A 288,358-nucleotide genomic window follows, 5' to 3' on the forward strand; every position below is an offset into this window, starting at 1 on the left:
GTATTTGAAGACCATAGAATCATAGAGTTGTAGAGCTGGAAGTGACCCCAAAGGTCATTTAGTCCAACCCCCTGCAATGGAAGAACCACACCTATCCTGCTCCCATTAAAATAGCTTAAGACCATTCTCGTTGGCACATAACAGGGCAAACGTGGCAATTTAAACGAAAAATATATATATATATATTTTAATATAATTTTTTATTAAAGAATTTTTTTATAACAACAAAAATATAACAATACAATACAATAAACACAACAAACAAACAAACGAAAACAAAAACAAGTACAATTTCAGATCTTATTTTCTTATGCCTTACTTCTCCGACTTCCTCATGCCTCCCTTTTCTGTATTCCAATTTCTAATCATTTATTCAGCAAATCTTCCCTTATTTTAATTTTAGTTTGATCTTCCTTATTCTCCTTATCTTATCCATTACTAATAGTAACCATTTATTTTCTAGTCCAACATCATTTTAGCTTTCATTAATTTTGTAATATTTCTTTAAATAGTCCTTAAATTTTTTCCATTCTTCTTCCGCTGCTTCTCTTCCCTGGTTTCGGATTCTGCTCGTCATTTCTGCCAGGCCCATGTAGTCAATCACCTTCATCTGCCATTCTTCCAGAGTGGGTGGATCTTGTGTCTTCCAGTACTTCGCAATAAGTATTCTTGCTGCTGTTGTAGCATACATAAAAAAAGTTATATCCATCTTTAACACCCCTTGGCCGACAATACCCAAGAGAAAGGCCTCTGGTTTCTTAGGGAAGGTATATTTAAATACCTTTTCCAGTTCATTATAGATCATTTCCCAGAATGCCTTAATCTTCGGGCACGTCCACCAGAGGTGAAAGAATGTACCTTCCTTTTCCTTACATTTCCAACATTTATTGTCAGGCAAATGGTAAATCTTTGCAAGCTTGACTGGGGTTATGTACCACCTATAGATCATCTTCATAATATTTTCTCTTAAGGCATTACATGCCGTAAATTTCATCCCGGTGGTCCACAACTTCTCCCAGTCAGCAAACATAATGTTATGACCAATGTCCTGAGCCCATTTAATCATACTTGATTTAACCGTTTCCTCCTGTGTATTCCATTTCAGCAGCAAATTATACATTTTTGACAAATTTCTAGTGCTGGATTCTAACAGTTCAGTGCAGCCAATCTCTCACTTTCCCTTTTAATTTCTCAAAACTCTGCAGTCTCAGTCTGTCCCCTTCCTTTTCCAGAATTTCCCAATATCTTGGCCATTTAGACTCCATATTTAGCTTTTTAACTGCCTTAGCTTCCATTGGCGACAACCACCTTGGGGTTTTGTTTTCCAACAGATCTTTATATCTAGTCCAGACATTTAGTAGTGCTTTTCTGACAATATGGTTTTTAAAACCTTTGTGTGCTTTAACCTTGTCATACCACAAATATGCATGCCACCCAAAGATATTATTAAAACCTTCTAAATCCAGAATATCTGTATTTTCAAGAAGTAGCCAATCTCTTAGCCAGCAGAAAGCTGCCGCTTCATAATAAAGTTTAAAGTCTGGCAGGGCAAATCCCCCCCTTTCCTTTGCATCCGTTAGTATCTTAAATTTTATTCTGGGCTTCTTGCCCTGCCAGACAAATTTAGATATATCTCTTTGCCACTTCTTGAAACAATCCGTCTTATCCATTATTTGCAATGCTTGGAACAGAAACAACATTCTTGGCAATACATTCATTTTTATAACTGCAATTCGACCTAACAAGGAAAGCTTCAAATTTGACCAAATCTCCAAATCTTTTTTCACTTCTATCCAAGTTTTTTCATAATTATCTTTAAATAAATTCACATTCTTAGCTGTCATATTTATCCCCAAATATTTCACTTTTTTAACCACAGTCAACCCTGTCACATTCTGAAACCTTTCTTTTTCAAACAGTGTTAGATTTTTCTCCAATACCTTAGTCTTTGACTTATTCAATTTAAATCCTGCCACTTGACCAAACTCTTGAATTATTTCCAAAACTCTTTTCGTGCTAGCTTCTGGCTCTTGTAATGTAAGTACCAGGTCATCTGCAAATGCTCTCAATTTATATTGTTTAACTCCGACCTGAACCCCTTTAACCAACTGGTCTTTCCTAATCATATTTAACAAAACCTCCAGGACCGATATAAAAAGTAGTGGGGAGATAGGGCACCCCTGACGTGTCCCTTTTTCGATCCTGAACTCTTCTGTAACCACATTATTTACAATTAATTTTGCTTTCTGTTCAGAGTATATTGCACCTATACCATTTTCAAACCCTTGACCTACCCCCATCCCCCGGAGGTTCTTCAGCATAAAACTCCAAGATATATTGTCAAAGGCTTTCTCGGCATCTACAAATATCAAAACTGCCTTAGTGTTTATATTCACTTCCAACTTTTCCAAAATGTCAATTATATTCCTTACGTTGTCCGACAAGTGCCTTTTCGGGAGAAAGCCCGCTTGGTCCCCATGAATCTCCTCCATCAAAACTCTTTTCAATCTCTTTGCTAGAATATCAGCAAAGATTTTATAATCCACATTTAGTAGCGAGATGGGTCGGTAGTTCTTAAGTTGGGTCTTTTCAGTCTCTGTCTTTGGTATAAGTGTGATGTAGGCCTCCCTCCACGTATCTGGTGCCCTTCTCCCCTCCATAATTTCATTACAGACTTCCTTCAGGGGTTGTAATAACCCTTCCTTCAAAACTTTGTAGTATTTGGAAGTCAGTCCGTCCGGTCCGGGAGATTTGCCCAGCGTCATACTTTGGATGGCACCTTCTATTTCTTGTGCTGATATTTCCTGATTCAAAATTGTCTTACTTTCCTGAGAAATCTTTTTCAGCCCATTTTTCTCGAGGAATTGTTCTATATCCATTTCTTTCTGCGGCCCTTGTGAATACAGTTGTCTAAAGTAGCTCTGAAAACAGTTCCTAATCTCCGCTGGGTTAAATATATTCTTTCCATCCACTTCTAAATTTGTTACCGTGTTGAGTTTTTGTCTCTTCTTTATTTGCCAAGCCAATAGCTTGCCACATTTATCTGCGGATTCAAAAGTCTTTTGTCTCATTTGTTTAATTTTCCATTCTATTTCTTGATTCATCAATTCCATAAACTGTGTTTGATATAATTTAATTTCTCTTAAAATCTCTTGCGATTTTGGTTTCGATCTTAGTTTCCTTTCCCCTTCTTTTATCTTTTCCAAAATTTTCTCTTTCCTCTCATTTTGACTTCTTTTCTTTAGTGTATTTTGTTGTATCAAAAATCCTCTCAGCACGGCTTTACTTGCGTCCCATATTATTCTTTTTTCTACTTTAGTCCTCAAGTTGATTTCAAAATAGTCTTTCAAAGTTTTTTGGGCCCTCTTGCAGATCTCCTCATCTCTAAATAAGGTGTCATTCATTCTCCATCTGAAGGAGCCAGTTGTTGTTTGCTTCATCACCATCTTTACTGCGTTATGGTCGGAGAAGGTTTTTGGGCAGATTTCCACTTTCTTTATATTCGATGCCATTCCGCTAGTCACCCAAATTTGGTCAATCCTAGTCCATGTCATTTTGGCTTCAGAAAAGAAGGTTCCCTCTCTTTCTAATGGGTGTTTTGTTCTCCAAATGTCAATCAAGTCCATATTGTCAGTCATTTCAAAAAAGGTTTTTGGTAGTCTTCCGTCTTTTGTAACTACCTGTCTTTGTGATTTGTCCATATTTGTCGAAACTACTCCATTCATGTCTCCCATCATAATTAAATTGTAATCCATATAGTCCATCAAAGTCTCATGCAACTTCTTAAAAAACTCAGCTTTCCCCTCATTTGGTGCATAAATTCCCACTATCAAAAACTTTTCTCCTTGAGATTGAATTTCAATTGCCAAATATCTTCCTTGATCATCTTTAAAAATTAGTTTCGGCTGCAATCTTTCCTTTGCATAGATCACCACTCCTCTCTTTTTTACTCTATCTGAAGATATAAATTCTTGTCCCAATCTTTTATTTATCAGTAATTTTCTATGTGCTCTTGTCACGTGTGTCTCTTGTAAACAAATCAAGTCCAGTTGGTCTTTTTTTAAGGCATGAAATATATTTTTTCTTTTTCTGGGGATATTTAAGCCATTACAATTCCAGGTTAGAAGTTGCAGAGCCATGATGGGGTTATTTACTCTTTCCTCCTACAGCTTCTGATTGTTGTTCCTCTTTTGTCGGTGATTCCGTATCCGTGTCTAATGGTCCCTTGCTTGAAGGATGTAGCCCTTGTCCCGGAAACACCTCCTTCTGTAGGTCTTCTTCATGTTCTCCTAAAAACTTGTCTTTATCACTCACTGTCTTTATTCTTCTTTTCTTTTTTAGAAAAGAAAAATAAACGAAAAATTAAACGAAAAATAATCCCATCTTGTGCAAAATCCTAGGCACAGCTCAGAGGATGCTGAGAGAGAGAGAGAGAATGTGAATTCTATTCTCACAACAGCGATGCGAGACAGAAGTTCAAACAGGACACAGTTGATTATATGAGCTCTAAAAACACACACACACAAAACACTGTTTTGGAGTTTAGATTAGGAAACCATGAAAGCAATCATTTCCAAATTCTTCAGGGCAAAGATCAACATTAATTAGTGCACTTTTTAAAAAGGAAAAAAAAAAGAATGTCAATCATAACTCATTCACTGAGCAATTACTCCCAACTTCTAGAGGACCTGGCAAGAAATACTGCTGGCACATGTCATATGAGGTGATGTGAAACTGTTATTTACAGTATGATAAACACTGCCAAATGTGCATAATAGTAGTGATGGAATTTGGTAAGTTTTTTCACAAAAGAAACAGACTTAAGATGCAGAGTGCCATGTCTCAAGTTCTCCAGCGTATTTAAGCAAGCGCAGAGATAAAATGCAAATAGGATTGCCAACTGCTCAGCTCACTGCAGCTGTCTTTTAACAGCAGCTTGATGTGTAGCCATTAGCAGGTGGTGATGTTTATCTCCATGCTATGGAAAGCCTTTGCCAGATGATCTCCGCACATTAAAAATAAGCACAAGAGCAGGCCAGACACTTGTTTCTCTGGCCACTTGGCAATCTAATTTTCCCTATCTGCCTGGGACAACCCTGATTCTCTGGTGCTTGTTCCGAATAAAACATTTGTCCCTATTATGCTTTTGTTTCAGCATTTTGCAGAGATTTGGGGGTGCTTTAAAAAAATTCTTTTTTTAAAAAATATATACAAATGTACAACCGTTATATCCAATAGCTAAAAGAATCCTGGGAACTACAGTCTGGAGGCGCAGGTTAATTCTGTGTCCAGGGCAGCTGTCTACTAGCTCCATCTGGTATGCAGGCTGAGACCCTACCTGCCCGCAGACTGTCTCGCCAGAGTGGTGCATGCTCTAGTTATCTCCCGCTTAGATTACTGCAATGCACTTTACGTGGGGCTACCTTTGAGGGTGACCCAGAAACTGCAACTAATCCAGAATACGGCAGCTAGATTGGTGACTGGGAATGGCTGCCAAGACCATATAAAACTGGTCCTGAAAGACCTGCATTGGCTCCCAGTACGTTTCCGAGCACAATTCAAAGTGTTGGTGCTGACCTTTAAAGCCCTAAACAGCCTCGGCCCAGTATACCTGAAAGAGCATCTCCACCCCCAATGCTCAGCCCGGACACTGAGATCCAGCTCTGAGGGTCTTCTGGCAGTTCCCTCACTGTGAGAAGTGAAGCTACAGGGAACCAGGCAAAGGGCCTTCTCAGTAGTGGCACCCACCCTGTGGAATGCCTTCCCATCAGATGTCAAGGAAATAAACAACTTTCTGACTTTTAGAAGACATATAAAAGCAGCCCTGTTCAGGGAAGTTTTTAATGTTTGATCTTTTATCATGTTTTTCGTATTCTGTTGGGAGCCGCCCAGAGTGGCTGGGGTATAAATAAATTGTTGTTGTTGTTGTTGTTGTTGTTGTTGTTGTTGTTGTTGTTAAGAGTGCTAAGAATTGTTAGGAGACCCCTATCTTCCTCGCAGAGCTACAATTCTCAGACGAATTCATTGTTAAAACTCTCTGAGAATTGTAGCTCTATGAGGGGAATAGGGGGTCTTTCATCCAAGAACTCTCAGCACCCTTATCCATGTACCCTTCCCATAATTCTTTGAGGTAATGTAACCTGGGTGTCGTGACCTGGGACCCAGGAAGTATGTCAGAACCCATAGAACAGACCCCTCTGCTTTCACCCTCTGTCACAGAGCATGGTTCTGATACACAACTGACCTCAGCCTGCTAAGTGCCGAGTCTACATAAACACTGTCTCACAATCACAATTGTCCAATATAAAAGCAGGTACCTAGCGAAACAGATATTTTGTTAATGCAATTGTTTTACACACTTCATGTAATGCTCAATTAAACCCCAAAGCCAGAGCCAGAAATGTCAAGAATCAATCAGATCATCTCTGAATTGAGTACACAAAGGATTGAGACCCCTTTGTGTGTTCTTACACTGTAGAGTCAGAATCATAGATCTGGAAGTTTAAACTGTTTTTCTCTTCTCCATGCACCCCCCCCCACACCTGTCAATAGAAGATGCATTTTTGTCTTTTTTTGCTAACAAGCAGGGCCTCTCTTATCAGCTTCACGTAGCAGAAAGGCGAGGCGGCCTTGAAGAGACGAGAAGCTCTAAAGAGCAATAATTCAGACAGGCCGCTTCATAACAGACTACCCAAAACGCAACATTTTGCAGGAGACCCATCTGAGGTGGCTTATAGCCTATTAAAATTATAGTTTCCTTAAAATAGTATAAGACAATTACAAATGTGACCAGCTCAGCAGTTTAAAAACAATAAAGGCATGGCCTAGGACATAAAGGTCTGCCCAAAATAAAAGGTGTTAATAAACTGGCAAAAAACAGTGAATGAGGGGGACAAACTACACATCATAAGGCAAAGGATTTCAAAACATGGGTGCCACCACTGAGAAGGCCCTCTCTCGTCATACTCAGCTAATCACACACACACACAAACACACACACACACACACACACACACACAGTGTTTGGGAGCAGGCAAGATGGCAGTTCCTAAGGTATTTTGGACCTAAGCAATCTAGGGTTTTAAAGCTAATAATCACCAACACTAAACTAAGCGTCTCCATCCCCATTGTTCAGCCCGGACACTGAGGTCCAGCTCCAAGGGCCTCCTGGCGGTTCCCTCACTGCAAAAAGTGAGGTTACAGGGAACCAGGCAGAGGGCCTTCTCGGTAGTGGCGCCTGGCCTGTGGAACGCCCTCCCACCAGATGTCAAAGAAATAAACAACTATCTGACTTTTAGAAGACACCTGAAGGCAGTTTTTAATGTTTAATGTTTTATTGTGTTTTTAATATTCTCTTGGGAGCCGCCCAAAGTGGCTAGGGCATGGGTGGGCAAACTAAGGCCCGGGGGCCGGATTCGGACCAATCGCCTTCTAAATCCGGCCTGCGGACAGTCCGGGAATCAGCGTGTTTTTACATGAGTAGAATGTGTGCTTTTATTTAAAATGCATCTCTGGGTTATTTGTGGGGCATAGAAATTCGTTCATCCCCCCCCCCAAAATATAGTCTGGCCCCCCACAAGGTCTGAGGGACAGTGGACCGGCCCCCTGCTGAAAAAGTTTGCTGACCCCTGGGCTAGGGAAACCCAGGCAGATGGGCGGGGTATAAATAATAAATTAATAATGATAATAATAATATTGATTGTGAGCATGCACATACATACACTACTCTTCTTAAAATTGCTTTGCTCAATTCTTCTGCAGCTACCTCACACACTAAAATTGTAGATGTACTGAGATCATTTAAGAGTACAGTGCTATGATTCGTTGCAGCTGCTAGTTGGGCGTCATGAATCTGGGCTTCATTCCACCTAGTGTATTATATTATTCTTTCCTTTGTGTTACATTATCTTTTTTAAAAATTATTACTTTAATTCCTCCCCCACATCTTATCTGTTGAATGGATCTCTGGGTTTATGCTGAGAACCATTTCTGCATCCCCCCCAGTCATTCTCTCATACTGTATAAGTATTTTATTAATCCCTCTCCTCAGCCTGTTTTCTTTGCATTTTAAAGCTTTAAAAGCCCCATATAAGGGCTGAATTTAAAGAACTTATGTTTATTGGCCAAATGTACATTACTTTGCAATTACTAACTTTGATTTAATCACCAATTTTCTTGTTCAACCACTATAACAGGAGAAAGATTCTCTCTCCTTGCTTTTCATAATCTGGTTTGGATTATACTATTCTGAATTAAGGATGCCAAGTAACCTGAAAAAATGATTTGGTTTACTCGTGTGCTTTCTAACCTCCAGGTTCAGCTTTTTCACAGCTTGAAGATATTAAACAATCTGCTAATGTGAGTAGATCAGGCTACTGTTAAAGACACAGGAGCTGGGACTGGTAAGAAAAACATTTGCAATGCTCACCTGAATATCTATATAATTGTACATATTTTGCCACCTCTGTTGTGCATCCTAAAATCCAGGTCCTTTGTAAATAGACTTTTAGACAGACACCAGGTGTCCCCTTTTTTAAAAAAAGCTCAGAATCGGCCTTTATTCTGTATGATGACAGTATTTGATGGTGGAAATATACTACTTTTTAAGAGAGTAGAACATGGTATCCATCCCTTTTTTTATCACAGGTGGAAAAATAATTTGGGAATGGCAGGTTTTTTGGTTTTAGTGGCCTCTGGGGAAATAGTTAAACACCCTTTTCTACCCACTGCCCCTTCTCTGATCAATTTCACAGCCTCCTGCAGCTGCTTCTCATTAAGAGAAAGGGAGGAAAGCTGGAAAAGTGTTATATGAAGCTGCAGTGTAATCTAGTTTGGCCTAGAGAGTGTAAACAATATCTGAGTTTAGGGGCCTTGGTCAAAACAGCTCAAGATCTGCTTGTAGTAAAGGGTGCTGCCACCCCGGCAGACCCTCCAGGTGCCCCTATTTTCCAGGGACAATCCTGGATTTACAAAAGCCATCCTGGTTTCTGATTTGATCCTGGAATGTCCAGCTTTTCTTTAAGACGTCTATATTTTCATCGGAGAAATGTTGGAGGGTATGGAGTTATGTGACCCCCACTCCCCCCCCCCAGCCTAGGAGGTAAGTAACCAGGGCCAGATTTAGGTTTGATGAGGCCCTAAGCTACTGAAAGTAATGGAGCCCTTTATATGTCCAGCTGTCCTTTGTCAACAACAAATTGTTGCTGCTTTTTTGTGTTGAATATATGCTATATGGTCATTTGTGGACCTCATAGGTATCTAAAGCCGTTTGCACATAACAAAATATGTATTTTATCAAAGTAATTGTTGAACTGAAATACAATTAAGAAGTATAATATTAATAGTGAAATACAATTATGAAGTATGTTAATAGTGAAATAATTATTAAGCTCTGACTTAAAATGATTTTTTTATTCATAACAAACTTAATAATGCAAACACGTTGGCCTTTGGCAATAACAAAAGTTCCTTTACAAACTCAATTTACAAAGACTCATAATCTAGTCTGTAGAAACTTGCTATAACATGAAATAATAATTGCAGGTTTGATTTTATTTGTTTTTTATCTTATATTTTGGAAATGCTCATCCAGTTTTTCCCCTTTAATTTTTTGGGGGGCCTCCAGGAGAGTGGGGCTCTGAGCTGTAGCTTGTTTAGCTTATATGTAAATAAAGGCACTGTAAGTATCTATGCAACCTTTAGAAGACATCTGAAGACAGCCCTGTATAGGGAATGTTTTTTTTAATGTTTCATGGTTCATTACATTTTCATATATGTTGGAGGCCATCCAGAGTGGCTGGTGCAACCCAGTCAAATTGAGGGCTATAAATAATACAATATTATTATTATTTTTTGAATAGGGAATCCCTATTTTCATCGGATAAATGCTGGAGGATATGCTATGGCCATGCACCTGTGTTTTTAAAAGCAGCCAGTTACTGGGAAATTTCACAAATTAAGTTTTTTCACCACTTGGCCTGGGAACGGAATTAAAGAGAATTGGCTGTCCCGCTATGGTTTGCCAAACATCAGTTCTATGGGGACGGGTTTTTAAACTTGGGTGGGTGTTTTGTTTGGGAGGTGGGATTGCTTCAAATTGTTTTTAAATGCTGTATGTTACTTTGTATTTTGTATTTGCACTTATATTTGTTGGCCGGCATATTGTTTAGGGACTGTTTTAATTGTTTTTAATACGTCTGTTGTGCTTTTTATGTTGTAACTTTATGTTGTGTACTGCCCTGAGGCCTACGAATATAGGGTGGTATACAAATTTAATGTAAAAAAAAAAAGTTTGTTGAAGGAAACCAGGAAAAGCAAAAGTTGCCCTTTTAGCAGAGGTCTGAGGTGCAGAAAACAGAAGATGAAGCTATTTGTGGCAGGGAGCTCAACTTTATCACCTGCTAGGCCCACTTTCAGATTTTGGCAGGCTTAGCTGTTTCACTCTTTATCTCTGGTCAAGCAGGTTTTGAAACAACTTGGGGGAGGGGAAAAAATCTGCCAGCGATCAAAGGAGGATGATCAAATTGTAGAGTTTGCAAAAGGTGTTGATAACTGTTAAGAGACCTCTCTTCCCCTCACAGAGCTACAATTGTCAGAGTTCCCTGGGAAGAGGGGTTGGTTGTTTAAATCCCTTTTAGAAACTAGCTCTGTGAGGAGAATCAGGGGTCTCCTAACAATTTTCATTACCTTGGACAAACTGCAGTTTCCCAAGATTATTTGAGGGAAGCCATGGCTGGCCTGATGGAATGATGGTGCTTTAAGATAATAGAATAATTATTATTATTTTTAGATTTGCTTCCATCCTTATATTCCCCTGCTTTTTGTGGGGGTGAATGCTAACTAATAAAAGGCCCACCTTTGCATTTGGTGTTCCTAAGCTTTAACTAATAAATTTCTGTCAGGCTGCTTCTAAAAGCTGAAGGAGCTATGAAAAGACATGGTTAATAATAATAATAATTTTTATTTATACCCCGCCCTCCCCAGCCAAGGCCGGGCTCAGAGCGGCTTACAAGCAATAATAAAAACAAGCTGAATGATTACAACTTAAAACAAAATTAAAATACAACATTAAAATAATGAAACATTAAAAGGGAGGGAAAGTGAGAAATCTGTGCGAATAAGAAACTATATCGGAGGAAGTTTATTTGTAAGCTGCGTTGAGTCTCGCCAGGGAAAAAAGGCAGTGTTTAAATGAATATCTGATAGGAATAAGTTGGAATGATTTTCTGAATGGAAAACTAGAAGCAAAAACTCCACAAGTAGTTGTATGTAGCAATCCTAGGAAGCAATTTTGAGAAGACCAAAGAGGAAATTAAAATATAGAACTAGAACAATTTTTGGTGCCATTGTAGGACTTTTGTATAAGTAAGGTCTCTGTCTTCTGTTTGCATAATATTTGTAAGTTTTACAGTGGCAAATATTTCAAGGTGGAAATAGGATTGCCTCAACCACACACATAATTGCATCTTTGACAGTAGCTGGGAACAATAAATTTAGCAGGTGAAATTTCCATATGAGGGAACATTTTATTTGCTGTATTTCTGTGTGTCAGGCTGCAGTTAAACTAGCCCAAACACAACCAGAGAAAAGCGAGGCAAGAGGTGGGGACCTGAATAAAAAGTAGTAAAATTCTTTAATATGCTTTAATATGCATATTTAATATGCTGGTATAAATGCATCTGGTTTGCAATACTGAGAACTAAGCCAACATGTGGGAGCAGGGGGCGGAGAGTCATTCTTGAAAAGTAAATTTCAAGCTAATACAACTTTGTATATTATTTTTTCCTTCGGTGAACTAACTATAATTGTATATTACATTGCTTTCTTCTTTCTTATATAGTAAAAGAAGAAGAAACAGGACGTGAGAAGTGAGTGAGAAGTTGGTAACTTCTGCATTGACAGGTGGGAAAATAGTAGTGAATTGTGATGAGTGTTCAAGAAGTGGAAGGCATTCTAAAAGTAGCAGAGCCAGACACAATAAAGAAACATTCATGGGGAGAAAGAGGTGTGGGAACTTAGAAGAGGAGGTTTTTTTTCCATGTTATGGGCCCAAATTAGGGGTGGATAAATCTGCCAATTTTGTTTTTTCTCCATTTCTCTTCTGATCATAAATTCAGCAATTTCACCAGATTTCTGCATCAGTTTGCCAATAATTTGTATTTTAACATCCTCACAAAAACCCGCCAGTACTTTAGTGTTCATCTCCCCTAATATACATATTTTTGCCAGTGGTTTCCCCTAGTATAATACCTTATTGGTGTTATTTTCACTTTTATCTGCATTTTTATGCAAGTTCCCCCATATATTCTCATTTTGGAGGGGCGGGGGGAGGTTGGATGGACAGCTCCGTAACAAAAATCAGAAATGGGCATGTTTCACATAGCTGCGTTAGCAAATTAGGTAGATTTGAATGAAAATGCAAAGCAGACTAAATTCCTACCCGTAAGCAACAAGGAATAGGAAGATGGATTAGCTAAGGAGTGAAAGTAATGAAATGGGAGATTAGGGCACCTGTCCGTAAACGTTTGCCTTTCTAAGGGTTTCGTAAATCTCAGACATGTCCATGCCACCCTCTCTCCCTATCTGAACTGCAGGTTTCTTTTTCTGAGCCAGGACTGCGAGGTTTAAAAGGTCCCCCCCCCCCCACTCGTCTGCAGCTGCAGCAACCCTGCCGCGTCTTCTGGCTCCGAGAGCTTTGAATTAATCTGCCAGGACTGGGCATTCAGGTATGTACAGAGCCAGCCGCTGTTAATGAACACACCCAGCTGGCCTGCAGATCTTTGCACAGAACGGAGTGAATACTTTTAGTCTTTCCCACTGATCCAACAAGCATTCAGGCCTGGGATAAAAGCTGGCATAGATTCCATAGGCAGCAGTGTCTCTTCAGTCTGCCCTGCTGCCCTCAACTAATGTTTGGAGCGTTAGTTAAGTAATCTTGTTTTCTTTCCGGTAGAGTATATATGATAAGAAGTAAACATGCAGAAAGGGAGACTGGGCTGGAAAATAAATATTCTCCGTGCACAAATAACTGAGCAATAAAATGGTGTGTTCTGTCTGCAGAGTTGTAGCGTGTGTCTTAATTGGGGAGTTTTTCCCCCAGAATAACTGTCAGCCAGAAAAGCATCCCAAATCCTCTGGTGTTAGAGTCCTGGGAAACTTCAATTCAAATAGTTTGGACTGATGAGCCTCACACACAACAGTGATTCACAAACAAAACAAAGACACGGCTGAATATTTGTATTACCCCTATTCTTAAGGGAAGGCTTGTTGTCCGCACCCCTACTCCTCTTCCAACTGTTGTAAAGTTGTCATTTTAAAAATTGCATTTATTTCCCAGCCTTCGCCAGCAGGTCCCAGGGTGTGTTACAACCCTTTAACATTCACAACTAAAAACAATTAAAATGGATTACAGTCGCAGGAATAGGATGGGTCCTGAAACGCGCGTAAGTCCAGTGTAAAGTGTAAATTGTAAATTTGCCAAAGCTGTGTAGTGAAGAAGGCTGACGTACATCAGTGGGGAGCAGCGCTTGAAATTCACCAAGCGCCCCACATATTTTGCACATGGCTTTTGACCACTTGTGACCAAGTTTAGATGCCCGGGTGCCAGAATGGTGCCTGATGTCTCTACCATCTGGAAGTGCATTCCTGGGGATCCTTGGATCTTTCCTGTTTTCACACACTAGCAACACATCCTGTAGAATTCTATTCATGGTATTTTATCTGCACAATGGGACAAAATTCAGGAACCAAAAAGTCATATGAAAAATAGGACTTTTGAGCTGTCTGGCCCCCAAATGGCAACTAGGCATTCTGTTTTGGCCACTGTAACCCTGGCTTAAGGAGAGAACTATGGGACACCTCTATTGCCCAGGACCCCCTTAATTTGGCTGTGCTTCTGCCCCTCATTTCCCCATCCTGGTCTTGCTCCTGTCTCACTTCTCTGCTTGTTTTCGCAGTTGCAAATTCCATATTGCTTGCAGAGTGCTGTTTTTATCTCATTGCTGACTCCCTTGACCAGGGCCTTCCCCCTCCCTTGCAGCTTCCTAAAAAAAGGAAATAATGGGTGATCCCAACCCTCAGCAAAACAAAAAGCAAAGAACAACAAAACCTTACCTTTGAGAAGGGCTTTTTTTCCAGCCAGAGCTCACAGGAACACAGTTCCAGCACCTCTCAGGTGGGCACCATTGCCATTATAAGAGAACAAAGCAGGTGTTCATAGTGAGTTCTGGCACCTCTTTTTCTAGAAAAAATAGCCCAGCTTCAGAGGGTGAAGTTGTTTTCCTGGAATGGGGATAAGTGGTGAGGAGGTAGACTTCATTTGAGCACATAGTCATGGGGGAGGAAAGTATGCCTTTGTCTAAAACAGATCAAAGGTAGGGGAAAGTTTTATCTGTTTAATTTCTGTGTTCCAGGATGCCATTAGAGTCACAGAAGCAGAGCTAGTAAGAATATATATTTCTATTGGGTGTTCTGGCCTTGTTCTTTCTCTTAATAAAAAAAAGATTATCTTAGGCTTGGCAAGTCTCTGCCAAAGGCACTAACTTCCATAGATCTCTAGATACAGTTATTAGTGGAAGGGCCAAATTGCACATGACGTGCTTAACCTGGCTGCTTTTATTTTTACTGAAAACAGCACCACGGAGGGCAAACAGCTTCTAGGCAGAGGGTGATTTCCAGCAGAAAACTGGCACAGTGCCTAGGGTGGCCAGATGGAAGGAGAACAGCTAGAGTTCCTGCATTTTGAATAGTTGTGTAGAAGAAGGAACTCCACCATGCAATGAAAGCTACATCTGGGGAGATTCTCTTTTCAATCGGTAGCACATGACCCTCTTAATCTCAGGGCTGTGGGTTCGAGCCCCACATTGGGCAAAAGATTCCTGCATTTCAGGGGATTGGACCAGATGACCTTCAAGGTCCCTTTCAGCTCTGCAATTATATGATTCTACACAACTATTAAGGGACGCGTGTGGCGCTGTGGGTTAAACCACAGAGCCTAGGACTTGCCGATCAGAAGGTTGGCGGTTCGAATCCCCGCGACGGGGTGAGCTCCCGTTGCTCTGTCCCTGCTCCTGCCAACCTGTCAGTTCGAAAGCACCTCAAAGTGCAAGTAGATAAATAGGTACCGCTCCGGCGGGAAGGTAAACGGCGTTTCCATGCGCTGCTCTGGTTCGCCAGAAGCGGCTTAGTCATGCTGGCCACATGACCCGGAAGCTGTACGCCGGCTCCCTCGGCCAATAAAGCGAGATGAGCGCCGCAACCCCAGAGTCGGCCACGACTGGACCTAATGGTCAGGCGTCCCTTTACCTTTACACAACTATTAAGATGCAGGGGCCCTCTTTTCTTTTATACCTGGCCAACCTAGCAGCCCCTCATCTGGATCGGGAGCATGTTTTCAGATCGGAGCGCAACCGCTGCTCTTCCTTTGGAAGAGTGGCTGGGGGAACCCAGCCAGATGGGTGGGGTAAAAATAATAAATTATTGTTATATTATTATTATAATAACGAAAGCAGCCAAGCACACATCTTGAAACTTGTGACTAATATCATGTGTGGTTTGGCCCGAGGTCTATCCCATGATACTATAGCATATTTAGCAGGTTTAATTATTTATCCAGCCTTGATGATGGGCTCTGTGGAACACCTGCTGCCCTATTAGGGAACCAGCCAGAATGCACTTGGCTGGTATCCTGAAGCAACAGGGATCTTGATATCTCTGGGAGAACTGTGCTGTGCTCATCAGCAGGATTTGTAACACAATAGGTGGGCTTCGGGGTAGCGTTGCCAACTGATCAGAAAAAATACTAACCTAACCTGCTCTTCTGCCCTAAGCAGATTTGTTGGCATCTGTCTGTCTCGAGAGTCAATGGAAGAGTCTGCCTTAGGGGGTGAGAGATATGCTACTCTCCTGCAGATATCTGCACATCAAGTTCCTGTCGAAGGCAAATGCTGCAAGAGACAGTTTAGAAGTTTGCAGTCCCTGCTTACAGGAAGATTGGGACAAGTCTAGGTTTTTGTTGGGTGACTGCCAGATTTGTGAGCCCAGGAGCAGATTGCTCTACAGGGATTACACCATTTGATGCTGCTTTCAGGGTTGTCCCATCCCCCTACGCACCACCTCGGCTCTTCATTTCAATTCATTTCATTTCACTTTACTTTTAATTTGCATACCGCCTTCCTATATTATCGTACCCAAGGCAGTTTACAAGCTGAAGAAACAACTAAGATCGCACACCTTATAAAAATGGTATCCAATACAAGGATTTCATAATAAAAGCCTAACTTTAAACAGCTTATATCCAATAAAGTAATATTAAATAATCTATTAGAATACAATAGTACACAATAAATATCAGCAAATAATAATTAAACAGAAGTTCACTCTTAACAATTACAATAAATAATTTCTAACCTATAATCAATAAAAATAACAGCAAGTCACAGTGCATAAAATAACACTGCAAACTGAGAAGCAAAGACGTGTGTGTGTGTGTGTGTGTGTGTGTGTCCCTGAGCTCCTTTTCTCCCTTCCCAGCTGCTTTTGTTGTTCCTAAAGTCTGGGAAAGGCTCCTAGGGCTGGGGGGTAGAGCAAGACAGGTGGGGTGGGGTGGGGGGAAGCCATTGCCTGGTGGCCAGCACAAAGTCTCTCTTCTGTCTTCTGCCTCTCATTGGCCTTAACTTACATAAATCGAGCAGGCGATGAAGAAGAAGAGAAGTGTTTGGATTTGATATCCTGCTTTATCACTACCCTAAGGAGTCTCAAAGCAGCTAACATTCTCCTTTCCCTTCCTCCCCCATAACAAACACTCTGTGAGGTGAGTGGGGCTGAGAGACTTCAAAGAAGTGTGACTGGCCCAAGGTCACCCAGCAGCTGCGTGTGGAGGAGCGGGGAAGCGAATCTGGTTCACCAGATTACAAGTCTACCGCTCTTAACCACTACACCACACTGGCTTTTTCCATCACACTAACTCCATGTCATACAAAGCTTCGCCTGCTAAGTTTATGTATTGGGTTTAGGGGTTGCTGTTCTGTGTTACGTTAGGTTGCTTGCTGAAATGTGCTAATCTAGATACCTACTTGCACTGGTGTGCTTTCGAACTGCTAGGTTGGCAGGAGCTGGGACAGAGCAAAAGGAGCACGCTCCGTCGCGGGTATTCAAACCACCAACCTTCCGATCAGCAAGCCCAAGAGGCTCAGTGATTTAGACCACAGTGTCACCCGCATTTTTTTTAATCAAGCTGCAGAGCAGGTGACTTCAGTAGCAGTGATGGGGAATGTGGGAATAAACTAAGGCAGCACGCGATGTTACTGCTGCGATGGTGTGTGCCATAAGAGGTGATTCTCGGGTACACAGGACAATGCTTGAAGGATTCTATACCAATAAACAGCTTTCAGTGATTATGCTTGAGATAATGTAGACGGCATGTATGCATTCAACCCTTGGGAACTGCAGCTTCGCTCCAGAAATGCAGGTGTGTACATGTCAAAGCTCCTTTGTCTGGAGGCCAAACATACCTGGCATCAGGCATGTGAAAAGTTCACGACGGTTGCGAAATAGGAGGGGCTGAGGGAGGCCAGCATTGAAGTACAGCATTGAGACTAAAACATTCTCCCTCAAGGAAGACACGTCTTCAGAAGCAGGGTGCCAGTAGCAAAACTTACGATTTGTGATTATAATTTTAAAGGGTAAACAAAACATAGCAATAATGCAAAACCAGAGATGAACTGAAATGGCAGTTGCTTTACTATTTGTTCTGGTTTTTTTTTTTTTTTTGAAAAGTGTGTTCTCGAAACTTCCTCTGTTTGTTTGTTTTTATAAGAAAGTTGGCTATAACCCAACAGAGGGGGCGGGGATTGAAAGGCATCTACTCTCTTGCCAATCAGATGATAGGTGAATTAGGATATATGTACGTATGTATGTTCTCCATTCATTAAAACCTTTCATAAACACCCAGTGTCAGAAAACTGGCAAGCTGCTTTCTTCTTAAAATGACAAGGTGAGCAGGCTTTTCTGTTGCCCCACCACTGCCAGCCAAATGACTGGACCCGTGTGTTTTAATTTAAACTTTGTGACTTTATATTGTTGTTGTAAGCTGCCCTGAGGACATTGCTTAGGACAAAAGGCAGGTTAGAGATAAAACAAAACACACACACACTTGGGTTTTTTTTTTAATCCTCACTTGTTAAACCAGCTCTTTCTGTGTGGAAAGCTTTAAAGGGATTGGAAGATAGGCTTTTAAAAGCCCATGTCAGGACACTGTTCAAATTCCAGGAAGTGTCAGAAGGATTTGGCAAGTGGTTCTGTTTCTTCCAAAAACCCTGAAGTTCAAACTGAAATCTGGCCAAGATCTGAATGTTCAGATTAGCCTTATTAAAGGCTTTCTACAAAAGGTAACTTTGACAACTTGTCTGAGTTTAATGTTAAGTCACATTAGTACGGTTTGAGGAACTGACATTCCTTAAACAGACATATACAGTAACTTATATCTGGCAGCTGCGGTAGGTCTCAAACCAGAGACTTTCTGGGAGCTGAACTAGATCCCTTTTCCTGAGCCAACACTGCTTCTTAAAGACTAGAGGTCTCTAGGACCCTATGCCCTGGGCCTTGAAAGATGCATGCATTGCAGGGAATTGGACTACATGCCCCACAGGGAACACTTCCAACTCTACAATTCTATGATTATGTGATTCTACACTACTGAGTGGCCTTATGTCTTACTTTACAGACCTCTAATCTGAAGGACTGTCAGAGAGGAGGGTCCTCTATGTGAAGGCAACACTCTATCCGAGGGCTGTTCAGTCCAAGTTTGGTTAAAACAACAAAGAACCATAAAAATGGAGAGCAAGAGATTTGAAGTTGACCCTCAGCAGTAAGGTCACCATGGTGAGGTACATTTTATTTCCAGTTAGATCGCATGTAATTATTTCTAAGTTTGCACCTCTACATATGAAAAGTCACAAGCAAATTTTATTCAAATTGGAGTCATCTTTTTGTCGTTGTTTTTGGCAATGCATAACTGGCTGTCCACTATTGCGCTACTGCTGGTCCAAAACATTTTGCTGACTGAAGGAAAATCCACCAATGATGTCCCACCCCTAACCCTATGCTAAGACTAACACTTTGGAAAATCTCACCCTACTATTCAGACATCAATTCCTGCCTTTGTCTATTGTCTAAATCAGTGTTTCCCAAACTTGGGTCTCCAGCCGTTTTTGGACTACAACTCCCATCATCCCTAGCTAGCAGGACCAGGGATGATGGGAATTGTAGTTCAAAAGGAGCTGGAGGCCCAAGTCTGGGAAACACTGATCTAAATCAAGGATAGGTGGTATATGACTTTCCATGGGTTACTGGACTACAGCGCCCATAATCCCTGACCATTGGTCATGCTGGCTGGGGCTGATGGGAATTGAAATCCAACATCATCTGGAGGCTACAGGTCCCGTGCCTCTGCCCTAAATTCTACTACTTAAGCAGTTATCTTCACCTTACCACATGGTACTGCTGAACCTCTTCTGCCCTCACAAAAACCATTGGAAGTGGAGTCGTTAACCATGAAGGTTCTAGGTCTGAATTTCCTCCTGTGTTTAACGGGCTGCTTTCTTCTAAGGATTCCAAAGCCTCTAAACTCGCCTGTTTGTACACAGCACAAAGATGCTCATTGCTTTCTGTAATGGTTCTAGGGGTTGCTCGTGCGTAAGTTGCCGCCACTCCTGGCTAGGTTACCTGGTTGAACCCTTTCTGTCTGGACAGCCTCTAGCTTCGTGGCTGTCTCAGTTGCTGGCAGAATCCGTCAGTGGGCGTTTCTTGAACTTCTTCCAGCAAAGAAGTTCTTTGACGCCAAGTCTCCTCCTACTCTCCCTGCACGGAAGTCTTCTGCGCAGGGAGGGTGTGGGCAGCGGAGTACCCGTACTCTCTCCGCTGGTCTCCGGCGAGGAGTCTTGGAGCCTCCTCTCCGATTCCCCCATCTGCCCCCCTTCTCCACTGGTGTTACGCTGATTTCCTTCCCCAGCAGATGGGCTGCCTCTCTCCCTACTGGGACCCTCTCCGGCATCCCTCTGGAGCCTTCCCTCCGCCTCTAGCTCCGATGGCAGTTCCCTGACACTTTCTTTATGAAATTGATCCTAAATTAGTGCAAAGGGAAGAATGTTCTGCTGAATTATTTTTCTTATTTAAGTACGTTGTTTTTGAACCAGTTTTTACAACTCTCTTGTCTGTGAGTCCGTACATAAAACTTAAGTTAGCCAGAGAGTCTGTGCAAATAGAAACTATTTCTCAACACTTTTTGTCCCATTTTAACACAGTTCACAAGAGGCTAGAGTTACAAAACAAACCAGAAAAAAAGCACAGCTTCTATTGGCCTTAACCCTTTTAGCATCTGATGTATAAAATTCAGCAGGTGAACCTTTTCACTGCAAGGTGATAAACACATTATCTAGCAAATGTCTGTATGCCAAGCTACTGTTAAATGCTCAGTTGCAGAGATTCATTGCTGGCAACTCCACATGGCACGTTCCTCTATAGAAAGTGTTCAGTGTTCCTTGTGAATGTGCCCTAAAATAATGAAATCAATTGTGCATTTTCAAGAGCATTAATGAACACTCTTCTCCTGCTGCAGTTTATATACATTGCCACGATGTACATTAGATGAGTACCATGTTCCTGTACATGCATGCACACCCATGCCTACAACCTCCTGTTTGGTAACCTGTCATTGCACGCGTGCAACAGCTGTCTCAAAGGGACACACCTCAGCTTAACTACAAAGTGAATGTGACTTACGCTTTCAAATCGGGTGGAACCTAGTTTGAAGAGAAACACATCAAAGAGCAGTATTTTAAAAGAAACTACAGGATAGAGATTGATTGTGGCTAACTTCATATGTACACTGCTTCAAACATCAGGGATGGGAGTGTGTTAGAATCTGAGTAAATTGTAATGCGTATGCAGCCTCTGTGTGAAGTCTCCTTCCCAGTATCTAGAATGTTGCCATTACAGTGTTCTCGTACTGAAGATGCTGGTAAACATAGTTCTACAGGATGCCTAAGTCCATACGATGAACAGGTGGCATGGAAACTACTTTTCCCAGAGGTCTTTGTGCCTGGGATCAGCGGCGGCCTTTGGGCTTTCAAATTTCAGTGGTTCCCTCTGTGACGCCAAAATTTGGTGCCCCCCACCTCTTGCCTTCCCTTTGATGTCATGGTTGCAGCACCCCCTGTGGCGCCATCTTGGCTCAGCACCCACTGCGGGCGAACTAGTCGTGCCCCCTAAAATCCACCTCTGCTGGGATGCCACTGCCACAATCACCAGGCAAGTCTGGAAGAAGGGAAAGGCAGGCGTCTGGATCCTGTAACAATCCCAATTTAATTAATATGCAGGTTATATATTCAGATTTGAGGGGGGAGTTAGCTATTTTCCCATGGGAAATAGCTTTGTAAAGCATGCTACTGAATCACCAAAAGAGTTTTCCCATCACAACTTTCAGGTCAGCATTTGCTATAAGAGCTAGACCCCCATGCCTACCTTAAAAAGAAAAAAGTGGTTTTGGGTTTTCTCGCTACCAGATTATGTGACAATTACCAAACACATCACATTTTCTTTTTTTAATTTTTTAATACATTTTTCATATTTTGACTATGCATCATACATTTTCTGCAATAAATCACTTCCCTCAGAACTTCCCATTCCATGGCATCCTAATCAAACCTTATTTTGCTGCATATTCTTTTCTGCCATCCTATTTCATTCCACATATATATCCCTTATTGTTAGTAACTGCTGCTCACACTGTTGTTCCTACTTGTAAGTTAATTTAAATATTATATTTCCTTAAATACTCTCCCAAGTATTTCCACTCATCTTTTATTTGAGTCTTGTCTTGGTTTCTTTCCCCCCTGCTGTCATATATGCTAGCTCTGTGTATCCTATCAATTTATCTTGCCAAAAAATGGCAAAAACCAATCACATTTTCTGCCCTGTCATGGAATTGTGGAATAGAGGCAGGCAGCTCTGAATAGCAAAGTGAAGCAGCACAACGGGTACATTCAAACTTTGCGAGCCACAGACATTTGGTAGAATTTGCGCCTAGTGCTGCAGAACTCCCAGTGTTAAGTCAGACTTGCTGGAAAGGCTTGGCTGTTATGTTTTGGGGACTGTCTGGAGCGTGTTATGTTTGGTTCCCATTCTTCTCCTCATCCCCTGCCAGTGTTCGCCGCTTTGCTACCTGTTTCCATTCCCACCTCTTCTGCAGAGCCACCCATCTCCTCCCAGCCTTGTCCCCTCTCTGCATGCTGCTCTTGTTCCCTCTCCCTGCACCTTTGTGCCATTCAGCCTCTTTTGTGCCTATCTTGTTCATTCTTTCCCTTTCAGCGCCATTCCTCTTGTCTGGCTCGCCCCTCCTTCCCTTCGCCCTCATGGGTGGTTTTGTCTCCTTGGTTTGTGTGGTCTGCCCTGCACATTCCAGGCCTTTCTCTCCTCAGGACCTGACATGTTCCCCACAGAAAAGGGGATTTATCACATGGATTATGCTTTTCATTCTGCCTTTTGTTTTCAAAAAAATTCACCCTTCTCTCTCCCCCCCCCTTCTACTTTGTATACACAGACTTGACAATGCACATATCTGAGGGCTTTTCTGGAGTGCCTGATGCATATGATTCTTTGTGCCTTTTAGTTTGAATTCTCCATCTTTCTTTTCTTTATGAATCTCAACACCACAGGCCTGACTTTGCCAGCTCAGAGGTTCATTCCCTGCCCCCCCCCCCAATTGCTCCACTCTGAAGCAGGGTATCTTAGTAAACTGACAATAACCATTTTTCTATCCCACCCCTCCAGGCCACAACACACAAACATGTTGCATTTAATAGAGTCTTAAATCCTTCAGTGAATCTGGCATATTAAAGAAAAGCCTCCTGTAACTTTGAACACGTTCAGCCACAGCTACCACCTGAAGGGACCTGAAGAGGAACAATGCGTTTTGTGCCCCTGTGCATGCATTTATATATATGCGCAGTAACCCCACCCTGCCCAAACTATAGAGATGGAAGGGGAAGATGCTGAAACCTGGGCGGAGGGAGGATTTTAGAGTGCACAAAAAGAAGAAATTTCAAAGCAGGCTGATGCTTCATCCAAATGGCAAAACAGGAATGGGGATTTCGTGAGGGGCAGGAACCTGAAAAGCAGGACTTTCTCTGTCTGAAGGGGGGGGGGACTGGAAAATTGCGATTATATGAGCCTATTGTGCATGTGGTGGTGCTGGCAGTGTTTTGGGAGCTGCCGCTTTGTATTCCCATCTGAACTTTTGTTTTCAGTAGGATGCTCTTGCAAGTTTGCAGCAGCGGCAGCAAAAGCCCTCATTAAAAATGCGTGCGCAGCAAAATCCTGTGGCAGAATAAATGGAGACATTCAGCAGAGCCTTGAAACAAAATCCATATGAGGGAGCCCCCCTCCCCCTCCCCTTCCCCGCATCTCCTGCCCTGATAGCACAGGGATTTGAGGCAGCGGGTCTGGCTCTTGCTTGCTGCTGCGTATGTGTACATCTGTGGCTACAGGAACTTTGCCCAAACTTCATTCAAAGCAGTGGGTCTTTCAGCCTTTGCTTTCATTCTGAGCAGAGGGAGGGCAGAGGGGGGACCACGGGCCGCTCCATTTCCACAGAAAGGGGGGGGGGCGTTGCTCTAGCCATTCTGAGCGAAGCATCCACATCGCATTTCCCTACCCCTGGTGCAGAGTGGTGAAGCCCCACGGCTGCTCCTCTGTATGGGTTAGCTGCTCCTCTTTGTAGCAGAAAGATGGAGCAGAAAAGGGGGAATGAGACGTGAAGAAATTTACTACACATATTGAATCAAAGCACTGATCCTGAGAAGGCCTGAATGCCTACAGCTCTATTTTTTTTAATTACAAAGAACTTTTGTGTGAAGCAGCTGTCAGAATCAGACCCTGTTTAATATGTGTCAGGCTATCCAGCCGCGAGGGCGGTGTGCAAGGAGTTTATAGTATAAATGGCTGTGGCTGAAAACCCCACCGAGGGGGGATTAAGTGTCTGGGGCTGCCGCAGAAGCCTTTGGAATCTGCAGTGCTTACGTTAGGGTTGCCAACCTGGGGTTTAGCAAAAATGCCAGAGGGGTGTGTGCCAGAATTGGGCAGAGCCAGGTTGATTGGCTAGTGTGTGGAACGTGGCCATTTGGAGGACTGGTCAAGAGGGCACAGCCTGGTGCCCAGCTTCAAAGTATTTGCTATAGTCATAGAATCATAGAATCATAGAGTTGGAAGGGACCCAAGGGTCATCTAGTCCCACCCCCTGCAATGCGGGAATCTCAACTAAAGCATCCATGACAGATGGCCATCCAACCTTTGCTTAAAAGGAAGGAGAGTCCACCACCTCCCAAGAGAGTCTGTTCCACCGCCAAACAAAAAGTGCTTCCTGATGTTTAGTCAGAATCTCCTTTCTTATAGCTTGAAGCCGTTGGTTCAAGGCTTACTCTCCAGAGTAGGAGAAAACGAGCTTGTTCCCTCTTCCATGTGACAGCCCTTGAGATACAGTCATACCTCATGTTACGTCCGCTTCATGTTACGTTCTTTCAGGTTACGTCCCGCAGTGACCCGGAAGTACTGGAAAGGGTTACTTCCGGGTTTTGCCGCTCGCATGACGTCACACGCATGCGCAGAAGCGGCGAATAGCAACCCACGTATGCGCAGACGTGCCGCTGCTGGTTGCGTTCTTTTCATGTTGCGAACGGGCTTCTGGAATGGATCCCATTCGCAACCAGAGGTACCACTGTAGTTGAATATGGATATCCTATCTTATTGTAGTCAAACTGATCTTGACCCTTAGGTGGTTGTTTAAATTAAAATTGGTAATAGTAAAAGAGTTGGCAGATCCCGCCCCGCCCCCCCCCGTTTACATTCAGTTCTGTGGAAACTTACAGACCCCACCACATAGAAAAAATTATTCTTGCGATTATATAGCATCTTCTTTTGTATGCATAACTTGAAATGCCCTGCAAAAGTCTCATGGGGAGTAGGGAATGTGAAATGCAGGATAGTGAGATGGGAATGTGTGCAGGTGTGCAGTTGTGCTTTCTTCCTATCAGGGAAGAAGAGGCAGATTTGTACTTGTGTGTTTGTGTATGAGAAGGACAGAGACAATGACAGAGAGACGGAGATATTAAGGGCTTTGTTAGGATTTTTAAAAGCTGGGCTACCTGCAGCTAGTGTTAAGACCTAGATTGGGTTGTGGAGGCAGCTGTTAAACCGTAAACATTTTATTTTATTTATTCAAAAACATTTCTAAATTCAGGGCTTTTTTCTTTTTCTTCAGCCAGAACTCGCCGGAACTCAGGTGGACGCCATTGCCATGATAAAAGAAGGAGGGAGGTGTTCACAGTGAGTTTCAGCACTTCTTTTTAGCTAGAAAAATAGCACTGTCTAAACTTAATATTTAAAAATCTCTAAGTGGCATATGTGCGTGTCTGTTGCAGAGCTGGCATTAATATCAAGTGACATGAAGCAGTTGCTTCAAACTGTTGCTTCCGGCCTCCATTTTATTACATTTGCTGTGTTTAAAATGTGTTGGGACTGATGTCACTCTGCCTTCTTGCGTTGGGTGTGAAAACGCCTGACAAATGCTTTACATGTTACAGAAAAGACAGATCCCTGCCTTTGCACTGTGGGTCAATCATACTATTTGCACTCAATAAAAACAATGCCCAGAAGCTTCAGCTGGTCACAGATCCCAAATAAATATTTAGAGTGTGTTAAGAGTCATGTTTAACCCATTGCAGAAATGCATGTTTCTTCCTCCTCTGTAATATATGAAGTGCTACAGAGACCTACACCAGACTTGTCCACCCATTTAAATACAAAAACAAAACACTCTCACATATGATCAGCATCTTGGTCCTGTGCTGGAGGGCAATCCTCTGTAGTGCAGTTCTCCGGCTAGCGCATCTGGTCCTCACTATCTCTGGTAATGGAGCTAGACTTTCAGATAGAAAAAGTGATACAGTTCACCTGGGATTGTTCATCTTCACACGGTCCCAATGCTTGCCCATGTTTGGAAGAAAACTTCCCCACATGTTGAAAACTAGCACAACTGAGAGGCAGCTGGCCAGAAGCCTTTCCCCAGATATGTTAGCTTTTTTGTTAGGCGAAACAGCTTGATGTGTGTGGATTGTTCAAATATAATTCACTATTATACACGGCACAGTCCAAGAACGGTAGCAGCATTTGATGTTTCTGTACAGCTTGGTTCTGGTTCTCAGGGTGGGTCCATCCGTGTGTAGAGATGCAGACCTAGGACTCAGCTATATAGCTGCAAATATAACATTTTAAGTGTGTTTTAATTGCATTGTACAAATGAGACACTAGATGGTGCTGATGAGCTAATGGCAAATTCCATATATATTTTAAAACTTTTTTTAAAAAGCATTTTCACAGTGTTTTCTTTTTTTATATCTGTGTAGATTCAGCCTTGTATTGTAGTAGCAGAACTGTTTTGCAAGTCGTATCTTAACTCTGAAATATACCTAAAGCACTAGATGAATTGGACCCTTATTTGGAAAACCTTGTATGGGACACCCATCAGCCAGCGGCCAAGTTCACCCCAAATGTTCCTTCTGCTTGTTGATGCCACCACAAACTATTGGGCAGCTCCTTTTGATGGCAGAGCAGGTCGTGCGAAAGAAGGTCCTGGTGGATTGTATCCCATGTTAATAATCGTGTGAAGTTGCTATTTGTATCTTCCACTGGTCCTTTTGAAACCGAGTCTTGTAAAGCAAAATTCTCATAATCTAATTCCAAATGTTGATTACTCTGGGGGAGTTCCATGCACCGGGATCCAAAAGGGACTGTCAACATATTTCTCTTAGACAATCAATGTCACATTTTCTCTGCCACCCTCCCTTATTTAAGTAGCTATACCTTCTGCCATGCTGTGCTACTTTGGCCTCTGTTCTGCAAATGTCAAAACAACCAATTGCAAAAGACACAAATTAATCTGAGTTAGTGCTTGACGTGGTTCTCCCAGAATCGCAGGAGCTCGCAAGCTTCAGTCTGGGGGCTTATCAAAGAAATACAGTACTGGGATTTGACAACTCTTAATTTCAATGAACTTCCACCAGATCCGGAAAACAAGTGCTCTTTGTATACAGTACTTAGATTTTAAAACAGCCTTGTCCAATTGGAGCTGGTGGGAACAAAATTAGCTGAGCTGACTTGAAGATTCACCTGTACTCTTTTTAAATATCATCTTCCTGGCCTGTGTAGACTTTGTTTCTTAAATTCTGCTTGTGGCACTGGGATCTGGATTATGTCTACAATACTGCACATCACACTTTTTTGGGTGTTAAGACACTTATATTTGCACTGGCATTGTTTATTTCTCATTATATTTATATCCCACCTTTCCTTGAAGGATTGAAAGAATGGTTATCCGCCTCCCCATTTTATTGTCCTAACAGCCAGGACTTTATTTCAGCTGGAACTCGCTGGCACTCAGTCCCAGCACCTCTCAGGTGGGTGCCATTACCATTATAAAAGAACAAGGGAGACGTTCATGGTGACTTCTGGCACCTCTTTTCCTAGAAAGATCGCACGGCTTACAACCCTGCAAGGTAGTCTAGGCTGAGAGATAATGGCTGGTTCAAGTTCACCCAATGAACTTCGTGCTGCGTAGGATTTTGTACTAGTCTTAACATTCTAACCACATACTACTTAGCCAGAGCTCTTTTTAATCCTTTAGTTTTAGCCTGCTCTATATTTTGTTGTTTGTTTAAATATATTTTAAGTTAATGCTATCGGAATTGCTTTTACACTTTTGTACGGTGCACTGGAATCTTGAAGGTACCCTGGGACTAGACTAGACTAAAATACCCTCTATTGCCTTGAGAACAAGGAATTGCCTTGGGATGGCTTTACTGAGTTGCAATGCAGAGGCAGGGAGCACTATATTTCTGACTCAATGCCACGGTCAGGTCTGTGGGTTTTCTTGCAGAACAAGGGAATGATCTTTCTTTTCCCCCCTGTATTCCCTCAAGGCTAATCTGTCAGAGGCCGCATGCCATTGATGGGTGGAGGTTGAAGCCAGAGGTGGGTGAGACCAGAGCCAAAGGGTGCACCCCCTTTTCCCCTTTCTGCCACCCTTTCCTTTTCAGTCCCCGCCCCCCATTGCCACCTGTGTGACTATACTTCTAAAGCACATTTGTCACGGAGTTTGCTCCCTCAAAGAATTCTGGGCACCGTAGTTTGTTAGCAGTTGCTGGGAATTGTCTCTTTGTGAGGGGTTACAGTGTCCAGAATTATATGAGGTAGCAAAATCCGTGACAAATGTGCTTTAAAGGTGTGCACAGCGTTGAAGGCTGAAGATTGCCTAACCCCCTCTAGCTGCAACCCCTTGTGAGCTCACAGGTTGGCCTTGGCCTAATCATTCTCTCTCCTTCGTTGTGAGGAATAAATGGGGGAAGATGCTTTGAGGAAAGCTGGAATGTATAAAAGTAAAATTGCTGGCTGTAGCTGCTGTGCGACACCCATTGGTCATTACTGCCTCTCTAGCTTCCTCCTTCCATTGTTGGGCACCCCTTAAATAACAACAACAACAACAACAACAATAATAATTTATTATTCATACCCTGCCCATCTGGCTGGGTCCCCCCAGCCACTCTGGGCGGCTTCCAACAAAACACAAAAATACAATAACCTATTAAACATTAAAAGCTTCCCTAAACAGGGCTGCCTTTAGATGTCTTCTAAAAGTTTGGTAGTTATTTTTCTCTTTGACATCTGGTGGGAGGGCGTTCCACAGGGCAGATGCCACTACCGAGAAGGCCCTCTGCCTGCTTCCCTGTAACTTGGCTTCTCGCAGTGAGGGAACTGCCAGAAGGCCCTCGGTGCTGGACCTCAGTGTCCGGGCAGAACGATGGAGGTGGAGACGCTCCTTCAGGTATACTGGACCGTTTAGGGCTAAAAGGTCAGCACCAACACTTTGAATTGTGCTCGGAAACGTACTTATGCAATCCCTTATGCAACATCCTCCTTGCAGTCCCTATTTAATACGTTGTTGGCATCTGCCCATCTCAAGAGGCAATGGAGTGTGACTCTGAGGGCGAACTCAAACCACTGAGCAGCACTGAAGTGACCTCCAATAGGGTATAAGCTTTGGCAGTGTGTATGGAGGTCCTGGGCTGCCCAGACGACAAGATCTCCTTCTTGGCCTTGCTGACATGGTACAAAGGAAAGCAGAAAAACAGATTTGGCAGCAGCTGGGCTGCAAGAGTGCCGGAAGGAGGCGTACAAAGCACCATCCAACCATCTTAGGCCCAATCTGGATTTGTATAGGATTTACTCCTTGGCCGTTCCTTCTCCCGAAGAAATCCCACAAGGCAGCAGCAGAAGTTTAGGATCAGAGTTTTCCTTCTCCTAGATGGGCTGCCTTCCCAGGTTGATGAGCCCCTCCATCTCCCTGTTTTCTCACTATGTGTACACCTTGCTGCAGTAGAACCAATTGGTAGCTAATCCTGGTGCATACGCTCTGCATGTACTTAAAATGCATATAACAAAACCCATATGGCTGCTTTTGTTAGACTTGAAGACAAACCTCTTGGCTGGTAGGGATGGTGGTAATTTGGAGCAGAGCTGCCCTAGGGTGAATGTGTGTATTTAAATCTTTCTCCATGTTTCTTCCTCTGCAACTCTTCTGCCAGCTGTTTTCTTCCTTTGCACATTTCCTTATGTATGTTTGTCTTTTGTGCACTGGCAAGCAGAATGTCATTTCTCCCTTCCCATTTTTGGTTTTTCCAAACAAGATCTAGCAATTATAGCACATGAGACTCTTCAGTTGACATATTCTGAGAAAAGTTTAACGATCTTTGTTTGATACACTGGGCAACATGCTGATTTGTGGATTGAAAATGAAAAAAAGTATCTGGTTTCTAAGTTGCATGGAAAAGTACCTTTTTAATGAAGTTGCAGTTTTGATTTTCTTGTGTGAGGAATATCAGTAGGGTTGCCAGGTGCAAAAGAGGACAAGGCTCCTTCACCACTGTTAGCAGTGTAGAAGATATAATTTCAGCAAGTACACCTTGTCATAATGCAAATGCTGGAATTGCCACTTCTACACAGATATTTAATGGTTCAGGAGCCTGGTCTGTTTTTAATTGCCTTTTAGGCAAAACTTCTGCAGTGGTGCATAAAGGTATGCTTGAGGTGTCTGATCACGGCTCAGAAAAGGAAAAACTCACACAATGCCTTCTCCCTAACACAAGGTTTAATCCATAGATCAACCCACTGACGCTTTAGCTATGCAAATTGAATTAGTTGCAAATTCATATTTTCAGGAGATTTTGCTTCTGGTGTGTTTCAGCATTATGGAATACACAGCAAAATATTAATGGCTGCTTTTCTTCCAGAAAGAAATGGCAGCTTCATGGGCGTAGCCAGGATTTATGTTGTTGTTGGGGAGGGGGGCAGGTAGCCAGGATTTATGGGGGGGGTCATCATCCTCTGTCTGGCTCAGTCTAGCAGATTCCGAACGAAATGTCTCAACAACAGTTGTATTAAATTACTTGCTTTTGATCCCAAGTGCTCAGAAAATCTGTCAAAATCTTTCTACAATTTCTACTTTTAGTTTAGTATTTTTATTGATTGGTTTGGGGAGGGGAAATTGCCCCCTGCTCCCCTACCCCCGCTATGCCCCATGGCAGCTTTTAAATTAAATTGCAAGGCTAACTTCCTCTTCCTTTAGTATTGCAAATATGGAAACTTTACTGAGGTTGTGGTAATATGTCAACATTCAATATACGACACGGCTAACTTGGGTTAAAGGCACGTGAGGAATCCCCTAACAGTTTTTTTATAAAATGTCTGAAAGCTTTGCCACTAAAGAGATTGTCTCTGGGCATGGGCAGAAGGTGTTTTGCCTCCCCACCAAACTATTAATAATAACCAGTGTACAGATGTTCAGAGCTTTTTCTATCTGCAGAGCCTCTGTAAGGCAGACCATGGCTACACTGCAAGACTAGGAATGTATTGTGGCTGAAAGAGAGAGAGAAAAAGCGTTTCGATGCCGGGCTAAAGTGCAGCATGTTCTGATGGGTGGCATGTCCTTTTCTGCCGGGCAGGTTTAAGTCCCAGCACCTCTCTCTCTTTCGAAATGCAGCACTGGCGAGCTTCGGCGCAAGGAGCGTTTTTCTCCAGCGGGAGGGGGTGGGTTGGATGATCTCTGGAGTCCTCCTAAGCCCACTGCTGGCGGGGAGCGGGGGAAGGCAGGGCCTCGGCGTGCAGCTCCGCCTCCCGTACGCGCGGCTGCTCTGCTTGGGGCCGCCGGAGCCGGTGCAAAGCGAGGGGGAAATACAGCAGCTGCCCTCGCTGGTGTCTGCTTGGAGTGGGGCGCTGGGGAAGGGGGGAAGGAGGCGGCGATCAAACACGGAGCCTGCAGCTCCCCCCACAAGACAGGCTGCGGAGGAGAAGCGAGCCCCCCCTTTTCCCTTGCCTACCCGCCCCCCAACCCAGCTCCGATCTGCTGCGCGAGGGCCCCCCCTTTTTTTTGCAAGGGGAGCGCGCGCGCGAGAAGTCCCAAGAAGAGGCGCACAAGAGACCTGCTTTTGCAAGGAGGAGATCTCTTAGTAAAAAAAAAAAAAAGGATCTTAGCTGCAAGATCCCAGGCGAAAGATCCCGAGAAGGAGGCGGAAGGAGAAGAGAAGACCTTCCCGGGAAGAGAGGAAGGGGAGCTATGCAAACTCTCCCCGAGGTCTGTCTGCTTCTGGAGCGCAGACAACAGGCTGCCCGGGCTGGTATGCTTGCTGCTCGAGGAGTGTCTGTGCAAAGGCTGCGCTGAATGGACATGGAGCCCTTCCCGGGGATCCCGCGGGAAATAAACCAATAACTACATCGGTCTTGGAACTGCAAAAAGAAAGAAAGAAGAGGAAAGCAACCGAAGGAGAGCCTTTCCCGGATCTTATCAGCATCACAACTCAATGCATCCTCGTTGTGAGAGCCAGGTTGGTCCTTAATTTTTTTTTTCTGGGCAGAGGTGCGTGGCAAACTGCTGGGTTTCCCTGTCTTGGAGAAACTGGAAGTGTGTCACTAGGGCTTGGGCCCACCGCTGGTGTCCTGCCCCCCTTCCCTTCCCTTCCTGCAGATCTTCCCCCTTTCTTGTGTCAGATGGATAAAGGAGGAGTGGAGGCATAATTGAAAAATCAGGTCATGATTTCAAACCGCCGCACAGCTGGCTAGTGGCTGCTTCTCACACACATAACACACAGGCAGCAACCCTTTTTTTCTGCTGGGTTTGCTTATTGTTGCCGGGTGCATTTCTGTAGCTAGAAAGCTTTATGAAGAGCATCTGTTGAGCCATGCCTTGCTTCCCTCCCCCCAGCCGCCCCCCAACAGTAAATCTGTAAGTGGAGTGGAAATTGCATCCTCTTGGATAAATATTGAATAGTTTAAACATGCGTATTCCTTTGTGTGCAAGGCAGAAGATTTAGTTTCCCTTACAGAAGGGCCTTGGGAAGGAACGGGGAAAGCAGTGGAGGCTTAGAGGTACCGGTAAGGACGGCTCTTTGCAGACTGCCCTTTGTACATATAGGCTGCAGGAGAATGGGAGGGTTTGCGACAAGTCTGCCACCTCGCCTTGGCTTTTCGTAGGAAATGTAAGGCTGCACACTTTAAAAAGAATTAATAAATTAAGATGCAATTGCCCTTAAACTCTTGGGGAGGAAGGACATTCACACATGCACTGGGTTTTTGCTAGCTTGCATACAGGCTACCCACAAGTGCACCTGTATTGAGAAGAGGAGACTATTCTCTCTATCCAGCCCCCCCCCACGTCCCCCCATCATTACTGCTTTTCCTTGCAATTCCCTTTCTGCTGACACACACACAGAGAAAGCAAATGGATATAGGAAACTGGGTTACTTGCAACTGCAGCTTGCTGGAATTCCCCCTTCCCTCTTTGCCTTGGCGGTTCTGCCCAGCCTGACAGAAAGAACAACCCCTCTAGAAACACGAGTCAAAACATGAAACTTGTCAAAAGCTCTCTTCAGTTTCAGCTAATCTGCTCCCCTTGGCTGGGCTGGTCCAGGACGTTTCTCTTAAGTATGTGGGGCTCTGGGCAAGGAATGGTTTAATTTTCCTTTCACTACGGTTTTTCCAATTCAGTGGAATCCGCACAGATGTGGACTTGTTAGTCCAAGGTAAAGTTGGATTTCCTGCTATGCTTTTTTTGGTCAGGACTTTGGGGGCTGTTGGAGTCCTTCTCTCACCACTCAGCTGAGAATTGGAAGAAATAAAGCCGTTACATCCTTTGTCTGGTCTCGGCACGCAGTTCTCAGTGTTGGGATTGCAGATTGCAAAATACAGTACTTATTCCAGAGCATTGTTGTTCTTCGTCGTGAGAGATTTGCTATGCTCCAGCTTTGAACAGTTTTCCTTGTCTACTGCTGAAGCTTAGAGGGTCTGGACCTGTCAGTGGAAGACTCTCGGAACCATATGTCAGCTGCTTTGAGCTTTTTGCAGGAAGTGTCGGGTATAACACCAGGTAGACAAGATGTAATATTAATCTGGAGAGTAGAAGGTGGTTTGAAGAGAGATGATGGCTTGTGTTGCATACAGGCATATCCCACTTTCAGCAGCAGGAAATGGGTTTTAGTATTGTTTCAGAACCCTGCAAAGTCTGTTTGAGCCAAAGGTAATGGGGGGACAAAATAAATTATATGTACAGCGTGGGAAGCGATGCCTCTTTCTCTCCCTCTCCCTCTCCCCCCCCCCATTTTCAACTCTTTGAATTTGCATAATTTATACAGTCTGGGAACCGCTTAACAACCTAATCTGTTTGTGTGAACTAGGCCTGTGTGCGTAAGATTGCAGCCTGAAATGCAGCAGTGCAGAACATACAATTACATGCCCTGCTCCATTCCTCATCTCTCCTCTGTGCAAGACAGCCAATTCACGCTTGCCATTCAGAGGCTTAGCTGTACTGTTCCATCTGCAAAATCCCCCTGTCTTTGGATCTTAGTGCATAGAATTGGGGAAATTACAAGAGTTGGAATGCATTGTTGAGATTAATCTAATTTGGCTGACTATTGACTTAAAACCGTCCCTTTAGGTAGATGTACTTCGTGTCTCTTACGAAAATTCCTCCCATCAAACCGAGGCAGACACGACTGGGCAACTTTCTTCAGCACCTTGTTCCATTGCCCAGTTGTTAAAGGTACCAGTTTTTCTTCCTGTTGCCCAGCTTTAATCTGAGGGACTGCAACTTGGAACAAGTTACTTCTTGTCTTTCCATCAGTGGGCCTTGGAGGCAATTGTTCTTCTGGTTTTTTTGGCAGCTTTTTAGATGTTTGAAAATGGCTCGCATGTCCTCTCTTAATTTTCTCCCCTTCAAAAAAAAAATGCTTTGGTTTTCATAATATCAGTTTTTATTTCTTGCTTTCCCTCTCTCCCTTGTCTGAATTAGCTCAATTTGTTTGTATCTTTAAAAATACCTACTATTACACTATGGAACTCCCTGACTCAGGAGACAGTGATGGCATTAAAAGATGGATTAGACAATTTTATGGAGGCAGTGTTAGAAACTCAGATATATAAGCTAGGCACCAAATGACTCCTTAAACCAAGGTTCCAGACACCAAAATGGAATGTATAGTTGCCATTTTGGGGCAAGACGGCTCTAAAGTCTTATTTTTCAAATGATGTACTGACTGTGATTGATTCTCAGTTAAACATCTGGTTAGTTCATATGACAACCTTGAGCTAGGTTAAGAGCTTTGAGAACTTAAAGAACAGTCACCTTATATAGTGACAGTCCACATATTGGCCTATTCCAACCTCTTTTTCTTAATGGTGACTGCTCCTGCTCAGGCCGCACAGAAAGAGCATTTTGGCTCCTGAAATTCATTCTGATGGTGCAGATAGAATTCTATAGGTTGGGGTATTAGTGTGTGAAAACAGTCCAGATCCAATGATCTGCAGGCATTCACCTCCATCCTGGTGCCCAGACATCTTTACTTGGTCGAAAGTGGTCAATAGCCAAAATGCACCTGGCGCCTGGCTAATTTCAAACACTGCTGATGGAGGAGAGGGTTATCAATGTCTGTATTCTGCCTCCACGTAGCCATTATGGCTAATCTTCTGCCTCCAATGCTTCTGAATACCAGTCGCTGGAAACCACAAGAGGGGAGAGTGCTCTTGTGCTTGAATGCTATTTGTGGCTTTCCCACAGCCATCTGGTTGGCCACTGGATGCTGGACTTAAATAGGCTATTGGTGCCTAATCCAACAGGCTGTTCTTATGTTTGTATGAGGATCCAAGCACCAGCAATTGACAGCACAGTATTTTTTGGCACCTGAGCTGGAAAAACCAAGTGGCACTTGCTCTTCCCTGCATGAACCTGGGGAGCGCAACTCACCTGGACATTTTCTTGTGCAAGCTTCCTTTTAACGGAACAGGACTTGTCTCCCAATATTGAACAGGGATGTGGTCCACTGGGTAAGGGGAATAAGACTTGTGCAAGAAACAGTGAACAGGAGTTGGGCAAGAGCATTCCTGTGTGCTTGCGTACCTCCCGTCTCGTTCCAGTGGGGCTTGTGCAAGAGAACTTCCTTGTAGGGATTGTGCCATATGGATTAGATCTTTCTCTTGAACCGAGTTGTATTTAACAGTGCTTCTTAAATCACGGGCCTCTGCCAGACATAGTACTCCAGCTGAGCTCAGTCTTGCTGCCAAGTTGGAGCGATGTTGTCACTCCCTGCGTCTTCCATTCAGGGCTTCTGCTATCGTGTGTGGCAGGAGGATGAACTGCTTCTTTGCAATGGAACCATACTTCAGTCTCCTGCATGCAAACCAGTGTAACCCTTTCCTTGTTACTAGTGCCTAGATAGATACCTCACTTTGTTCCAATGCTTTTGCTTAATTTCAGTATATTACTAAGGTATGGGTAGGGTAAAGGTAAAGGGACCCCTGAACATTAGGTTCAGTCGTGACCGACTCTGGGGTTGCGGCGCTCATCTCGCTTTATTGGCCAAGGGAGCCGGCATACAGCTTCTGGGTCTTGTGACCAGCATGACTAAGCCGCTTCTGGCGAACCAGAGCAGAGCACGGAAATGCCATTTACCTTCCCACCAGAGTGGTACCTATTTATCTACTTGCACTTTGACGTGCTTTCGAACCGCTAAGTGGGTAGAAGCTGGGACCGAGCAACGGGAGCTCAGCAAGTCGTGGGGATTCGAACCGCCGACCTTTTGATCGGCAAGCCCTAGGCTCTGTGGTTTAACCCACAGCGCCACCCGCGTCCCTCATGGGTAGGTTAAGCCCATGAAAAAGAGCCTGGCTGAACTGTCTTTAGACAGTTCAGAAACTTCAGCTAGTGCAGAATTCAGCGGCCAGGTTGCTCAATGGGGCAAGACGGTTTAAGCATATGGCATCAACCCTGGTCAGACTGCACTGGCTACCAATTAGTTTCCAGGCCCAATTCATAGTGCTGGCTTTGACCTATAAAGCCTTAAATGGCTCAGGATCGCAATACCACAAGGACAGCCTCTTTCCATATGAACCTACCCAGACCCTGAGGTCATCTTCTGAGGCCCTTCTTTGGGTGTCTCCTTCACATGAGGGGGACAACACGAGAACAGTACGCTTTTGAACACAATTTAAAGTGTTGGTGCTGACTTTTAAAGCCCTAAATGGCCTTGGCCCTGCATACCTGAAGGAGCGTCTCCACCCCCATCGTTCAGCCCGGACACTGAGGTCCAGCTCCGAGGGCCTTCTGGCGGGTTCCCTCAATGTGAGAAGTGAGGTTATAGGGAACCAGGCAGAGGGCCTTCTCGGTAGTGGGGAATGCCCTCCCATCAGATGTCAAGGAAATAAACAACTTTCTGACTTTTAGATAACATCTGAAATCAGCCCTGTTTAAGCAAGTTTGCTTTTTTAAAAAAAATTATTAAATTTTGCAACACAAACACACACATTTATACATAAACAAATAAAAAGAAACAAAAAGAAACAAAAACTAAAAAATACAAATACAAAAAAAATCAGAATAATGTACAGAAACTTATATATATACCATATTTCAGTTCTCCCCCCCCCTTCCTATATTCTTCTCTCATCCTCAGCATGGTTCTGTTTTCATGTTTGGTAAACTGTTTCCATCTTATTTATCCCATAATTCATTTTGCAGAAGTTAACTGAAACAAGTCGATGTATTAATTTGAGGACACTGCTTTTTAATATATTTTCTGTATTTTTCCCATTCTTTTTGAAATTTTTGCTTGGACTGACCCCTAATATCCTCTGTTAATCTAGCCAGTTCAATATAATCAAATAATTTGTCTTGCAATTCTGTTTTCATCGGTATTAATTCTTTTTTCCAGTTTTTCGCAATTAATGTTCTCGCGGCTCCTGTGACATAAAGGAATATTTTCTTTTCCGATATCCATATCTAATATTCCCAATAAAAATGCTTCTGTTTTCTTCTTAAAGTTTTGTTTGAACATTTTCTTTAACTCCTCATATACCATATCCCAGAAGCCTTTGATTTTATCGCATGTCCACCACATATGTATAAGCGTCCCCTCTATTTGGTTACACCTCCAACACAGGTTTGATTTTGTTTTATACATTTTACATATTTTGGTTGATGTTAAATACCATCTGTAAAACATCTTTATTAAGTTTTCCTTTATCACTTCCCTGTTTAGGGAAGTTTTTAATGTTTGATCTTTTATCGCGTTTTTAATGTTCTGTTGGGAGCAGCCCAGAGTGCCTAGGGAAACCCAGCCAGATGGGCGGGGTATAAATTATTTATTATATTTATTTATGTATTTATATTTATTTATTTAAAACTGCAGTGGCTCCCTGTTTGTGAAATGCTCTCTCCAGGGAGGTTTGCCTGGCGCCTACATTATATATATTTTAGGTGCCATGTGAAAACATTCCTGTTCAACCAGCCTTTGGCTGACTGACATCCAATGCCATTTTAAAACGTGTTGGGTAGAGGGGGATTGTTGGGTTGCTGTTTTTATTTTTATGTATTTTGTTTTTATATTGTGAATTTATGTTGTGAACCACCTTGAGACCGGTGGGTATAGGGTGGTGTACAAAGTTTAATAATAGTGGTCTAGCATCCTATTGGGACGCGGGTGGCGCTGTGGGTTAAACCACTGAGCCTAGGACTTGCCGATCAGAAGGTCGGCGGTTTGAATCCCCAAGACGGGGTGAACTCCTGTTGCTCGGTCCCAGCTCCTGCCAACCTAGCAGTTCGAAAGCACATCAGAGTGCAAGTAGATAAATAGGTACCACTCCGGCAGGAAGGTAAACGACATCTCTGTGCGCTGCTCTGGTTCACCAGAAGCGGCTTAGTCTTGCTGGCCACATGACCCGGAAGCTGTATGCCGGCTCCCTTGGCCAATAAAGCAAGATGAGTGCCGCAACCCCAGAGTCGGTCATGACTGGACCTAATGGTCAGGGGTCCCTTTACCCTTTACCTTTAGCATCCTATTTCTCACAGTGCCTCTATCCCCAGATTCTTCTGGTATGTCCCCCTCAAGCTTGTGTACAGTTGGGGAGGAGAAACTGTCTTTTCTGTACACCAGGGTTAGCCATCCTGGTGCCTTCCAGAAGTTTGGGACTCCAGCTCCCATCAGCCCCAGGGATGATAGAAGTTATAAACCAACAACATCTTCATGGCACAATCTAGACATGTGAGCCAGAAGCCAGAAGTAAATTCTGCGGCACGTACTGACTCCTTTCATGTGTGATCTGAGTAGTTTTTGGCTGGGGTGCTGCACTGATGAAATCTCTCTCTTGCATGCAACTATGGAGACATTTTTCTTTCTTTTTTGTGAATGAAAGTGGGTGCAATTTAACTCACATCATGATAAAATATTTGAATGGGTCACCAGGTGCCTGGTATAATTGCCTTGCCTTGACTCACTGGTTACCTGTCAGCCATTCAGATTTATTGTTCAGTCCAGTGCACCAATTTCTTAAGCTCAGTTGCAATTTTACTGCACTTACGGGAGGTTTATAGGAGCAGAGCATAATTGCTGTTCAAAAGTCAGAGAAACCGAACCAGGCATGAATCCAGGACAGATTTCTGTGAAAGTTCTAGAATCGCTTCCATGTGTCATTGGCTCTGTGTGATGGCCTTGATATCTGAGAGCCCCTTCCGGTGTGTGGATCACTTTGCCAAGCTCCATACCCCCGTCTGCCACTTTCAGCACTGCTGTGCAAGCTTTCCAATTGATGGGTGACCCTCATGGTGGGTGATTCTTGCATGTAACGGGCAGGATTGTCTGTGCTTTAAAAGTAATGAAATTCTGCACCCAGACAATGGGAATTCTTTGCCAAAGGCGGAGTGAGACTGAATTCTGTGACCCTATTAAATCATGCAAAGTCACATAGTTTCTCCTCACTGAGTAATTCATTTGTAATTTTTACTATTTGAACTGTATTTGTTTGCTTCTGCTAACCATAGGGCAAGGTGCACATGCTGAAGCCCTCTCCTCTGGTCTTAGCCCAGTTACTATCAAGCATATCCTTTAATAGGGACCAGAAGCTTGCTCCGTCCAGGAAACAGAATCACGTGCACCAAATTCAAAATTTGCATTTCTGCATATATACCACCCTGATGATGGTCTCCCCATGGAGCTGAGGTCATGCAGCAATGTTTCCATCCATTGCCACGTGGAGGGTGTAATGTGAGAACTGGACCAGAGATGCATTATCTACTAATCTCTTTAATTACTGGGATCGGTTATTTACTAAGCTTTGGGTGTTACTTTGCAACCATCAAAAGGGGGAATTTGGGTGGCTTTGGCATAATTTGTTCCTCATAAAAACCTATGTTGACTCCTAGTAATTATCCTGTATCAAATATGTGTGTGTGTGTGTGTGTGTGTGTGTGTGTGTGTGTGTGTGTTTTACCACTTATTATTATAACCTCAGAGATAAAAATTAAGCCACCAAGCCTATAATTTCCCATTTCACGCGCTGGATCATCACCTTGTCATGGTGAGTGGGCTTGCATGTTCCTATGAGGCCTGTGAGCGAAGTCGTCAGGAGCCTCATACTCCCAGCAGGGTCACTCAAGGCGGTAAGGTCAAAGGGGAGGAGCTAGACAAAGAATGATCCAAAAAGTCCTCAATGACAGAACAGGCGGAAGATAACAAGCTGTATGTTACAACGGCTGTGAAGGCGGATGAAGGCTGTAGCAGATAAGAATCTACCAGTCATCGTGATACTCACGGCATCAGAATAAAGCCTTACTGCAAAGACTGTGCGCTGGTCAGCGTGCACTGATCTACACACATAAAATAAATTCACGCACAGGCGTCTTCCAAAAACCCATCTCAAACCCAAACCCAAAAAGTCCCATGGTGATCGGCAAATGATAACGGGGGCAGGACTGTGAAATCTGGAAGCCCCTAGTCATGAACTGGCATATAGATACGGATTCAGTCGATCTGACTCAAGGAATGAGGCAGTTGAGTAGCTCGGCAGCTGTACCCATGACCGAGCAGTCCTATTTAGGATCCACTCTGCTCACCCCGAAAGGGGGAGGGGCTAGAAATGGTTCCCTAAACATAGACTTGCTCTGTTTTCCCCTGACTGGATTACCACGCCCAGTGGGGTCACCACCCAGCAGTCGTAAAAGACAATTGAACTTTGGAACATGGATTATACGGAACATTGGATAACACAGATAAAGAGCATCCCGAACGCAGGACTGCCATCATTGCAAGAGACCTGTGACGTTTTAACATCAGTATTGCAGCACTTCAAGAAACTTGAAGATCAGGCCTGTGAGTGCTCCAGTTGGAGAACAGCCTTTACCAAAGGTGTCATGGACTTTGAAGATGCTCGAACTCAGGACGAAAGGGAGAAATGTGCCAAAAGGAAGGCACGTTTGGCAAACCCTTACTGTGATCATCCCCGGAAACCTATGTCCCCACTGTGGAAGGATGTGTGGATCCAGAATTGGCCTCCACAGTCACTTACAGACACACTGTTAAGACCATGTTCATGGATGACAATCTTACCTTGGCCACAAGTGATTGCCACAGAAGAAAGAAGAGAATTTCCCATTATTATTTTTTACTGGCTTTCAGTATATTTCCAGGCTTAATTCAGAGTACTGTTTTTGACCTTTCAGCCTTCATGACTTGGGATTGTGGAGGACTGACACTTGCTGCCTGTACCTACCTGGTCCTTGAGATCTTCACCAGAGACCCTTCTCTGGGTGCCTCCCTCAGGTGGGGTTCAGTAGCATCTACTGTAGTTCTGGAATGCCTTCCTAAACAGTTTATCAGTTTATAGCCACTGCACAAACCTAGGGAGACCAGAGACTAGATGGGTGTTGGTAATGTCTTTTTATTCCTCAAGAAACCACCTTATCTGTCATATACCCAGTAGATTACTATGGCCTGTGGGAGAGTTTCTTCTGCAAGTTCCGCAGATCTGTTTGACAAGATCTGTTGAACAATGGAATGGTCTCCCTCAGGAGGTGGTGGATTCTCCTTCCTTGGAGGTTTTTAAGCAGAGGTTAGATGGCCATCTGTCATGGGTGCCTCAGCTGAGATTCCTGCATTGTTGGGGGTTAGACTAGATGACCTTGGGGATCCCTTCCAACTTTACAGTTCTATGATTCTATGACTCCTTTGATCTCAGAAGCCTGCTCTGTAGTAATGTGGAGTAGGACTTTTAGTGCGACTGCCCCTGTTCTGTGGAATCGCATTCCTTTTGAGATATGATAGGTGTGGTCCACTTTCCAGAAACAACTGAAGACATTTTTGTTCCGACAGACTTTCTCAGCTGGATAAATGTGGTTTTAATGTTTTTTGCCATGAGCATCTACTTTCTTGTGTTCATGTTTTTAACTGTTTTTAATTACTCTATGTGTAACTCATACCCTCCAACATTTCAGCAATGAAAATAACAACAATAGTAATACTATTTATACACTTCCCATCTCACTGGGTTGCCCCAGCCACTCTGGGTGGCTTCCAACATATATAAAAATATAATTAAACATGAAAGCACTTCAGATGGCTCAGGGGTCAGATAACTCCATACCCTCCAACATTTCTTCAATGAAAATAGGGACGTCCTAAGGAAAAGCGGGACATTCTGGGATCAAATCAGAAACCGGGATGTCTGCTGTAAATCTAGGACTGTCCCTGGAAAATAGGGACACTTGGAGGGTCTGGTAACTTGCCTTGCGATAGTGGTTTAGAAAGCAATTTTTTAAAAGCATTTTTTTAAAAAAGGCTATTTAATTTTCAGCAGTGTGAAATAGGCTTGTGGTTTGAAACATTCGCTTATTAAAGACGAGTCCCCAGATTAAACGACAAATTTCATTTTCGTATAGTGCTGCCTCCCAGCAGCTCCTGTGTTTCGAATATCGGGAGGGGGGTGGAATTCTATGCACATAAAGAGTAGCTTGTTGTTGGGGAAGCACCTTCCCATCCTGCAAAGTCCTAAAAAAAGGGACTTTGCCACTTGATTCTGCCGATTGTGTGAGCTACTCCTTGGACAACTGGGCTCCTCTCTTGCATTGAGCTGTGAATGAAGCCTTGCTAATTAGCAAGGTGTAAATGGTTTTGTCTGAGGGCTGCTTACTATTCCAAAAGGGACACCTGCTTACCCCTTTACACACTCTAGTGCAGAGGTTGGTTCCCTTTAGTGTGCACCGGCCGCTGCAATAAACTGGCCCCCTCTCTAACAAGACATGTGCCTCTTTGTCTGGGGAACTCGCTTGCCTGTAGCTTGTTAACCTCCTATGGCTTTTCACATCCTCTCCTGTCCCTCCCCTCTTCTCCGTGTGCTTCCCATCTGGGAAGGTCACACAGCGTTGATTCAGGGCAAGATTGCTCTGACACGTCCTTTATCCCGCACCTGCTCATTACACCTTCCCCACTGCCCTCCTTGCCTCCTCTTGTTTCCCCTAAGTGACAGTCGCTTCTGAACATGCGCTGCCCTCGATACAATACCCTCGTCATCTCTTCCCCACCTCTCTGGGAGCAGAAATCCCATCCTGTGGCAATTATTAACGTGCTGCTAAGGCTGTCTGGTTCACTCCCGTTCCTCAAGGCTGTTACTTTCAAGCGCTGCTTAAAGAAGTGGGGTGCTGGTACACATGTTCATGCTGCACGATTTTGTGGGCGACTTAATCAACTATCGTTTGGGTTGATTAATTGGTGGTCGGGGGGAATTTTAATCAACAGAATTACTTTGGGTCTGGTTGGAGATGGAAGGTTGGGATGCAGATCAAGGGGACGTTTCATAGCGTGAAGCGGTTTTGGTTCTGATGTGTTACGGAGGAAAAGAAAGGTGTTGGAGTGGTAGCTGTTAAATTAACTCACACCAGGTTTTATTGCCTCTCTCTCTCTCTCCTTTTAGATCGCTAATAGCAGCTTTCAATGAGCTCCAGCTGGTCTTTGAATCAGGCACATTGTAGATCCCTACCTGTTTTGCCTTAGCACTCCTACAGAGTTGGGTGTTCCCAGGCCACTCCCAGAAAGGCCATTCAGATGTATTTAAATTTGATCAGTGAACTTATAAATGATTAAAGGGAAGGTGGGTGAAGAACAGAAACATTTTGTCAAGAGCCCCCAATTTCTCAGGTGGTGAAAATTCCAGGTAAACAGTATGAGAGAAGAATTATGATTTGGGTTGGGTTAGTAAAAATTGTTTTTCTTAACAAACACATGAGCAGAGCCTATTTGGAGGCAAATGAGCTCGCCTAGAGCAAGCAGTAAAACCATTGCCCTGGTATTAGATTTCCCACAGTGATATTGCGGACCTTACCTCTCTAGATGCTTCTAGTCATGCAGAACTCCCATCACTAAACCCCTTCACTTCTGCATGAATCAAAACTTTAAAAACTTCTACTTAGTATTTATTCGAGAGTCACTTTCTAAGGGCTGCAGAGAGACTTCAGAACATCATGGAAAACCTCTGAGGACATGTCAGTGGATAATCTCCGATTTATCAGCAAGCAGTTGGCTTGGCTTACAACCTGGTCAGTTTACCAGATGAGATGCTACAGTCACAGTCTGAATACCAGAAGCCTTTGGGCAGGTTGACTTAAAATCAAAACTGTTCTAAAGCCATTGCTTTAGACTGCATGCACACAAAAAGGAAAAAATTTAAACCGTAGTTTTAAACTACCATTTTGAAATCCATACATTTCCTGGGCAAGTATGTGTGCTAACTGATTGTTTTAACACATGTAACTACACAAAAACTTTGTACATCTAAGGAGCATTATCCAGAACCTTTGACAATGTAGCTGTTGTGCTTTTTGGACTCCAGATTTAGATCTGTGTAGCGGCAAGAGATTACTTCTTTTTGGCTCTCTCTGTATGCATGCAACTTGTTTGACAAGTAAGGCATAAATTTATGCACGAGTTCTGTGCATAAATTTGGACTGGTCCCATTGAGCAAAATGGGACTTGCTTCCAAATAAACCTCCATAGAATTATGGCTGTAACAAATATCCAGAACATTCCAAAAGTGAGATGGTATTAACTACTGCACAAAACAGTGTTTCTCCATGGGATGGAAAGTGAGTATTTAAGCTGTCATTAAAAATGCTCCTAATTTGAGCACTTGGAGGATATAAAATAAGAGTATAAAAACCTTACAGGCTCAGTTAATGATGCTGGTAAGATTTGGGGATCCTCCTAAAATCTAGGACTTATGATGACTTGCTACTCCAGTAGGAAGTCCAAAATAATAAACACAATATGTCACTCCTGTGATTTACTGGTCATGAGGGAGAATAGAAAGCCTTGCCTGTATGTTACGTCCAAACCTGGGATCATGGTTTGTCTCTCCCTTGGAAGCCATGATGTTCTGTTGTTGCTTTGTTGATCTTGGCATGTCAGGGAGCAACAAACCACGGCCCGTGGTTTGTGATGTAACACAAAGTGAAGGCTTCCTGATTTGTTTATCTAGCTTGTCTCAGGGAAGGAGTGAAAGTGGGAGCCATTGGGCAGCGTGAAGCAGCACACGGCTTGTTCTCGGTAAACCGCCCCAAGTCAGAAAGTCTAGCTTATCGTTCAATAGTAATGTGGCTGTTGTGTCACTCATAATGCTCTTCACGAAAGTTGGCTATATTTTTCCGTGGTCCTTTTACATAGAAAAGCCACCTGAAAACTTAGCATTTAATAGATGACCACAATTAATTTAGCAGAGTTTGTGCTCTCCATCTCTTTTTTTAAAAAAGAGGCTGCTGTTGGAGGCAATGTGGGAATATCGAAACATATTTTCATGCTTGGTGGGAATGTAAAATCATCCACGTATTCTAGAAAAGGGTCTTTGATATTATTTCCAAAATTGTTAAAACAACCTCTCTCACCAAATCCAACTTTAGTCCTGCTCTCATTAAAGTAATTCTCAATTAAAGTAAATTCTGATTTTACTATTCAACACAGACACGTAATCTTTCTACTGGTGGCTGCACGTTTGGTGATAGGGTATTTTTTGGAAATCCCAGGCTGAGCTAGTTCAACAATACCTGGGCTATTTCAGAATGGCTAACTGGGTCTTGAAGAGTTGAAAAAGGTGTTATAAAGAGAGAAACCTTTAATGCGACCTTGTCCCCCTTCTTTTTATATGCAATGGAAGTAGATAGCAAATTTCTCCCACCAGTTTCACAAACATGTCTGGAGAGCCTAGATTGACAATTGATGTTGTAAGATTATGTAAAATGAAGCTATATGCTCAATGCTATGTTTATTTGTTTATTTTTTGTGTGGAGACTATTAAATTTTATTTAACCAAATAATAAAAACGAGGCTGCTGCTAAAAATCAATTAAATATAAAAATTAGCTGATTTACATTTTTTGAAAAACAAAACCCACACTATTTATCTTCAGTGGTGGTGGGGAAGTATCCACCCTGTCAGTGGGAGGGGCATTGGTTGCCGCCTTCCTGATTGGGTGGGAAGGACTTCACGTGATTAACCCCGCCCAAGTGGTTATTGTTTTCAGTTTCTCAGTGGGCATTGGTACGAGCTCTCGCCACATGAAAACTGGCTCCCATGTTGCTAGTGGTTAGGTGTGAGCGGGGTCTCCGTTCGCTCCAGAGGAATAGACGGCAAACGCTTTCCGCCACCTACAACTCAAAATGCTGCTGATTCATATTTTATTATGGCATCTCAAAAAATCCTGTTGGGAGTTCCCTCGTGTCCATCTGGTGCCGGGCAGAATTTTGTATGCACTCGGAAAATGAGTGGCTGGTTGCTTGGATTTTCAAAATCTACCTCTTACTGAATAAAATTAGCACAACTGAGTGAGGTTGCTTGAGGGGACGTCTCTTTCTGCTTCTTTGTGACTCTGCTGCATCTGTGCCTTGTACATTTTACCCTGAACTGTGCTGACAGGAGAGCCATATTCTGTAAAAAGAATTTGCAGGAAGGCAAAATAAAAGGACGCTGTAAACTGGAACAGCCCCTTTAGGTAATTTAGGCTGTGCGATTTTTCTTTTTTTGGTTCCTTACCTGCTCTGCTCTCCTCTCCTGCTTGTGCTCACAGCAATTCTCTCCAGACATCAGGGAGTTGATTGGCAAACCACGACATGGAAATTTGGAATGTCTTTGTGGCCTTTGTTCTTCTCCCCCGCCACCTTCCTCTTTGGGGAAGAGTTTGCTGTGTTCTGCCTGAATCTGGCAAGCCATGCTTTCCTGTAACCACAGTTTACCTACAACTCTGGGAACGAACTATGAAACCATGGTTTCAGTGTCTCAATGGGAGACTCACTGTGTGATTAATGAGGATCCTAGTTTGCCCAATTTGATGGTCCGAAAAACATTTTAAATAATGAAGGGAAAGGCAGCAGAAGGAGATTGTATTTGAATATGTGAAGTGGTTCCTGATAGTCAAATCATGGTTCAAATCCAATGTCTTCTTCAAGAAATTAGGGAGGAAGGCAATCATTCTCTCAGAGCAAGTATTTTGGCTTGCTGGACAGAACGATCCTCCCTCTCTGTTCTGGGGTTTCTCCTGACCCCCTGACCCAATTTCAGAGAGGCGGGCAGGGGGAGGGGGGAAGCCCCATTGTACAAGTGGAAGCCCTTGCACAGAGCTTCTGTTGATGCAACTCATTAGTTGAATCCCACTCCTTGGTAATATTTATAGAACCTGATTTGTTTCAGTACTTTTTCTCTGTGTATGGAAGAAAGAGAGAGAGACTTCTAACAATAAACCTAACTTTCTCCCCCTTATTTGCAACCTGACTAACTCTGGGCTCTATCCAATACGTGCTGCTTCAAAATGTGGTTCCAATTCTGTGTGCACAGGTATTTGTGCAAAAGCCCTATTGAATTCAGTTGAACTTGAGCCAAGGTAACTGTGCACAGAGTCACATAGCCCATGAAAGCATTGATGGTTGGCACCTGTTCAACGCTAATGCTTTAAAGAGCGCTCTGTCTGTTGCCTGAGCAATTTATGCCGTTTCCGTGACCATCCCAAGACTCTGGTTAACAGAATGTGCTGTGAGCCAGGAAGTCTCTGGTTTACATCTCACTTTTGCCATGAACTCACTAGGTAGCCTATGGCATGCCATTATTCTCTTGGCAGACCCCCGTCTGCAAAATGAAGATAAATTAACACAGTATTGTTAGTATTCAGAGAAAAGGACTGAAGGCTCCTGGTACAGTTCTGCTGCTGAAGTTAAAGTGATATCTGCCTGGACTGTCCTCTCTGAGCACCTTGAGCCAAGTATTTGTGTAAATAAAAAGTAAATAGAACGACTCTTTGTTACGCTGCCCCACCAAAGTAATTCTGAGTAACTGTGCCTGGCTCCTTGGACACCGAATGTAAGAGCTCACAGCAGAGTGTCATTGTCAAGGCAGCTCTCAATCATAGCATCCTTCGTTTAAAAGTAAAAACCAAGCACATGCAAACTGAGTATATAAGCAGTTGTTGCCCTGAGGGCAGGGTTTGAAATTAGCAGGGCGCCAGGTGCATTTTGCCCCTTGAAGATTCTCCATTTGTGAGCACCTCAAAAAGTCTGGGTGCCATTTTTTAAATGCCTGGCTGACACTCAAGGATTACTGAAATGTATGTGCTCTGAAGCGTTGATGTATATGTAAAGGATAGACAATATGTTAAGGAGTTTAACAATAAAGAGTAGAGTGTTTGAAAACAAGTATGGTACCAGTATTTTTATTGTAAACACCAAATAAAACACGTATTGACAATTTCTGCTAAAAATGTGGTTCACTTACGTGAATTGCATATTAATTCATGCTTATCAAAATAATAAAAAGTGTTGCCCACCCCTCCAGTGGCAACTAGACATTCTGTTTTAGCACCCACAACCCAGGTCCTAGAAGCCATTTGGCTCCTAGCTTTTCGATCCCAGTTTCTTAACACTGCCTAAGGATGTATCCGCCCTTCCTATTGTCCCACTGCTTTCCCCAGGGAAAACGGCTATCTAGCTTTCAGTTGAGCAAATGGCAATTCTGGTTTTCCCTTGGAAAGGAGCAGAGCAAGGGGGGAAATGCTCTGAGCTGTGCTTTCTAGGTATGCGACAAGCGGAAGCGTGGATAAGCCCCGTGGATAAGCTACTGCCCCGTGACATTTGCTGGGCTGCTGTGATGCCATGGCATGTTCACAAACATTCTGATGGTTGAGGGAAAGCACTCTGGTCGCATCAGGTTGACAAATAATGCTCCTTTAATAGCAGCAGGAGGAGGAGATAAATTGGCTTAGGAGGAAAATCTTAAAACGGAATTGGGGCTGGCTCCCTGCATTTTTCCCCCAGAAAGGGAACAAAGATTAAAATGGTGGGAGCTTGAAACCTGAGTGAGAGAAGACCCGAAAGGTGTTGGTGGTGGTGGGGTTCTAGATGTAAAGTGACCAAGGAAACAGTGGATCAAAATGCAGAGACCCTTAGGAAAATGGCAGAGAATTGGGATAAAAAGAGGTGGAATAACACTGAGGGAGTGCTGGGACCAATTGGAGAACTAGTCTGGAGGAAAACCTCTGGCAGAACCTAGGGAATAATAGTGCCCGTGTTCTTTGTAGTGAATGGACAGCTGAGAAGGGGGGCAAAGTAATGATTATTGGGGGAGGGCATTTGATTGCTAGCCTCCTGTATCTTTGCTTAATTGTGCATGTCTCAGTCCTCAGTAACGTTGATGAATTAGGAGTTTAGAGAAGAGCAACAGAAGCTATTAATGGACTGCAGACGATTGATGAGGCACGTTGCCCAACGAATGGTAGATACTGGCTAAATGATGACTAAAGAGAATGCCTGCAAGTGTCTGGAGAATGTAAACCGATATAAGCATTTTGATATCTAAGACACACACTTTTTCTGAATTAAAATGGAAGGCATTTCATTACAAAAACAAAACAAAACCCCACCTTAAAATATGTTAAGAGTGTCATTTTTCTACTCCCTATGTTGTTGAGCTTGGGGCACCTAGAGCAGTGACTCATGCAGAGATCCCACAGGTAATTCTGCTACTGCCTATACTTTGGGAGTGAGTGAATGACTATGTCTGATGCAGAGTTATGGCAAAATTGCCCACTCCTGTCTAGTGGGGGACTGATCTGGAAAGAGAGACCAGATCAGGGACTCGTACAGAGACTGAGCAAGCATCCTTCTCTGAGGGTGGTGGGTACTTGGTCAACTCATAGAAACTTGACAGCCCACTGCTAGGAACTCGAGGCCTAAGCAGTCGAGGGGTAAAAAATGACAAACAACTTTATGCTTGGAAGTAATGATGAGAAGCCCCTTGCTTGGTTTACCTGTAACTTAGCTGCACATATTCATGCATAAATTTGTCTCCATTTGGCTTGAGGATACATGTGAGGGAATCTGCAAAATATGTCAACTAAACAGATTTTCTCTCCCCCCCCCCCCCGGTTGCATCTGTGGAGGGAGATGTTTCTGTCACTACAGAAAATTTGTTGGGACTTGTCCCAGTGCTTGCTGGAATCCACACAGACTCCGGCTCCGATGTTTTTTTTTTGGGGTGGGGTGGGGGTGGGAATACCTTTGTGCCTGGATTTCTTATTTAAGTGTAATCTCTTGGTTTCCAGTCCAGATGTGGTTGTTGATAGAAGAAACTGGTCCCCAACAACTCCCATGAAATATAGATGAACTTGTGATTGTGCAGACAGTGAAATGGGCATGGAGATTTATGTGTTGTCTCCTCCAACTCCAGCACTAAAAATAACTCAATCGCACATCAGAAAGTGACGCTACAAACCTGAAATATTTATTTGACATTCTTGCACACCGGCCTCAGCAGCCAAAGTACTGATTGCACCTTACACTGGCTGGAGCATGGACACACTTAGCTGGAAAGCAGAATCTGGGGAGATGAGGACGAAGGCCTCTTTGTGCCCTTCTGTGACCCAAATATATGTCAGGAGGAAGAGAACCTTCTCTCAGGTCTCTGCGGAATTTTACATGACTGGAAGTTAGTCTGGGCTAGATGCACTCTACACTAAACAAATGAGAAATAAAATTGGAATCCTGCCCCAGGAGAATTCGCTTTCTTGACAAAAAAAAGTTCCATTATCTGGGCTGCATACACAAGACAAAAAGAGCAAGTTTACATCATGGCCCCGGCTTTGCATAGAAATTTCCTCTTGTTTCAAAATAAAAGATGCCTTCAGTACCATTTCCCATGTTTGTTTTGTGCAGTGGCAAAATATGGTAATGGCGCACAGCCTTACCAGCGATCCTCTTGCCATTCTCCTGCAATTTTACTTCCATATATTGGTTCCTTGTAGCTCCTTTTCTGCAGTGGCTCCCTGGTGTTGAATGCTCTCCCCATGGAAGTTTGCCTGGTGCCTTCATTACATAAGGCAAAAAGATTCCTCTTCTCCCAGGCCTTTAGGTAATTAAACAATCTTTAAAAACGGTGTGAGTTTTTTTGGGGGGCTATTGTGTTATGCATTATTGTGTTTTTATATTGTAAACTATTCTGTGATCCACAGATGAAGGGCAGTATAGAAATTTAATAAATAAATAAAAGAAAATTGTGTGCCTTGGAGCAGGAACACACACACACACAGAGGGTGAAGACAGATGGATGTTGCAATCCTATGCATATTTACTCAGAAGTAAGTCCCAGGCATATGTTTATAGGATTGCATGCTCTGTTCATATTCCTAGTATGGAAGTGTGTGTCTTTTGACATATATATTTCTATTGCTTTATTTATTGACAAAGAGCAGTGGGAGTAGACTGGAAAGTCAGCCGTTGCAGCTCACTGCTCTTTAAGCAGGATCACGCTTAACTCCTGGACATGGTAATTTATTGCATTACTATGTACTGTGCTCATTCATAAGGCCAATATACTGTGCAACTGAATGGGGCAATTACTTTGCGTTGCCTGTTGAACCACAAAAATGATTGCATGAGTCAATCCTTCTTCTGGCTTGTATATTTATGAGTGTAATAAATGCCCCAAACCCTTTTGCATATACCCATATTGCCTCACTTTTCTGAACTCCCTTTGGCAGGATGGGTAAGAGGCAGTGCTGCAAACGTGGAAGAGACAGGGAACCTTAGGCTTAAGGTTCTCCAGCCTTTCATGTGAGAGAGCAGTGGCTATGGCTGTTACAGCTGTTAGATCCCTGCTCTCATCTCAGACCTGTTTCTGTGGTAAACATCTGGGGTGCCTCTCTTTAAGGAAAGGGGCACTAACTGCCAAGCCTGGTGATCCTGGAAGCAAAGGGCCAAGGATGAATGTTGATGTAGTTACAGAGGGGTCTCCCAGGTCGTATTCCAGCGATCTAGCCACTATACAACACTGGCCAAAAGGTGTCAAGGGATCATGAGTGGGAGAAAGAGATGTGCAGCCTTTTCCTTCATTGAAAAGGGAATTGGGGCTGATAGTTGTTCAACTTAATGGCCATATTTCCATACTCCTCTTCTCTTTTTTTGTGGGAGCTTGTATTTCTTCACTGCTGCTCTTTGTGTTCTGCTTAAAACTGGTGAAAGATCTAGACAACGGATGGATTTAACATTTTAAAAAATGGAGAGTCAGCCATTTTGTTTCTGGTGGTCCTAGGTATTACCCGAAGCCTGCACAGACAGCTCTTAGGAGAGTCTATGTAATCCATTAAATTGGCTACATCTTCCCAGACTCCCATCTTAAGACTGAAGAGCAATGTGGACTCTATGGCTTTTAATACTAAGTCGGCTCAAAGCACCTTCCCCACCCCTTTTGCTTAATATCCAGTCTGATTAAGAGTTCCGGAAAACTTGAGCACTTTTTCACTATTTTATGACATTTTAGGTAAAGGTAAAGGTACCCCTGCCCGTACGGGCCAGTCTTGACAGACTCTAGGGTTGTGCGCTCATCTCACTCTAGAGGCCGGGAGCCAGCGCTGTCCGGAGACATTTCCGGGTCACGTGGCCAGCGTGACAAGCTGCATCTGGCGAGGTAAGCGGTACCTATTTATCTACTTGCACCCAAGGGTGCTTTCGAACTCCTAGGTTGGCAGGCGTTATGACATTTTGGTTGGCCTAATAAAGGGAATTGCCCTGCTGTAGATTTTGGAACTCGTAAACACGTAATTTGTGGTTTGTGCCCAGAAACTCCAGAAAGTCAGATAGAAAACTGTTCATCTGAAATCAAATATCTCATGAAAATTGTTTAATTTTTTTTTAAATTAAAAAAACGCCCACTGAATTAACCCCCCCTTCTTCACCCTTTGTTTGTTAATTATAACTGTTTGATTTTAGAAAATAAAATGAATATTCATCACATGGGTATAAACAACAATGAGTGATGTGGCACCTTAAAAACAGACAAAATTATCACTGCAGAAGCTTTTGTGGACTGCAGCCCACTTCACCGGTTGCATGGAGTGCTATCCTGGGTTGCAGGTACCTGGATGGGATTGACTGAAGTCTGCAACCTTGCAAAAACATTAATGGCAAGCAGGGTGCCCGTTGCGTCATCCCCAGATAATTCCCGCTTTCCTGCTCACAATTCTTGTTTGTTCATTTATGCCTTGGGCCTGTTCCCATTGAAAAGTCATTTTTCCAGGTAGCGTTGCTTCCCCTTTTGTCCATAAACCAATCAGTTGATCAGAAAATCAGTTCGTTGCATGAGCTGGGAGGTTGTTATAATAGAAAGCAGTTGTTTATATTTTGACTCGACGCAAGACTGTAAGGAAAGAGAGGAGAAAAAGCATGCTTTATGGCTGGTATTCTTAGACATGGGTTGTTTTGAACTGCACACCCTCTGCATCTTCACCCGTCCTGCTACTATTTGCTTTTCTTCCTCTAGCACCTTTTATCTATTTGGAATGCCTCCTCCCCACCCCACCCCCAAAACGGTCCTTTCTGGCTTATTACTGCAAGAGCTTTTAACACCCCATCCGCACTCTGACTGTGAACGATTTTTATTTTACCCATTCTTGGTGAAACCTTTGTAATCCTTCCAGTTGTAAGGACTGGCTGAAAGAATCATGTATGCAGTTTTGTAAACATGCCTGCTCAAGTATACATGTGACACATGGATTTCCCCAGTAATTATCACCTTTTCCCTTTTGTCTGGAAATTGCTTATTTGAGATGCTTGTCAAATACTGTCCCTTGCCAAATCTACCCTTCCCTTAGCTTAATGGCCCATCCATTGCTTTGAAGTGATAAACTCTGGCTGTCTAGACTGTTTCATCTTGTAAGGAACCACAGTTGAGGAATCTTTTCAGCATATTGTCTGGCTTTAAAGGAAGCACTGACTGTGGGAGCCTCGCTAACATTGGCTGAAGGTAAATTAGCATGTTAAATTAATTCAGTTCTCCTTGAAGCTGATTGGGCCAGCATGCTGTAAAAAATGACCCCACCTCCTTCTGTAGCATCGCTTTGGGAGGGGGAAGGTTCCTGTATCTAGAAATGAGAGTCTTCGCCTGAAAATGTATTAGGAAATTGGTATCAAATGGTGGATTATGAAACTGCCCCTCCAAACATGCATTTTCCATTTCTCCTGTGGCTCCTCTTTCAGTGCCATTTTGCCTTCTCAGTCACTGTGTGTGACTTTAGCCAGTCAAGGATCACTTCAGGAGTTAATGTCATGCTGCTATGTAGCCAATTGGAATTCATACAATTGTAGAGTTGGAAAGGACCACAAGGGTCATCTTAGTCGAACCACATGCATTGCAAGAATCTCAACTGAAGCATCCATGACAAATGGCCATCCAACCTCTGCTTTAAAATCTCCAGGGAAGGAGAGTCCTCCCCCTCTTGTGGGAGTCTGTTCCACTGTTGATCTTGGTGTCAGAAAGTTCTTCCTGGTGTTTAAGTCAGAATCTCCTTTGGCAAGTGAACAGTGCTTTCTGTGCTGGGCTATGGCAGCATGGGAACAGTGAGTATCATTCACTCCCTAGGACAGCATCACCAGCCTGGTGCTTCCTGGGTGTTTTGGACTGCAACGCCTATCAGCCCAAGAGAACATGGCCGTGCTGGGTGGAGATGATGGGAATTGTAATCTAAAAGATCTGGATGGAGGACACCAATCAGGTGAAGGGCACAGGGGTCTGTAGGGCGGCACGGTGGTTGCTGGGTGTTGGGGTGGGGTTCCAGGTGGCAGGGGAGCTGGAGGGCAGCATGGCAGTTGCTGGGCGTTTCGGGTGCTGCAAAGGGGCGTAGCCACTGCCCGTCCCTGAAATCTGCAGCTGGCAGGGGTTGCTACGCTGCAGCTGATGCAAGGATGCCTCCCCTTCTTCATGCAATGGATGGACACATCAGTCATCTTTGTGAGTTCTCTCTCTTTCACTCTTAGCCTTTATTTCTTCTAAGATTAAGATTCATGTTTTATGATCTTTGAACTGCAAACCAATGGATAAACACACACGGTAGAAAATAAAGTGGTATATTTTAAAAAAATAAATGCCAAGGTGTATTCCTTGAGTCTTTATATGTTTTCCTTCCAGCTCAGAATAAAGATGAACTTGATGATAACTTTGAAAATTACACTTGCCACAGTCCTGTTCTGTGCCGAAAGCAGGTCTCAGACCTGGTCCTCATAGGAGTCCTCTATAACTTTAGTCACATCTACCGCATAGAGACAGAGGTCCTCTCCAGAGAAAGTGTGGCAGTTTGCTCTTCAGGTCCCTGTGCTTGGAATCTCTTTTGCTGAGATAAGCCTGCATGTTAGAAGAAGAGTGCTTATGAACATATACAGAATTCAGAGTGCCTGTCTTTTGCAAAGGTTGCAGTACAAGCTCTTGTCTTGTGACTCATTCTTAGCCTGCCTGTCAAGTGCGGCAGTGTGCTCAGAGATGCTGTGTCTTATGAGAAATGGCCCGGGTTGGAATGGTAGAAAAGCTTTCAGCTGAGACTAACTTGCAGGCAAGCACACACATACTAAAACATGGCTCATATGTAGTTTTCCTCTGCCTGCCCGCCTCATTCTTCTGTCTTTGCATTCTGGAAAGTGTCCAAGAGGGTAAGATAAAATTCTGGGCTTATGAAATTCAGGCAACCCTGGTCACTACAGAAACCTCAGGAACTTGGGGCTATGCAATGAAGCTGAACGTTGGGCGGTTCAGGACAGACAAAAGGCAGTACTCCTTTGCACGATGCATAGTTAAAACTATGGGATTTGCTCTCACAAGAGGCAGCGAGGGCCCCCGACTTGGATGGTTTTAAAAAGAGGATTAGACGAATTCATGGAGGATAAGGCTCTCAGTGACAGTCTCTACTGTCCGCAGGATGCCTCTGAATACTTGTTGCTGGGAGTCACTGTTACACTCACATCATGTTTGTGGGCTTCTGATAGGCTTCTGGTTGGCTACTGTGAGAATAGGATGTACTATGCTGGACTAGATGGGCCTTGGGCCTGATCCAGCTATAGGGCTGTACTTACATTCTTAAAAAACGGAAGCCAGGTTCCCTGTTTGTCTTTGCCAATCACCTCAGAACCTCTCCAGTTTTTTTGGTGTTTTTTTTATAAAGGCTGTAGGAAACCTGTCATAATTTCATGCCGCACAAAAAGGAGTTCTTCATTGCTCAGCCGTGCAATTAAGTTCTGGGAGAGGCGCCTGGGAAATATTACACTGAGTTGAGATATGATCTCCCCATATCAAGTAATTAAAAAACAAAACAAAACTAGTATTCAGAATATCTAAGCACCCTTCAGGTTATAGCTTGCGAAGCAAAAAATCCTAGTGCAACGCTTCTAAAACGTCCCAGTTATTTAAAATAACTCATGGCGGTGGTGATAGTGATGTAGTAATTAATGATGAGAAGATAAAGGGATATTGACTCACTGAACAATTTAGTTGAAATAATTAAAAGCTCTTTATCAGCCGCCACGTGTCTGGAGTATGTCTGCCAGTGACCATTTTATGGTGCAAACGTAATGACTGTGATGAGACTCAATTTCCAGTATGCACTGTGTGTGGGTCGTTTAGCGGAGAGCTCTGGGGATGGTGGTGTTTTGTGGGCAGGGTTGGAATCCTTGGTGCAAGAGAGACAGAATTGCTGAATAGCTTTGGGCAAGTTATTCTCCGAATCGCTTCCCTATGAAAATTAGGGTTCACACTCTAGAAAAGCAGAGTCACTGGACCACTCAGGGATTAATCATCACTGAATATCTCTGAGTAGTTATTTATCAAACAGTAATAAAGAATAGAGATAATTATGCTAATTTCTTTTTAAAATGAGCACCCTACTTTCCCTTTCAAACTGCATAGAGCGTCATGCTCGATCACACTAAGGTTGCCCCCTCACAAAATGCTATTAATGCTGACTCCTGGAGTCTTTTCAGATGTGCTTTGGGTTGTGTACTTCCACCTCTCCAGAGATGTTTGTAAATGTTTTTGCACAGCTTCTAAGGGGAGACAGGCCAGCCGTGTGGCTTAACTGGAGAGAAAGGATGCAGAAGCTATCTGGAGAGAGCCAGGGGCTGCAGAGGCCTTTTCTATAGAGGATGATGATTATTATAATAATGATAATAATAATAATAATAATAATAATAATAATAATAATAATAATATGCCATCCATCTGATTGCATTGTCCCAGCCACTCTGGGCAACTTCTAGCAAAATGTAATAAAACATGAAACCTTAAAAACTTCCCTATACTGGACTGCCTTCAGATGTCTTCCAAAAGTCATAGTTGCTTACCTGTTTGACATCTGATGGGAGGGCACTCCACAGGACAGGTGCCACTACCGAGAAGGCCCTCTGCCTAGGTCAGATCCTAGATACGGTCTGAAGTTGCATGATGCAGTAACATTGCTGATGGTACAAGTCTAGAGATGGTTCAACTGCGTCAGAACCCATGATTGCCACTCTTGTGTGTAAGAAATGTGGAATGTGAGCGAAATCTATGGCTATGTGCACATCAGCATCTTGAAACATAGCTAGCCGCCCCCACCCCCATGTTCTAAGCTACTTTCTTACGTTACTGTTCACTCCAGAGAGGAGGTGGGAATGCCTTCACCTGAAGCACAATACCTAATTTGTTTCCCTGTGCCAAACTCCGGTTCACTGAAGCTGTCATCTGTGCATGCGCAACGGCTACCTGAAGTGCACACGCCTCAGCTTAACTGCAACTTCCGTTTTCAAATCAGATGGAAACTGGTTTGAGAGAGCGAGCACAACATGAGTATTTCTCAAACAGCTACAGGATACAGTTGATGGTTGGTAACCTGATGTGTTGTTGTTTAGTCGTGTCCGACTCTTTGTGACCCCATGGACCAGAGCACACCAGGCACTTCTGTCTTCCACTGCCTCCCGCAGTTTGGTCAAACTCATGTTCGTAGCTTTGAGAACACTGTCCAACCATCTTGTCCTCTGTCATCCCCTCCATCCCCCTTGTTTCCTCCATCTTTCCCAACATCAGGGTCTTTTCCAGGGAGTCTTCTCTTCTCATGAGTTGGCCAAAGTATTGGAGCCTCAGCTTCACGGTCTGTCCTTCCAGTGAGCACTCAGGGCTGATTACCTTAAGAATGGATAGGTTTGATCTTCTTGCAGTCCATGGGACTCTCAAGAGTCTCCTCCAGCACCATAATTTAAAAGCATCGATTTTGAATTTTCTTCGGCTATCAGCTTTCTTTATGGTCCAGCTCTCACCTGATGTGTACTCAGCTTCAAACAACAGAGTTGGGAGCACACTGGAGCCAGACTTAATATGAACATATATGTGTGACCCTGGCTCCCAGAGAGCAAGGGACCTTCACACTTGCCATTGTTATCAGATGATCCCATGAAGTGATTATAAAAAGGTGGGATGCTTCCTGCTTAACAGATTTGCAAGGTAAATATTTAAAATAGATTGCTTTATTTAAAATAAGCTTTCATGGGCTTTAGTTCACTTTATCAGATCCTCGAAGTATCATCAACTAGAGGATTATATAAACATCACAAATATCAGGGCAGAGAGTATTTTTCTTTCAAATTCATAACTTTTTATGCAGGACCCCCACCCACTGAGATATTTTATTTGGACCTACTCTAATGGAGACTTTTCAGGTCTGCAGCAGTGGTAAAATTCTTAATAGTATCATTTTAAAGAGCAGATTTGTGTCCTTTTTAAATAACTTGGTTGTCCTGTGTGGATAGCAGAAAATGCATTGTTGGTAGGGCAAATGCCAACATACACAAGGTTGTTCTTGAGTTCATGGGATATTTGACGTTATTTCACTCAGTCAAATAAAAGGCTGTCTAAACTTGTCAGGTGACTGACATCCCAGGCCTATTTAAAATATGAACAGTATCCTTCTGTCATGAAAGCTTTTTAGACCATGTCTGATGCTTTAAAAATCAAACACAGTTGTTTTGAGGTGCAGAAGGAACAAACAATAAACTGCTTATAAAATGTATAAATCCTAAAATTTTCCAGGGTAAATCCTTCTAAATTCTTCTGCTAGTTCAAATCATGTTAATTCTCTCTCTCCCACCCAATGTTTTCTGTATTTGTCAATTTTCCATACTGTAGCACTTCCTGAAACACATGGTGCTGCAATCGTTTTCTATTTTAAAACCCCAACAAAAAGCACCTTGGATGGCTTCTCCCTTTTTTTATGTATAGTACTTTTTATTATTATTTGAAAGTTTGTCCCTCAGCCCTTCTTAGTGTATTTTCAGGTCCTTCTCCTTGCTCTTCCTCCTCTTAGTTTCCACCTGTGTTGTGACTACTTTAGATTGTAATAGTGGGGTGGGAGAGCTGGAAAAAAAATGCATCTGGCAATGAATGCGCCATTTTGATTTCAGATAGTACATGGGTAGATGAGTCTTAAAAGCCCAGGATACAAATTTTCACGGCCCTCTAGTGGCTACGGTGGCTCATTTACCAGAAATAATGTGTTTAGCGTTAACTCTGGAAGTATATGCTTGATTCTCACCAAACTAAGCCTTCCAGAGCAAAATATACATCAGCAGTTCAATCATAGAATTGAAGAGTTAGAAGGAACCCCAAGGCTCATTTAGTTCACCCCCTGCCAATACGACCTTTTTGTGGAAGAATGAAAACCATTTTCGTACTATTTAAAGAAGTATTATTATATGATGAGCACTTTATGGCACTTGCATCTCCTGGCTCGTAGATGGCAGGTGGTTGGGTGACGCTGTTCAGCTGCACCTTTTTTTGTCTTTGTGGACAATTGGGTAAACGCCAGTAAAAATAAGACCAGGATTCCCAAGTTGCCCATGGAATTTTTTGTGTGCTTCGTGATTGTTCTGCTTGAACCTCCTCTCTCTTCCTCTACCCGGATCCTCCCTGCACAACATGGTTATATGATCCATCCCAAATACAAGGTACAAATTATGTGGCTTTGGGGTTCCCGTAGGGAAAATGTTTGCATGTTGTTTTCCGTTCGGATGTTTCCAACTCGCTGCCCACAGGTCCAAGTTAGTGGTGGCGATAATGCAGACAAAGCAATTTCCATTGTTGTTGTATTCTGCCAGGGGTGGGGGTGGGGCTTAGTGGGGTCCGTCTGTCACTAGTTGACTTTGTGATATTTTACAGTTTCACACACACGGTTTTCCCCAGGGACAACGAGCTGTAGTTGATGGAGGGTGGGTGGCTAGGGTGCGCCAAGTCAGATCGTTCATACAGAAAACATTTAAGATGGTGTCACCATGTGCAAATAAATCCCACACTGGGAATACAAACACACCCATCAACACTGGGAACTGCAGGGAATATGTTCTGGTTGTAGACAGGTATACTGTACTCTCTCTCTCTCTCTCTGTGTGTGTGTGTGTGTGTGTGTGTAAAATATTAAATGTATACAAACAAACAAACAAACAAACAAACGGACATGGTTATCCGTTGCTAAAAGTGAAGAGAAAGACAAGGGTCCATAGCAGCTCTGAAGCAGGGCTTTTGAGATTCTGCAGCAAACCTGATGTTGCCCAATGTTCTGTAGATGCCTGATGGTTTGGCTTCTTCTTCTTCTTCTTCTTCTTCTTCTTCTTCTTCTTCTTCTTCTTCTTCTTCTTCTTCTTCTTCCCATTTATTATTAGTACATTTCTCCAGGCTCTCTCTCCCAGGCAAACATGGGGTGTTTATTCATCCCCTGACAAGCTGCACTTACATTGGTGGTTTTGCAGCTATGCAGGCCTGGGTCTACATTAAAATATATTCTGCACCAGATATTTATGGTATGGATTTAATCTTGTGCTAGCTCAGAGGTCCGTATCTTCTAATCCATAGGCTCAGAAATGAGGAGCAGTAATCCCTTGGATGGGGAATATGAGATGTTGAACTTAAATGAGAAATGTGCAGATTTCTGTCCAACATATTTTAGAAATTTATTTCAAGGGGACATGGAAATGTACAGATGGGGAATGAGGTTATTTGGTGCATCAGCAGACTCTGCTCCCATCAAATGCCTATCTAGTGTGCTGTTTTAAGAAAAGGGTGTAGTCCCTCTGTGGCTCTCTCCATGTCTCTAAAAATTTGGGCAAGGCAGAAGTGAGGCAGGCCCTGTTGTCAAGGTCAAAAGCAGAGGCCCTTTTTTGCCCAGACCAGAAAACAAACCTGATCTAAACGCTTTTATAGAGGACCAGGTCTGTTGCTTTACAGAGGCTTCCTGGCTGTAGTTCCTCTCTTTTGCCATAATTTGTTGGTGGTACATGGACTGAATCCCTTTCCGCTACTCCCCAGGTTCAGTAGTTACCGTGTTCTTGAATCTTGGCATATCCAGGTTTATTTTCAGAAGTAACAAAGAGCCTTTTGGCTAACATCATAAGCTTTCATGGACTGCAGTTTGCTTCATCCGATGAACTTATGCCATCATAAATTTGCTAAGTCTTTAAGGTTCCACAAGGCTCTTTGTTCTTGCTGCAAGGGACTCGCACTGCTACTCCTCTGAAAATGATTTATTTACCTGAAGGTTGCCTTGAAGAAACTCTCTTTGTGCACGGAGCACTGCGAAGAATGCAGAGGAATGTGGAGCGGTCGCTGTTAGCTGCCTTTTCCTCTGCGAGAGCCTTTCCTGGGGAATGAAAGTCATTGTGCGATTGCAGTTGAAGCCTGGGCTCCGTTCAGTCTGTACCTATAGCTGTTCGAGCGTTCTGTGGGTCTTCCCCTGGAATTGAAAGAGGGCCACCGTGTGCCAGAGGGCCCCCTTCAAACTGGGAGGAAAGACCCATACTGTGGCTGTTGCTTGTGGTGCCTGCCTCTATAATATCATCCATTCTCCTTCCTTCTCAGGCTTTGGTTGTGGGTAAGCGAGAGTCTGAAATCAGCAGAAACTTTCTTTCATTTTCCCCCTCTGCTGTCTAAATCAAAACCAGCTTTTCGGATTAGTCATAATTTATTTAAGAAACGGGGGAGGGAAAGTAATTTTCTAGTCTAATCCAGCCTGACAAAAGCATAGATGCAATGGCGGGAAGAACAGTTCAGGTTGGCTCAGGCTAGAATTTCCCTGCAGGTGGTTTAAGGGATGGAGTGAGGGGATCTTGGGATGGGGGGGGCAGAGATACACAGAGTGGGGTATATGGTAATGTCTCCCTGTTCCAAATCTCCTCCTTCAAACCTCACCTCATCCATAGTAAATTCTTCCAAAGGATGGGGCAATAAATTAATGGCATACTTGGTCATTTGATTCCGGGGTTTGGGTTCTTTAACAAACTTAATAGGTTTTGGTAAATTACTGTAGAAGGCTATGAAAATATGACACACGCTACAAAGGACAACAGGGCTGACTGAAAATGGCAGTTTGTCTGCAACTTTTCCACATTTAAGCATTATGTAGCTGTGAATCCATTTTTCCCCAGGTGGAATTTTGAACATAGTCACACCCATACACAAATTGATTTGTATGTGGGGAGCAACTTTGGTCTTTCCAATACATGCCAGCACACATACCTATTTAAAAACAAGCAAACAAAATCCCTATCCAGGGAGTGTGCAAAAGCACACAATCCGGCAGTTGCAGCTTCTCAACACATACTTTTGCAGTTTTCTGGTTTTGTGTAAATCTGAGGGAAATGAAATTAAAATATAACTAAGGCCATGCTCCTCTGTTCAGGAGTGCACTGGAGAAACAAAAGCCTTGAGGATGTACAGTGGTACAATTGTCTGGGACCCTGTATCGAGTAATCCTGAATTTACAGAGGGAAAGCCCTGAGACTGGTGTTGCTTGAAGGTAATGTCATGTGAACTACACAAATTAAATTGGAATGCAAAACAGCTGCAAACACACAGTAAACTCCAGTGTGGACAAGCCCCTCTAGGGTCCTGTTCCTCCACCAGTTGGTGATCTCTAGTTATAGGCAGGAGAAGACTTTTTTTATGCTCTTGTCATGATATTAACTTGTACTACACATTTGGAATGGAGAAGAGGAAGACCTTGACGCACAGCTCCCATTTTTAGCAGCAGCCCCTGTATTTTGTATAATGTGTGGTTCTACCATTTCACTTCCTTAAAATAATTTGGAAAGGCATCTCTATTGTGGATGGCCCAGCCTTGTGGTGGAGAGTGGCCTCTTGGCTCTAGTTAGTCCTGTGATTTCAATCACACACCCCTCTCTTTCCTCCCCATTCTCATATCCAGCCCTTGACGACTTCCTAATGTAAAAACAACAACAACAACACATTTGCCTCTGCAAACGTGGTCCCCTAACCTTTGGAAAAGGCACAGTTACAGTACCAATGACTCTGTGTATACAAGGCAATATGCCTCGGCATGCCAGTTTCCAAAGAACATATGATGCTGTTGTGTTCCTGGGCTCCCCAGAAGTGTCACACTGGCTGTTGTGGGTCCAAATGGACATTTTGCTCCGATCCGGCAGGGCTCTTTTGTTGTTTATTTTTTCTGAATGCTGCAAGATGCTTTGAGATCTCGGTATTAAAGGTTGTTTAGGAAGACAGGTATTTTATTATTTACAGCTTTCCCCATAGTATTCTCTGCGGCTTTGCTTAGACAGTCTATAAATGGTTCAAGCAATGGATCTCCTATCCACTTCCCCTGGAGAGACTGCCTGACAGTCTAATGGTTCTTTAAATTCCCTCCCTTGCTCAATTTACTCCGGCAAATCCCCTTTCCCCAGATTTTCCTAAAACATCCACAGCCTGCACATCTGCAAGGAAATACATTTGAAATCCGCCTAACTATACTTTATTTATATGTTCATTTTTCATGTCTTCTCACAAAAACATGCTTTTAGCAGCCCTGGAATTCAAGGGCATATGTATACTGCAGCGTAAAATTGGTTTAATTGTCTTTCACCCCAGGAAATATGAGGGGTTTTGTTCTTTAAAGGGGTAGGGAACAGACAACCTGCGATACCTTGTGGAAAGACATGACAATGAAAACAGGCAAAAAGCAAATATACTTTTTAGTTGTGGATTGGGGCACAGTTCTTTCCAGCTTGACTTTCCTCATTTTTCTGTAGTTTTGTTTCGTTTTTAGAAGTTACTGATGTGGCAGATAGTGCTGGGCCCTTTGCATATTGCATTTTGGTATGGCTTTAAAGTGTTTGATGGATATTCAGAAAACCACAATACATGTGTGCAATAAAACAAACACAAGGGCCTCTTACTTTCTAGGACCCTCGTACCTACGGGACCGCCTCTCCTGTTATGTCCCACAGAGGAACTTATGGTCCTCAAATAAAAACATCTTGGAGGTCCCAGGCCACAGGGAGGTTAGGCTGGCCTCAACCAGAGGCAGGGCTTTTTTGGCTGTGGCTCCGATCTGGTGGAAAGCTCTGTCACAAGAGACTAGGGCCCTGCGGGACTTGACATCTTTCCGCAGGGCCTGCAAGACAGAACTGTTCCACCAGGCCTTTGGCCAAGGCACAGCCTGACTCCCTCCTTTGGCAATCTTCACAGAACTCTAGCCCAATGGTTGCCATCAATTTGATTTGAATTAATTTTTTAATGAAATGATTTTAGAATGTTGTATTATTTTATTGTTGTTAGCCACCCTGAGCCCGGCTTTGGCTGGGGAGGGTGGGATATAAATAAAATTATTATTATTATTATTATTATTATTATTATTATTATTATTATTATTATCTTGCAAATGTGCACATTCCAGGGAGCTAGGGTTTGCTGTCGGTACCTCACATGGGTGTATGCAATGTCAAACACAACCTTCTGACACATGGGTCCACTCTGAGTGAGTCTGAGCCTAGAGGTGTCTTGAAACGGCTTCCTAATTGCACAATTAAATTGTATTAAAACAAAATTCATTTTCACAACGTAGCCTCCAAAAGCCTTTCAAAAAGAAAATCACCTGTTACTGAAATTTATCTTTTGTACTCTCCTGTGTAGGAAGGTGTGCAAGTCCCCAATTTGGGATGATGTGTGAATCTCCCTATGTGGGGAGAGACTGGGGTCCCATCAGATGGATACTGTTTTCTGGGAAGTCGCAAACAAGAAGAAAACTAGACATCCGTTTGTCAGTACCTCTGAACCATCAATTGGAGGAAATTCAGTTCCTGGCTGATAGATTAAGGTCTAGTGCAGTAGGGCATGTCATTTTAGAGGATGAAACTTAAATTTCTCCAGTGAAGAGTCTTAAAAATAAGTTTTCAGGTGTGAGGAATTCAAATCTGCTATTATTTTTGTGACTGGACAACATTTAGCTTGGTAAGACTATGTTTGAGGAAGAAGCTGGGATAGCTCAGTCAATAGAGCATGAGACTTTTAATCTCAGGGTTGTGGTTTTGTGGCCCATATCAGGCAAAATAGCCCTGCACTGCAAGGGTTTGGGCTTCCAACCCTACAATTCTGATACCAAGAACATAAACTGCTTTCAGAACGCTGATTTTTTAAAAATTACTATCTGAAAATGTCGGGCAATACTTAATAAGTACACGACAAAAAACCTTAAATTATTTCTATGCAATTTTAACATTTTACTTACCAAGCAAAACTAAAATACATTAATTTAACCAAAATATGTTTTGATTTCCCAAGTCATGTTACGATTTTTTTAGCACCCCTCATTTTTTGAATTTGAAATTCAGGACGCCCCACTAGTGCAGAGACAGGTTAACGTGTGTGTGTGTGCGCGCGCGTACGCCTCAAGACCCTTCAGTTTGGTTTAGCAGCCCCCCTCACGCTGATCCTATCACCTGCTATTTCCTCATTGAGGTGTGCTTCCATAACACTTGACTCCAGTGAGGTTGGGATACAGACATCATTGATCATCTGCTGTGGTGGGTGGGTGGGCTTTCTATCCCATCCTGGGATACAGATCACTCCATCCCCCCAACTCGAGTGGCTCATATTTAGTGGATTTTCTGTTAACTCAAGTCAGCCATTAACCAATTTGAGAAGGTTAGTTAGGTTTGAAGGTCAGGTTTGCAAAGTTTGCACAAAGCAAGTCAACAGCACTGCAGATTGTGGAAGCTCCTCCATAAGCCATGCATAAGATGACACAAGAAAATCCAGATTGCTCAATATGGATTCTTCCCTCACTTTGGCTATTGTTAAGAACAGCAAACCGTGCTGAAATAATTGGAACAAGAAGTGGCTGGTTTAAGATGAAAAGCCTTGCTGGACCAAGCCAAGAGTTCTAGCATTCTGTTTCCAGCTGTGTCCCACCAGATGCTTTTTGGAAGCTTAAAGCAGGGCAGCATCCTGCCATGCTGGTCCCTTAGCAGCTGTTATTCATTGATATTCTGCTGCTGAACATGGAGGTTCCATTTAGTTACAGTGGCTAATAGCCATTGATTAGTCTGTCTCCCACAAATTTGTCTAATCCCCTCTTGCAGCCATTTAACTCCCATTCCTATTTTTGGTGCACTGGTTTCTTTCAGCCAAGACTTTTTTTTTTGCCGTCTCTCTCCTTTCAGGTGGAGCTGCCTATGCATGTAGATCTGCAGGCCCCCTGGTCCATTTGGAACATGTGCTGAGAGGCAGTTGTGACTTATGGAAGATGCGGGAAGCTCTGAAGAAGCTACGCGGATCCTAACGCCATCATGAGAGGGAAGAGAAGATCCACGAGGATGGTTTGGCTGTGGATGGCATGCATCCTCAGTGTAGCATCTTCTCTAGAAGGTAAGTGCAATATTGGTGCTTTCTAGAGAGAAAACGCTATTGGCCTTATTGCGTCAAGTTAAGAGGTGACTGTCTTTTCTATAACTTAATTGCTTGCTCATGGGCACTTGCTGATCAGCTTCAGTAGGGAATGAGAGCAGAGGGTTTTAAATTAAAGAGTTCGTGGATCCTGGGTTGGAGTTCCTATCATAAAAATCAGTAAGGGAGAAGGGGAGGAATATTTGAGATGCCTTTGAGATGCTGATGGTTTAGGGCTTCATAGAATCATAGAGTACGAAGGGGCCACAAGGATCATGGTATAGTGGTTAAGAACAGTGGACTCGTAATCTGGTGAACCGGGTTCGCATCCCCGCTCCTCCACATGCAGCTGCTGGGTGACCTTGGGCTAGTCACACTTCTCTGAAGTCTCTCAACCTCACTCACCTCACAGAGTGTTTGTTGTGAGGGAGGAAGGGAAAAGGAGATTGTTAGCTGCTTTGAGACTCCTTAGGGTAGTGATAAAATGGGATATCAAATCCAAACTCTTCTTCATCATCTAGTCCAACTCCCTGCAAAGCAGGAATCTTTCACCTCACGTGCGGCTCGAACTCACGGCCCTGAGATTAAGAGTCTCATGCTCTACCAACTGAGAGGAATGGGGTGTGATTCCTTGTGCTTGTGGGTTTAGGAATGGGGTTTGATCCCTTGCATTGGAGTGGTGCTGGTTTAGAAAACAGAATGGTTTTGAGTGAGGTTTTGGGATACTGTTCGAGATGCAGTTTATGGCCTGTCATTCTTGCCAAGAAGATAGAAAGAAGTGAATGTTTTTCGTTGTTGATTTACAGTGGTACCTCGGGTTACATACGCTTTAGGTTACATACGTTTCAGGTTACACACTCCGCTAACCCAGAAATAGCGCTTCAGGTTAAGAACTTTGCTTCAGGATAAGAACAGAAGTCAGGCTCCGGCGGCGCGGCGGCAGCAGGAGGCCCCATTAGCTAAAGTGGTGCTTCAGGTTAAGAACAGTTTCAGATTAAGAACAGACCTCCAGAACGAGTTAAGTACTTAACCCGGGGTACCACTGTATTTATTCCTTTCTAAACAGCCATCTCAAGGAAATTAAAATAATTTAAAAATGGTTAGAAACAGGAAAACAGCCAATAGGCTTTAAACAAGACTAAAACCCTAACAAAGTAGATTTCGCTTATGGGGTGCTTGGTTGTGTTTAATGAAGAGGTTGGGAAATGGTCGAAAGTGGTCAGAGGCGGCAAATATGTGGGATGAGAGAAGAAAGAAAAACCTGGGAAAGAGAGAGTGGGAGATGGAAGGGCAAAAGTGTCATGACTCATGAGCAGCCCTGTTGCCGGGCCAAGGAAAATCCCTGTGGCCACATGTGCTCATTGACCTGAACCGTTTCACGATGAATGCTCATCTTTCCCTCACACATGAAAGCCTTTGGAAGAGACAGGTCAGGAAGCAGGAGTAAAATTGCTGGAGAACCGAAGGAAGGAGGGAATCTGTGATGAGCAAAGACGAGAACAAAGGGAGATAAGAAAAGTAAGAGCACCTGCAGGAGGGGAAGTACCGTCTGGAGAGAAGCAATACTTTGCTTGAAGGAAATGGGTAGAAGTTCTGGGAAGGCAGATGCAGCTGTTTGTCATCAGCTGAAAAAAAAAGTGTGGCGCTGTCTCTTGTGAATGGCGCACGTGCATTTTTAGTAGTTGGGTTTTTCCTCCATAAATATGGAAGCAGCAACTGGGAAAGGTCCGGATCTCTGATGGTTATGCATAAATCGCAGGAACCCAGCTGGCAACTGGCAGCACCGGGCTTACATTTTCACAGCCGATGGCACCGCATGCATCTTGTAACGCCATTTGCATTTTGGCATTTTTCCTGCTGGCTAAGAAGCAGGGTGTGTGAGCTGGCCCGTAGAGGATGCCGCAGATGGCCTTTTGCTATCCTAAGCAAAGTGCAGCAGGGGGATTGAGAGCCAACAGTGGGAAATGATTTTACCACTTCTTGAGCAGGAGCAATAATAGTAGTAATTATTATTATTATTATTATTATTATTATTATTATTATTATTATTATAGCAGCCTTCATTCAAAGATCACAAGGTGGTTTACAATATAAAAGCACAATAATACATACTATAATAGCAAACAAAAACAATACCCCCCATATATATTTTTAAAAAGGCCTTAGATTGTTTAATTGACCAGAGGCCTGGGAGATGAGGAATGTTTTTGCCTGGTGCCTAAAGATATGTAATGAAGGTGTCAGGCGAGCCTCCCTGGGGGAGCATTCCACAAGCAGGACATGAGATAGAAGGGCCCTACAGTTGAAGCTGAAAAAAACCAACCTTACTTCCTCTACCCTGCTATCTAATAGGGTATAGTCATACCTTCGTTTTCAAACTGAATCTGTTCTGGAAGTCCGTTCGACTTCCAAAAACGTTCGAAAACCAAGGCGTGACTTCTGCTTGGTTGCAGGAGCTTCCTGCACTCAAGCAGAAGCCGTGTCGGACATCCGGGTTCCAAATAACATTCGCACACCGGGACACTCACTTTCGGGTTTGCTGCGTTCGGGAGCCAAAACTTTTGAATCGCAAGGTGTTCGAGAACCAAGGTACGACTGTATTTGTCGTACCCTAGTTCATACCCCATAATTTCTCTAGCTCTATTTCCACATTCCCGTCCATTAATTTATAAAACATTTCATTTCACTAGCTATCACTGAGATAACTTTTTAAAACAGTAACCACCAGGATTCTTCCCAAAATGTTAACCTGCATGTATGATGACGATGCAAAATTCCATGTGGTTTTTACAGAAAGATTTCAGCTGTGTCCCTCTGCTGTCGGTGTTCTACTCTGGTGCCCTTTAGCCAAATCAGCAATAGTTACATGCTAAGCCTTTCCTAGCTTGTCCACCATGTCATCTGTTGCAAGGCATAGTGTGATTGCATTTCTTTTGCTCTACTTCACACAGAAACTCCCAGTTTCATCTCGGTTTGGAATTGGTACCCCAGCAAAGGCCCAAAGACTGCTGGAAGGCTGTCTATTATTAATGTTACTGTTATTGTTACTGTTATTACTTACCTTCATTATCAAATTCCAGGATGATTTACAGAATATATTAAAACAACATTAACTCAAAAGCATAAATACAGTAAACCACATTTAAAAAATACATAAAACAGAGCAGTTGAAAGTTGAATATTAAAGATCAGCTAATGCTTGGCAAAATAAAAAAGAGGATGAAGCACAGTTAAAGTTGGGGCTTGTTGCCTTTTGGAGGAGAGGGACTGGGTGCCACAACAGAAAATGTCTCTCCCTGATTGCCAACAGATGCATGCAGACAATGGTACAATCAGGAGTATCTGATCTATAGATCCCAGTGAAGAGGCAGGTCAGTATAAGGGAGAATATGCTCCCTCAAGTACCCTGGTTCGCAGTTGATAGGGCCTTATATCACCTTGAACATCACGTTGAGCCTGGCCCAGTAACGTATGGGCAGCCACTGCAGGTGTGACATGCTTGCGGTAGATTGCACCGCTTGGCAGTGTAGCCACTGGATTCTGCACTAGCTGCCGTTCTGGATGCATAGGCCACTGTGGCCAGACTATCTCCACCCAGGAACAACCATAGCTGATAAAATGCATTTCTGGCTACTGCAGTCACCTGAGTCTTCCTTGAGAAAGATGAATCATGGAGTACCTCCAGTGAAACTGCTCCTTTGGGAGGAGTGCAATGCCATTTAGAGCAGACACCCTCCTATTTTTCCTTTGAACTAGGAGCCACCCACCCACAGCACTTCCATCTTACCAGGCATCAGGTTCAGTTTAGTAGTCTTCATCCACCACTACACTGCTTCTAGGCACTGGTCCAGGACTTGCAAAGCCACACCTGGTTAAGATGCAACGTGTGCTGATGACATTGTGCTCCAAATCCCCCAGTAACCACATCCAAGGCTACGTATTCATGTTGAACAGCACTGGGGACAAAGCGGTGTTCTGTGGAACTCCACAGTGCAAAATACAAGGGGCTGACATACAGTCCCACCCAATGCCACTCCTGGAGGTGGGAGCAGAACTATTGCAGCAGGTTGGCTCCCACTCCCAACCCACAGAGCCATCCAAGGGGATATTATGGCTGATGGTATCAGAAGTCACTGAGAGACTCTTTCTCCTGATAATAGTCATCCATCAGGGCAACCAAGCCTGATTCTGTCTTGAAACTGGGCCTGAAACCAGATTGGAATGGGCTTAGTAAATCTGCTTCCTCCAAAGGTCCCTGAAGCTGATCCGTCACCACCCTTTCAAGACGGTACCCAGTAAAGAGATATTTGTGACTGGGAGATGCCATATGCTGCTGGATCCAGGATTGTTTTTTTCAGGAGTGGATGCACTATGCCTTGTTGAATTTCTGGTGCACATATTGTAATTCAGCTACTATGGCAGACAAGAATTCTTGACCCTCCTTATGCCCAATTATATCCAATTTTAAATTCAGTCATGGAAACAAATTATCAGTAGATAGAGGCACAACCTTTTGTGCACACACTGCTCTGAGGCAGGGAGGGAACTGGTATATTTGGATGCACAACATGTTACAGAAGCTTGGAGATTTGCATAGGGCAGCGAGGAAACTGGGAAAAACTACCCCCACCCCACCTCCAATTCAGGAAATTCACATAAGCGGTAAAACCGACCAAGGCTTTCAGACTTGCACCACTACTCCAGTGGCGGCGGCACACTTTTCAAGAAGATACAGAAGGCAAGGCAGGAGGAGAGAGGTTGTGAGAGAATGGGTCAAACCCCACTTCCCCATATCACTTCCCCTGCAAGTAGCTCCCCACACTGTTTTGCAGGAGAAAGACAGCAGCCCCTACTTCCCAGTCTTCTGTTTGCCACTGAACATCAGTTTCCCTCCTAAGTGCAGGGAATTGTCGTAATTTTGAGTTCACATCTCACTGCTTGGTTCTTGAAGTGCACAGGACAGCCCTAGGTGAAAAGAAGGAATCATGTTTGTTGGAGCTTCAGAAAAGTCAATCAGAAAGGAGAAAGTTGCAAGGATCTAGGCGTCAGGAAGAGTCAATCCACCAAATTACTTTTTGCATTCTTTTTAGGCAGTTCTTGCAGTGGTGGGAAGACTTATCTAGTTTGCAAGCTTTCCATGAGTCAGTGATGAGCAGATGCTCTTAATAGTTGCTTGCCTGAAACCTCCTTGCTAGAAACACCCAGCCATCAGTTTGGGTGCTGTTTTAATTGATCCTTTTTATTTGATCTCCCTCACGTAGTGTCCCAAAACAGAGTTTGGTTGTTTGGTGGGTCATGAGTTGTGCACCCTATGTAGAACGCATTGTAATAGTTTTGGAAGTTACTGGAGCCTGGAGGTCCCTGGTTAAGTCATCTCTGTCTAAAAGAGGCTGCAGCTGGTGGAGAGCTATAGCTGGGAATGGGCAATTGTAGCCCGCGAGGCCACGAGTGAAGATGTTGGATCCAGGAGCACCCCCAAGCTATGAACCTTGTCCTTCAAGGCGTGCAACCCCATCCAGAACAAGCCGTCTTCCAGCTTACAGATGCAAGAACTTGGAAAACGTAACACCTCTGTCTTTTCAGGATTCAGTTGCTTTTTGTTCTCCCACATCCTGCCCATCGCTGCCTCCAAACACCTGTCTAGCACCTCAGCTGCCTTTCCTGATTCAGATGGAAGAGGGGGAAAGAGCTGGGTGTCATCCATACATTCAGGAACCAACCCCCCCATCCCCCGGCTTATTGACATTTTTGACCTTTTGAGGTGACGGAAACTGAAAGAAAGCACCTGTCAAGTTTTGCATCCTCATACGCTTTGAAAAGGCACCCCCAACATTTCCTCAAAAGGCAAAATAGGATCAGAGCTTCAACAGGGATGGAAAATAAGGACAGCTGATGTGTATTTTATCATGATTTACCCCTTGCTTTTCTGTGCAACTTCTAATGCAGGTTACTGTCAACTCTTGAAAAGGAGGATTGCTGAGCACACGCCTCCCATCGATTGTCTCATGCTGCTTACTGCCAACTTCCCACTTTTTGCATCCAAAGAAAGTTCTAACCTACACAAGCTTATGCTGCATCCAATATTATTCTGAAAAAGTGCTACAGGATTCGTGCTTTAAATAACTGTAGCCAACCGGCCTCCAAACATGGTGTGAATAAAATGCTGAGATAACGTCACGCTTTCCTGTTGTGCGTTGGCTGGCCGAGCTGATAAGACGGCACAGTTTTCTTCTGTAAATTGAAGTGGTGCAATCTGACCTCCCTCTTCATCTTGAAATGCCTTTGAACGTGGTGGTGGAGTCGCTCCATATAAACCGTGAAGACATTGTACTGAAATACACAGCAGGAGCAAGTCCTTAGACATAATGATGACCTCGCCCTTCCAAAGTAGCTGGGCTTGGCTGAACGGGGAGGCATTTCCCCAGTTCCTTGCCGTACTTGAGTGACAGGGGTAAAAATGTGGTTTGATTTAAAGCAGATCCGGCAGATCAGTGTGGCGGTGCTCAGCACAGCAATGATAACAGGATGCTATCCTGTTAGCAATGTGAAGGGGGAAGCGAAGCCCATGTTTTCATCCCTTGTGTGGCCAAGTGCCTGTCAATCAGAAAGCAAAACGGGCCTGCTATAAATAAAATAGTGGTTTTCCCTACTTGAAGGACTCCCTAGGTACACAGAAATATTTAAGAGTAAAACTTGAAAGAAAATGTAAAAAGAAAATAAAAAAATCTGACTGCCCAAGTGCCTGTGAGCTCCCAGGACTTAATGAGATGGTGGTAGTTGAGCCTAGGGAGATTAAAAGAGCCTGCCTCAGAGGCCCAGAGACCCATCTAGTCTTCTCATGGTAACCAGCAAGATGTCTGCATGCCAGACATAACAACTCCCCTTCTCCTTCTCTGCAGACTTTTCTGGTTGTTCTCCTGACTTCCAAGCCATGCGCACAATAACTCTCTAGTTGCTAAAACTGAAGGTGGTATTGGTCTTTCCTGTTTATTATATGTAGACCCAAACATTAACCATCCAATGTTTGGGTGTTAAATAAGCCAGCTTTCAAATCACCCAAACTAGGGTATTCATAGAAGGAGAAACCAGTTACCAATTATTCGTACAAGCTGACAGGTAGGCCTTATGATATACACTGATATCTGGAAACTTTAAAACCTCCTTCCGATATTGGCAGCTGCATTCTCTTAAATGAAAAATGAGGTGGAGAGTTAACCCTAATAAACCTTCTAATTATTCCATTAATCTTTTGAACATACACTCAGGAAATGCATTATGAAATATCACAAACTCTGCATATTATCTGTAGCAGAACATTCATCTTACAAGTGTATTAACCATAACCCCAATACTAAATCTAAGTAGTGCTCATCTTCCCAAATCACTGAAGATCCCCTTTATCAACCTTTTCAAATTCATTGTACTCATTTGAGAAATATATCTTGGTACCCAAATGCCTAGATATGTTATGACCTCTGGGCACCAACAAAAGCAGCAAGTAGTATACAAAGTAGATTATCTACAAAATGCCCACTGGCATTGATTTAGATTATGACCAATTAATTGTATACTTTGAAATTCTATCAAAACTATCATTTTTATTAATTCAGGTATTGATATTTCAGTTCTACTAAGAAGATTCATCCATTGCCCATGTTAGTGAAATCCACAAGAACAGATCTCATAAGAGAGACAATGTATTGGTAATGGAAATCTGCACCACCTGACCCAGGAAGCTTGAATGCAGGGTACCAGTCACATATTATGGCCTGGCGTTTATTTGGCAACCACCCCCAAGCTACTGTTTTTGCTGTCCCGCATAGACTGTGCAAAAAAGGAGGGTCCATTTAGGATCACCATGCATGACTGAGTTAAGGTCTTCTGCATCTCAGATCTTGAGATGTTAGAAGGAGGATATTTTGGTATAAAGGGCAGACACAAGAGGTGTGGGGCCTTTTGGCAGCTAGTGGAGGTAACGGGTTGCACTTAGTGAGTAAGGGGACAAAGTCTGGCCATGCCTGGTGGGTGAGGCAAAGGTAAAGGACCCCTGGATGGTTAAGTCCAGTCAAAGGCGACTACAGGGTTGTGGTTCCCATCTCACTTTCATGCTGAGGGAGCCGGTGTTTGTCCACAGACAGCTTTCCGGGTCATGTGGCCAGCATGACTAAACCGCTTCTGGCGCAACAGAACACTGTGACGGAAACCAGAGTGCACAGAAACACCATTTACCTTCCCACCACTGCAGTACCTATTTATCTACTTGCTCTGGTGTGCTTTTGAACTGCTAGGTTGGCAGAAACTGGGATAGAGCAACGGGAACTCACTCCATCGTGGGAATTTGAACCGCTGACCTTCTGATCAGCAAGCCCAAGAGGCTCGGTGGTTTAGACTACATAGCCACAGAGTCTGGCCATGCCTGATGGGAAAGGGTGGCGCCCAGTGGGTCATAGGAAGGGGACCAATAGCAAAAGCTGTCATGAAACCAAGCAGAAAATCCTTTGGCCTTGATCCCTCACTCCTGACCTCATCTACACTACAAATTTAAAGCAGTATCATGCCACTTTAAACAGTCATTTAAAAAATCCTGGGACTTGTAGTTTGTTGAGGGTGCTGAAAGTTGTGGAGACCCCTGTTCCCCTCACAGAGCTGCAATTCCCAGAGTTCCCTGGGAAGAGGGATTGACGGTTAAACCACTCTTGAGAATTGTAGCTCTCTGAGTGAATAGGGGTCTCTTAGCTCCCTTAACAAACTACGGTTTCCAAGTTTCTTTAGGTTTCCAAGATTCTTTAGCCATGACTTCTTAAAGTGATATGATACTGCTTTAAGTCTATGGTATTGATGGGGCTTCTAATGAAATGATGTCTAGTTATGCTGACCTGAGAGACACTACAGAAGCCCTGCCTCTCCCGCTAGCCTCCCATAGCTAGCCCTTCTCTAATAGGGAGGGAGCATTTGTAGGATTAAATGTTCCCTATTAGAGGAAAAGCCCTGTCAGCTGCAGGCCAGGCATATTTGCTAGCCTATGAAATATTCACGCTCTGAAAAAAAATTACCAGGGTCACCGGAGACAGACCATCTGGGGAGTAGCCTGCTTGCCAGCAGCACAGAATGCAGGCTGCCAATTTTTTCCTGTTTCCCACTTTCCCTCTCTATAAATCTCCCCTCATATTTAAAAATAATTTGCATGACTGCATTATTATTATTATTAATTTTATTACCCTCCTTTTACCATAAGGTGTCAGGGCAAGTTACAATATAAAAATAAAATATTCAAATAAGTGAAAAAAATTGCAAACAGAAGAGCAGAGTGGGTCCAAAAACTTGGTTGCTTGGCTCAAATAATTATTCAGTTTGGATGAAGCAAACTTGGTTGCGCAGAGAGTAAACACATGGACTAACTTAAATCAAAAATCATCTGTGCACCAAAATGTGTCCTTTAGGCTGCATCTCCCTACTTCAGTGCAAGGGATATGTGTTGGCTAAAGAGATGAGCTGCAACCTAGAGGGGAGAGTTCCTATTGTGCTGGAATCCTGCTTGAGGGCTTCCTATTGGGGGCATCTGGTTGGCACCTGAGAAAACAAAATGCCATTGGCCTGATCCATCAGGTCTCCTCTTATGTTCTTATGTGGCTTCAGAGATGAGCTGCAGCCTAGAGGGTTGCCCAGGGTTCTTTTGTGCTTCAAAAACACGCAGCGCTCCAAAAGCCAGGTCTGCAGAAGAGCTAATCCTGTCCTTGGCTCAGCACTTTAGCACTAAATTGGCTAAGCAGGAGAAGACCAAGCATCATAAGAGATTACCTGCCCCACTGGTATCCCTTGATCATGCAGATAGCATAGCCCAGAGTCTGCCAACCTTCTTTGGTTGGTGGGCACATTTGCAAACTGACAAAACAGATGTAGGCCCTACACTTTCAATGCAACCAAGCACATACTGTATACTGTTCTATTATGGGTGCTTGGGAAGACTTCTGCAGGTCTGTGGGTGCCTGGTTGGAGACCTTTGGCAGAGCTGACTCCTTCACACAGGCTCAGAATTTGTGTGTTGCTCTAAAAAGCATGTCTGCTAATAATTTGTATTCAAATCACACTTTTCAAAAGTCTTCAGACTTTTCATATAATCATCACAGCAACCCTGTGAGGTCAATGCTGTTATCCTCATATTTCCAATGAAGACCAGGGTTGAGGGTGCTTAGTCAAGACTTGAATGGGGGGCATCCAGCTCATAACTCTTTGCCAGCTCTCATTACATTGTTCTGCTGCATGGTTTATAGCAGCCCCCTTCAATTATAACTAGTATTTTCAGACTCTTATCCCCCTCTGGTCTTGAGTCCAGTCATGCAATTGTTTGAAGAGGTGGTTGTCTTCAACTGCTTGGTCTGCCTTCTGCAAATCTGTTGGCAAGCCCTGTATCCACATGAGGCAAATGTTCTGCCTGTGTGAGCACAAGGGCATCAGCTGCTTCTCGCGAGCAAGTTCTCCCATGAAAGCTGGCATGAATAGGTGATAAACAAGGGTACACATGACTCATGCCCAAGATATGGAGAACCATGAGAATCATGCCTCAAGACTTGCAAGAAATCACTTGCAAAGCTGACAAATGCATTTGCAATTCCCTCCTCCTAGATCTCGTACCCGATAGCGAGTAGGGCTTAAGACTAGCAATTATGCTGGCCCACAAGAGATGAGATGGGGGTGGTGAGGAATAGCGGTGGATAGGAGCGGCTGCTGTACGGATATCTTTATCAAACTCATCACTTTTGTCTCTTTCATTTGGCAGAGATTCTTTTGGATACAACAGGAGAGACCTCTGAGATTGGCTGGACTGCCCATCCTCCTGATGGGGTAGGTGCTCCCTCCATTCTCTACTGCTTGTGAAAACAACACACACACATACACACAGAAAGGAGCAGACAGCACAGAGGGATGTTGCTGCATCACTGTCCTCCTTAAGGTGGAGTCGTTGCTGCTTATCAGTGCAAGGGGGTGGCAAATTCTGGGCTGTGCAGTTGCAGCAGCAGCACCAGACCACTGCTACTGTTGCTGTACTTGCACAGCCCCAAATGCGCTGCTGCCCTACCCGACCTCAACAATGCAGGTTGTAATACAGTGAAATACAGTATCTGAGAAACAAAAGAAGCAACCAAAAAACACGCATTAAAAACACGCAACATCTAGAATCTCGCATTACAGATAATGATGCCCCAGGTAGAAAAATCATTAAGTGGTCCACCAAGACTTTCAGCAATCTTTTTAAGTGATTTGGGGTGGGTGGGGAGCATTTCAGAACTACTGCATTGGAACGCAGGCCTGAACCAGATTTTGAAACGCAGACTAGATGGTTATCTCCCCCCCCCCCAAGAAAAGTTCTAGTTCAATTTGACCGAATGTTCTGTTGAAATCCTGGTTTCCTTTATCCTAACGCATCTCGGAAGCAGTTGGCAAGTTCCCGATAGATGCATTCCTTCCAGCTAGATACAATCTGACGAAATGGACTTCAGCCTAGAAAACCTCTTGTCACAATATATTAGAAGGCTCTTAAGCTGCTACGAGACCCCTTCCAATGCCTCTCCCCCATATGTCTTTTCCTCTGGAACATGCAGCCATGGATTGCCAAGGTCTGGGGAGGGCGAGCGCCAACGTCAAAGCTTCTGCCACCACATCCCTTGGCTGCCGGGAGATGAGTCCTGGTGAACTTGGAGGTTATCACACTTTGTGCTTCTTCTCCAAGGAAGTCAGAATGGCGTTTCAGGGGTTGCCCCATTCTAGTTTCACAACACAGCAGAATGGCTTGTCCTTGGCCCTCAAAAGGAGCTGTATTTGAATCCAGACCTCTGTGTTCTGAGTTCAACACAACATATTCACTCTATATTTTATAAAACATCTTAAGTGAAAATGGATAGAATCTCAAATGACTTGAATTTTCAAGAATTTTGAGGTCAAAATTTGCACGTTCAACCTATGAGACATTTCCCCTTGAAAACCTAAGGCCAGGATAGCTCAGTTGCTTAGAGCGTGGTGCTGCTAACACCAAGGTTGCAGGTTTGATCCCTATATGGGACAGTGGCATAGTCATGGCATAGGCAGGGGGTTGGATGAGATGATCTTCAGGGTGACTTCCAACTCTGCAGATCTATGATTCTACTATTCATCTGAGTTCTGGATACTAAACAGCCCAGGAGTCACCTTTTGATGAATGGTGGAATAGAGAAGTTTTCATAGAGAAAATAATCACAGGCAGAGGAGTAGTACAACCCCCACCCCTCCAAGTCCTATATATTTGCAGTCTCTTAGCTAGGCCACCATTCAGGGGACCTCCCAAGCATTGGGAGAGAGGGGACTTTGCAACCCTTGAGCTTGGGAAGCCCCCAGACACGACTGATCCATAGCTTAGGCCAAACCCCCTTTTGTGCACACTGGCTAAGCCTTGCGCCCCTCTCCAGTCCATGTGAGTGTTGTCAAGACTAGGAGAAGGCTATTGCCAGTTACAGGAAAGCTGAAAACAACTTCTGTTTCTCTCTTCTTCCTTACTCCCGCTCCCCAACTCCGTACAGTGGGACGAGGTGAGTGTCTTGTATGACAGGAAGGACCAGATCCGGACCTTTGAGGTGTGCAACGTGGCTGAGCCAGGACAGAACAACTGGCTGCGAACTCACTACATAGAGCGGCGCGGAGCCCACAGGGTCCACATCCGCCTCCGCTTTTCAGTACGGGACTGTGCCAGCATGAGGACTGTGGCCTCATCCTGCAAGGAAACCTTCACCCTTTACTACCATGAATCGGAGGCCGACGTGGCCACCCCGGAGCACCCTGAGTGGCGTGAGGGGCCGTGGACCAAGGTGGATACAATTGCAGCCGACGAGAGCTTCTCGCAGGTGGACAGCACCGGGGAGGTGGTAAAGATGAATGTGAAAGTGCGCAGCTTTGGCCCGCTCGCCAAGAGGGGTTTCTACTTGGCTTTCCAGGACTCTGGGGCGTGCATGTCCCTGGTGGCTGTTCAGGTTTTCTTTTACAAATGCCCGGCGGTGGTGAAGGGCTTTGCCTCTTTCCCGGAGACATTTGCTGGAGGCGAAAGGACTTCACTGGTGGAGGCGCCAGGGACTTGTGTGGCTGACGCAGAGGAAGCCAGCGTGACGGGCTCCTCCGGGGTGAGGCTGCACTGCAACGGCGAAGGCGAGTGGATGGTGGCTATTGGCAGATGTGCCTGCCGGGCTGGCTACGAGCCGGCGGACGACGAGAAAATCTGCAAAGGTGAGCCAACGGGTGGGGTGGATCACCTGCGGGCGCTTTTCAGCCAAATTGGAGCCATTGCTAACATATAGAGGCAGCCTGCAGAGGCTCATTTGATCTTGCCTCTGCCTGGGCGGCAGGTCATTTTGGTGCATCTGGTGTAGTAAGATAATTCCTTTGCAGGCTGCCCTCAAAAGAGGCTGTGAATATTGTGACAACTCCTCCAAAATGTCACAAAAGTTGCTGGTCCACAAACAGCTTTTCCTAACATGCTCCACTATCCATGTTAGTGGTTTGCGGCACATCGGATGCCTGCAAGGGAAAGGAATCATTGACATGGGAAGTGGTAGTTTCCAAGCAATAGGATCTAACTCGTTGGTGCAGATCAAGCCATAACTTAGGGAAGATTGCACTGGCGGTTCTATGCCCATCTTTTGGTGACTGAACAAAAGGAGAAGGAAAAAAGGATGCAATAGAGAGGAGATAATTTATAAGCCCAGGATGGGGTGAAGGGATATATCAGACTGAAAAAGGTAAAAATAAGAATATGGAAGGTGCAGATATTTGAAAATGAATCCTGTGTTGCAGATTTGGGTTAAATGCATCTCATGTATGTTACCATTAAAGAGTTACTTTAAAATTCCATTCATTTGCCCTACCCAACACAGTGATTTTCTAGAGCCACGGTTCCCAAGCTGGCATTTGGCTGTGGCACCGGGATGGTGTGGCAATAGCACGATTGCCGAAACATAGTCTAAAACCACTCCTCCATCTGGTATCCTGCAACACTTGGAAAGCTTGTATTTTCAGTTATCAAATCAGTTCAGAACCCAATGATACTTGAGTCTTTAATATTCCTGGATTTGATTCTCAGACATCCGCAGATTGCTTGTCTGTCCCCAGAGAGATAGGAAAAAAAAGGGGGGGTCATGCCATAGGTATGCTAGGGGCCAAGAGGTCCTTGATTCAAGTCCTGGAATCTCTGTTGTAAAGGTGTGAATCTCAATCAGGGCTTGACTGGCTTCAGAAATGCTTTTAGAGGCAACCTTGGTTAACCCTGTAGCTAATGCCTCACTGAGTTACTGTGCAGTTAATGGCTACAGGAAAACACTAGATTAATTCTAGAAGGGAGGAGCCAGAAGAAAGGGCCTGGCGGGGGCATGCAGTCCTCTTCTAGCCCCCTCCTGATGGGGAGCCTTACGTGTGCTCAGGCTCAGAATAACTTTTCCGGAACGGAAAAGTAATTCCGTGTCCCGATGAGGTAGCAAGGACAAATTTTTCATAGCCTGCCTGTGATGTATACAAATGATCATTCAGCCAGGGTGCTGATGCTGTGAAGCCACTGGGGGCTGTTTATCGACTGCGCAAGTGTTACTTTTAATATGCTAATGTGGATTGAGAGAGAGGCAGATTTACTATTTTGGAAACAACATTCTTTCAGAGCTCATTTAAAGGACAGTCCACGAGTCAAAGTAGTTCATGCCTTCTTGTTGGCTTCGTATTCAGCAGAGAGAAACTCGGGGGGGGGGGGGGGAAATGGGTGTTTGTTGCCAACTTTCTTTGAGTTTTAAGCATGTCAAGAATGCCATATCTGATCTCTGTCTTTCCTTTCAGCTGGAAGGCTTCCTGTTTCGCTGAGGTGTGAACTTGTTTGAGAGATTGCTCAGCCTTTACAGGGGTGGTGGGGGTGGTGTTTGCGAATTTTTGATCTCTTAAAGAACTGGGCTTGCCATGTCTAGTGTCTGGAGATGCTTCCAGATGACTGCTTATTGTGGGGTGTGCATGCATGGACATTTCTTGCAATGTACACACAACATTGCTGGCATAAAAAGGACAGCCCATATCCATTCCCCACAAATTAAACCAGGTTTACGCATTCTGAGAAAAATCTGATAAGTTTTTGTGACATTTCAGTGACGTGTTGGGTGCTAACAGTGAGTTAATACCAACCCTGAACATTCTGGGGGTGGGAAGCATACTGTATATTTCCCCATAGCTCATACACAGCAATGCAAATAAACACCAGCATTGTATACAGTTGTAAACATAGTTCCTCTTAACAGTAATCACAATGCCTGTGTAGTTGTGTGTGTGGCCGTATTGATTGTTTTTGGCATCCATCTGTCTCAAGAGACCTTGGAGTGCTCCTCCGGAAGCGAAGTGACTTCCCTGGAGCGCAAGCCTGAGCAGTGTGTCTTGGGATGCCCAGACAACAAAATCCCCCTTTTTGCCTTGCTGATGTGGTCCAAAGGAAACCAGAGCAATACGTTTGGCACCAGCTTAGCTGCTGGAAGGAGATGCTGGAAGGAGACATCCAACTGTCTTAGGGACTTCACACCGCATTTGCGTGGGGATTACTCCTTAACCCTTTTCTTCTCCCGAAGATATCCCACAAGACAGCGAAGGTTTCGTATCAGATGGGCTACTTTCCCATGTTTGACTAGTCCCATCTGTCCCCTTTTGCAGCACGTACTTGACCGTTGGACCCGCTATTGGTCTTGTCCATTCAATCCACCAGAGACTGCCTTTGCATGCGGGGGAAGTCCCTGACTCACCAAGGGTCTGAGACCCATAGGCTACCCTCCCCTGGTTTAGTTAGCAAGTCACAGCCATTTCCTGAGGTTTGGCCACTGTTGCATGCTCAAAGCTTCTAGCAGCTTCTAGGAGACCTGAGTGTAGGGTGGGGACCGGTGGTGGACAAACTACCCCAGAAGGAGCACGACGTGTCCCCCACCAGAGGTACTACCCCTCCCCTAACACCCCATACACCCTGGCTATATTAATAGTACACTTTTTGCCTATGAATGGCTTCTGGATTGTGATATTTGTTAGCTGGTTGATCAGATATTGCTAATTGATTGCATCCTATTAGTCTAGGCTTAGATATTCTCTGGGTGAAATTCACTGTTGCTCTAATACGATTGTTCCATTGGTGCAAACATTTTTGCTTGCCAGACAGAGCAATCTCCCCTCTCTTCTCCCCATGTGCTGTTCTTGGGGGTTCTTCTGACCTGCTTCTGAACTATGTGTGGTGGGGTGTACAGGGGAAGCAGAAGATGGGGGAAGCCCCATTGTAGCAGTGGGACTCATTGTGCTGCCTCCCACTAGGGCATCTACTTGGTTAAATCTGGACTCCTGATACCAAGGCTGCCCTTGTATATGAGATGGCTACCCCACCTTTTACGTTGCATCATAGGGTCACCTGATAGCAAAGATGAGCGTAAGGGTCTCTTACCCTGCTTCTGTGATACGTAAGTAGAATTGGTTTGCAGGCAGTGAAAAATAGTATCTGCTGGGGCTGAGCTGGAATGGCTCAGTTTTTTTGTAAACATTTTTAGGTATAAAAATAATAATTCCTTCTTCCATGATCTTTCCAGCACACCTTGCAAAAATGTCCCTGTACTCATTTACTTTAGCTTCTCTTGTTTTCATTCTCTTTTGACTTCACTTAACCCCCAGTGATATCATCACATAGTAACATCTGATTGGCTATACAGTGTGACAATACTGTCTCATTTATTATGTGATTCCCACTAACCAGAATCACCTATGCAGCTAATCCAGGAAGGAAAAAGGTAACAGCCGCCAGGTAAATCTTTGAATCTTTGCACAGTCTTAAGATTATTATTTTTCCCAGTTTGAAATTATTTTTATCCCCTTCCTCCCATTTTATGACCCTATTATCGAGAATGAGAGTGATGCTTCCTGGATTAGTCATATTAGTCACATATGCTATCTCTCCCAATCAGTTATCATACAGGGGACAAGATGACGTCAATACACTGCAATAAGATTTGGCGATGTGATGAAGTTATTGAGGATGAATAAAATCAGCTAACAGAAAAAGGGGGAAAGGGAAGCTAAAGTTTGTTTGTTTGTTTTTAAACCAATATTTATAGGATGCCCTATAACATTTTCCCATTCAGGAGCAAAAAAATCCTCGCTAAAGGGGAAGCAGGTTTTGACGCTGCAGGAAATATTCCAAGTAAATAGTGCATCATTTCATCTCAGCCATAATTATAACAGAATTTAGCATCAGAGGCTTGGTTTGCATGTCATGTTAAATCACGGTTAATGTTTAACTGTGGTTTAACAGGAATCAGTGGTGGACTGGTGTATGCTGCTCAAAAGTCCTCCCTTCACTTCTCCCCTACTTCTGACTGTGCTGTGCTGGGAGCAACAAGCTACAAGCTTTGCCTTGTCATGCTGTCCGAACCTAGTTCATGGTTTGTTTCCCTACAAACAAACCAAAAGCAGCAGCAGCCAAGGTTTGTTCTAGTTTCACCATGTGGGATTTGTTTGGGAGAAATATTAGCACGAGCCTGGGTGTGGATGACACAACAAACCAAGGATCGCACCTGGAAGCAGGTCAGGAGTGAAGCGGTGGCTTAGGACTCATTTGGGTTAAGTCATAGCTAAACTTAAACTATGGTTTTAACGTGACCACAGCCATTGTTTTAAACATTACTTACAGAGCAGGGCAGCTGCAAGGGCAGGACATTACAGGTGCACCAGAGGGAGTGGCAGGTTGGCCCTGCCAGTGTACCTGTTCTAGCCTGACCTCATTGGTGCCCTGCCCCTCACTATCCCAGTAAGCAGCTGTGCCACTGGGAGGCCAGTTTTGTGGTGACACCCCTCCTCACTGGTTGCCCTTGGTCTTGTCCAATTAAGATAATTGGGAGATGCTCAGGCCCAAGTGGCAAGCCCCAAGAAGTAATATGATTGGGGTGAAGAGCAGGCTATTTGCCATGGGATCTGTGAATTTTTCAACTGGGAAAACTTCATACTGTGGATTGTATCCAGTGCTATGCAAGTAGAGTTCCATTTGTGCAATGGGACTTGGCCTTCCTCTCCTCTCCCTTTGCCCTCCTAAAATCTCCTCCTGATGGTACATATGTCAGATATGCCATTGTGCAAGCAGGTGTCTGCTGCAGAAGGTATGTATATCAACCTTACAGAAATCTTACAGAAACAAATGGCAATTTAATGCACAGTCTTGTTTTGGATATTAATTGTGGATAATAATCTGGGTGCAATGCAGAAAAATTACTGGTATCTCCATCATATTAATTAAGAATATCTGTGCTTCTGAATGGGGAAGTTGATAGGCCGCTAGCAGACAAACAAAGTGTATGAGATGCGTGTAACTGTAGTTTGGAGCTGCACTGAAAATATTTCCTTTGTAGATTAGTATCCCAAGCACATGGTGCTACAAGCAGGTATTTGTAGAGATAATGTGAAAGGGTTTGCATATTCCTGGCAGTGTTTCCTGTTCTGTGGGGCAGCCTTACCAGTGAAGTTCACCAGTGCTTGCCCTTACTTGTCTTTTGGAGAGAGCTCAAAATGTGTTTGTTTTAGCAAGCTCTTAATCTTCCCCATAGGAGTTGAACAAGATCTGGCTTTGATTTTGGAAATAATGACTGTTTTGTTCTCGCTTTTTTATTTGTATTATATTAAAATTTATAATTGCCCCATAAAGATAGATTCTTTTTAAAAAAAAAAAAAAAAGATAGTGCACAAACAGTTGTGATAAAAGTATACCTGTTACAACTTGAAGAAATTTTAGCAACTTTTTACTGTTGAGATTTGGTGGGAAATAGCAGCATACAGATAGATTGAATAAATGAAATAGGTCTATAAAATGCTGAACTAGGCGACTTGGGTGCCACTAGCAGAGCAGGGGGGCAAGAGTGGAGTCTTGACCACCCTCCAACCAACCTGCAATATTCCCTTGGCACCATACTTCTTATATTGGGCTTGTCAAAATGGTAAGATTTGGGGTTGGATAGGGGGAATATTTCCTTGGGAGAGTAGGCAGGAGCTGAAAGAAGGCTAGTTTTTACACTGTGCTCTTCACATGTAGTGATGGGTGAGAAATTTGGCTAATCTGCACTTCTCAAACCAAAATGCAGTTGTTCTTTGAAATCTGCGCTTTCCTGAATTTTGCAGTGTAATTATTCAATCCAAGAATGTATATTCAAGTGCTCATGTTAGAGAAAAGTGTGTGTAAAAATGAATATATTAGTCAGGAGAAACTCCAAAATGCTGAAAAAGAATCAGAAACACCCAATATCCCAGAAGAGGTGAAAGATGGAGAAGAAAGCAAAATCCCAGAAAAGGTGGAAGATGGTTAGAAAAACACCAAATCCCAGAATAATTGAAAAATTGTCAGAAAAACCTAATATCCCAGGAAAGGTGAAAAATGGTCAGAAAAGCCTAGAGTACCAGAAAAGGTGAAAAAGCAGAGACTGGGTGGCCGCCTGTTGTGGATGCGTTATATGAGATTCTTGCCTTGCAGAGGGTTGGGCTGGATGACCCCTGGGCTCCCTTCCAACTCTACAAATCTACGATTCTGTGAAAATGCGACACAAAAGGGCATCATATTGGGGGAATTGCTTGCAAAAATATGTATGTTCGCTAATATAGTGTACAAAAATGTTGGGAGAGATGCACACTAAAACTTACAAGTTTTCATGATACTTAAAAAAAAAATAATTGTGAACTTATGTGGAAAAAATGATAAACTGATTTGATAGATTCGTTCATCCCTAATCTAGGATGGTTTAATTGGGTATCATCCCAATCCTGTGTGTGGTTTATAGCACAGATGTTTTGGATTGAGATGCCAGGAAGCCAATTTGCAGCTTCTTTTAAAATTCCTTTTATTCCTTTCCACTTCTTTGCTTTTCCATTTCAGGGCGCATCATGTCCATCTCCCTGCAATTCCACTCGGGACATCATTTGACCTTGCTTAGTCCAATGTCAGATGCTTCTAGCTCTGTTTTTCCTTTCCTTTCTCCCCACTCCCCCTTCCTTAGCACTTGTCTTGGATCCTTGATTTCTCTCCCTCCGCTAATTTTTATTTTCATTTTCAGGCAACACTTTCTTCTCTTTTGATATATGGCAGCTTTAGCTTCAAAGTGAATGCATGTTTCTCTCCTTTCATATAAATAAAAGAATAGGCTCCATCTTCTTGGCAGCTGCCCCTGAAAAAGGCTAGCAATTTGCTTTCCCTTTCCCCCGTTATTAAAAAATGTTCGGTCTCTTGGCAGATTTTTTTTCCAAGGGCAAAGATGTGAAATCTTGGGGTGTCTTGTCTGCCGAATCTTTTTCTTTTTAATCAAGGAAGCAAGAAGCACTTCACAGCTCAAGACTTGCTGAAATGGGCTTAGAGCTCTTGATTTCCCATTGCTTATTTTATAATCTCTCCCCACCATCGTTCTCCCCCCCTTCCGCAAACCTGTTGCTTGTCTGGCTGACTCCTTGTGGTTACAGATTAACTAGTTAGCACCTGCGCTATCAGACTCTTGGCGCTGCTCCACAGTTGTGTTCCGAACATGATTTAGTTCCAGATTAGAAAGAAAATGCACGTCCAAAGAGGTTATTTGTTGGATGTGGCCATAAATCTGGATTGGCACGATCTGGAGTTGCTGCCAAAACCAACAGCCCCACGTTGAGTGCTGCGCATGTGTGGCACTCCCATCCCCCCAGTTTCCACTCATGTGGTGCAACGTAGCGCTGTCCCCTAACATTACACGGTGCATGTCTCCGTTCCCAGTCAATGTCATCAGCTGTGATTTGGCAGCGAGCCAGAAAACAGACATCGTGATGTCAGTGCCGGGAACCTTTAGGGGTACGTTGTCATCGTTCAGAGTTCTTCAAGCTGTTCAACGCAGCCCCAGGGTTCCCTACTTAGGAAAGTCAGAGACGCTAGATAAACACGCAGAGAGGCTTAAGATGATACAGATAAACTTCCATCGTTAATGCTGTTCCGGTTTATGTGGAAACAAGTCCCGTTTGCTTAAGGGAGCTTTCCACTCTTAGCAGTTGGGCTTTGCAATCTAGAAACTTTGTTGTACCTGCCCAGTTGCACCTTTTGTATTCATTGTGCCACTTGGAGACGGCTCTGAGGCAAGAGCTGTACACAGTCCGTGGTAGCTCATTTGGCTCTGAAGTTCCCCAGCTCAAACCTTTGAGTCACTGACCGCAACTGCCCCCTTACCATCTTAGCTTTGTTCTATCTGCAGGAGCTTTTTAAAATTTGATATTTTATTAGAAAATTTCATTTATAAAAAGAGTGGGGGGGAGAGAAAGAAAAAATAGTTATATTACTATAGATTAATATACAGATGTGTATATTCTTATTATCCTAATTGTCAGTAACCTAATATATTCTGTGTCAATTCATTCCAAATATCATGGTATTTATCCAAAGAAAGTCTGCATCTTTCTTTATCCAAAAAAAGCTGCCCTTTCACATGCTGCCAGTGTTGTCATGTTGTCAAGCCATTGATTAAGGGGAATCGTATCTTGTTTCTTCCAGTTCATCAGTATCAGTCTCTTGGCCACCATTAGGACACGTAGAATTCATTTTCACTGTCCTGTTGTCAATTTCCATGCAACGGGTATACAGTTCAAGAGCATATTCATCTCTGAAAATCTTAAAACATTTCCATAGCGTTTTATTTATATGGTTCAGCACTTTCTCCAGGAGCTTTATAACTGTATAAACCCAATGAGCAAGAAAGGGGGCTTGCGGTAGGGAGCAAACCTTGCCATAGAGGAAAGCCTGTTGGGGAAAAGCTTTGCCTTGCCACAGCTGGAAACAAATGTCAACCACTGCATGAACACAGTAGCTCACGTGACAGATGTTCACGACTGTCATGGACTGGCTGGATGCAGAGGGGTGGTGGGAGGCAGTAGCTGGGGAACCCCCAAGGCAGCCCCCAAGGGAAGAAGGATCAGAACCAGGGGGTTGGTAGTGGGGTGATGATGAGTGGTCAAAAGGAGAAGTGGGAGCAGACTGGGAGGAGGTGCTGGAAGCTGAAGAGGGAACAGGGTTTAGTGAGCAAGAAGAGGCTGTGGCAGAGAGCAGTCCAGAATTGGAAGCAGAAGAGGAGTGGGCGGCAAGAGGCAGAGATGAGGCAGGCTGCTGAAGAATCCAGGGTGTCTACCCCTCCTGCAACCTGCTCCCCTCCCTCCTCCGCAACCCAGAGAGGAATGAAGAGGGTGGAGCAAAGACAGACACGACGAAGAAGTCTCAGGTTGCAAGGGAAGGACCTGGGGGTGGAGTGGTGGGATGGCAGGGAAACTTCAGTCCTTGCAACTGCTTCATTGGAGCAAGACCTACTGGGAAGAGTTGTTCACTAGGCTTGAGCTGTTTTGTTTCTTTGAATAAAGAGTTATGTTGCGATCCTGCTCCCGACACCTGGCCTGACAGCGACCTAATGTCAGTGCAAGAACATGAGGGAATATAAGAGGCAGTCCACCTAAGACAGGGGTTTTATACCTGCTGCAACAAGGGTCTACATCAGAGAAGGGGAAATCCAGGGCTCCTTATCTAAGCCTCAGAATTCTTCCCAGGCTACACCCCCTCTTCCCAGACAACCACCCCCTACCGGCCCTGTTTTGAAACCACCTTGAGTTTCTTTGCCTAGCTGGAATGAGTCCTTGAACTCTGATCATACTTTTTTTGCATGGATGAACACAGAGGGAGGTTTTTTTTGCCTCTGGCCCCACCCACCCACTGTCCCCACCCCTGATTTACATAGTACACATTTTAGAGGGTTTTATGAGTCAACTTTTGTTGGAGTAAATTCAGAAAAATAAGAGTCTGCTTTCCCCCAATTTCCTGTGAGAACATCGATTTCGCCTGAAACCATTGCCTTACCATGCGATTTGTATTCAGGAAAGTCTGCTACAATACTTCTGTGTGTTTCCTTTTCATTCAAGACAATATAACCTTCCTGTAGAATAGAAGCTGTAATTGGAAAGATGCACTCAATGCCAGCAGCAACCCATGCGTGTCTTTCTGTTCTCAAAGGCTAGGCACGCCTATGCCCAACCCATGCAACCAAAGTTAGGGTGACTGTGGGCATTAGTAGCTGATGCCCATTAGGACTTGTGGGGTGGACTCGTGACACACAAGAGCGGGACAGTTTTTGTCTGTGCCCAGAGCACACAGTGATTGATGGCACTACCCAGGGAGAGTCCTCCATCCTCAATCATTGTGATTGCCATTTGTCAATTCACTAAATAGAGAAAGGGCAGCTTTTCTCTTCTCTTCTCTCTTCTCTTCTCTTCTCTTCTCTTTCATTTCTTTTCCTTTCCTTTCATGCTTGACAATCAACATTATGAAAGTGAGGACAATCTGAACATGGGGAGGGGAGCAATACAACCACCCTTTCCATTAGTGTTCCCTTTCCCCCAAACCCTGCCATGTTTATCTCAGAGATGTGGTGATTGTGGTCTGTTGCCAATACCAGCCCACCAGCACTCCCAAGCCTAGCAGTGGCAGGATCCGGAACCCATTTCTGCTCTGGTCCAAGCCCAGGAGGAGGAAACAGAGGGAAGAAGGCTGCCCATGCTTAAGTCATTGTGCCTCCAACCATCATCTTTGCCTTCCAAGTGTTCCTAAACATCAGGGAAAACTATCTGACAGTAAGAGCTGACTCCCTTGGAACGTGGCAGACTCTCCTACCTTGGAGGTTTTTAAGTAGAGGTTGGATGGCCATCTGTCAGGAATGCTTTAGCTGGGATTCCTGCGTTTCAGGGGCTAACTCTTGGGTCCCTTTCAACTCTACAATTCTATGATTCTAAGTGGTGGAGTGAGCCCCAAACACCATCTGTAGAAACCAAACCTAGGAGGCAAGCAGAGGAGCGGGGACAAAGAATATGCATATCAGGTGGGAAGGGAGCGAAAACTCTTGGCCTGCTCCCCCTACATCAAATTGGATTTTCATGCTCTCAGGGCGTGTTTCAGGAAAATTGGAACCAGGTGAAAGCTAGGTGTTACAGTCTGGTGGAAAGAAATGTAACGTTCTGCCCCTCCCTGTTAAACCCACGCTTGAATCATTCCTCCTCAGATCTCCTTCCAGCTTTCCTTTCCCCGTAGAAGATTGTTCCCCATTCTTCCCCTTGCTCTATATCCCCCCTTCCCCCAAATAAAGCAGCTGTTGTGCCTAAAAGCTTCCATGGCATCAGCTCGAAGTTAGCTGCATTAGCTGTTACACTCGTCCAGTAAGAGTGGCCAGGGGATGGGTGAAGCAAATGGGTGAAGGCTGATGTACATTCTAGGTGCAATGACAGATGTCATTTGAATAAGCATTCTCTGCACTGAATGCCTTGGAAAGCAGCGAGAGGTTGCACAAACCACTTCCAGTACACTTTGTGGTTAGCATGGTACCCTGCAGATGTTGCTGGACCACAACTCCTGTCAGATCCTGCAAGCCTAGCCAGTGTTCAGGTACGATGGGAGTTATAGTCCAACACCTTCTGGAGGGCATGACATTGGCTGCCCCTGTTTAAAAGTGTTTTTCGTCACCGTGAATAACCTAACTTCTTCCCAACCCTCTGATGTAAATGTGTCTGAATCCCTCCCCCCACCAACCCATGGTCCCCTCCTTCCCCATACCTTCTTGGGGCAGCAAGCTGGACCTACCTACCTACCTTCCTTCCTTCCTTCCTTCCTTCCTTCCTTCCTTCCTTTCCTTCCTGTTGCCTGGGTTGCTTCCATAGTCATGAACCAAGCACCAAGGAAGGAAGGAAGGAAGGAAGGAAGGAAGGAAGGAAGGAAGGAGACTAGAAGAAATGTTCTTGCTACCATCATAGCCAGGTAAGGGGAGGTCTTAAATGGGTATGTGAAAAAGTAACTACTATTCTGTGCCTCAAATTGCAACCTGAACAGAAAGAACTCGGGGCAGTGGTGATGGTATGATGCTTATATTGGAGACAAATATTGCAAGTTGCCGAATTCACATTCGGTGAGAATGTACAGACATCTCCTCCACGCATGCCCCAAAAGCAATGGCGAGGAAAGGTAGACCGCATTTCCTGGTCATGGCAGGTGCATGTTGATTGCTAGTGAGAATGGGCTCTCCACACAAGGAGCACTTCCTTGCAGTTGGGAACCACGATGTGCCCAGGGTTCCCAACGTAGAGTCCTGTGTGTGTGTGCAGCTGTGTCCACATAGGGCTCTTTCTAATTAGCACGGTTCGCAAAGCTGCTGCAGAGGCATGGCCAAAACAGGCACCTGCATCACAGGGCAAAGCTAGTAGGCAATCACTGGATTGCAGGGGGTTCAACTAGATGACCCTTGGGGTCTGTGCCAACTCTATAGTTCTACAATTCTATGATTCTGTGTTTAGTGAATGTGGGGTAGGTGGGTCATATGAACACTGCTTGGCTAAGATTGGATCCAGTTCCTTATCTGTTTTTGGAGTATGGTAAGTCCAATGAGGTCAACCTTGTCTGGATTAAAGGAAAAAAGTCTTTTTGGTTTAATGCAGTCAAGCTGGGTTTGTTTAAGGTTGCGGAGAGGAGCAAGGATGCCTAAAAGGCCTCTGATTCCACCTCTTCCACTTCACGGGAACTGGAAACCGCAGCCAAGAAGTGTGTTCAAGATGTCCAGCCAGTTCTCAGTATGCATGGCTTATTTTGTCTGCGGACGCCTCTGCCGTGAAAGCATTGCTAATGTGCAGCTTTCGAATGTGCGCACAGATGAGCCAGACCTCCCATGTTCAAAGAGCCCCAGAGAGCTCTTTGTAAGCTTTGTAGCGTGAGTCAAAATGATTTCTCAAGCAGTTGAAGAATGGCAGAAGCCTACCTGTGTGTCCACCACCATGTATAGTTACACAGCAATAAGGTACCTTATTAATTGTTTAATAATACTACTACTATTGTCAATTATGTAAGAGTGCAATTCCTGTAACTAACATGAGAAACTTCCTGCGATCTTGTGCTGTGGTAAAGCAAAGCACCCCTTTAATAATGCGTAATTGTTGGAAACCTACAGCCAAATATATTGTGCTTATTTCAAATCAGTATGTGAGCATCACTGTCAACAGCTCTTGTCTACCTTTGCCTGTAATAGTGAATACTGGGGGGTGGTTTTCCTTCACTTTTGTTGGGCAGATAGTCAGTAACAGCATGTGTTGCGCAAAAATCTGCCCTTCAGTTTCTCAACAGCTTTCTTCCCCTGGAAGAAATTTCCACCCCCCCCCCCGCCGCCGCCATTCTCAGGGCACTTTGGAATTCCTTTATTTATTGTTGCAAGGCGGCTGAGGGCCGTGTGCTGTCCCCCCCCCCTTCCTGTAAGCATGCCTCCAGAACTCATCAGCCTCCCCTGCTACCTGGTCTTCCCTGATCTAGAAAAGTTGCTCGGAAGACCAAAATGGCATGCACCATCTTTGTTTACATTTATAATTATTTTGTGATTTATATAAACAAGCAACCATGTTTATGATAATTTATTAAATTTCAACACCACCCTTCATCCATGGATCACAGGGCGATTTACAATATAAAAACTCAAAAGTACCCATCATAGTCACAAGTGAAAACAACCGCGCCCCACTCCCTAGTTTGAAAGGCCATAGCCATAGAGTGTTTAATTGGACAAGGCATAGGAGAATAGGAATGTTTTTTCCTGGCACCTAAAGATTTATAACAAAGGAGCCTGGGGACAGCATTCCACAAGTGAGGAGCCACCACAAAAAAGCCAATTCTTGTGTTTCTGCCCTCTGGATCCCTTGCACATGAAGGAGACACATGAAGAAGGCACTTGGTTGGTTAATATGGGGAGGGGCGGTGCTTGAGATATTGTGGTCTTGAGCCATTTAAGGCTTTATAGGTCAAAACCAGCACTTTGAATTGGGCCTGGAAACTAATTGGCAACCAGTTCATTCAGGCCAGGATTGGCGTTACATGCTCAAACCGTCTTGCATTGGCGAGCAACCAGGTTGCTGAATTCTGCACAAGCTGAAGTTCCCAAACCATCTTCAGAGGCAGCCCCACAAATAGTATGTTGCAGTAATCTAACCTAGAGGTTGCTAGAGCATAAACTACAGAAATTAGGCTACCCTGTCCTGATATAGGTGAAGCTGATGGAAAACACTCACTGCTACCTAGGCTACCTGAGCCTCAACCAACAGCAGTGGATCCAGAAAAAAACCCCAAGCTGCATCCTTGCTCCTTCAGAAGGGAGTGTAACCCTATCAAGTGTAGGCAATCTGATCTGGGGAACCACCCACTAACAGTGCCTCAGCCTTACCTGGATTGAGCTTCAGTTTACTGGCTCTCATCTAGTCTATTACTGAGGCAAGACAGTGGTTCAGCACACCCACTTCCACACCTGCAGATGCAAAGGAGAAGTAGATCTACGTGTCACCAGCAGGTTGCAGACAATGTACTCCAAAATTCCAGATGACCCCAAACATGGCGCTGGGAAATGTACCTGCTTGCTACTAGCTTAACAGAATTTAGGGGAGTCAATTTATTGTGCTGAACTATTCAAGCACTCCCAAAATGTAGAAATTTTGGAAATTGTAGGAGAATGCTCTTTTGCATCTCTGTGTGAGTCCCTGCTCCACACTCTTCTCCCTCCAGTTAAGAGGCACACCTTGTTCACTGCCTCAGGAGGTGGCCTTCATGGAGGGTAGGTCATTTTTACTCTCACACACTCTGGGAATAAACATTTTTCTAGGTTCAAAGATGAAGCGTGTCTCTAATTTTTTTATGCAGAAAAAGAGTGCGCTTCTGATATCAGCAGTTTGTGGAGAACAAGGGACTCTGTAGTGTAGCTAGCAGCAAAACAAAGCTGTCGTATGTGCAAATCCTTTGTTCAGCTGCTATTTTTCTCCCCAAGTGGAACACAGACCAGATGTGAGGCACAGAATTATTGGTTCGAGTCTCCAAGCTGGATTCATTGTAATCATGTTGGCATTGTAAAGGCAGATTGGATGGGTGTTCTTCCACCAACACAGACTTGGTATGATGTGATAGATTGGGGGAAAGTTTCAAATTCATCGGGGGGGGGGTTGTCTGACATTCCCTCTGTTTCATTATCAACTACAGCCATGGCTGCTGATCCTCAAACATAGTTTCCTTGTTTAAGACAAAAGGTGATTAAATATGCAAATTGAAGTCAATGAAAGCAATTGTTTTTAACCACAAAATTACATAGATTGTGATTACTATTATTATTACGTATTATTTATTGCATTTGTTAAGTCACTTTATCCAAAAAGGTCTCAGAGCAATTTAACAAATAGAATACAAACAGATCAGAACAATTAAAAACCAGAAAATTGAATATACAATACAAAATACCTAGAATTGTTATCCAATAACATACGGAGGAGAAGTCCTATGATGCTGGAAGTGCTTTTCAAACTTTATACCTCTCTGTTCCATGCCTTATGTGGAGGCCATGGGCATGACAATAGTGGGTTTTGGGACATGCTCTCTAGGATGCACATTCACTTCATGTGGGGCAGTGCCTAGGCTGTTTTGACCATACTTAAATCTTGCATGAACCAAAAGTGCACCCTAGAATATATCTAATCCTTTCCCGAGTCCTATGCATGCTTAATAGTGGGGAGACGAGCCCCACTGAACTCTGTAGGACTTGTTTCTTAGTAAACATACATAGCAGTAGGCTGCAGATACCCAGCAACTGTAGAGAAAATGAGCGGTCTTAAATTCGTGTTTGTTTATTTAATTTATATCCCGCCCCATCTCAGCAAATAATTTTTACTTTCTAAGAATGCTAGCATAACCTGGGCTTATTTCTCTAACTGGAACCAATTGTCGAAAAGATCTGTAGCTTCTGATTCTGAACGTTGAGATTAATGAGCTTTAAAAACAACAACAATCGAAGGTTTTTCATGGATTGAAAGAAGCATTCACATGTTTGTTTGTTCCTTGATTGAAAATACAAGCACATATAAACATTCATCAGTTCATTTCATTTGATGCTAGGGCTGGCATGCTAAACTCTGGGAACCGTTTGCGGCTTTTGAATTCCTCTTGGAAAATGAGTCATTTACCAAGAGGAATACAAAAGCTACATATGTACAATTTCCAGTAAATTTCCAAGCGCTCACATCAGCAAAGCAAGAATATTGTAGTAGAGCCATCAGCTTTAACCTTGAAATCCCTTGGTAACTTTTAAAGAGTGGGGGAAGGGGGCTTGTGGATGAGAAGGTTGCTCAAGCTATTAAGAGCCCAAAGGAAAGTGTGAGGGTGGGGAGGTCAGATTTAGCTCATAATGACCTCGGGATTTCTGAACTAGGAGAGCTCATTCCTACCCATTCCCCTTCCTGAAATTCCCCTCCATCCCCAGTTGAGAAAGATCCCGTTTGTTCTTCCTTTCCCATCATGCTACAGTTGTGGGTCACTAAGCAAAACTGGATGGTGTTACATATGGAAGAGACCAAAAAGTAATTATTCACACTGTGTAAATCAGCACCACGAGATGTAGTAATGACCATTAACTTACAGACTTCATAAAGAATTAGGGAGCTTGAAAGAACATTGTCTTTTTAACCACTACTTCCTGTGATAGCTAAATAGAACCTCCATGTACGAGGGCAGTCTATTTCTGAGCACCAGGCTTTGTGGTTTGGTGAGAGTGAATGGCCATCATCTTGCTGCTGTCAGAAGTAGAATGCTAAAACTGATGGGTCTCCCCTTGATCCAGCCAGGCAATTCTTCTTGCTGCATTTTAAAAGAAACGGTGGACCACAAGAAGTCTGTCTCTCCCTCGTCCACTCTATGCCAGCAGAATATTGTTACCAGAATATTGTAACACTTTTCCTCCAAGGATCCTTCCAATTTTCCCCATCCCCATTTTATCCTCGCAACAACCAGGTGAGGTGGGTCAGGGACAGAGGGTGGCCCAAGATCACCCAGTGAGCTGTTGAGTGGGGATTTGAACTCTGGCCTCCTAAGTCCCGGTCCAACATTCCCACCAGTACAGCACACTGGCTAGATCAGAGCTTGTAGATGTACCTTATAGGGGATAAAACACAGCAGATGCCCTCTGGGTCAATTAAAGGTAAAGGGACCCCTGACCATTAGGTCCAGTCGCGAACGACTCTGGGGTTGCGGCGCTCATCTCGCTTTATTGGCCGAGGGAGCCGGCGTACAGCTTCCGGGTCATGTGGTCAGCATGACGAACCAGAGCAGCGAATGGAAATGCCGTTTACCTTCCCGCCAGAGCAGGACCTATTTATCTACTTGTGCTTTGACGTGCTTTCGAACTGCTAGGTTGGCAGGAGCAGGGACCGAGCAACAGGAGCTCACCCCGTCACGGGGATTTGAACCGCCGACCTTCTGATCGGCAAGTCCTAGGCTCTGTGGTTTAACCCACAGCGCCACCCGTGTCAATTACCGTGGGTCAATTACCTGTTCCTTATTCCCTGTACCAACAAGGGCATGGATTGGAGGAAGGAACTGCATGGAGCTCAAGCCAAGTCAATAACATCAGAGCCCAGAATTCAACTGGCCCTGGGAAACCATTCCTGTGTCACGGATTCCCATATACTTCCAAAATTTGCTTCTCTTGCTGATTGTTGAGGTGACCAGCCTTCTCTGCTGCTGCCTGTTGCTTCTCTCTTTGCCACTTGTAGTCTTCTGAGTGGATTGTGGCCACCGCCATTCTCTCATGGGCTGCCAAGATGCTTCTTACGAGGTTTCTAAGTTGTCTGGCAGAGAGCGATTACTAGAGTCTTCCGTCATACGGTTTCGGCTTTTTGCATTTGGAAAGCTAAGCCATTCGGAGCCTTTGAGATCTTAATGGGGTTTTGTCTTCTTCACCTGTTTCTTGAACGTTCCAAGCGATCTGTCTGGGCAGATGTGGAACATGCCCTCCGGGCAATCATATGCTCTTTAACAACAGTCTTGCAAAATGCAGCTGTAAACATAATAACTCATTAAGTTCCCAAGCATCTGTAATGCTGGGCTCAGAGAGGGAGCAAAGCGATTGCAGGTTGCGCAGCTGCTGTTGATTACCTGGCTGATCTCCTGCCAGAGAGAACTGGTGGACTGGTGTACATTCATGCTATCAAAGCATCGGTGTCAGGTGCTCTTCAGAACCTTTCTGAATGCTCTCTACGGATGGGCCTTTTTGCCAGAAAGAGCAGTCCTCACTTGGGATTCTGTAAAGTACTCAGGAGCTGTGACCCTTCACCCCAGGCGTGATTTGGTAGCAACCAAAGGTAGCCCAGCAAGGCAAGAGGATTTAGCAGGGTTAATGAATATTTTGCAGAGCCAGCCCAAGACATTCTGTTGCCTGAAGCAGAGTATCAGGCAACAAATGTATTGAGCTGCCCCTGCAGAGCAGAAATACATGGCCAGTCAAATTATTTTGGCACTTCAGGCTTACAAATCCCAAAATCCCACTCCTCTGCAATAAAAAATACAACAATAGCGAATTAAACAACCAACTATTTGCCGCTCTTTCATCACACTCGAAACCAGCTCTCTGATGTGGCCACTTCACTCTGCCTAATGGTAGGGCCTGTCCTGGCAAAACAAAAGCAACGTTGCTTTCAGGTTAGCCAAATTCCACACTCAAGTAAAGCTGAAACATATTTCATCCTGCCCTTTTTACGAAGCACCATGCTGACTGCCGTCATAATGATACATAGTTAAAACCAACAGAAAAACACAGTGTCGGATACAATATTGACAGGCAGGGATAAAACACAGTAAAAATAGACCCTCTAGGAATCCCAGCGTGACTCAAATTATGTAAATTGATCAATTGTCTCACATAATTTGTGCTAGCTAAGGAGCTGCAGAAGAGACTGAAGACTCATTATTTGGGTATCTTAGCATTTAGTCCAGGGTTTCCCAAACTTGGGTTCCCAGCTATTTCTGGACTACATTTCCCATCATCCCTGACCACTGTTCCTGCTAGCTAAGGATGATGGGAGTTGTAGTCCAAGAGCAGTTGGGGACCCAAGGTTAGGAAACCCTGATTTGGTCCATTTGTGTCCTACACTTCTTCCTAAGAAGCTGCTGCCCCCATTTTATCATCCTAACAATTGCTTCAGGTAAGTGTGGCTGGGAGAGTGGCCCAGTGCCACCCAGTAAGCTTAGCTGGCGACATACCCTCCAACATTTCTCCAATGAAAATTGGGGTGTCCAATTCTATTATTACTATTATTATTATTATTATTATTATTATTATTATTATTATTATTATTATTTGCACTTGATACACTAACCACCATACCACTCTGCCTCCTTATTCACCCTTCTGGCTAATGATATTTAAAGCATGCATTGCCCACATGCATTACACAGCCACAAGGGCTAAAAAAACCATGCCTTTTAAAACAATTATTAGGGAGGTGAAGTTTGTGGCCCTTCACTATTCTCTCCCCCCCCCACCAATCTACCTATGGGATCACAGCATAGATTCAACCCTACATGTAAGCCAACCGATTATGTGTAGGATTACAGCCCAAATAATCACAACTATTGGTCTGCCGCAAACTTCCAGATTCCTTCTGCGTAGCGTTCCTGATGCTTAGATATACTTCCCCTGCCACTGCTGTGCTGAAAAATGCCACCCTTCTAATGAAACAGCTTTGCCCTTTTCTTAGCCCATGGTCTTAAGAGCTAAGGAGCTCTGGGAAAATTGCAAGGCATCGAAAACGTCGAGACGACGGTTTCAATCACCCATTTTAAAATAAACCTCTGTGCATATATATTTTTAAAGACGCAAAACAAGTCCCTTGGTAACAGAAAGGAATTTCTTACCATAATAATTTGCCACTGGCAAACCGTCTCCTATTAACTTAATTGCAAAGGGCCTCCAAGTAGGCTGGTGAGTTTTTGCGTGTAAATATATTTATATGCTGTATACCGAATATTCTCAGCTGCTGTATGTTCCCACTGCCCCCTTCCAGTCCTTCAAAGTTCATTAATCCAATCTTTTTCTCATTACTTCTCTTCCCGAGTGGCTCTTCCTTCCCCTTTATTACCCTCCCTCCACAGCTTTATAGTCTCTGTAAATCCTCTCATCTCTCTCTCTCTCTCTCTCTCTCTCTCTCTCTCTCTCCTCCCACGACAAAATCCTGTTTTATGTTCATTTTCTGTATTCTCTCTATTTGCCCACTGGTTTCATCCTTCCTGTTTTGGCTCACCTAGATCTCAGCCTATGCTCTTCTTTTCCACACCATCATTAAAAAAACAACAACAAAAAAACCCAGACTGAGTTTTTAATTAATTTATTATATGGGTTTCTATGGCAACAAGTAAATTAAATTATTTTATACATAAGATGACAGGGATTTTTATTCTTTTACAATAACCCAAATTAAAATTCTGGCTGCCCCACCCTACTTTATTTTAGAAACTTAATCCAGCATTTTAGATCAAATGCTGGATTATAATGTATAGATTGACAGTACCATTGCTGAAAATAATTGCCAGCTTGCTGAGGAAGGAGTGATTTTGACACTGAAATAGGACATAGGACTTGTGAGCTCTGCACATGTGCCACTTATTTTCTTTTCATTTTGCATGCTTCAGTTGCAGCAGCTGTTGCATATTGAGCAGCCATCTTTTGCCCCATAAAATTTTTCTGGGGCGAATGACATGTCCTCATATACTGTTGCCCTCAGACCAAGGGGCATTTTCAAGCCTGTGTTCAAGGTGTGCAGCAGCTGATGTGCTTTGTGGCCACACCAAGCACCTAAAACCTGTAAAAGAAAAGCATTTGAAAGGCAGCTCTCAGATCGCCTAATAAACACGTCATTTTCCTGAAGGAATTCTGGATGGATTCCAAACTTGCACATGCTTGTCAAAATGCACAGAATAGGCTTCCTGTCAGTCAAAGTGAAATCCACACTGACCAAATGAAGACTCATCCATCAGTCCCTAGTCACAGGGGACCACAAAGGTGATGGCCTTCCCCTGTTGTTTGTCCTCAGTGCATTGTAAGCAGAGGTCAACTGTCTCTGAATAGGGATATGCCATTTAAAGCTGTCGTGGCTATATGTGATTGATAGGCCTGTGCTCTGTGAATTTCATCCTTTCCCAACGATTTTTAAAATCAATTTTCTGTCAGTGGCTGACACAACAGTAAACGGAACATATAGCGATACTGAATCCCACTGGGGAATTGTGTGTTGTATGAAGAAGTGTATCTTTCGTGCCATAAAATGTGGCGCTTGCTGCTAGTTCAGATCTTCTTGAAGCAACTGGGTTCATGAAAGCTAGGCCAGCCAAAAATATGTCCCTATGGACCTCTCTGTGTTCAAATGTGGTATACCTTTGATGGCCATGTGTCATGGACTGGCTGGACATTGAGGAATGGTGGCTAGATACTGATGAGTGGGCACTAAGAGAAGAGAAGTTGGAAACTGGCTTGGAAGAAGGATCAGTGATTTGAGGGAGCCTGGAACAGCCAGGAGATGAGAGGCAGAGGCAGGAGAAGCTGCAGGATTGGAGAGTGAAGAATAGGTGTGCAGGAGGAAGGAGAGATAGGTCAGGCTGGTAGAGAGTCAAGGACTTCCGCACCTCCTCCTCCTGCACCCACCTCTCCTTCTCCACTGTCTCCCAGGACCAAGGGAGGATGGAAGAGGGAGGAGCAAAAGCAGGTTCCATGCAGAAACAGTCTTTGCCTACTTGTGCGCAGCTCAAGTGGGGAAGATACATAAGCTGAGGTTGGGGGGCTGGCCTCTTCGTTGTTGCATCTGCCTCATCAGGTGCACACCTAGGAGTAGCCGAGAGACGTAGGACATGACTTTTCAAATCGTGTACTTTTGACAACAAAGTATTTCCCGTTGCTTCCTGCATGCATGTGAGCTTCTAGAGGTATCTAGCAGGCTGCTTTGGGACTCAAAAGTCTTGTCTGTATGAGCATTATCTATCCTGCAATGCAGTTCTCAATTTTCTACATAATACTTTAGTAAAGCGCAATGTTCAGGACCTGCCTTACTTCAGATGCCTTACTCTCTGATTTGTTTTTCCAGTGCTGGGACTCACACTTGACTTATTGAATTTAGCCCCGAATCTATGCACCAATTTACAATCTGAGGTCTCAGTCAGATAAAATAATAGTAATAATAATAATAGTAATACAAATACAAATACAAATGTTAATAATAAGAGAAATATTACACTGGAGCATATTTTACATTTACATTTTTTTATTTTAGAATAATTTCTCTCTAGCCGGGGGCATCAGCTCAGGTTGGGAAGAGCTGCCCTGGGCCCTGCGTTTAGGAATCTAAACTAACTTTAAGGTGGTATTTTAAGGTAGCAGGTGTGGAGGAGGAGGGGGAGGATAAGTATCTATAAGTTTTATCTGAATTTATCCCATAAATAACCTGAAAAAAAAATATGCGATGGTCAGTGCCTCTAAGGAAGGATCTTTTCAAGGCCCTTTGAACAAAACACAAAAAAGTCGTATTGTCTCTACCGTTCCCTCGACAGCTAACCCATTGCCACGTTATCCCTTGCTTTAACCTGACTTTGCACCCACAAGCACCATCAGCCCATCTGTGCTCATGGATTTGGGTCTCTCCAGAGGAAAGCCAAGCGCCCGGCTCCAGATGAGCTGCGACAGGACGCCAAGAGCTCGCGACACACCAAACAGCACAGTGTAGTAGTTCATCATTGTAGTCTATGTGTGTCAGGGAACTGCCATCAGCTCAGAGGCGAGAGGTGGAAGGGCAGTTGTGTTATAGGGAAGCTCCGAAAATATTCCTCCGGAGAGGAGAAAAGCCCCACCTCTAGTGGAGAGGAGGTGCAGGGACCAGGGGATGCTAGGGAGAGCCTCAACACCGACCCTGAGCAAGCCGGAGAGGAGGGAAGTACCCCTTTGCCAGCGCCCATTCTGTGGGTTTCGGCACAGGGAGGGGAGGAGAAGGCTGGGGGTCATGCGACTTATGCTGGGGGAGGTACAAAGACCGACCACTCCCAGATTCTGCTAGCGATTGAGCCAGACATGAACTTACAACGCTCTTCACTGTAAATAGTTTGCACTAAGAATAAAGCCTGTAAAAGACAGGTCTTGCCTGTTTACTCTCGAGCAACCACACCAGCACCTGACAATGTGTCTTATTGAATACGTGTGTGTGTGTGTGTGTGTGTGTGTGTGTTACGTCAAGCAGGGGTTTTTGAACGTGAAACATAAAATGGTATCTTGAACAAGCACAGCAACTTTTACATTAATCTTTCAGTCTTTAAGGCATATTGCGTTACACTTTGCATTTTCTTCCTTCCTTTGAAAATGAGACGGTATTTCAACTTGACGTGTGGAATTCTGCCGTTCGTGTGCCTACTAAATTTCATTCCGATATCTCAGTATTCAACAGAGCATTACAAAAGGAGTGACAAATAAACAGACGTACACACAGAATGCCAAGTGAGTGTGTTAAACCAAAAGCATTACTTCTCTCGCCAAATATTTCGTAAGCATGATTAGAGATAAACTGTGGGTGATTATGATCAATGATTTGTTTACATTGGTGTTAATATGCGGACCACCCTTCCTTAGTTAGAGCTATGATCATCTTGAGCCCCTTTCTCGGAGCTTGTTGAAACTGCAGTGTGGTAACACTCACAAGTGCACTCTTGGATTGTCTTCTCAGCTGGCTTGTGAGTGCTGACTTGGAAGATAAGCCTACCCTGTGTTTATACAGCGGTGGGCCAAAAAGGATGTTCCCTGGCATGCTTGGCACAATCTCCTTCTCTTTCCCATTGGTTGGATTTTTGCTTCTACCATGATCATAAAGTGTCCTTATAACGTCCTTATATTTTGACTTCCAAAGAAGATTGCACCTCTTCATGGAGAAATGCTGCAGAGAAATTCTGTAGTTGCACAAAAACTGAAAAGGTGCTTCCAGGTGCTAAAAACAGGATTCCCTTGGTGTGCAGTAGCATTGAAGAAAACCTTACAAAACTCTCCCCATCACAGTTTCTCAGAGTATTTTAGGTTCTTTCCTAACATGCACCCCTGCCCCCGGCTGGAGTAGCACGGATGCAACAGCAACCGCTGTTCTTCTGTTGTTGGTTTCTGAACTTTGTTAAACTGCTAGATATACTGTATGCAGTTTTCAGCTCACGTCTTTTCCCCTTTTTTTAAAAAAAGTTACCACCGGAACATGAGCCCATTGATTAAATCACAGCAGAAAGCGGAATGTTGATGTGAGCACATGACCATGCGTCAGGATCTCCTTTTGTACTGCGATTTAATCAATGCACACACGTACACCGTGTTTCAACAGTTACTTCTTCTTCAAGCACAAAGGCTCTGAACGTTCTCTGGTTTCTCAGAATCCTGGTTCTCAAAAGATTTGGGGCATTAGCATTTCTCCTCTCGAGAACTGAAACTGTTGAGAGCTGGTCTATACAGTATGATGAATGAGCTGATAGTCTTAGGTGATGCAGTCTTTTCAACTTCAGAATACAAGGCATGTGTGCATGATGGTCATGTTATTGAATCCACATAGATGGATGGATGGAAGATAGATAACTTTCTTACATGCAATAAACCAGCACATCAGGGAGGGATTCTCCTACACCTTTCTTCCTAATGTGTGGGTGCTGCTGTTGGTTTACTAGGTGCAGAGGGCTTTTGGGTGGTTTGTATTGTTGTTAAGCAAAGGCACGAAAGCTAAAAAGCAGAAATCCCCATTATCAGGAACAGGGGCTGCTACAAAACAACAACAACAAAACAGCAACCCCACATTGAGTTTGTTGCTTTTCTGCCATAACTTGACATGAGGCAAGTTGATCTTGTCATATGGAGGGAGTGGCGGGAAATCAATTTCAGCGTTGCTACCCAAAATGACTTTGTATAATGCCTAGTTTATCCCTATATAGTAGTTTTGTCTAATAGCCAGGTTATACCCAGAAAGGCACCACTATTAAAAAAACCCAACACCCTGGCCTGAGTAATCATGATTCTTAACTTGACAGGGAATGGAATCTAGAACTTCCCCAGCAGAATGGGGAGGTACTTTTTTAAAAAATGCAGATTTCTTTTTAGCTCTGATGTTCCTATTTCACTTGCAGATTCCATAAAACTGCATTAAAAAACAAACATACGTTGTTTCCAAAATACCGATGTTTTCATATTTTCAAAATTCAGTTAAAACAAGCACAATCGTAATACCTTATTTCTAAATAAGGTTGTGAAACTTATTGTTACTGTTATTTATATAGCAGTCTCAGTGTATATAAGCAAAACTAGTTGTAACTTGCAAGTAAACTCCAGTATTACATGAAAATATATGAGCCAAGAGGGTATTCAAAAGAAAACAGGTGCTGTTCTTAGATACAATTGAAGTCTGTGCTTCTCCTTAAATGACCAAGACAGCTATTTTTATTTCATTTGCAAGCCTCTGTTACAGCCTATTCCTATTTAGTACTTTTCAGGCCATGTTCACGAGGTGTTTCCCTTACTTTCCTGGAGCTTCCTTTCAGTATCACCGACTGCTGTCTGCTGTGAAGGTTACTGTGACTGCCACCAGCAGTCTGCTGCATCATCAGGCAAGGTGTTTTTTGTTTTTTTAACTTTGCTGCTTTCCCATCTTTGCAAAGTTCAGACAGTGTGCAAACGGCATTTTCAACTTCTGACTTTGCCAGTGGACTTGTGCTTGCTGAAGTGGCAAAATTCTGTCTGGGTTACGTCCCTCCAGACTGGAGGCAGGTGCTCGCATTATTGAATGCTCTCTGACGGTGAAAAGTTTCCAGTGAATAATGAACATGGTGGGGAGGGGAAGGCCAGAGTGGGACCTTTCTTCTTGACATCCTTGCTTTCTGTCTGCAGGGATTTTTCTTCTCCTTTTGCTGGGAAGGAGCTTTCAGTCAGGGTGCTTCCAGGTGGGGCGTTAACTCTGGAATTGCGATGCTTCGTTCATTTGCTTTTTATGGGGCAGCCAGACGCCGTCCTCATTCAGTCATTGCTGCTTTGTGTTTTCTCCGTCTCTCCAATCGTTGCCATTTTGTGTTTCTGCCTTTCCACCAGTCCACAGAACATCCAATTGTTTTGCAAAGTGTGGGACAGTAGCCCACCATGTTTAGCACTGCCTTCCTGTTATTTCCCTTTTCTTTTTTCGAGGCAGTGTTTGGATGTGTACAGTGACGTGTGTGTAGGGAGGAGGGTTGAGACTATAAAGAAGGTAATATTGGGGGGGGGGGTCCGAAAGAGGAAACCCTTTAAGGAAGCGGTTCAGGAGCAAGCATAATTCCCCGTTCAGTAAACCCCACCCAGTCTTACCATGCTGCTGCAGGGTGTACAGATCATTACGAGATAGTAATACTGATGGCGTCTCCATTATACACCTTTAGGCACCAGGGAAAAACGTTCCTCTTTACCAAGGCCTTTGACTGATTCACATCCAATGCCTTCTTAAAATGTGTTATGGAGGGGTTTTTTATCAGGTTGTTTTAGTTTTTATTTTAATTATGTATTTTGTGTTTTTATATTGTGATTTAATGTTGCAACCTCCCTGAGAACTGCCGATATAGGGCGGTATGCAAATTAAATAAATATCATCATCATCAACACCACTATATAAGGTGTGGTGCAGAAGCACATTTGCCATTCTGCCTTCTCTTCATTGTGCAAGAGGGATGTTTTCAGTTGCACCACAGAGCTTTAGCCTGGAAGTCCCCTCAAGTCTTTCTGTATGAAGAAGCGGAGCCAGCTCAAAGGCCCGCCACTTCAGCAAGAACTAGGCCTCAGAACAGCGTAATTTTATTCCCTAGGCCATTGTGTTGGATTCCAAGGATATGGGAAGGATAAGCTACAAATCCATTTGTAGTTTTATTTCATTTTCATTTTCTGAGGGGGAAATATGCATAGGCTTGTGTGTCTGGTGGTGCTCTTTCACAGGCCTGGTGTCCAGAGAACCAATTTATGCCTGCCCAAGTGAGATGTTTCTTTTCCAAATTCGGACCTTCACATCTTTTGAAATTTCCTTCTTGTCCAGAAGCAGTTTGCCGTATAATATGGAGAGGCAGTGCTGTTTGAGAACCACAAGCCCAGAGATATACCAAATCTTGTAAAAAAATTGCTCTAGATCAACCACTCCGCTTTTCATTCCTATCCCCTTTATCCCATCCCTTAAGTTTCACTGAATATCTCAGTCTGCTTTGTTTCAGCTTTCAGGGAACAGTAACCTGCACCATTCTAGTTTTCATCCTCTGCCATTCCTATCCCACAGTCCTACAGCTTCCCAGCTCCTTTCACATGTTGCCTTGCAGTACTGTGTGTGCAATACAGTTCAGTGCAGGTTTATTCAGAAATAAGTCCCACTTTTTCCAGTGGGGCTTACTCCCAGGTAAGTGTGAATAGAGTTGCAGCCTATGGTAGGCCGGGCAGTCTGCCTGTCTGCACAGCTAGGACCCTGGGATGGCTGGTATGTACAAGACTTGGTGCTGTCCTGTTTCCTTGCCTTCCTATCAGATTCCCAATTCCAAAGGAAGCATTTTAAATCCCACCCATATTGTGCTTAGGTGATGGAGGGGCCTTCATCCTCCTCTCCCATTTTCCTTCTCCCAGTGACATATGTGGTGGGATAGCTTCCTAATCACGCTATTCCTTGCATTCTGTCTAATAATATCATAGCCGCAGGAAGCTGATTGGAGGATGGGGAGAAAGTTTTTGATTAAGGCCATTAAATCCTATCCAGCACTTCTCTGTTCTCTCCCTCCTTTCTCTGCCCCTCAGGCCACCTTCTGTGCAGTTTTCGAGGGTGAGAGAGGGTGGGAGGGCATTCACTGCAGAAGCATATGATGAGACAGATCCGTAGCAAAGAGAGAAAATATTTATGCTATGTTTTGAAAAATCAGAAGAAGAAAAACTTGGAAGGAAGGATATCAGACAAACGGCCATAAAACACTTCCAGACAACCTGTTTATTGAGCATTCACCCCGATTTTGTTCATTTATGGGGAGTTTATATGGTATCAGCTGCTTTTTTGAGCATCCATTCTGTTTGTTTTTCATTTGACACTACATCAAGCAATTGTTATCTCACACGTTCCAGTGCATTTCCATGTCACTTTCCGTTTACAAAACATCTGGGTCATTGCTGGCTTCTTGTGTAAGAGCACCAAATTCACTTCAGTTACACAACCTGAGTTTGCCACCTGTAAAATATCATCAGACTGGCAGTGCCCCTAGCCACTGTCCAGGTAGCACATTCTGTGTCTACACAAATTCCCACATTGACTCTGTTTCTAATCGCCTCAGCGGACACTGGCACTCAAAATGAAGATTCTCTTCTGAGTTTATTTCCACCAGCACCACCAGGATGTCTGGACACCCCCCAACCTACAAGAAAATTCAAGAAGACTTGTCAAAACTAATTTTGCTTTCCTTGAAATTCATCAGAAAATTCGCCCTGAAGAAGAATGTCCAAATTCACTTTGAATTTCCCTATAGCGAAAATCCCTCTTGGCAGCCTGAAGATATGTGGACCCTCCATCTCATCATGCCGCAGGAAATTTATCAAGCACTTTTGGGTTTCACCTAAAATTTCTCAGACGTTTTTGGCTGGGCAAAAAAGACTTTCCAGATTTGTTTCGAATGTTGCTTTCGGCAAAACCGGGTGACAACCTGGGGACGTGTGAAACCCTTTGGTTTCCCTCAGAATTCCCTTAATATTTTATCCAAGGAGGAGCTCCCACATTTGCTCTCAAATTTCGCTTTCAGTGAATTTCAGAAAAATGTCGGCGGCAGCCACTCTAACCACCACTTGTGCTTGTGCCGGCTGCCGGTTCTTGCAACCAGTTGTTAGAAGGGAATCAGTCTTGGATTTCCACTTAAGTATATGTTAAGAATCCAGCTAGTCAATTGGGATTCCTATTTCTCCAAACACAGGTTAGTAGAATACCAATCATAGGCAACAGAGGACTGCTAGTTGGTCTGGCAAATCAAACCTCATACTGTACCCCCACCCATATTTTCCCCCTTCTCTCTCAGCTTCCTACTCCCTCCCTCTAGCTGTGCCATTCTGCCATTCTCCCCTGCCCCCTTCCTTTCCCCATTGGCCCACAGTTGCCACCCCCTTTCTCCCCATCATGGCATCTCCTTTTGTTATGGTTCCATCCTCTCCCCGTCCAACCCACATTGCTCCTCCCCTCCTCCTGATTGGCAGGCACGCAGTAGACGAGGAGGAGGAGGAAGAGTAAAGGAAAGTGGGTCATTGTCTCTGGGTACAGGCATGAGCTGTGCCCAGCTGAACTGTACTGGCAGCCTGACACCATGCCAAGCAATGAAGAAGCGGGCAGGGAGAGACCCAGACAGACCAGAAGGGAAGCTCTAGCCAGCCTTGACTTAATGGGAAGAGGCAGCTCTCCGTGCCCCCTGAGGAAATGCAGCTCCAGCCTCAACTTTGCAAGGGCTCAGCTTGTACTTCTGCCTAACTTTGTGCTTTTCCAGTGGTCAGTGCTACAGCGAGGCATCTGTTTTGCTGTACTAAGAGCTCAAAAACATGTCTTGATGGATCAGACCCAGGTTCATCTTGTCCACCGTTCTGTTTCCAGCAAGAGACATCCAGATGGATTTGGAAGTTCACAAGCTGGGCAAGAAGGAAATGGCCCTCCCCTGTGCCCCCACCCTTTGACTACTGGATATTTTGCTTAGCAACTTCAGAGATTCCACTTGGCATTGCCCACAAACCTTCATGCATTTCCTTGTTACCGTTAGGCAAGCATGAGGCATTTTTGGCCTTCCAGCTGTCACTGAACTACAACTCCCACCAGCCCCGGCAAGCATGGCCAATAGCCAGGGGTGATGGAGTTGTAGTTCAGGAACATCTGGAGGGCTAAAGATTTCCCACACCTGGTCATAGGGGCTAGTAACTTGCATTTTAAAAAAAGAAATAACAGATTCCTTGCATTTCCCAAATGAAAATGGCACACGGTGATTCTGGGAGACCTTCAGTTATGGGCCACCACCAAGGATGTTGCAATGACTTCCTTTGTGGCATGTGCTTGGCATGCAGCTGGAATAAGTGAGGCTTCTGTCTGAAGCAGCCTCAAGGAGTGCAGGGGAGAAGGGGGCTTTTGCAGCACATAGAGGTTAAGCTCTTTAGGACTCTAAAAGCCACAGTTAACATTTTTGAATTATGCCCAGAAAGCTGTAGGGACCCAGTGTAGAGAATGCATTTTTAAACCCAGGCTTTGACTGCCCCTGTGCCAGCAATTTTCAGCATGGGTGCAATATTTAAGTGTCAGCTCCCTTTTTCTTTTCCGCCCTCTGGTGTTGTCCCTTAAATGTTTAGGCCCAAAGGGTTGGTTCTGTGAGGTAAGGGGTATTTCAGTGCAGCTGTACTTCTTTCCTTTTGGTCCACGGCCTCTGTGGACATGCGGAGACCTTCTGCCTCCAGTGCTGTCAATCTGGCCCTCTTTGACCGAGGTGGGAGATGAAAAACGTAAGTTGCTCGAAATTTTAGGTCACGGTGATTTCTCTCCAATTATCTTTTCATTAGGAAGGTGGAGGAGGCTTGAACATCTGTGTAACACATTTAATCTCTGCAAATCGGCTTTACATGCACTATGATTTTATTTTGCTATTTTGCTTCTTGTCTAGCTAGCAGGAGCAACAGAAATATGGGTTTCCACCCAATGGATTTCTCTTTTTTGTGGGGGGGGGGGGTTTAAATGCAGCGGGGAGAAATCCTTGGAGAATCCTGATTATTTCAGACCTGTTTGACAACAGAAAATCCGCTATGGTTCAGTGTTTTCACGGACTGTTGGCTGTACCAGTGTTTTGGGGGTGTATGAGGTGGTGGTATCCTCTGAGTTTGGGCTTGGTGTTTTCACCAAATCCACAGTCACACAAGATGCCCTGGAGCATGCATGGCAGCTTCCTAGCATCCCTGGGAGTGCTACATCCCACTTTATGTGCCTATTCAAAGACTCATGGTGATGTGGAGGGCTGGTGAAAAATGTTGATACCAAGCTATGGTGGATGCCTCAGAACATATGGGTCTAGCTTGGCTGAGGTATTCTTCTGGCCACACAAATTCCCCACTCTTAGTGTCCATTTTCACCCCATTTGTTTTGTGGGCCTGCTCCAGAAAACCCAGCACTAGATTTCTCCCACAAGTCAGCATTTTCTGCCTCACGCTCCTGTATTCTTAATGTTGCCCTACAGCTTTCCTTTAAAGCTCTGCATTTGGGAATATTTCTGTGTAGGAGAGAAAGAGACGAGAATTACAAAGGCCCAATTAACTGAGAGGGAGGATTCTTCCATGATGAGTTGAGGAACTGCTGCATATACTGAGTTTTATCGAAAGCAACACTAAATTAGTAATTGCATGAGTAGAACAGCTTCCACAATGAAACTTCCTCTCTCTCCCCTCCTTGCTGTGCCCCGAAGGGGTGAGGGGACACCCAGAGAAATTGAGGAGGGCACAGAGGGAGGCAAGGGAGATGAAATTCCATTGTGCTAGCAGAAGTCAGTTCACTCACGCAGTGACTTCGTTAGATACAACCCATAGTTAGCCAAAGGTAACTATGAACCGCTTCCCCTGAAACAACCTTGAGTGATGGGCAATAAGAAAAAATTATCTACAAACAGATATACACAAGTTTGTGCTGAGGCATGGACTTGAAGACACACAGAGAGAAAATCCTTGTTTTTCCATATGCTATACGTGTATTTTCTATGGCTGTCACTCAGTTAAAAACCTTAACTGATTAATTGTATGTTTTAATCAATTAGATCTGCATAAAGGTTACATTTTTAAAAAAATTAATCACTCTGGAAAAGAGAGCATACTACTTTCATTTTTTGTTGATCTGTCTTTGAAGATGCTAGCTTATCACACAGTCTCCCCATGATAGAGAATGTGGAGCGTACACCTATCAGGGGTTGTCAGTTGTGTATATTTCTAGCAGACTTTGTATTAAAGGCTTTATGTAGACTTTTATTAAATACAAATGAACTGGGAGCAACTTTTTTATTTATCAAAAGTGTCTTAATTAATCTAGTTAATTAATTGCCTAAAGTTTGCAGTTTGAATAATGACTAAAGTAGCCTCCAGTCCCTAGATACACTAAGGAGATGCACTCTTTCTGTTTCCTCTGGGCAAAACTGGACATCATAATCAACCCAGGGCTGCCACTGTAAACAGCAGTTCTGTGTTTCCCCAGGCATCTGGTTGGTCACACTAAGGATGCTGAATGAGATGAGCCATTGATTGACCTGATCCAGCAGGCGCTTCGTATGTGCTCATTTCCTTCTTTCCTTTTTCTACAATGAGAATTACTTGTATCCTCATATAATTATAGAATCATAGGCTTGTAGAGTTGGAAGGGACCTTGAGGGTCATCAAATCCAACCCCCTTTAATGCAGAAATCTCAGCTAAAGTATCCATGACAGATGGCCATCCAACCTCTGCTTAAAAACCTCCCAGGAAGGAAAGTCCACCACTTTCCAAGGGAGTCCATTCCACTTTCGAACAGCTTTTACCATCAGAAAGTTCCTCCTGATGTTCAGTCGGAATCTCCTCCCTTGCAGCCACTGGTTTGGGTCCTACCTTCTCAAGAAGCAGAAAACAAGCTTGTTCCATCCATCTGCTATTTACTTCTCCAACCCCTGCCCCAGTCCTCCTTATTGGCTGTCAGTCACTGATGTGGGTGGAGAAGTACTTCAGTCGAATGCCAGATAAGTTGTTCTGTGCACTGGACTAGAGAGGAGGGTGAACTTCAGATGGGGCTGCCATTTTTGGAGACATCCCTGCGTTCCTTACAACTGGGTCTTCCCTTGTTGTTATCCAGAGCCGTTCTCATTCTCCCACCTCCTTCTGCCTACTCTAAGCTGCTCTTACTAGATTCTCCCACTCCCTTCCAAACATAACCATACTTAGAGCTAGCAGGCATATGAATTTGCCCTACTTTCCCTCATTCCCACTAGTCTTCATTAGATGTTGAGAACTGCATCTAAAAATTGGAGGAAAGAAAAACAAGCCAGGCTGGAGGGCAGAGTTACTTCCGTCAGCCAAGCACCCCAAGTGGGGCACATTGAGGCAGGTCTTTCTCATGTGTAGCGCCATTCAGAGCAGAAAGTCTTGGGGCCGGCAACTTGAAAACACCGCCGCATGCACACCGGCCTTAAGTAAAGTGATATAAAACAAGTGCTATTTTTCATTTATATCAGTTTAAGCATTTTTTAGCTGCCTTCTGCCCAGTGTACTCGGGACAATGGGAAGAAAATGCAAGGTAGAAACTTGTAAAACCTGTTTATACCAACACAGGGCAAAGCCATTCTAATCTGGTCATTGAAAGGCTGGTGTTGTTTAAAGGTCAGCCGGAGCCTTAACTGGGAAGGGTTAGGAAACAGACCTTTGAACCACAGGTAGAAAAAGCGGGGTCCAAGGCAGTCCTAATTATGGGCCTGGAAAAACTAGATTCTGAGACCTTCAATGACCACACCAGTTAAGCACACTTGTGCATGTTTGCATAATGTATGTTTCCCCCCATAGCTTTGGGGTGCAGTGAAAATTTTGTTGAGCCCCCCATTTAGCTTTGGCAAGTTGTGGCCCACAGATACATACGGAAAGGCTGTATGGATTCATTTTGCCCACTTGCCTCCAGGAGCGATGCTCAAAGCTCAAGCTTTTAAATTTGCTGATGCTTCATGGGGTGAAGCAGCCGCAGCTCCCAAACAGGCAGAAGGAGCCTCAGCTGCCTCCCCTCCTATGTTTAAATGCAAATGATCTCCAGGTGACAAGCCTAGATGTGGATGTCTTCCCCTGGAAGAGAGGAGGAGGCTAGTTCCTCTTCCCTTAGGAGATCCAAAGCGACAGCATCGTACAGATCCCTTACCTGTGGAATGTCGGGAGGCGGGAGAGGTGGGCGGCTCCTCTAGACAAGAGAGAGTTTCTTGCATGATGTAGGCAGGCGAAGAGAAGTCTCAGACGATGCATTGAGGATGAAAGATAGTCTGCTCATTTATTTGTCTGCAAGACTATGGGTGGCGGGAGGACCTGAGGGTAGAAGTTGAATTCTATATAGCAATCCTTTGTCTGGCTTGCTATGCCAGGAGCTGGGTGGGAACTGTACTCTGCCCACTTTTAAGTCCTTGAAGGGGAATCACAGCTGCAAGAAAAACAAGCCCAGGCATGCATATTAAGTTCTGGTGGATGCAGTTGTGTGTGTGTGTGTGTGTGTGTGTGTGTGTGTGTTTGTGTGTAGATTTTTGTCCACAGAGGTGATTACTCTCCTGCAAACATCACATGGGGTGGCGTATGGAGAGCAGAGTCATGCTTTCATCTCAAGCACCGTTCTTCATCTGTTTAGGAGTGCCTAGAGGGAAAGGCAGCTGCTTTTTCCTTGCCATTTTGCATTATCACATGCAACATCATTGCTGCCTCTACCACCTCCTTCCTTACCATCACGGCCTGTTTTCTGCGCTTCAGGAAGGATGCACCAGCACAGTACTTCTGCATCCATTCTACGCTTACTAAAATAGATGTGTATCTATATCTTCAGATATAAGTTGCCTCTTGCGCTCTCATCGGTTTAAGACCATGTTTCCCAAACTTGGGTCTCCAGCTGCTTTCAGACTATAATTCCCATCATCCCTGGCCACTGATCTTCCTAGCTAGGGATGATGGGAGTTGTAGTCCAAAAACAGCTGGAGACCCAAGTTTGGGCAATACTGGTTTTTAGGGCTTGCAGCTACCTAGAACCCTACCAGAAGTATTGGCACAGTTGCCAAAGGGTTTTCTTCTTCTTCATGGTTGTCAAATCAATGTAGAATCAAGCCTACATATTATTTAAATCAGGGGTGGCCAACTGGCAATCTGCTCACAATTTTATCTGGTGCCTCACATTCCTATCAAAAGTGTTCTCAGGTTGCAATAAATAGAGATCTCACATTTTAATGTTACACCTCACTTTTGGAATATGTTTATAATATGCAAATGCACATATGGCTAGTAGTTTGTTTTGAGAACAATATTGGACAGAGTTGGGCCATATTGGATCTTTCAAAGTGGTCTCTCTCACTATGGTATTGTCTGGAGCATTTCATGATGAGAGTCAAATGACTTCGCAAAATACCTTAATCGCTCTCAGAGAGTTTGTGGGGGGTTTTTTTGGAGTGCAGGTCTCCCCTTCAATAATAAGGTCCGGGTCTGAAACACATATATTGCAGGTATGCATGTGTGGGAGAGAAATCTGATTTGGGCTACATTCTCACAGCACTTTCCAGTTTTCTTTTTTGTCAAATCTTTTTTATTAAGTTTTACATTGCAAATTTAAATTCAAACAGTCAAAGGATTCAGGGAATCCTAAATGATGATGTTGATGTTTAATGTTCACTTTCCAGTTTTCTTGATGTTCCCTTACTGATAATTTTTTGTATTTTATGCGATCTTCCGCATGGCATAAATGTCACTTCTGGAAGTCTAGTGGAACTTCAGTGCTCATTCCTGGTTTAGTTGTTTTCTGAAAAAAATCTGTTTGCAACCCTGTTAACCTGGAAAATAGTGGGATGTAATTTGGGGCAGTATCCTGGCATACAGTTCTCTCCTGCTATTTTCATGGGCGAATCATGGGAGGGCCAGAAGCACACATGCACATAAAATGTGTATGGAGAAGGGGGCAACTTCTCTGATTATGTCTGCTGGGAAAGTCTACAGTACAAACTGTCAAATGGAGTTGTCACCCCAAAATCCCCCCTTATAGCTATACATTTGTCATTAGCCAGAGTTCCAAGGCCTGTCTTTGCCCCTACTCACAGAGAGTCCTGCTGACTTCAGCAGGTGAAATGTGTGGATATAAGGACCAGGGGGGAATTAAATGGGAGAAAGCTGTGGTGAATTTAAACGTACAGGTGGAGTCTCCAGGTTGCCAAGTAACAAAGGGTTCACTTAAATTTTGACCAGTAGATTGACTTGCTTCCTGAATCCAGACAATTATATAATTCCAGTCTAGCACTAATGGGGGGAAAAATGTGTGTGAAACAAAACTGGAATCAGCAAGAATGAATAGCACTTACTGAGTACTTATTTTAGCAGCCTTCTCTAACCAGGTGCCCTCCAGGTGTTTTGACCTCATCCTTGATCATTGGCCATGCAGGTTGGTGCTGATGAGAGTTGTACTTCAAAACACCAAATTGGAGAGGCCTGATTCATAGAGTCACTTTTCCCAGCAGAGCTGCCCTTTTATGGGCAGCCCTTGCGTAGAATTCTAAAGACCTCCTGACCTCCAGCAGCATAATGCTTTTATAAGAAACAATTAAAAGCAGCAAATTAGCTAGCTTCTGGGAAACTCAAAATACAACTTGTGAGTTGGTTAGTTCTAATAAATATATTGCTCTGTTGCTGCTGCATGGCTTATTCCTGACCTCATTCAGTATGCCGCTGTTGAAATAACATTTTTAAAATTTGGATTAATATTAACAAGTTTCATTCAGCCGCTAATGGCCCAATTAAGGAGGATTTTCACTTCAGCTGCTTCCAGTGGGCAGTCCAGTAATAGACACCATATTTGGATCAATTGGCTTTGGAAAGTAACTACAGATCGGCAAATTAGTCAGTTTCCAGTCTAATGCTGCTTTCAGATGTTTCCATCCTTATGTTTGCTATTGAAACGTCATTGGAAGATCTGGGAAATGTGAAAAACATAACCGCACAATCCTAACCATGTCTCCTCAAAAGTCCTGTTGAATTCAATGGTGCTTACTCTCAGGTAAATGGAGTTAGGATTGCCACTGAAATTGATCAGCATTATAAGTCCAGAAATGGCAGATCAGCTCACATCAAATTCTCAAGCATCCAAAAGGACCTAAAAATCCTAACTTTTCATACCAGATGTGGTTGTGGAGACCAGAGACAGATGACAAGAGTTGAAGAAGGTTTCATAGAGCTTTCATTCTCATTGAGTATCCATTCTTTTTGTCTCTAATGAAATAGGTATTACAGGCTTTTGAAACACTACTTAATATGCAAACAATGGGCACAAAGATGATGAGAGCCTCCGCCATGGGCAACTCATTGAAATACTGTAACATGAATCTGACCCCAACCTTAGAAAAGTTGTGGAGGATCCATTATCACATATATCAGGAATGAGGAACCACACATGTCCTGTCATATTCCACATGTTTACCTCGTAACACCCATCATCATGACCACTGCTCATGTTGGCTGGGGCTGATGGGACCTGGAGTTGAATAACATATGGAGGACCACAGGTTCTTCATGCTTGGCATATGGTATGAAAAGGGAGGGAGACATTTGTATGTCCCACTGCCAAGTGACACAGGTAGGGTATTGCTGAATCTAGTACAGTTGTTTCCTACTTTCCTGTCTCTTTAGTGAAGTGACATCAGTAAAAATGGTCACGAAGAATCTAAGGTCAAAAAGCCGTCAGTTAGTGATCACTGAAGGACCACTTGCTCCCTTACTTCTCTCCTCATGCCAAGATCTGTAGAAAAGGCCCCATTATTCATGGAAACATGGACTTTTTCTGTCATGATTGCTAATCTTCGGAACTTTACGCTATGGCTATATGAAACTTCCATCTTAGGAAGAACTTCCTAAGAACACAGGGAGAAAAATCTGCTTCACTCCCAGATGTCTTTAGATATTTATAAGTTTCCAAAGTTTGAGAGCTTGTGGAAGCAAATCATGTGCCCCCTCCCCTTGAGTGATTGACACTCCCTAGAGAGGCCTAACCCCTTGGCTGATTCTGTTCCACCTTCTAGAAATGTTTGTTGACTTTCATGTCTATGAAGAGGTAATTAAGGTTGGCCTTATTGTACTGTTTGTTTAGTCTTGGTCTACTGGATTTTAACATTCCAAGTGTTCCCCACCACCACACCATCATCACCACCACCAGTTTTATCAAGGCTGCAATATTTACTGTGTAATCCTAGGCATGTTTACTCAGAAGCAAGTCCTATTGTGTCCTGTGGTATTTACTCCCAAGTAAACATGTTTAGGCTTAAGAAGCCTCACAGCTCAATCCTAACTATGTCTATTCAAAAGTAAGTCCTGTAGAATCCAATGTTCTTACTCTTGGGTAAATGGGATTAGCTTTGCAACCATAGTACAGCAAAACACAACTCAAAACATAATTAAACTGATAAAACAGTCCATTGCATGAGTTGACATATTCTGTGACAACAGCAGTCTATAACTGTAACACCCTTTCAGCTCCAAAAAACCAGATCCTACTCACTGACAATTCAATTTAATAGTTTAATAGCAGTTGAAAGTCCCCAACTATCTGACATTCTTCATCTACCACCTTTAGTTATTCACAATTCACTGTTTCTTCTGGGCCTAATATTGTGGCTAACACTAACTATGACTAATTTCACAAAGCCATCCTTAGAAGCCACTTCTTGGAGTTGACTCAACTGAAATTAATCATAGTTAGTGTGAGTGACAGTTTGTTGCTGTAGCAATCCAAAAAATCACGGGTAACCAAAAACAAAGCAAACACTTCCAAACTTCCCCTGACCAGAGGAGAGCCTGAGGCTTATTGTAGCTTGTTCCTGCACATGCATGTCTGCTAAACCAGATGTCCTTGTTGCCACGGAGAACCACATGTGTTGGTGGGAAGCAACTCATGCCAGTGGCCAAAGCCACTATGGGCAGAACCAATAACACACACATGCCAGGGTGAGTAAATTTGGTTTCTCTAATATTACAATTTTGCCAATCTTAAGTTCAGGTCTTCACATTTCCAATTTACAGTGGTACCTCTAGATACGAACGGGATCCGTTCTGGAGCCCCATTCGCATCTAGAGGTAAACGTATCTAGTGATGGCACATCTGCGCACGCACGCGTCGCTTTTCGCCGCTTCTGTGCATGCGCGTGACGTCATTTTGAGCGTCTGCGCATGCGCAAGCGACATAACCTGGAAGTAACGCGCTCCGTTACTTCCGGGTTGCCACGGAGCGCAACTCGAACACGCTCAACTTGAAGCAAATTTAACCAGAGGTATGACTGTACAAAGCAAAATTGTTGTTTAAAGTCAGCATGAAAATTCATCAATATTTTAGTATGAAAGTCTCCTAATAAAAAAAAGCTTGGGATACACTTTTTCCCAAAGCAATATTCCCTAATACAATGTATTTTATATACTAGTTTCAGTAATATATGCACACTTTAGAGTAGCATATGCATTTTTCTACACCTTACCTTGTTGGAAAACTGCATTGCAAAATTCAGAGAACTTTGAAGGCTAGCTGTGCTTCACTTCACATATTGTTTTGAAAATTGCAAATTTGATAAGGAAACCTTTAAATGTGAACTGAACAGACATTTTCTCCTATCCCTAGCACACACAGAGACTCCATTGTGATTGGGAGGAAGGCACAAGGGAGAGTCATCCCTCCAAGCCCATCCCTCCCCATCACATCCATACTCTCCCCAGCCTGCAAAACAGCTGTTGGAGTATTACTCTCCACATGCCTTCCTCCCAGCTGTTTGGTGGGCTGAGAGAAACATGATTTCCATGGGGAGGAAACTGCACTGGTGTGACTCCGATCACAATTGTGCTTCCCCTCAGGAAGAGAATTTAATTGGTGGTGGGCACCCAGTTGGGCCATGGGCTGCTCACATGTGCGCTAAGCCATGTTTTAGTGTGACATGTAAACACTGCGTGTGTGTGTGTGTGTGTGTGTGATGCTCTTCTGGAGAAAATTATACATCATTGTCCTGGGACTCTTCCGTGATGTGCCATCTGGGCGCATGGGAGGCAGCTGTTTGGTTGTGCTGTAAATTGCCACCTTAATAGGGCACAGCATTTGTGAAGGATTTCTAGCTGCTGACTCTAGAAAAATGTTTTCCTTTGCGTTCCTGTTCTTCCAGTCTTTTCTCCTTCTCCTCAGTCATGTTCCCGTTATGAAAAAAAGAAAACGTATGCAGCAGTTAAGGGGAAAAAAAGATGAAAGCTTGATCTTTTTGCCTGAAGCAACGTTTGCAAAACTGGCTTTGTTTTGGCAAGAGGGAAATTAACCCCATCTTAAAAGTATGGGGTATTGAAGAGCCTTGTCTTACCTTGCAAAGTTAAAACCGTTTTTTCTGCCTGTAAATCACCCTGAGCTTCTGAACTCCAGTGCATATTCTGAATCCCCTTGAGCAAAATCAATGACAGCTTCCGACAGCAAAATTAATGTATTTACCACTGATATTTTTGAATTCTGGGGACTTCAGAATGTTGGTCCCATTGGTTATTTTCAGGAATGGCTAGATTTTGTTTCCTTTCACCCTAAAACATTGCATTTAGCAAAAACTAATTTTAAAAAAAATTAAGAACAAAAAAGTGATGAAGGGAAATCTACCCCACAAAATCTAAGTTCTAGGCTGTACAGTCTTACAGGCACTAACCTCATCTGATCACAGTCAGTGGGACTTACAAATTGGTAGAAATTCAGCTTGAACCTTGTTCCCAGAAACCAAAAGAATGAATCCAGAAGTAAGGATTATGGACTTACCTTGGAAGGCACAACTATTAGAGGGAGAATTTATTGCACATTAGATAAATACAGTGGTACCTCGCAAGACGAAATTAATTCGTTCTGCGAGTTTTTTCATCTTGTGAATTTTTCGTCTTGCGAAGCACGGATTCCCTGGGTATTAATGGTTTTAAGTAAAAGGAAACAAACTTGCAAGACGTTTTCGTCTTGCGAAGCAAGCCCATAGGGAAATTCGTCTTGCGAAGCAGCTCGAAAAACGGAAAACCCTTTCGTCTAGCGAGTTTTTCGTCTTGCGAGGCATTCGTCTTGCGGGGCACCACTGTATTGTACATTGCATAATCTTTTCCTGCATCTTACTTATTTTAGGAAACGGTGATGTTCAATCCTGCATGTGCACAGCATATGCAGATGTGGATGGATTATAGGTGTGCCATGGGATACTTATTGTCAGAAAGGAATGGGATGCTCTCTCAGTGTTTCCCAAACTTGGGTCTCCAGCTGTTGTTTGACTATAGTTCCCATCATCCTTGACCACTGATCCTGTTAGCTAGGGATGATGAGAGTTGTAGTCCAACAACAGCTGGCGTTTGGGAAACCCTGGTGTAGGTTGTTTCAGGTTGCTGAACTTGCAACAGTGTCCCTACTTACGGGAAGACATGTGCACAAGCAAGCATACAGGTAGAGACTTCTGGTGATTAGTTAAAGCTGTGTTTGCCTTATGGGCTACATTGCTGAGGAATACAGTCCACAGCTGTTTCTGGCATGGAATGCTTAGATATATATCCTGGTTTGGAAGACATGAGTCAGCTTTCAGGTTACATATTAAAATTACCTACGGGAGCTTGCTGGGAACAAACAATAAACTCAGAGGAGACTAGCTTTCAAATAAAGAGGAGATGTGTTCTTCAGCAAAAAGCCTGAACAATACATTCTGCTGATGGGTATCTTTACATTTTAATAGGACGATGAAGTGAAAGTGTTTCAAAACTATTTAAATAGCTGAAAAACTAGTTTTACGGCAATTGCCTAGCTTCACATTGCTTCTCTGCAAATGCACCTTAGCTCAGTACTTGACCTAAGGAAAGAAAGCTCTTTTTAAAAAGTCATCACAATCAGCTTCGCAAGAGCAGCCAGGAGAGTCTCTCTTTCTCAAACTGTATCCTCTGTTAAAGCAAACTTTGGTTATGCAGACAATAGGATATTGTATGTTTGACAGAAACTCCAGCTTCCGCTTTTTCCGACAGAGAAAACTAACTAGGAACTTCAGGGTTCAAGTCATACACAGGCCAGCTGTGTCAGGAGGCCATGTAGACATTTTAATACCAAATATAATAGGGATATTCCTGCCCACCTAGCAGTTCGAAAGCACGTCAAAGTGCAAGTAGATAAATAGGTACCGCTCCAGCGGGAAGGTAAACGGCATTTCCGTGCGCTGCTCTGGTTCGCCAGAAGCGGCTTAGTCATGCTGGCCACATGATCCGGAAACTGTACGCCGGCTCCCGCGGCCAGTAAAGCGAGATGAGCGCCGCAACCCCAGGGTCGGCCACAACTGGACCTAATGGTCAGAGGTTCCTTTATCTATAATAGGGATATATAGTGAAGGACTGGAAACCCAGGTGTACACTCTGCACAGATGATAATATTAAGTAAGTAATATTAAGATAAATATTAAGGTATCCCTTATTGACTATGTGCATTTATTCAGCAGCATTTCTGTTCTTCTTTGTTTGCCTCGCCTCGACAAGGCTTCCATTTTTGGAAGGAAGTCTCCTTCCCTCTAATAGCTTCCTTGACTTTATATATTAACTGTGACCTACCAGTTGAACACTGACAGGCTGGAGGTTCAGTTGGGCTCCCTGTGACCAATCCATTGATAAGGTGAATTTTGTTTGCTGGTAGGCTGGGAAACAGAAGGATGGTTGTTGACCTGCTTAGGTTTAATAGCTTAATCCCCTTTTCTCCCTCTTTTTTTAATCTTTAGCCTGCACCGTCGGCACCTTCAAAGCATCAGTGGGAGATGCACCATGCAGTCCCTGCCCTGCCCACAGCTATTCTTCCACACCAGGCTCCAGTGAATGTGCTTGCCTGACCCGATACTACCGTTCGTCTTCAGACACCTCCGACACCCCCTGTACCAGTAAGTACCTGGGAGCGAGTGGGTTTGCTTTAAACCTTCTTTCCATTGGCCCCTGCTTCCTGCAATCCTCCTTTCAGCTCCTGGGCATTATCCCTCTGCCCTGGCCCCACATTTGGTCTGTTCTGGCTTTCTTCCCCTTAGCTCCTCTGTGCCCCTTTCCCATCTGTCCATGGCCTCAAGTCCTTCCTTGCTCCTGTCCAATTCTATTCAGAGCTGTATTTCAATGGACATCCTTTGGGACTCACTCACTCCTTCACAGACATGGGAAAGGTTTTTACAGAAGATGCAGTTGTGTGTGACCGAGAACAGTAGCTGATTCCTTATCCGAAAGCTGCTGGGATTCGCCCCTCCCCACACTGCTGTTTATCTGCCTTCTTTTAGGGAGGTATCTGGCAATGTTTGAGACACAGAATCATCCATGAAGGATTTTTCATTTTGAATGCCGTGGTGCCTGTCCGTGGCAGAGTGTATTGCAACTGATACTCAGGCTATATTGGAAACAGCCTTTCCTTCTGGGTAACCAGAAGTATATGCTGCTTCTCTACATGGAGGTTTCGCTTTGTTTCATTATTGTGGCTACTAGAGGACCCTTCGGCCTAAATGCTAGATGCAGCCCCCTGCTTAATTTCATCTGGTTCCAGGGCTATTTCTAGGAAGTCATCTCTCTCCATTGCCCCACCTGCCGACCCACCCATGAAAGACCACGAAGGCGAGTAGCTGGTTGGGCATCACTATTGGAAAATGCTCTTCGCTTCCTCCATCAGTGTGACCCATGTTCCCCAGTGGGGCTGTGCAATATCTGGTTTTCAACATCACAATATATCACTAGCTAAACATGACATTATATCGATATATCACAATATATATCTGTGGTGTAATGGAGGAGTAGGTTTAATAAAAATATTAAATAAACTTCCATATAAAATGTTTAATATATTTTCAACCACTTTAAGAGTAGTTTAAGTGATTTACTAGTCAATTTGCATCTGCTTCCTCACTCAGAGGCCTAAGTACAACCTGTGCATGCATAAGTCCCACTGAGTTCAACTAAACGTCTACTTTCCTGGGAGTAAGCCTCATTGAATTCAATAAGGCTTGCTTGTGAGTAGACATGCTTGCACTGCTTACCGAAAAACACCCTCCCCATCATTCTCACATAGTGCCCAACCTCCCATTTCAGCATAAGGCAGCAAGCTAAATCTTCTCCCCTTCATCCCCCCCCAGAAGCACCCCCTCCAAAGCCCTCATCCTACCTATCTTTCCCTTTTTATCAGAGGGAGGGAGGGCAAGCAAGCAAAAAGATACTCCTTTAAATAAAAAAAATTAACCCTTTTTAATATGGAGGAAAGCTATTTAGGGGGAACCAACAACATAAAGACCACCAGAAAATGAAAATAAAAACTCCCCCCCTTTTTTTCCCCACTGGTGGAGGTGAGTATGAGGGAAGAAAGAAGTGCTTTCCAGCTCCTTGTTTACTTTGCTTTGTTTACTTTGCCTCTTTGATTATTAGCCATGGGGGGTTCCTCCTGGATTGTTAGCAGGCTCTGCAAAATTAGCTGAGCTCTAAGTGGAAAGATACTGGTGAAGCTGAAAGAGTTTGCTGGTTTCTATGAGGGCTTATTGTTATTTCTTATCGGTTAGGAGGAAGGAGGGAGAGAGCCAACAAAGCTGGCGACAAGGTGCCTGCAAATTATCTGCAAATTATCTGTAAAGTATTGGTTCAGCTGAGCTGTCCCCTGGGAACTTGTCAAATCTCCACCTTTTGTTCACCGGTATATTGCCATGTTGAAACACTTATCACAATGTTATTTCAATACCGGTATAGCATAGCCCTATTCCGCAGCCTTCCTTTCCTGCTCTGGTGGAAATAAAAGGTGTATCTTCACCCATATTTCTCTATAGGAATAGTTGTAGTATTGGTCTGAAACGGTCCACTGCTGCATTTGTAGTTAGCTAAAAGGGGAAAGGCAGTTTTGCGGGGAAGAGGCTTATCATTAGCAGCAGAAGTTGTCCAGGAGGCTGCTGGCCAGGGCCCACAATTTTTAGCACACACCCCTCCACAAAATAACAACAACAAATAATAATAATAATAAAATAAATAAATAAAATAAAATCCTCACATGTGGAGAGTCTGCTTTGGCTAGACGCACCATAAAATTTTGTCCTAAGCAATTACAGTGGAACCTCGGTTGTCAAAACATAATCCATTCCGGAAGACCGTTCGACTTCTAAAATGTTCGACAACCGAGGTGAAATTGCCAGTTTGCAAAATCCATTGAAAAAAATGGAGAAACGCGCCTCGGAAGCTGTTCGACTTACGAGTTGCGTTCGAAAACAGAAGCATTCACTTCCAGGTTGTTGGCGTTCGAAAGCCGAAATGTTCAACTTCCACAGCGTTCGACAACCAAGGTTCTACTGTTGTATTAAGAAGTGTAAAGACTTCCCCCTTTATTTCTTGAAGTGCATTGTGAACCCTCTGAAACACTGCAGCTGCCTTTTTACATCATTTTATGGGGGGAGAGTTTCTCCTCAGTTCTCAGGGTCTCACTCTCTGCGTTCCTTGCAGGCACCCCATCTGCCCCTCGTGACCTCAGCTATGAGATCATTGGTTCCAACGTCCTCCTGACCTGGCGCCTCCCAAGGGACTTGGGTGGCCGAAAGGATGTTTTCTTCAACGTCATCTGCAAGGTGTGCCCGACAGGCTCCCCGGGGCCTTGTGTTCGTTGCGGGGACAGCGTCCAGTTTGAGCCACGCCAGGTGGGGCTGACAGAGAGCCGGGTGCAAGTCTCCAACCTCCTGACCCGCGTGCAGTACACCTTTGAGATCCAGGCAGTCAACCTCGTGACGGAGCTCAGCCCAGATGCTCCACAATTCGCCGCCATCAATGTTAGCACCAGTCAGTCAGGTGAGGAGTGCTTTTGGGGGAGCCCCATTCTTTGCTTTGCCACCTCTGTTTTGTCTCCCTGGTCTTGTTTGGCGTTTCTGTTCAAGTAATGACTCAAACACCAAAGTGTATTGCCAGTATTTGCCCTTTAGAGTCTCACACCACCCTAAATTATTAGCATCATACTTCATATTCGTAAAGGACTTTCTATACATTATCTAGCTGTAATTCTTACAACACCTCCATAAGATAAGTAAATGTTACCATATTGGCCTGAATATAAGTCACACACAAATATTAGCCGCACCCTTAAAATTAATGGGGGGAAAAGTGAAAAAGACAGTACCTGGATATAAGCCGCTCCTTTTAAATTCCGCAGTCACTCACACCTGTTCCATTTTACCATATGTCTGTTTCAGTAGCGATATCATAAAAGCCAATTTTTGTAAGGTCGTGAATTTAAGCCGCATTTTAACTGTTCACGGTTGGAATTTGGAAAAAAAGGTGAGGCTTATATTCAGGCCAATATGGTATTATTCCCCTCACAATAGATGGGGGAGGCTGAGGATATGTAAGAACAGGGTGGCTTGCCTAAGAGTATAAATTCATGGAAGAGGTAAGATTCGAACTTGGGGCTTTCAGATTCATAGCTCAGTCTCTTAGGCATCACACTACACCAACTCTCGTGGCAACTCTTTCTCTTGTCTTCTTACTGTTCTTGGTTTTTCTTACATCACACTTTTTTCTCCTCCACCCCGCAAATCCAAGTGGACTTGGACTCCTCATTGCAGAGATACCAAATCTTGCAAATGCTTTGTACTGGCAGAGAGGAGATATCATAAGAGGCAGGAGTTAGGAATCATACACACTTATCTTTGCTCATTGTTTCTAGGCAGAGGTCTGTTATTTAAAGCTCCCTGTCCTAGCAGGGTTTTTTGGGGGGGAGGGGATGTTCCAGTGCTTCTTCCATAAAAACTCGCTCCTTAATTCTGAATCGGAGCAAACAGCAATCTGCAGGAAACCCAAATTGCCGTTTGTTCCAGTTCAGCATTGAAAAGTGGGCTTTTGAGGGGAAAGCAGAACAACAACAAGGTGCTCAGATGTGAAACTGGGAAAGTGCAGCCATGTGCCTAGAAAGTGCAGGGCAAGAAAGATTTGTGCGCATGAGCCCTTCGTCTGGAGGGCCACAGGAGTTGGGTATGTCGACAGCCACATGGGTCAAAGGAGCAGATGTTTCACTGTGAGGCTTTGGCAGGGGGACCTCTGAGCATCAGGCTTGATGCAAAAATGAAGAGCAGTTTCTTGGATTCTGTGGCTGTCTCCAAACAGCAGCTTTTCCTACTCCTCATATAATGGCGCAGTTCTAAAGCACATTGTAGGGAAATGTAGGGTTGCCGCAAATCTCTGTGATCTCCCGTTTCCCCAGCAAAAATAAAATAAGCATTTTTGCTTTCGTGGATGAATGTTATGAACATTTTTGTTGGAACCACAACAGCAGCTGACGTTAATGCAGTCTGTTGCACAGAGAAATCAGTTGCACGTGTGGTGTAAGCAGAGATTCTGGTCTACGTGATACGGTTGTCTGTGTTTTTGCATGTCAGATATGCATGAGTAAGTCTTGAGATGCAAGCCACCCTACACACTTTTAGTGACTCTACAGTAAATTTGACTATTTATTGACAAATGTTACCAACACTTGACCATCACTATAAATAGAGTAGATTTGCTCTGCACTCACTGTGCATATCATAGGCCCAAATTTCTTCTTTTTTTTGAATGACAGTTTGATCTGTGTTAATACTAGCACTATATTATATATAACCTTTCTATCCTGTTCATTGCAATCATAATTCCAGGATAACAGTAAAATTATACTAGCAGCCTCATACTCAGTGTTGCTCAGGAACTGTAAGAAACCAAGCAATAAAAACAACAACAGCAAACAGTGCAGTTTTAAAGTAAGTGTTTAAAATCAGTGCAATTTTGAAAGTTTCAGTCTGGTATCCAGTTGTATTCAAAGACAGACAAAAACCTCCTTGATCTCAGAAAACTTCATACAAAATTGCTGCAGTTTTGAACAGTTTGGCCTGCGATTTTTGTTCAAAATGGTGTCTGGTTGCATCCAAACAGCTGAAAAACTACTCGTTGATCTCAGGAAACATAATGCAAAATTGGGTTACGATAGCAGCAAACAAGCAACTTTCCTAAATACACATAAAAGCAACATCACAAAACAAAGTGAGATAAATTACAGTCAACAAACATCCAATCTGACCTCCAGCAAAGGCTCTGAACAAGGAACCAGGTCTTTTAGCTGGTGCTGGAAATTCAGTCATATCTCAGGGGAGGGAGTTCCAAAGCTGGGGTGCCACCACCAGGAAGGCTCTCCCCCACCAAACAAACCTCAGTTTAACAGGTGGCTACACCAAGCAAGCCAGTCTTGATACAGAAGGTGAGCTATTTCTTCTCACGGGTAACCAGGTTCCACGTTCTTTAGAGTTTTATATACCATCACCAGCATGAAGAAAACAATAAATTCTCCGCATTTTGCTATTCGGTCATGAGTATATCAAACAATGGGCCTTTAAACCTTGCAAAGTATGTGAAATGGTGTTACTGGACTGTGGCTACAGTATAAAACAAGGACAGGCATTGTAATTCCATTGGCAGTTTTGAATGGGGACTGTAATGCCCCTTTAAGCCTATTTCGGATATGATTATACAAGTAGTCCATTACCGTGGTTGGGATCCATTTTACAACAAACAAACAAAGAAAACCCCAGAACAATTGCACCCCTGCTGTAGCAGCTGACTGGCAAACATGCTGTGCTTGCATACAGGAAGGTATAAATATCTACGAAAACAACAGGACAGGTTTTGCACATTCCTAGGAAGAAAATCCTGCAAGGAAGAAACATTATTAGAAGAGGATGTGTCAGGTGGTCCCCTCCATCTCCTGCTCACCGCTGTTGTTTTGCCTGACCCTCTGCTACCTTTCAGTTCCTCTTCCCTTTCAACTTCCTCCTTTACCTTTTCTGTGTCACACTTGCTCTCTTCCTTCTCCCAGCTGCCTTTTGTCTTGTCTCTTCCTTTCCACGCACCTTTTCACTTCCCATCAGCTTCTGTCCTTGGCAGCCCATATTTCACGGCCTTTTAAAACGAACGTTGCAACGATGCACCGGCCTGTCTGTCTCCGAAGGGAAAGCATATGAGAGGTTGACAAAAGGTAAAAACTATGTGAATCGCTAGTCTGAACCGCAGAAACACAGGCAGTCTCTAGGTCTGCGCAATGCCGGAAACCTTTATCAAAATGTCAGGGAGCCAAGTTGTTGCTGAATTTCAGTGGTGGGTGAAGCATTGGAAGCAGTAAAGCTGCATTTCAGGTGTCACCTGTATAGGTAAAAGAAATTCAGTTGGTGAGGTGCAGGCTTTCTCATCAGGGTTTGGCTCTCTAAAGATAAATGTTGTGGGATACTTGTGGAATTCAAGGTTAGGTGGCAACCATTTTTAGACACATCCAGTTGACGCATAATCACCAATGTGCGGGTCCTTTTGGACCTGGAAGAAGGCAGAACAGGGACATTCAACTGACACGCATGGGGGAACAGAACCCCTGCATGAAATGTATTTGCAAATTCTTGTATGAAATGACCAAATCTGCATTTTTTAAGGAACTTAGGAAGCTGCCTTATATTATTCTGGGTTGGATCGTTTGTCCATCTAGCCAGGGGTACCAACAAGATTTTCTGAGCCTGGTGCGCTGTACCTAGACTAAGTGCTTTCTGTTGCACTTACCAGAGAAGAAATAATTTTGCATACAATTTGCAAACAGTTTATGTCACGTGCAAATTTGTATCCACTGTTGTAGGTGCGGGTGTGGCGCTCTCAAAAATAAATCAAGTGTCACACACAAGTTATAAGGTGTCCAACAGACAGAATATCAGCAGGTGAAATTTCCCCCATAGTTCCATGCTACAAAAGGCTTGCTCTGTTTAATATCTGCCTGCCCCATATTTGTGGTTTTGGTCACCTCCTGCTTTGGTCCAACTCTCAGATGAACATGCCTCACATTGCTGTTGTGAACATACAGAAGAAGATATAAAATGGCTGAAAAAGAAGACAGTGCTTTTTTACTTACAGGCATCACATTTGTACTTTGTGGCATAAAATTTTGCCTCTTTTAACCAAAATTATGCATGTTTTGTCCCATTCCCTAAAAAAAGAGAAAATAGTACACCTCCAAGGCTTCAACCAATCTTAACATGGGCCGGTTATTGTGTGTTTAGATGCACACATTCTACTATAATCAAGTGAATTTACTCCCAGGTTGGTGTGCACAACAGACCCTCTTATCATGAACTTTTCCGCCCCTTTCCCACAAGAAATCCCAGACTGCAATCCTGTACCCACTAACCTGGGGTTAAGGCCCATTGAACATAAAAAATATTACTTCTGAGTAGACATTCATACAGTTGAAGTGTAAGTTAATTATCCATTACATTCTTTATGAGTGTCTGGTCCTTAGTGGAGATGCTTAAGCCTCTTTGCAAAATATTCAGTTTGCTGCTGCTGCTGCTGCTGCTCTTCTTCTTCTTCTTCTTCTTCTTCATCCTCCTCCTCCTCCTCCCCCTCCCCCTCCCCCTCCAGCAGTGAGGGAATTCTTTAACAGTTGATTCTGCAGAAAGTAACTTAACAGAGAGTATCTGAGCTCTTTATGGGCTAATAGCCAGCCAGCCAGCCAGCCATAAATAAATAAATATAAAATAAAATAAAATAAAATAAAATATATCTGAGCTCAAATGTGCAGGGAATGAAGAGGCAGGGATTGGTATCCAAGCAACTCACTTGTCAATCACAGCTCTGATTTCACTCGTTAGCTGAAAACACTGAAAGGCACCATTCTGCATTTCAAGTTTCAGCCTAGCTCAACTTCTGAACCCATTCTCCAAGAGCATATGCGCAAAAACCTGGAATGTGATACCTGCCTTGAATACTGAGATAACCTTGGTGTGGATGTTCAGGATGCCATAGCATATTTCAGGTTTGAACTGCCGTTTGGCCCTTGCATCTGTTTTGCAAAGGGGGCCAAGGTGGGGGGCGGCAGTATTCAAAAGAAATGCAAAACAGATTGTAATGCAACACTCCCAGAGGCTGAGCCCCTTGAACGTTGTGCTTTGTGAGCAATAAATCCTAATGCTAACTTATTGATAAGAAGTTATGATAAACTTTAATAAATCGTAAGTCTATCACAAGGTAAACAAGAGTATTATCGGAGTGGAAAAAACAGTAGAGGACACAGGACTAGAGCTGTGGGTGGCCAAACCAGGAACCCAACCTGGAGTGCACATTTGCCATTCCAAGGTGGGTCCCTTCAGTCAGGAGTCTGAAAGTGGAGGTTCACCCGGAGATGGGGGTGGAGTTAGGTGCCTGCAATGAAACAGGTTCTGCTCTATTATCCAGATCTGGGAAGAAGTCCAGATTCCCAGCATGGAGGCCAACCCAGAGGCTGGCGCTGCCCCTCGCCTGAGACTTGTTCACTAGGCTGGGCCCCAGCCATGGCGTTCCAAATTCAAGCCCTCTCTGCCCTGACATGTCTTGCTGCTCTTGCTCGCCTCTAGTAATCCCATTTCTGGTCTTGCTTCTGGAGAAAATGAGCAGCCAGGCTGGTTTGGGCTGGGCTGGGCCTCCATGTCCTGCCAGCAGCAGAGCCATAATTGGATTCCTTGTGTCTCTTTCAAATTGTGGAAAAACAGAGATCCTCAGGGAGGCTTCCTCAGGTCCCTTCAGCCGTACAAGAGAAGCAAATCACTCTGATGCAGCAAAGGGGTCTTGGGAGACCAGGAGTGCTGAAAGCCTCCCCGTCAGAGTAGCGGTACCTATTGGGCAGCTATTGTGGTCAGGTCCTCCTTTGTCTGCTGTTTCCCCCCCTCCCCCCTCGTCCTCTTCCCCAAGATCATTAGGAGTGAGCTTGAGATGAGCTGACCTCGATTCGTAGTGACAGCTCACGCTAACTAGGCCTCTGTTGCTCCGTCACGTGGCCCCGCCTCACCCCCCGCCTCTATCTATTCGTCCCCCTTGGCAACTTTTCATTTTAGCTTAGATTTTTTTCTCCCCGATTACACATACATTTGGGAAGACTTGCCTGGGCTCAGAGAAAGGCGGGATAAAGGAGATGGGGACGGGGGGGGGGGAGACAGGAAGAGGAAACCCTTTCTGAATGAATGGCTGTGTCAGTCGTAAGGACACAAGGCGACTCCTGCTGCATCAGACCAAAGGGCCATGTAGTCTGGCAGGCTTACAATCACAGCAGAGGGGGAAGAGACCTCCCCTGTTACTTGTCCTCAACATCTGGTATTTAGAGGCATGCTTGCTGCTTCTGAACATGGAGGTTTGATTTATGTACAATGGATAATGGACATGGATAGGCCCCTCTGTTTGTATAGTTTTTAAAGCATCTAAATGGTTGCTGTTATATATTGTGTTTGTGAATTCCACGAGCTAGCTATTTTGTTGTGTGAAAGTGCTATTGTTTGGCCATCTCACACCTTTTGGGGGATTATGAGAGATGGAGAAAAATTATCTTTGTATTTTTTCCTCTGCACTGTTAACCATGATATACGGCTCTGTCATGCCCTGCCCCTGTTCCCTTGTTTTCTAAATGAAAATGCCCCAAATGTTCTAGCCTTTTCCTATAGGGAAGGTGCTCCAACACCTTGATTATTTTGGTTCTCAAACCCCACCCCCAGTTGTGTGTGTGTATCTTCTGTCTGTCTGTCTGTCTGTCTGTCTGTCTGTCTGTCTGTCTGTCTGTCTCCCTCCCTCCCTCCCTTATAAACCCAGCAGATCACTGCAGTCTGCAGAAGTGCTCCTCCAAGTTCTAAAGATCTCAGAAGCCCATGTGTCAGGCCATATTCTGTGGAATCGTAGAATTGTAGAACCCTCTGCAATGCAGGAATTTCAACATGACAGATGACCATTCAACCATTGCTTAAAAATCTCCAATGAAGGAGAGACCACCACCTTCTGAGGGACTATGTTCCACTGTCAAACAACTCTTACTGTCGAAAAGTTCTTTCTGATGTTTAGTCAGAATCGCCTGGGCATCATTTGAATCCATACCATTTGCCATGCAATTTTAGATGGGACAAAATAGTCTTGTCATTGATGACTGAGTACCACATTCAAACCTGCCTTTGAAACTGGTTTATGCATGGATCCTTCCACACACCACTTGGCAGCAATTATGAGATTTAGTCTCTGGAGCTTATCCTGGCTCTCTATTGAGAATACCTGCATGTTTCCAAGTACCTGTATGTTGCATCCACACTTCTACGTTTTGTGTAGGCATGCACACTTCAAAAAAAAGCAATGTCCTGTGGGGGTGCAAAATGAAGCCAGTACAGAAATTCTCCCCACACTGACTGCATCCCATATTTGAACTTTCTATAATGTCACTAGAGAATGCAGAAAAACGCGCCAAGCAAACCCAAGACTTTCTTTCAGGCAGGCAACAGCTGCCACAGGTGTCTACAGATGTGAGGGCACGACCAAGTTGCCTTGTACCTGCCAGAAGTTACTAGGCAGGCTCCCTGGATGTGCTAGACCTGGAGAGCTGGGATTTGGAGAGGCCATAAGTACAGGAACCACCAAGGTGTGATGCGGATTTCATCTTGAGGCAGTGACATTCACAGGCAATAGTGCAGAAGGGTCATTAGGCAGACTTTACAAGGCTGAAGAGATACGGCTGAGGAGGAGATTTCTAGGGCTGAGCGTGACCTGAGATTATTGACTGTGAAGGCAGATAAAAACTTTAGCTTGGGAGGAAAATTGATTCAGGCTATTACTCTTGCTGCAAGAGGCACATCCGTTATGTTCGGCTGAAAGTTGCAGACAGGTATGTGCCAGGGAAGGGCACACAGTTTTCATAAGATAATGCACACTCAAAAACCATTAAGGTGTATCCAACAGAGAAGGCCTGCATAACTTGTGACCCACAAAGCCAAGTGTAACCTGCCCACTGCGTCCTATGTTGCTTTCCAGGTGTTTTTTCTCTCCAGTATCAAAACCAAGAGCTATATCAAGCCCCTGGTGGGACACTTGATGAGCTATATTTGGTACCGTCGCTTCCAAGCAGGTCTGTGCTGCTAGCTGTACACTACAGTGTCAGATTCTCCCTATGCCGCACAAACATTTTTTAAAAATTAAATAAACAAACAGCGCAATCCACTGGAAACTCCTACACAAGTCCCACTAAAATGGGGGGGGGGTAGACAAGTAGTGATAATCAGCACTGGATGAATGTTTTCAGTGCAAAACCTAGAGAGTCCCACAGCAAGAAAAATGATGGATTATTGCTAGGACTAAGCTAGGAACGTCCGGTTCTTCTCAGTCAGGGTTTCCCAAAATTGGGTCTCCCGCTGTTTTGGGGCTACAACTCCCATCATTTAAAAGTGGTCTGAAAACAGTGTAACTTTATATTGCTGATAATATGTCCTAGGTAGTATTGATGGCTGTGGCTTTTGGGAACGCATATGCAATGCAATGCCACATAGTCTCGGGGTTTCTAAGGAGTTATAGGACACCTATGATTTGGTCTACATGAAACATAATCTAACTCTTTCTGTCTGCGACCTGGGTCACATGTAACACTAAGCCAAACTATGGCATAATGCAAGTGAGCAAACGTGGTTTCCTGGAGGAGCGAAGATTGCATTCATGCACTTCCCCTGGTCTTCCTGCTGCCATACTACTCAAGGCTAAGCCATGGTGTGGCTTAGTGTTAGGTCCGAACCTGGGTTCATGTTTTATCTTGCTTCAGACACACTGTGAACTACAACCAAGATTTGTTCTTGCTTTCACCATTCATGGTTTCTCTGAGGGAGACCAGTTTGGGGCAATCCACTAATATCAGCTCCCTAACTGCAATATGAGGATGATAATAATGCATATCTGCTTAACAGAATCATTTTAAGGATTGCAGTGGGGTGGAGAACCAGTAGACCAGATGGTCTTGAATGACAGCTTTCATTATCCCTGACCATTGGCCATACTTCTGGGGGTGGCAGTGAGTCAGAATTCAATAGCATCTAGAGGGCCACATGTTCCCCACCTTTGGATTGCAGTAAATCAGCACATGTGGAGTACTTTGAGCACATATAAATGCTAAGTGCTAAAGTAGAACCAAATTGCACCATACTTCTCAAAGTCAGTGAAGTGCAGTGAAATTTTTCATAGAGGGATAGTTAGGGCCAGAAGTGCCAGCTTGCGAGGGCGATGTCAGGCACATGCTGTCCTGCGTGTGTGCCTCCCTGAGCTGGGCAGAAGCTTCCCGGGGTTTGGGAAGGAGGCTCCAGGCCTCCGGCTGGATGCTGAAGCCCTCCTGCCTCCTTCCCAAAGCCGGAGGAGCTTTGGGAAGGTGGCAGCAGGGCTCTTGGACCCATTAGAGCATTGCATCTCCCCCCCTAAGCCAGGCAGAATCTCCCTGTGCTTTGGGAAGGAAGAGTCAGGGGAATATTTAGGGGACTAGCCCAGTCCCTAGTCCACTGACCACACACCATTGCTCAAAGTACAGATGCATTGAGGGCACAACTACATGTTACACTGAAAATGGCACCACTGTTCTCTCCCATGTCTCAAGTTCATGATGCAGCCTCTCAGGTTGTAGCGTTCCACATCCCTGCCCGCCACAGCCCATTGTGTGGAGCATCTGCCTTGCATGCAGAGGGTCATAGGTTCGGTCTCTGGGGTCCATTGGTAGGACTAAGAAAGACTCCTGCCCCAAACCCTGGAGATCTGCTGGAACTCAGTGTCAACACTAATGGGCTGGATGGACCAGTGGTATGCCTGGGTATAGAGCAGTTTCCTATATGTTACTCTGGAAGCGCAGAATCTGACCAGCACAGGATTTGATGTGCAGCTCCAACCTGAAAGAACAAAGACAAGAATAAACTAATGAGAAGGATAAGCATTTTAAAAGCAGAGAGAGAGAAAAGGCCCCGCTGTGCAGCAAGGAAAAGAATCACGTAGCAAAGCAAGCAAGGCGAAGCTAATCAATACGAATAACAACAAGGGGAAAAAAGCAACAGCAAAATACTTGAGATAGTTTTAAGTGGCACTGCCGTCTGGTTTGCTTGACTGTCATACATGGTCCACGTAGGAAAACATTCCTGATGCCTAATGCGGCAAACAGCAGGCTGAAGGCGATTGCTGAACCCCTTCATTAAATGCCTAGTCCCACTGTCATCTTCAGGACAATCTGAACCTCAGAGATTGTCTGTGGCAGCAAATTATCTAAGTGCTATTAGGCACAGCTAGTGTGTCTCCACACATAAGCCTCATTAGAAGAGAGCAAAAGTTAGAGCAGTGACAAATTGCCATGCTTTGGTGCTCTAGAGGTGTGGCACGTACAAAATGAATCCTAGAGCCGGGCGGCCCTGCAGTGCGCAGAATTGATCCCCTAGCTGCAAAACAAGGAAGGACATTGATGTGGTGCGTGTCTCCTTGACTGCAAATCCACAGGTTGGTTTGGGGCCATGTGTAAGAGGCCTGCATATTTGTATCCATGCATCTGCTGTGTTCATTATGTGCCTGCGTTGTTTAAGGAATAATGTTAAGTGTTGCAATATACCGTATTTTTCAGTGTATAACACGCCCCCATGTATAAGATGTCCCCTATTTTTGAGGACTCCAATTTAAGCTTTGGGGGGGGGGCAGAGTTGTTGAGCTTTTTTAGGGGGGGATTCCTGGAAATTGTTCACATACCACAAAAGCTGCCTATCAACTGCTCCCACCAGAAGCTGCCAGTCACCCGCCCAATTGCCACAGCAAATCAACACCAGCCCTTGTTGCAGCCACCAATAACATACAAAATAGCCAATGACAATCTCCGTCTAGCGGGAGATACCAATCCCACATCACCAATATACATTGACCGTGTATTAGTGATGGTACTAAGATTGCATAGAAACTGGTAATTTTGACGGAGCAATACCCTGCCAACCACTTAGCTTCTAATTTATTTATTTCTTGTTAGGTTTTTTTTAAAAAAAAATCAGTGCAGTTCTTTCCTATCGTTTACGTGGATGCCGCCCCCCACGAAAAAAACCACCTAAGCTGTTGCTTCTTCCTAGATTAGTCAAAGGGGAGATTCCATCCAATTGGGGATGTCACAGTGAATGGACTTGTTACCTGTAGCTTTTCACCTGGGTTCCTACAGTGTGTAGTATTCCTGGAGACAGGAAGTATAGAACTATTAACTGCTTAACATTTTGGACTAGGGATGCTGTTTGCATGAGCTTTCGTTTCAGTATCAGAAAAACCAAGAGAGGCAGTTGTGTTAGATGTGGGCAACTGCTCATTGTATGCCACCAGCATTAGATGAACATAGTGCAGGCCAGAGCAGAAGGATGCATGACTCAGCAGTGTTGGATTCAGGTTACGCTGTCGCCTGCCTTTATAGCATATATGTATTTTTAAAATATTGTTATTATTATTAATGTTTATATACACCACTTTTACACACAGAAAAAATATGGCTCAAAGTAATTGCAGTATTAAAAGCAAGACAATAAACAGAACTTTATTACATTTATAGTCCACTTATCCTACAAGGAGGGACGTGGGTGGTGCTGTGGGTTAAACCACAGAGCTTAGGGCTTGCCGATCAGAAGGTCGGCGGTTCAAATCCCCACAACGGGGTGAGCTCCCGTTGCTCGGTCCCTGCTCCTGCCCACCTAGCAGTTCGAAAGCACGTCAAAGTGCAAGTAGATAAATAGGTACCACTCCAGTGGAAAGGTAACCAGCGTTTCCGTACGCTGCTCTGGTTCACCAGAAGCGGCTCAGTCATGCTGGCCACATGACCCGGAAGCTGTACGCCGGCTCCCTCGGCCAATAAAGCGAGATGAGCGCCACAATCCCAGAGTCGGTCACGACTGGACCTAATGGTCAGGGGTCCCTTTACCTTTACTTTTATTCTACAAGGAGCTGAAAGTTCAAGCTAGTATACATACAACAACCTTGTGGGGGAGATTAGTCTGAGAGACAGTGACTGGCCCAAGGTCACCCAGTGAGCTTCATGGCTGAGTGGGGTTTTGAACCCTGGTCTCCCAGGTCGTAATCCAGTGTTAATCACTACACAGCACTGGATCACTCCACATATCAAGAATTCAATTCAACATTATAGAAATGATTAACAGAATAATAACTTTTTTTAAAAAAAAAAGTTCATAATATGCATATCCATTATTTAACACAGGCTTCCTCAGCCTCTGCCCTCCAGATGTTTTTTGGCCTACAACTCCCATGATTCCTAGCTAGCAGGAGCAGTGGTCAGGGTTGATGGGAATTGTAGTCTCAAAACATCTGGAGGGCCGAGGTTGAGGAAGCCTGATTTAACATTTCAGGTTTTATAAATAAATCAATAAATCGTGGGATTAGAACTCCCAAAGTGAAGAACTTCCATTCAGTGCTGCTCCTCTGGCGTAACTCCCATCACACCCAGTAGCCAGGTAAAAATACCCTTTCTCTTCAGAACCAGCTACTGGCCTCTCACGCTACAGCTGGCTGCTCCTATTCTTCCCCACAGAGAGATCTTCTCTTCAGGCCAGCTCACTGATGAATTGCTTTTCTGGGCTCTTGATCTCTCCCCATGCAATCCAGGAACTGGCACAGGGGGCAGGATTTATGTTAAATCTGCTACAACCCCTTTACTTCCTGATATTTCTGCTCTTATGCAGTTGCGGGGAGGGCTAGGCCTTCACAGCTGGGGCCAAGTCTCGAGTGGAGAGAGGGATGTATTATTGTTTATATTTTCTTTACGATTGCACCAAATTATATAGGGTTTGGAAACGTTGAGGTAATCTTTGGATGCGCAGGCCTCTCAAAGAGAACGGGTAATCTTCTTGCTTGCCCTCCTAGTTTCTGTGGGCTGCAAGCGGTCCTCCTCCTCCATATTTTCACCTTTTAAGATTTGTTCTGTTGGGGACTTTTATTCAGTCTTGCACAGCTGGAATCCCGCCTGTCCCCAAAGCTATTACTAAAAGCTTGTATCTTCATTCAACCTAGTTGCAATAGTCTTGCATCCTGTGTAATCCTATAACACAGTTTTAGTTATTTCCCATTTGACTTTTATCCAGCAAGGGTTTTGTAAATGTGCGAGCCTTTTGTTAGGAGACAGCAACAGTATCGACGGCATAGTAATAGCCGTTGGCAGCTGAGCTCAACGTGGGTTGCTCTCACTTGCTATTTGGCTGTTTGTGATAGGATGTCGTGGCAGCACGACGTAGCCAATTAGATTTGGCTATGGCCTGATGTCATGGAAGGCGAGTGAGAGCAAGGCAAATGAATGAGCAGACATGGTTGCAAGGAGCGTTGGGAAATGGCCAGAAAAGCAAAGCATTTTTCAGCACTGCTATGAGTAATTTCAATTCAGCTGGAGCCATTACAGCTGCTGTTGCAGATGTACAAAATAGTGCTGCCTTCTCTCTTATTGAACCAGACTCTGAATGTTATATAGAGGGAAAGAGAGATGCAGAAAATATCGAGCAGATCCGGAATGTATTCTTTGAGTGTTTAAACGAGGGGGGTGAACCTGTGAGCCCCAGCCAACATGGTGAATAGTCAGGGGTGATTCATAGAATTGTAGAATTGGAAGGGATTCATTTCATTTCATTCATTTATTATATTTTTATGCCGCTTTTCTTTCACACAAATTACATCTTGAGGGTTGTAGTCCAACAACACTTCTGTGATTCTACGAACATATTCAAAGAGGCTGCAGGTCTCCCATAGCTAGTTTAAATGAAGATAACACAGAAAATACCAAAGATCCAGTATGTGTAACACAGAAGAACTGTTCATCTGCCATATATCACACTCCCTTCTTTCCTATCCAACTTTCTTTCCACTCTTCTTCAATGCACAATTATTTATTTATAGTAATATTTGTTCATTCATCATTGTTCAAATATAATGAGCCTATAATGCACAGTTGGCATGCCAGGTAGGTATTTTATATTTTCTTGTCAGATAAATTGTAAGAAGTGTTATGCAGACTGTTTGTTTCTGCACCCAGATGCATATGAATATTACACTCATAAAACAAGCTGCTGTCAGGCATGACCAAGCAACGAGTTCTGTGTCACTGCAAAGTTATTAAACACTTTCCCCAAGCAAATATTGGTCCAATAAATGTGGTTCCCCATATCTATTTATTTTGGCACAAATGGCGTAGGTACAACACAGACTTGGTTGGAAGATGTACGAAGCACACCACTCTTGACTGTGTAATGCCAGTGGATTTTGCTATTCTAAAATTTCTAGCTGTTAGATATAAAACTAGTTTAGTTTCATGGATAAGTAATTTATATGGATGAGTATACCTCCCTCTTCCATTATTGTTCCGTGGGTTCTCTCTGCCCTGTGTTCTTTTCCAACTTTCTTCTGCTACAGTGTGGAGAATTTCTAAAATTAATTCTGCAACTGGTGCATATGATGTTTGCTGAGACTTCCTGTTCCTTTCATCAACATTCGCTTGGGTTTCCCCCTACCACCGACCCCCCGACCCAGACCAGATTGCCGAAGTGAACAAGTGCTTGTGTTTACCAAGATTCCTCTTTGCATGTCGTGCCACCAAGGCTGGATTGCTTAGTTGGTTAGAGCATGGTTCTGATAACACCAAGGTTCGATTCCCATAAGGGACAGCTGGATATTCCTGCACTGCAGGGAGTCGGGCTATAGCTGATTCTCAGGATCCCTTCCAATTCTGTGAGTCTAATATGAATAAGCCTTTGCACATGCCAGCAACTTGGACAAAATAAAAGGTGTGTATGATAGGAGATGCAACATGCAAGAAAAGACCTGCTGATCATTCTGTATTATTATTTTTTAAAATAATAATGGGTGGATTGCCAGCTTAACGATTGACGTTCAGGGAGAAATTCCAATGGAGTGAATATCATGAGTGGTCCTGCTAACTTGTTTCACCATCACTTAGGACAAGCTGATACAGCTCCTTCTCACACTCCTGTGGCAGCAGTGATGTGGGAAGGAAGCAGTTTGTAAGCTCTTTCCACCAGGGCCCAGGTCCTGTAAGAGGATTTCAAGGGGAAAGTTGCTTCAGTCACCCCCAAATTATTGAGGGAAATGTTAGAAAGGTCCTTTAAAGGGAGGCGGATGCCAAAGTATAGAGGCATTTAGTGGGTTGGGAATAATGGGTTTATTGAACTTGTTCATAGTGCAGAGGCGTACTGAAATTTGTTGCACTGCTCTGGAACATGAGTTCAGAAGAGGTACCTCCCTGTCCCTGCCTGCAGACATCCTGCAGAACTCCTCTGCTCAGTTGGTTAGAGCATGGTGCTGATAATGCCAAGGTTGCAGGTTTGATCCCCATATGGGACTGCTGCATATTCCTGCATTGCAGGGGGTTGGAATGGATGATCTTCAGGGTCCCTTCTAACTCTATGATTCCTTTGCTTGGTAAATTGAAACTCTACTGGTGCTTTGTGTGGTTTTTTTTAAAAAATACTCTTCTGCTAGCTGTTTCTTTCATGCCAGTAATTAATCAGGCTGGGTTTTTATTATTAATATTACTGTAGCTCTGAAAACGGGCTGCTATATTTTAAGCGGTTTTTAATGAATTATTTTAACAGTTAACTTGTTCGTTATAAATATGCTGTAAGCTGCATCATGCCGTTGGGAGAGGCAGGGCATCAGGGCTCTGCAAACAAACTTTAACGAGTGATTGAATTAATCAAAGGTAAGGGGAAGATTGACAGAACGCCTCTGGAGCAAGTGAGGTAGGAAGAAGACCAACCCACTAGCACGATAATCCCTAAGATGCCTTTTTGCTCATACTGAGTTAATCATCAAGAAGCAGAGGAGTGTTGCCTATTTCAAGAGGGAGCCATTTGGAGCAGTTTGTTGGCAAAGCTCAGATGCAAACACACAACAGTCGTATTTCCTTGCCTGCCTGTGCCTCTTGCATGCCCGTTGTAGATCCCTTTCGCTAAAAGTGCGGTACTTAAAGCGATGTTAAAGAAATATCCATTGAGCTTTCTTCACAATTAGGGGAGCTTTCCAAATTAATGACTGGGCCTGGGGCATGGAGTTTGGTGGTCCATCTTGCTGCAACTCCTGACCTAATGTGTGCACTACTTAAGCAGCAGTGAAAGCAAACAGATATATGGTCAGGTACTAAGTGCTGGCATAATGTTTAGAGGTGGTGCATGAATGCCACTATAAGTGATGCATTTTAAAAGTTGGTTGCGGGGAGTAGTGATGGCGAAGACATTCAGTTCACTTTGCCTTTAAAGGTCAGCCTTCACTCTTTCTGAAACAACGAGCAAACCAAAATTCAGCCATCCTCCAACATGCACACTTCTCCAGATTGTGCAGTGCAGCCGCAAAGCCGAGTCATTTGTGCACAAATGCATATACGAGGGCAAGTTGGCCATAAAATGCATTTATTTGTGCAAACAGCATTGAAAAAGGTGCTATATAAGGGGGATAGTGCTTTGCACGTTGGGCAAATTGCATACCAAGGTTGTGTATGTTAGAAGAAATCGGTACTAAAATGCTGCTGAGAAGTTTGTTTGTTTCAAATTTCACAAACTGATGTGGAGAACTAATGAGTGGGAAAATGAGAAATAGGGAGAAACTATCCCATCCCTGGATGGGGAGGGAGCAAGCCATGGACATAGGAAGCTACCTTACAGTGAGTCAGACGATTAGTCTAGCTAGCTTCGTATTAGTATTAGCTTAGTATCAGAAAGTCGCCGGTTCAAATCCCCGCGACGGGGTGAGCTCCTGTTGCTGTGTCCCAGCTCCTGCCAACCTAGCAGTTCGAAAGCATTCCAGTCCAAGTAGATAAATAGGTACCATTGCAGCAGGAAGGTAAACGGCGTTTCCATGTGCTCTGGCTTCCATCAGCGGTCTAGTCATGCTGGCCACAAGACCCGGAAAGCTGTCTGGGAACAAGCACCGTCTCCCATGGCCTGAAAGCGAGATGAGCAACGCAACCTCATAGTTGCCTTTAACTGGACTTAACTGTCCAGGGGTCCTTTACCTTTACCTTACCTGTCTACACGGACTGGCAGTGGTTCTCCAAGATTTTCAGACAGACTCATTCCCAGCCCTACCTGGAGACGCCCAGGATTCTTTGCAAAGGAGTTTTGGTGGTCCATCTTGCTGCAACTCCTGACCCAATGCAGTAGCAAAAGCACTGTACCACTTGGCTGCAGCCCCTTAGAGAGATTTGATTTTAAAATTGTGCAAGGACTGCTTTTTCCTGCTTCCCTTCCTTGGGACTCGCCTTCCCTCCCTCCCTATTTATCTGCTGCTGTCTCGTCAGCTTTACCGGCCGAGCTGCTATCATTCCCACACCTGCCTTCTGCCACACACACAGAAAACACGAAGGCAAAGTTGCTTCATAATGCTTAGAACCGTCTTATTTCTGGTTTGGAACTTGAAATACCATAAAATGGATGATTAAAATGAATGATTTAAACTAATGATATTCAAGCCATCCTACACTACATGACTCCAGGCTCCATGTCTGCTGAGCTGAGCTCAACACGCTGCAAACTTTTTATGTGAGAGAGTGTTAAGCAACAGGACACCCTCCCCGGATTACTCCTCTCCATTTGCAAGGAGTATGTTTGAGATGTGCATTAAGAAAGCTGGTATACATCTAACAGCTAACACCCAGGGAGCTCGGCAGGAGTCCCCTGATTTCATAGGAATTGTTCCATTCCCTCCCTCCCAATACCCTGATTTTCTCTTCCTCAGCAAACCGTTGTTACTCTTAGAACCAAACTAGTCAAGCCCTTGTTTGTCTACAGAAACAGAATGGGAGACTTTGGTTTGTTCATGGTTTCCAATCCTGTTTCACAGACAAATACAGTTTATGCTAACCATGGTTTCCTAATTAAGATATACGTAATGGCAAACTGCGGATTACCACAAAAAAGGATTTGCAGGAGGATTTGAGGGGAGAGAGCACACAAGCCTCCATGGATCCTTCGTTCAATATCACAACTGAAATGAGCTAAAGTCTCATTTAAAGTCTCATTTAGGTCAGTGTTTCCCAAACTTGAATCTCCAGCTGTATTTGGACTACAATTCCACTGGTCCTGCTAGCTAGGGATCATGGGAGTTGTAATCCAACAGCAACTGGAGACCTACATTTGGGAAACACTGGTTCATGTTCATCTTAAGACGCATCAGACAGCTTTTTTGTTTTCTTTGCTTGTGCTATAAAGTGCCATCGCATTATAAAAATAAAAGTACCTAGTTGATACAGTGGGTAAGTGGTTTGTCTCAGGTAACTTTATTTTTTAATAAGACTAAGGGCTGTGAAGAACAGAAGGAACAAGGAGTACCTAAAACATTTCAGTGTGATCTTTCTTCTCGTACTGTTGTTTGATTTACATTATGTGAAACTCGTTCCTGCTTGCCTAAGCTGGTTAAAGCCTCTTTGATTTGCTTCTCTCGGAATAATTTCCTCTTGTTTTATATGAAGAGGGTGGGGGGGAACCCCTACCCTCAATCCTTTTGTGCTTCTCAGTGCTGAGAAGAAAGCAGCAGGCTTTACTGCTTTGCCAGATGTTTGCCAATTGGCCCAGGTGATCATAGGTTTGACTCTGGCCCTAGTTTGCCAGTTAGTCCAACCTTTTTTTTTAATCATGTAAGCAGCAGCCCCCATTGATCGTTGGCAGAATTTTGTGGAAGATGCAGTGAGAACACAGGAAGGTTATATAACTGGATTATTTTTTTCTTCCCTGATTCTATCTTGGGCATCTTCAGTTTCCATCAATATGGAAATTTCCATAAATATTGGAGCTGGTGAATCAGTTGTTTTTTAAGATGTGTTCCAGGGAATCCTGTGGTTCTTCGTAAAGTTTAGCTTTTCTTGAAAGGAAGTTTGCCTGCATGGGTATGCTGGATAGATTCCAGGGCAAACTCTGCATCAACAGAGAGCAGCAGCAAGGCCCAGTATGCTAGGCTTTCATTGTGCATGGATCAAAAGAGTTCTGCAGAGCTTTCCTGATCACCCTCTGAAATGTGCACAGTGTGTTTGTGGCACGGATAAGTTCCTGAAAGTTTGTTAGATGCTCCTGAGGGGCTGAGAGTGTGGTCCTTCCGCATTTATATGCCCAGTACAACCTTTCATAACTACAAGTAGTGGATACTGCAGAGGTTTGGCACGATGAAGATCAAATCCAGATGTGTATTGGTCGTTTGGTGCTGTAGGTCCGCATTCAGACCTGTGTGGCACCCAGTATTTATATTTAGGTTTCTTGCATTTGCCTTTTTCTTAGTTTGGTTCCCAAATGGCTTAGTTGTCGAACAAATCGGCTCCCAAACACCGCAAACCCGGAAGTAAGTGTTCCTGTTTGCGAATGTTTTTCAGAAGCCGAACATCCAATGTGCAGGAAGATCCTGCAGCCAATCAGAAGCTGCGACTTGGTTTTTGAACAGTTTCGGGAGTCAAATGGACTCCCAGAGCAGATTCATTTTGAGAACCAAGGTACAGTGGTACCCCGGGTTAAGTACTTAATTCGTTCCGGAGGTCCGTACTTAACCTGAAACTGTTCTTAACCTGAAGCACCACTTTAGCTAATGGGGCCTCCTGCTGCTGCCGCGCTGCCGGAGCACAATTTCTGTTCTCATCCTGAAGCAAAGTTCTTAACCTGAAGCACTATTTTTGGGTTAGCGGAGTCTGTAACCTGAAGTGTATGTAACCTGAAGCGTATGTAACCCGAGGTACCACTGTGCCACTGTATGCTTGTTCTTCTGCTACCATCCCCAGACTCTCCCACTAAGTATTGGTTTGGGGAAGGTTGACAAGTTTCTCAGAGAAACTTGTGTTGTTTGGAGCCAACAGTAGAAAATAACCTTGTTTCTCTGCTTGCAACAATAGCCAGAGTAAAAACAAAAACAAGAGGCATTGCGAAAAATCCCAGCTGCATAATTGGTGACCTAAACACATAGAACCAGAAGGTCCTGCCTGGATTAGACCAGGATTGAGAGATTTCCACTAATGGGTGGAAGAGTCTCTGAAAATTTATCTCGTGTTCTGTTCATTTCTTCAAGCAGCTGCTGGGATGCCCTCTCCTCTGCTAGTCTGACCAGGTCATTAAAATGCATTCAGCTCCTTCAGTATGCAGCAACCAACTCTTCTCAGGCTTCCACCAGCTCTGAATCATTTCCTTTCTGAGCTGTCTGTCAGAAACATTTAGGTTTCGCAGACTCCCTGAGGGGGGGAAACCAGCCAATGTCTGAAGGAAGACCCCTGTGGAGTGTGAAAGCTAGTCAGACAGGAACAAATAGCAGAAAATAGTAAATATATAACATGAGGAAATGATACATGGAAATATTGGCAGAGGGCCCAGATATTTTGTGTTAATTTATTACATTCATAATTCACTTAAAAAGGTAAAGGGCCCCCGGACCATTAGGTCCAGTCGTGACCGACTCTGGGGTTGCGGCGCTCATCTCGCTTTATTGGCTGAGGAAGCCGGCGTACAACTTCCGGGTCATGTGGCCAGCATGACTAAGCCGCTTCTGGCAAACCAGAGCAGTGCACAGAAACGCCATTTACCTTCCCGCCGGAGGGGTACCTACTTATCTTCTTGCACTTTGACGCGCTTTCGAACTGCTAGGTTGTCAGGAGCAGGGACCGAGCAACGGGAGCTCACCCCGTCGTGGGGATTTGAACCGCCGACCTTCTGATCGGCAAGTCCTAGGCTCTGTGGTTTAACCCACAGCGCCACCCGTTTATTCAACTTATTCAACTGCAAATTGGTGAAGGTAGTGGATAGGGCACTGAACTCAGCTTCAAGCCCTCCTCTGGACATTAAAGATCCATGAATAAACCTGTGTCCACTGCTGCCTCTCAGCCTAATCTATCTAACAGGGTTGTGGTATGGGTGGGGTTGAGGAACAAGTCAGGTGTGCTAGGCTGAGCTCCATGGAGAAACATTGGAATACACAAATGATAGGTAGACTTTAGAGGTCTTTTTAGTAAGACTGCTCACCTTCCGGGGTGGGGGTGTTGTGGACGGGCGGTGGGGGGTTGGCGCTCCCTCTGTGCAAGCCCTAGCCATATCACCAATCCATGCTGGCGGGGGGGGGGGGCTGCAAGTAATTTAAACCTTGGTGCGGTTAGACCTTGGATAAGCCTTTGTTTAATAGAGGGGAGGTTGTAGCCTCCGCCTGCCCCTCCTCAATAAGGGTATCCTGTTAAAGGGATCCAGGGGTGTGGATTCTGTCCAAAGCCCAGGCATGGGCTAGGGCCATGTCGCTACCCCAACGGGGACCCATCGGGGTGCCCCTATTTCATGTAAGTCATAGAGCTCCCCCTTCTGGTGGTTTATCCTTAATTTGACACCTGCAGACAGGCGGTGGTCAAGATATAGCCTGGTTTCACCCAATGCCTAAGCCAAACATCTCACATCTGTAACCAATAAAGTTGTGGCCTGTTTTAGCCCATAATCCAAAAGACTCGTGTTGGCATGCTTATTTATCAATGGGAACTACCGGGCACGCTGTTAATTAAAAACATTGAAACAAACTAGTGAGTAGATTCAGAACACAAATAGCCAGCCATTGCAAAACAGACCGCTGACATGAGTTTTGCATCTTCCCGTGGTTTGCGATCAAACTGTTAACAGCAACCAAGTTTGAAATGCAAGCACGTAGATTTTTCCTCCTCTTCCCCTTCCCTCATATTTCTCTCTCTCATCTTGACTCCCCCCTCTCTTGTTGCAGTCCCATCTGCTGTTCCCATGATGCACCAGGTGAGTCGTACGACGAGTAGCATCACTTTGTCCTGGCCGCAACCAGACCAACCAAACGGGATCATCTTGGATTATCAGCTGCGTTATTTTGACAAGGTAAGTTGACGTGGGGAACCTGTTTTCACAGTTGTTTGTGAGAGAGGTTGAAAATCACTGCGGCCAGGGTGTGTAATGGCTGCAGCCTGGCAAGAAGAGGCAAATGAAATAATAAGATAGTCAAAAGGGGCTTGAGTTAAAACTAGGAACTGGATTTTGTGTTTCACTACAAGTTTTTCAAGGGACGCGGGTGGCGCTGTGGGTAAAAGCCTCAGCGCCTAGGGCTTGCCGATCGAAAGGTCGGTGGTTCGAATCCCCGCGGCGGGGTGCGCTCCCGCTGCTCGGTCCCAGCGCCTGCCAACCTAGCAGTTCGAAAGCACCCCCGGGTGCAAGTAGATAAATAGGGACCGCTTACCAGCGGGAAGGTAAATGGCGTTCCGTGTGCTGCGCTGGCTCACCAGATGCAGCTTCGTCACGCTGGCCACGTGACCCGGAAGTGTCTCCGGACAGCGCTGGCCCCCAGCCTCTTAAGTGAGATGGGCGCACAACCCCAGAGTCTGTCAAGGCTGGCCCGTACGGGCAGGGGTACCTTTACCTTTACCTTACAAGTTTTTCCTTGCCTCTGCATGCCTGCACTATAAATTTAAACAAAACTGATGGTCATGACTTCCCATCAGTCAGCTTCTTCAGATGGTAGAGTGTGTTACATATCTCGCAACTAAATTCTCAACGCTCTTTCAAAGCTATCATTTTGTACTCGGGTTCCTTGAGAGATTCGAAACAGGTTTAGGTTTGTAGTGTCAATCTGCTCTAGCTTTTCTTCTCCCGCTAGGACCAGATGGTGCCACCTTTTTTGTCTAAGGGACCTTGTTCCTATGGGATCAGAGCGGGTTGGGAACTGTGGCCACATGGCTTTGCCATAAGCCATGGGGGAAACGAAACAAAATCAAACCCACCACAACCAAGAGGGCTGTGCGAGATACCGAAAGTGATTAGAGTCGAGCAATCACCTTTCAGATTTATAAAACAAAAATGATAGCCAGACGGTATTTTTTTTTAAAGAGGCACATGATTCTTATTTCATTTTGCTGCAGAAACATTCCTCTTTCAGCAAGTCTGTCGGGGCACATGATTTAGTTAGCATTTGTTTTAGATGGTTTATTTTTATCTACGTTCATAATTTTGGTTTTATGTAGCTTTGTTTTTAAGTGGTTTGTGCATTTTAGTCATGTTTCATATATTACGGAATTTGAAGCTGCTTGGATATTTTATTTTTTGAGCAAGTGGTTTATGCATTTTCCAAACTAACAGATAAATGTCTGTATTTAGAATTTATCTCAGCCATGTAGGGAAGCAACTGGTGAGCCTAGGAGGGAGCATTGCTGAGGAGGAGGAAGTGGAATTGTGTTTTGTCAGCTTCTCACAACTTGATTGTTGATTCCTAGTCAGAAGACGAGGACAACTCATTCACCATAACCAGTGAGACTAATATGGCCACCATTGCCAATCTCAGCCCAGGGAAGATATATGCCTTCCAGGTTCGAGCTCGGACAGCAGTGGGCTACGGGCCATACAGTGGAAAGATGTATTTCCAGACTCTGGTGGGAAGTAAGTGACGCACCTTTGTGAACTTTCAAACTTAGAATCCCCCCCGCCTCTTGAACTTCCCTCGTGCTCAGACGTAGCTGCACAATCTGATCTCTCTTTATTACCCTCTTGCTCACGCATCGTAAATTTTTACAACACTCACAGGCTAGCACATGCCTTGAGCTTGACCTGCAAGCCGTTACTAGGTATGAAGAGGCTAGGTATGAAGTGGGCTGTCCTTTGTGGACATAGTCACCTCAAATCCTGAGAACACAGCACAGCCAAGGAACCTTTTGCCCTACAACCCCAGGGATGCTCCCTGCTATCAGTCACAGATCCAAATGCTCTGGGTTGCAGCCCCAGAAGCTCCTTGCCTGACAAGACGCTAGGAGGGTGTGTACACATGCAAAGGTTTCACTGGGAGGTTGGAATGAGAAGATAAATTTGGAGGGTGGGAGGGGTCCCCAAGGAGGAGGAATGGCAGCTTGAAACGATGGACTATTCAGAGCTAGCAGACCTAACCAGCAGAATAAGAGAACACGGAGACCGAGTTTATAAAGAGGCATAGAAAATGTTTGTGAAATATCTGGAAAATAATTGTGAACAAGTGAAAACGCTAGCAGGATTAAGGTAAATTCAGCAGTGTAAAGTAAGTTGAGGTAATATGAAAAGGGAGGGAGAATTTAAATGGTTGAAGTACAATATGCAGTATTATTGGGAAAATTAAAAGAACCACGGAAGGGAGAAGGGAAGACGATGAATGTATTGTTTTATTGGTGGACACTTAATTGTGGAAAATGTATAACTGAAAATTTTAATAAAATAATATATTTTCAAAGGGAGAGAAAATAACTTTGTCCCTTTTGACAGGCGAGCGCTCTGAGATGGTGCAAGACCGATTGCCGCTTATTGTGGGTTCGGCACTTGGTGGCCTGGCCTTCCTGGTAATTGCGGCCATTGCCATCCTTGCCATTGTCTTCAAGAGGTGAGTTTCCTGTCCTCGCCCTGCCTCAGAGTGTACCAGCTCCTTGTGCAAAGGAGAGCCAAGAGTTTAAAACTACTGTTCTCCAATGAAGACTCCCTGTCTCCTATCTGTGAATGTCGCACAAAGGGGAGCCAAGTCAGAGGGCTGGAATTACCAATCTTCTTCTGCCCCAGACTCAGACCCAATTATAACTGGATAGATAAAACAGTTAGAAATGAGTGAGCCATGGCTCACGGGGTGCTCAGATTTTGGCAGCCTATTTAGAAGAATACTATGGTTCAAACTAAAGGCACCTAAAAGAGAATTGCTGGCAGGTTGGGCAAGCTGAGAGAGCAAAGGCAAACAGCTCTGGATAGTCTTTCGCCCTGACTAGTTGCTAGTTGCTTTCCCCTCTTCTAGTGCTCAAGCCCCTGATCTGCATAATAACTCCAGAGACTTCCTATGCCCCAACCAGGTGCATTTGCCAACTGCAAAATCATGGGTTTTGGAATGCACAGGGCTCTGCCCAGTTTATTGAGAATTATGCCCAACCCCAACCCCCAATGGTTTTAAGAATGTCGCAATTGAAAGGTCACTGAAAAAAGAATTGTAGGCTGCCGTATACAGCCTGTTACAAGGAGTATATTGTTCAGATGTAATGGGAGACATGACACTGAGCACCACACCTGCAAAAAGCCTAAAGGAAAAGTGAACATCAGATTTTGGTTATCAACATACATTCCCAGTGGGAATGTTGAATGGCTCTTGCTGTCAGAATGTTCTTCCTGATGTGTTATTGTATCCTGACCCTATTATGAATCAATTCCATTGGGTGGCCTCTCAAGGTCTGCTGCTATCAGAAAAAGAAGAAGAAACGCCCTCTCTCCCCAATGCCATGCACAAATTTCTACAATCTTTAGTCTGAAAGGAAGCTCCACTGAACTCAGTAGGACTTTCTTCTCAGTAGACATTCCCAGTCTCTGTTTCATTTTGGTTGCCCATTTACGTCCTTTTCCCCAACTCCACTTGAGGTGATGAAGAGGTTGCCCTTCTTGAACCTTCCCTTTCCTCCACAGTAAGAGACGAGAGACTCCCTACACAGACCGCTTGCAGCAGTACATCACCACCCGGGGTAAGCAATGGCATAGGAGCTCAGCTCTCTTTTAATAATAGCCTCTTCTTTTTTGGAGACAGGTCTTTGTGACTGACTCTGGAGCTTCCCTTCTTCTTCACAGGTCTTGGGGTCAAGTATTACATTGACCCATCCACCTATGAAGATCCCAACGAAGCGATTCGGGAATTTGCCAAGGAAATTGATGTGTCTTTTGTCAAAATCGAGGAGGTCATTGGATCAGGTAATGAAGGAACTATTTTGCTTCTCATCTGCCCCATCACATTTTGCAGAGTGCTTGATCTGCCTCAAGCACCATTTGGGCCGCAGTCCTCTATCCACTTCTCTCAGGGTAAGCCCTGTTGAGCACAATGCTCTATAAATCTTTGATTTCTCTAACTTAGTTCTTGGACTGGTGTTCAGATCTTGCTCCATTTGATTAGGGTCTATTCAAGTGCACTTTGGGCCTCTTGTTGGTCAGTTTTTGCTGTAGACCAGTGGTTCCCAATTAGCTAAGTACTACTGAGGACCCTGTTTTTCAAAGGCCAACCCAGGAAAATGTTGATATCTCTGTAGTAGTTTTTGTTGTGTGAATGGTGCCACCATACTCTCTGACATGTCTCAGCACAAAACCAAGATGTGCATATTCTGGGTCGTGCTCCTGCACATGTCACATGATCCACGCGAGAGCACGGGACCGCAATCTTTTTTGGAGGGGACACTGCAATCGCATGCAAGACACAAGCCTGACCTCAATCTCATGCATTTTTGGGTGCTGTGCTGGCATGTGAGATCAAGGCCCCTCTAACTGGGATGTCCCAGACAGTTGCCAGGTATGTGCCATGGACCCCTGGGTGGGTTACATGGACCACCAACTGGGGACCACTGCTCTAGAGCTTTCTTTAAGAGCACTTCACTAGAGCTTCATTTTTGCATCTTCACATTGTGGACCTCATCTTGGGTTTGGGAGGGATTAGAGAGGGGTGAATTCTGGGAATACTACCAGGCTCCCTAACACTTTACCTTTAAGTCAGCAAGAAGGCATGCAGCAGTGCCTTCTCTCACCCATATTCCTCCACCAGTCCTCTTGCCTGCTCTCCTCCCTTGTCCACAGTGAGGCAAGATTGAACCCGGTTCACACATGCACATCCAACTGTGATGCAATCCCATGCCATTGCAGAAGGTGTATGATCACCAGATCCATGTAGGCAGGACTAGTTGTAGGGAAAGAAAGGTGAGCTATTGTGCTCATGTCCTGCTTGTCGACTTCCCATGGGCTTCTGGTTGGCTGTTGTGAAAACAGAATGCTGGACCCTTTCATGCAGCAGGGCTCCTCTTCTGTTCTTATGACTGCTTAGCTGGCCATTCATCTTAACCTACCTCACAAAAGGTAGGTTGTGAGGATAAAGGCGGAGGGGATTGTGTACTCTTGCCCTGAGCTTCTTGGAGGAAGGGTGGGCTAAAAACACAATAGCCTTTGTAAATAAAAAACCAGCAATGAAGAAAGCTAAGGGTGCTAGAGGTCTTGAGATGTCTAGAGGACAGCAGTTCCTTTGCCCTGTTTCTGTTTCGGCACCTCCTGTTGTCAACCGGAGAACGTGGTTGCTCCTCCTCTGTCTGATGTGGTGTCTTCTCCGTCCCTTACCCCTGGCAGGAGAGTTTGGAGAGGTCTGCTTTGGGCGCCTGAAGCCTCCAGGGAAACGAGAATACACAGTGGCTATTAAGACCCTAAAGGCAGGCTACACCGACGAGCAGCGCCGGGAATTCCTCAGCGAAGCCAGCATCATGGGACAGTTTGAGCACCCAAACGTCATCCGTCTGGAGGGTGTCGTCACCAAGAGCCGCCCTGTCATGATTGTCACGGAGTTCATGGAGAACGGCTCTCTGGATTCCTTCCTCCGGGTATTGCAAACTCAGCTTCCCCACCCCTCTCTTGCCCTTGTCATCTTACATGCCCGTTCACCTCCTCTGTGTCCTCCTCATCTCAAGGCTAGATCACTGGAGGTGCCGCCAAAAGACTGGGGCAAGTTTCTACTGCATTGTAGTTGAATGGGCCAGTCAACACACCAGATAGACAAACGTAGGGATTGTGGTCAGAACGTTATTCAAAGTCTCAACCACCTCATATGACAAGAGGGACTTGCAGAGCTCCCTTAACACCAGGAGGGACCAGTCAAGGGGTTCACTCACGTGAAGGAGCTACACACAAAGGCCTGTCACACCACAGCTAAATGATGGGGAGGCACAGCCTCACAAACCCGTCACATATTTATTTAGCATGCTTGTGTGCAGCAGCATTATTATTATTATTATTACTATTATTATTATTTGCTTTATCTTGCCCAGGGCAACCCAAAACGACTTACAGCCAAAGTCTCCCCTTAGAATCTGAATCTCCCCTTCAATTTATTGCCAAAGTACAAAATTAAAGGCCACTCTGTAAGATTTCAAGTTTCCTTTGAAATTTAGATATAAACAAATCTAAAACTGGAAAATTAAACCTTGGCAGCATGTTTGTTTGTTTGTTTAATTAATTCTGTTTATGAATCAAAGTTATGTTCATTTTTAGATGATAAATTCCATGCTAGGAAATGTTCTGTTTACTCCGTTCATGCTGCAAAACTATACACACTTCTCTGGGAGTAAGCCCCATTGAACTCGGTGATGTTTACTTGTAAGTAGACATGCACAGGAATGCACTTAAATATGCTTCAGTATTCTGAATTAATCTGACAATAATTTAAATCAAACAACTGATCTAAAGAAGTATTCACACCCAGGTATTCAAGTGGTACATTAAAACATCTGTTCACACTGCTGTTTTCGAAGTTATATTAGAAATCATATAAACTAAAGGAAAATGTATACATTTCAATGGCCAAAAATAGATTATACGGCTTGAGAACCTGCAGAAATCTAATAAGAGTCTTTTGAGCTCTAGGATTAAATATCCTAGGCTCATCTTTATGAAGGCCACATAATCAGTATGACTAGGAAGGATGAATCAGTTTGTTACTGGTTCTCTGTCACTTCAATGTGTTTGTTCTTTTTTGTCCGTTATCCACACTAATCTGTTTAAAACACACACACAGAAATGAAAATTCACATTTAGAGATATGTATGTAAGTACATATTTTAAAACTTTTCTCTCAAAATACAAATCTCGTAAGTATATTTTCTCTCAAAAAACATTTCAAAATTATTCTTTCCCTGGTGGGGGTGGGGTACGGTTTGAGCTGTGAACATTTGGGAAGTGCTAAGGCCAGTAGGTCAGTAAATTCTAATCCACACATTAATCCAGTAGGGGCCGGTCAGATCAGTTCATCTTTGCAATTGACAAATGCTGAATTCAGGCATTCCTGACGGAGAAATATTTTATGATCTGTGTCTGAATTCCTTTCTTAAGCAGTGCAGTGCTATGCATATTTACTCTGAAGTAAACTCCACTTCCAGTCACGATTAACTTACTCCCTAGTAAGTATGTTTAGGATTTCAGCAGAGTGCCATTGCCTTGAACTTGCTATCAGGCACACAAAGAACCCAATACTTTCTAGAATCTATAGCTGTGATGTTTAGTTTTTGTGTCAAAATCCACCACAGGATCGCAACCTAACCTAAAGTGGGCACCTAACCTATAGCAGCACAGCCACTCTAGAAGTTTACATTTTAAAAAATGAAGTGGGTTCAGGATTCAGCTAAGTTGCTCGCGGTTCACTCGCGCAATGGGACTTTTCCTGCCCCCTCTCACCCCCCCATACCTTAATCCTCTAAATCTGCTCTGAAGGGCTGAGTTGGGGGAAAACCCAGAACAGGTTAATGGGGGTGCACAGGGGGAGAAGTAGAGAAGTGAAAAGTCCCATTGCACAAGCCGACCTCATTCTGTGCAGGCATGCCCCACTGAGCCACTCTATGTTGAATTCCATCCTTGGTTCTCAAATAGATGTTTGCTTTAAATCCCAGGCTAAAAGGCACATTATCAAGGAGTCTCTCTTCAGCTCCATGAGGTTTCCCTGCATCCGTGAATAAACCTCTAACTCGGATAGCTTTAGCTTGAAGGAGCGTGTCCATAACCCATCTAAAATTATCTTTCCTCCCTTGAAGGAATGCACACTGAATGCATTTAAGCAATTAGGAAAGATGGTTGCAATGAACTGAAAATCTTGATTTAATATATTCTTTAAAAAACGTTGGTGAGAAGGTATTGAGGCTGAATGAAACTTTTACAGGTTTTTGAAGATAATGGCTTTTTTTGTTGGACTCCAGAATTTAGAAACCAACTTTATAACCAACTTTATAAAATTGTGATTTTATGCCAGAACAATTCAGCTGGCAATTCCACTTCAGCCAGGAGCTTTATTTACTTTTAAATGATTAATAACTCCAGCCCTTCATCTGATACTGGATTTTCTAATCAGGTATTATGTTCACAGGTCAAGTCTTTATATTTATGCTGGGGTTTTTTAAAACAACGACAGCAATGTCATACTGAATTTTCTAACATGTATAGTTATTGTTAGAAATCCCTCAAGTAATGAGCAGTTTATTGTTGTGTAGTTAAGTGATTCCCATTCCCCCCTATTTATTTGAAGGTATTAATTTCTTCAGATGATCTTGCTTTAATAACATCTCTAAAAGCTTATAACTTTTTTATTTGCCTTTCCAAAAGCATTGCCGTCCTTGAAGCTCTGTCCTTTCATCCTTTCTCGTTTCCTATAAACCGAGACTCTTCCGAGCCCCCTCCAAATATTTACAATTCCTGGTGCTTCCATGTTGTTTGCATTTATTTTCTAACATTTCTGTTTCTGTAGCAATAAAACCTTAGACCTGGTTCTCACTGCGGTGGGGTAACAGAGGCCGGGTTGTACCACATCAGATTGCCAGTGGAGGTGAGGGTATGGGGTGGGGGTGTTGCACGATTGAATGCTTTTCCTCACAAAAATAATTACTCCATGTAGAAAACTTAATGGTGAAGATATGCAAGAACCCTTCTCCTTGGTGCATTCATTTTGTTTGGAGGAGCATTCAGTCTTTTGAGCTCCTCACCCCCGCAGTCTGAAGTGGTAAAACCCAAGCAAACGGCTCATTAGGCCTTCTTGTTTCGCTTCATAAGAATAGTTTATTTACAAATAGCTTTCTTAGGGCTTTCCCTATCTTACAGATCATTGCACTACTAGCTCTGCTTTGATGACATGGGGGGGAAACCAAAACCCTGAGGTCACCACTCTGTGTCATAGTATTCAATCACGGCGGCCATCTTGTCCTCCCAGCAATGGTCTTCCTTTGGGTCAGGGGATAGGAGGAGTCTCTTGTTAGCCTTCCACTCAGACCCTTCTCTCTCGTGTTTACCGTCCGCAGCAAAAGGAAGGGCAGTTCAGCGTTCTGCAGCTCGTGGGCATGCTACGCGGCATAGCAGCCGGCATGCGCTACCTGTCAGACATGAATTACGTCCACCGGGATTTGGCAGCTCGCAATATCCTGGTCAACAGCAACCTGGTTTGCAAGGTGTCGGACTTTGGCTTGTCAAGGTTCTTGGAGGATGATGCTTCAAACCCAACATACACGGGAGCCTTGGTGAGTTCGCGCTCAGGAAACGGGCTTGTTCGCCACCCTGCAATATTCAGGCGGACAGGTCCTATAGGAACCAGTTTGTGTTTTGTCAAGGTCAGTTTTGCCGTCAAACTTCCACCTAAAGTGAAATGCAACCCAATTTTTTAGGGGGTGGGATGTCTCTAGACCTGGGTTAAACCACAGAGCCTAGGACTAGCCGATCAGAAGGTCGGCGGTTCAAATCCCTGTGACGGGGTGAGCTCCCATTGCTTGATCCCCGCTCCTATTAGTTCGAAAGCACGTCAAAGTGCGAGTAGATAAATAGGTACCCCTCCAGCGGGAAGGTAAACGGCGTTTCCGTGCGCTGCTCTGGTTTGCCAGAAGCGGCTTAGTCATGCTGGCCACATGACCCGGAAGCTGTACGCCGGCTCCCTCAGCCAGTAAAGCGAGATGAGTGCCGCAACCCCAGAGTCGGTCACGACTGGACCTAATGGTCAGGGGTCCTTATGTCTCCAGACCAGGCAACTTCAAGAAAAACTTAGGTTATTGGCAGATTTAGTGTAACTAGCACTGGGTAGCCAAGTAAGCTGACACACACACACCCATTTCATTCTTTTAAAAAAGCGAAACTCACTCGAATGATTGGATCAACAGGTGTCGTGTGTACTAGCCATTAGGTGCCCCTTCCAGTCACAACATAATTGGAGTCTGGGAAGGAACTGGCTGTTCTTTGTTCCACCTGCAACCATACCAGAAACCTGCAGTGCCATCTTTTTCAGAGCTCACCTCGGGGCTGAAAGAAATGACTTTTGTTTTGAGAGGTGGGGAAAACACTATAAAATAGCTTGTGGCACTTTTCAAATGCAGAAACCGCAGTTGGTGCAGAGTGTGTGGCACGATTGCTGACAGATCCTGTCAGCATATTACACCTGTACTCAAAACTCTGCATAGGCTCCCAATTTGTTACTGGGCTAGTTTCAAGATTTTATTACTGATATATAAAGAGCTTAATACCTTGGAGCCAGTTTACTTAAGCCTTGGAGATGCCTTGCCTAAGACGTGCCTATTGCGCATATTTTACAAATGTGATATAATGTTTGTTCCACATTTGTGAAGAGTCTTTTAGTGTGACAGCACCTATACTCTGTAAATCTATCTATTGGCAGTAGCCAGGCAGTCTTACTGCTATTATTTTTAGAAGACATCTGAAGACACTCTGGGAAGCTTTTAATGTTTGGTGTTTTATTATGGTTTTATATGTGTTGGAAGCCATGCAGAGTGGCTGGGGCAACCCAGCCAGATGGGTGGGGTATTATTATTATTATTATTATTATTATTATTATTATTATTATTATGCTTTAGACACCTACTGAAAACTTTTCCCCGCAAGCCTGCCTAGACTTATAATTTAGTTATTTATAGTTGCTTTAAAAGCTTTTTGTGATTTGTATCTGTTTTTTATCCTGTTTAGCAGTTTTATCGAAGGTTTTTTAACATATTGAGCACTAAAATCTTTTATGAAAAGATAATAAAACGCAGTATCAAAAATGAAGAGTAATAAAGAGAAAGAAAATATAAAATAGGATACTTATGATCCTTACGAAACACAGTTCTTCAATAATTATTTTATGTCTATTTGATTCTAACAGTTTTGTGGGTTTTGCTGTGTTTTATCAATTTATGTTCACCACTTAGAAATATTTATAGACTACTTAATCAGAAAACTCTCTAAATAAGCAAATAGATAAAATAGCATCTTTTCCGCCAAATGTCAAGGCTGAATGTGCCTTGTGAATGTGTTTTGAGTTGATAAATATTCCCTGCTTACTCATTTTCTTCCTCTTCCTCCTCTAGGGCGGCAAGATCCCCATTCGCTGGACAGCCCCAGAGGCCATCCAGTACCGCAAATTCACATCCTCAAGCGACGTCTGGAGCTATGGCATTGTGATGTGGGAGGTCATGTCCTATGGCGAAAGGCCCTATTGGGACATGTCCAATCAGGATGTAAGTCCTAACATGGAGCAGACGCTGCTGTCCATCTGGTGTTGCTGGTGGGAGACCTTCAGCCATGCCACAGTGGAACTATCTATATCCTGACCTACATGTCTTAATGCATTGCAGGTCATCAATGCTATTGACCAGGACTATCGCCTGCCCCCTCCCCCAGACTGCCCCACTGTCTTGCACCTCCTGATGCTGGACTGCTGGCAGAAGGAACGGGTCCAGAGGCCCAAATTTGAGCAGATCGTCAGCGCCCTAGACAAGATGATCCGCAAGCCGTCTGCCCTCAAAGCTACTGGCACAGGAAACAGCAGGTGAGACGGGCTCACATGGGATGGGAGTAGACTCTGGAGTACGATCTGCAAGCAGAAGGGAGGGAGGGAAGAGCTGCAATTCAAAACTGGGAAGCGACTGATATTTATTTGATGGGTTGACCTGGAATCTGGTGCCTCCCGCAGACAAAAATATTTTTTCATCAAGAAACCCAGAAAACACACACATGTTATGTTCGAAATGTATCACAGAAGCTCACTTTGCATAGCGATTTGCGACAGCAAAAGTTGCGTTTTCAGATGCTTTACAGTGCCTGGGGTTAGCAAAGGAAAAGAAGTCCTTTAACACTTGAACTTGGGTGATAAGTAGAGTTTTGAGTGTAGGTCACAGCAATGTGGGAGAGGAGGGTGGTAATCATAGACTCATAGAATTGCAGAGTTAGAAAGGACTTTGAGGATCATCTAGTTCAATTCCCGACAATTATGCAGCTATCCCACACAGGGATCGAACCTGCAACCTTGGTGTTATCAACACCACACTCTTAACCAACTGAGCTATCTAGGCATGACACTCCTTGGCTCACGGAGAACCCAAGAATGTCTCTAGTATTTGAACCTTCACAGGGCACAGCGTATTCTCTCCCAAATGTATCCTGATAGCTTCAAAAGAAGCCGATGCAAAATAACCATGATAACACCTAGCTCTTACATAGTACTTTCCCCAGGCATGGAGTATACATCATAGTACAACAACCCTGGCATGTAGGTCTGTGTTATTATCCCTATACTGCTGATTGAAGGGCTGAAGTTAAGGTAGAAGAATAGTTTGCCTAAGGCCTCGGGTCATAATGGAGGTGAGATTTGAACCAGCGTAGGGGTGCCAACTTGAATAAAATATTGGGGGGCCCAGGTAAGTCGATCACAATATGTGACACATGCGCACCATTTGAGTGGCAATGCCCATCAACTTTGGAGGGCCTGGTCCCCTCAAATATTTTATTGGGCAGGGGGGCTGAAGGGGCCCCGGCCCCTAGGAGTTGACTGCTATGAACCAGGGATTTTCAGATCCAGAGTTCACACTCTCAGCCACCCCACACTATAGCAGGTCTGTTATTGTCAAAAAGATACTGTGCTTCTTTAGTGGACCAGCAGCATGCAGACTCCCTGGGTCCCTGACTGGGATGCTAAGCAAGGAGAGTCCCTGAGGGGGAATGATCCCTGTGGCTGAATGGGGCAGATCCCAGCAGGTGAAGAAGGGCGAAGGTGCTGAAGGAGCAAGCAAAATGGGCAAAGGAAGAAAGGCTTTTCTCTTGGGGGAAAGTTGGGGAGAGTTCCCAGCATGAGCTGGCAAGGATGTGTTTGGAAGCCGCTGCGTTCCCATCTGCCTTTCCCAGCTTCACAAAGCCAGATGCTTCATGTCCCGAGGGAAAGATTCAGCCCGGATTAGATGGCCCCACATCTATGGAAGGAAATGCATCCTGTTAGCATGGAGGGATTTTCCCATGGGTGTAACAAGGTTTCATCCTTTGCAGGAGGAGAAGAGGGCCTACTTGTGCAGTTTTATTTTTTAAAAAAAGCAAACCAAAAACTGATCCAGTGCTGGAAGAGGCCTTTACTTACAGCTCACACTCTACGAGGAGGAAAAGCAGAAAATGCTGTGCCTTGAAAATTGAGTGGGGAGCCTTCAGGCTATGTGGTTTTCGTTCCTTTGAGTACCAAATCCACATGTTATGCAGCAGTCGCATTTCCTGCCGATGCACCTGTATCTTATTGGTAATTCTTGCAATAAATATGCAAAGTGGAAACTGAAGGCACCCAAACCATCCGTGCAGTCCTAAACATGTTTATTCAGAAAAAAGTGTTCCACTGAGTTCTGTGGAGCTTCTTCCCAGCTCAATGGATATAGGATTGCAGCTTTGGTGGAGGGGCACTGCAGGGCTGTAGTCGACAGTGCCCCCCTTTTGCACACCCATTGCATGTTTGAGGATTCATATCCTTCTCCTGAAACATCCCAGATGGCTGCCTTTCAGTATATGACTATCAATATTTTCTTGTGCCCATTTTGAATGTATTTTCTTCTTCGTAGACCGTCCCAGCATCTGCTCAGCAACTCACCCCCAGACTTCCCCTCACTTACGAATGCCCATGAGTGGTTGGATGCCATTAAAATGGGTCGCTACAAGGAGAACTTTGACCAGGCCGGCCTGACCACATTCGATGTCATCTCACGCATGACTCTAGAGTAAGAGCCACATCTCCTCTTGAGCAGCAGCAAACCTGGGAGTTGTATCCAACTAAATCTTTGCAAGTGCAGAAAGACTTCTGCAAGCAGAAAGGAGTGTCTCCCTTTCTCTCCTTCCTCTGTGTGCCGGGGGGGCGGGGGAGTATCTCCCAACCCAACCCCAACCCCCAAGCACACTTGGGAGCAGGATGAAGAGATGGAGTGGAAGTTCCATTGCACTCCCAAAAGTTATTTAGCAATTTCAGTTTAAGTTGGATACAATCCTGGGTTTCTGACGAAATGTACGCTTAATGGGAAGCTGCAACAGTATTGACTCTCTGATGAATGTCCCTGTATGATGCATGTGTTTGCAAACTCGTATTCATATCCATCACATATTTTGTAATCCCAGAAATAAGTTAAAATAAGAGCTCTGCAGCTGTTCGTATAGTGTACTTAGTTCACATTATCATGTAAAAATGCAGTCCTTCCTCCGTATCTTTACCTTTCCCCAATAGCACCTTCTGTGTCATCCCACTCCGTTGGGTTTCCCTTATTGCCCTTTGCTCTTTTTAACAGGGATGAATAGGCATCACCCTCTCTGTGTGTCCTAAATTCTAATTTGATTCAGTGGTTTTCTTAAAATCATGTCCACACTGAAGCATCTGCAGGATGCTGTGGTTTCAACTTCCTTCAGTTCTTTTGCAGCTCCCCCCACCCTTCTATATTAGTTTTGCAGACATTTGTATCGATAAAACAATCCAGAAAAATTGTAAGGTGGATGTGTAGCAGAGCATTCCCAATGTCATATTCCCTTTTTCTGGAAGGATTCCTTTACCTAACCATTAGCAAATTTCATACAAACTTCCTGCCTTTTATTTGCTTATTTAATTTTCAAACATATAAACCTTTTCTGTTGTTGAAGGTTTTGACTTGACGAGGAAAAACCAGTCGAAACACTATTTATTTACCTTTCTAAAAATAACATATGTGAGTTTGGCAGCGCAGAGAACAAAAGCCCCATCTAAGTTCTTCCTCCCTTTTTTCTTTTTCTTTCGCTTCCAGGGACATCCAGCACATTGGCATCAGCCTAGTTGGCCATCAGAAGAAGATTCTCAACAGCATCCAACTCATGCGGGTGCATCTCAATCAGCTGGAGCCTGTTGAGGTCTGACACAGAGAGCACACGCCAAGGACATGGATATTGAAACGAACCTTTTGTTGTAAAAGGGAGACGGAGGAGTAAATTTCAAGCACTGATGGAGGGTGCATGAGATGTTGCCCTCCACATCACAGACCGGCGCTCTTGGAGATTTGTAGGGTTACTTTTTTGTTGTTCGGGGTTTTGTTTTGTTTTTTTTAAAAAAAACCATAACTTGAGACACTACAAATCCTGTGGTATTTAGATAAGGGTTGACTTGTACATTGATGTGGGTTGGGGAATTAGTACACAGGGTAGAGCTGGAAGGATAGTTTTGGAGTTCAAAACGAACCTGCTGCCATTTCTATGCCTGGGCCGGCCAGCGGGCTTTGTACTTTGGTTTGGCAGCCTCTCAAAGACGTCTCTTGAGCCGGATCAGGCACAATATAGAGTTGAAACTGAAAGCCGAAAGACTCTCGATGCCAAAAAGAAATCCCTTTGAAGCTTTTGTTCCAACCAGGGGGATTTGGTTCTGAGAAAAGCAGCAAGCCTCACCACCCCACACCCTCGTTCTGGCAAAGACAGCTGTACAGCGACGCAAGATGGCATCTCAGACAGTGAGTTTTAGGCACCAATCATAGGGTGGCAAAGCGGGAAGCAAGCAGACCTGACCCATTTGGGCACAATCCACAGGGGTGGTGTCCAGCTCATTTTGAGTGGGACTTGCACTGGAGGACTTCACAGGGCGGGTTGGGCCCCGTATTAATTAGGGAGGGGTGGGGGCATTTGGGTTTTCCACCTCAGGCACCAAAACATTCGGGGGCAGCTATAGGTCCTGCATTCATCCTCTCAAAGGAGGGAACCAGGATAGCAGCTTTTTAGTAATCAGGTACTGGGAAAGGGATGCGATTCTGTTTAGAGAGCAGAAGGTTCCTTCTTGGCAATTTCCAACTGGATATTCATACCACCAGAAATGAAATAAAATATTTGACAGAGGAATTAAGTGTGTTCCCTAGACTTTATTAGATGAACACACGGATCTGCTTCTGATCCAATGCCAGCACTTTTAAGATGCAGTTTTTGATGCTGAACTACATACAGGCAGCAGTGTGGATGGACCACGTTGTACTTTGCATTATTTTTACCGCTCGCCCTCCTTGAAAAAGTGCCTGGATCAGATGCAAAAGTGCAGAAAGATTTTTCACCCTACATGGAATACAAATGATCCCTTTACCTTGTGGTTATATGCAGGTGGTGTCCTGCTGGCAGACAGTGGGGTGGAGATGCACAGCAAATACATAAGCTGGTGGAAAGGCAGAATAAAATTCTGCAGAAGAAATAAATGCATTCCCGGGAACAACACAAGGTGAATGGGGAGGCAGCTCCCCATCAACACTGCAGTGCTCAGGAGGGGCATTGGACATCCAAGGAGATTGCATATATGTTGAGCATCACACATGCAGCGTCAGCAGCCTAAGCTACTGAGTATTAGGGGAAGTCCACTTCCATGCACAGCTCTGCATTGTGGCCTCAAGGTAATGCACTACATTTTAGCAGTGTGCCTTTAGCAATCGGTTTCAGTGAATGTATATCATGCATTTGATGCAGGAAGTTGGAATGTGTGCAGAGGAGGGCATATCACCCCACAGCTCAATCAAATCTGTATGTATGCATTGCAGCAGGTAAGGGGGGAACTCTTGGGTGACCCTGCTGCCCAAGGTCTCTGGATTAATGTAATAAGTATAAAGGCAGAAGTAGTCACCAATTCCCACTGGAAAGAAATTGGCATCCAAGTTCTGGTGTGCTAGAAAATGTTGGCAGTCATATTTTTAAAACATTACAGTGTTAACATTTGAACATGCAAAACAAGGGTCACTATATTGAGAGGATTCTTTCCAGAAAGGCAGCCTAGAACCATCTAAAATAAATAGACTTGTGCAGATGTAGCATTTAAAAAAATGTATTTTGTAACAGGAGCTTTAGAGAAAATGTTCAATAATGGATCCATATGAACCCAGGACAAAGGAATCTCTGGATTCCGTATTTAACATAGCTCAGGTTTAAAATTATAATTACTTCAACCAAGACATAGATCGCACACGCCATGTTTGCAAACAACACAATACAGAATGGACACTGCACTCTTCTAAAGTTACCCTCTGACACCAAAATTAAACCTAAAGAATTGAAGGTCTCAGCAGAACATTTGATTGAATTTGACAACAGAGACCTAGGAAGATGAAGGCAAAATTCACATGTACAATTAAACAGGGAAATGAGGTTTAAAGCACAGTATCACTAACAAGGAACTCTGGTGAGCACTGACTGGGCTAGTTACTAACTTCTCCCTGTTAATTTTCTCCACCAACCTTTTTATGAACTTCAGCCTCAATGGTAGGCAATGGCATTTTTTTTAAAAAAAGAATATAATTAATCAAATTAGCAGCGATCTACTTTTTTCCACTAGAGGGGTGGCAATGATAGCCTCAGAATGCTTCCTCATTTCACCCCCAGTAACTTATAGATAACTAAAACATGTCATGTGACACCACCTTGTCGCAAGCTTCTCTGCCCCTCTCCTCTACTTCACTGACAGGGTAGGAAGCAGAAGATGCTACGCTATCTTGTCACGTTCCACATGTTAGTTTACTAGACAGGCCTCAAAGGGCAGATGAGACCCAGGGTTGCCGTTTCCGGCAGTAACCGTGCAATCTCTGCATTGTCACATTTCAGCAATAATAAGGCAGGCAAGCAGGAATACTGATCTCCTGGAAGAAACACCAAAGAGAAGACTAGAGATGATAAATGGGTTAAAATATAACTTGCACAAGGAACAGTCTGAAGCAGGGATGGGGAGTGAGTGCAAGCAAGACTGAGAGGAGAGAAAAAGACACAGTGAGAGAGAGAACAAAGAGAGAGTGTAGAGCACAAAGCAACAAGCAGCCAAAGATGGAGCTCAGAACAAGAAAATGAAAAGCCAAAGAGCAGAAGACAGTGCACAGAGCACGAGAGAGCAGTGCGAGAGAGCATGCAGAAAAACGACTCGCTCCCCAAACCTGAAGAAAATGAGCTGCTGATCAGAAGCAGCAGCCGCAACAGACCTTAAAAACTCTCCTAAAATTAGAAAACTGCCTGCAAACTGCAAAGCTATTCCCTTTTTACATCCAAGTGCAGGGCCAGGAGGCCGAGGTTTCGGTTGCCCAAGTCTAGATTTAAACTACGTGTTAGTAGCTAACTCCATACTCTTCAGCTCGGCTGAGCAGTGCAACACATTCCCCAAGGGGCTGAATGTCCTTCATTTACCAGCTCCTAGGAGTCTCTGGGGTGGAACCAGATGCTACAAGGAGCAATCGCGAAAAGGGGGGGGGGGTGAAAAAATGCACAAAATGACCCGTCTCTCACACACACTTTTGCATGCTACACATGACCAGGGTGAGAAGAGGCAAAGCAGCAGCAACACAAGACAGCAGTATCTCCAATCCTCCTTGCCATAGCTGTTGTTCCCCACCCCCCTTGGATTTACCTTTCACTACTGGCAAAGGTGTGGTGAACTGTATCCCAGCGGGACTAGCTTATTCCTTAGAATCTCTTCTTGCTCTCGACAGCCATATATAAACTTATGGATATTACCAGCTCTTGACCCCACCTGGAGTTCCGTGAAACATGCAGTAGTGGCTGCAGGAGGAAATCTATTCTCCAAGAACACAAGAAAAGTTAGACCCAGTCTCAATCACCACTCAAGGTATAAGATCTGCAACACTCGTGGGAAGTTCTGGGGAAAAAAGAGTCTTTGTCCTCAAAGGATGCTACAATCTTGGTCGTCTCCCAAGAAGTTCTCCTGGACTTGTAACAATTCTCTGATGTTGGCGTGCTTGCTTGCACTTCCACCAGAGAAGACCTTCCCGGGTCTTCTCCTTGCAGCAGTTGTGGGCTCCAAACTATCAACAGTCATTTGACAGCTGTCAGTGCCAGAGAATTTTAAATAAGTGTGGCCATTACAATAGCCCTGAGTGGCCTCTAGCCCCTATGTCACAAGGAGACTCTTCCACAGGCACAAGGGCAACAGTTCCCGCGCTCACACATGGTAGACCTCTTCCTCTTCCATAGCATGGTTGGTGTATCCTGGAAGCTGGACCAAAGTGTTGCGCCTTATGATGTCCCAGCCGCAGTTTGAGCTCCTCCGCGATAAATTGGGTGTGTCAGAAGGAGTGCCAATGGGCAGCTGCCTCGTTGAGCAAGTCTGTCCTCCATCTTCTGCCCCCGCTGGCAATTTGCGCTTCAGGTACTTTTCAAAGGCATCCCTTCGGTGGGGCTCAAATGTTTTAGGCTGCTTCAGCTGCCGGTTTTCACAACGACTTTCAACCCTACAGGCAAGAGAGAAACAAAAAGAGGAAATGGTTTACTGCCCAGGTTTGGTCCTCATTCCAAGCTGAAGACAAAATAGCTTTGTTGTGACTAACTGTAATGTTAAATCATGGCCAACTGTAGCATTAAAAACTTGTCAAAAACCTGAGCCAAAGGTGTATGGGAGACTATCGGGCACAGTGTTGCCTTTAGACTCATAACTAGAAATATCCTTGAAACTTCTTCTGGAAAAGGGCTGGAGAGACTTAGTGAAATGAAAGCTAAAAATCCAGAGAAGCCCAAACCACTGCTCAACTTGGAGTTGGGGGAGCAGGATGGACCAAGATGCTTTACTTTTGTTTTGCCTTAAACTTAACATTTTGTGAATTCTGTGAAAGGCCTTCTACCTTTCCCCCATAACTGATGCACTATGTCCTTGTTTTTAAATTCTGAATCAGGAGAGAGAGGAAATCTGTTCTCCTTGCTCCGACTCCCCTAGCACAGCAACAGCAAAGAGAAGGCAATCAGCTTTGGCCAATTTCTCTCCCCATCATCTGGCACTTTTACTATACAGTGCATAAATTTAACCTGTGGGATTCATTTGCACAAGATTCGCTGGAAGCTAAGTAGGCCAGAATTAATTATGCATGTGATCATGACCAGTAAGAGCTCAACGCAGATTAGCAAGAAGACAATACAGCTATGATTATACTCCACGAAGGCCATTTTCTGAATGGCAGTTTACAAGAGCCCACTAACCCTGCTGGCAGGTTCATTCATTTCCCCTCCAAACTACAGGGGTGCAGAATCAGACAGGCACCAAGAATAGATTCCCTGCACAAATGCAGAATCCTCTACAGAGCCAGTGCCCTGTATATGATCTGCCCCCATAACCCAGTACTATGTGCTGCCACCCCCCCCCAAAGAACTGGACTAAAAAGAACATGTCACACCCCACATTCCCCTCTCTTCCAAATGCCGTGCCAAAACCATTTCTGCATTAATATAATCATAGGGTCTTGGAAGTGCCTGCCATTTTCAGCGATTTTTCAAAACTTGTGGAAAAATATGTTTGCATTCTTTCGGTGCTGTTGCTCTTTGTGGCTCCATTTTGCTGCTTCTAGCCCCTTGTAGTCTTAAGCTTCATGCGCCCACAGATGCCACTTTGTTCTGCTGGCTGTGACGGCAACCCACATGATTTGTTCAATGATGTAGTCAAGTACCTGGGTAGCTCAGTTGGTTAGAGTGTGGTGCCGATATTGCCAAGGCTGCAGGTTTGATTCCCGTGTGGAACAGCTGCACATTCCTGCATTGCAAGGGGTTGACCCAGACAAGCCTCAGGGTTCCTTCCAACTATACAATTCTATGTAACAATGCTATGTTTCATGTGGTGAAATCATGAGCACACAGCATCACACAGGGTTGCAACAGCCAACTGGGCAAATTCATCCATGAGGGCAATGAACAATCAGGCCAGTGGTATTAGGCAGCAGCCAAGGGGGAGAAAGGAGTCACTGGAATAGCAGCAGAACAATGCAAATTATTAGTGTGAGTGCATTGGATTTTGAGGCCGAAGCCCAGGATCCCTTGCAGCAGAAAGGGAAGGAGGGCCCTCAAATACAAGACAGTCTCTGGATAATCACATTTTGACAGGAGTGATGCTGCCTAAAGAAAAAGCGTCCCTGGAAGAACATTAAGTCCACAGAATAAAATTGCCCAACTTGCATCACTGCAAATGCACTATTTTCTGAGCAAATATTGAAATCAATGAACGTTATTTGCAATCATCCTTCCCCGCCCCCTTGCTGGTTGCCTCAGATTTGACCTTTAAGAGTAGCAAACCTGTCTGATGATGCAGTAAGGTTGCTTTGGGATATGGCGTTGTATTTTTACCCCTTGGCAGAGTCGTTTATAGTACAGTGGTACCTTGGGTTACATACACTTCAGGTTACATACGCTTCAGGTTACAGACTCTGCTAACCCAGAAATATTACCTTGGGTTAAGAACTTTGCTTCAGGATGAGAACACAAATCGTGCGGCGGCACGGCAGCAGCAGGCAGCCACATTAGCTAATGTGGTGCTTCAGGTTAAGAAGAGTTTCAGGTTAAGAATGGACCTCCAGAACCATTTAAGTACGTAACCAGAGGTACCACTGTATGTTATATACAAATATCCATGGGCTTCGCTGACTAGCTGCAGTAGTGAAATGGTCCAATTACTAACCAGAAAAAAATACGTTAACAGGCCACTTGTGCATTTGTCCCACAAAATGAGCGGCTCAACCTTTATCTCAAAACGATGGCAGTCCTTTGGCAGTAGCCCCATTCAAGTGTTCTAAAAACCTCATGTGATGTGGGGCAAGTGGGGCTGACCTACTGCTGTCCACATCCACCTTGCCCAAGTTGGAAGGAGGGCACCTGAAGCACAAATCCTGCTCTCCTGGTGTAGGCCGCAGATGACTGATTTAGAACCTGAGAAAATCAGGATTGAACAACGTGTGGAGAACCTAAACAAAGAGAAACAGCTTCCAATGCAGATATTGCACCAGCAGCCCCTGGGGGGTGACGGTATGTGTGGAGCTGGTCCAACTCTGCTTCACAATACATAAACTGCACCAAAGATATCCTCCACATTTGTTTCTCTGTTGAGAGAAACGGGCAAGGTCTTCTCTCTCCTCTGCTCCCCGTTTCCCCACCACAGTTCAACACTCAAGGGAGATGCACAACTGTCAGAGCAAAGCTCTTCCACTTGAATGCAGCTTCATTCTTACGACATAAAGATTATATGAAGCTTCCATTCTCAGTGGCCTGAAACTCTTATGCCCATCCAGGGGAAAGAAATGCTTCCCCCTTGTGTTCTGCTGGGGAAAGTACAGGGTGGCGGTGCAGAGATCAATGGGGCATCTCCAGATCGAGACGATCATGACAAATCACTCCACACTTTGTCATACCCCCTAGGCAAAGAGGCAGAATTACCCTCCTTGCAAACGCAACTAATTCAATTATATGGAGCTATGAGAGCGACGGCCTCCTGCCTTTAACAGCTGTTACCATTTCTGTGCCAACTCCCAAAATTCAAGTTAGCAGCGAGTGCTGATGCAGTGCTTGGAGGGTCTCTGTGTATTGTTGAGGAGGGTGGTTAAGGGAGGTTATGAGCCCTGCTTAAAGAAGACAAATCTTCAATTTTGAAGGGCGATCAGAGGACAGTCCTCTGTCTGAAAGTGTCAACTGTCTGGGGGCTGTCCAGTCCAAGTCTGCTTTAAAGATAAGGAACCAGAAAAGATAGAAAGCATGGACCTTGGCATCACCTATCAACACTTAGCAGCACTTGGAGAAACCACTATCCTGAGATGCATTACATTTCTATTTAAATTACAGAAATCACAGTGTTACCTTGGTTTTCGAATTTAATCTATTCCAGGAGTCCTTTCGACTTCCAAAACCATTCAAAAACCAAGATGCGGCTTCCGATTGGTTGCAGGAGCTTCCTGCACTCAAATCAGAAGCCGCGTCAGACATTCGGCTTCCGAAAAGTGTTTGAAAACCGAACACTCACTTCCAGGTTTGCGGCGTTCGGGAGCCAATTTATTCGGGAGCCAGGCCGTTTGACTACCAAGGTACCACTGTATTTGTAAATTTGTATCTTGATGCAAATTGCCATATATAAATTTTGTGCAGATTTTGTGTCTTTTTTTATGATGTTGATGATGCAAACCGTCTTTTTGGGAGGACATTGCATAACTGGTGATCCTATTTGGGGGGCGGGCATTGCTGAAGAAGGCTAGCATTCAATATTCTCCATTTTACAGTACAATTCTGAAATGTAGAGTGTCCTGGTAAAAATAGCAAGCAATTTGGCAATTGGGAGCAGATCTACCTTGTTACATTTCTGCATGATAAGCTTGGGTTTCTTCTTCCCACTCCCACATATCCAAGAGTGAGCGGTGTTCATATCTTAGGAGATCTAATATACATACTGGTATGTATTAGGAGATCTAATATACATACATGCTGGCCACATGACCCGGAAGCTGTACGCCGGCTCCCTCGGCCAATAAAGCGAGATGAGTGCCGCAACCCCAGAGTCGGTCACGACTGGACCTAATGGTCAGGGGTCCCTTTACCTATACTTAGCAGGGAGTAGCTGCTGCTCCCTGTTGAGTGTACACATAGGGCTTACCCACACTTACTCTTTCCAGGCAGAGGTCCGCACTTTAACTTGTCTGTGTCAGAACAGGGTTGGTTGGTTTGTTTTTGTCCTGAGCTTCTCCCACAAAATGCTATTTAACGCTCAATCAGAGCAAACGTCAATTCGGGTTTTCTGCAGATTGATGTTTGCTCTTTGAAGCACAGGTTTTTGCAAGGAAAGCTCCAGAGCAACAAAAAGGGGAGTTTGGACTGAGAGATTTAAATCGCAGACCATGCCTGGAAAGCCCAGGTTTGTTGCTGTGAAATGGACCTTGGAGAAAAAGGTAAACAGAAAATCATCAAATCCAACAGCCTCTACACTAGAAATGTACAGAAAGCAATGAAAACCGAATGAAAATAATTAGAACTTGGCCTGCTGAATGGGAGTTTCCATTTCTCCAGTGCTAACTTTTAAGAGAAATGTTGTAATATTGCTCTAAGCACAACAGGTGTTCAGTTGCTAATGTTATCCTTCTAGATTGCAACCTGAAACCATTATAGTGTAATGTTTACATGAGATCCTGACTCTCCAGAATTATTCGCCTATGTCACTTGTGGAATTTTCCAAAGCAGCAAAGGGGTTTTTGTTTATTGTTTTGGAAAGTTTGAACAAAATATGTCGAACTATTCTATAAACTGAAGGTTAAAGAGAAAAAACAATATAGTTTCCACCTGCTGTGAAAGAAAAGTATGGCCATTAATTTATTGGAAAGTGCTGCAGGGATCACAGCAGCTTGAAACTTAGCACGGTCACAGTTTGCCTGTGTAACTAGTGTTGGCAAAGCTATTAATTTTAATAACACCAGTGGTTAGGAGTGTATCAGATGTACACATAGTACACAACAAAGAACCCAGAGCCAGCACATGACATCTGGGAAGAAGGCATTTGTGTGTATGCTTCGATTTGCTGAAGTATAATAATTAACCCCCCCAACTCCAAATAAGATCTGCAAAGATAGGCAAATTTAGATCATGCTGGAATCTAAATGTATGCAACACACAAAAAGGCACAAGGTTTCTTGCTTAGCAGCCAAAGCAGGAGGGAAGAATCCCACCAAACCAACACAGCACTGTGAATTATAATAGTTGGGAGTTGCCAGGAAATGTTGCCTAAAGCAAAATTTGGCAGTGAATGTGGAGGTCCCTGCTTGGCCAAAACACCAGAGGAATTTTCAGGGCTCTAAAAGGGGTTCATAGGCAACAGAGTTTTCTTAGATGGGGCTCTATACATTTCTTGTTGTTATACTGTCCTGGAACAGAGGGTAGGCACAGACAAACCTGAAAACCAGTGCTGACCTGAAAGTTTTGCAAAAATAATGAGAGGAGTTCAACACCACACTAAGGCAATCGTTCCATCAGGGCAAACATTTTGGCTTGTTAGACAGACTGACCCTCCTCCTGCATGCTGTTCCTGGGGTACTCCCATCCCCATCCCAAACTAACTTTGGAACCACAAGAGAGGGAAGAAAAACCCATTGCACAAGCAGAAGTCCTTGCACAGGGCTTCTGCTGACAGGATTCATTAACCTACCCAGTAACTAGAGTCCAAGGGAGTCTTTCGGAAACGTTTCAAGCGAAGGGCTGAGAAACTATGCTGCAATTTCCCACTGGAAAGGATCACTTCCTAAGTGAACATTAATGGAAGCATTGCCTTCCCTTTAATAGGTTTATATGCCCTTAGTGACGTATCTGATTGGCCACAGAGCATTCCAGTGCGCTCACATCCACTACATGATCCCTCATTAGTTGGAACGCTATGAAGTAGACAGGCAGAGAGAGAAACAGCCACATTGAATCATCAGCAGCCAGGGGTGAGGGTGGGGACCATGGCTGTGAACACACATTAATCAAGGGGATCTCCCTTGGAGGATCAAGGGGTCTCCCTTGGAGAGGTTCAATGCTATCACCTGTGGGCCAATCAGAACAATGGATTCTTATCCTAGTGTGTGTGTTAGCTGGCTTACCAATGCCAGGATGGCTCCATTATCAACTACATTTTTCAGTGACCACTGTTAATGTAACTATCACCACCTGTACTTGGATACAGTTAATTTTTCCTTTGACCTCACTGTTTACAATTTTCCAGACAGAATCATGTATATCAGCAAGTGAGGACAACACTGCATGCAGACAATGGGGTGAACTATAGTCTACAAAAGCTAATGTCATAATAACGTTGTTGGCGTTTAAGGTGCCAAAAAGTTGGTATTCAGCATAGGAGATTTACAGGAATGACTATGATGGACAAGCCAAACCTACCTGAGATACCACCGGTCGCCCAGCCCATACTCCTGCCCCCAGATCCCAGACCGAGGCCAGAGGCATTGTGGGAGTTTGCGTTCTAGCATGACAGTAGTTGCAACAACCTGAAACACACAAGTTTAAAAAGATGGGTTATTAGTTTCATTGAACCTTGAGGGAAAGAGAGCTAGTGCCCCCTTAGTCAATTTCAATTCCCCCCCAATATTAAATTCACTTCAATTCCACATTAGTTTACTTTAAAAAAGGAAGTCCAGCATTTTTGTCTGCCATTTTGCCTAATGCTATTTATTTTATTTTCTTCATATAACTTATATAGCACTTGATTTTTTAAAAAACCTCAAAGCAGTTTATAAAAAATAAAAAATTAGTGTCGTCACCCGGATTCCTCGCCTAGGATCTTATTATTATTATCATTATGTTTTACTACTATTATTTTATCACCTCTGCCAAGTTTTAAGTATTGAGATTATTGATCCACTATTTGACTATTGATTCAAAACCCTAAAATGTATTTTATATAATTGACTTTTTATTTCTATTCTTTGTATATAGTATTGTTGTTTTATTGCTATGGCCGATGGCTGACGCAAATAAAGATTCATTCATTCAAAAAATAAAATACCGTATTTTTCGCCCTATAGGACGCACTTTTTCCCCTCCAAAAATGAAGGGGAAATGTGTGTGCGTCCTATGGGACAAATGCAGGCTTTCGCTGAAGCCTGGAGAGCGAGAGGGGTCAGTGCGCACCGACCCCTCTCACTCTCCAGGCTTCAGGAGAGCCCCACCGTCAGCCCCACAAGCTCGGAGGACAGCGGGGAGGCGCAGCGCGCCTTTCCCGCTGTCCCCCGACTTGGTTAGAAGGCTGGCGGGGGGGGAGAAGTCTGCTCCTCCCCGTCGCCAGCCCCGCAAACTTGGTTAGAAGGCTTGGTTAACCCGACTTGGTTAGAAGGCTGGCGGAGGGCTTCCCCCTCCTCCAGCCTTGCAAGCTCCCAGAGCGATGCCAAAGCTGCACGCAGCTTCGGCATGGCTCTGGGTCCCGTTCTGGGGGCTGGGGGAGGGGGAAACTCCGCTTTCCCCGCCCCCAGCCCCACAAGCTCCCAGAGCGATGCCAAAGCTGCACGCAGCTTTGGCATGGCTCTGGGTCCCGTTCTGGGGGCTGGGGGAGGGGGAAGCCTGAGCCTCCCCTGCCCCAGCCCCGCGCCTGGGGGGGGAAATAAATTTTTTCCCCTTTATTTCCCCCCCCAAATCTAGGTGCGTCCTATGGGCCGCTGCATCCTATAGGGCGAAAAATACGGTAATAAAATTGTTGTTACTAGTATTATTATTATTATTATTTGCATTACTCACCATTCACCAGCAGGTTCCAAGGCTGGTTATAATTACAACAAATTAAAATTCAGATTTGAATCTGTTATTTGCATCTTTATGCCCATGCTCATGGCTCCTTCAGGAGGAAGCGCCAAGTACAAATTTAATAAAGAGAGAATTAATTATTAGACAGTTGTAAACATAAACAACACAATCAGCTCAGGGAAAGGGGTCAATCATCATCTTCAGTTAACAGGACAAAGCATCAATCAATCACCTGGGCTCTCCAGAGTTCATCCCGTTCGTGGGCCACACGCCAGTGGGTGTCCCCCATCATGGCAATGAGCAGGTTGAGCATAAGGAGAGTGGCGATGACAGCAAAGGCAGAGTATGTGATCCCATACATGAAAGGCAAGTCCACTTCGTAGTTGGCAGGTCCATCAATGATGGTCAGGAAGAGTTCAAAAGTGCTAAAAAGTGCCATGGGGTAGTTGTAGAAGTGGCCCAGCTCATCAGGGTCTTCTGTTTGGAAGATAATATAAAACGCTGGAAAAGAAAGAAGAAGAAGAGTGAGATATTCCATGTATCAACATTGACCCATGCATAACATGTGTCATATGTGAAGGGGATCTTTAGGACATTTGCCTATTCTGGGCAACGTTGCATAGCTTTAGATTTCCTCTCGCTTTCTTGAGGGATGCTGCTCATTCACCCTTGAACTCTATGTATCCAATGGAAGACCCTCCCAGGATGCACAGGTGTTAACAGCTGGCAAATCAAAGCTTCTCCCCTTTCCATTTTTCCCTGCTTGATGGCATGGGGCACCAAGAATTCTCAGTAGGCAAATATATTGTGTGGTTGCCTACATGAAGTGAGTGTAATATGTAGTCAGGCTCTTTCCCCAGCTGCAACTTTTACAACCAAGCAAAGCAATACCTGGTCATGCATACTTGCATTTCCTCATATTCATCTTTTATTCCCCCCCACCCCACACACCTTCCCTTAGTTGTCTCCATCACTGCTGACGTTTGGATTCTAAGCTACTTGAAGCAGGATCTGACTTCAAAATAAAGTAAAAAAATTGATGTATTCAACTCTGAAAAGTTCCACATTTGGTGACTGATGCCCACACTCTGAAGCAGCCGTTTTATGACTGTTGCCCACACCACCCTCTCAAAATGTTCAAATGTGTCCATTTCCCCCAAAAGGTTGTGAGCCCTCACATAAATAATAGCAGCAGAGGATCTTGGAGAGCATTTTAAACTCTGTTCTGTGACACAGACAAGATGGCCAAACTGTCACTGCCAGGTACCATCAAAAATCAAGCGATGTTAAGTTAGGGTGCATAGAATAATAGAATTGTAGAGCTGGAACCCCTGCAATGCAGGAATATACAGTTGTCCCATACGGGGTTCAAACCTGCAAGCTTGGCTTCCAACAAAGTCATTATGCTCATAGAACAACTTCTGCTTGTGCAATGGAATATCCGGTCCCTCTTCTGCCCCCTCCCAAGTCTGCTCCAAGAGGAGGGGAAATTTGTTGCATGAGAAGAAGAAGAAGAGCTTGGATTTGATATCCCGCCTTTCACTCTTCTTCAGGAGTCTCAAAGCGGCTAATATTCTCCTTTCCCTTCCTCCCCCACAACAAATACTCTGTGAGGTGAGTGGGGCTGAGAGACTTCAAAGAAGTGTGACTGGCCCAAGGTCACCCAGCAGCTGCATGTAGAGGAGCGGGGAATCGAACCCCCAGATTACGAGACTACCGCTCGTAACCACTACACCACACTGGCTCTCAAGAACAAGTCATTCCACAAGCAAAACCATTTCTTAGAAAGAACCCTTAGCCTTGTTTATCTGTCGCAGTGAAAAAGCAAAGTGTCTCATGGCAGCTTGAAGGTGAAGAAATAGGTTGTGGCATTCACCTTTCTGGACCAGAGCCCACCTGGTCAGGTATGAGTGTAAAGAGGAGAATTGTTGGTTTTTAAACAAAAGGTCAAGCAATGCAATAGACAGCCATGGGTGTGTCACAGTACTTAGATGCAAATAAAGATGGAATCCGATCTGGGTAACCCAACAAAATCAAAATGAAAAATCAATTCACGGATGCGACACTAATAACTGTGTTTCCCCAGACAAGGTGAATTTGCATCCACATGGGAAAGATAAGCCGGTGTGTGTGTGTGTGTGTGTGTGTGTGTGTGTGTGTGTGTCATTTTCCTCTTCCCACTTGCCTTGGGAAGTGCCCAAGAGCTTCTTCAATCCATAGGAGTGATGGCACAACACCATTTCACTCCCTAAGGACTAGATTCACCTCCCAACACCGCCACTGTGCCTCACTTTGCATTCATGCTTTTGTGCTGCTCCGAAATACAAATCCCATTTCAGAGCTGAATTAATCTACTGTAGGTGCACTTTTGAGCTTCGAGGGTGTACTGGGAAACAGAAGAAAGAAAAATGATGGAGATGAGAGCCGGCAAGGGCAAGGAAGAGGAGGAGGAAAGGGGGTTGTCTTAGCTCAGTGGCAGAACACAAGCTAAGCAAGCAAAAGAGTTCCAGCTACTGATGTCTCCAGTTAAAGGATCTCCAGCTGCATCTGGGCTTAGGAAATACCCAGGAGAGCCCCTTCTAGTAAGATCAGACTGTACTGGGCTGAATGGACCAAAGACTTGGCTCATCATAAAAAACTGAGTAATTATTACAGTTGTTATAGTATTTTACAGGGTAAAAATTTGCATTTAAATTGTCCAACGCATCATGTATGGTGTACATTATTCAACATTAATTTTATCTTAACTCTCATTTATTTTAGAGATTGGGTGCTATTTTATTTTAATAGTTATTCTGTAGATAGAGGATTACGGCACACAGAACTTGGACAGTCCACAGCCAAGGACCACCTTTCTTGAGCTTCTCTGACTTTAGCTCAGCTGATACAGGGCACCCGTTATCCTCCATCTGCAATATGTGAATACAAACAATCATCAGACTTTTTCAGAACAGCCTGGAACATGTCACCTACCAGAGGCAAAGCCAAGGATCACCACTGCCATCAGCCAGCAGAAGCGCATAAGGTCTCCAAATATCATCTGCACATGTAAACAAAGGAACACACAGTAATGAGAAGCATTACACAATCCTTGACACAAGGAACAGACGGCTAGATCAGACCAGAGCCCTTTGGGATCAGACTGGACATGTGAAAGCCTAGTAAAAAATACGGTTAAATGGAGGTGGAAACAGTCCCCCACCCACATTGGTCCAGCTTTTGAAAATCTGGAAATGATAACAAGAAAAATGGGGGCCACTCCTCCTTTGTTTCTGGGTTTGTGGGGGGCTTCACATTTCTACATCAGACCATATTACACTAATGCTAATCTAAGGAGGAGAAGATCAGGGGGAGCATCTGCCATCAGATGTGATCCAACTGTTTGATTCTATGTAGAAATACTTCTTTTCATTTGCGGTGAATCTACAGTGGAACCTTGGTTCTCAATCTTAATTCATCCCAGGAGTCCATTCGACTCCCAAAACCGTTCGAAAACCAAGGTGCAGCTTCCGCTTGGCGGCAGGAGCTTCCTGCATTCAAGCGGAAGCTGTGTCGGATGTTCGGCTTCTGGAAAAAATTCAAAAACTGGGTTTTTGGCGTTCAGGAACCAAAGCGTATAAGTACCAAGGCATTCAAGAACCAAGGTACGACTGTATTGCCAATTTATACAGACTAGCGATGCATTCAAAGGGACTGCTTATAGGGCACAATGCCCACTGTCATCTGCCCGCCATTCCATCTCCCCCAGGGAGGAAAATCACCTTAGAGAGGATGGCCGAGATACCAGGTGGTGGAATACTCCTTCACAGAGGTGAGGTGCCCATGGTAAAGGTAAAGGGACCCCTGACCATTAGGTCCAGTCGTAGCCAACTCTGGGGTTGCGGTGCTCATCTCGCTTTATTGGCTGAGGGAGCCGGCGTACAGCTTCCGGGTCATGTGGCCAGCATGACTAAGCCGCTTCTGGCGAACCAGAGCAGCGCACAGAAACGCCGTTTACCTTCCCGCCAGAGCGGTACCTATTTATCTACTTGCACTTTGACCTGCTTTCGTACTGCTAGGTTGGCAGGAGCTGGGACCCAGCAACGGGAGCTCAGTCCGTCGCAGGGATTTGAACCGCCGACATTCTGATCAGCAAGCTGTTTAACCCACAGGGCCACCTGCACCCCGAGATGCCCATGAGACCCCTCTTTTTCTCTTGCCAGCGTAGAGGTGAGGATCATTACAACCCCATGGTCCCAAAGGAGAAAGATGCTGTCGGCATCACTAGCCTGGCAGTGTTTTTACTTCACCAGCTGTCCAGAAAGGAGAAAACACCCACAGCGCGTTCCTATCTTCAAGGGAGCTCTCTACCCCCCATCCTTGCCTCCCAAGGGAGTCCTCCCCCCAACTCACTGTGGGTCAGGGATGGGTGACTTTGCACTTCCAGGGGGGAAGCAACATGCTGTTGCAGATAAGTGATCCTGCACAGGCAGTGGTTTCGATATCATTATCTCTGGCTGGACTTGCGGGGAGGTGAGAAGTGGTTGCACAAACTGTCATGTAATTAAGCCAATTGCATGTGATGTGCAACAGTTATTGAGCATTACTATTGCTTTCTGCGCTTTTAAATAGGGTCCATGTGGTACAATTAAGCTAGCTGCAAATAATAATTAAAACGACAAATCCAGGCCTGCATTGCAGAAATCACATCTATCCGTGGAGATAAAGGGGCAAGCTTTCACACATTCCTAGTTCAAGAGCTTTCCTGAACAGCTAGCATGTGATCTCATGCGACTGGGTGGCAGACACACACGCTAAACAAACAAACATTCTTTATTACGGCCCAAAGACCCGCAAAACAATTTTGAAAGTGAAGTACACAACTTAGGCAGTCATGGTGTTTTATCCAAGACACATTGATGCATTGCAGCTTCTTACTTCCTCAATCAACCACTGATTGCTTACTGACCTTCTGGATCATGATAGTGAAGGGCCCCAGCATCTGAAACCCTCGTGCGAAGTACATAACGTTGCACCAGCCAAGCACCAGAGCAAAGGACATGGGGACCACCTCTCCGTTTGTACTGGTGAGACGCATCACCATGGTCACCAGTATCATCCAGGCGTATGTGATACTGCACAGGGAGAAATAGCAAAGGAGAGTGGAAATGTTATAAGGACAGAAGTCCCCTAAAAGATGATCAAGTTGCTTATGTATGCTATGACAGCAGCAAGGAAGCCCAGTAGGTTTCCAAGCACAATTCAAAGTTTTGGTGCTGACCTTTAAAGCCCTAAATGGCCTCGGCTCAGTGTACCTGAAGGAGCATCTCCACCCCCATCATCCAGCCTGGACACTGAGGTCCTCTTCTGAAGGCCTTCTGGTGGTTCCCTCACTGCGAGAAGTGAGGTTACAGGGAACCAGGCAGAGGGCCTTCTTGGTAGTGGCGCCCGCCTTGTGGAACACCCTCCCATCAAGGAAATAAATAACTATCTGACTTTTAGAAGACATCTGAAGGCAACCCTGTTTAGGGAAGTTTTTTATGTTTGGTGTTTTATTGTGTTTTTAATATTCTGTTGGGAGCCACCCAGAGTGGCTGGGGAAACCAAGTCAGATGGGTGGGGTATAAATAATATTATTATTATTATTATTATTATTATTATTATTATTATTATTATTAATTCAAAAGTGGAAAGAAGAAGAAACTCCTACAAAAGAAGAATGGATAAGCAAGGTGATGGACTATGCAGAAATGGCAAAGTTAACAGCTAAAATAAAGATAACTTAATTAAGACAGCTTTGTGGAAGAATGGAAGCCTTTTTCAGGCTATTTAAAGAGATATTATAGTATGATGAATTCACAAGCAGGATTCAAAGCATGAGCAACAGAAAGAATTAGGACTTACTGTAATATCGTTATGATATAAAAGACGGGGTACAGAAAAGGGGGAGAATATAAAATCACCATGGAAAACGGGATATGAAGTTGGAAAAAAACAAAACTATGAATTGAAGGGTATATGTGGAAATTTCCCTTTTCCCTTTAAATTTAATTTAAAAATATTTTTAAAAAGGAAATGAACACCAGCCCTCTGCCACAGCCTTTCTGATTCATAGATCTTTATCGCTTGACCCACAATCATAAACCAGCTAGAAAGGAACCTTACATGATGACATGGAAAGGTCCTCCGAGGATAGTTTGCCCAAAGTATTTGGTGATGCCAACTCTGAAGATATCTGGAATCTGAGACAAAGAGCCACTGATCAAAAGTGTGCTTAATTTTTTTGAGAAAAACCCCCAAAAGAGATTGATGAACATTTTAGATATCCATCCATTTATTTGGAAAGAAACAAAAACAGGTGCCTAGACTTAAATCGGGCCTGGCAAACTTGTACCCGGATTCCCAAAGACCTCCCGAACCATTTTTAAATGCTAGAGCTCAGTCCTGGAAGCTATGAAGCAATCGTCACAAGAAAAGTGACTATTAGCCACAAATAAGACAGTCATTGGACAAAGAGCACCAAAGTCAAATACAACAACCGCTGGATAGGCTTGAGGCATGGAGCCTTTCCACTGAACATGCCACACCATGGACTATGACTGTTTCAGGTTTGTTTATAATTAGATTGAACTAGTTTAGGGAGAGAACCATGAATACACTGGTACCTTGGTACTCGAACGGCTTGGCTCCCGAACAAATCAGCTCCTGAACGCCGCAAACCCAAAAGTAAGTTTTCCGGTTTGCAAATGTTTTTTGGAAGCTGAACGTCCAACGCGGCTTCAGCTTGAGCACAGGGAGCTCCTGCAACCAATCGGAAGCCACGCCTTGGTTTTTGAACGGTTTCGGGAGTCGAACGGACTCCTGGAATGGATTAAGTTTGAGAATCAAGGTACCACTGTATGTCAAAGTGAATGCCTAACATCTGATAAAGACAACTCTCTCCATTCTTTCTCCATACAACCTTGACCTGGGAGTATCAACAGTCATATTCAATGGCGGCTTGTGAACTTGTTCAGTTCAAACCCTGTTAATTTCCTCTAGATTGGGGCCTCTGTGTCAGTTAACAACATTCTGGTTAATGTTCTGAATCGTGTGTGTGAGAGAGAGAGAGAGAGAATTCAGTCTAAAGTAGAGTATTAGCTTCTCCTGTCACCCTCTCAATCTTACAAAGATGGGCGAGTTTCATTGTTCTCTGTGTTTTCTAGATTTGTTTCAACCACTCAGCAATCCCAAAAGTCCTTCCTTATTATTCCCTTTGCCAGCTAATTCCAGCCTAGCTGTAAGAATTAAGTTAACAACTAACACCTGGTGTTTCTTTGTGACAACAGTGCATTCTCCCCACCCCCAAAAGATATTGGTGGGCGTAGCAATAGCTTAATGGGTACCATTTCCCCCTAATACCACTGTATTTAAAATACTTGGAAACCCATCCTCTCTCATTTCACACAAGGACTCAGAAGTGAAAAGTGCTTTTCTTACCTCCAGAATCAATATCACTATGGCTCCAATAACAGTGATAAGCTCGCCCACCAACCTGAGGTCATCTTCAGGGGTAACATAAGATTCCTGAGAAGAGAGGGAAAAAACATAATCCATACAGTTAGGAATATCATATAGTCAAGAGGTAAACTTATCGATCAAACCTATAGCCTTCTGAACTCAGATCTAATCTTGAACAGATTCAGAATTCCTCCTTGTTCCACCATAATTAAGTACACCACTGATGCCTCAGATCACATTCATAAAAGTTACGTTCTCTGTGGCTGCTCCTCACTCCTCAGTTTGGGAGTCTCTTCTCCTTCCCTTCTAGCAAAGCCAGAGCGCATGCATTTTCCGGAAACAGTAGGGCATGTTTTTATTTGAACTTGTTTTTGTAGAAATGCACACGGTGGAATAATCAGCATACTAGTATCCACCCCAAGACTTTCAGCCCAATTAAAGAAGGAATTAAATCATCACACTCTCAAATGGATTTCCCACATCTGATTGCTCATATCCTGTTCAGAAAAATCTAGAAGAATAGGCAAAAAAGAGGGGGGGGGGACATTTAGGAACCTGGACTCAATAGCCAGGTTTGCCTCTGTATTACCGTACAATTCCCTGGACTAATACTAAAATGACTTCCAGTTGTGTCTGAAAATGGCATCTAATTGCCAGGCATCTTTCATACATATTCCAGCTCCAAACTGAGTGAGCCACTTAACAACCATTTGAAGCAATTTAGGGGGGAAATTAATTGGGGCAACTCAGCCTGCCTGTCTTTAAAAAGAGAACAGGCTTCAGCCCCCTCACATCCTGCACATTAAGTGCTGATACCTGCACTTAGGAGATTGAAAATAAATATTTCAAGGTTGCTTGGAAGCAAAATTATAACAGAGAACATCATAAGCATGGTGCTTTTGTAGAAGTTACTGGGCTTCTCAGATGCCAAAAAAAGAGGTCCTGAAACAACCTAAAGGGAGAAAAAACTCAGCACAAGAGCAATGGAACAAGCTCAAGAATCACTAGAGCACTTGTGTAAACAGGATTGGGGGCAAGTGCTGAGTTCGGCGTTAGCAGCCTCTGTACTAAAACTTGATAGTTCCAGCCATCACTAGACTCTCCAAGTGTCCCATTTACCAGGGACAGTCCAGGATTTACAGAAGCTATCCTGGTTTCTGATTTGATCCTGGAATGTCCCTCTTTTCCTTAGGATGTCCCTTAGGATGTTGCAGGGCATGAGATACACATAGTAAAGAAACGACCAGTGATTTAATGAGGTAGCGTGTGCAACAAGGAAGCTTGCAGCCACAAAAAAACTGGGTGCAAAGTGCTGAACCTCAAGCTTCTGCAGTTCAGTCCAACTGTAGGCCTACATAGCTCCAGTAACGTGTACGTCTTCATATTCCGGGACTTCCCCCAGAGTCAGGTGGCCACATTAGCTTCCAAACTGTTAGCAAGAATCATCTATCCCTCTTCTGCCTTCTACCACTGAGCTACAGTCCTCCCACAAACAGTGTCTCTGTGCATTTCTCCAGTTAAGGTGGAGAGAACTTACTGTATTTTATTCTAACTGGGGTTCATCATGTTCCCAATTCAAACAACAGGCCAGCTCACTGTTGGGCATCTTTCGAAACAACTTTCCCGCATTTTAGGGCGTTGGACTAGATCATCCTCAGGATCCCTTCCAACTCTACAGTTCTATGATTCCCACTAAACTATTGAATAGCTTGCTGCTGTGCATTGTGCCAGGCTTTTGGTCATCATTGTTCCTCATGCTGCAAACCTACACACACGTATGGGAGCAAATACCACTGAATGCAGAGAAACTTACATATAATTGCTGGGTAAATAAACAACTAATTAGGTTCTTTCTAACTGTGCAATAATTCACCATTTCCCCTCTAATTTCGCCTGCTAACTGTTCAGGAAACCTGCTATATCTGGGATACCTATCTGCGGCAATCAATGAGTCTTTTTTAATTTCCTCCTGGCGGTGGAAATTGCAGATGACTTCTGCATCCTTAATAAACTCAAGTTGAGTGAGGATTTACCTGCAAAAGTTTCTGAACGTAGATTGTGTTATCCCTTTCATTTGTTTTGTTAAAGCGCCGTTCTTTCAGAGGCCGGTAGACGCAACACATTGTGAAGCAAATCATGTACAAGACGTAGAATAAGGCCAAGATGCAAAAATACGGCCTTCCATATTTATTCCACTTCAGGCTTACCAGCTCATTCACAGGGGTAAGGTCTAGGATCCGACGAGCCTGGAGAGTATAAAGCAGGCTTTTGTCATTCTCTTCCCTAAGGAGAAGACACACCCAGAAGTAAACAATCCTCAAGGACAGAAAATACATTACACCCCCCTGTGGCTACTCATAGGAAGCTCAGTGCTGGAGGAAAATCTCCCCAATCTCAGAAAAGTTAGTCTGCCATTACTGATCCTTCCTCACTGAGGAGCCTGTATAAGCTGCCAAGAAAACAACAAACAGGGCTTTCTAGAAGGTCATTTGAAAGCTACTTGTTCTAGATAAATTCAGTGCAGACCCTCCAAATGTCCCTATTTTCCAGGGGCAGTCCTGGATTCACAGAAGCCACCCCAGTTTCTGCTCTAATGCAGGAATGTTCGGCTTTTCCTTAGGATTTCCCTATTCTCATCAGAGAAATGTTAGGATAGAAGGTCCCCAGAGCTTTTTTTCAGCCAGACCTCACCGTAACTCAGTTCCGGCACCTCTCAGGTGGGCACCATTGCCATTATAAGGGAACAAGGGGGCATTCATGGTAAGTTCCAGCACCTGCTTTTCTACAAAAATAGTGTTGGACATCCCTATTTTCATCAGAGAAATGTTGGGGACATCTCTATTTTTGTTAAGTTGTGGGTGAACATATCAGACGACACAGCAATTCTTCAAACACCTCTTGTTTATTCACAGGCCAGGACAGAACTGAACTGAAGGATTCAGTCAGCCTGCTTATATAGAGCTCCAGTACAATGTAACTGTAACAATTTTCTAAAACTATCCAATCACTGAACGTCACTTTCAATCCCTTATTTGCATAACTATCTACAGTATCCCCCTGCTGGCCCAAGGTGAGAACTTCAGTACATAACAATTTTCATTGGAGAAATGTTGGAGGGTAGGTTAGTGTAACAAATACCTCTCTCTTTTTGGTGGTGACAATGAGCTCCAGAAGCGACTGATCATCACCCCAGGAGTCAATTTCTGTGAGGTCATACAAGGTGGATGTCAAAGGCCCAAACATCCACTGGATATGCTTTCTTCTTTGCATTAAATGCTGGAACATCTGGTTATTGGGAAGAAAAAAATCTCAGTTAGACTAGACCCATGTCAAGGTGGTTGGTACAGATTGTGCAGTAACCCCATGACCCCCCGCGGAACAATTTCTCTCCCTCTTTTTCTATGAAAGACTCAAAAAATTCAATACCATAGGGGAAGAGTGTACATAATCATAGAATAAACCTCATTGCAGTTATATTGGCAGAAATCTCATTGTATCTAAATCATTTTTCCAACCATAGCTCAGGGGGTAGCTGACATGGTGCTTTCTAGATATCAGACTACAACTCCCATTAGCCTCAGCCAGCACAGCCAATGGTCAGGGATGAGAGGAGTTGTAGTCCTACTGCCAGAGCCCATGCCTCCAACTGTATATTTTCTTGGGGCTTAGTTCCATTCTCATATAAAACTAATCCAATATGTCAACAGCAACTCGTTTATTTTGCTTTTTCATACCCATAAATGCTTTTCCTGCTGCAATTTAGTGGGCCCAGTTAATATGTTGTCCAATATGGTGGTTGCTGCTAGGAACACCAGCTCAGCCACACAGACAGCTGCCCATAAAAAGAGCAGCTCACAGGGTTGAATCAACCCACCCACATCAGAATGTGTGGTTTGTTCATTCATTGTGCAGTCATTTGCCTTTTTACAGCACTTCCTCCAGCAGTTTCACCAGAGATGCACTGTTTAATGAATATTCATCCCAGGAAAAAGAGGGTCATGGGAGATGGGGCTTTTGCTACTCACACTGTCTTACAAAGAATATATAAAGGAACCCTGTCTGGGCTAGTGCTCAGTCAGCTCAAGAAGCATCTCTGAGCTTGGTCAGACAAATTCAGGAAATGCACAGTTCCTCTGCAGGTGTTCCTAGAATTTCAATTGTGTTTAGGGGTCACAGCACAGCACTCACTCATGGATGGTCCTACTGTCTCACCAGCGTTCAAGTATTCAAATGTGTGGCTAACCCATGGCACCTAAGGTGTCTGTAAACTGTAGAATATGAATCATGAGGTGGTCCATTCTGTTTTAATATATTAATGATCACTGCATTTTTAGTTTTGTTATGTGACTTGTCAGCTTTAAAGCCTTAAGTGACTTTGACAAAGGAGGATATAAATACATTAAAATGAAAAAACAACACAGCAGCAACCAACAGCTATGACTGCAGCAGAATATGGCTGCATCCTCATTTACTCACCACTGTGTTTCCCTCCACACCAGCCAACTTAAAGGGAGTGAGCCCCTGGTTGTTGGGGACCGAGTCCAGGCCCACCAGCTCCTTCTCTTCCTTGTTGTAGCGAAGAAACAGATTGTACATTTGACAGGCAGATGCTTTGTTTGGTTGGAGAACCAAGATGTGGAGGACAGTGTTACCTGCAATAGCACAAAGTGGAAAAACAAGAATCATTCTGACATCCTGAGAAGACTTTTATAGGCAACCAAGGGCCCCTGTTCTGTCTCACTAGCAATCTTGGCAGCTTTGCTGAAAGAAGAGGCCAGCATCAAAAAATGAGGCACGGAGTTCTTATGCTATAGACAGATTCATCAATGAAGTTTGTTGCCAGGCTATGGGTCTGGGTTTTTCCTTTTCCTATAAAGAGCCTTATAGAAAAAAGATCCATGAACAACAGAATCAAACAGAGTAACTCTCACTGTTGAACTGTAGTATTTCTGTCAGGAAACACTGAAATATGTAACCACCAATGTGGTGAGTCCAGCTACAACTAGTCTATGATCTTTCTAATCATAGAACTTGATTATTAAAACTTGTTTACATAGTTAGTGGAATCAGGTGTAAAGCTTTCCCTGGACTATAGACGTCCCATAAGCCTTTGGGTTCCTTTGGGAGGAAGGGCATGATAGAAATTAGCATGGATAAATAAATAAATAAAATAAGCCCTCCCTGCACATAGAAAAACAGCATGTCAGGGAGAAAGCTAGGCTCAATCTTCCCTAATACACTGATTCTCCATTGGAAGGGTGTTTGTTTTGGTGTATGTGAGGAATTCAAACATACCCAGGGCAACCAAAATGTCCAAGGAGATGGAGCACCTCCCCTCTGAGGAAATGTTGCAGTATTTGGGGAATTTTAGAGAAGAGGTGAATATCAGGCACAGGCGCCAATTCTATGGGACTGAGGACACCTCATGCCCCCCTCCAAGTATGTGGGGACAGGGCAAGCCCCCCAATCTTCAGGGGCTGGGCTGTGGTGGCGAAGGGCCCTACTGGGCCTCCATGTGGTTGTGGCAGGCCTCAGTGGGCCTCCCCACAGTGGCAGAGGGCCCCACTATGTGTGTGACATCACACGCGTGTTGAACGTGTGACATCATGTGCATGTGACAAGCCCCCTTGGTGGAACTTGGTGTCTCTGGTATGAGGTGACGTGCTCGGGTTCTACTTGAGAATTTCCCTCAGGTTGGCCACTGTGGGAACAGGATGCTGGACTAGATGGGCCGCTAGCCTGATCCAGAAGTCTCTTCTTATGGTCTTAGCCACACACTTGCTGCCCAGTCACCCCAAAGCTTTATCATTAGATTCTAACTATTATATAATGAACTGGGCTTCCTCTACAAGAAACGACCAAAGAACACTGGCCTACAATGCTCAGGATCCCATCATTTGGGATCTCGCTTCTTGCTGTCTCAGGAATGGCCATTTACTTCTGTATCCCAACACGGACGGAAGAGAATAGGCATTGGACTATGAGGGAGGGGGACTACGGGGCCACACTCTTCTCCAGCATGAATCCCCCCCCCAAGGTTCGTCGCAGATCCCATCGAAGATGCCGTACCCAAAGAGTCTTGCACTCTGATGTTGGCGCCATTTTCAATGAGCAGCTGCACAATTGCTTCGCTCCCAGCACAGGCCGCAAAAGATAGAATGTGTTCGCCTGAGGAAAGAAACAACCAGGCGGTTTAAAAGGGGGAGTAGTAGCAGGGGCACCATGTCAGATTTCCAGCAGTTCATTTTTTTAAGGGAAAGAATGGGTGCCATAGCTAACACACATTACAGAACAACAAACCCCTGGGTTGCAAACTTAACACAACAAACAATACGAGCAACACGCAGACCAGTATACTAGATAGCACTGTAATTCTTATTGCATAATATACATGATTTAGTAACAAAACAAAATGTGTGCACTTGTAAATTCTCTGATATATTTGAAATCAATTGAACACACATCTGTAATAGATGCTATCCTCTGAGCTAAGCGGTAAAACTTTTTAGGTGTCCATGGTGCCGAAGTAGTAGGTGAATAACAACGGACAGTGATCCCGGATAATCTGACTGTTTCGCTGGAATCTTCTTCAGCACAAAAAGTTTTACCGCTTAGCCCACAGAATAGCATCTATTACTTTGTTTCAACCATAGACTTATTATACTTCTACGGACTTTCAAAGATTGGCAGACGTGTGTTCAGTTGATTTCAAATATATCAGAGAATTTACAAGTGCACACATTTTTTTTGTTACTAAATCATGTATATTATGCAATAAGAATTACAGTGCTATCTAGTATACTGGTCTGTGTGTTGCTCGTATTGTTTGTTGTTGTTATAGCTAACACACAGGCATAGTTACTTGGGTTGTAACACCAGCACATGGTGAATTTCCCAGTTTACCGAGAATGGTTAGCTTCACGAGAGTGATGAAAATTTTGTTAGAGATTCCAACCCCGTCCCTCCTACAGAACTATATTTCACAGGGTTCCTTAGGTCGAAGGAATTGCTGCTACAGTAGCCTGCTGCCCCAATGGGCTGTGATATCACAATACAGACAAGTGCGCCTAAAAGCGCCAATTAATTTTGGTTGGCAAGTCCCTTGCTGAATACAACATAGAGTCAACAACAACTTCAGCAAACATGATATGCCAACCATCCTAGACCATTTTATCTCATTTCAAGAAGTCAACACTTCTGTGGGGTTTCAAGAAATTACAAAATCAATTTCACAGGAAGGTAAATGCCCTTCACTCCTCCCTCTAATTAAACTGTGACCTATGCGGTTTAAAAGAAAGACCAAATATCCTTTGAGACTGCAAGCTGAGGGCTGAAACTCTGTTTGAGTGAGAGCGGCTAGATAAGGGAGGCAGAATTAAGAGACACCCGTCCTTTTTCATGTACTGTCTCTGGAGTGTTACAATTTATTCCGAGTGAAAATTAATGAAGGCTCATTACCAAAATGCTTGAAAGTTGATCTACTAAGCATGGTTTAATTACTGCCTGAAACAGGTAGCTGGGGATCCATCTAAGCATCGCACGGCAAATCCTCAGCTCTAGTGAAGTCAGCTGGGAAATTCTGATTTACATTGGCTGGAGATTCAGCTCGTGAAGGAAAAGAAAGCTTCTGGATAAAAATACACTACCATGGACAAGGGAATTGGGAGATGAAACAGCTTGTTAAAGGGCTAGAGCAACATTTTATCAGAACTGTAAGGGAATTTTGAAGAACATCGCAACGGCTAAGGGCATATTTACACTGCAAAGCTGTATCTAGAGATAAGCCTCTTTCTGGTCTGTATCAATTTCATATGCATCCATAAGTCTGCTCCATCCTCCCAGCCCTCTTTTTTAAAAAAATAATCTGCATGAAATCCCACATTTCTTTATGTATTTTAACCTTATTTTCTCTTTTTAAAAATTGTAAAGAAATGCATTTTAAAACACATTTTGACACTTCTTTTGAGCAACAAACTGCGCCCAAACATTCAAGAAGTGCAAGAGATGCTGGTTAGCCAAGTCCTGATCCACATTTTGGCCCAGGAACTGAGGTTCTGGACAACTTGTACCAGAATCTTCAAAGACCAAATTTCTCTATGCACACTGGTTTTATACCAATTTAAGTGGTTTCGGTGTTTCATTGCGCCAGAAGCGAATTAGTCATGCTGGATACATGACCCAGAAAAACTGTCTGCGGACAAACGTCGGCTCGCTTGGCTTTTAAAGTGAGACGAGCGCTGCAACCCCAGAGTCATCTGTGACTGGACTTAATTGTCAGGGGTCCTTTACTCTTTTTTTTTAAAGTGCCAAAGAATCCTGGGAGTTTAGTGAGAGTGTTCAAAGGCCCTGCTAAAGACAAGCTAGCTCACCCCGCTCCTTAAAATGACAGCTCCTTGGGGCAACGGAATGGCCAATAACACCAGTCAAGTTTGTGGGCAGATAAGTCCCATTTATCTGAGAACCAGGAAACTCCAATCTCATATGTCACTTTTCTAAGTGGCCTCTTAGTCTCTGGCACCTTTCTGCCTCCTGCGGCAGTATGAGCATAAAGCCAGTTTAGGTAAAGGGACCCCTGACCATTAGGTCCAGTCGTGACCAAGTCTGGAGTTGCAGCGCTCATCTCGCTCTTTTGGCCAAGGAAGCCGGCGTACAGCTTCCAGGTCATGTGGCCAGCATGACTAAGCCGCTTCTGGCGAACCAGAGCAGCTCACGGAAACGCCGTTTACCTTCCCGCCAGAGTGGTACCTATTTATCTACTTGCACTTGGACGTGCTTTTGAACTGCTAGGTTGGCAGGAGCAGGGACCGAGCAACGGGAGCTCAGCCCGCCGTGGGGATTCGAACCGCCGACCTTCTGATCGGCAAGCCCTAGGCTCTGTGGTTTAATCCAAAAACAGAGATAATGCAGGTGGGTGTTTGGAGTACAATTTACACCATATAAATGTGCACTGCCCTCATCCGGCTTGGGCTGTGTTATATTCATGACCAGCTGTGCCCAATTCTTGACATGAATTCCAATGCATGCTTGCTTGTACCATATTGCTCTTTGTTTGCCTCAAGCAGTGACTTGGGCCGGCCCTGAGGAAGAACCAGCAACCACAGCATCTCCTGAAGTCTCCCTAGCCTGGATCTCCAAATGGATTCCAAGTCCACACAACCAAGGTTCCCCAACAGGAACCCAACTACCAATCTGATTTACTAGACGTTTTCAATTAATCTCTCTCTTTTGGTCTCCTTTTTTCTCTATTATTGAAGAAGAACAGGATATTTTAATGCCACCATCATTGCAGAGCTGTCTGTGGGGAGGACAACCAAGGTTCCCCAGTGGATTCCCCCCATAGCAACAGTGCTCAGTACCAGTGGAGCAGTGGGTAGCAGCAGCAGCACCATCTGACCAGTCCATTGTGAACCACTCCTGTCTTCTGTAATAAGAGGTCTAGCCACTTTATCTTGTGACGCTTGTTAAGCAAGGGTGAGCAGAACTGTACCTGGTGGAATTCCCTCTTCTACACAACTGTTAAAAAAAGATACGCCAAGAGTTCTGGCTTCCTTTGCTTCTGGTCACCCTGGGACCAGTTTACACTTTCATGCTTACAAGTTCTGGCAGGTGCAGACCCTCCAAGTGTCCCTATTTTCCAGGGACAGTCCTGGATTTACAGAAGCAGTCGCAGTTTCTGATTTGATCACAGAATGCCCTGCATTTCCTTCATAAGAGAAATGTTGGATGGATGGATGGGTCCCCCCCAACCACTCTGGGTGGCTTCCAACAAAATACTAAAATACAATAACCTATTAAACATTAAAAGCTTCGCTAAACAGGGCTGCCTTTAGATGTCTTCTACAAGTTTGGTAGTTATTTTTCTCTCTGACATCTGGTGGGAGGGCGTTCCACAGGGTGGGCGCCACTACCGAGAAGGCCCTCTCCCTGGTTCCCTGTAACTTGGCTTCTCACAGCGAGGGAACCACCAGAAGACCCTCAGCGCTGGACCTCAGTGTCCGGGCAGAATGATGGAGGTGGAGACGCTCCTTCAGGTATACAGGACCGAGGCCATTTAGGGCTTTAAAGGTCAGCACCAACACTTTGAATTGTGCTCGGAAACGTACTGGGAGCCAGTGTAGGTCAGTGTATGGTCTCGGCGGCCACTCCCAGTCACCAGGATGATGGAATAGGACGTCCCTATTTTCATCAGAGAAAAGTTGGAGGGTATGAAGGTGTGAGTTGCTCCTTCACAGATCAAACACTACAGACAGAACCTCCATCATCATAACACCTCAAACACACTGGTTTCCAAAGCAATCACCAACTCAGAACGTGGGCCATTGATGGCTGAGAGACAAGACAGCAGCTCACTTCTTACTGAGGAGGTCCATTTGCATATCGGCTGTTGGTGAGGAACCCTTGTGACAGAATTCTCCATTTAAAAAATCCCTCCAGACAGAAAAGTAGAATGTGAGGGGAAGAGTATCCAGACTCCAAACATACCGAAATAGATAAGGTTGTCACTTCTGCGCCTGAAGACGTATCCAGTGGCTCGCGGGCTATTAATATCTGCCCCCTTCTCAAGCAAAGCTTTCACCAGCTTTAGGTTTTTGTTCACCACAGCTATGTGAAGAGCTGTCTCCCCTGAAATACACAAATGTCTGCTTACATAAGGTTCTCCATTTCCTACAGTCTAGAAAGGCATCGCTAATGAAAACTGGGACCCACAAATCCAGCTAGTTTGTGGGCAAATAATTGATGAACAAGAGCAAGTTATGCTTTACACAAGCCTGACATCAACTACAAGTGATTACATTCAGAGAAGCTCATCTGAGTTACCTGCAGAAGAGAGGGGTATTGAACCCCTGAGGCAATGCTGATGAATGCTGATTTTAATGACAAATGCAATTGCAAAATTAATTACCGATAAATTAAGCAGCTCATATTCTCCCTCTGACCATTTATATTCAAGAGTGCTTTGATGACTCTGTTTCTGCTGCTATTATATTCCATCTGGAATTTATCCAATACCATTTCATCAAAGAGGAAACAGGTGTAATGCTGTAGCTAAGAGCTTGGCTGGGAAATGACTGTTTCAAATCCTGCTGTTATACTGACCCACTTCGAGGTTATAGTCTTTAGGCTGCAAACCTTGGAGTAACAGAGCAACTCTCATATTTCTATTCAAGGATTGCATCCCAGGCCTCACTGAACTCAGTGGGACTTGCTTCTGAGTAGATATGCATAGGATTGCACTGTTAAGAGCACCTGAAGTAATCTTTGCAGTAGGGCTTTTGCAAACATTTTGAGAACACCTTAAAGAACTATATATTTAGATTCTCAAACCTTTATTGACGTAACACTATATATTAAAGGGATGGGAAGATCATTCTGTTTCTGGATCCTACCTCCATTTATAAGTCTGTTCTTGTCCTGTTTCCATATTAATGTTATTTTAAATAAAAATCCACATGAAAACTCTCATTTAAATTTGCATTTTTGAATGGGCTTCCTCACATAGTAAGCATTTTATCTATAAAAAAATAAAATACATTTGAATGTTTTTTGAGCAGAGAACTCCACCAGAAATTTCAAAAGCATGAAATTCCAAAAACAACAACCCTTTGTTCCAATTTACGCGTTGATCTGGGAGGCATGAATCATGCAGCTGATAATTGGAATTTGCAAAGCCCAATCAATTCCTCAAGCATCTACACTATATAAATGCAAAGTATTATTATTATATGCCGGTCGAGTATATTGGACAGCATTAGACTTGGACCATAGAGCCCCAAGTTCAAATTCCAGCTCAGTCATGAAGTTCACATGGTAACCTTGGGAGAGTGGCTATCAGTGACCTTAGCCAGCTCTGATAGCTCAGTCAGTGGAGCATGAGACTCTTAATCTCAGGGTTATGGGTTCGAGACCACACTGGGCAAAATATTCCTGCATTGCAAGGAGCTAGACTAGATGAACAGTCCCTTTCAACTCTACAGTTCTATGATTCTAACCCCTAACTTCCAGGTCATTCATGAACAAGTTTGAAAGCACCAGTCCTAATACAGATCCTATTCTAGGATGCACACTCAATTCATACAGAACACTAGCCTGGCCTGCAGGGCTGCAACATGGCCCCACAAAAACCAAATATGCACCCTAGAACATGTATCCAATGCAGAGCAAAGTCATGGAACTGTAGAGTTGGAAGGGACCCCAAGGGTCATCTTGTCCAACCCCTGCAATGCAGGAATCTCAGCTAAAGCATCCAGGAGAGATGGCCATTCAACCTCTGCTTAAAAACCTCCAAGGAAGGAGAGTCCACCATCTCCTGATGGTTCCAAGTCAGATGTAACTAAATTATTACACACAATGGTAATGTATTGCTTCATAAATAGTTGCTTATGATCAAATTCCTAAACTTTGCATCCTTGGGATCTGAAGCACTGGCTCCACCTAACATTGGCCTTCACAAGGGCATGAGGACACGAGGACAAGGGTGTGAGATGGACATGAGGGGAAGGTTTTCTGGGCCCAGGTTATGGATCTGGAGACCCCATTCTGGCTTTGGTTTAGACCCATTTTTCTCAGTAAATATCTACTTGTTCCGAGTGCTGTCGTAGTTTTATTTTTAATAGATCTCATGACTGTTGATGTTTTATTCACTACTGTTTTATTTACATTGTGAGACACCTTGGGAGCTTATTGCAGAACTGAATTGCAGGATATGGATGTCTCGAATAATAATTACCTGTGTAAAGTTCTGACGTCATAGCCTCGTTCACTAGTTCTGGAGCTGCATCCATCAGGAGTTGGGCTGCTTCCAAGCTATTATACAAGGCAGCTACATGAAGAGCTGTCTCCCCAACAGCACCTAGAGAAACCACCAGATATATGAGGCCACATGTTGTCAATTCTGCCAACCTGCTGAAGGCACCCACAGAAGTTACGAGAAGTCGGCTCGCCCTTGCCGGTAGACACCACTGCAGGCCAGTGCTCCTCCCACCTGCCACAATCTGGTGATGGAGGTCCCACTGGGTCACTTCATGGGTGGAGGGCAAGGCTCCTGAGCCTAGTTTGCTGCCCAGCAGGAGGATTCTGCTCACTCGCAAACTTAGCAAATCACGAGCAGACATGGGGGCAGGCCACTCCCAGGGGGCGGACCAATGGGGCCTGCAGGCTTTTCTTGGGTCCATGCTCTAGGAATAAAAGGTGGCCCGTTCCTGTGTCAACTACCACTTCTTCGACGGCTCTCCCACCCTCCCTGCCTGTCTGGTTGGTGCATTGTTCTTTCACCAACCTTACTATGGGCATGGTTGGTCGCCATGTTCAGGACCAGGTTGACATTTTCCCACTTGGTGAATTGGCTCCAGCCCTGTGGTTATCGCCACCATCACAGCTTGGGCGGTTTAGGCATTGGGTAGGAGTACTCTTGGACAGAGGGGAGGTTGTAGCCTCTGCCTGCCTCTCAAAAAATGGAGTATCCTGTTAAAGGGATCCAGAGGAGCTGCTTCTACCCAGACACCCAGGTGCAATCCAGTGCAGGAGTTAATCCTTGATGTAGGTCAATAACTCCCTCGCTTCTGGTTGTCCCCAAAATTAATTCCTCCTGGGAGGCAGGCTAAAAATGGTTGGTTCTACCCAATGCCTATGCCAAATTTCTTACATCTGTAGTCAATAAAGTTGTGGCCTGATCTGACCCAAATATAAGTTGCCATGTCTCATTGTTTCACTGTTTAAGATGGGCAGTCAAGTGATGGGGGCACCTGGGCATGCAGCTACTTCAGATGTGTTTTGGACAGGAGATGTGAAACATTATATTGTGTATCGTAATTACGGGTGTTTGCAGTTTGTGTCATTGGTTTTTATAGCTGGAAACTGCTTCGAAGCCTATTTTGGCATTAAGCGGTATATAAGTAAATCAAGTTTGTTTTGTAGGAGGAGGACCAGGAAGCACAAGGCATATATACTTTCTGTTCCTTCTGCCACATCTGAAGCCATCCTTGACCTCCTTCAACCCAAGAACTCATTTTCTATCACTGTCTCCCTTTTACTCCCCCCCTCAAGGTCCTTGTGCTTTATCTTAGCAGGCAATGTGGACACGACGAGCAGCATGGATTCTATACCTCTCTCGTGAATGTCGCAGCTGTGGCTGGCAAGTAGCTTCTGAATGGCAGAGACATCATTCTCCTTGGCGGCCAGGAGGAGGGGAGATTCCCAGATCCTGAAACAGGCAGAAAGCAAAATAAATTCAGAATAATGTGCATTACAACCCACAGGATCCACGGAGGAGGATTTTTCTCATCACATCAGCAAAGTTGTCTTTCAAAACTAAGACAACTGTCTTTATCAGCAAGACAACTAAAAATAAAAATGCCCTAGAGATATCAACAGACACATCCAAGAGGCTCCCGCTTTCAATAGTTGATCTTCAACCAGAGACCTGCAGGGTTTTCAGAAAAAGAAAATAATAATTGTTCTTGCGCAGTGGTAAAAGTTACACTGAAGACATGAAATGCTAACTCAGCTAACAACTTGGAAAGTCTTCATTCCTCTATTCCGCAGCATCTGCTGGTAAGACTAATTACCATCAATACAAGGCAAAAAGTGATATTTCAGTAATGTTATTTTTAAAATACTTTTTCTGGTACATTGCCCTCATTTACACATAACTCTAAGCCAAACCATGGTAAATGCGAATGTGCGTGCATGCAGCTACACAGGGAGTAAATCACTGCTGTTTTGCTCCTCTCATGGTCCTCCTGCTGCCACACTATACCTGGAGCTAAGCCATGGTTTGTCACTTAGCATTATGTGCAAACTTGGGGACAAGCCAGCTGCTGATACAGGCAGGCAGAGACTATGAAGAGTTAAATTCAGGCAGAAATATCTGTATGTGTTTGTTCTAAGACATGCCAGCAGATCTGCCCATCAGGGTTCAATCGCTGGCTTGGATAGCCAACAAAGGTCCTCCCAACATGCTTCCAACACACAAAGCTGCAAGAAAAGGTGAGCAGCCCTCAATGAAGACGCGTCTCATTAAACTTATGTAATAATTTGGCTTTGAAAAAGGAGACACACAGAAAGAGAAGCCGCCGGGGGCAAAGAAGGATTTCAGAGTATTATTAATAGGATTCAAATCAACCAGAAAGGTTTCCTGTGCGACCTCTCTTGAAACCAACAGGAGTTCAGAAGGCTCCAGCAGTGTTCTTGCCCAGCCATTCAAGGACCACAAAGTTCTGCAGGAGACGTTCACGGTGCCCTGTGTCCTTCTTTAACTGGATGTGAAACATAATAGGAACCAGCTAGAAAACAGAAAATCCTTTCCTTTGAGAGCGAGTTGAGGAATCTTTAGAGGGGAACAAATGGACTCCTAATTTGTGCCTCCAAAGCGTGCTGTGGGAAAGGGATTCAAAACTATTGGAGGCACCATATTGCAGGAGCCCTCCCTCATCATCAGGTTCACAGCTGTCTTTATAATGCCTTCGAAGAATGCAAAACCTTCCAAGTATAAGAGACAGGGGGAGCGGCAACGATCCTCTCTCACACCTGTAACACACCTGTGCATGGCAGAGGTTTGCCAGTGCGCACAATGATGCTCGATTAGAGGACAGAATAGGGGGTCCCCAATCTGCAAGGTTGAGCAGCTGTTTGCCCTGGCCCATTTTGTTATTTGCCCCACAGCTGGCTCTGCCTTATGTCCCAACTTCACTTGCCTTCCAGTTTAACTTGGGAGGATTTCTACACCATTTCGGAATTTGCACATGTGTGACTTGCTAGTCTTCCCTTTTTTTTTATTGACAGGGTATTGATGTGCGCAAGTACATCTGCTCTGGTTAGAACACCGCACAACGGTGATGCAATTGTATAATGGCATCCCGGGTCTTTTTCGCTTGCTGTTTTAATCACCGCAGACTGCCAAGAATTCCTAGAAGACCTCTTCAAACTTGGCAAATGCCAAATGCCAAAACATTTCGCTTCATCCTTGATTATTTTCCTATAATAAAATCATTAATTATTCTGTGGTACTTTGGCTCACGTTCCCCGTTGTGTTGTGTTGTGTTGTGTTGTGTTGTGTTGTGTTGTGTTGTGTGTGTGTAACATCTGTGTGTACCTACACATATGCACGTTTGTTGGGTTTTTTTATCTGAGGGTTTTATTAATGGGCATTGGGATCAGTTAGTCCCCGATCATAGTAATTAGGGAGTAATGGGTATTCCCAACTGTGGAGAAAAATTTGATTAAAAAGATACAATGGCTTATTTCTGTTGATGTAGGAGCTAGGCTAGGAATACTTAAGGTTAAGTGTGACATTTTTATTCATATCTCAATGAGGTTTTCAGCTGAAGTACATGAATAAGGTATCAAGTGGGAACTAACACTGGAGCTCATTACAGACTCCAAATACCAGCTATCCTTATTATATTTTCACAAAAAAATGGGGTAATTGTCAAATGCACCTTAAAAAATCCAGCTATTACTTGACCACACTATTATATAAGAAAAGCATTTTTTGAAAATAATTTGTTTAAAAACTTATCGTATTTTTCGCCCCATAGGACGCACCGGCCCATAAGGCACACCTGGTTTTTTGGGGGGGAAATAAAGGGGGGGAAATTATTTTTCCCCCCAGGCGCGGGGCTGGGGCGGGGGAAGCCCGAGCTTCCCCCGACCCCAGCCCCCAGAACAGGCAGCTCTCCGCAAGCCATGGGAGCCCAGCGCCGGGCTCGCACGGCTTGCGGAGAGCTGCGGGAAGCTCGAAGTCTGGGCACGCTGAGCTCAGTGCGCCCAGGCTTCGGCATGCAGGCAACTCTCCGCAAGCTGTGGGAGAACTGCGCGACTTTGCGCAGCCCTCCCACGGCTTGTGGATAGCCCTGGAGAGCAACCGACGTCTCTCGCTCTCCAGGCTTCAGCGAAAGCCTGCATTCACCCCATAGGACGCACACACATTTCCCCTTCATTTTTGGAGGGGGAAAAGTGCGTCCTATAGGGCGAACAATACGGTAATACACACACACACTACGAACAGCTAAACTTCCATCTACAGTATCATTCACACATTGGCAAAGGTTTATACATAGCTCTTAATCTAATGGTTTGTCATGGGCTGGCTGGATGCAGAGGAATGTTGGGAGACATCAGCTGGGGAACCCCCCAAGGAAACTCCCAGGGGAAGAAGGCTCAGAGCCAGGGGGTTGGTGGTGGGACAATAATGACTAGTCAGAGGGATAGGAGGAAGAAGACTGGGAAGAGCTGGTGTCAGAAGCTGAAGAGGTAACAGGGCTTACTGAGCAGAAAGAAGATGGGGCAGAGAGCAGTCTAGAATCAGAGGCAGAAGTGGAGGCTGGAAAAGAGGGGGACCAAGAGGCAGAGATGAGGCAGGCTGGTGAAGAAGCCAGGGTGTCTCCCCTTCCTGTTGCAACCAGCTCCCCTCTTATCTGGTCTCCCAGAACCAGAAGAGGCATGAAGAGGGAGGAGCAAAGACAGGCAAGACAACGGAGACAGGATAAACTGGAGAGGGGAGAACCATGTATACCACCTTGAGTTCCTTAGAGGAATGGTGAGGGTAATAATTGCAATTTAAAAATTAATAAAATCCATGAGTCGAGGGAAAACTAAGAGAAGGAACAGTGTATCCCCCCCCCATGCAAATAGACTCTCAGCTTATCCTTTTGTTGCGGCTGGATGATGAAAATAATGCAATAAGTAATACTTTGTTCTAGATGAACTCATTTATGTATGTTCACCATCTATAGTTGCCACTGAGTTCACGGAAGCACGTGCATTAAAATGATACAAACACCCAGCTCAATAGCAGTGGCTGCATGTTTCCACCTCAGTAAAGGTAAAGAGACTCCTGACCATTAGGTCCAGTCGTGGCCGACTCTGGGGTTGCGGCGCTCATCTCGCTTTATTGGCCGAGGGAGCCGGCGTACAGCTTCCGGGTCATGTGGCCAGCATGACTAAGCCGCTTCTGGCGAACCAGAGCAGCACACGGAAACGCCGTTTACCTTCCCGCCGGAGTGGTATCTATTTATCTACTTGCACTTTGACGTGCTTTCGAACTGCTAAGTTGGCAGGAGCAGGGACTGAGCAACGGGAGCTCACCCCGTCGCGGGGATTCGAACCGCCGACCTTCTGATCGGCAAGCCCTAGGCTCTGTGGTTTAGACCACAGCACCACCCGCGTCCCCTATTTCCACCTCAGTACTCCCTGCTAAAAAGCACTGCAACATAAAGATCTCTGTTGCGTTCTAGGGAGCTGCAACACTTCGGGAGTTGTTAAACTGTGGGGGCAACCCTCAAACTAAAGGACACCTGGCAAATTTAAAATCTAGGTGCCAATCAACCCTTTCAGGGAGAATTAGAAAAGCGGAGAACTTGTTTAATTTCACTCCTGTCAATAAGGCGCGAAAAAAATGTATTTCATCTTGGCCGTTTCCCATACGGAGATTTCTGGTGGCAGAATGCCAGCTTACAATCTCTTGGAGTGTGGGAATAGCTGGAAAATGTCAAGGCCCAAAGCCCAGCAGGAATCAGCTCCTGTGCTCACACGACGCCAAGGATTACCTCAATTAAGGAAAACTTGTCTGTCTGAGGGGAGCTGGTCTGCCAGAAGACAGAGGGCACAGCCCCAAGTGCCACACCTCAGACCCTTTTAATTAAAAACCCTGGGCCCAGATCCAACAAATGCCCCCAAATTAGGAAGTGAGGCTGGCACCAGTCTTGAGGCAGAATCACTCACACTAAATGGAAACAGCTTGGCACAGATTCATGGCATCCTTTTCCCTCCTGCTATGAACTATCAGGGCTTGTTATGTTTTATTTAAACTCCTGCTGCCTTTTGGAGGGAGCTGTTTTTGTTTATTTTATGGATGGAGAAGAGAGAGAATATTACTGGAAAGGAAGGTGTAGCCTCACGAATGTTGTGAAAGGAAGGTGTGCGGAAAACAGACACAGCTGATATACTGGTTTTTGCACCAATACTTAATATAAATATATATCTAGAGCATTCTCGGCTTCATTGAATACTTGATCAGAATCAAATAATAGGTAATCAGTTTGCAGAATTAGCTTTGTATGCTGCTTCAAGGACTGCTTGCAAATAGTTATTTTTATCATTTCTAAGCAACAATTAACAAAAAAAATAAATTTGATGATAATTGACCGGCATCCCAGTCCTATGTATATTGCAGCCAAATAAGCATTTTGCTTATAAAGGAAATTCTGATTTAGGATAGGAGAAGGATAATTTCCCCCAGAAACGTCTACTTGATAAATCATTGTGGGCCAGTTTCAGAATTTTGTGGGGTTCGTTTTTTAAAAGGGGAAAGTGTTCATTCGCGGTGCATGAACTTTCCCTAAGTAAAATAACATTCTCCTAGGAAAAAACTGCCACCTCCTCTCAGATTAAACCAGGGAGCAGGTGGCTGTGCTCCTTTGAAAGGCAGCAGGCACTGCAAAGGAGGAAGCCTTCTGTGTGCAGCAGTATACTTTTTCCATCTTGGCAAAATGACTGCACTGACATTGGTGCCTTCTGAGAAGTTGTCCCTGTAAAAGCATTGGACATTTTAACCCTTAGTCTCATGGACCTGAGGCCCTCCCCACCCCCAGTAGTAAGGCGTTTATGAAACCGCCCGCCCACCTGCCATTTCAGCAGAGTTGCAGCAAGTTTATACCCTTTCCCAGGGACTAAAAATTGACCCAGTTCAGCTGCGTACATTATTGCTGAGAATTTCCCACGAACACCGGGAACATTGGACTGGTCAGTAAAAAAAACTAGTACTGCCATGTGTACTAGAGGTACGCGGGTGGCGCTGTGGTCTAAACCACTGAGCCTCTTAGGCTTGCCAATCAGAAGGCCGGTGGTTCGAATCCCCACGATGCAATGAGCTCCCGTTTCTCTTTCCCAGCTCCTGCCAACCTAGCAGTTCGAAAGCACACCAGTGCAAGTAGATAAATAGGCACCACTGTGGTTGAAAGGTAAACGGCATTTCCGTGCATTCTGGTTTCCGTCACAGTGTTCCGTTGCACCAGAAGCGCTTTAGTCATGCTGGCCACAGGACCCGGAAAGCTGTCTGTGGACAAACGCTGGCTCCCTTGGCCTGAAAGCAAGATGAGCACCGCAATCCCATAGTAGCCTTTGACTGGACTTAACCACCCAGGGGTCCTTTACCTTTACCTTTTACTACCATCTGAAAACCAAGCGAACAGCTGATTCTGCCCCCGAGGTGCCAGTGATTTGCCCTGGCTACACCTGGAAACCCACTAAGAATTATCTTGCAAACCCCTTGGGGAAAGAGAACATCTGACCTTCTAGAAACCACCGAAGGTCTTGAGGACAAGACGCCACAACCCAAATACATTCAACTTGCCTTCCATGCAGCTTTAATTAACATTTAATATAAAGAGAGGGAGAAATATACGGTGTCTGCTTTTAATTGTGGGATTTTATTTGCATCCAGGCGGCAGGGGATCGCTAAATTTTACGTTTCAAATAGTCATAAAAATGGGTAACTGCAAGTGGCCCACAATAGAGACGGGTAGGAGAGAGGATATATGATAGTATTATGAATAATAATAATAATAATTCATTTTGTTTTAAATTGTTCTTTCGGAGGAGTGATTCTCCTCCAATCTGCGGGCACATAATATCTGGTTGGGATGTGTAGAAATGTGCATTTGAAAAAAATATTTGTAAATTCCATTTCTAGGCCCATTACCAAGCCTTCCAAATCTTAAAGTATTATCTCTGTATAAAATACCGTATGGGAGTGGCGAAGGAGGCAGGTTCCCCCTCTAAGAGCCTATGCATGCTGAATCAGAAGCAGGTGCTGATGACTTTCAAGGAACTTATTCCAGAAAATAGGGTTGCAGCCAAGCAGTGCTATCCTGCGCAAATTTACTCAGAAGCGAGTCCCACTATGTGTAATGGGGCTTGCTCCCAGATAAGTATTACAGGACTGAAGCCTTACTGCTATTTATTGTGTTGTAGATCATTTTCCATTTCATACCTTCCAACATTTCTCCAATGAAAATAGGGATGCCCTCAATTAATAATAATAATAATAATAATAATAATAATAATAATAATAATAATAATATATTTATACCCCTCTATCCTCAACTGATGCTTTTGAATTATGGTGCTGGAGGAGACTCTTGAGAGTTCCATGGACTCAAACGTATCCATTCTTAAGGAAATCAGCCCTGAGTGCTCACTGGAAGGACAGATTGTGAAGCTGAGGCTCCAATACTTTGGCCACCTCATGAGAAGAGAAGACTTCCTGGAAAAGACCCTGATGTTGGGAAAGATGGAGGGCACAAGAAGAAGGGGACGACAGAGGACAAGATGGTTGAACAGTGTTCTCGAAGCTACAAACATGAATCTGACCAAACTGCGGGAGGCAGTGGAAGACAGGAGTGCCTGGCGTGCTCTGGTCCATGGGGTCACGAAGAGTCGGACACGACTAAACGACTAAGCAACAACAACATCCTCAACTGACTGGGTTGCCCTAGCCACTCTGGATGGCTTCCAACATATATAAAAATATAATGATTTTTTAAAAAAAACTTCCCTATACAGGGCTGCCTTCAGATGTCTTCTAAAGGTTGTATAGTTACTTATCTCCTTGGCTCGGGGGTTGCATAACTCCATACCCTCCAACATTTCTCCAATGGAATTAGAGATGTCCTGAGGAAAAGCAGGACATTACAGGATCAAATCAGGAACCGGAACGGCTTCTGTAAATCCAGGACTGTCCCGGGAAAACAGGAACACTCAGAGCATCTGCCAATTGTGTTGGATTGGAGCCACCGTTATGCTTTTGCCTGGTTTTAACTGAACATTTCCTGGTCTTTCTTTCCCTCTGTCTCTTTCCTAATAGCCAATGGGCAGAACAACTCAACAATTAATGGATTCTATTATATATAAAATACCAAATTAAAACCAGATTAGAGGAGATTAAAACAAGTGCCAGAAAACCACCCACGATTGTTATAATCCTAGGTGCTAAAAGCCAGCACACAAAGAAAGGACTTGCAGTGCTTCCGGTAGAACTTTGTAGGGCAAATCTGCAACATGCATTCAAAGCACATTCAATGCATATTTAAAGCACATAACTTCACTCAGTCAACCCTAGGAACTGTGACTCCTTCTCTCTCTCACCTGGTTAACAATTCTGAGCACACATAACAAACTACAGTTCCCATGGTTGTTTTGGGGAAAACCATGTGCTTTAAATGCGTGTTCAATTTGCTCTGAATGTATGGTGTGGATAGAACCATTGTCTCCAATCACCAGGGGAGGGCGAGAGGGAAATGGGACAGAGGTAAGAAGTAGATGGAAAACAGCTTATGTTACATACAGTGGATCTGGAAGCCAGGACAATTAATTTTGGGTGAATTAAGATGGGTGGCAAACACGGTAGAAGCCATGCTCATTCAAAGGCTACACTACTGTCCCGTTCTTGAGGTGGGCTGGCAAGGGGGGTAGTATATTGAGCGAACTGCAGATAGCACAGTTGGCAGAGTATGAGGCTCTTAATCTCAGGGTTGTGGGTTCGAACCCCATGTTGGGCAAAAAATTCTTGTATCGAAGAGGGTTGGACTAGATGACCCTCATGGTCCCTTCCAACTGTACAGTTCTATAATTCTAATATTCTATTCACCAGCAGCAGCAGAAAAAATGTGCAGCTACTCTGGGGTGGGAGAGACCTCCCCACATATAAGAAAAACTCAGTAAAGGAAAATATATTTCTGGTGAAGAAATGCACTACATTTGAAAGCAAACCATTTTGCTTATTCCCCAAGTGCACCATAAAACTCTGCCATAAAAAAACCATCATGACAAACCAGAAGATAACCTGCATGTGTGATATGTGGAAAAATAATTTATAGAACCAGAAGGATCTATAAAGCATCTTGGCAAGAAACAGCGATGATTAATTTTGAAGATGGATTCTGGCAAGCTGAGGAGGAGGAATGCTATTTGCATTATACTAGATTTTAAAATGTATTTACAACCATACCCTGCAACAAGACCACACAAGCGGTTTCTTGGAAGAGCAGTGTTTTGATGTCTAGAAAACAATTATTTCTGAGACTCGTTGCTTGAGCAGCGCGTGACTTCGCAGCAGGGAATTCAGAGAGCTGCAGAGTGGATCACTCAAGATCACCAAGACAAGGTCACACGCATCTTGAAATATGTTGTTCAATGAATTAAGCATATAAGAAATTAGGGGAGAAAATAACTAGAGGATTCTCACGGTCCCAATTCTACGATTCTATGAACAAAAATTTTGCTCTCTTCATGCATACTGACAGCCAGGGCAGTGTTTAAATCTCCATGTGATATTTGTTGTTATTAACTATTAATTTGTTCTTATTAACGGCCAATGGCATTGTACTTTGTAGGCATTTTTATTTCCTTGACAGCAGGATCTGGGAGAGCAACTCAACTTACTTCCTTTGAACACCGTTTTGCTTGTTTGGCAGGGCTTGTGTTCTCAACAGCACCTCGCACAAGTAGCATATATCTGAATATATTAGTCAATGTAGTGGCATTTTAAGGCCAAATGGTGGCAGCATCGACCAGAGCAATTTGTAGGCTCTAATCCAATACAGATTTAGGAACTATTCTAGTGGGTTTAAGCCTGTCTAGCTCTGTGTTGGATTCAGACACCAGAATTCAGTGGCTAAAACCAGAGGAGTCTAGTGCATTGCAGACGTCCTTACAGTGCCTACAAGCTTTAGGCAGCAATTGTGTTTGAGACAGGTACATGGGTGTTATTAAGTCGGAATGCCAGCACACATGTTTATATGTGTTTATATGTTTATATGGGACGAGGGTGGCGCTGTGGTCTAAACCACTGAGCCTCCTGGGCTTCCCAATCGGAAGGTCAGCGGTTTGAATCCCCGCAATGGAGTGAGCTCCCATTGCTCTGTCCCAGCTCCTGCCAACCTAGCAGTTTGAAAGTACACCAGTGCAAGTAGATAAATAGGTATCGCTCCGGTGGGAAGGTAAACGGCGTTTCTGTGCGCTCTGGTTTCCATTCCGGTGTTCCGTTGCACCAGAAGTGGTTTAGTCATGCTGGCCAAATGACCTGGAAAGCTGTCTGTGGAGAAACGCCAGCTCCCTTGGCCTGAAAGCGAGATGAGCACTGGAACCTCATAGTCTCCTTTGACTGGACTTAACCATCCAGGGGTCCTTTACCTTTTTCACCTGCATACGAGCATGAGCCTAGGATTGTAGCAGTGCACTCAAACTAGCATCCCCACTCCCACGAAATCTTTCATTCAGTCTATTCAGAAAGAGTGTTGTCGTCCCCGCGATATTTCAGGCCACGTGTGAACCCAGAGGCTTGAAAATATTCACATCCTTGGGAGAGATGGACTTTAATGGAGGGTTACCAATTTAAAAGTAAGGGTTTGTGGGCTGACAAAGTGAAGAGTAACTCTCCTTGAAATGGGGGAATATATTATAGTTAAGTAAAAAATCTAGCAGGAGCCGAAAATGAGAAGGGAGATGAAGAGGGAAGAAAATGGGGGGGGGGGGGGAGAGAAGATCAAGGATAAAATGTTTAAATATTTTTAAGTTTTTGAAATGCAATTTGGAAATGTATGCAATAAGGGTAGGAAGAGAAACATCAAGATGGCGGAGTGGGACGTCAAATTCGTATCGAATTTGAATTATCGTGATGCTAAATTTGTTAAAGTTTTTGAAAAGCAATGAAAATTAATTGGCAAAAAGGGGAAATGTTCACATCCTTGAAAGTGGGCATCACCAGCTGGCAACTCTGCCAAGCACTTTGTGCCAAGAAAGGGATACAGAAAAAGCCAATGGAAAAACCGAACCCTACAAAAATTCAGTAGAGTATTATCCAGGAGCTCTGGTAGACTGATCTGACCTACGAACTCTAGTATTTAAAGGCCAAAGAAGATACAAACTTGCCAGTTTGGCTGTTTAGTGTATGTGTACATTTTAGCTTTTTTTTGCATTAAAAAGAGAATGTGGGAGAGGAGGGTGGAACACAGGCAACGCCTTCTCATGTGCTCCACAATGTTCTCTCCCTGCCTGTTCCCTTCTGGTATCAAAGCCACATAAAAAGTTTCTATTGAAACAACTGGTGTTTACTCTGAAAAGCTATGAGCCATTTTAAGGTGCCCCATCACCTGCCAATTTACTGTAAATTCTACCGTAAATTCTACAGCTGGTTACGCAAACACTTGGCAAGAAAAGATGCCTTTGTTCGCTGTGCGTAAGGACAGGTGACCAGCCCAAACTCCCATGCATTTAATTATAACCTGCAGCTTCTGCTGCTGAAGATGTACTTTTTTTCTTCAACTCCCGACCTTGTGTTCCTTTCCTAGCACAGACTGCATTTCCACAGACTGCATTTTTTAAACATGCTGTCTTCAATTTCTTTAGCTTCCTTCAGAACGTTTTGTCAAGGCAAAAGTCTCAGCTGCCCCGTGGCACTTCACAGCTGCAGTTGGGATGCCTGCTTACCTGGGAACTCAAGGGACTTACTTCTGAGTAGACATAGCATATGGTGTAAACATATTGTTGCAAAAGTTGGGTGCCTCGCCCTCTCTCTGCTGAGCGCTAGCAAGAGCCTATGGGGCCTCAGGCACTCATCCAGGGTCTGTGGTCCCCTTTGGAGAACTGAGACACAGCAGAGACTGTCGTAGCTTTAAGAAATATGGTTTATCCACCTATTTACGCTTCTGCATGGAGGGAGGCCAGATCTTACAGCATGGTCATTTCAAGAGGGGCTTGTCCCTCACAGCAGTGCAGCTGGCCTTCAGCCAACCTGCCCAAGATGGATCCCAGTCTTTTCTCTGCTTCCTCCTTCTTCCCAGCAACTCTTGCTCAAGACTCCCTTTTCTTGTCTGAGGTGATAGGACCCCATCACATTGGCAACTTCTGTCTCCCCAGGCCAAAGGATTCCTCTCCGATGGCCCGTCAACCCCTTTTGTCATGTTAACAGATCTGCTCTTCACCAGGTAAGCCAGGCTGGTTTCCATAAACCAGCCCTGGGATTCCTTGTCTGGCACAGTTCTGCAGCTTGTACTTTCATCCACATCCCAATTAATCAAAACCCTACCATTTATTAATTTCTAGGGTTTAGGCCCCACTACACACACACACCCCAATCACTTGCAAGCAGGCATCCACAAACCTCCCCAATGTTTCCACACACATCTCTGCTTTACCAACATGAAATACTACAATGTTTGAGACAATTACAAATGTATTTGCATCCACATAATTCTCATATGGTTGGGCTTTCCAAATGGTTAGCTTGCATCCTAGCATGTGGGCTTCCTTCCCCACTCAAAATGCTAGCCAGCTTGCCATTGCCTTGGCAACAGATTGTTGCTCAGAATATTTGACTATTGCACTTTCTCCGTGTTCTCTGTAATTGGCTCAATTGCGCAGCATGCTAACGTTTTCTGTTTTCACAGATCTGTGGTTGACTGTTCAGAAACCTGCTGGTTTGTTTGGGACGTTTGTCCATAATAGCTACAAATATCTCACTCTAACTTCAGGAATAAAGGAAATAAATAACACAAATGGATACCAACTGTGCTCCTAGTTTATAAAATATGCTTCATTGTTACTATCTAAAGGAGTTGAAGGTTACATTTCTCATTCTCGAACATGTCGCCCAGACTGCTAAATCAGAACTCTGCCTCTGCCAGAGGTTCAAGCCATTTGTTTGACAAGCATGACACTTCTGATGCAAGCCTGGTGATGGTGGGGAACCCCAATAGTGTATTTCATGCAGATTTCTCCAATACATTGACCAATTGCTGCTATTCATTTCTAAAATCTCTGGACACAGCAAATTTCTTTTACTGTGAACTCCACGCCCAATAACTTGGAAGCTGGTTTCACAGACTGCCAGCATTTTTCAGAATTGATACCTGAGGGATTGGGATGGAGGAGGAATCAATTTTAAATGGATTTATACATGGAACTTGCAAGTTCCGACCCAATGTTACTTTGCTTGCGTGAGACCAGCTTATGTCTCTAGCACCTGCTTATGTCTGCACCACTTGTGCAATGTCAGGTGTTTTGCTAGTTCCCCTTTTCTTGCACAGGGCTTTGAAGGGATTCTTCTTATATTTCAGGTATAGGGCAGGTGGGATGGCTTGGCCGAAATTGCCAAATGGTGATACATGGATGTCTAGTGAGGCTTGCAGGCTGCTGGCTCCCCACCCCTGCTCTAAGGTAAAGGACCCCTGGATGGTTAAGTCCAGTCAAAGGTGACTATGGGGTTGCAGCGCTCATCTCGCTTTCAGGCCAAGGGAGCTGGCGTTTCTCTACAGACAGCTTTCCAGGTCATGTGGCCAGCATGACTAAACCACTTCTGGCGCAACAGAACACCATGATGGAAACCAGAGCGCACAGAAATGCCATTTACCTTCCCTTCTATTTATCTACTTGCACTAGTGTGCTTTCGAACTGCTACGTTGTCAGGAGCTGGGACAGAGCAACAGGAGCTCACTCCGTCTCAGGAATGCGAACCGTCAACCTTCCGATCGGCAAGCCCAAGAGGCTCAGTGGTTTAGACCACAGCACCACCCACATCCCCTACCCCTGCTCTACATGAGCTGAACATGCCTTAGAAATTGCCCAACACTCCCTAGCAGTTGTGTATTTATACAGGCAATGATGGGCAAATTTTCACAGAAATTTATCCACCATTAACTAATGTAACCCACCGATAAGCTCCTGGGCCCGGGTTCTGAGAAACATGACCCAGTTTCTAGCAAAGTCACATGCGGCAAGGGATCAATGTCTTCATATTATCTCACCCATCTAACTGAATGGGGATAACAGGCAGTGGAAGGAACTTCCTCAGTGTTGATTGGAAATTTCCCACTTCTTCACCTGGCTGACCTGGAAGAACTCCATCACTTGCACAATCAAGCAATCCTCCAGCCAGACTATAATATCTGGGCTGGCAGGGCAGAAAAGTTTGCTTTACCTCTCTGTACCAGCTTGCTAGAAAATTTGGCTGAAATTCACATGGCTTTCCTCACCCAGCAAATCAGCACTAACGCAACAGCAGCCTGCCCTTCATCATCCGCATTGTTGCAGATGTGCTCTCTGCAGAAGCCTGTGGTTTTTTTACTCTCAAGCATCCAATACTCCATGCCAGGTTTCCTTTTTGCAGGTTGACAGGGGATCGGCACACACCACGGCCAGTTTTTGCAACATGCACATATATTATAGCACCGATGCGAATCCTGTATCGGCCATCATGGGTGCAGGGTCCTGCCACACTTTGTGGGTGCTCAGCGCAGGCCTGTGATGTCACACAAGTGGTGCAAAAATTGTGGGTGCCCTGCCCCTTCATGGGGAATGTTGTGGAGCACCCACAGCCCCCCACACTATGTCGGCCATACACTTCTCCAGCTTTCATGTGCCAAATATTTAATGAGAGAAACAAGCCACATCATAGAATCCTAGAATTGTAGAGTTGGAAGGGACCCCGAGGATAATAATAATAATATTATAATAATTTATTATTTATACCCCGCCCATCTGGCTGGGCTTCCCCAGCCACTGTGGGCGGCTTCCAACCAAATATTAAAATACAGTAATATTAAAATCCCCTTCATGGATTTTTGAGAAAAGCAATGACAAACCTAGACAGCATCTTAAAAAGCAGAGATATCACCTTGCCAACAAAGGTCCGTATAGTTAAAGCCATGGTTTTCCCAGTAGTGATATATGGAAGTGAGAGCTGGACCATAAAGAAGGCTGATCGCCGAAGAATGGATGCTTTTGAATTATGGTGCTGGAGGAGACTCTTGAGAGTCCCGTGGACTGCAAGAAGATCAAACCTATCCATTCTGAAGGAAATCAGCCCTAAGTGCTCACTGGAAGGACAGAACGTGAAACCGAGGCTCCAATATTTTGGCCACCTCATGAGAAGAGAAGACTCCCTGGAAAAGACCCTGATGTTGGGAAAGATGGAAGGCACAAGGAGAAGGGGACGACGACAGAGGACGACATGGTTGGACAGTGTTGTGGAAGCTACCAGCATGAGTTTGACCAAACTGCGGGAGGCAGTAGAAGACAGGAGTGCCTGGTGTGCCATGAGGTCACGAAAAGTCGGACACGACTAAACGACTAAACAACAACAACAATAACAACAATATTAAAATACAGTAATAATCATCTAGTCCAACCCTCTGCAATGCAGGAATATGCCGCTGTCCCATATGAGGCTCGAACCTGCAACCTTGACATTAGCAGCACTATGCTCTAACATACAAACCTAAATGCAACCATTGTTTGTTGTTCATCACCTGGTAGGAAAGTGGGAAGATAATGATTTTTCCAATGCCGCCCTATGAGCAAGACAATGAAGCAGGAATGTGATGCAGAGATTCCCCATGTCCTAACCTGCTCCCTGCTACACCCTCAGCAGATAGATTCACGAATGGCACAAGGTTATATTGACAAATACTCAAATGCCACCTCTTCAAAGCCATTTCAGCTACTTTAATTAACATGCAGCTTCACAATGAGCCAAACCCATCCAGGAACGTTGGCAACTGGCACCCCAGCAGAACTCACCATGGGGCAGAGAAATGCCATTATGTATAAGTTGATTTATGAACAGTAAACAATAACATCACACCTGCTCAGTACAGCACATTACTGCCAATCTAGAAGGTGCCAATGTATACTGTGAAGTTCGCAGTTTTTAAAGAGCTCTGGGAAGTTTATGTCACACTTTGTAAACTGGTGAAACGCATTCCAAAATCACAACTGCTTCTTCCAGATGCTAGTTTCAGTTCCAAATGTTTGAAACCTCCACATTGGAAGCCTCATGTTAACAGTACCATATGTCATGGACCGACTAATCCTATGGGCAGGAGTTTGTGGTGGTTTTCTGGTTACAGAGCTTTCTTTTTCCATCTCTCCCAGCTGGTCAGCTCTTCCACAAAATCCATAGGCAAGTTAGCCACCAAATCGCAGCCATACATATATATATATATATATAGAACTATCACATGTCTTCCCCTCTTAGAGCACAGAAGATTCATATGAATCCCCCCAGTCTCTGTGAGTTTAAGGTCCTGTCTGTACCGATATCTAAGTGCATGTAGTTCAAAATGCAAAATCAAAGGTACTGATATAGTGCGCAGAGCCTTAGCCACACTGGCTTCCATCCCTGGCATGGGTGGGACCTTGAATGCAGGGTCAGCATTTGCAGTCTCAATCATATCACCTGCATAAGGCTTTTGTGTTAGCTGGAGCTGGTTCATATAATGAGTAGCATTGCCAGGTCTCGCCAAGAGATTTCATAGGAAGAGGGGAATATTGTAGCTAGTATTAGGGTTTATGTACCATTGTGTTCTGGGACACGGGTGGCACTGTGGGTTAAACCACAGAGCCTAGGACTTGCCGATCAGAAGTTCAGCAGTTCAAATCCCTGCGACGGGGTGAGGTCCCGTTGCTCGGTCCCTGCTCCTGCCAACATAGCAGTTCGAAAGCATGAAGTGCAAGTAGATAAATAGGTACCGCTCCGGCGGGAAGGTAAACGGCGTTTCCGTGCGCTGCTCTGGTTCGCCAGAAGCGACTTAGTCATGCTGGCCACATGATCCAGAAGCTGTACGCTGGCTCCCTCAGCCAGTAAAGCGATGAGCACCACAACCCCAGACTCGTCCGCAACTGGACCTAATGATCAGGGGTCCCTTTACCATTACCTTTTTACCATTGTGTTAATTTTTCAAAGAGTACGTTATAATCATATTAAAGTGTACAGCTATTATGGGACCCCTTCCTGCCTGGTATACAGGGGAAGGGAGGCAGGAGACGGTCGGAACAACCAGTGTAATATGGAAGGAGGATTTTTGATGACACAGGACTGGGGGGGTAGTGGAGAGAGACAATGGCCAGCATGCCCCTCCCCGCCGAGTCCACTTTTCCCAGGGTCCTCTCAAACCTGGCAGTGTTCCTCAGACACTCGCATCTAAACACAGCCAGGCCTTTGGGTGATTAACATTCCGTGTTCTTTTAAATGTGTTTGTGGGAGAGATTATTGGTTTGCTTTTGTTTTATTATGTATTTTGTATTTTTAATATTGTGAACTGCCCCTGTTCGAGGGAGGTATACAAAATTTGAATAACAGCAGCAGCAGCTCTCAGAGGTGTAAAAAGCTAGCAATCTTGGCTGTAAGAAACAGATGTCTAAGATGTATGGAATGCTTTATGGGAACAAATTGTCCCTCTCTTGATGAAATCCTGGAACAAAAAGTCTACAATGAAACAAGGGCTTTTGACTTTAGTCAAGGGCACTCCAGACATCCATGGAAAGGCCTTGAAGATTTTAAGAAGCGCATGTGGAAAGTAAGTAAAAAAACAAATCACCCAGCTACCTCAGAGTCACCTCCTGAATGGCTTTCTCACATTAAGAAGTTTATCTAGATATGGTTTTGCCCACAGCCTGCTGCTATGTGTGTTTACACAGTAGTAAGCTCCAACGAGTGTCATTCAAAAGTAAAAGTGCCAAAGACTGCCACCCCAATTTCCATCTTCTACACTAATTATATAATAAACGAGTTCATTAAACATTTTGAAAATGTAGGGCTGTAAGCTTTGAGTTGGTTTATTCAGGATGCAGAATCAAATATTTCATGATGCAGGGCTTTTTAAAAAAAACCCAAAACAAAACAAAACATTTTAAGCATATGTACATACCTAATAAGGCAGGGTCTCGGAATCTGTGGCCCACCCTACATTGTTAGACTACAACTCTCATCATCACTGGCAACTGCCCATGCCATATGGGGCTGATGGGAGTGGAGCCCAATGACAGCAGGTGGGCTGCAGGTTCCCTGAAACATAGTTTTTACCTTGAAATAAATTCAACAGCGCTAGTTCACTTGTCTTTTGTAGGCGTTGGTCAGTAATTTCACACGTATTTGTAAAGATGGAATCCCAAAATACAAAAAGGCTTTGTTGCATTCCCACATGGGCTAGAACAGGCATGTCCAACTTCCAAGAGACAGTGATCTACGCCCACTATAAATGAACTGGCAGTGATCTACCCATTGGATTGACCAGAATTGTTGAGCTTTTAGGGGGGAGACTTCACCAAAGTTGTTGTTTTTTGTTTTTGTTTTCTGGGTTGATCGATCAGAATCCTGCGATCAACCACAATCGACCAGAGACACCCTGTGATCGATCGGTAGATTGCGACTGACCAGTTGGACATCCCTGTGCCAGAAGATTTCCTAACTTTGCACTCCCTCCAACACCCTGGGGTATGAATTTACGGTAATTAATATGCTCCAGGTGTATTTAATATGCTCCAGGTGTAGAGGAATAAGGTGCCATTTCTGAATAGTTCTCAGTGCAATTTCCTTAAGTGACAGCTCAGGATGATCCTGCCGCTACATGGAAGGATGTCTGTTAATGATTCAGTAGTTGAGTTAATTAGGCCGCGGGTGGCGCTGTGGTCTAAACCACAGAGCCTAGGGCTTGCCGATCAGAAGGTCAGCGGTTCGAATCCCTGTGACGGGGTGAGCTCCGGTTGCTCAGTCCCTGCTCCTGCCAACCTAGCAGTTCGAAAGCACGTCAAAGTGCAAGTAGATAAATAGGTACCGCTCCGGCGGGAAGGTAAACGGCGTTTCCGTGCGCTGCTCTGGTTCGCCAGAAGCGGTTTAGTCATGCTGGCCACATGACCCGGAAGCTGTACGCCGGCTCCCTCGGCCAATAAAGCGAGATGAGCGCCGCAACCCCAGAGTCGTCCGCAACTGGACCTAATGGTCAGGGGTTCCTTTACCTTTACCTTTAAGGAACCCAGGGTGGGGTTCACACTTTAGCTCTGGGGCTCCCTATGAAGGCAAGCCTACCTTTGGTCACCCCACCCCACCCTGAGCTTATGTGGAATCATCTTGGAAGGTAGAGGAAACAGGCAAATTCTGCCCACCTCTTTGTAAAGAACCTGCCATTGACTTTCTACCAAGAATCCCCAGACTCACCTGTGGCCTCACCCCCATCAGTCACAGTGAACCAGGAAACTGCTTCTTTTTATTCTTCCTTCCCTGAAACAAGTAATTAGTGTTTCACTTCTTCCTCATATCTCTAATTCTTCCTCATATCACTAACTCTCCCGTTTTGCCTAATATGCTATCTTTTAGCTCCCATGCAGTTCAAATCCCAGTCATTTGCATTCAAACTCACCTCACCTGGTTAGATTTAGGCTTTCACTAAAAGCTGATTTCCACATAAAAAAAATTCAAAGTCACATTGTGAGTGTTAAATCGTTCAAAATCCCAAATTTTGAGTGCTTTAGATTAGCTGACATCTCTTCATATTTTAATCTAGGCAGGCATCAAATATGAAAATCCATAAACCGCCAGTTGCCAAACACTAAAATAACATTGTATGCCATCTTTTAAATACTAAATGTCAATGGATATCAAATCCTAATTACTGAAATAATATATCTAGTATCAGTGGATGTCAAATGCAAATAATTAATATTTCACAACTATTCAAAATATTCAGAGATAATCTAGTATGAATATTTGCAGAGAACTTTTGAGGAGCTAATTCATTTTATCTCTGTTTCAGGATGTCCTACTGGCTAAGGTCTAAATGCATGAGTACAGCAGTGTATCTGTGCCAACGAGATACCAAACCCTGTCTGGTTCCTTATCTTACAGACAAAAGCTAATCCCAACAGTGTTAATCTATCCACCTGGCAATCTAATACCTCTTGCAACAATCAGGTTTCAAGCTTTTTGGCTTCTTCCTTTCGGGACATTGCAACAAGCATTTTGCAGTTCCCTCTCCATTGTGAGAGTCAACCTGACACTGACCTTCTGACTGCACCTCTGTGAAATACAGGATGTAGTTCACATGTAACATTTCAATCACGTCTCAGGCAAGCCACACTCTGGGGAAACCGAATAGTGCTACATCAGCCCTGCCAAATTCAGCTTCACCCAGGAGGTACAAGTGTTTCCATCAAAGGCAAGCCATGTGTAAGAGCTGTTTGCAGAAAAGTGGCAAGCAAGATGGCAATGTAAGCTTAATGAGAACAGTGTGTGTGTGTGGTTTCACAAACCCCAAAATCCCTGGAGCTGCAGGACATTTCAAAGGGCTTTTTCTATGCAGTCCATTTTTAGTGAGGACAGAGGAGTCAAGTCTTTTTTTGTGTGGGGTTGCAATATTTGCCCTATGAATATTCAAACCCTTCCTTAAGCTTTGGCCTGACTTGGCCACTAAAAATTTAATGCTGATTAACAGGAATTCGAGAGCACTTAGGTTGAGTGGGAAAATATTTGGGGTTTGATCGGAGGGTGGAGAGCAGTTTTGACTCTGGACACAAAGGAAACAGTTTTGAGTTCTGGAGCTGGTGAGCAAGAAGGCAGCTTGGGAAGCAGCAAGAATATTCATCAGCTTGCAGGGTGAGGTATAATAATAATAATAATATGGGCAGCTTCCAGCAGAATATTAAAATACAACGATTCATCAAATATTAAAAGCTTCCCTAAACAGGGCTACCTTCAGATGTCTTCTAAAAGTCTGATAGTTGTTTATTTCTTTGACATCTGATAGGAGGGTGTTCCACAGGGCGGGCGTCACCACCGAGAAGGCCCTCTGTCTGGTTCCTTGAAACCTCACTTCTCACGGTGAGGGAACCGCCAGAAGGCCCTCAGCGCTGGACTTCAGTGTCCAGGCAGAACGATGGGGGTGGAGATGTTCCTTCAGGTATACTGGGCCTATCATACTAGGTATGGTCCTATTATACCAGGGCTCATTATGTGTCAGCCTGTTTTCCCTACCCACTCTACCCATAAATTTGTGAAAAGAGAAAGATTACCGAAACAGTACAAGTTTTGGGTACTCTCTCGTCTTAGTGAAAGTGGCCCGGTAAAACTGTCCTGGGGGTAAGCATAACTACAAAAGCAGTGGCGGTGAGGCAATTCACTGTTTGCCAACAGTTCAGGGCAATTTTTGGTGGGTGGGTAGGATTTAGGAGCTTCTCAGCAAGTGTCAAGAGGTAGTGATGGTGGCAGAGTACTTGGCAGTCAGAATTGCAGAAAGCACCACTCCACATTGGCTAGCAGCTACCATTGACTTCAATGTGGTTAAGAGCGGTAGTCTCGTAATCTGGGGAACCGGGTTCGTGTCTCCGCTCCTCCACATGCAGCTGCTGGGTGACCTTGGGCTAGTCACACTTCTCTGAAGTCTCTCAGCCCCACTCACTTCACAGAGTGTTTGTTGTGGGGGAGGAAGGGAAAGGAGAATGTTAGCCGCTTTGAGACTCCTTCGGGTAGTGATAAAGCGGGATATGAAATCCAAACTCCTCCTCCTCTTCTTCTCCTCCTCCTCCTCCTCCTCCTCCTCCTCCTCCTCCTCCTCACAGCCTGTGATGGAGTCTTGGAATAGGTTATTTACCTGGTGGTGGAATCTCCCCAATAATTAATAGGGGATTAGAGAACAGTTCCAGGCAGATTTTGGAGACAGCTCAGCTAGCAGAGCATGAGGCTCTTGATCTCTTCTTCTTTCTATTCCATGGAACCATTTCCTATTTCAGCCCTTATCACTCCTTCTCCTCATTTTCTTTTCTTCTTCTCCATCAGCTGCTTTCTGAGGCCTCTAGCCCGTTGTCCAACCCCTTCTGCCTGCCCCCATCCAGTGTTTGAAATTCACCAGGCTCCAGGCACATTTTGCACCTGGCTTTTGACCACTTGCGACCACGTGAAGATGCCTGGGTGCCAGAATGGCACATGATGTCTCTACCATTTGGAAGTGCATGCCTGGGGATCCTTGGATTTTGACTGTTTTCACACAGTAGCAACACTTCCTGTAGAATTCTGCCCATGGTATTTTATCTGCACAATCAGACTGAATTTCAGGAACCAAAAAGTTGTTTTGGGGAAAAAAAGGACTTTTGAGCTGTCCAACCCCAAAATGGCAACCAGGCATTCTGTTTTAGCAACTGTAACCCTGGTTTACGGAGCCATTTGGCACCTAGCTTATATATGTGCGTTTCTAACGTTGCCCCACCCCCAGCACCAGAGTAATCTAGCCAGTTGCAGCTTTTTCCACTCCACCATTGTGTTAGGGCCCCCAGGTCAATCTATTACCACACATTGCATTGTCACTACCACCCAAACCTCATTGCATTGTAGGGGGTGTATTATGTTTACTTGCATTGTGGGTGAAGTAGTTAGGGCATAGGGTGAAGGCTTCAAGGTCAGGCAGAAGAGCCCAAATGTCTTCAGAAATAGGGAATCACAGAATCATTAAATGACAGAATTGTAGAGTAGGAAGGGACCCTGAGGGTCATCTAGTCCAACCCCCTGCAGGAATATGCAGCTGTCCCATATGGAGATCGAACCTGTGACCTTGGGTGTTATCAGCACCATGCTCTAACCAACTGAGCTACCCCAAGAGCACTTTTCTTTATAAAAACAGCAACATATATTTAAAGTTAAAATGCTTGTGTACCTGAGTGGGGGTTTTTCTTTCTTTCTTTCTTTCTTTCTTTCTTTCTTTCTTTCTTTCTTTACTAGCATACCAATTAGAAGCTTTTTGGGGGGCAGCATTCAGCAGTATATAAATGAATTATTATTAATTATTATTATTATTATTATTATTATTATTATTATTATTATTATTATTATTATATACCCCACCCATCTGGCTGGGTTTCCCTATATCATATCACTTGCATGCAAACTGATTTTACTTATTAGTACAGTGGTACCTTGGTTTACTAACTTAATCTGTTCCGGAAGTCCGTTCTGAAACCAAAGCATTCTTAAACCAAGGCGTGCTTTCCCAAAGCAGCGGGGGGACTCAATTTACAAATGGAACACATTCGAGAGGAAGCGGAACATGTTCTGCTTCCAAGGCAAAGTTCAAAAACCAAAACACCTACTTCTGGGTTTGCAGCGTTCTTAATCCAAATTGTTAATAAACTAAGCTGTTCTTAAACCAAGGTACTGTTGTGTATTTAGCAGATTAATTGCGCTGCAGAAAGCGTGCTGGGGAGACCACACGTTCAGAAAACAATGAAGAAATGCAAAAATAAGTTTTGCTTGGCTTTAATTACAAAAACAAAAACTCCTATTACATTACATTACATCTATAAGTATGACCCATTCACCAGGGTACTGAGAGAGCTACATGCTGCTCTTTATATACTATACCCAATTGCTGACACAGCTTAATTAACACAACTTAACAGCACCTGCTATACTGCTTCACAGCTGTAAAACTAGGTCATGATATTTGCTCTGGCCTTGAAAGAGATACACATCTTGTGAAACAATAATGAACCTTAATATTTAAAGAAACCATTCAACAGGTACCACTTTACTTTTTATCTCATTGCCTTCTGCCCCTGATTGGGAATTCCTCCGCCCCCCCCCCATTTTTTTAAAAAATAAGTATTCATGCTCTGCCTCTTAAACACGGCAATTCAGAAGGCAGCAAACAAATCTAACACATAAAAGCACAGTCCAGCCTTTTAAAAAAACCAGCAAGTGAATCAATCAGCATCAGAAACCAAATATAATAGCAGCAGCACTGAGTCATGTTAAAAAGCTGCAGAAAAGAGCAAGAGAGTTTTCACTGTACTACTACTAATAATAATATAAAATCAGCAAGGAGAGATTTCTGTTTCAGCAAGGCCAGAGGATAATAGAGAGAACAGTTAAGTCAAGAACAGTCTGGGTTTTTCTGCCACAGGAAGAACCCTGGGGCAGAAAAACCCAGATTGTTCTTGACTTACTGTTCTCTATATTATCAGTGTTCTTCCTGTGGCAGCCACTCTCAACCCTCACCTTTGTATCAGCAGCAGAAAGCCAGAAGCAAAGGGATTAGTGCCTTGTGTAACATGAGGAAAGAGCGCTGAAAACAGCCACCTGTGTATGTACACCTCTATATGCTGAGTGATGTTGATGTTAAGAGTTATTAATGCTTTGCCAACTTGGCCCCACCTAGGTCTTCCTCTCTCTTCTGTTCTTTAATTAGCAAGTTATTTCTGTAAGGTGCTATTACTGCCTCACAGCCGGCTAAGAGCCTCGTGAAGTCTTCTAGGGAACAGCTATTGATACAATGCACTAGGGCAGAGAAGGCGCAAGTTACCACTGTGCCATAAGTTTCCTTTCCTGGGCAAAAGTTATTGCCGGCACAGGCGCATAATGGCCGCGGCAGGTGCAGGGAGGGCCACAAGAATGAACATAGGAGACAGGTATTGGGTTGAATTAGGCCACAACTTTACTGATTACAGGAAAGTGTAGGTTTGGCTAAGGCACTGGGTGTGTATTCAGCATCAGGCAGCCTGCCTGCTGGGTCAACCTGCATTGGGGAGTCACCTCAACATAGATTGGGTGCCACAACCCCGCAGAGTCCGCCACTGGGAGAGGTGTATTGGCCCATTGGTTCCCCAGTGGACTTCCAGTTATCCCTCCCAGACCCCTCTAACGCTAACACTTTCTGGCAGCAAATACACACACTGCTAACTATTGCACTGTGCTGCCCCTCCTTCTCTGGATAAAAGGGACAGGCAAATGTTTTTGACTCAGCTCTGCTCTAAAGCACACTGTAGGAAAGAGGAGGAATCTAGCTTTTCTGTGCACTCTGAATTAGGTCCTCCTGCTGTGCTTCATAGTGTTGTTAGTTTGTTGTCAAAATCCCTCTGCATTTTTTGACCTAGAAAGTAACATATACTCCTGGAGGGTGGAAGGAATGCCCAGAACAGGTTTAGGGGCATCCTGGAGGAGATATCACTTGTTGCACAGGGAGAAAATCTTGCACTAATCTACACAGAACTACACTGAATACACCCCCGTATTTCCACTTTAATAGCTCCTATGATCTAAACACTTTAATCAGAAGGTTATATGAAACTGGCCGTTTCACATTTTTGGGTACTACTCTGTGGTCTGAAGGTGTTAAGAGGATTAAAAACGGAAAAGGCAAAATCATGGCATATGTGAACTCTAGGGATGTGGAAGTGGGAACAGGCAGACTCCAAAGGACTAGACAAAAGGATAAAATAGCAGGGATTTATGACATAAACATGGGTAGCTATGCTAGTATTGTTAGGAAAGTCGGATGCCACCCCCACACTCTGTCGAGCAATAGCAAGATCTCAGGGGGTTCCAGGGCTCACCCAGGTCTGTGTTCCTTTGGATAATCGAGACACAGTGGAGAACATTGTAGCTTTAAGAAACATTGTTTATTCTCCTACTGACACCTTCAGTCTGCATGGAGGGAGTCCAGATCTTACAGCATGGTCATCTCAAGTGGGGCTTGTTCCCCCACAGCAGTACAGCACTGGAGTCCAAGGCATCTCTCCCAGCTAGCCTTCAGCCAGCCTGCCCAAGATGGATCCTGGTCTGTCTTTCTCCTCCTTGCTAATAAAAAACACCTCCCTTTTCCTGTCACCTCAAACACACAATTACCTGGCAGGTTTCCAAACCCCCAGTCTCTGTTCACACCTCAGAGCAAGAGGAGAAGACAGTTCTCTTGCATTGCCAATGACTCTCACTGGCCCTGTATTGTTTCTTAATGGCCCTAGCTTGGCCAGGTCATTTCCCCATGGAATTCCTCTGAAGCTTGTATTTCTCCTTTCACATCCCAAATAATCAAAATCCTACCATTTATTAATTTCTAGGGTTTAGGACCCTCCCCCAAATCTAAAACACCATTAATGCCACTTAAAAAGTATTCCTGACACAAGTTATAGAGTAGAAGGACTCAGCTACCTAAAGCATTAATATATATCTACACACACACACACACACACACACACACACTAAAAGATGACAAAATGGGATAGTCACTTGTCATTAGCAATGCCCATGGACACATGCAAGCCAACACCTGCCCATAATAATGCTCTTGTAATCCCATTTTAGACAGCACCCATCACTGCATTGAAATGCAATCATGGGGGTGGAAGGACATGTTCCCAGCAACAATAAAATAAAATAAAAAGTCACTGTCTAGGTGCTAGGAAAGTTTGTTTTTCATCCGCAAGAGAAATATTGTCCTGGAATACTGGAAATGCCTGAACTCCTATACTTCAGCCCTAGGCGGTGGAGCCCGGGACTTGAAAGGTCTCATGTCTTCCCCTTCCCCCTCAGCCTTTAGAAGTTCAATCACTGAAGAGACAGAATATGAACTGTGGCTCACATGTATTGTGCCAAGGTTGCCATGTTTCAAAAAGTGAAAATCCGGACACAAAAGTTGTTGGAAAATCATCAAAAAATAGTTTTTGAGCTTTGGGGAGGGGGCAGGGATTTGCCCAAAAATCAACACTTCCAACATGGGTTGCCATACATTTTCCGGGACATTTTAACCAATCTTCAGAAATTCTGCCCGGATGCTATTTCCGATTGATTCCATCAATCATCTAACGTATCACACAGAGCTTGGTCCTCAGACTGCCTCTGTTAAATATTGCCGCATACAATGGACAGCAGGCCAAACAGAGAACAGCCTTCAACAACAAGCGATGAGACAGGTGAATAGGGACCAGGTCAGTGTGTGGCATTGTTGGGCAATTGCTGGGGCCCCAGGTCCCTAGAAGAGCCCACTGGTGGCACCTGTCGTAAGATTTGGGGAGGGGGAGTGTTCTTTGTGGCATGGTGCTATTGGAGCTAGCTGCTATTTTGATTTCACCTGCCCTGCTCCACCTAATTCTTTAGAGGGTTCTTTTTGTGGTGTTCTGACCAGCACTGTGCAGTTGGGTCTAGCTGCCATTTTAGCTTCCCACAGATGGATGGACATCAGTCATGGATTCTTCAGCTGAGATTCCTGCATTTGCAGGGGGTTGGACTTGATGGCCCTTGGGGTCCCTGCCAACTCTACAATTCTATGATTTGATTAATGCCTCCAACATAGCATGGTGACAGAAATGAAGCCTAAAAAACAAGAGGGGTGAATCAGCATGCTTTTGTTCTTGGCTTACTGGTCATATTTTTTTCTTTATATTTTTTCTTGCAGGAACCATTTTCAAACTCCAAAACAAAAAACATTGAGACCACCAATCCTAGTTAATAATCCTAGTTAATATATGTGAAGGAGCGTCTCCACCCCCATCGTTCTGCCTGGACACTGTGGTCCAGCGCTGAGGGCCTTCTGACGGTTCCCTCACTGCGAGAAGCCAAGTTACAGGGAACCAGGCAGAGGGCCTTCTCGGTAGTGGCACCTGCCTTGTGGAATGCCCTCCCACCAGATGTCAAAGAGAAAAACAACTACCAGACTTTTAGAAGACATCTGAAGGCAGCCCTGTTTAGGGAAGCTTTTAATGTTTGATGCATTACTGTATTTTAATATTTTGTTGGAAGCCGCGTCAGATGGGCAGGGTATAAATAATAAATTATTATTATTATTAGGATATGAAAAAAGGGTCTGGGCACAATTCAGCCTCTGCTCTGTGCAAACACAGCTCTGCATGCAGGAGGAATAGGGTCAGCAACAGAGGGATTGTGCACCAATTGTAGCACATGATAGTGACTGAATTGTGCCATTCCCATGCACACAGCTGTGCAGAAGAGAGTTGCATGTGGGGGTATAAATATGCTCCCTCTTCATTCAGTGTTGCAGTCAACAGTCAGACAGTATTAGGTCACTGGAGTCAAGCACTTTCACCAAGGGCGACATTTGGTCCCAAAAATACACAGGCTTCGGGCTGTCTGAACTCTATAATTAAACCCTAGATTTTTATCGGACGTAAAAAAGATGACAGGAGAAGATAAAAGCACCAGACCATGTCTGAACGATTCAGAGTTGTATGACTGTTGTGTCAACACTCTATAAACACTGCTGAGAAATGGAGTGGACTTTACTGCATTCCGCAGCCAGCTCTTCAGTCTAAAAAAATCCACAATATCCAGTTCCACATGAAAATCAGTTAAACAAGGTGACTGGCCTTGCTGCTTTTCAAGTTTCCGCACAGGACATTAGCACTGAGCCAGGCCTTTGGTTAGAAAAACTGTATCAAAAGTCTCAGGTCCGACAGATGAAACAGAACAGATTGTGCTGATAAAAACAATAAGCAGAGGAGGAGCAAAGCTTATCAGAGGCACTGACTCTGTTTGGTGAGACTTTGCGCTTATCAAGGAAGAAATCTATCATGGGGCCAAGAGGGCTAGTAGAACCAGTGGCAGCAAAACTGTTTTGTTTGTGAAGAAAACCCTCTACCACCTTGTTCCTTGGCCACCCCAAATTGATGAATTTCTCCCACCCAACAACCTCAAACTAAAGTGGCCAAAAATTCTCCTCACTTTCGAGGTGGGTGCCTAGAAGTGTATGTGTGTGTGAAGGGAGAATTCATCCCAGTGCTAGTCAGTGTTAAGTTGTGGGTGAACATATCAGACGACACAGCGATTCTTCAAACAGCTCTTGTTTATTCACAGGCCAGAACAGAACTGAACTGGAGGGTTCAGCCAGCCTGCTTATATAGAGCTCCACTAGAACGCAACAGTAACCATTTTCTGTAACTATCCAATCACTGAACGTCACTTTCAATCCCTTATTTCCATATGTGGACCTGAGTGAAAACTATCTACAGTATCCCCCTGCTGGCCCAGGGTGAGAACTTCAGTGCGTAACATTCAGAAACGCAAACCTCTCTAGGAGCACCACAACTAAAAAGGCCCTGTCTCAAGCCACAATCCATCTTCTCCGATGAAAATAGAGACGTCCTAAGGAAAAGCAGGACATTCCGGGATCAAATCAGAAACCAGGATGGCCCCTGTAAATCTGAGACTGTCCCTGGAAAACAGGGACACTTGGAGGGTCCGAAAATGGACTAGAGGAAGTGCAATGCAAACTTAATCCAGCTCTTCATTATGAGTTATTTCTCACATTTCCATCCTCTCTGTGCTCCAGGAAGCTCAAGGAGAATGTTTGGCTCACCCTCTTGCAAAAGCCCTGTGAAGTCGGAGGTTAGGCTGAGGTAGTGACTGCAAAAGGCTAGCCCATGCCTGCTACAAATGGGCCTCAGTTTACAGTAAGTCATGTTACGATGGAGGAGCTATGACTACTCTCCCCCTTGGACAATAAAAATACCTGCATTTATTTACATTGCAATTAAGTATGTTTTAGTCCATACTGTACTGGCTTATTGTTGGCAGACCTCAGTGCATTGCCAAGATAAGATTGATGTTAGGCTTCTGTCCTGTGTGCCTTTGCATGGGAATAAGCCCATGAACACAACAAGACTTACTTCTGAGCAAATGCACATGAAGGGAGGGCATGAGGTTAATCTAGTTTAAAAGGGCCTTTCAGGTACATTCCGGCCTTGGCATTCTAAGATAAACTGCGCTCATCCTCACAATGGCATTTTGCTGTGTTTTTTTTACATCAGGAATGTGCAAACTGTGTATTAAAGAAATGCAATACAAAAGAATCTTAGGGTGCCCAGCAGTAACTAATGATAAATTACAGCTAGAAAGTTGAGCAATGCATCTATAAATGTCTCAGAGGTTTAAAAGGCAAAATATTACCACCTATTCCACTTTTGCAGTGTTTTTCCCCCAGCCGGTTTGTTCATGGAATTGAAGGAGTAAAAGGAGCCTTCTCCACTGTGCAGGGAAAAAGTAAGCTAATGACACACACACAGAAGCCCATTTTATTTGATTTGTTGATTATATTTTTCAAAAGTCTATGCCATTTCCCCTCAATCATAGCTTACAAATAATTTAGGGGGCTGGGGAGTTCTCCACAATCATTTTGAGGCAATATGGAAAGATGTCCACTACATCAGAAATACAACATTTAGATCTCCAGTAGGAACTCTTTAATCCGTACTGGGAAGTCTTTTAGTACAAATCCAATTGAAATACATGTGAATTGTGTAAAAGGGTTTCCTGAGGGTTACCCTAACATTAGACGGAGTGAGGCAAGCGCCTCAGGTGGCAGGTGCCCAAGAGCAGCAGCCCCACCCCAGCCATTCCTCCTGATCCTATCATACACCCCCCTCAATTAACCTACTGCCTCAGGCTTACTGGAAGATGCTGCCCCATTACCAGTGTTCCTGTTAAGTTCCAGTCAGCTTCTACATATAGAATGGGGCGCCATCTTGTCTTTTGCCTCAGGCACCAAATTGCCTTAGGCCAGCTCTGGAACTTTCCACCGGATTGTGCCAGATTTTTTTTTTTTAAATATTTTTATTCAAGAATTTTTCCATATAAATATAACATACATAAACATACAAAGACAAAAACAAAACAAAAAACATGTACCATTTCATATCCTGATTTCTTATACCTTCCTTCCCCGACTTCCTCATGCCTCCCTTTTCTGTATTCCAAATTCTTATCAATTACTCAGCAAATCTTCCCTTATTTTAATTTAAGTTTAAGCTAATCTTCCTTATTCTCCTTGTCTTAACCATTACTAATAGTAACCGTTTACTTTCCAATCCATCATCATTCTAACTTTCATTAACTTTGTGATATTTCTTTAAATAGTCCTTAAATTTTTTCCATTCTTCTTGCGCTGTTTCTCTTCCCTGGTTTCGGATTCTGCTCGTCATTTCTGCCAAGCCCATGTAGTCAATCACCTTCATCTGCCATTCTTCCAGTGTGGGTAGATCTTGCGTCTTCCAGTACTTCGCAATGAGTATTCTAGCTGCTGTTGTAGCATACATGAAAAAAGTTATGTCTGTCTTTAACACCCCTTGGCCGACAATACCCAAGAGAAAGGCCTCTGGTTTCTTGGTGAAAGTATATTTAAATACCTTTTTGAGTTCATTATAGATCATTTCCCAGAATGCCTTAATCTTCGGGCACGTCCACCAAAGGTGGAAAAATGTACCTTCCTTTTCTTTACATTTCCAACATTTATTATCGGGCAAATGGTAAATCTTTGCAAGCTTGACCGGGGTTATGTACCACCTATAGATCATTTTCATAATATTTTCTCTTAGGGCATTACATGCCGTAAATTTCATCCCGGTGGTCCACAACTTTTCCCAATCAGCAAACAAAATATTATGACCAATGTCCTGAGCCCATTTAATCATAGCTGATTTAACCGTTTCATCTTGTGTATTCCATTTCAGCAGCAAATTATACATTTTTGACAAATTCTTAGTACTGGATTCTAACAATTCAGTCTCCAATTTGGATTTTTCCACCTGGAAGCCAACTTTACTGTCCAGTTTAAACACTTCATTTATTTGGTGATAATGCAACCAATCTCTCACCTTCCCTTTTAGTTTCTCAAAACTCTGCAATCTCAGTTTGTCCCCTTCCTTTTCCAAAATTTCCCAGTATCTTGGCCACTTAGACTCCATATTTAACTTTTTAACTGCCTTAGCTTCCATTGGCGACAACCACCTTGGAGTTTTGTTTTCCAGCAAATCTTTATATCTAACCCAAACATTTAATAATGCTTTTCTGACAATATGGTTTTTAAAACTTTTATGTGCTTTAACCTTGTCATACCACAGATATGCATGCCACCCAAAAATATTGTTAAAACCTTCCAAGTCCAAAATGTCTGTGTTTTCAAGAAGCAGCCATTCTTTCAGCCAGCAGAAAGCTGCCGCTTCATAGTACAGTTTGAAGTCAGGCAGGGCAAACCCCCCTCTTTCCTTTGAATCCGTTAATATCTTAAATTTAATTCTGGGCTTTTTGCCCTGCCAGACAAATTTAGATATGTCTTTTTGCCACCTCTTGAAACAGTCCATTTTGTCCATTATTTGCAGTGCTTGAAACAAAAACAACATTCTTGGCAATACATTCATCTTTATAACTGCAATTCGACCTAACAAGGAAAGCTTTAAATTTGACCAAATCTCCAAGTCTTTTTTCACTTCTGTCCAAGTTTTTTCATAAAGAGCCAGTGTGGTGTAGTGGTTAAGAGCGGTAGTCACCTAATCTGGGGAACCGGGTTCGTGTCTCCGCTCCTCCACATGCAGCTGCTGGGTGACCTTGGGCCAGTCACACTTCTTTGAAGTCTCTCAGCCCCACTTACCTCACAGAGTGTTTGTTGTGGGGGAGGAAGGGAAAGGAGATTGTTAGCCGCTTTGAGACTCCTGAAGGGGAGTGAAAGGCGGGATATCAAATCCAAACTCTTCTTCTTCTTCTTCTAACAAGGAAAGCTTTAAATTTGACCAAATCTCCAAGTCTTTTTTCACTTCTGTCCAAGTTTTTTCATAATTATCTTTAAATAAATTCACATTCTTAGCTGTCATGTTTATACCCAAATATTTCACTTTTTTAACCACAGTCAACCCTGTCTCATTCTGAAACCTTTCTTTTTCAACCTGTGTTAGATTTTTCTCCAATACCTTTGTTTTTAACTTATTCAATTTAAATCCTGCCAATTGACCAAACTCTTGGATTATTTCCAAAACTCTTTTCGTACTAGCTTCTGGCTCTTGCAATGTAAGTACTAGGTCATCTGCAAATGCTCTCAGTTTATATTGTTTAGCTCCGACCTGAATCCCTTTAACCAACTGGTCCCTCCTAATCATATTAAGCAAAACCTCCAGGACCGATATAAAAAGTAATGGGGAGATAGGGCACCCCTGTCGTGTCCCTTTTTCAATCTTGAACTCTTCTGTAACCACATTATTTACAATTAATTTTGCTTTCTGTTCGGAATAAATTGCACCTATACCATTCTCAAACCCTTGGCCTACCCCCATCCCCCGGAGGTTCTTCAACATAAAGCTCCAAGAAATGTTGTCAAAGGCTTTCTCGGCATCCACAAATATCAAAACAGCCTTAGTGTTTATGTTCACTTCCAACTTTTCCAAAATGTCAATTATGTTCCTTACATTATCCGACAAATGCCTTTTCGGGAGAAAGCCTGCTTGGTCCCCATGAATCTCCTCCATCAAAACTCTTTTCAGTCTCTTTGCTAAAATGTCAGCAAAGATTTTGTAATCCACATTCAATAACGAGATGGGTCGGTAGTTTTTAAGTTGGGTCTTTTCAGTCTCTGTCTTTGGTATAAGTGTAATGTAGGCCTCTCTCCACGTATCGGGTGCCCTTTTCCCCTCCATAATCTCGTTACAGACTTCCTTCAAAGGTTGTATCAACCCTTCCTTCAGTACTTTATAATATTTGGAAGTCAGTCCATCCGGTCCTGGGGATTTGCTGGATTGTGCCAGATTTCTGAGGTAAAAATCTACAGCTGTATCATTCCCCAAAGAATTCCGGGAATTGTAATTTGTTACGGGTGCTTAGAGTTATTCGGAAACCCCTCACGGAGCTACACTTCTCCAGAGAAAAAGGTTCTCATGACGTTGCTCAGTTCTTTAATTTCTACCTGAAAAAGCAGCAAGGAATGCTGTCGTTAAAACCAAACACACACATGTAAGAATTGCCTTGCCATTTCTCCTTCCCTTCGTCTGTCATATGGAGATAATGACAGATACTTACACACCTCCCAGGGTGTCAATGAAACTCTTCAATATCCTGGAGTAGGAGTATTATTACTGCAGTTACTGTTACTGGAGCTGCCAAACAAGATCACAAAAATTAGCTCCCCAATCCAATGTCTCAATTATACGGCAGGCAGCGATGACCAATAACAAAGGACAACACCCTAACAATGTAAACACATCTATCTATTTGTCTATATGTGCTGCCCCATTATCCCTCAAGAAACAACAAGCTCTTCCCTACAGGAACTTGTATCTGCATCCAAATCATCATTTCAAAAGCCAGCTGAAGGATAGGTTACTCACTGTGTTGACATGATTCCAGTAATGTAGGCCAGTCTACATGGTGGGTAGACTTGGAGCAGGAAGACCTGAGTTCAAATTCCATGGGGATCTGAATTCAAATTCCCAGTTAGTTATGAAGGTCAAAGGGCAGCCTTGAGGGCAGCACTGCTGTCTCTCAGCCTCACAACAAAGTTTGGGGGGTAAGAGTGGGAAAACCCCATGCAAACTACCTTAAGCTTCTCAGGAAAAGGGCAAAATACACATAGCAAAACTGTTTCCAACACACCTGAAAAAAGGTTTGGTTAAGGACGAAGGATGAGGCAGATCAAAGAGCTCAATACTTTCTCAGGTGTGCCAGGTCTGACCTGAAGTCTCCAGGTGTGCCTGGCCTGCTCCAGGTGGCAGATGGAAGGCTTGCATCTCCAGGTGTGTTGAGACTGCCTTTAAAATCGTTTGTGGTTTTCTGTGCTTTGATTTCCACTGCCTCCATATGACACTTCCAAGAGATGGTTTCACCAAAGAGAACACCCAGGTCAAAGGAATCATCGAACTGTAGAGTTGGAAGTGGTCCTGAGGATTGTCTAGTGACAGTCCAACCGCCTGTAATGCAGGAAAATGCAGCTGTCCCACATGAGGAACCAACCTGCAACCTTACTGTTATCAGCACCACGCTGCATCTAAATCAGGCATAGGGAACCTTCAGCCCTCCAGATGTTTTGGCCTACAACTCCCATCATCCCTAGCTAACAGGACCAGTGGTCAGGGATGATGGGAATTGTAGTTCAAAACATCTGGAGGGCCGAAGGTTCCCTATGCCTGATCTAAATGAACACGTCTTGTTCTCTAGCTTGTGGATCTAAGCACTTTTTATATCTAGGACTGTGTTTGCCAAAAAAGAATAATCTTTGTGTTAATTTATAGATAGGCTTTCCTCTTTGCAGTATGCACTTGAACACCTCCAATAGATTTTTTGCCACTATGTAATGCACAAAGCACTGGGACGCAGGTGGCGCTGTGGGTTAAACCACAGAGCCTAGGACCTGCTGATCAGAAGGTTGGCGGTTCGAATCCCCGCGACGGGGTGAGCTCCCATTGCTCGGTCCCTGCTCCTGCCAACCTAGCAGTTTGAAAGCACTTCAAAGTGCAAGTAGATAAATAGGTACTGCTCCGGCAGGAAGGTAAACAGTGTTTCCATGCGCTGCTCTGGTTTGCCAGAAGCGGCTTAGTCATGCTGGCCACATGCCCCGGAAGCTGTATGCCGGTTCCCTCGGCCAATAAAGCGAGATGAGTGCCGCAACCCCAGAGTCGGTCACGACTGGACCTAATGGTCAGGGGTCCCTTTACCTTTACCTTTAATGCACAAAGCAGCCCCCCAAGTGAGTAGCAGGCCTCCAAGTGAGTATGAAAAATACCATTTTCAGTACCTGCCTTCGCAAGAGGACACTGTGACCATGTCATAGGAAACTGCCTTACACAGAGGACTCAGCTATACAGCTGCAAATAAAACGTTTTAAATGTGTTGCAAAGTGCAATATACAAATGTGACACTAGATGGCGAAAGTGAGCTATGACAAATTCAATGTATTTTTCAAAACGTCTTTTTAAAAAGCATTTTCACAACGTTTTTTATATGTGTGCAGATTCCACCAGAGTCCATCTATCTTAGCACTATTTACACAACTACAAATTGGACTCCAGCATTCAGAGAAGGCATCCTGTCCCAGCAAATTCTGATACTATATAGCAGGGGTGTCAAAATGAATAAAATATTGGGGGGCCTGGGTAAGCCCCGCCCTGATTAATCGATCACATGATGCAGCGCGTGCACACCATCTGAATAGCAATAACTATCAACTTTTGGGGGGCGTCACCCTCAAATATTTTACTGGGGAGGTGAAGACCCCTCAGCCCCTAGGAGTTGGCTTCTATGCTATATAATATAAAATGCTGGTGCTGTTATATTGCTCTCAGGGTCCTCTTAAGCCAGCCTTTCTCAACCTGTAGGTCCCCAGATGTTGTTGGACTACAACTCCCATCACCCCTAGCTAGCAAGGCCAGAGCTCAGGGATGGTGGGAGTTGTAGTCCAACAACATCTGGGAACCCACAAGTTGAGAACTGCTGTCTTAAGCCAATGTCCCGTGCAATCAAAGGATGTTCCCTACAATCCCTTGGAAATGCCACAGAGGCTGCTGGAACACAGCTCCCAGATAGTGCGTTGATTTCTCAGGTTCCCTGCTGCTCCACTCTGTCTTCCCAACCACACCAATATCACCTCCCCCAAAGCAATGGCATTGGACCACTTGTCTAGCCAAGCTGGCCGGGACTCCTGAGAAATCTCGAAAGCCATAATCAAAATGACTTTGACCACGACCTATTGTAGATTCACGATAAATTATTGAAGGATGTTCCTATGATTATTTAACGAAAGGTATTGTGTGTCCGGATGTAGTTAAGGGGATCACTTCATTAGGTATTTTGGCTGCACACTTGGAAACTTAGAGATTGCAGTTCCTGGGTGGTATAACAATAGGTAAGGGAAGGGGTAATCAGACCCAGCAAGCCTTCTCCTACTTTTCTTACGTCCTCCCATTTGCGGAAAATGAGAAACAAGAATGCTCATGCTCTCTCTCTCCTACCCCATATTTCCGATTACATATGTTCCTCACCTCATCACTTGTAGAAACTGCAGCATCGTGTAACACAGTGAGGTAGCCAAAGTCTATTGAACCAGCTTCCAAATCTCTCTCTCTTTCTCCCCACTACTCAGCCCCATTTTCTTTGCAGACCCACCTTTCCCTACTGCTTACAGAAACAAAGGCTTCAAGCATTTGAGTGCTGGTATCCATGGCAAGAAGGGACGCAGGTGGCGCTGTGGGTTAAACCACAGAGCCTAGGACTTGCCAATCAGAAGGTTGGCGGTTCGAATCCCCGCAGTGGGGTGAGCTCCCGTTGCTTGGTCCCTGCTCCTGTAGTTCGAAAGCACACAGTGCAAGTAGATAAACAGGTACCGCTCCGGCAGGAAGGTAAACGGCGTTTCCGAGTGCTGCTCTGGTTTTACCAGAAGCGGCTTAGTCATGCTGGCCACATTACTCGGAAGCTGTACGCCGGCTCCCTCGGCCAATAAAGCGAGATGAGTGCCGCAACCCCAGAGTCGGCCACAACTGGACCTAATAGTCAGGGGTCCCTTTAGCTTTACCTTATCCACAGCAAGGTGCAGATTAATGGGAAAGGTAACTGTCATGAAGGTGGCAGTTTATCCTTCTGGTGCAAGCCCCAAAGTGCTGTATGCATCAGCCAAGAACATTGCCCACCTTAAAAAGTTCTGTGGATTCTCAGAATCTCCAACATGCATTTAGGAGGGACATAGAATGGCATTATAGAGGGCTTGAGGGCTAGTGTTTAAGTAGAGCACAGGCTACCTAATATATCGTGATATATCAAAGCATTTTTTTCAGCACAAAGATGAAAATAATAATAATAATAATGGCATAAATATACCTCTCCTCCAACTAGCAACATTAACATAACTCAAATTCTATGGTGTCCTTAGACATGGAAGCATCCACCAATCACTTTATCCTGATAATAAGAACTGCGCGTCACAACATTACACAAGCAGCAGGAGCCAGCTTAACATTAAGAACACTTAGAAATTGTATAGGCTACTAATGAGATCAATTAGCACCAAAGTAGGCATAAAACTGACAGATCTATTTGTTTAAACCTGGGTCTGCCGCAATATATCAAGTGTGCAAGCTTGTGACTGCTGGGGATGGTTTCTGTTATTTAGAGCAAAGCGGGTATGCATACGAGGGGATTTCAATACATAAGGGTTGTAGCTCTGGCATCTCCAGATAGGAACTGGTCTGAAATCCTGGAGAGACGCTACCAGTCATAACAGACTGAGCTATATGGGCCAAGTGGTCGGACTCCATGCAAAGCACTTTCCTGCAATATGAACCTCCAACATCTGAAAGCCACCAGGCCGTAACAGCCATGCATAGCAGTTCACGGGGCAGGGAGGGACACAACAATCCTTTTGCTTTTGCTACCAGCCTATTGCAAATAAATTATGGAGAGGGGGAGAGGAGTGTGGCCAAGCACCCAAGCAGACTGCAAAATGCAGCCAGTAGACTGTTCAATGTGGGTGGGTACCACAAATTCAGCAGGCAGGCCAACAGTACTCCCTCTAATTATATGAACATCTATACGCTAGCCTGAGCTCTGGCTCCATAGGGGAGAGTAGGAATATCCATTTGAACAAAATCAGCAGTGGTGACAACAATCTAGGTCCTAGGGCTGAAGCCTTTGACCTTACACTACTTCCTTGTTCTCAAATCAGTGTGCTTTCTTCACAAAAAAAAGGAAAAATGTTCTGCAATGTTTTGGTTTTTCCCCCCTTCTAGAGACAGTGTGTTCAAAAAAAAGTCTACCAGTTCAGTAACGTATATACTCAGTATAACAAGACTTAAATATTATTCTCAGGGTGCTTCCAGACCAAGGGTTTTTCGAGAGTCGGACAATTCAGTGCAGTGCACCTGACTGACACACAAAAGCAGACTGGGGTCTAGCAGGTTCAGTGCAGGCGGCAGCAACAGGATGACTGAACTAGGGGCAGCCAAAGTGGTACCTTCCAGGTGTTGTTAGACTACAACCCCCATCATCCTTGCCCGTTGGCCATGCTGGCTGGAACTCATGGGAGTCGGCATCCAATAACATCTGGCAGGTGCCACATTGACTATTGCTGGACCAAAATATGAACCACCCTAGGCAGTGGCATGTGGTCTGTGGTCATGAAGGACTAGGTTAGTCCCCTAAATGTTCCCCTGGTTCCTCCTTCCCAAAGCCCAGGAAGCTTCTGCCCAGCTTAGGGAGGGAGATGCAACGCTTCGCAAGCACAACATTGCCCTCTCAAGCTGGCGCCTCTGGCCTTAACTAAAAATTTCACAGCATGCCACTGACCCTCGGGTAGCTTATACACTACCACATCCTTGAAGGTACTGTATTTTTTTGCTCTATAAGACTCACTTTTCCCCTCCCAAAAAGTAAGGGGAAATGTGTGTGCGTCTTATGGAGCAAATGCAGGCTGCGCAGCTATCACAGAAGCCAGAACAGCAAGAGGGATTGCTGCTTTCACTGCACAGCGATCCCTCTTGCTGTTCTGGCTTCTGAGATTCAGAATATTTTTTTTCTTGTTTTCCTCCTCCAAAAACTAGGTGTGTCTTGTGTCTGATGCGTCTTATAGAGCAAAAAATACGGTACTTGTTCTCCTTGCTTCCAGTCCTGCACTTCATTGGGAAGCTGCCATCTGGATGCAAACTACACACTGGAGGCCTGAATATGGTGCACCAGTTGCTGACTGGCTCCAGTGCTACCCTTGAATTCAACTTCAAACCAATTCTCCCAATCTCATTGCGCCTGGTAGGCAGAGGCTGGGGTTTCACGCAATAAAATCAAGATTCAACACATGTAGAAATAGCTAGGTAAGAACACAAGAAGAGCCTGCTGGGGCAGGCCAAGACCCATCAATTTCAGCATCCTACTCTCGCAGTGGCCAGCCAGATACCTATGGGGAACCCGCAAGTGGAATTGGAGCACAGGAGCACTCTCCCCCTTGTGGTTTCCAGCAATATCATTGCCTCCAACTATGGAGGCAAAGCATGGCTGGTAGCTGTCAATAGTCTTATCCTCCATGATTTTTTAAAGTAGTCCAAGTTGGTGGCCATCAGTTTCCTGTGGGAGGAAGTTCCACAGTTTAACTATGCACTGCGTGAAGAAGTACTTTACAGTGGTACCTCGGGTTAAGTACTTAATTCATTCCGGAGGTCCGTTCTTAACCTGAAACTGTTCTTAACCTGAAGCACCACTTTAGCTAATGGGGCCTCCCACAGCTGCCACACCACCGGAGCACGTTTTCTGTTCTCATCCTAAAGCAAAGTTCTTAACCCGAGGTACTATTTCTGGGTTAGAGGAGTCTGTAACCTGAAGCGTCTGTAACCTGAAGCATATGTAACCCAAGGTACTACTGTATTTTATCTGTCCTGGATTTTCCAGCATTCAGCTTTGTTGAATACTGTATCTCACAATGTAGAATAAGGTGTTTCACATTATGGTATGCCCCCCAAAAAAAATATTAACCCAAAATTGCATTTCCTGAGGCTAGAGGTTATTGTATTAATTTACCAATCATGCTGCACCCATTCTCCCTAATTCTCTTCCTCATCTACATAAAGTGCATCGTATAATATCCCACCCCACAAATCACAATCTGCTCTATCATCAGCCACCACAAAAGCAAGCAGCTGCAATGGTCAACCATCGTGCTCATTACGGGCACCCAGAGGACAGTCTTGAGAAATGGATGGATGCGTGGATTCAAAAACTGCAGCAGCCCTTCCCACTCCATTCATGTCGCATAGCATGATGAACAGTGACCCCCCCACTTGTCTCTTTACTAGGTCCAAGCCAACAGGAAAAAGAGGTGTCAGGACCAGAGGGGACCTACTCAGTCATCAATAATAATAATAATAATAATAATAATAATAATAATAATAATAATAATTTATTATTTGTTCCCTGCCCATCTGGCTGGGTTTCCGCAGCCACTCTGGGCGGCTTCCATGGAAACCAAAAATACACTAAAATATCACATATTAAAAACTTCCCTGAACAGGGCTGCCTTAAGATGTCTTCTGAATGTCAGGTAGTTATTTATTGCTTTGACATCTGATGGGAGGGCGTTCCACAGGGCGGGCGCCACTACCGAGAAGGCCCTCGGCGCTGGACCCCAGCGTCCGGGCAGAACGATGGGGGTGGAGACGCTCCTTCAGGTATACTGGGCCGAGGCCGTTTAGGGCTTTAAAGGTCAGCACCAACACTTTGAATTGTGCTCGGAAACGTACTGATGCTCACCAAATCTGCAAACCACATGTACTTTTAAATATATATATTTCTTCTTTCTCTTCCCCACTCACTTTCTTTTTGCACATACTTCTGACTTTCCAAACCATTGCCAAGCCAGGCGTGTGATATATTAGTGTTTGGACATAGAATCATAGAGTTGGAAGAGACCACAAGGGCCATCGAGTCCAACCCCCTGCCAAGCAGGAAACACCATCAGAGCACTCCTGACATATGGTTGTCAAGCCTCTGCTTAAAGACCTCCAAAGAAGGAGACTCCACCACACTCCTTGGCAGCAAATTCCACTGTCAAACAGCTCTTACTGTCAGGAAGTTCTTCCTAATGTTTAGGTGGAATCTTCTTTCTTGTAGTTTGGATCCATTGCTCCGTGTCCGCTTCTCTGGAGCAGCAGAAAACAACCTTTCTCCCTCCTCTATGTGACATCCTTTTATATATTTGAACATGGCTATCATATCACCCCTTAACCTCCTCTTCTCCAGGCTAAACATGCCCAGCTCCCTTAGCCGTTCCTCATAAGGCATCGTTTCCAGGCCTTTGACCATTTTGGTTGCCCTCCTCTGAACACGTTCCAGTTTGTCAGTGTCCTTCTTGAACTGTGGTGCCCAGAACTGGACACAGTACTCCAGGTGAGGTCTGACCAGAGCAGAATACAGTGGCACTATTACTTCCCTTGATCTAGATGCTATACTCCTATTGATGCAGCCCAGAATTGCATTGGCTTTTTTAGCTGCCGTGTCACACTGTTGGCTCATGTCAAGTTTGTGGTCAACCAAGACTCCTAGATCCTTTTCACATGTAGTGCTCTCAAGCCAGGTGTCACCCATCTTGTATTTGTGCCTCTCATTTTTTTTGCCCAAGTGCAATACTTTACATTTCTCCCTGTTAAAATTCATCTTGTTTGTTTTGACCCAGTTCTCTAATCTGTCAAGGTCGTTTTGAAGTGTGATCCTGTCCTCTGGGGTGTTAGCCACCCCTCCCAGTTTGGTGTCATCTGCAAATTTGATCAGGATGCCCTTGAGTCCATCATCCAAGTCGTTGATAAAGATGTTGAATAAGACTGGGCCCAAGACAGAACCCTGTGGCACCCCAATAGTCACTCTTCTCCAGGATGAAGAGGAACCATTGATGAGCACCCTTTGGGTTCGGTCAGTCAGCCAGTTACAAATCCACTGAGTGGTAGCATAGTCAAGACCGCATTTTACCAGCTTCTTTACAAGCATATCATGGGGCACCTTGTCAAATGCCTTGCTGAAATCAAGGTAGGCTACATCCACTGCGTTCCCTTCATCTACCAGGCTTGTAATTCTGTCAAAAAACGAGATCAGGTTAGTCTGACATGACTTATTTTTCAGAAATCCATGCTGAATCCAGAAATCACAGCATGCCTTTCTAGGTGCTCACAGACTGTTTGCTTAATGATCTGCTCCAGAATCTTCCCTGGTATTGATGTCAGACTGACTGGGCGGTAATTATTTGGGTCCTCTCTTTTCCCCTTTTTGAAAATAGGGACAACATTTGCCCTCCTCCAATCTGCCGGGACTTCGCCTGTTCTCCAGGAATTCTCAAAGATGACTGCCAGTGGTTCTGAGATCACATCTGCCAGTTCTTTTAATACTCTTGGATGCAGTTCATCTGGCCCTAGAGACTTGAATACATCTAAACTAGCCAAGTATTCTTGTACTATCTCCTTAGTTATTCTGGGCTGTGTTTCCTCTGCTGAATCATTTGCTCCAAATTCTTCAGGTCGGGCATTGTTTTCTTTATCGGAGAAGACTGAGGCAAAGAAGGCATTGAGGAGTTCAGCCCTTTCTGTGTCCCCTGTTTGCATTTCACCATCTTCTCCTCTGAGTGACCCCACTGTTTCTTTGTTCTTCCCTTTGCTACGGACATACCCATAAAAGCCTTTTTTGTTGCTTTTAACCTCTCTAGCAAGCCTGAGTTCATTCTGTGCTTTAGCTTTTCTGACTTTGTGTCTACACGTGCTGGCTATTTGTTTGAATTCCTCTTTGGTGGTTTCCCCCTTTTCCATTTTTTGTACACATCCTTTTTTAATCTTAACTCAGTTAAAAGTTCTTTAGATAGCCACCCTGGCTTCTTTAGGCACCTTCCATGTTTCCGTCTCATTGGTATTGCCTGAAGTTGTGCTTTTACTATCTCCCTCTTAACTAACTCCCAGCCATCATGAACTCCCTTTCCTTTTAGTATTACTGTCCATGGGATCTCACCCAGCACTTCCCTAAGTTTTATGAAGTTGGCTTTCTGAAAGTCAAGAAATTGAATCCTAGTATGCTTGGCTGCTCCTTTCCGCTGTATAGTAAACTTCAGAAGAGCATGATCACTCGCGCCTAATGATCCTTCCACTTCTACCCCACTAACCAGGTCATCAACATTGGTTAGGACCAGATCTAAAATGGCTGTTCCTCTTGTTGCTTCTCCCACTTTCTGGACAATGAAGTTGTCTGCAAGGCCAGTGAGGAATCTGTTTGACCTTATGCTCTTGGCTGAGTTTGACATCCAACAAATATCCGGGTAATTGAAGTCCCCCATTACTACTATCTCCCTTCCTTTTGCATGCTTGGCCATCTGTTCCAGGAAGGCATCATCTATGTCCTCCGTTTGGCTTGAGGATCTATAGTAAACTCCCACAATGAGGTCACTGTTATTCTTCTCTCCCTTAATTTTGACCCAAATGCTCTCACTTTGGCTTTGAGGTTCTAAATCTTGGATCTCTTCACAGGTATACACATCCCTGACATATAACGCCACTGCTCCTCCTTTCTTGTCTGGTCTGTTTCTCTGAAATAGATTGTATCCCTCCATTATTACATTCCAATCGTGGGACTTATCCCACCAGGTTTCAGTGATGCCTATTATGTCATATTTAGTTTGCTGTACCAAGAGCTCAAGCTCATCTTGTTTATTTCCCATGCTTTGTGCATTAGTGTACAGACATTGAAGTCCATTAACCATTCCCCCGTGTCTCTTATTTAAGGATTTTTTCCTCCCACAACTAGGTCTGCGTGCTGTTTGCTCCATTTGGTCTATGACATTTGGATGATCATCTTCATCAATTGATAGACTCCTACCTTCAGGAGCAATGTCTCCCTCCCCCACATTAGTCAGTTTAAAGCCCTCCTGATGAGGTTTCTGAGATTTTTGGCAAAAACATTCCTCCCAACCGTTGTGAGGTGCAGCCCATCGCTTGCCAGAAGTCCATCTTTAAGAAACTGCAGTCCGTGATCTAAGAATCCAAACCGTTCCTGTTTACACCATTTGCAAAGCCAGTTGTTCACTTCCACTATTTTTCCCTCTCTCCCTGGGCCACGTCGTTCAACTGGGAGGACAGATGAGATGACAATTTGTGCATTTAATTGCTTCAATTTCCTGCCCAGAGCCTCATAGTCTCTTTTGATCTTCTGGAGGCTATTGCTTGCAGTGTCATTGGTTCCCACATGAACCAAGAGGAAGGGGTATTTGTCAGAGGGTTTTATGATTCCTTGCAGTCGTTACATGTTCTCTGTAGTGTCATTTCTGTCAATCAGGCTTCAGTTCACACTGCCCAAAGCTTAACAGTGTACCTGACCTAATTTATTGTAGAAGCACACTGAATTGCAGAATGTTCCAACTGGCAGAGAATCAGCAGCGCTTCATCTGCAAAAGGTTCTGCCAGGGTTCTGCCCTACCTGGGTCATGCTCTCTCACCTAGATGCACTCTTCTCCCTAATCTCTGCTGTGCAAAGTGTTGTTAGTGGGCAATGACTCAGTGATGAGGGATATGCACCTTACACATGCTCAGAGGCATTTTCGCTGTCAGCTTCAGGCGTGCCTGAGTTGAGAGCACCTGGCATCGCAGTCCAGGGCTCTGTCACCAAGCAACTTTGGCAAAACCCTCAGGTGCCACATCCTGCCAACATGTTATTTAATCGCAAGATTTCTAACAACACAAAAGGCATGCAAGACAATCCTAAAGTCTTGCAGCTCCCTCATAATGTGGATTTGCAGCTTCCATAAGACCAGAAGAGGAAGAGTGAGGAACAAACACACACACACACACACACCACACACACACACAACACACACACAACACACACAGGCCTTCCATCCCTAGGGTTCCAGCCCTTCTTTCCTGAGCACCCCATTAAAAAGGGGAGCTAGAGAGACCCTCTTTTCTCAGTGCTGCTGGTGGACAGGAAGCACAGAATACAATATTGTCTGTATCTCAGGCAGGTGAACAGCTGAAACTGCGTTCGCTCCGGAGATCGAGTTACAACTCCTGTCCTGAGCCGAGGAAAATAGCTGAGCAGAGGACAAATCGCCGGGAAAATAGGTTCCTGTATAACACATCTCATCCCCAGAAAGTTCAGGACAGGTAAATAGCCGGTTCCCTGCCACCTGTTCTAAGACAGGTCCCCGAGGGGGGCGTCCCAAGGAAAGTGAAGAGAAGTGTGATTTTTTGGGGGGGGAATACAGTATATAGATGAATTCTCTCGCGGAATCTTCACATGGCATGCTGCGCAGGGCACGATTTCCCCCTCAGCCCCAGGCGTGGCTCTGGACACTAAGCGTAACAGAAAGCCACTCTGCCCATGCTCAGAGGCACCCTCTCTCCCACGGAAGTCAAGGCTGCCCTCGCCCCTGGGACTTACCTCTTCTGCTGCAGCAGGTTGATTTCGTCGAGGCGCCGGTCCCAGGACTTCTCGCCCTGCAGCCTTCGCCGAAGGGCCGCCCAGAGCCCCAGGAGGAAGCTGCGGTTCCCGGGCAGCAGCATCCCCATCGCTCCGCCGCCGAGGCCTCAGCAGCGCCTCCGCCCAGGTGGCGGGCCCGAACCTGGGTCCGGCTGCGGGAGGCCAGCGCCGGGCTGCTCCGCGGGGAGAGGAGGCAGCGGCGGAGCCAGGCAGGAGCCGCGGGGAGGAAGAGGAGGAGGACGAGGCGCTTGCAACATCTGGCCGGGACCTGGCGGAGCGCGCAACCTGGGAGAGGAGGGACCTGGGAGAGGAGGAGAAAGAAAGAGGCCAGGAGAAGATCCGCCCCGCCCGGCGCCTCCCCAGCAACCGGCTCCCTTGGGAGCTCAAGAGACGCGCGGGACTCCGCGTAGCAGAGGGCGGAGGGCAGGCAGGAGGCGCAGCAAACACAGCCAAAGTTTTTTTGGGAGTGCATATGAGCCAACTCCTAGGGGCCGAGGTCCCTTTGGCCCCCCAATAAAATATTCGAGCGCTCCCAAATTTAATGGGTATTGCCATTCAAATAGTGCGTGCGCACTGTGTCATGTGATTGATGGTGTGGGGCGGGGCTTACCTCGCCCCGCCCCCATATTTCATTCAAGTTGGCACCCCTGTTTGTTACTTGCTACGTTACTTCCCTTTGGGGAAGCTTCGTCTTTTTTTGTGAAAAAAGCAGCTTTACCTTTGCCATAAAATTGCAGAGTTGGAAGAGACCCCCAGGGTCAGCTAGAACCCTCAATGAAGGAATCGTGCCCACAGCTGTCTCTGGGTGGGCTCGAACCAGCAACCTTCTGGTTCGCAACAAGACAGCAAGGGACCCCAGCCGCTAGGAGTCTGCTCCTGTGCACTGACCCATGGTACACTTTGCATGCAGCCCCCGGATCTGCCACAGCTTGGGGTGGGGTGGAGGGCTGCTTTGAGCAACTGAGGATAGTTGCACTTAGGAAAAGGTAAAGGGACCCCTGGACCATTAGGTCCAGTCGTGGCTGACTCTGGGGTTGTGGAGCTCATCTCGCTTGATTGGCCGAGGGAGACGGTGTACAGCCAGCACCAGCATGACTAAGTCGCTTCTCGCAAACCAGAGCAGCGCACGGAAACTCCGTTTATCTTCCCGCCGGAGCGGTACCTATTTATCTACTTGCACTTTGACGTGCTTTCGAACTGCTAGGTTGGCAGGAGCAGGGACCGAGCAACGGGAGCTCACCCCGTCGCGGGGATTCGAACCGCCGACCTTCTGATCAGCAAGTCCTAGGCTCTGTGGTTTAACCCACAGCGCCACCCACGTCCCACTTTGCATGCAGCCCCCTGATCTGCCACGGCTTGGGGTGGGGTGGAGGGCTGTTTTGAGCAAGTCTCTGAGGATAGTTGCACTTGGAATTATATAATTGTAGGGCTGAAAGGAACTTGCAGTGCAGGTATTTTTCAACCTGCCTGGGGCTTGAACCCACAATCGTGAGATTAAGAGTCTCATGCTCTTACCCACTGAGCTATCCCACTGTCCTAATCTAGGGGACCTGGTTCCCTGTAGAGTTCTCATTTTATCCCCCACCCCCACCAGGTTCCTGTGCATTTGATAGGTGCACGATTCCTCCCAGCCACCTGGCCCAGGACTTCTTTCCTTGCAGCCTGTGCAGAAGAGCAGTCCAGAGCCCCAGGAGAAAGCTGCAGTTGTTACGTGGACTTGGGCACTCAGCCGCTTGGGCTGCATACACAGTTCCATTTTCACCCCTTCCAGCGCACTCCCACCGCTGGCATTTGAAGCCGAGTGCACATGACAAATAGCCACAATCCATAGGCATCTTGTACTTCCTTGAGAAGCACTGCTGTTTGATGCACTTTCACTTAATCCATCTTCCACCAGGCAGCTGTTGCACATCTGCAGATGACAACCAACCTTGGACAGGTTGCGGGCCCAGGGTAAAGTCAGATTATGTGCATCAGTTGAAGACATCCCTGCCTCCTCTCTAGTTCGTAGGCAACATGAAAACGCAACTTGAAATGCAGCCGGCAGGCAGGCAAGGTTTGGGGGTGGGGGGGTGGGACAACATCTCTGCATTTTAAGCACTAATGTGCACCTAGGCCACTCATTGTCTCCCCATTTGTAAAACAGGATTTCATATTTTTCAAAGCAGAAAGTTAAAAGGTGTTACAAAATGATATATAGTGTTTTCCCTATAGTGTTCAGTGTCTTAGGAGTTTTGGGGGATTTTTCCACTTGAGACATCTGGCGTCAGACCAATTCTGAGCCTTTCCAACAGGAGTATTATGGAAGTAATAGGAAATGGTTAGAGGAAGATCAATGCATTAGAGAGCCTAAATAGAGGACAACCTTCTTCAAGGGCCCAACTTACTGAGAACAAGCCTCTCCTGTTATGTCAAGTTCTTGAGAGATTTTGCAGTAGCCTTTGTAGTACCTGTATTTGCAAGAATTGAATTACATAATGGTTTATTTATTTGCAAGTACATTTCCAAAGTTTCGCCTCTTCCTTTGCTGTCCCTGGCACTTAGCACTACCTCCCCCTTTCCCTTTAAAACAAAGTATGAACAAGTGCAGCAAAACAGCTTAAAGCAAAATATCTCAAGTTGAGCAGCAGCAGCAGCAGCAGCAGCAGCAGCACCCCAAAAAATCTTCCCTTTTCCAGGTATCTCCCCAAATCCCAGCATAGAAGACAGTGGTTGTACCAACCAGATGACTGGACCAATTATTATTAAATACGGTAGCCTACTTTTGAATCTCCACTGAGTCCTACAGCTCACCAGGTAGTAGTGAGTACATCATTTCATCTCTGCTTAGCCTATCTCACAGAATTCTTGACATAGGCATAGTGAGGGGGCTGAGACAGCTGCCCCCCCCATCAAGTAAATAAATAAAAATAACTAAAAGTAGAAATAATCAGAATATTTGAAATTGAAATGCTTGCTGAGGTCACTTGGATGCTGTTGTAAAACATTCTGGCGAAGATTTTGACAGATTTTTCTGATCGCTTGGGGTCAAAAGAAAGTAATTAGAAACAACTGTTGCTGAGACATTTCATTCCGAATCTGCTAGACGGAGGATGATGACAGGTGGGCGTCCGGCCCCTCCCCCAACTTAAATCCTGGTTACGCCCATGGTTGTGGAGGAGACTAAAAGGGCAACCAACATACAGTGGTACCTCGGGTTAAGTACTTAATTCGTTCCGGAGGTCAGTTCTTAACCTGAAATGTTCTTAACCCGAAGCACCAGTTTAGCTAATGGGGCCTCCTGCTGCTGCCGCGCTGCCAGAGCATGATTTCTGTTCATATCCTGAAGCAAAGTTCTTAACCTGAAGCACTATTTCTGGGTTAGCAGAGTCTGTAACCTGAAGCGTATGTAACCTGAAGCGTATGTAACCCGAGGTACCACTGTACATCTACCCTCATGAGATCCTTCAAGGAAGAACAAGATACAGTGGTTCTAATATTGTTTTGGTTCTAATATTGTACTGGAAGGTGTCAATTTTAGTGGTTCAGCTTTAAAGGTGTACTGAACTGAATTTTGCCCTGCTCCTGTTTCTGTAGCCTATAGGACTTGTGACGCAACAGAAGAGCAAAACAAAAAGAAAAAACCATGTGCAGGAATAGCTGTAGGAAGCTTTAATAGTTGTAAATCATGATAAGCATCTAAAACTAAGTATTGTGTAGTCAATAAAACAAATAGTGGTGCCTGTAGGCTTACAATCTACGAAATAAAAAGATAAAGGAAAGTAGCTCAGTTAATACCTGGGATAGCTCAGTCAGTAGAGCATAAGACTCTTGATCTCAGGGACATAGATTTGAGCCCCATGTTGGACAGAAGATTCCGATGATGATGATGATGATAAAAATAATAAATTTTATTTATACCCCGCCCTCCCCAGCCAAGACCGGGCTCAGGGCGGCTAACAACCAATAATAAAAACAAGTTGATTAAAATACAATTTAAAAGTTGATTAAAATACAAACTGATTCTGAGCCAAAGGCCAGGTGGAACAACTCTGTCTTACAGGCCCTGCGGAAAGAGATCAGATCCCATAAGGCCCTGGTCTCAAGAGACAGAGCATTCCACCAGGCCGGAGCCAGTGCTGAAAAGGCCCTGGCTCTGGTTGAGGCTAATCTGACTTCCTTAGGGCCCGGGGCCTCTAGGGTGTTGCTATATATGGACCTTAAGGTCCTCTGTGGGGCATACCAGAAGAGGCGGTCCCGTAGGTCCGAGGGTCTCTTGGGGTCCCTTCCAACTATTATTCTCTGGAATAAACAGTGGAAGCTGCTCCATTAGCGCAAATGGGGTCCTGCCCCACCGACGTCACTCTGCCTTCATGGAGCTGCCCCCTACCTGCCTGCCTCATACTTACAATCAGGAAGGGGGCACAGGCTGTCGGCTTCCCCCTGCTTGCTCTCAATGTTAGCTGTGTGGAACTCATCGGAAAAGAGGAAGAGGGCAAAACTAGAATGTGTTGACTCCATCTGTGGTTTACTCTGGCACCACCTATTGTGGGCTTCCCCGCCTTCCATTCCACTAGTCCCAATGGGCACCGGCTGCTACTGGGAAAGAAGGGAAACATACCAGAAGGGGAAATGGCAGAGGTGATGGAGGAGAGTTAAAAACCGCCAGCTTAACAACAATGTAATACATTACAATGAGCAGGAGCAAGCAAAAGTGGGGCGCAGGGGATCTGAACCAGTTTAAGACTACAAACCCATAAGTGAAGATGCGTGAACCTAAGGCTTTTTTTAAAAAAATGATTTATGGTTTTCAATTTTATACATTTCAATAATTTTACAATCATTTTAACATTTCAAAACTTGACCTCCTTCCCCCTCTTTTTGCAGTTCCTTAAATTTATTTTTAATATTTTCTGCACATCCAGATTAACTTAATTTGCTCATTTGTTCATCCATTTTAAATATATACTCTTATAAAACTGCAGGTTATTACAATAATCCTGCCAATGTTCTTGTCTGTTTACAGTTTGTTTGTAAACATTCCATAAACCATTTCCATTCTTTTATAAGAAGTTTGTTATCTTGATTTCTTATTTTTCCAGTACGTTTTGCCATTTCTGCATATTCCATAAGTTTTTGTATCCATTCTTCTTTTGCTGGGACTTCTTCTTCCCTCCATTTTGGGGCAAGTAACATTCTTGGCGCTGTAGTCACATAGATGAATAAATTCCTATACATTTTGGGTGGTTCTGTTCCAATAATTCCCTATATATATGTATATATATTTAACTATTTAATTACTTTACTAACTAAAAGCCAAACCACCCAAGGCTTTTAGTTAGTAAAGTAATTAAATAGTTAAAAAATGGAATCACAACTTGGAACCAGACAGAATTCAAATCTGCTGAGGGGTTTTCCAAATAAAGTTGCTGTCTAGGACTAGGGAAACAGATCTATAAACATAATTTCCCAGGCTTCCCATGATGAGGTTGGTGGACTAGAACTCCCATCATCCCTGACCATTCGACATCCTGGCTGGTGCTGATGGGAGCTGGCAGTGGCGTAGCGTGGGTTGTCAGCACCCGGGGCAAGGCAAGTAATTTGTGCCCCCTAACCCGTGGATTTGCGCCCCCTAACCCTAACCCCCAGATGTTGCGCCCGGTGCGGCCGGCCCCCCCTGCACCCCCCACGCTACGCCACTGGGAGCTGGAGTCCAGCAACGTCTGAAGGGCGTTGTCTCATCAGCTCCTGATTACCTTTCCGAGCCACGCTAAATTTTGGTTAGGGTAAATGGCTGTCACAATATACAGTTGTCTCATACAAGTTGCCTTGTACCTTTGGTGAAAAGGTGTAAGAACGGCAAAAAGCTGTTTGAACCCGGTGGGTAGACAAAACCCTAGAGTGCTCTTCCAATGCAATGCATGAAGAATAGACACATGAAAGTACAGTATAGCTCAATATCAGAGCTCACCCTTTGCATATAAGGCTCATCACGTTTCTGAATTGATAAAAGGCTGCTTTATACAAGACAAAGTATTTTAAATCACCATTCAAACTGAAATGCATACTTAAAGCAAATCACAACCCCTAGCAAGTATCAATTCTCTAACAGCAATAAGAATTCCATATGTTAAATTTAGATTGTCATTTTGGCCTTCAAAGAATGAGGCCACAACTAAAGTCAAAGTTCGTTTGTCACAAACACACTTACCAGGGCGTTAGATCCATTGAATTCGATGGGAATTGCTTCTGAGCAGGCACACGTGGGATTGCACTGCAATCATTTCCTTAGTGGCCCATCTAGAAGGAAAACTCTGATCCTAAACCTCTGCTGCCTTGGGGGATATCTTCGGGAGAAGAAAAGGCTAAGCAGCAAACCCTACACAAATCCAGAGTAGAGTCCCTAAGGCAATTGGATGGCGCCTTCTATGTCTCCTTCTGGCAACTCCTGCAGCCGAGCTGGCACCAAACATATTGCTCTGCTTTCCTTTGGACCACATCAATGAGGCCAAGAAGGAGGCAACCCAGGACCTCTATTCAGGCTTGTGCCCCAGAAAGATCACTTCAAGTGCTGCTAATGAACTGGTTTGACTTCACCCTGGAGACACACAGACACACTGCATTGTCTCTTGAGACAGACAGGTGCCAACAACGAGAAGCAGTCTATATGTCTATATGTCTCTCTCTCTCTCTCTCTCTCTCTCTCTCTCTATATATATATATATATATATCGTATTTTTCGCTCTATAGGGCGCACCGGACCATAGGGCACACCTAGGGTTTTTTTTGGGGGGGGATATAGAAAAAAAAGTTTATTCCTCCCCCCCCCCCAGCCCCAAAGAGCAAAGAAGCCAAGACAGCTGTCTTGGCTTCCTCTTTAGCCACGCACAACCTCTCCAGCCGGGAGAGGCTGCGCGCGGCTTTGGCAGAAGCCAAGACAGTGAGCGGGATGGATCCCGCTCTCTGTCTTGGCTTCCTTTTTAGCCACGGGGCTGGGGCGGGGGAAGCCCAAGCTTCCCCCGATCCCAGCCTCCAGAACGGGTCCGGGAGCAGGGGTGAGGTTGCACGCAAGCTGCCCAAAGCCCGGGGTGCGCAGCGGTGCGCTCCCTGGGCTTCGGGCTGCAGGCTGCTATCCGCAAGCCTTGGGAGCCCGGCGGGAACTCCCGCAGGGCTCCAAAGTCTTGTGGATAGCTTCCTGAAGCCTGGAGAGCGAGAGGGGTCGGTATGCACCGACCCCTCTCGCTCTCCAGGCTTCAGCGAAAGCCTGCATTCGCTCCATAGGACGCACACACATTTCCCCTTCATTTTTGGAGGGGAAAAAGTGTGTCTTATAGAGCGAAAAATACGGTATATACACACACATACAGTGGTACATCGGGTTAAGTACTTAATTCGTTCCGGAGGTCCGTTCTTAACCTGAAACTGTTCTTAACCTGAAGCACCACTTTAGCTAATGGGGCCTCCTGCTGCTGCTGCGCCGCTGGAGCCCGATTTCTGTTCTTATCCTGAAGCAAAGTTCTTAACCTGAAGCACTATTTCTGGGTTAGCGGAGTGTGTAACCTGAAGCATATGTAACCCGAGGTACCACTGTGTGTGTGTGTGTGTGTGTGTGTGTGTGTGTGTGTGTGTGTGTGTTATAGAAGTTTCTGAGCAGTTTACAACACTCTAAAAAATACATTAAAATAAATAAATGAGAAACCCACATTTTACAGATCAGTTAGATCAGACATCCCCTTATAACATCAGTGCAAATGGAATCACCAATGTATGGGCCCATAAAATCTACTGACCTATCCAAAATACAAAAATACTATGCACCAGGTACTGTATGTATTTATAGGCACTCTCACTTCAACAGTTATCTCCTCCCACCTACTTTCAGCAGCCAGAAGCATCATAGCCAGACACTGGAGAGACCTGTCAGGAGTAAGCATGGACCAGTGGTACCAAATAGTATGGGAAACAGCCCTACTAGAAAAATTAACCAATAAACTGAAACTGACATGGGGACAGATAGAAGAAGACACCTTCACTCCGGTATGGCTCCCCTTTATCACATACACAGTCAAAAATTCACCAACAGCATACAAATCAATATGGCTAACCTGATCCAAAACACCCACCCATCCCATTCACACATGAAAACAAAAACCACCGCAGCCAACCACAAATGAACAACCACACCCTAGGCCAACCCCAACCTCTCTCACCACCAAAGGAACACAAGTGAACAGCAAATAACCTGCACAAGCAACGCTGACACCAAACCCTACATATAGTAAGTAAAATAGAAACATCGCCACCCCCCCCACCCCACCCATCTTTCCCCTCCTCCACCTCTTTCCCCCTTTTCTTCCTAATGTCTCAACAAATGAAACTGATTTGTAAAAATGTTACATGGGGGGGGGGGGAAAATACGAGAGAGAGACATTGCACAAACTTTTGTAAATCAAGAAAATCTTTAATAAAATAATAATAATAATAATAATAATAATAATAATAATAATAAAACAGTTATCTCCTGAGAACAAGCTTGTGCTAAATGGTAGGGTAAACTCACACCCTTCCCTGGAGTCCTTCAGGGAGTACCCACAATCATTGCTATCTCCTAGCAAGCTTAGACATTCCCCACCCTTGCCACTCTCTGCTCTCACTGGGGAGCATCTACAAGGAGCCATTTCACCCCTGCACAATACCAGTAAAAACAAGAAGAGATGGTGCATCCTTGGGGTAATTCCAAAGGGTAATCCACAGCAGCATCACTGGTTATAGGTTCGTGAGCTGGGAGTGTTCCCAGCGAGCCACAGGTGCCTCCAATCAGCTCCTCCAGGTTCTCCCCATGCTCATCACTGCCCAGCCAAGAGCCCTCTTCTCTTACCCACTTTGGCTCACACCTGAAGCAAGCTGCTGCGAGACTTAAATAGCCAAATGCCCTGGAGGAGGGACTAAACTGCTGACAAACATTCAGGCTGAGCTGGTCCAGGTGGCATCAGTCTGTCCCCAGTTTTCTGTCCTCTGCCTGAAGCAAGATGGAATGCTTAAGGAGCCAAGTGCTTGGCAGATGGAACAAACATCAGAGAAGCATTCAGGCTGAGCTGGTCAGGGTAGACTCTCCCCCATAACCCTGGCCGTTTTCTACTGTTGTCTGAGGCTGCAAATATTAGGAAATAGTAAGGATACACAGAATGTCGTCCCATTTTCATTTTCAGATCAAAGCTACAGACTCTACAAGTACCCATATTTTCCAGGGACAGTCCCCAATTTACAGAAGCTGTTCCAGTTTATGATTTGATCCCAGAATGTCCCGCTTTTCCTTAAAGGTAAAGGGACCCCTGAGCATTAGGTCCAGTCGTGGCCGACTCTGGGGTTGCAGCGCTCATCTCGCTTTATTGGCCGAGGGAGCCGGTGTACAGCTTCCGGGTCATGTGGCCAGCATGATTAAGCCGCTTCTGGCGAACCAGAGCAGTGCACAGAAACGCCATTTACCTTCCCACTGGAGCAGTACCTATTTAGCTACTTGCACTTTGAGGTGCTTTCAAACTGCTAGGTTGGCAGGAGCAGGGACCGAGCAACAGGAGCTCACCCCATCACAGGGATTCGAACCGCCGACTTTATGATTGGCAAGCTCTAGGCTCTGTGGTTTAACCCACAGCGCCACCCGTGTCCCCTTGCTTTTCCTTAGGATGTCTCCTATTTCCATTGGAGAAATGTTGGAGTGTATGGAGTTATGCGACCCAAGGTGATAAATAGGGAAGTTTTTTTTAAAAAGGTTTAATGTTTTCTTATGTTTTCATATATGTTGGAAGCTGCCCAGAGTGGCTAGGGCAACCCAGTAAGATGGGTGGGCTATAAATAAAATTATGATTATGATTATGATTATGATTATTAAATAGGATGTCCCTATTTTTATCAGAGAAAGGTTGGAGGGTACGGAGCAATTGCTTGGATGAGAGATTAGAACTATGTGTCAGACATCCCTTTCATTGTATTCTCTCCATATACCCCTTATTCACTGCCATTGCGAATGCGGAATAAGGGGTCAGAGAGAGCATCATAAATAGCCAATCAGATTAGATCTGATCGCAATGCTTCATGGATCAGCCAGATGAGAAACACACAATGAACAGCAAGGATAATATCACAACAGCTTGAAGCCAATAAGATTTGGTTTTCTGTCAACAATGTGAGGGCAATCCAGAATTACAGCAATGCTTTCTGAATAGGAAAATTATTTTCAAAACAATTATTGTTATTATTCATTCAATTTCTATACTGCCCTTCACCTGAGGATCAAAGGGCCGTTTACAATATAAAAACACAAAAATGCATACCATAACAAACAAAAGCAATAAACACCCTCCACATGCAGTTTAAAAGCCCATAGATTGTTTAATTAGCCAAAGGCCTGGGAGAAGAGGGATGTTTTTGCCTGACACCTAAAGATATGTACCAAAGGCACCAGCCAAGCCTGCTTGGAGAGAGCACTCACAAGCAATTCCCAAAGGATCATAAAAACAGGGTGTGAGTGTGTGATGTTTTTATACTGCAAAAAAACCAAACACCCTTTCGGCTTAACTCTGGAAAATATTCAGGATTCACCCAAAAATGAATGCAAAATGACAGCAATGAAATGAGAGTTTGCATTTCAGATGTAAAACTTCTGTTGCAGTCTTTGAATGCTTTTCTATTTTGACATCTCTTCGTTGTTTTGATTTTTGCAGGAAGCAAATGCACGCCCTACACTTGCATGCTGTCTTATACTACCATTTACTAAATAAAATTATATATCAGATGCTGTCAGACACTAATTACTGTTGCATGCCATCTATCACATACTGTCAGCTGTTAAATATCAAACTCATACGTAGCATTGTCAAATACAGGTGTTCAATATTTGAAAAATATTAGGTACCGTATTTGGAGAAGATTCAACATTAAAATCTGATCTGCAGAGGAGGATTTGGGGGTAGCAATTTATTTCATTTCCATGCTTTCAAATTGTCTAATGTCTGTAGTATGTTAAGTTCATGAGCTTTGTTGTTGTTGTTGTTTAGTCGTTTAGTCGTGTCCGACTCTTCGTGACCCCATGGACCAGAGCACGCCAGGCACCTCTGTCCTCCACTACCTCCCGCAGTTTGGTCAGACTCATGTTTGTGGCTTCGAGAACATTTAGCCAATAATAAACTGAACAGGCAACATTGTGTGTCTCTTACTTTATTTGCAGTACTAGCTTGGATGTAGTTCTCCAGCTCTTTCTACTCACAAGGTTACTGATTCTGTAAAAGATCACCCTGGAATTTCCTGCCACTTGAGAATATAGAACAATATTTTTCCTTTCTCTCTTCAGTACTTCCCCTTTGTTTGTACGACTGCATCACTGCCTGCCTATCTACCTAAACTTTCAAGGACTAGAGGACAAGCTATGTTTTTGTCAACATTGCAAGGAAAGGGAGATCCCCAAATTTATATACAAAGAACACATACCAAATGTTCTGAGTTTTTAATTCTATAAGGGCTGGAGGTGGGAATTTAAACAGCTAGGCTTCAAAAGATGTGGCCGTTGTGTGAACTTACAAGAAGCTCCACTCATGCATTCAATGCGACTGGGGGGGGGGTGAAATGGGGAGGGGAATGTGTGCAAGGCCCACACCCCAAATCCCAGCATGCACCAGGTCCATTTCCGGCCTTTCCGCATTGTGTGTAAAGGTCTGAAGGGGGATTCCACACTCAAAATAAAAAACAGAACCAATGCACACTGAGATGTTTGGATGGGGTTTGCCATGAGCCCCATGGAGAAACCATGCTGGGAATAGTCTGAGGTGGCAGAGGAAAGTGCCAGAATTGAACTCCAGTGGGCTGGTGGGCAAACCCTGGGGAGAAGCCAATCTGACGATCAGGCCAGACCCCCTCCTCAGTGTTATCGGACAACTTGGGCTTTATGTCATAGCCCCCTAATATGGTGCCAGAATCACCCCTGCCTCCAATAACCCTCCTCCCATCAAAGAGGTGCCTGCAGAGAGATAGGATATTAAGGTCCACAAATGACAACATTTTGGAGATCCCAGGTCGCAAGGTGGTTAGATTGGTCTCAACTAGGGCCAGGGCCTTTTCAGTACTGGCCCCGACTTGGTGGAACGCTCTGTCACAAGAGAATAGGACCCTGCGGGACTTGACATCGCAGGGCCTGCAAGACAGCTGTTCCGCCTGGCCTTTGGGATGCCAACTATGCAAATTTCATTTATTTGTTCATTTATATCATTTATAGTCCCCCCTAGCAGCTCAAGGTGGCATACATGATTCTCTTCTTCCTCATTTAATCCCCACCACAACCCTGTGAGGGGGGTTGTTGTGCTGAGAGGCAGTGGTTGGCCCAAGGTCACCCAGTGAGCTTCATGGCCAAACTGGGATTTGAAGCCAGGGCTTTAACCACTATGTCATGCTGTGGCTTCCCCATGCTTCAAAAGGAGAGCACAGTGGGCATGTCAAATGTTTGGACAATGTCTTAGCTTACCTCTGTTGCACCTGCTGACTGATGTGCCTTTGTAACCTGAGTTACGTACAGTAGTGCATTAAAGCCTTTGGTAATCCAAGTTGAAGGGACGCGGGTGGCGCTGTGGGTTAAACCACAGAGCCTAGGACTTGTTGATCAGAAGGTCGGCGGTTCGAATCCCCGTGACGGGCTGAGCTCCCGTTGCTCAGTCCCTGCTCCTGCTAACCTAGCAGTTCGAAAGCACCTCAAAGTGCAAGTAGATAAATAGGTACCGCTCCGGCGGGAAGGTAAATGGCGTTTCCGTGCGCTGCTCTGGTTTGCCAGAAGCGGCTTAGTCATGCTGGCCACATGACCCGGAAGCTGTACGCCAGCTCCCTCGGCCAATAAAGCAAGATGAGCGCCGCAACCCCAGAGTCGGCCATGACTGGACCTAATGGTCAGGGGTCCCTTTACCTTTACCTTAATCCAAGTTGAGAGTAGTGCATATACCTTTCTCCAAAAACCCAAACACATGAACGAAGATAGGCGCACAAGAGGAATCGTGTCACAAGAGAGCCATTTTAAGACTCCTGTAAAGTTCCCAAACTGCAACGGTGACAAATTACATCTTCTTTTTATTATTGCTAATGAAGCACAGAATGTTAAGGCCAAGTTGCCCCCAGTTCTCACCTCCTTGCTTGAGGCTGATTCTGAGAAACAATTGAGATATTTCCACCTGCCTTCTTCAAACACTAGAACTCGGGCCATCAATCTGGCGAACCCAGTTGGCATCTAGTTCAAGCAGAACAAAGAGACGTATTTGGTTGCGCAATGCATAATTAACCTTTGGAATTCATGGCCACAGGATGTTGTGAAGGCCACCAGAGTCAACGGGTGCACAATATGTTTTGAAACCAGGGTGATTGCAGAGATTGTTATAACTAAGGTCCATGGGCTCCCAAGCTCAGTTGAGAGAAGTGGCTTACAGGTTGTCTTGCGACTCCCGTAGTATTGTTTATCAAAGTCTAAGCTAAATGATGAACGTGGAATGAATTGCAGAACTGAATGATTCCCTGCCACTTTCATGACAGTCATTTTTTTCTTGGTTGATAACTTTCTTTCTTATTCTGTTTCTCCACATTTAAGAGAAACTTGATATACAGAAGTGTAGCAGCATCTCTCCATAGTGTTTAGATGCTCCCAGATGCCCAATTTGCAAACAGGTCATTGAGATATCACAGGTTGCTTCCAATATTTTTTTTAAATGTATCAGATTTCCCCCAGGAAGGGTAAATCCAGATTAAATACTGGTGGGAAATATGGGTTTGCATTTTGATGCCAATGATGTCATTTGAGACTCATGGTTCGCTGCTCAGAGAGTTCCCGATCCCACTCCTCAGCTCATAGCTGTCAACTGTCCCTTATTCGGTGGGAAATTCCCTTATCCCAGCGCCGTGTCCTGCTGCTGTCCCTTATTGATGATGTCCCTTAAATTTCCCAGGTTTCAAAGGAAGCAGCTCCTCTCCCTCCCTCCCTGCCGGCCAGGGAGGAAGGAGGCCCCAACTGTGTTGCTTGGCTGCGTTGCTCACCCAATAAGGAGTCTAAGAACGACTGGGGGTTGGAGCTTGCATGCCTTGTGCCAATCAAATCGGCCACGTTGCCTGGGGACTCGCCTTTGCTCAGCACTTCCCAGTGAAGAGGTGACGGTGGTTTTCCTTGCTGCATCCCCTTTGCCGGGTTGTTGCGCTGTGGGAACCACCGCTTGAGGCTTCGTTTGGCTGCTGGCTGGGCTTTCTGCCTTTGGCTCGGAGAGGCCCAGAAGTTGAACATTACTGTGCTCCTTGGAAAATCCCTTATTTTGGCTGCTGGTCCCTTATTTTCAAATCTGTAAGTTGACAGCTATGCCTCAGCTACTCCCAGAGATGTAAGGAAACCTCCTCAGAAATGTCACTGTGCTTATCATAATTCTCCTAACTTCCCTCAACGTTCACACAGCAGGCCATCTAAATTTAGCAGAATTTGGCGGAAAGTTAAGAAATATGCAGTAATTGCTTGAGCGGCTCTTGCTGCTTTATTTTGAAAGCTATCTTCAGAATTCCTACAGGTGCCCTATCTAGCAAGTTGCTCCAGTTTGATGTCTCATTAAAGATAAAATGATTTTTATGGCAGGTCAGCCCCTCACAGATAGCCTAATTCCCACTAAGGTAGTATATCTCTAGACTTTCTCAAGACTTCAGGTATATTTGTATACTGCTTCATACAAAATATATAAACCCCTGCACACAGAAAACGTAATGTCGAGGATCCAGCCTTTCTTTCTTTATCACGTGCTAGTTTTCTGTGTGAAGGGATTAAAAAATAAAAATGAGGAGTGTTCAGGCATATAAACCCACACTTGCCATCCAGAGCGGTGCAGAACAGACACCTGTTTACCATCTCCGAAAATGCTCTCCATTCCTGTGAAGGGAGGCACCTTGCAGCAACCATCTCCATTTCTCTCTGCCCCTAGGCCATCCTTGATGGGAGGCGAGGGGAGAAGCCCTGGAAGCAGAAAGCCCAGAAATTCTCACCGCCTCTCCTGCCCTCTCCCAGGTTCAAGATAAACCCCATGAACTTCTGTGGTCAATAAAGGTTTTTCGTTTGTTTTGTTTTTACAGTTCAGCGGATAGGAACAGTCTCTTGTTTTCTTTACACAGAAGCAATTTTGGTCATTGTTTGTTAACTAAGGCAGGCACGAGAGGGAAGGGTGACGAGGAATGTAAACTATTCCCCCCTCTCCCAAGCCAATAAGGCAGTGAGAGCAGCACTTGTGCAAACATATATAAGTGGGGTTATGATTGGAAAAGTACCTCCCCATGTATGTGTGTAGGGTGTTAGTGCCACTCATATCTGTGTATATGGCTGGGTGAATGGGTGCAGATGAAATGGGAACCCAGCCATGCTGACGAATGAGTTCTTTGCTATGTTCCATTGCATACAGTCTCTGTTTTTCACAGAGATACCTGGTTCGGGAGCAGGAAGGGTATAATAGCCAGTCGGTGGTGCCAGACTAAAGAATCACATGGAAACTTCCCCTCAATTTTTATTGATCCCCTGAAAGCCTATGTCCACAATAGGATCATATAAAACTAACAATAAAATAATCAGCAGGTTTGGAAAGATAAGCTTTAGAGATTGCAGAGTATTTTGCATCTCCCACTTTAAAAGAGGTGCGGGTGTGTTGAGCTGATATTCAAACACCAAGTGAAGAATTATTTAATAAATGTGCATGCTAAGTTTCACTTAGATCACTTAGTGCGGTACTCAAAACACATGCCAGATTTGGGTGTACTTTACATCTTTCCTCAGCACCCCCTCAAATGGGGCAAAATGGCTGGGCTGGGGAACAAACATGAATTATAGACCTGTGTCCTCATAGACCTGTTTCCTTGCAAGTGTTCAAGGGCAAATATACATTACAGCGCATTTGGCTTTTTAAAAAAATAATATTTATTGAAATTTCAAAAAATTACAAAAATTAAGGAAAATAAAACAAAAAATACAAAATACAAAAAAATAAAAACAATTAAAAACAAGTCAATTTTTCCATATCTTATCTTTCATTTGCTTGTTTCTTTGACCTCCTCACACCTCCCTTTTTTGTATTCTAGTTCAGTTAGTTAATTCAGCAAATCCTTTCCATCTTTGTTTTTATCTTAATAATTTATCTTAGTATATTGTAACTTTACATTCTCACCTGTTAACAACCCATTTTTACATACTCCTTTGTAACATTACTGCTAAAACCACATAACTTCATTCCAGCATCCTTCTAACATTCCTTAATTTTACAATGTTTCTGTAGATAGTCTTTAAATTTCTTCCAACCTTCTTCTACCGACTCTTCTCCCTGGTCTCGGATTCTGCCAGTCATTTCTGCCAGTTCCATGTAATCCATCACCTTCATCTGCCATTCTTCCCGGGTGGGTAGATCTTGTGTCTTCCAATACTTTGCGATAAGTATTCTTGCTGCTGCTGTAGCATACATAAAAAAAAATTCTATCCTTCTTTAACACCGATTGGCCAACCATGCCCAGAAGAAAGGCCTCTGGTTTCTTCAAAAAGGTATATTTAAATACCTTTTTCATTTCATTATAGATCATCTCCCAGAAAGCCTTAATCCTTGGGCACGTCCACCAAAGGTGAAAGAATGTACCTTCAGTCTCTTCACATTTCCAGCATTTATTATCAGGCAAATGATATATTTTTGCAAGCTTGACTGGTGTCATGTACCACCTGTATATCATTTTCATAATATTCTCTCTTAAGGCATTACATGCCGTAAACTTCATACCTGTGGTCCATAACTGTTCCCAGTCAGCCAACATAATGTTGTGTCCAACATCTTGTGCCCATTTAATCATAGCAGATTTCACCGTTTCATCCTGCATTACAGCGCATTTGTCTGCCTCTTTTACAGCAGATTTATAGCTCAACCTATTGTTAAAATCATGCCCTGACTCCTGAATATTAAACATCATTTTCACATATTAAAGTTCAAATAGGATCTGTTACAAACACAGACCCTCCAAGCATCCCTATGTTCCAGGGACAATCCCGGGTTTACAGAAGCCATACTGGTTTCTGATTTGATCACAGACCTGGAATATCCCACTAGTCTAGGTGGAAAGGGCCTTGCAGGGAGTGGCCTTCACGACTCACAGATGTCCCTCTGGTCTCACTACATCACTAGTACTTTTTAAAAGAGAGTCTAACTTCACATCTTCGTTTGCTTAGGAAACAACACACACAAAATACAGCCTATTTAAATTATGTGGAAAATGGACAAGGTCTCAATGACAGAGCAACTGGTACCACATGCACACATTAGCAGAACAAGCAGGGCAAAGACAAGGTGGTCAGTGTCCTCCTTTGGAGAAGACTTGTGTCCATTTGAAGGGCTATCAGAAGGTTAGGATAAAGACAGGTGGCCGTTCTCTGTCTGATGACCTCTATTTGAATGGCTGTCCATTCCAAATCTGGGTTAAAAGTAAAGGAGGAATGCAGGGGCCCAGGAACTGCCCATCAGCAGCCAGCCCCTTGGCAGAAGACTGAGCACATGCACACAGGTCCTGGTTCTCCCCACTACAGTGAGATGTATTGCATTCCTCTATAAAAAGTATAGGGTGATATCTAACATTAGTCATGCTCAAGAGTAAAATCATGCATCCTGCTAATTCATACTCAGATTCACTGAAACCAATGGGTCTACTTTGTATGACTCAGTAGGGTAGTAATCATTTTTAAATGTGCATCTATCCAGCATTTGCAAATCAGTCTCCTCTTTCTTTCTTTTTTAAGCCATGTGTCAGTGGCCATTATAAGCAAAGAGGCCAATTTCTGTAATTCAGAGAATCTAGCTGGAGGCTGAAGGGGCAACAAAGTTTAGTGAGCAGGAAGAACTTGTGGAAGGAAGCAGTTCAGGCTCCAAGGCTGAAGCAGAGGAGGGGCGTCAAGAGACTGATGAGGAATCCAGGGAGTCTCCCTCTCCTGCTGCGACAAGCTCCCCTCCAGCCTTGTCTCCAAGAATGCACAGAATAATGAGGAGAGTGGAACAGAGGCCAAAGATGCTCAGATGCTGTTTGAGACTGCTTGGGAGAGGAGGTGCCTTAGAAGGCAGGGACCTTAGTCCTGACAACTGCTCCACAGGGGCAAGACCTACTGGGAAGTGTCACTGAATTGTTTGTTCATTTCCTTGAATAAAAAGTTGGCTGAGCACTGACAACTGGCCTTGCTTCTTTGTGCTGACCTGCATCTGACTCCATCCCTGGCAGCCTGGCCCTTTGTTTCCCCCCCTGATCATGGGAAGTGCAGTTTGACCCTAACTCTGCTTAGAAGGAAGTCCCAGTGATCTGGCCAGTGTGATTTGGGGGCACAGCTATAACACAGTGGTGGAGTGTGTGTTTTGTAGGGAGGAGGTCACAGATTTCCAGATATGGCTGCTGGAGGAGATCCTTAGAGAGACACTGACAGTCATTGATACATAGCCAGATGGGAGCACTGGCCTAATTCAGCTATAAGGCAGCTTCCTTTGTTCCTATGCTTAGGGTTGCAGCCATGAAGCTCAATTCCACGGATGAATTGGGTGGGGCTTCCTCCCAAGGAAGCATACACAAGATGGCAGCTTTAGGCTTGCAGTCTAGGAGTAGCCACAATGGCATCATCCATAGAATCGGAATCACAGAGTTGGAAGGGACCCCGAGGGTCATCTAGTCCAACCCTCCTGCGATGCAGGAATCTCAGCTAAAACATCCATGACAGGTGGCCATCCAACCTCTGCTTCCAAACCTCCAAGGAAGGAGAGTTCACCACCCTCCTAGAGAGTCTGTTCCACTGCCTTACAGTCAGAAGGATCTTCCTGCACTTAGTCAGAAAGGCCTCTATGGGCATATATGGGCATTGTTGGCAACCGATGACACACAGCATGGCATTACCCTGGTCCCCTACTCTAAGTAAGTTGACTTGAGAACAACAAAAAACAGGACATAAAAACATGCTTGCTCCTGGCTTATTTTCACTAACTACAGTCAATCCAGAAATCTCTGAGTGTGGATGTCACAGGAAACTGTGGTTAGTTTACATATTTGTTGCACATGCAAACAAAAAATTACACATAACACGGAGCAAAATAACACCGTATTCCGAATCTTGGCAGTCTCTCAGAGTGCACTAATATAAACACTGAACCAGATGGACCCCTAATGAAACATTTTTCCCCGTGAGAAATCATCTGTCATGTCACTGACATTTTCCTGCCATGTATGAAAAGAAGAACTATGTACTGAATAGTCATGCAAACAAGCTATCATCTCAAGCAAAACCCTTTCAGTGCAGTCACTTTATATGTAGTTAGGATATCAAGCTAGACAAGTCAAGTGTGGTCTTATGTGGAATACGACCAGCAGTCAGCCCCCATTTTCACATGGGCCAGTGGCTGCTAAAATGTTAAAGGAAAATACCAGTTTACCATCTTATAGATCAGCCTTCTGCTCTCTCTCAGTGGCAATGTTTTCCTTGCACCATGCAAGAAAGAAGTGTACCAAACAAGGCAAATTCCTTTAAAATGAATGATTTTGATTAGGAGAACTTTAAATCTATTGGCAATGGCAAATGGATTGATGACGTCATACGTTACACAACTGTCGTAACAGTGAAATGAAATTTCTTCTGTAATTAGTGGACCTGTACATCTATTTCAGACACTCCAAACCCTTCTCATCCACCAACCAGGTATTATATTTCAAAGCAATTTTCAAGGGAAAGACGACCAGTATGCTACAAACAGGAGCAATGATTTAAAATTACCTCCCACTTTCTTTCTTTTTAAGCCAACTTTTTTAAAAACAAGCACCCAGGCTTCATTCATTCTATCATAGAATGTTCTCTATACATAGGAATGAGAAGCAACTGCTGTCCTTTCCAACTGTACCCCATATTACTTTTCCAACTGTACAGCCCATTTGCTTTGCTCCATAGAATTCAATGGGGGCCACTGAGATCCAAGCCAGCCCCTCTTCCCATAGCCTTTTCCTTATTTTCCTGTGCAGGTCATGTTCCTGTAGTTTGTAATCCATGAGATTTGGGTGGATTACATTTCCAGAATGTATTAATTTGGAAAGAAAACACTCATTTCCCATCAAAACCCTGAAGTGACCCCATGTCGAAACTAAAGACATTTGCACCCACTGTATTAATGCTGCAAGGGACTTTTTTATGTGTCATTATGACAGGTGGTGGAGGGAGCGAGCCACATTCCAGTGAGTGAGCCTGTCCCTGGCTATGGTACTGGTGTTGGCCCTCTCACTGGTCAGAGCTGAAGGAGTTAAGGGGCAGAGGGATTAGGAGAGGGAGGCTAGGAAGATGAAACAGGTTTGAAAAGGCAACTGAAACCAGCTCAAGTTAGATTGCTTTTCAAAACTATTGGGATTTTTTTTTTTTTTAGAGTAAATGAAGGGATTTCACTCTGCTGAAATTCATCATTTACAACTTCAAAAGGGACACAGGTAATTTTAACCTGTGATCTCTGTGGTGGTTGATTTCAAATACTGTGCACATATACCTTAATCAGGCATCTGTCCCTAAAAAGTGTTAGGAGAGGCATTAAATGTTAAATTGAAAGGAAACTGAAGGAAAATAGACAATCAAAGAAGACTTAATCCTAATAACACACGGACAGTAAATTGTAGACAGATGGTGGACTTTGAGAAAGTACCCCCAAAAAGAGTTTAACCAAGCCAAATTTAAACTGAAAACTCAGAAAAATACCAAGATGGAGATTTTAAAGAGAATCGAGAAAATAAAAAAAAACTGAACAGGAAAAGCCAAGAGAAATTGAAGATAAATGAAGGAATGTGAAGGGGTGGGGGTGGGGAATCAAGCTTTATTTACCTTTCAAAATAATTAGTCTTTGGATGAAAAGAAGGAGCACGTGGATATGAAGTCTGCTTAAAGAAAACAGGAAATAAGTAGGGAAAATAGAAGGCTTTTCTTTTAAAAGGCAACTAGAGAAGTCATTTCATGAAGGAAAAGTTTGGGGTTTTTGTTGCTGAAGCTAGAAATGTGTATGTTGAGAGAGAAAAAGCAAAAAAGACAAGGAGAGGACAAAGCCGTTCCTTCTAATTTCATGTGGGCTCAGGTTGCCTTGGAAGGAGAGAAAGACAGGTAAGTTAAAAACTTGCTGAAAAGGCAAATATAGCATTTTGAGGATGAACCTGTTTATGGCGACTGAAGAGTGGCTGCTCAGGGACGTGGCAAGTCCAGGATCCTGTGGGAAAGTGCTTTCTCCAAAGGAAGTTCCTGATAGTGGCTAGAGTGCTGGATTAGGACCTGGGAGACTCGAGTTCAAATCCTCCCTCTGCCACGAAGAGCTCTATCTCTCAGCCTAACCTACTTCATAGGGTTGTTGTGAGAACCAAATGAGGAAGCAGACTAGAACATCAACTCCACTAAGCCTTTCCAGCAGAACCTGCAAGATTACGAAAATATATGGGAAATGAAGCTCAGAAGGTAACTATGGAACAGGCTAGGCAAAATTATCCCTGATGCATAACATGGCTCTCTGGTGGTAATAACCAAGGTTTTAGGATTTTATTTTATTTTTGCTAAGCATCTTCTAGGAACAGCTATTTGGCACATAGCTCAGGCAACACAAAGCGGTGACTTTATACAAAGAAAAATTTGGATCCTCCATCACTGAAGGTGATACCAGTTTACCAAAATACCAATTTTAAAACCAGGTCTAGCAGTCAGCTTCCTTTGCCAGTAATTTGGAAACTAGTGCTGCAGTTGAACATAGCACATAGCTCAGACAATCTGTCCCCCCCCCCCATAACTCAGTTATCTTTTTCCGTGCAATGCTTTGTACTGGTCTCTCCTTTTTAATCTCTTCACCTGCTTCATGAAAAAATGACTGTCAAAATGTCACTCTGTGACTGAACCACATCTAGGTGAGTATCCCTTGCTTGACTAGGGAGGAAATATCTAGTCAAAATGGAACTCTATGATTCCTCATTCGTTTTAAGGTTGCAGCAAGACGATTTGCAACTTGTTACAATCAAGGATTCTTCTGTATATTCCTATCTTAAAATGGAGCTTTCAACTCTGGAATATGTCTCCAATGTGTCTTGAAAGTAGAGGATTCCAGTGGAGGTAGAACAAATGCTTGTAGGTTATAGAGCGATACTGAAAGGACTGGCCTTTCTAGCAACAATGACAAGATGACATAATAAATGGGAAATGGACGTCAAAAGGTAACTATGCAACAGGGCAGGCAAACCTATCTCCGATACGTAATGTGGCTGTGGTAGTAATGACTCTAAAATCATGGCCTATGATTTCATTGACAAATGCGCTAAGGGGGTGGATTAGGCTGTCACCCTGGCGATCAATGGGGTGACAGATGTCGCAGCCAGATCGCCCTCACATCCTCTTCGCCTGTCACTTCTCGCTTTGAAGCGACCATCGCAGCTGAAGGAAGGTAACTACCAAGTACTCTTGAATATTCAGAGGCGATGACAGGCTCAAATTCCTCTCAAGTAAACCCTAAACGCTACATCACAATGATAGTAGTAATATATTATGCCTGAAGGACATCTAGGTGAGTATCTCTTGCTTGGCTGGGAAGACAATTTATATTGCATTCTTCTACAACTCTTTGTGCAAAGACTGTTTCAGGTCATAGGAGAAGGACGATCACACCGCCATAAGCTCACTGGAGAAAAGGTAGGTTACTGATTTAGTAATACATAAAATACACAAGTTCCTAAGAAGCTTGCACTTGGCAACATTGGTCATTCAGTCATTCTTTTCAGATGAGCTGGGAACTGAAGACGCCAGGTGGCCGCCATTCCTGTTTCCAAGGGAACTTCTACTGTCAAGATGTCACTGCAGAGAAGGCCTTTTCCTGTGTTGGTCCACAATGAGGTACACTTGTGGGTGGGACAACACTCTTTCTTTTGTTCCAGATCTTCTGTTTTACAGACGTCGCAGAGTTCACTGTGTCTGAGGCAGAGCTGTTTTGTTAACTCCCAAGATGCAATGTGAGTAAGAGCTCTTGATACATCAAGTAAAAACCTGCAGTTATTATTGAGAGAAACTTGCATTTTGATTGTGTAACTTTAGGTAACCTGCTGTTTTTGTTCCTCTGTTTTTGTAGGAGAGAGAAAAGGTGCTGAAGACCCCAGTCTCTTCCAGGTGCATCTCATTGACACCCTCTCTTTACAGTTGTGTCTGAAGAACCCACAACACTCAGATGAAGCCACCTCTTCCTGCAGAGTCACAGAAGTCATGGTGGACGTATTTTACAAACAAACAAACAAAACAAAAAACTAGAAAAATACCAAGATGGAGATTTTAAAGAGAATCAAGAAAATTAAAAATACTTACGTAACTGGAAAAGCCAAGATAAATGAAGATAAATGAAGGAAGGGGAGAATCAAATGTTATTTACCTTTCAAACTGATGAATCTTTGGATGAAAAGAAGGAGCACATGAAAGGGTACATGGATATGAAGTCCAGTTAAAGAAGAGGGAAAATAAGTAGGGAAAATAGAAGGCTTTTCTTTTAAAAGGCAACTAGAGAAGTCATTTCATGAAGGAAAAGTTTGGGGTTTTTGTTGCTGAAGCTAGAAATGTGCATGTTGAGAGAAAAAAAGCATAGAAGACAAGGAGAGGACAAAGCTGTTCCTTCTGATTTCATGTGGGCTCAGGTTGCCTTGGAAAGAAAGACAGACAGGAAAGTTAAAAACTTGCTGAAAAGGCAAATAAAGCATTTTGAGGATGAACCTGCTGGTGGCAACTGGAGAGTGACTGCTCAGGGGCATGGCAAGTCCAGGATCCTGAGGGAAAGTGCTTTCTCCAAAGGAAGTTCCTGAGAGCGGCTAGAGTGCTGAATTAGGACCTGGGAGACTCGAGTTCAAATCCTCCCTCTGCCATGAAGAGCTCTATCTCTCAGCCTAACCTACCTCACAGGGTTGTTGTGAGGATCAAATGAGGAAGCAGACTAGAACATCAACTCCACTAAGCCTTTCCAGCAGAACCTGCAAGATTACGAAAAGATATGGGAAATGGAGCTCAAAAGGTAACTATGGAACTGGCCGGGCAATATTATCCCTGATGCGTAACGTGGCTCTTTGGTGGTAATAACTAAGGCTTTCGGATTTTATTTTATTTTTGCTAAGCATCTTCTAGGAACAGCTATTTAGCACATAGCTCAGACAACACAAAGCGGTGACTTAATACAAAGAAAAATTTGGATCCTCCATCACTGAAGGTGATACCAATTTACTAAAATACCAATTTTAAAACCAGGTCTAGCAGTCAGCTTCTGTTGCAGTAACTTCCCACCTGGAAACTAGTGCTGCTGTTGAAGGAAGGTAACTATTAAATACTTTGGACTTTTCAGAGGTGGCGACAGGTGCAAATGAATTCTGATTGAAGGGCTTCTAGGTAAGTATCTCGTGCCTGGCTTTTTCCACCTGCAATTCTTGTGCTGAGACACTTTAAGGTTGCAGTGAGAGGGATCATCACAGCAGCTTGGGCTCATTGGAGGAAACATACAATATAAATGGAATAACACATACAAACCAAGACAGCCAAGGCGCTTATATGGAGCAATTTTGGTTTTTTAATTATTATTTTTTAATAGAAGAGCTAAGCAAGTTCCATGTGGTTGCCACCTGAGCTTCCAGCAGTAAGAACCTTATGCAGTCAGGACAGAGTACAGATCCTTTCCTGTGTCACTGCTGACTGAGGTCTATCTGCTGGTGGGAAAACCCTGACTTATTCTTTTGCTCCAGCTCTTGCTTTTTACACCCCTCCAAGAGCTCCGTGTATCTAAGGCAGTTGATGCAACATGAGCTCAGTTCTTGATACATCAAGGAGAACCCTGCAGTAGATGTTTGAGGGGCACCTGCATTTTGACTGTCCTGCATTAGGTTATCTGCTCTTTCTTCCCACTACTGAGTGATCTTTTTCAGTGCAATGCTTTTGTACTGGTTTCTCCTTTTTAATCTCTTCACCCGTTTAATGAAAAAATGGCAGTCAAAATGGCACTCTGTGACTGAACCACATCTAGGTGAGTATCCCTTGCTGGTCTAGGGAGGAAATATCTAGTCAAAATGGTTCTCGGTGATTCCTCATTTGTTTTAATGTTGCGGCAAGATGATTTGCAACCTGTTACGATAAAGGATTCTTCTATATCTTCCCATCTGAAACTGGAGCCTTCAATTCTGGAATATGTCTCCAATGTGTCTTGCAAGTGGAGGATTCCATTGGAGGCAGAATGAATGCTTGTGGGTTATAGAGCGGTACTGAAAGGACTGGCCTTTCCAGCAGCAACTACAAGATGACATAATAAATGGGAAACGGACGTCAAAAGGTAACTAAGCAACAGGGCAGGCAAACCTATCTCCGATACGTCGTGTGGCTGTGGTAGTAATGACTCTAAAATCATTCATTGACAAATGTGCTAAGGGCGTGGATTAGGCTGTGTCCCTCATCGTTCCATGTGCGTCCCTCCCGAAGCTGCGCGCTCGGTGGAAGAAGACGACCATCCCAGGTAGAAGGAGTGTACCATTCTTCGGTCAAGGGTATACGATAGCTGTGCTCCCCTGGTGGAACCTCTAAACTTTTTGCTAAGCATCTTCCAAGAACGCAATTTAATGCATAGTTCAGACAACGGAAAATTCAGCACCTTACTTGGAAGTGTCTGGAGTCTTGGAAGCTTGACTGCCCTACGTTCTCCAACAACTGGACCCTTGAGCTTGTTTGGAGGTCCTAGCTGTGGGGCGCAGCTATCATATAGCCTTGACCGAAGAATGGTGCATTTCTTCTACCTGGGATGGTCATCCTCTTCCACCGAGTGCACAGCTTCAGGAGGGACACACATGGAGCGGTGAGGAAAGGAGGGGACACCTGCCTAGCCAGCCAGATCACCCTCACATCCTCTTCGCCTCTCACTTCTCGCTTTGAAGCGACCATCGCAGCTGAAGGAAGGTAACTATCAAGTACTCTTGAATATTCAGAGGCAATGACAGGCTCAGATAACTCACAAGTAAACCCTAAACACTACATCACAATGATGATAGTAATATAGTTCTATACACTACCACTGAAGGACATTTAGGTGAGTATCCCTAGCTTGGCTAGGGAGAAATCTCTGTTGTGTTCCGTCTGCAACTCTTTGTGCTAAGACTCTTTCAGGTCGGGGTGACTGAGTCATCAGAAGAGGCTCTATTCTGCGTCACCACAATGAGGCCCACCTGCATGTAGGAGAGGACTTCTTATTTTGTTCCAGCTCCTCTTTCCTCCAGGCTTCCCAGAGCTCACTGTACCTGAAGTAAGAGTCACCTGCATTTGGATTGTGCTGCTTTAGGTAAGTTCACATTCCACTACTCATCCCCCCCCCCCCAGAATAATGTTTTTTTTATTGGTCTCTCCTTTTTCTCATTTTCTTTTCTGCTGGTCTCTCCGCAGGTCTCTCCAAAGAGCTCTACTTAACATCTTCAGGTTTTCTTTTTCCTGAGAGAACATTCACAGAATGTTCTCTCAGGTTTTGCTTTTCCCCTTGTTGCATTGCTCAAAAAAAAAGCAAAAGACACTGGTGGTCGGCGCTCCTGGTTCCCAGGACGGGGTTCAAATCCCTGCGGTGTCCATGCTTACTTCCAATGCAACTGCTAACTCACTCTATCCCTCTCCATCTCTCTCTGTCTCTCTATCCCTCTCCATCTCTCTCTGTCTCTCTATCCCTCTCTATCTCTCTCTGTCTCTCTATCCCTCTCTATCCCGCACTGGCCAAATAACAATTGGCTCCTTTTTCTTAAGCCAAAGTATTAGCATGGGAGGGTGGTGACTTCAGTGACTGAGCTTGATTCTTAACTCCACCGTTGCACCAAAGGACCATTTCAAGCACCACCTTCAAGGTTTCCAGGACAGAGTTCAAGTTCCTGTGGTGCCCTTGCTAACTTCCAATGCAACCATCATGCCCCTCTATTTTCCCCTATATCCCTCACTTCCCAAAGTATTAGCATAGGAGTGTTTTTGGGTGGGGATTTCATTGAATAAGCTTGGTTCTGCAAAGTATACAGTCAAAGCAACATAATTAACAGAAAACTAAAATATTATCTTAAAGATTTCAAAATAAAACATTACAAAGGAGGTCAACTACAGAATAAATATGTAACACAAACAAAGTTAACCACAAAAGAACCCCAAACATTTCAAAAAAGAAAAAACATTGCTAAGTGAAGTCAAATATAAAATGTACATTTAAAACAGCATAATTAGCAAGAGAATAAAATATTATCATAAGCATGACACGGCTGTTTGGCAGGCACAAAAAGATGGGGCAAAAGAATCCAATAGTTAGGGTTTGTTGTCAGGCATAGCGATGTCCCTCTGGTCTCCCCAGGAACCACTTTGGTAGAGCTGGGTGAGTGTGGGCTCCGCAACCTAGGCCAGGTGGAAAGGGCCTTGCAGGGAGCGGCCTTCATGACTCACAGCTGGGCGATGTCCCTCTATTCTCCTTTCAGTGCTAGCTTCAGGGTTCTGCATTCAGACCAGCAAGACTGGGCATTTCCTAAAGATCCCAAAATCCCATGCTCCTACTTCAGCTTTGTACAAAGCATCCAATACAACAGATGCAGCCAAGAGAATTCTCAGCTTGCACGTTCCACCTCTTGCAGACCAGGGGCATAGGCAGTGAGGGTACCATGCCTGAGAGCCCCCCAAATCCTAAGACCATGTGCCCCACTCTTCCAACAGGAAAAAAACAACCCCAAAGAAACTGCCCCATCATCCCAACTCTACTTCATAATTAATAGTTGGGCAAGACTTCATTCTTTAGAAGCAAATGGCAATGAAACTTACAAGATTTTCATTTGCATAAACATGGTTAGAAGTGGGCTGCAGCACACTCAAACTCATTTAAAATAATTGTATGAATAGACTAAATATTTACAAAATATATATGACACTCTGACACTAGATTCAGAACCGGCAAAAAACACTGGTGCAAAGTTCTTCATGCAGAGCATATTAATTATTTTTTTTATCGACAAGAGGTATTGATGCGTCTACAATGGGCAAATTAATTAAGAATGGGTCTATTAATGGCTGTTAAAATGGAGCCTCCATTATCAGAGACCCTAGAACTCCGATGATTTTACTTTCTTGGGCTCCATGATCACTGCAGATGGTGACAGCAGCCACGAAATTAAAAGACGCCTGCTTCTTGGGAGAAAAGCAATGACAAACCGAGACATCACCTTGCCAACAAATGTCTGTATACTTAAAGCTATGGTTTTCCCAGTAGTGATGTATGGAAGTGAGAGCTGGACCAGCAAGAAGGCTGATTGCCGAAGAATTGATGCTTTTGAATTATGGTGCTGGAGGAGACTCTTGAGAGTCCCATGGACTGCAAGAAGATCAAACCTCTCCATTCTTAAGGAAATCAGCCCTGAGTGCTCACTGGAAGGACAGATCGTGAAGCTGAGGCTCCAATACTTTGGCCACCTCATGAGAAGCGAAGACTCCCTAGAAAAGACCCTGATGTTGGGAAAGATGGAGGGCACAAGAAGAAGGGGACGACAGCCCTTTGGTAGGCCCCATGACCCTTCATTTCATCAAATCTGACCTTCTCTGTAAAAAAATTTGGACAGCACTGCAATAGGGGATTGCTCTCTTCATCTTGCTCTGCTGTGAACTTCTAATTCCCAGAGTAATATAGTTGACAACTGTTGAAGGCAAAGAGCTGCACAGGATGGACCTTTCACCTGAACTAGCACAGGCTGCTTTTATGTGGTCAACTGCATAGCATATTAGTACATTCCAGTAGGGGGCTCCAAGGTTACAGGAAACAGTTGCTGCCCCCGCCAGAGTGCCAAAGGGTCCTTTCACAACACCCAGGAGGAGGACTCCAAATACTGCAGACTTTGGAGGCACACAGGGGGCACCATATGCTTAAGAGCCATTATGTGTAGCCTAGCAACATTCCTATGTGAAACAACAGCCTCTGCACCCCGCCATCACACCAGAATCCTGATTTAACTTTCAAAAATGCTGCTGATGTTTATCATTTTTATTGTGCTTAACAAGAGCTTTGCATTCTCTGTCTCAAGGACAGGTTACAAGTCGCATGTCACTCAGTTCTGCTGTTGCTGCTCTTCTTCTTTATAAACAAAAGGTAGCTTCCAAAGGAGGGCATTTGAGTGGAGAAGTGGCTTGGGGCTGTGCTTTACACTTCCGCTATCCCACAGACTCTCTGCTTCAAATTGAAGAACCCCCATTTAGACTCAATTTTGAACCTTCTGGGGAACCAACCCTCAAGGGGAGAAATTTGGAGTTGAGAGGCTGCAGGCAGGGAAAGGGTTAAAAACCAACACCAGCACCCCTCCCACTGCTTCTCTGATCAAAACCACCCCACCTGAATCTGGGTTTTTTTCCGGGAAGAATGGAACAGGGGAACAGTTACCAGTATTTGCATGTAATGTCTCATAAAGGCATACCTCAGCAGTAACATCTTAATAACCCTCAATGTGGGTCTATTATATCTGCAGGTAGTCATGGAACAGGGACCCTCCTTCCTTGGATTCCAAAGCAGACTCACCTGATTTGACCTGAAGGAGCATCTCCACCCCCATCGTTCAGCCCGGACACTGAGGTCCAGCTCCGAGTGCCTTCTGGCGGTTCCCTCATTGCGAGAAGCAAAGCTACAGGGAACCAGGCAGAGGGCCTTCTCGGTAGTGGCGCCTACCCTGTGGAATGCCCTCCCACCAGATGTTGAAGAGAAAAATAACTACCAGACTTTTAGAAGACATCTGAAGGCAGCCCTGTTTAGGGAGGCTTTTAATGTTTAACAGACTATTGTATCTTGTAGGGTATAAATAAATTATTATTATTATTATTATTATTATTATTATTATTATTATTATTTCTCATATTGCACATGAAGTGATGGAAACTGGAAGGAGGAAGGAGGAGTTTAGGCTCCTGAGGCTAAATTTTGATTTGCAAACCATGGTTTGTAGCAAGCTAACACCTAGTCTGCACATGCAGGTGCAAAATGCGTTTCTTTAGCTCTCTCTTGGCAGTAGGAGTGGAGGAAGTGAATATAGTTCGTTACTCACAGCAAGTGATTAAAATAGAGGGTGTCTGGCTCTATTTCAACTGCACTGTTCTCAGAACATTTGGTGGAGCCAGTGCCTGTTTATTTAAGTTTCTAAATTAAGTATCATAGCAATATATATATATATATATATATATATATATATATATATATACACACATACATACAGTGGTACCTTGGGTTAAGTACTTAATTCATTCCGGAGGTCCCTTCTTAACCTGAAACTGTTCTTAACCTGAAGCAGCACTTTAGCTAACGGGGGCTGCTGCTGTGCCATTGTCGCACGATTTCTGTTCTCATCCTGAAGCAAAGTTCTTAACCTGAGGTAATATTTCTGGGTTAGCAGAGTCTGTAACCTGAAGCGTATGTAACCCGAGGTACCACTGTATATCTATATATATTCATGACTGGCAACTATTGCAGATACGCTGCCTCCCTACTTATTTCCAGCTACCTCATCTTTTCATTTAACAAATATTTTAAAAGCTCTCTCCCTCCACCCATTGTGATAAGGCGTACAGCAGACATGGGGACCCTTTGGCCGCCAGATGTTGCTGAACTACAAATCCCATCACCCTTGTTCAGTGGCCATGCTTGCTGTGGCTGATGGCAGCTGCAGTTCAGTAACATTTGGAGGGCAAAAGGGTCCCCACCCTTGGTGTACAGCACTCACTCCAGGTATTGGATAAACAATATTGCGACATTGAGAGCAACTAAATTATCCACCCTTCCCTTTTTGTGCAGTGATTATTATAGGGAGTGTCGCAACTGTTTTCTTCGAGATTGCTGCCAATTAATAGTAGTATAGCATTGTGAAGCTATGAGGTAATGCTGTATTTAAATAGGAAAGAAACCAGAACAAAATGATTTGACATTCCACACGGCATTTGCAATTCTGAATGAAAAGTATGCTAGTTTGATTTATATCAGTGGTATCTGTCGTCTTCAGTTTGTTTGAGGTGAGAGTTAGAGAGGCAATTCTTTCCCATAAAGGTTTCTGGCACAACCTCATGTTTTATCCTAGAAGAGGCACTTCTGACAGGTCAGAAGAAACCAGGGATGCTTCCCAAATTCTCAGCTGAATTTCCCCTTGTATTCTAGAGCTTCAGGTTACCTGGTCACATTCCCAAAGTGAAACCAAGGCTCCATTGTTCTATTTTTCATTTCTAAATTTTGTTCAGTACAAACTCTATTTGCAACAGTTCCTCCCTGTCTTTTCCCCTTTTCTGCATTACAAGTTTGACTATATGCAAAAAAGGAAAACATTACTGTATGTGGTGTGATATTAAGATTATTTCTGTGTGACATTTAACCAACATGCAATGGTGCACGCGCACACACACACACGGATTCTTTATGCAATCAAGATTCTTTTTTGGAATAAGGAAAGGGATGGGAAAATGTAGTGGAAACAGAATGATGGCATTTGCTTCCATGCCATGTCATATGGGCTCCCTGGAAAAAACCCAACACCCCTCTTTCTACTAGTCATGGAAAAGGGATGATAATAATAATAATAATAATAATAATAAAACCAGGAAGAGGCTGTAAGTAGTTCCCTGCCCATTCCTGCTGTGAAATTGAAACATCCTGATTTGTACACTGCAATGCCAGAGGTTCCATACACTCCTTGTGAGCACAGAAACTCCAGTGCACATATACGGAGTCCTTGCAAGAGCAGGTATCCCTACTTTCTCAGGAGAGAAGGGAAGCTCTGTGCTTTCAAAAGGTCTGCACATGGATCCACCTTCTCCATTGAATGCAATTATTGCAGTGATTGCCCAATGCAAAAGATGTTCTGTGTGAACATTGTGGACTCAAGAAGCTTTAGATTATAGGAGGTGGACGCAGGGTACTGTATCTAGTAACTATTTTTAAATAAGGGGTTTTCCTTATGGCTATGTTGAATGTTTTATGTAGAGATGAGACTTGGGTGGCTGAGAACGACCAAACAATCTGATGGTGAGATCTAGCAAACGTTGGTTTAATGTTCTGTTTCTTGCTGAAGGCCACCTAGTGGCTTGAGGTAAGAGCTGAAGTTAAGTCTCCTGCTTCCTAGCTAGTTCAGCACCAGTCCATGCAGTGTATAACTCCACAACAAATCAGGTTTTTGTTTGTTTTACATGTGACGTAAATGAATTTTTTTCCATCATGCTGTACGGTGGTCCCAGTCCTAAAGTTTTGCAATCCCAGTTTTCTCAAACCGTTCAGAGGCCAACTCCCTACACTTGTAGGCATATGTCACACAGCTAAAGGAGCACAGGAGTGTTGCTATGTACATGTTTGCAACTCAACTTACCAAGGAAGTTGGTAAGTCAACTTACCAAGGAAGAATCACTGCAGGCTTTTGAAACTTCCTCTTCCATTTCAAAAGCAGCTGTCCATTGCGCTTGGGAAATGACTGAGAAAGCCTCAACAGACAGATGGAGCTAATGGTGCAATTTGCTGGTCTCCAGCAAACTAAAAGAGCAAATGTGATTCATGGAGCAGATGTATGAAAAGTGGGAGATAAAATCAGTAAGGTTGATCCTAGGATGAAGGGAGGTATAGAAATTCAATCAACAGCAGCAGCAACAACAACATACATCTGACCCCAATCCCCGGCTGAAATCATATCCCTGGGGCAGGCAGGTCAGTGGCATAGAAAGAGCCAAGTAGTCTCACTTAACAACAAGCTGCCAGGCTAAAGGCATAAAGCTGATTCTTATAAAATGGCAGTTGTACAGGATGGGCTCATTACGATCACTGGTTCCCAGTACTAGGAAAATTCTGGGATGCAATGGTAGTGTCCCAATTCCCATTTATAAACAGCAGCCACCAAGGCATGAACCCGTGCCTGTGAGAGAACATCAATTCACTTTGCATTAAAAAGCTAATTTACCTAATCTGCACTATCCAAAACAATGCGCAAACCGAAACACAGCCATCCTTTAATAGCCACACTTCTCTAAATGTTGCAACACAGTTCTCTGGCCAAGTAAGAAATACAAAAATGCATATGCTGGGATAAGATTTGCATGTAAATGCATGCATTACAGAAAATAATGTTAAAGCACATTATGCTAGGGGAAATTGCTTTGCAGAAATGCGGATGTTAGGCAAAATTGCGCACAAAAATATCTCGGTGAGAAAAATTCACACTAAGACGCTGATGAATTTTCATGAGGACTTAAAACCCTACGAAACACCACAAACTGCTGTGCAAATGTGGAGAACTGGGTTTAGGACTGGAAAAACGAGTAACTGGAAAAGCCAAAATTGACAGATTGACCCATCCCTAACCACCCAGATTCTGTAGGTTTGATACAATCACTTAAAAGTGGGGAGAAAGTAGAATTGAAATTATGGGTGGTAGTCAACTAAGTTTTACTCAGAGCAGACCTGCTTAAATTAAAGGACATACCGTAGTCATGTGAATTAATTAATTTCCCCACCCCAAATTCCCTTCCTCTCTAGGAATCTTGCTCAGATCATGTTTAACCCTTTGAAAGGAAGGCCAAGAAGCACTGACACCCCCCCCCATGGGCGCTCAGAGCAGGAGGGAAGGTGCTTGGTGTGGGATGCTCCTGCCTACCCCAATGAGATGCACAAGTCAGTGGCCCTGCTGAGGGTTTTCTCATGCCATTCTGCTCCTTGCAACACTGGAGCCTCAATCCCACCTGGTTTCAGATGCATGAGGCTCCCGCAAAGCCCTCTCCACCCTACTTACATCTGGGCCTCCATCAGGAGCATGAAGCATGTGTGCGTCTTAGTGCAAATGAATCAATGAGCAGTGTAAGTGGGGTGCAGGCAGCCAAGCTGCGTGTGAGAGAGATGCCTCTGTTTTCCTTCTGCTGTCAGCAAAGGCTTAAGGCCACTTGGTTCCATCAACTCATCCCCTTTAAAAGCATAATTCAGAATGGCAGCCTGCACAACTACTAAGGAAAGCGACAACACAATAAAAAAACGCATACTTTTTTCCACTTGTTATAAGTTATGTTTGCTACAGTGGTACCTTGGCTTACATACGCTTCAGGTTACATACGCTTCAGGTTACAGACTCCGCTAACCCAGAAATATTACCTCAGGTTAAGAACTTTGCTTCAGGATAAGAACAGAAATTGGGAGGTGGCAGCGCAGCGGCAGCAGGAGGCCCCATTAGCTAAAGTGGTGCTTCAGGTTAAGAACAGTTTCAGGTTAAGAACAGACCTCCGGAACGAATTAAGTACTTAACCCGAGGTACCACTGTATTTTGTTGTGTAAATTATGCTGGAAATCAATAAAAAAATCATTTTAAAAAACTTTTGTATTCAAATAATATATTGTCTACTTTTTATGCCCTTCAAGAACAAATGTGCTTAGGTGTGTGTCTGAGCATGTATGCTCATGCACATGTGTATGCAAACAGGTGGGGAGGGGTGCCGAGCTAAGTCTTTGACCCAGGTGAGGAAAAGCATGGTTTCGCCCCTGAAAGCGTTTACACAACATTTTCAACTTAATTATGACTTGGTTGTTTCTAGTAAACACATAACACACTTATATGGATATTGCCCCAATTTAGAAGAGGTTGAGTCTATGCCCTCCACAGAAAACCTGCTCTGGATCCTGTTCATTCTCTACTTATTTCTTTTTTTAGGAAAGTGAACACAAACAGGACTGTATCTCGGTCCATTGCAACCAACATAAAGAGTGTTAAGCATGCAAAAATCACATTCTCCCCCATAGATCTTGGTGACATCAGTGAAATACTGCAGATCACATCCATTCCATACATTCAAATCACATTTATAGCACTTTAACCGTCATAGCCTCAATCGAACAATCCTCTTCCCAGCACTATTACCAACCTATAGCTCCAAGGATCTTTTTTGGGGTGTTTGTGAAAGACATGTACATTAAATGCATGATATGGAGGTGACCTCAGTGTCCTTGGATGAGTCAGCCATAAAATACAAATCTGAACAGGCAGATCAAAACGTAAACATTGGTATATGTAGTGAAAATACTAAATAAGAGCAGAAGAAGTCAACATATTTCTGTTGCAATCCTATATAAATATTTATGGGAGTTCACATCAGAAGTAGTAAAAGTCTCACTGGGACTAATTTCCAGGTTGCTGCCCAAGTCACAATGAGGACAATTAAAAAAATAACAGCGCAGTTATGAATTAAAATGCGCAGGAACATTTTAATCATCTTCAGTTAAATTAAATACAACAGATGTTATCTTTAGGTTTGTTAACGGAAAAATCTGAGGGCTCGCTTGGACAAAAACAAAGACACCAACCAGGATAACTTGGAGCAAAACAGCAGCCTGTAGGCTTGGCCTTTATTGAATACTGTCGTGACAGGACTCCCACCCGCAACAAGATGAAGCAAAATGGAAGCCCAGAACAAAAGAAGACCCCAACTTTTATTAGTTACTAATCCCCCAAACTACACCCCTAAGACTACATCACAACTACATCACGAAAAGGAGGGGTTGAGGGAGGAGTTGTGGTGGTAACCTGAGTGTCCAGTCACCTGGCTGGTTCCTCCTTTCCCCCCTCCCCATGAGTACTTTCCAGGTGACAAAGGGGAGCTTGCAGTTTCCTGCCCCCAGAGGGAAGAGCTGATCATTGTCCTTTGTTCCAGTCTGTGCTGAATCCACTCCCATATGCAAGTCCTTTGTGATCTTGATGGTCTTCTGTCTAGGACCATCAGGGTTGGCATAGCAACTGGGCAGGGCTCCTGTGTATGTACTGGTATGCTCAGGGGATTATGGCTGCCCTGTATCAAACCTTCCCCATTTTGTAGTCCTTCCTTCATGGAGTAAAATAAAAGTGGAACAGTGCAGATCCGATGTACGGTTGATTTTCTATGAATTTATAACAGAAGCGTAGCGTATGTAGTGTGTATGTGTGTGAAGTTTGTACAAACTGAATGATTGAGGGGGGGTTCCTGCGACACGTTGAATAAATGTACCATCCTGGAATTACATCCCCACTGAGTTAACTGATGTGTCTCTGTTCCATCTTAACCCTCCCTCAGACAGCTGTTGCAAAGGTTTCAGAATTGCTCTCCCATCCTTTTGAGACAGCAAGTTCTATACACATTTTTCCCCCAATGAAAAAATAGCAATTGACCCATTCGTACTGTAAAATTATTCCCAAAGGATTTCATTAGTGTTCTGAGATATCTGCATGTTTAAAATGGCAACAGTTAATTTTATTAATTTAAAAGTTGGTTTTAAACAGGGGTTCATCATCTGCCACATTTACAAAAGTTAATAATTTGGATTCATAACTTGTGATAGTAATGACGTCTTCTTTTGTTTATAGGTAAATCGGTAGTTATGGCGTAAACTAGCAGTACACAAACAGAGCAGGAGCAGGTTCCCATATCGTTAGGAAAAGAACCAAATAAAGCAAATCTGGCAGTTCTCCTGGCAAACAGAATAAAACCATAAAGTTTCAACATTGACAGAAGCTGAGATTGTTTTAAACTGTCCACAAAGCTATAAATTATTCAGACTGTGATAAGAGTTACGAGTTTGTTCCCAACTTCTTGGTACTGCTAACATTTGAGACCTACAGACTTCAATCATCTCTCAGTGAACCAAAGGTGTTTTGCAGTTTACCCTTGAAGTCACAAACTTCCTGCAGAGATAACAAACATACTGACCTTCCTGCATTCTCTAACCTTTGAATTTTTAAAAAATGGATTCAAATACTGATCAAAGTCACATGACACCAACAAAAGGAAGCATGCTGTATTTTAATTGAGACAAATTCTGCAGATACCTAAGGCTGGAACTGGACACATCAAAAAAGTGTTTCAGGAAAATGCATTGTAAACTCTATTACGGGAAATCACGTTTGCGAAAGACAGGACTCCACAGCACCATCTGGTGTCAGAGTGTTATAACGCATATAAAACACTTTTTCTTTACTAATGTAGCTGAGTCCCAAGACAACTCCCAGTGACGTATCCACGACCTGACCTCAAACAATGTTCTACTGTCCTGACCCATTGCTACTGAGGTCTCTTTCTCTTCTTAGGCCTTCATAATAGTCCCAAAGTATACTAACGATACTTGAAAAACAGAAGTGACAAAAGTAGGCCTTGGCTGTGGCACAATCAAACTTATAAAAAACAAACTCCCTTTGAAAATCATGCTGAACTTCTCTTTAAGATGCAATTTAAGTGGAATTCCTAGAGTGCAACAGGTGCAAAATGGTTATGTGAGGTCTCACAAAGAACAACAGAATAATCCATATAAATCTTGTTTATTTATTGAGAAGGTCAATATACTCTGTTTTTCCTTAACAAGACTAAGGTGCCTAACATCAAAAGTTAAACAATAACTTACAACACAGTCCTAGCCACGTCCACACAGAGAAATAATTCCTATTGTATTCAATGCTGCTTACTCCCAGATAAATGAGGTTAGGATCACAGCCTTAACCCTTTTCAAAACAACAGTAAAAAAAATGCAAGAAATACAATTTCAAAAATGCACAGGAAAAACAGCAAGAAAAAAAATGTTAAAAACATGAGCCATCAAAAATAATTTAACCAAAGCACCTAAAACTTCAAAAAGGAAGGAACCATTTATGTATGCGGTCAATCTAGGTACAGCTGTCAATCCTGATTTATGATTAGTCTCTTCATGGTTTCCTGTGCTCTTCTGTCTCTTGCAATTTATCTACTCCAAGGAAACCCTGGCTAGCTTAGATTTCATCATGAAATAGTCTTCACCGATTGACATACTCATCCCAGCAGAGCCAGTTCCTGCCCCCAGCAATGCAGTGTTTTCAAAGTATTAGGGACCATGCAATATTATGTGAGGAGGAAGAAGGGGAGCATAAAGAAGGTTTCATGCAGTGAGCTGCCACTCAAACTCAGTAACACTCTTCCAAGCTGCAGTAGAAAACTGGGCAAGTGGAAGATGGTCCCGAGCTGTAGTTGAAATGCAGGATTAAATAGAAACAAAAAGTTAGGAGACACCAGAGGATGGCTGATGCCAGCACATCTGCCAGTTAGGCAACTGCTCAGGACACATTCTGGGTCTTGGGGTCCAGCCCCCTTCTCAGGGTCTCCAGGGGAAAGAGTAAAAACTCAGTGAGAAGGTGGGTGGGTGGGAATAATTATGACTGATGCTATCTCTGAGACTTCAAGGTTAAATGTGACACTTAAATATGTTATACAGTCACATTTCTGATAGGCTGTGAAGAGCACACCATGTAGCCAGTAAGGAATCAGAAAGATCTGGAACACCTTATTGTGAGTCGTGCAATGCAGAGCATTTGAATGTGGTTCCACAGGAAATGAAGCCTGCATGCTTTCTCCTACCACCATGAGAAATACCATAGCTGCCCTTGTTCTGCCCATCCCTAATTATAGCCTGAATGGAGGATGCAGCCAGCAAAGCATCCACATCTCCTCATGCCTGGTCCTGAAGCAGATTGCAAAGATGCTATTTCAGCCCAGAAAGTAAAGAGATCCAAGCTTTATCTAACATGAGGAAGAATGGAAAACACAATGGCCCTATAGGTGATTTGAAGCTTCCATGAAGCCATAAGTCACTGACTTCCATGCCTCCATATTGCTCCCTATAGGCCGCTGAAGAGTAATGCTGCTACCTGCCTCCACGGTTACCTTCCCTCACACAAACCTATGTCCAGCATTCTAGTTAGGGTCGACACCTTAGGCAAACCACAAAATGATGCCCCCTTCCCCAACAGAAAAGAAGGGGTGAATGGAGATGTCAGGAACAAGGGGAGAATAAAGATCTACATTGGGATGTGCTACCCCTGTCTATCCTACCACCTGAGGTAGTTGCCTCATCTTGCCACATAGGTGGGCTGGCCCTGACTCTAGTAGCTGTTCTAGTGAAATATAATATGCTCCAAGACTCTCCCCAAGGGCTCCAGGCCAGGGGAGGATAATTTTCTTCAGTTTGAGGGCCACATTTCCACAGTGGACTTCAAGTTGCTAGCTGTTTCTATTCCAGTTCATTCCCCACTTGGAAGAGGGCAGTTTTCTGAGGCTGAGAAGTAAGCCACATCTACCTCTACTGCCATATGGTAGACACAGTTATGTACTCTCACTTATGTTTGGTCTTGTTCCTCACAAGATTTGCCCCAACTGTGCTCCAGTCATCATCTGCTTCACCACCCAGAAAACCAAGGTCAGTTAGAAGCAATTGTGCCAATGGGCCTGTCCACAGTGAGGCAAGGATCTTGACCAGAGCTGGTTAGCCGCCCCCTCTCAAATATCCAGGAATCCCTCAGGCTATCTTAATGGGTTCTGCCAGTCTTGCAGGAGGAGTCAGTAGCAGCCAATCCCAACCAGGGAAGGGAACTGTACCAATCTTGTGAGGTACAGTTCCCCATGTGCTTTGTTTGTTCTTTTTTAAAAAAATTCACCCATTAGACACAGAGTGCAAATCAGAAAGTGAGAACATCTGTGGATTAGCGGCTCTCTGCCCAAACTGCTTAAAGTATGCAGTTATAAGATAACCTGGCAGGCCTTACATAAATATTAGCCGGTGCAGTCTGTCCTTAGGCTGCCGTCCTCCTGTGTTGAAATCATGTCAGCTGCTATCGATTGCAAAGTTCATGATCAATGACTCTGCTCAGAACCTGTAAACATGGGTTGAGCAATCTAGCATTTAAAATAATTATACCTGCCACCATACCTTGTCATTATGAAATTTTCTCAGGTGCCTGATTCTTCTAGATGCAAGTGCAATGGCTTCTTTGCCCTTCTGGAATGTTCCTTGCCAGTATGCTGTTCAAATGCGTGCACACATGAGTATGAGGAGAACTACTGAATCAGACTGAGGGGCCATCTCATCAAGTATCCTCTTTCTTACAGTGGCCTGCCAGTAGCCTCTAGGGCACCCTCAAACAGGCATGAAGAGGAATACTGCCTTTGAATCTGGAGGGCTCGTTTACTTTGGTGGGTAATAGCCACCGAGAAACACATCCTCCATGAATTTTGCAATAATTACGTTGCTTTTAATCTTTATAACCTGTCCAGAGGACTTAAGCTATATATAACCTATGTAAACTATGTAAATAAGTAGCATTTGTCTATCCCCACCGCCCTTTAAAGCCAGCCAGGGTTACCGGCCATCAGCACATCTTGCAGCAAGGCGTTCCATAAATTAATTGGGCATGGTGGGCAATATGAGTGTTGGCGTTTGGCATATAGGTTGCAAGGGAATGCAGAAACAAATAGCCTGGTGAGACTGGCAATTAAAAGAATAAACTGAAGGCTTATTGCTCCTGGCAAGCAAAGCCATTCCGAGTACAAGCTTCCATATGGTCATGATGGGGTTATGAGGTTAGCAAAAGGGAGGAGAGAAGGAAGAGGAAAAACACACTGTACATGACAGCAGGTGGTTACTTAACAAGGAATCAGCAAGGGAAGAATAGGTTGCCTTTCTGTCTGTCGCCCCCAGCTGGTTGCAAGTGTTGTTGCTTTGCTCCCAAGAGAAAGAGAAAAATGTCTTCCTCTGCAATTTCTCAGCAAAAAAAAGCATGTTTCTATAGCCGTTCACCACACCCCTCCTATACTGGAAACTGTGATGCCATTCACATGATGATGACCCTTTCTTCGACCTTACTGTAACACGGTTGGCCGTGCCAGGTTAAGATACCCTCCACTGCACTAGGAGTTACTGTGGCATTCTACGCAGCCCCAACTGCCCAAGTCAAAAGCACAATCTGACACATGAATGATGGTACGCCACTCCTGCCAGGGGCCCTGGCAACCAAATTGCAGCCTTCCAGTAACAATATAATTCAACTGAGAATGCCCCGCCCAGTAAGGAGGGCATGGACGGCATCAATCAAAACACAGCAATGTCAAGATTGGAACACTGAGCTCACTCAGCCTATTCACTGGGACTCTGCAAGCGCTTTATGGCCCAGGATATTTCACCGCTTGAGGCAAACCAGAAAATGCTGCCCCCCTGCTGCCCTCACTTCTCTTCTGCAGACCCACCCCCCCAACCATGCTGAAGGTGGCAGGGGAGTAAAATGGAACCAATAATAATGTAACAGGCCTTTAATAATTGGCAGCAAAATTTTATCAAGACATAGCATGTAAGGAAAAGTGGACAGAAGCAGAAATGGCTGAAGTAACCATAGATGGGGTCAGCGGCGGAGCATATGCCCGTGCTGCTGAGGGCGGGCACGCTCCTGAGGGGGGCATGGCGTGCTCCCAAGGGGAGTGTGGCGTAGAGGGTGCCCTCCCAGGCGTGAGATAGCCGCTTGGGTGCCTGGAGCGGCGTGTGTGCCCTGCAGCCGGGGGCAGAGCGAGCCGCCCATGTCAGAAATTCGGCATGCCACCCGCCTGCAACTTCTAAGCCTCCCCCAAGCTGTCAAAACGAAGGAGGAAGGGGGAAATGTCACTGGCAAAGCAGTGCAGCTCCCCCTTACCCCAACGGCTCGGGGTAGGCCTGGGAGTCATGGGCAGGCGGCGCCCAAAATGCCACCCCCCTCAGTGAGGGTACCCCCACTGCCCCCCTTCCTACACCCCTGGATAGGGTTCCCAAGCAATTTCCTATTCGTAGAATCACAGAATGGAATTGTAGAGTTGGAAGGGACCCCAAAGCTCCTCTAGTCCAGCGCCCCGCAATGAAGGAATCTCAGCTAAAGCATCCATGGCAGACAGCCATCCAACCTCTGCTTAAAAACCTCCAAGGAAGGAGAGTCCACAGGACCTGCGCAGATTCAGCAAAACTCTCATTCCCCAGAGGACCATCTTATTCATGATGAGCTCAACATTAAAGCATTTACCTGGGGTGTAGCCACCACCTGATTCAGCACTTAGATGTAACTGTACTCTCCACAGGTATCCAAAAATAGAAGGTTATGGCAAAACCTGCAGACATCTTAAGTTTCATCTTAAGGACAGATAAGTGTGAGAGCTCTGACCTCACTTTATTGACATTCTGAGCAGGCCCACTGAAACTAAACCTGGAAAGTTCCAAAGTGTGAGGTAATAGAATTTAAAAAAAAAGTGTGTTTGAACGCTCAGTATTAAGTGTCATTTGGTTTCCAGCAAAGAGCCAATGACCGGGAACAAAGAGCACAGAAGCCTGAAGATGAGACCCTTTTAAAGGGTAGCCATTTTTAGCCATACTCTATAGTCATAATTCCTTGCCCTGACAACCTGTGATGATAGGTGATTTGGGGGGGGGGGAGATCAAACAAACAAACAAACAAACAAACAAGTAAGTAAGTAAGTAAGTAAGTAAGTAAATAAATAAATAAATAGATAGATAGTTTCACAAACCTGGTTGTCCCAAGACTTTTTGCTCCCTGAGGCAAAGGACAAGATGGCGTCCCCACCAAACCATTCTTGACAGGATTGTTGGTTTGATCTTACTTCCATGCTGCGAATGGAATAGCATCGTCCGTTATACCTGAGGGCAGCAGGGTAGTTTAAAAGGGGTACATGCCAGGCCATGTGCCAGACACAGCTCTGGTCTCCAACAGAGGGGAATAGTTGTGGGCTTACGGCCACTGGCCCCTCATGCGCCACAGCATCTGCCGCCTGAGGTAATTGTCTCAGTCTGCCTAATGGTAGGGCCAGCCCTGTGCCCAATTCACTTTTGGTTGTGAGTGGGGGCCACAAATATTGACTACGGTTAAGCCAAAACATGATGGCAAGGTTACTATATTTTCTGTTGAGAGCTGCCCTGTGATCTTTGGAATTAAGGGTGGTATGATAAACAAACAAACAAAGTGCTTGTATGGGTAATATGGGCCTGCCTTTGGAAACTGTTCAAGGGAACCAGTTCTTCTTCTTCTTTGGCGATCACATTTACCTCAGAATACAAGCCACTAGGCTGCTCACTAGGAGCACCCATTTTGAATGCATCTCACCAGAGTTTAAATGGTTGTACTGCCTTCTTGTCTGCTCCCAGTCACAATTCAAAGTGTTGGTGCTCACTTTTAAATCCCTGCATGGCTTTTGGACCTGGGTACCTGAGGGATCCACACATTTCAAACTCAATACTGGGCTAGGTTCAAGGTTCATGTATGAATATATGAAGCCCTGACCCCTTTATATATCCCAGCTCAATTACTGAGGAGCTTCGTTAGTTATACACATACATACCGTCCATTTCGGATCGGAAACCCGGGTGAGTCACGTGACCCACCCCACAATTTCACCCCAGAAAAAAGTGGACAAGAGCACAACACCCAAAATGGCTGCCTTGATCTCATGTGAAAAAATGAGTTGTCATTCCCCCCCCCCCCCCAGGACACTTGACAAGTATGTACATATTTCTGGCCTGATCCATCAGGCCTCTTATGTGCTAAAAGTATTATTGATATTCAGGCATCTCTTGAAGACCAACAGGCCTATTCATTTGTTTTAACTCAAAAGATGAGCTAGCCCTTTTTAATGATTGTTTTGTTTTTATGGTGTTTTATACTTGTATTTTATTCTGCCTGTTGATCACTGCCTTGATATATGAGTGGGCAGCTTATATATACATAGTGTGTGTGCATGACTTTTTTTTTAATGCTACTGTTTTATTTATTTGCGGCTCTTCTTTTATTACCATTGCTTAATTGCTTAATTGCTTTTTGCTTTGATTTTATAGCTGTAAACTGCCCTGTTTTTGGTTTTGCTTTTTACACTGAAGGGCAATGGATAGCTAAAAACCATCCATTGCCCTATCTTCATTCCTCTATCCTCCCCGCCCCCCCCCACAGGAGGAAATGCATCTGACTGGAAGACTAATTAAGCTGGCGTCATTTGCATAGTCAGTAAGACATTGTGGTATGCTAAGAATTCTTCCCAGAATTCCCAGGCTGTGATACAGTATCTCTTTAGGAAAGGTGGAATTATGTGTAACATCCCACACTGTAAATCTCTGGTACAGGTTTTGATTCTTATCTTCCAGCCATTCGCCCAAGGAACAAAAGGAAGCTCCCACTTTTGCTTATTTGCATGCTCATCATTCCAGGTATGAATGAAATCTCCACCTGCTGAGAAATTCCCACATCATTCCACGAGTTCCAGGAAATGAAAACACCCAATCTTCCTTGGTTCACATTTGCATGATCACTATCCCTAGAATAATACGTATTGCGAGAAGAGCTCAGCATTTTCTCACTCTCTTGTTCCAGTTCGACAACAAGATCTGCAGCAGAATAGCCCCACGTGAAATAAAGCTATCATTTATAATAATAATAATAATAATAATTTATTATTTATACCCCGCCCATCTGGCTGAGTTTCTCCAGCCACTCTGGGCAGCTCCCAATCAAGTGTTAAAAACAGTACAGTGTTAAATATTAAAAACTTCCCTGAACAGGGAAAACTTAAAATTTAAAATTCTGGCCATGTTTTTACGAAGTTTTTTGGAGGGGAAGAGGAGGAAATTTTATTGTTCTATAATGATGATGATGATGATGATGATGATGCCTCAAACAAGGCAAGTAAGCAAAATCCTAATTTACCATCTTTAAAGGATCCTATTTCCCATCACAGATCTACAATTTTGCAGAGTAGTTAAACAATCAATCCCTCTTCCCAGAGAACTCTGGGAATTGTAGCTCTGTGAGGGGAATAGGGGATCTCCTAACCTAGCAACTCTCAGCGCACTTAACAAACTACAATTCCCAGGATTCTTTGGAATAAGCTTTACATGTACCATGGTACCTCAGGTTAAGAACTTAATTCGTTCCAGAGGTCCGTTCTTAACCTGAAACTGTCCTTAACCTGAGGCAGTGGCGTAGCGTGGGGGGTGCAGGGGGGGCCGGTCGCACCGGGCGCAACATCTGGGGGTTAGGGTTAGGGGGCGCAAATCCACGGGTTAGGGGGCGCAAATTACTTGCCTTGCCCCGGGTGCTGACAACCCACGCTACGCCACTGACCTGAGGTGCCACTTTAGCTAATGGGGCCTCCCACTGCCGCTGTGCTGCCGCAGTGCAATTTCTGTTCTCATCTGAAAGCAAAGTTCTTAACCCGAGGTACTATTTCTGGGTTAGCAGAGTCTGTAACCTGAAGCGTCTGTAACCTGAGGTACCACTGTATACAGTATAGTGCAGATAGGGCCACAGTCTTCACCAATAGGGTGCTCTCCAGTTATTTTACACTACGACTCCCATCAGCCCAAGCCATAAGAACTGGTCGTCAGAGGTCTCAAATGTTTTTGCTCAACCTCCCCCTGCTGGTGACACAAGGTTTTCTCACCTCACTGAAGTGCTTCATTTGACTTCACTGAGGGTTAATTCAGACTTTCTCAGTTCACATGAGGGAACGCTACTCCCACAAAAATAGCATCCTGAACCTACACAGTAAACATAGCATGCCAGGGAGGAGCAGGTCGTGTATGCATAGAGGCCCTGGGCTGCCCAGACAACAAGACCCCTCCCCATCTCAGCCTCACTGATGTGGTCCAAAAGAAAACAGAAAAAATACGTTTGGCACCTGTGTGCGGGTGGTGCTGTGGGTTAAACCACAGAGCCTAGGACTTCCTGATCAGAAGGTCGGCGGTTCGAATCCCCGCGGCGGGGTGAGCTCCCGTTGCTCGGTCACTGCTCCTGCCAACCTAGCAGTTCGAAAGCACGTCAAAGTGCAAGTAGATAAATAGGTACCGCTCCGGCGGGAAGGTAAACGGCATTTCCGTGCACTGCTCTGGTTCGCCAGAAGCGGCTTAGTCATGCTGGCCACATGACCCGGAAGCTGTACGCCGGCTCCCTTGGCCAATAAAGCGAGATGAGCGCCGCAACCCCAGAGTCGGCCACGACTGGACTTAACGGTCAGGGGTCCCTTTACCTTTACCTGGCTGCCAGAGTTGCTGGAAGGAGGTGTACAAGGCGCCATCCAACCGTCTTAGGGACTCCACTCCAGATTTGCGTAGGAGTTACTCTTTAGCCTTTTATTTTCTTGAAGCTATCCTGCAAGGCGGCAGAGGTTTAGGATCAGAGTTTTTCTTCTTTTGAATGGGCTGCTTTCCAGATTGCCAAGCCCCCTATCTGCCCTCAGATGAACCAAGATATATAAATATTAAGGAACCAAAATACAATGCAGGAGGAATTCATAAACCTCCTGCAGCAGTCAAACTTCCTTCCTGTAGCACCACTGTAGAGCTTCAATTCGTTTCCCCCTCTGCAATAACATGGAATAAGAAAGGTGAGTGAAACTTTTTGACATTGAAGATATATTCATAAAAGATGTGTAGTTGGCTTTCAGGAAGGCTGTGATGCAAAATGAGCATCAGCATCGCACTCAATAAATATCAGATAATAAATTGACCTATTGAATTGGACTATGTCATATCACAGAAGACATTAGGTGATATATGGCTATAGGAAAATCATTGCATTGATAATCTGGGCATGTATCAAACAAATGTACATCTAATCCTATATATCATTAATAAACTACTTCAAACTTTGTAACAAAAATATCCGCCGGCAAAGACAAATGGGAACAAACAGTACCTCTTGGTGTAGCAAGTGTGATCGCATGTTTTGAATGCTCACTACACACATAAAATTAGTGCACCAGGAGAACACCTTCTTACACTGAATTTTCTTCATGGAAGCATCAGGTTGGAGAAGGCTTAATTTGATCATGGAAATAATTGACTCCTGGTTTTTGAAAAAAATTGTTTTAAATTATTGTGTGAAGCTCAGGCATCTGCTTGCAAACACAATACTGTAATAAACATATCACCAGAGTCAATTGCATATTTTTTTCCACAATTGCAAATTGATGTGCCTTATTACTATTAATGCTTACATTCTTTTTTGCACAGGATTGTAATTAACATTTTTCATCAGGGTTTTTCCTTTACCTTAGTTTAGACATACTATCAAAAGAAAATATTTAGTCCACCCCTAACGCGCAATGGAACACTTCTGAAGATGTGAATCTTCTGTTTACTCTTTAAGGATCACGGAATCAAGCTGTAAGGTTAACCGCCCTGTTATATGTTTGACGTATTGTTTCCATATAGAGTCCAGTGACTGACGCAAAGTAATATGTTTTATTGGCAACATGAACAAGTGTAGACCTATATAAAAAGTATCACTTTTAAAAATTGAGGCCGGGGCGTTCTCTAGCTCTTTCTGGTTTCAGAATCAGGAATATAATGCTGTCTTTGCACTAGAACACCAGCAACATATGCATTTTTTTAAAAAAAGACTGCTACTTGTTTTCCTGGGTGGAGACCAGACAGGGTTAGAAGTGAAGTCCAGGGGAGGTAATGGCTGGATCTTGTAGAATCTGTCAGGGCATGGATGGAATCATGACCTAGGGCTGAATCTGGTAGAATGTGGGTAAATCCTGTGAGAGATTGTGGATGTCTTGTGTTGTGCCTGCTTGGTTCAGGAGTGGGGACAACGACAAAACTCTCTATCAAGTTTGTTCTAGTTAGGGGCTCCTGGAACCCCAATACCATGCTGGTACCAGGCTGGTGTCTTAGGTGGCCATACCCAAAACTCAACTAGGAAAGTAAATGCTACACCTCACAGTCTCTGGGGTCAGTTGTTGCGAGAGGGTGCAGAGGAAAGTGCCATTCTGTTGACCAGGCAAAAGCAGAAACTCTATTTTCACCAGGCCTGGCCAATCCAAAGGCCTCAAACCACCAACAAATTACAGTGGCTGATATTGCACATGCCATCTTGAGCAGTTCCACATGAAGCTACATCCTAACCTCAAGCTTTAAGATTCCAGTTTTTCAGGACTTAGAGTACCTAACACACTAATGCTTGGATGAATGTAGTTTGACTGGTTGGGCCAGTGAAAGACT

General features: G+C 44.2%; 2 protein-coding genes across 3 annotated transcripts; one reads left to right on the forward strand and one right to left on the reverse strand.

Annotated features, from left to right (window-relative positions):
• The first annotated feature begins 11,847 nt into the window (after nt 1-11,847).
• On the forward strand, nt 11,848-162,589 carry LOC128404619 (ephrin type-B receptor 5). Of its 2 annotated transcripts, none has more exons than XM_053370324.1 (20): nt 11,848-11,901; nt 12,594-12,725; nt 18,722-18,884; nt 25,313-25,377; nt 66,236-66,440; nt 77,236-77,300; nt 79,010-79,706; nt 121,874-122,029; nt 124,596-124,934; nt 146,682-146,806; nt 148,192-148,354; nt 149,204-149,318; nt 150,374-150,429; nt 150,533-150,652; nt 152,063-152,310; nt 155,764-156,069; nt 157,810-157,959; nt 158,077-158,270; nt 160,315-160,470; nt 161,515-162,589. In XM_053370324.1, the coding sequence occupies exons 5-20, from the start codon at nt 66,362-66,364 to the stop codon at nt 161,621-161,623; spliced, it is 3,078 nt and encodes a 1,025-aa protein (XP_053226299.1). In that variant the 5' UTR covers nt 11,848-11,901; nt 12,594-12,725; nt 18,722-18,884; nt 25,313-25,377; nt 66,236-66,361; the 3' UTR covers nt 161,624-162,589. The 2 variants fall into 2 exon arrangements, with proteins under 2 accessions (XP_053226299.1, XP_053226300.1); XM_053370325.1 differs by having other exon boundaries at nt 11,851-11,901; nt 155,764-155,979.
• Nucleotides 162,590-163,109: 520 nt separating this feature from the next.
• LOC128404669 (transient receptor potential cation channel subfamily V member 6-like) lies at nt 163,110-241,034 on the reverse strand. The gene is made up of 15 exons (XM_053370440.1): nt 240,456-241,034; nt 195,319-195,416; nt 193,944-194,066; nt 191,699-191,839; nt 187,286-187,384; nt 185,693-185,868; nt 184,355-184,501; nt 183,250-183,462; nt 181,196-181,282; nt 179,882-179,958; nt 178,686-178,851; nt 176,711-176,777; nt 173,970-174,238; nt 172,382-172,488; nt 163,110-165,954 (listed from the first exon to the last, which is right to left on the reverse strand). Exons 1-15 carry the CDS (start codon nt 240,581-240,583, stop codon nt 165,666-165,668), a joined length of 2,187 nt encoding a protein of 728 aa, XP_053226415.1. The 5' UTR covers nt 240,584-241,034; the 3' UTR covers nt 163,110-165,665.
• Between the last annotated feature and the right edge of the window lie 47,324 nt (nt 241,035-288,358).

Source organism: Podarcis raffonei, chromosome 17 (assembly GCF_027172205.1).
Source record: "Podarcis raffonei isolate rPodRaf1 chromosome 17, rPodRaf1.pri, whole genome shotgun sequence".
Taxonomy (NCBI): domain Eukaryota; kingdom Metazoa; phylum Chordata; class Lepidosauria; order Squamata; family Lacertidae; genus Podarcis; species Podarcis raffonei.

Bases quoted from the DNA above. Each gene is read 5' to 3' on its own strand.
- LOC128404619 (XM_053370324.1), top strand. From the start codon at position 66,362: ATGAGAGGGAAGAGAAGATCCACGAGGATGGTTTGGCTGTGGATGGCA. The intron at 152,311-155,763 runs GTATTGCAAACT...TACCGTCCGCAG, and splicing joins CTCTGGATTCCTTCCTCCGG to CAAAAGGAAGGGCAGTTCAG. The intron at 158,271-160,314 runs GTGAGACGGGCT...TCTTCTTCGTAG, and splicing joins ACTGGCACAGGAAACAGCAG to ACCGTCCCAGCATCTGCTCA.
- LOC128404669 (XM_053370440.1), bottom strand. From the start codon at position 240,583: ATGGGGATGCTGCTGCCCGGGAACCGCAGCTTCCTCCTGGGGCTCTGG. The intron at 194,067-195,318 runs GTATAGAATCCA...TGGTTTCTCTAG, and splicing joins CTGCGACATTCACGAGAGAG to GTGCTGTTGGGGAGACAGCT. The intron at 181,283-183,249 runs GTAAATCCTCAC...CTCTCTTCTCAG, and splicing joins ACGTTCAGAAACTTTTGCAG to GAATCTTATGTTACCCCTGA.